The sequence below is a fragment of the Rhinoraja longicauda genome, chromosome 9 (genome assembly GCF_053455715.1).
Source record: "Rhinoraja longicauda isolate Sanriku21f chromosome 9, sRhiLon1.1, whole genome shotgun sequence".
NCBI lineage: Eukaryota > Metazoa > Chordata > Chondrichthyes > Rajiformes > Arhynchobatidae > Rhinoraja > Rhinoraja longicauda.
In genome coordinates, this window is record NC_135961.1 from 56,112,344 (window position 1) to 56,328,561 (window position 216,218).

Consider the following 216,218-nt stretch of genomic DNA (forward strand, 5'->3'; position numbering starts at 1 on the left):
CATTTTCTCAATGTTGGGGGAGTCCAGAACCAGGGGCCACAGTTTAAGAATAAGGGGTAGGCCATTTAGAACGGAGATGAGGAAAAACTTTTTCAGTCAGAGAATTGTAAATATGTGGAATTCACTGCCTCAGAAGGCAGTGGAGGCCAATTCTCTGAATGCATTCAAGAGAGAGCTAGATAGAGCTCTTTAGGATAACGGAGTCAGGGGGTATGGGGAGAAGGCAGGAACGGGGTACTGATTGAGAATGATCAGCCATGATCACATTGAATGGCGGTGCTGGCTCGAAGGGCCGAATGGCCTACTCCTGCACCTATTGTCTATCGTCCATTGTCTATTGTGTCAGTGCTAAACAATAAAGCTTAATGCAGAGACTCAAGTGCTTACTTCAGGTTGAAATGCTTACGGGAAGTATTCCAGCATTGGAGGTGCCATCTGTTTACCTGAGGCAGGCACTCTGTGTTAACAGATGGGAAGAAAAGCCCTTAATGCTCTTTCAAAGCGCAATGTTGTGGTCAATATTTATCCCGCCCCCAAGAAACAGGCGGCCGAGCCTTGCTTAACGGGCCCCAACTGCGCAGGCGCGGATGCGGCGGCCATCTTACATAAGTACCAGATCAACGGAGCCCCAACTACGCACGCGCGGTTTTTAAACTTTAAAATGTGAATAACTTTCAAAATATAACACTGATTTCAATGAAACTTCTTACATTAGGACCATGGGATGACGCTGAGTAAGGTGGGCCTAAAATTGCCGCGCTATCGTGTACCGTTTTAGCTGTAGTTCAGGAACAAGCGAACAAACAAGAGTTTTAGTATATAGATTTTCGATATAAACCAGCATTTGCAGTTCCTTCCTACACATGCAACCATACTCCTACCTCAGCAACAGAACTCTGTGGACCACCTCTTGCGCGACTGTGGACTTGTTTTCTGTTTGTGTATCATTACATTAATGTCTATATTTTGCATATTTTACTTTTCGCTATATCTATATTTTTGTGTGTTGCCGCAGTTTGTGTGCCTGTGATGCCACTACAAACAAGTTTTACGTTCCACCTGTACCACACCATACCTGTGCACCTGACACTAAACACGACCTGACTTGGTTTGGTTGACTTAATCAAATAAAACATTTCTAACAAGGCACAAGGATCTGCAGATACTGCAAACTGGAAAAACAGAGGGGGAGCTGCTGAAGGAACTCAACGCATCAAGCAGCACCTGTGGAAGAAAAGGCACAGCTGAAGTGTGAGCAGAGATTGGGTCATATTGAGCTGCGATTACTCAGGTTTATTGGAATGAAAGAGGTTTTCTCTGAAACATGTAAAATTCTGACTGGGTTAGACAGATGAAGGCTGGGAGAGTGTCTACCCTTCCTAGAGATCGATAAAAGGGGTGGGCGTGTCTGACCATTTTAGTTTTAACACAGGACTGAGATGAGAAATCTTTTCATGAAATGGGTTGGAATTATTTCCAGGCAGTTGAATATATTCAAGCACAAGTTAGCCAGATTTCGCAATGGAAAAGCCTTGGTGAGGGAAGGGGAGAGGACATGACCATGGTATTGGGAGCATGAATGTATTGAATGGTGGAGTAGTTTTGAAGGACCAAATGCCTTTTTTTCTGTGCTTAAAATAAAACATTAGTATGCTAAATATATCTTACAATGGTCGGGAAGACTTAAAGGTCATCAAAATAGATAATGACTTTTCATTCCGGATTTAATTATTAATTGAATTTAAATCTTCCTGTTACCACGATTTGCCCCTGGCTGAGTAGTTGTGGATTACTCCTCTAATGATTTAATCATTATGGTAAAGTATTTAATTATTTTATGGTCGGGATCTTCTCAGGTTGTGAAAGGCTCTGTAGAGATGCAGCAGAAAAAGCATTGTTTAAACAAAATACAAATTTGGTTTATATGATTGCACCAAAGTTGGAAAATGTATAGTTAAATTCATTAAAAAGTCATTAGTCATTAAGCAAGGTGGCTGGGACAATTTACTGAGGATACATGATGCATATACGTAAGAATTATAGGGCAGTAAAATTTATAAGGTTTTATTTTAGCATGCCAGTAGTATGGTGAATCACTGTGAAGAATGCAGAAAGGGTTCACCATCGCTAAAGGGATACCTCACACACAAATACTCTGGGATGCAGGACCATTTAAATGTATTGCCTGCGCTTAGAAAGAGAACAGAGTGGCGGAAACATGGAATTGCAGATGCTGCTTTACAACCAAAGACACAAAGTGCTGAAATAACAGAGTGTCAGGCAGTGTCTCTGGAGAACATGGACAGGCAACGTTTTGGGTCTGGACTCTTCTTCAGCAATGATGTTTGTTTAGAAGCTGAGGTGGAGACTGATTTGGAAGTATTAGGTTGAGGGTGAGTTTGAGAACCATGTCTACAATGGTGCTGACGGAACCCTCTTCAACCAAAGCCTTTGGATAACTGCAGATCCTGGTTTTGTAAACCAAAGCTTTTATTGACAGTCATGTCAATAGACAATAGACAATAGACAATAGACAATAGGTGCAGGAGTAGGCCATTCAGCCCTTCGAGCCAGCACCGCCATTCAATGCGATCATGGCTGATCACTCTCAATCAGTACCCCGTTCCTGCCTTCTCCCCATACCCCCTCACTCCGCTATCCTTAAGAGCTCTATCCAGCTCTCTCTTGAAAGCATCCAACGAACTGGCCTCCACTGCCTTCTGAGGCAGAGAATTCCACACCTTCACCACTCTCTGACTGAAAAAGTTCTTCCTCATCTCCGTTCTAAATGGCCTACCCCTTATTCTTAAACTGTGGCCCCTTGTTCTGGACTCCCCCAACATTGGGAACATGTTTCCTGCCTCTAATGTGTCCAATCCCCTAATTATCTTATATGTTTCAATAAGATCCCCCCTCATCCTTCTAAATTCCAGTGTATACAAGCCAACCAATAGGTCAGATGTGATGCATATCTGGGCTCAGACCAGTCACCAGTTCACCCAATAACGCCAGAGCATAGATAAAGCAAGTGCAGACGCTAGTTTACAAACAAAAACCGCAAAGTGCTGAAATAAATTGAAGGTCTGAAAGATACCATGCAACATCTCCCCATCGGTGCACCTGAAATGCAAGGACTATAAGATAATTTTACACTTCAGTTTCAATCTGCAGGCTAACTTGACAGTGGAATTCTACCTTGGGATGGAAAGGTCACTATAGACACCGCCCTCTTAAATAGATAATATCAGAACATATTATAGAAACATAGAAAATAGGTGCAGGAGGAGGCCATTCGGCCCTTCGAGCCAGCACCGCCATTTATTGTGATCATGGCTGATCGTCCCCAATCAATAACCCGTGCCTGCCTTCTCCCCATATCCCTTGATTCCACTAGCCCCTAGAGCTCTACCTAACTCTCTTAAATCCATCCTGTGGCAGAGAATTCCACAAATTCACAACTCTCTGGGTGAAAACGTTTTTTTCTCACCTCAGTTTTAAATGGCCTCCCCTTTATTCTAAGACTGTGGCCCCTGGTTTTGGACTCGCCCAACACTGGGAACATTTTTCCTGCATCTAGCTGGTCCAGTCCTTTTATACTTTTATATGTTTCTAACATATAAACATATATTATATAAAATATAAAATTAAATAGATTATATCAGAACATATATAAAATATAAAAATATAAAATTAAGTAGATTATATCTTTGACTGGATTGCACGCAACAAAGCTTTTCACTGTACTTGGGTACACGTGCCAATATTAAACTAAACTAATATCAGAGCATATCATATGAAATATAAAATTAAATAGATTATATCTTTGATTGGATTGCATGCAACAAAAAGCTTTTCACTACCTTGGTGCAAGTGACATGTTCCAAATACACAGGACAAGATGTTAGAAATCCAAAGTGCCAAATGTCAATTTGCTCCCGGTGGTGATGGGAGGCTTAACCTATGCACTCGACCTATGCTCCTCCGATGTTGAGAAAGGCTAGGCAGACACGTCATTGGGGTTATCAAGTGGGCACCTACTTTCATCGACGTTTCGCTGATTGGACCCACGACGTCTCCAGTAGGCTCAGCAGTGCATTCTGGCGTCCCAGAACCACCCCCCTCTGCATCTGCCTAGCCGGCTTATTTGGGAGACCAGATGGGGTCTTTCCTCTTCAGCCAGAGCCACTGGCTACTCCGCTCTGCCACCCGTGATGTTTCCTTGATAGCCTGGCGTGGGGCTTGTCCGCTGACAATATTAAACTAAACCGATATCAGAGCATATAATATGAAATATAAAAAATTGTTAAAACATAGCAGCTACTTTTCTTCAGTCACTGAGGACAGTTGGCATTGGTATCGGTATCGGCTGAAGACTGTCCCAGCGGGAGGAGGTTGGACTGGATGGTCGGCCTGAGCAATGTCCCTTTAACAGAAGACAGACACAAAATGCTGGATAAACAGCGGGTCAGGCAGCATTTCAGTCGAAAAGGAATAGGTGACCTTTCGGGTCATGACCCTTCTGTCAGAGTCAGGGGAGAAGGAAACAGAGAAATTAATAGGTACAAAGAACATAAGAATGAAAGGTATGAAAAGGACAAATTAAAGCCAGCAACAATGATCGTTGGGTGGCACAGTGGCACAGCGGTAAAGTTGCTGCCTTGCAGCGCCAGAGAAGCAGGTTCGATCCTGACTGCAGGTGCTGTGACCTGCGTTGGTTTTCTCCGGGGGCTCCGGTTTCCTCCCACACTCCAAAGATATACAGGTTTGTAGGCTAATTGGCTCTGGTAAAATTGTAAATTGTCCCTAGTGTGTGCAGGATAGTGTTAGTGTGCGGGGACCCGGTGGGTTGAAGTGCCTGTTTCCACGCTGTATCTCTTAACTAAAATAAACGAACCTATTCAAGGAATCGTGGTGCCCACAATGGTCCATTGTTGGCTGTGGAAGTGATAATGAATGGCTGAGGAAATTCAGAGTGTCTCTGAAGATCCTTCATTCCTTCTACTCTGGGGCTGTAGAGAGCATCCTGTCCGGCAACATTACAGTCTGGTTTGGGAACAGCTCTGCCCAGGACAGGATGGCCCTGCAGAGAGTAGTGCATTCGGCAGAACGCACCATGGGAACTACACTCGTCCCCCTGCAGGACCTATACATCAGGAGGTGCAGATCCAGAGCAAGCAAGATCATGAGGGACCCCTGCCACCCCAGTAACGGACTGTTCCAGATGCTACGATCATGCAAACGCCTCCGCTGTCAGGCTGTGAAAACGGAGAGGATGAGACGGAGTTTCTTCCCACAGGCCATCAGGACTGTCAACTTTTATAACTCCAGAGACTACATTTTTGTCTACACTATAGTAACTTATATAGTGCTGTAACTGTAATTCTTTTTTGTGCACAATCCGCAGGCATTGCCACTTTCATTTCACTGCACATCGTGTATGTGTATGTGACAAATAAACTTGACTTGACTATACAAACAGTGAAACCAGTGAAACATCTGTGAAGACACTCTGCCTGATCTGTTGAGTTACTCCAGCTTTTTGTGTCTATCTTCGTTTTAAACCAGCATCTGCAGTTCCTTCCCAGACAGTGGAACTAGATGGATGATTAGGGTGGGGGAGGAACGGAGAGAGAGGGTGATACAAGGGTTACTTGAAGTTAGATCGGGTGGCCAAAAAGGCTTATGGCACATTGGCTTTCATCAGTCAGAGCATTGAGTATAGACGTTGGGAGGTCATGTCGGAGTTGTATAAGATGTTGGTGAGGCCCCATTTAGAGTATTGTATTCAGATTTGGGCGCCATGTTATTGGAAAGATATTGTCAAGCTGGAAAGGGTGCAGAGAAGATTTATAAGGATGTTGCCAGAACTCGAGGCCCTGAGCTATGGGGTTAGGTTGTGCATGTTAGGACTCTATTCCTTGGAGCGCAGGAGGATGTGGGGTAATCTTATAGAGGTGTATAAAATCATGAGAGGAATAGATTGGGTTGACGCACAGAACCACTTGCCCAGAGTAGGGGAATCAAGAACCAAAGGACATAGGTTTGTGAGGGAGGGAAATATTTAATAAGAATTTGAGGGGTAACTTTTGCATGCAAAGGGTGGTAGGTGCATGGAACAAGCTGCCAGAGGAGGTAGTTGAGGTACCTGCAGGTACTATTGCAACGTTTAAGAAACATTTCGACGGGTACATGGATAAGACAGGTTACGGGCGATATGGGTCATATAGTGCAGTGGGACCAGTGTAGATGGGATATGTTTAGGAGGGAACTTCAGATGCTGGTTTAAACAGTAGACACAAAACGATGATGAGACCTGAAACGTCACCTATTCCTTTTCTCCAGAGATGCTGCCAGTCCCGCTGAGTTACTCCATCATCGTTGCTCTATTGCTGGACTGTGGGCGACCTTTCATTTCAATAGACAATAGGTGCAGGAGGAGGCCATTCGGCCCTTCGAGCCAGCACCGCCATTCAATGTGATCATTGGCTGACAAATAAACTTGATCTTGTGACAAATAAACTTGACTTGACTTGATTTTGTGTCTGTCTTCGGGTTTAAGCCAGCATCTGCAGTTCCTTCCTGCACATGCTGAGTGAGTCACAACAGCATGTGTCAGAGGGGAACTGCAGAGGCTGGTTTAAAGTTAAGATAGACACAAGATGCTGGAGTAACTCAGCTGGTCACACATTTTGTTGTCTGTCTTAGATGGGACATGTTGACCGGTGTGGGCACCTATTCATACAGAGTAAGTGTGTGAACAGTGAGTGAGTGGCAGAGGGAGGACGCTGCTGTGGAGGGTTGTGTCTTTGAGAGGGTGGAGTTAAAGGCTGGACCCGGGGCTGGGGATCCGCCACGCTTTCTGTTTCACCATGTGGACGCTGCTGGCGAGGAGCCGCTGCCCGCTGCCGCCCGGGATCAGGGGCTACACTCAGCGCCTGCCGGCCCTCGGCACCCAGGGTGGAGCAGCAGAGCTGCGGGCAGCCGCCCGACAACTCCCGGGCACCGACGCGATGGGGAGCATCAGGTAACCGGGGAGCCGAGCCCGAGAGACTCAGTCAACCCGGGGAGGGGGTGGGAACCTCAGGGGGAACCATGCTGCTGGAGGAGAGAGATAGAGAGAGACACATACATACACACACACACACACACACACACACACACACACACACACACACATACACATACACACACACATACACACACACACACACACACACACACACACACACACACACACACACACACATATACACACACACACACATACACACACACATACACATATACACACACATACACACAGACACATACACACACACATACACACAGACACATACACACACGCACACATACACACACACATATACATACACACACACTCATACACACACATACACAGATACACACATATACACGCACACACATACACACACTCATACACATACATACACACCAACACACATACACACACACACATAAACACCAACACACACACACACACACACACATGCATACACACACATACACATATACACACAGACACACACACATACAAACACACACATACACACACACGCACACATACACACATACACACACACATATACATACATACACACACATACACACATACACACACTTGCATTTCTACAGCATCCATCTTGTCCGATTGAGAACTCGCCAAGGCGTTTGACAGCCAGTTTTACCATTCCATATGTTGGTGTGAAACTGTGGGACAGCAGATTTGGGCACAGCAAGCGCCTGGATAGGGTGGATGTGGAGAGAATGTTTGCACGAGTGGGAGAGTCCAGGACTAGAGATGACAGCCTCAAAATAAATAGGAAGTACCTTTAGAATGGAGATGAGAATTTTTTTTTTTTAGTCAGAGGGTGGTGAATCTGTGGAATTCATTGCCACAGATGGCTGTGGAGGCCAAGTCGGTGGAGATGGAGATTGACAGATTCTTAATTAGTACCTGGTGTCAGGCGATATGGGGAGAAGGCAGGAGAATGGGGTTGAGAGGAAAGATAGGTCAGCCATGATTTCAATGGCGGACTAGACTTGATGGGCCGAATGGCCTAATTCTGACCCTGGAACTTGTGAAGTGCTGCAGGGATGTTACAATGACCAAGTAATGATGTTCAGTGATGTTGGCTCAGAATAAATCTGGTCCTGGACCCTGTGGACATTGAAGAGACCAGAACTTGCATCCGGCTGGGACTAGAGATATCCATTGTATTAGGGTGAGAGTTAAAGGGTTATGGTTTAAATTATTTATTCACGTGTGCAGAGATACAGTGAAATGTTTGTTCTGAAGGTAACCCTGTCAAATCATCCTTTATATGCATACAATAGTGTACAGTGTGTACAATATATCCTCCTCTGGGTTTGGGGGGGGGGGGGGGGGGGGGGGGTAGGGGGCAAGAGTGCATTGTGTGGAAGAGGGATGGAAAGATACACAGGAGACCAGGGCTTGGTTCAATCTGGAACCAGAATCAATCTGCTGGAAAATATTAGTGGGTCAGGCAGCCTCCGTGAAGGCGAAGGAGTGTTTGGGAGCATGTGCCAAGACTGAGAATATATATTGAAAGATACAGCTTGGAAACAGGCCCTTTGGCCCATCAACTTCATGTTGACCATTGATCATCTGTTCAATGTTATCCCACTTTCGCATTCACCCCCTATACGCAAGGGGCAATTTACAGCAGCCAGTTGACCTACAAACTTGCTTGTTTCGGTGATGTGGAAAGAAACCCACGCTGTCACAGGGAGAACGTGTAAACTCCACGCAGGTAGCACTCAAAGTTAGAATTGAATCTGAGTCTCTGGCGCTGTGAGATAGCAGCTCCACCAACTGCTGCCCCTGCAGAGGGTGGAAGGGGTGGTGTGAAGAGGTGAGAGGAGAGGGTGAGTGATGGGTGGGACCAGGTGAGGTGGGAATGATAGGGAGTTGGAGCCAGGAGGTGTCGGTGGGGGATGGTGGAGACAGAGGCTGGAAGGTGAAATGTAGAACTGGGAAAGGGCAGGCTGATGGGCACGTGGAAAGGCAGGTGAGTGAGGTTAATTAATCCAGGTTAAGGGAAGAGAGGAGAAATGCAAAAGGTGGACTAAGGGAGAGGGACACTGGGTAAACAGGTCAAGGTGGGAAAAGGAACACACGGGGAGAGAAACAGGCCCTTCGGCCCACTAAGTCTGTGCCTGCCAATGGTCACCTGTACACTAGGCCTATCCTAGTGACAATTTACAGAAGGGATAATTTACAGAAGCCAATTAACCTACGAACCTGCACGTCTTTGAAATATGGGAGGAAGCTGGAGCACCTGGAGGAAACCCACGCTGTCACAGGAAGAACATACAAACACTGTACGGACAGCATCTGTAGTCAGAATCAAACCTAAGTCTCTGGCCCTGTAGGGCAGCAACTTTACTCCTGTGCCACTGTGCTGCCCCTTTCAGAGGGTTATCTGAAATTGGATAGTGCAGTTTTCTTACAGTTTGCTAACAGGCAACCTAAGCGAATATGATGATTTATTCCCCTTCTACTCTTGTTTTTGGCCTCGCGGGAGTGGAGAAGGCTGACGATGGAGAGGTCTGTGTGGGAATGGGGAGGGCCATTGCAACGGCATACAACTGACCATTAAATTGGCCATTCTGAACAGAGTGCAGGTGCTCCTCAAAATGGTCGCCTGGTGTCATCAATGTCCACCATCCCTTCCTTATCTGGTTCCACGTCACCTTCAGGACTCTCTCCCAGCCTCCTCCCATCCTCCGTCTGGGCCCATCTGCCTAATTGTTTTTATCCTTGTCTAGCTCCATCTATTGCCCATCAGCCTCTCTCTAAACCTCACCCACATCTGCCCATCATCATCCCTACCTCACCTGGATCCACCACCTACCAACCCCTGCCTCGTCCCTCCCTCTCACCTCTTTACACTGTCCATCTTCCCTCTGCACTCTCGGACCCGACCCGGAACGTCCACCAACCCTTTGCCTCCACAGACGCTGCCTGACCTACTGTGTTCCTCCAGCGGTTTCTTGATTAAAAGGATAATACAGAGAGGATTGGCAACAGGATGGAAGGGGGGGGGGTGGGGGGGGGGGGGGGGAGAGGGTTGGTGAGGATGAGTTGCCTGGGGGAAGGGGGAGGTGGACTGGAGGCATCATCGGGGGTGGAGTTGACTGGGTGGGATCTGGCAGGTGTCATGGGGGTAGATTCCTTCACAGGTGAGATAGGGGAGGAGCCCTCAGTGATGGGGTGGGTGTGGAGTTGACTCTAGGGATTCTACCGTACAATGTGCCTGCAAGTTGTGTTCTAAAACTGAGTGAAGGGAGCCCATTGTTTACTTCCCATCATTTTTGCCCTTGTGATGTGGAAATGCTTCCTTGAAGCTCTGCATATCTTGTTGTTAGGTTATGGTTACTGGTTTGGTGAGGTGATGGAGGGGCAACTGTTATTGTTTGTGGGTAGACCTTGTGCTTACGTGGTAGATGGAGCGCCAGTTTATTTGGTTGTCTTGTTCCAGTTGGTGGTGAATTTCTGGAGCGCTGTTGGACATTAATTCCATCGCAAGCAGACTCCCTCTCTGCATCTCTCTCTTGCCTTACGAATTGTGGAAAGCCTTCATGCATTTGGCAGCAAAGTCATTCCCCACAAGATGCTGAAGCTCTGACCTGCCCTTGTAATTATGGTGCCAGTGGCTGATCTAGTTAACATTCCTGGTTGTTGGTATGGTCTGGGCAATGGTAACACCAGAGATGGTCAAGGATAGACATGCTGGTGGCATAAATGTGGGTGGCATAAACGTGGGTCATGGTGACGAATGGTCTGGCATTTGGTGTATCCAAACATGGACCACTTTGTTTTATGGAGCAGAGAATGAAATTGAATGTTGGATCAATATTCCCCACTTCTGACCCATGCTAGAAAGGCCATCAACCACTGGAGTGCCCCCCCCCCCCCCCCTTTGGCTTTATCAAGTACCAGGGGTCCTTGATGCCAAACACGGTCAAATGCTGCCTTGATGTCGAGAGCAATCACTACCAGCTCATCCCTATGGTACATTATTGAACCTAAGCTGCGGTGACTGGAGATGACTGGTCTTGCTGAGACCCAGACTGAGTTGGTGAGCAGTTTATTTGAAAATGCCACTTGATAGCGCTACCTACTTGACACCTTTACTCATTTTGATTGATTCATTGGAATTAATTAGTTTTGCTTGTTATGATCAGGACGTACCATGGGCATTTTCCACGTTATTGGGTGGATACCAATGTGGAGCAGTCTTGCTACAAGCCCTACTAGTAGTGGAGTGCTGATGATCAGGGCTACAGCTAGGATGTTGCTTTTACCCACATCCTTGTATCCAATACTCTTGGCAATAGACAATAGACAATAGACAATAGGTGCAGGAGTAGGCCATTCAGCCCTTCGAGCCAGCACCGCCATTCAATGCGATCATGGCTGATCACTATCAATCAGTACCCCGTTCCTGCCTTCTCCCCATACCCCCTCACTCCGCTATCCTTAAGAGCTCTATCCAGCTCTCTCTTGAAAGCATCCAACGAACTGGCCTCCACTGCCTTCTGAGGCAGAGAATTCCACACCTTCACCACCCTCTGACTGAAAAAGTTCTTCCTCATCTCCGTTCTAAATGGCCTACCCCTTATTCTCAAACTGTGGCCCCTTGTTCTGGACTCCCCCAAGGCAGCATAGAAACATAGAAACATAGAAAATAGGTGCAGGAGTAGGCCATTCGGCCCTTCGAGCCTGCACCACCATTCAATATGATCATGGCTGATCATCCAACTCAGTATCCCGTACCTGCCTTCTCTCCATACCCCCTGATCCCTTTAGCCACAAGGGCCACATCTAACTCCCTCTTAAATATAGCCAATGAACTGGCCTCAACTACCTTCTGTGGCAGAGAATTCCACAGATTCACCACTCTCTGTGTGAAAGAAAACTTTCTCATCTCGGTCCTAAAAGACTTCCCCCTTATCCTTAAACTGTGACCCCTTGTTCTGGACTTCCCCAACATCGGGAACAATCTTCCTGCATCTAGCCTGTCCAGCCCCTTAAGAATTTTGTACGTTTCTATAAGATCCCCCCTCAATCTTCTAAATTCCAGCGAGTACAAGCCGAGTCTATCCAGTCTTTCTTCATATGAAAGTCCTGCCATCCCAGGACGGGATTGAGGATGGCCGATAAATTGCCGATAAATTGCCCCTGGGGTTGAAAGGTTAATGCTGGCCCTAGGATGGAAGAAGATAAAGGAATCGATTGATAAGTTGGGGATGGGGGTTGGAAGAGCGAGGATGGTTTAAAAGGGTGTTGTGTTATGGTGGAGAAGAGAATGCTGGCCATCAGGAAATGGGTTGGAAAGGGGGAGACGGTGCATAAGGCCCTAACTTGGGGGCAGAGCGTGAAATTTATTGTCCCATTGGTCACCGGATGAAGCAGTCCTTGGCAATCTGGTTCTACATGGGCCAGATGCAGGAATGCAAGATGAGGTCTCGACTCCTAACCAGTGGCCGCTGTGTGGGAACGAAGGGCCGAATGGCCTACTCCTGCACCTATGGTCTATTGGAAGGCCAGGCAGCGGTGGTGGAGGGATGTGTCATTGGTGTCTGTTGTTCCTGTCTGAGGAATTCAATTGGTTCGATAACATAAGACAGAGCCACCCATTTGGAACCTGGAGTTACGAAGTTGATTTACTGGTGTCTGGCAGTTTTCCAAGTTTCCCCAGAGGCAGTAATTGCTTAATGAGCTTGCTTCCTTTCACACAGAAGCATTTATTTCATGAGCAATAAACGCCGGCAGCATTTGCACTTGCTCTGTTCATGACATCCGTGCGATCGCGTAATTCGGAAGAGTAATGTAGGAAACGTGACAGGCACTGCGCGTGCCACAGTCGACACGTGATGGTGGCCAGTGAATGCTTCAGAAGGTGGTTGCTGGATAATTCACAGCCAGGAAAACTCTCTTCAAAATGCCACGCTGTTTCGTGCATTCACTCGAGGAAGCATGAGGATGTCCAAACTGTTCAATGTTTTGCCGGAGAGATGAGACCTCCCAGGTCGTGCGATGCATCAGTCTGCTCAAGCCTTACTGAATGTTGTTTAGTTTAGAGATACGGCGCGGAAACAGGCCATTCGGCCCAACAAGTCTGCGCCGACCATCGATCCCCGCACACTTACAATATCCTGTACACGAGGGACAATTTACAATTATACCAAGCCAATTAGCCTTCAAACCTGCACGTCTTTGGAATATGGGAGGAAACTGGAGAATCTGGGAGAAAAACATGCGGTCACGGGGAGAACTTACAAACTCCGTACAGACAGCGCCCATAGATTTTTAGGTGTTAACGGACTTGTGGAATACAAGGTTTAAACTGGTGTTGAGGATTGGGGGGGGGGGGGGGGAGGCAGGGGGGGTTCAGTCATGAACTTATCAAATGGTGCAGCAGAAAAAAAGGAGCTGAATGGCCTCACATTTCTTGCATTATGTTTTCCTTTTGTTCTTCTATTTCTTTGAAATGCGCTGCCACAAGAGTGTTTGGTGTTATCTGATTCTTTAACCACGAACGACAAGACTGAACATACCCTTGGCCACTATTCAATAGTTTGCATTAATGTTGAGACAGAGTTCCCTGGATGAGACTTCAACCTGCTGTCTTCTGACTCTGCGAGGATGGCCATTTTGCACACCCACAGGTTGTGAAGCCCTCAGCATCAAGCCGAGAAGACAAACAAACCATCCGGTGATTCAGCAATGAATCCTGCCAAATACCGGCCTTAACACTAGGGTTTGCTCCAAACATGCTGACTGCTGCTGAGGTTGGCTAAATTAAAGCCATAGATTACTCTGTATTGTTCTTGGTGCTTCATTGCAGGAAGATAATCGAACACAGAAGTGTTTGAAAATTGGCCAGAATTTCTTTTATACCCAAATGAAAGCAGGAACGGGGTACTGATTTTGGATGATCAGTCATGATCACATTGAATGGCAGTGCTGGCTCGAAGGGCCAAATGGCCTACTGCTGCACCTATTGTCTATGTTTCTATGATTGGAGTTTAAAGATTTTTTTTCCACTGGAACGTGGACGATTTTAGGTGTGTTGTTGGCAATTATGGTGAACATTTGAGAGAAATTTGATTAAAAAAGAACATCAGGAACAGTATCTGCTAAATAACTAAATGGGCAGAGGAACAAGATGGTGCAATGATGTCGGGCACACATTGGAACATTTGCATGAAGCTTATATTTGGTTGTCACTGAGCTTGGTTCTCTCCTGAGAGAGATTTGGCTTTCAAAATAGTGTTAACTCTTCGATGAGCCACACGGCATAGAAACAGGCCTAACCATCAAGCTCCCATTTTATTCTCCCCTGGATTCCCCTCAGATTCTCCCATTCGCAATACTAGAATGCAGCTTACAGTAGCCGATTGAATAACTACGCTGCTCGCCTTTAGAATGTGGGAGGAAACCAAAGTGCCCAGAGGAAACCCTACAAACTCCACTCCCCACAGAGGTCATAGGTCGTAGGAATAAGAGTAGAATTAGGCCATTCAGCCCATTACGTCTTTTCCACCATTCAGTCATGGCTGATCTATCCCTCCCCCTCCTAATCCCATTCTCCTACCTTCTTCCCATAACCTCGGACACCTGTACTAATCAAGAATCTATCTATCTCTGCCGTAAAAATATCCAAAAAATATTGGCCTCCACAGCAAGCCTCCTGTCGCAAAGAATTCCACAGATTCACCACCCTCTGACTAAAGAAATTTCTCCTTATCTCCTTCCTAAAAGAACGTCCTTTAATTCTGAGGCTATGACCTCCAGTCCTAGACTCTCCCACTGGTGGAAACAACCTCTCCACATCCGCACTCCTCAATGTGGGTGATTATTGCTCTGAATGTTTTTGGTTCATGGTGATGAATGGTCTTGATATGACCTGGGGCCTTGTGGGTGTCCAACCAAATGCAACACACTGGAACAATAAGCTTCCCCCTCTACCTTGTGTCTTTAAAGCAAGCTTTCGCACAAATGTTGCTGCCGGTAGCTTTCAAAGACATTGCTAGACCCATTTACCAAACATCAAAGAGAATTTTGTTTTTCCCCGTTTATGGAGTTGCTTTAGCACAGTGATGGTGTGGGCTTGAGGTTGTGCCACTTCATGCCAATAAGAAACCTGTAATTTATCCCTCTGCGGCAAAGATGATTGAAGGGGAGTTCTTGCTCACAGAGAGAACAAGGAACAGTATAGCAGGGCAACAGGCCCTTTGGCCCACTACATTCCTGCTGAACTTGTGTTGTTAGTTTGGTCTCAAACTGTAGTCACGTGGTTCATCAGTCTGAAGAAGGGTCTCGACCCGAAACGTCACCCATTCCTTCTCTCCCGAGATGCTGCCTGGCCCACTGAGTTACTCCAGCATTTTGTGTCTACCTTCGATTTAAACCAGCATCTGCAGTTTTTTTTTCCTAGTACATAGTTATGGTGGAGTTTAGTTTAGAGACGTAGCGTGGAAACAGGCCCACTGAGTCCGTGCCGACCGGCGATCTCATACGCTAGCACTGCCCTGCACACTGGTTTTACCAAGCCAATTAACCTACAAACCTGTATGTCTTTGGAGTGTGGGTGGAAACCGGAGCACCCGGAAAAAAAGCCACGCAGGTCACGGGGAGAACGTACAAACACCGTACAGACAACACCCGTAGTCAGGATCAAACACGGGTCCCTGGTGCTGTAAGGCAGCAACTTCACCACTGTGCCACCCCAAAGTTGGTACATAGGCAATTAATTGGATTGAAAGTGAGAGGGATTGCAATAAAAGGCATATTCAGCACATCATTCCCATATTTCTATGGCGAGATTACAAATATTGTTGAAATTAACTGATTGTTATTTTTTATTTTGTCCCTTACTCTAGGCGAATAATTCTGAAGTGTAAAGCAGAGTTGGTTGCTTTGAAGAAATGTGAACCTGGTTTTCACCCAAGTCTGGCCATTGTACAGGTGGGTTTTAAGTTGCATGAAAGCAGGCGTGACAAAAAAAAAGGAGAGAGCCGATTCAACTCTGTGTCAGGCAGCATCTGTGGAGGGAAATAGTCGATGTTTGAGGCTCGAGATCCTTCATCTGGACTGAAAGAGTAGAGGGGAAGTAGGCAGTATAAAGAGGTGGGGGAGGGATGGGGCAAGAACATGCAAGTGATGGGTAGAATCGGGCGTGGAGGGATTGATTTGCAAGAAACAGTCAGGTGGCTGAGGGAAGTGGGGGGGGGGGGGGGGGGGGGGGGGGGGGGGGAAGGGGGAGGGGGAGATAGCTTCAGAGACCGAGAGGTGAGAAGTGGAGAACACAAGGCTGCAGATTCTGGAATCCGATAGGAAAGGAAGGTGAAGAGTGGACCTGAATGAGGGTTGGTGGCAGAGGGGAAGAGTAGAGGAAGGGACTTTTAATAATGGCGTTAAAAATGGCAGCGCCTGCATGTGTAATATATGCAAAAAGAATTTCACTGAGCAGTTGGATATGTGTCAAATAAAGCACCATTGAAGCAGGCAGAATATGAGGTGCTGGTCCTTTAGTTTGCCTGTGGTCTCACCCTGAAACGGATGAGACAGAACAGATGAGGCAGTGCGGGAATGGGGCATTAAAATGGCTGGCAGTTAGCGTCAGCTGACAGAGTGCTGGTGCCCAGCAAACAGTCGCCTGGTCTGCCATTGTCATCGAGTCATAGAGTGATACAGTGTGGAAACAGGCCATTCGGCCCGACTTTTGCCCACAATGGCCAACATGTCCCAGCTACACTAGTCCAGCCTGCCTGCGTTTGGTCCATATCCCTCCAAACTCGTCCTATCCATGTAATTGTCTAACTGTTTCTTAAAAATTGGGATAGTCCCAGCCTCAACTACCTCCTCTGGCACCTTGTTCCAAACACCCACCACCCTTTGTGTGAAAGGGCCTCGCTGATGTAGAGGAGACCACATCAAGCGCACTGAATACGATAAACAAAGGTCTGCCTTTAGATTCCAACAACTGCTCTCTCTTGTGTCAATACAGAATACAGAATACAGAGCTTTATTTGTCATTCGGTACCAAGGTACCGAACGAAATTACATAGCAGTCACACAAAAAAAAAGAACACAAGACACATGACCCCAACACAAATGTCCATCACAGTGACTCCAAACACCCCTTCACTGTGATGGAGGCAACAAAACTTCCACTCTCTTCCCCACGCCCACGGACAGACAGTTCGTCCCCGACCGACCCGCACAGTCCCCGCAAGGGGATGGGACTCCCCGCGGCCAAGCCGCACCGGGCGCTGAAACGTCCCGTGGCCGAGCTGGGCGATTGAAGGCCCCGCGGCCGAGCCGCACCGGGTGCTGAAACGTCCCGTGGCCGAGCCGGGCGATGGAAGGCCCCGCGGCCGTACCGTGCGCTGCTAAGTCCCGTGGCCGAGCCGCGCCGGGCGATGTTAGGTTCCTGTGGCCGAGCCGCGTCGGGCGATGTTAGGTCCCGCGGCCGAGCCGCACCAGCGATGTAAAGTCCCGCGGCCGAGCCGCGCCAGGCGATGGAAGGCCCCGCGGCCGAGCCGCACCGGGCACTGTTAAGTCCAGCGGCCGAGCCGCACCGGGCGATGGAAGGCCCCGCGGGCGATGGAAGGCCCCGCGGGCGATGGAAGGCCCCACGGGCGATGGAAGGCCCCGCGGGCTTGTTGGATTGTTACAAGAAGCAACTGCTTCATTTTTCCAGATTTTCTTTTCAATTACTATTTAAATTTTCAATAGACAATAGACTTTAGACAATAGGAGTAGGCCATTTGGCCCTTCGAGCCAGCACCACCATTCAATGTGATCATGGCTGATCATTCTCAATCAGTACCCCGTTCCTGCCTTCTCCCCATACCCCCTGACTCTGCTATCCTTAAGAGCTCTATCTAGCTCTCCAAGTGAGATTACTAGTTATTATTAAATAACCACAAAATAACTACTAGTTAGACAGGTACATGGATAGGACAGGTTTGGAGAGATATGGACCAAATGCTGGTAGGTGGGACTAGTGTAGGTGGGACATGTTGGCCGGTATGGGCAAGTTGGGCCGAAGGGCCTGTTTCCACGATCCATGACCCTATGACACTGCACTAGTATACTTTAATATCTTGATGGAAACCTGGTGGCAAATGGCGACTACTTAAGTCTCCCTGGGATTGAATTCAAAAGCCTGCATAGAAAGAGGCCATCTTATCGAGTTTATTCCTAAAGAACAATAGGGCTATAGCCTACAGTAAAGTTCTTAAGACGTTTGATTGGTCATAAGGTCACATGGATAGGAGTAGAATTCAGCCATTTGGCCCATTAAGTCTACTCCACCATTCAATCATGGCTGATCTATCTCTCCCTCCTAACCCCATTCTCCTGCCTTCTCCCCATAACCTCTGACACTTGTACTAATCAAGAATCTATCTATCTCTGCCTTGATTGATTGATTGATTGATTGATACTTTATTATCACATGTACTTGGTACATAGAAATTCTTTGTTCTGCATATTGCAAGCAAAGACTATAGGCCGCAGACCAAGTTACGAACGTATTCAATGTTCTCGACAGCCCCCCCCCCCATGACAGGTCCCTCTTTGTTCTCAACCCGCGGCCCGTCGTCCATACCGCACCAGCTACACGTCAGGAACCTGCTGCACTCCTGATAAACCTGAAAACATTAGTCACTTCTTTTAATTGTGTACCGTTTCGCAAAATGACTCGAGGCAATTTATAGTGTCAAATCAAACATAAATTGGCACTGAACCAGTTGTCAGTGGGAGTGACAAAATGCTCGAGGTGTTGTGTGCCTTTTGAGTGAAAAGTCATTAGGTAATTCCAGACTTGGAGCCTTTGGAGTTGAAGGCATTAGTTGTTGATGGTGTGATTACATTTAAGGCACAGCAAGGGATCAGAGTTGAATGGATCTTGGGGTCCCCGAGGTTGTAGGTCTGGAATAGTCGACGGATCGCTTGGTCGGATAGGTATGTTGGTGCCACATGATAGCGGGGGGATCGGCAAAACTGAAATCCAGGGGGAGAATGGACAATGGCAGAATGGGTGCAGAATTGGATTGAGATGCAAGAGATGATATTGGTGAATGGCACTGAAGCAGCCGATTTATGAAATGACTGTGGGTACACTGTGCAGGTAGGAATCTAGTGGGGAAATGGCACTTGGGGTGGACACTGGTAAAATGAGTGAAGACGCTGCATTTCAATAGGTGGTGAAAATGCAAGTGAAATTAAGGGCAGGAAAGAGCAGGTGTTGGGAGGACTAAGGTGGGGAGGGGGGTAATGTAATTTAAAAGATTTAAAAGAAACATTTATCTTGTACTCTTTTATGAATGTTCATTCCCTCTGAAGCCCGATGAGTAGTTGTGCAGTATAGTTGGTCTATCCTAGTGACCAGGCAGTCAAATGGGCATGTTCCCACCAACAGCAGTGTAAACCCATGTCTGTCAGTTGCCTGAGTGGTAACAACCCTACTAGTAAAAATCTAATTACGATTCTCCAAATCTGATTGAACTTCTTCCCATTGCTCCACTGTCTCGAACTGTAATCTTCAAGTAAAATTATTTCTGCTTTGCCATGCATGTTCTCTGAAAGCTGATTCATAATGTAAGAATGTGTAGGAAGGAATTCCAGATGCTGGTTTACACCGAAGATAGACACAAAATGCTGGTGTAACTCGGCGGGACAGGCAGCATCTCTGGAGAGAAGGAATGGGTGACGTTTCGGGTCGAGGCCCTTCTTCAGATTCTTTGGGTCGAGACCCGCCTTCAGTCTGAATAAGGTTCTCGATCTGAATATTCACCCATTCTTTCTCTCCAGAGATGCTGCCTGTCCCGCCCGCTGTGTTACTCCAACATTTTCTGTGTATCATAATGTAAGAACATTGTACTGGAGCCCCCATTGTTTCCCAATTGCTTAAAGGGTGTTTGTTATTTCCCTTTTAGGCTGGAGACGGTGACATGACAGAGGTGAAGAAGATGGCTGAAGAGGTGAGTTATCTTGCATTGGTAATGATGGATGAATCTTGAGCGTAACTCAGCTGGTCAGGCAGCATCTCTGGAGAAATGGATAGGTGATGTTTCGGGTTGGGACCTTTCTGCAGACCTTCAGAATAAAATTACAACTTTATTTTTGTTTGTGGAAAATGAATAAAGTTGTGCTGAAAATCTGAAACTGGGTAGGTGAAGTGTCTCATTTGTTACCTTGGCCGTCAGGAGTAGTCCACCTGTTTCTTGAGTGAGCTTTCATTAACCTTCATCTTCGACTGAAATTGCAAATATCTTTGTCGTACGTACTTAGCATTCTCTAGTTTGTCAAGAAATCATTCCTGGGGCCGATGTTGTCAGTCTCTGCCTTCTATATTTTGTGGGTTGAAACTCCTGAAGTTGAAGCTTTAGAGTGGTTCTGTGTTATTCCAGGATAAAGTCCCTTAGGCAGCGCATTGGTGCTGCCGCTAAAGCTGCTGTCTTCCAGCTCCAGGGACCTGGCTTCATAAAGTCATAACTCATGGGAGCAAAATTAGGCCATTCAGCCCATCGAGTCCGCTCCGCCATTCGTTCGTGGCTCGTGTGTCTTTCCCTCTGAATCCCATTGTCCAGCCTTTTCCCCATTACCCTTGACACCCTTGCTAATCAACCCTGACCTCGGCTGTCCATGTCGACTTTGAACTTTATCCCTGTGATCACGTGGATTTCCTCATGGTGCCCCTGTTTCCACCTACATTCCAAAGAGGGTAAGGTTGTTGGTTACAAGTCAAATATTTAGTTGACTGGTATAATCTAGGGTGGGGGTTACGGAGCAGATGGGAGTGATGGTTTTGGTGTTGAGAGGAGCCTGGTGATTACACTTGGCGGGTGCTGAAACACTTTGATTGTGTAGGTTAACCCTTCCATGGGTTGAAACTGTGGGGCATTGTCCACTTGCCGCTATTGACCCACGCTGCTGGTGAGGTGTCCTGTGTGAGGCTGCAATCTTCCTGCTCTTCCACACAGTGCAGCTATTGTACTGGAGTACTTGCCTCCAAGCTCTTGTGGAATAATTTGATTGAATTTAATCATAGAGTCAAACAGCACGGAAACAGGCCCTACGGCACAATTTACCCACACCGGCCAACATGTCCCATCTATACTCGTCCCACCTGCCTGTGCTTGGCCCATATCTCTCTAAACTTGTCCTATCCATGTATCTGTTTAAATGTTTACGAAATTAAAGTTGGCTAATTTTAAATTTGTATTTATTCTGAAGTCTTGCCTAAGATCCTAGAAACTGCAGGGACTTACAAGTCCAGATTGTCTCTTGCGAAGCAGGGACAACCAAACCACTGAACTGAGTGGGGGAAAGCTGGTACTGATGCCAAGAAAGGTGGTGTTGATGGCACAGTGAATTGGCAGGAAATAGGTGGGGAAGATGAATGGTTACAATGCTGAAATGAGGTGAGGTCATGGAACGATTTACTAATTTGAACTGGTGAGGTATAAAATGGAGTCACAAGGAACAGCAGACCCTGGTTTACTAATAAAAAAAACAATGCTGGCGTACCCTGTTTTGGGCGGCGGTTTGGACTTGGGTAGGCAACATTGTCTACCCATGTCCTCCAGAGATACTGCCTGACCCGCTGAGTTATTCCAGCACTTTGTGTTTTCTTTGACTTGTGAGCTGCGGTGTGTTTAAAAGAGGTTTAATGCTTCTTAAGGAGTTTCATTGTGCTCATTCCAAGTGCTGTGCTTGATAAGTTCAATATGTACACCCTTCTTGTGGGTAGACCTTCTAAGGTGCCACAGGAGGGAGGCAAATGTTGATACCAAGTTAGAATGTATTGGAGGAAATTACATTTTCTCATCAAAGCAGTTTTTTAGGAAAGAGAGGCAGAGGATTTGGGAGGGAATTCCAGAGTTGTGAACCTTTGCGATAGCAGACATGACTACCAACAACGAAATGGAAACTAAGATGTTTAGTTTAGTTTGGAGATACAACGTGGACACAGGTCCTGTGGCCCACCGAGTCCACGCCGACCATTGATCACACGCACACTAGTTCCATGTTATCCCACTTTTGCATCCAACACACTAGGAGCAATTTACAGAGCCCAATCAGGCTACAAAACCTGCACATCTTTGGGATATGGGAGGAAACCAGAGCACCCGGAAAAAACCCACACGGTGACAGGAAGATAGTAGAAACTCCACACAGACCGCACCCGTTGTGAGGCAGCAACTCTACCGCTGTGCGAATGTCCCCTACACGATCTGTAGTGCTAGGCATTTGCACGATGAACTTCCCAATCAGCTCTTCAGCCCCATTGCATTATGGGCCACAACAAGAGGCTGGAATCTTGAGCAGGTCCGGCAGCATCTGTGGAGGAAGTGAGGGAGGATGTTTTGGGTCAGGACCCTTCTTCAGACTAATACTCCTACAAACCCGAAATTTCGTCTGACCATTCCCTCCACCTGACCCACTGAGTTCCGCCAGCACTCTGTTTTGCTCAAGAGAAAATCCAGACCAGGATTTTCCCTGGGATGGAGGGACTGTCATATGAGGAAAGATTGGAAAGACTGGGCGTGTATTCACTGGAGCTTATAAGGATGAGAGGGGATCTTATAGAGACGTATAAAATTATAAAAAGGACTAGACAAGCTAGATGCAGGAAAAATGTTCCCAATGTTGGGGGAGTCCAGAACCAGGGGACACAGTCTAAGAATAAAGGGGAGGCCATTTAAAACTGAGGTGAGAAGAAACTTTTTCACCCACAGAGTTGTGAATTTGTGGGATTCTCTGCCACAGAAGGCAGTGAAGGCCAATTCACTGGATGAATTTAAAAGAGAGTTAGATAGAGCTCTAGGGGCTAGTGGAATCAAGGGATATGGGGAGAAGGCAGGCACAGGTTACTAATTGTAGATGATCAGCCATGATCACAATGAATGGCGGTGCTGGCTCAAAGGGCCAAATGGCCTCCTCCTGCACCTATTTTCTATGTTTCTATGTTCTTTCACCAGCCACTAGATGGCATGAGCTGCCCTGAAGTTACAGTGAGTTAGATGCTTTGGAAACTAGTGGAAGGATAGAAACATCTCTTTTTTTCTGGGGAAGACTAATGGGGTATGAAGGAAGTAAAAGCAGGTATGTTGAGCTGAAACAAAATTCAGATGGTTTTGAAGATGCAGACATATTCAAATCATAACAGGCATGGTGATGCTGATGAGAAATGGCAGTGAGTCAGCATCAGAGTGGGTGTGGAGAAACACATGGACTGAGGCAGATTAGACAAAAAGAAGTAACCACAAAGAATTGGGATTGACTGGAAGAAACGCAGGAAGAGGCTGCAGAAAGTTAAACACCTTATGATGTTCTGAGACCTAGAAGACCCTGATACGAATGTTTTTCCTCTGACTAGTGATACTGGACCAGACGTTGTTGATATGAGTCTTTATTCATCAGAAGAAGGGCGTCGACCCGAAACGTCACCCATTCCTTCTCTCCCGAGATGCTGCCTGACCTGCTGAGTTACTCCAGCATTTTGTGAATAAGAAGAAAGTTGACATTCTCTTGGTGATCTTTACAGTAGAATCTCCCAACTCAAAACTACATCAAGATAATATATATTTTTAAATATAAAGACAATAAATGACCAACCACTGTTTTAATGGCTATAATTATCTGGTTAGTTTTGACACTTTGGATGTTGATGGATAATGTTGCAGGATTATGGGAGGTACACTGTAACTGCCAAGATAGCTCTAAATGCTCAAACACGTTTGCTGGGTCAAGGTAATTCATGTGGATGGACTAAATCCTTCTGTGACTAAATGGACAGAGAACTCAGATTCCTGAAATATGCCTGTTTTGTTACAAGGGATGGCTCCCTGGATACACAAACAGCAGATATTAAGTGACAGGATACACTGTGTTTGAGTGACAGGGACAAAGCTTTATCGATGAGGCAACACATGAGGCGGCCACAATGCCTTCACTGATCTCATCCTGATGGTTTCAATGAAGGCCAATTAACATGAACATTCTGAAGCAGTCCTCAATGGAACAGTGTCAGTGTGTACCAATAATTGGTTTTGATAGCCCTAAAGTATCCTTGCAAGCTAAATTGTGAACTGTTTGGCTTACCATTTTGAAGACTGGTTTGTGTTTTAATAATTATCTCCTGTCCATCTGTATTTGTATAACTCCCGAATATTCTCCAACAGTGAGCCTTGAGGGGTGGTGGGAGGGTGGGGAAATTAGCTGTTGAGCCAGATGCCAAACCAGAAGGATTTCTGAATGGTTGGATGGTAGATTGTCCCAAGTTTTTCCTGTGTATTCACTCCTGGGCTGGATTCAATCTTAGAACAATGGGATAATTGGAGATATGGGGTACACGTGAGAAACTGGCCGTCGCACACATGATCAGCCACTGTTTGATTCGACTTTGAAACAGACTTGTGGGGCTATGTTTACTCCTTGCATTTCCAATATGCTACGGGTAGATTCACTGGAATGATACTGGGCTGAAGTTAAATGATGAGGTCAAGTCTTATAAACTTCATTTTAGAAGGGTCCTGACCCAAAATATCACCCATCCATGTTCTCCGGATATGCTCTCTGACTCACTGAGTTAGTCCAGCACTTTTTGTCTTTTTTCGTAAACAAGCCTCTGCAGTTCCTTGACCTTTTAAACTCGTTTTAGTTCCTTGACTTGAGGAGATTACGAGATAGTCTAATCAAGATCCTTAAATTAATTTCTCTTGTATCAAACTTAATTTTCTGGAGGGCAAATGAGAAAGGAAGAAGGCGTTCTCGATGAGGGACTTAATGCATATTCCTGGAGATAACAAGTAATTAAATGGTAACGAGCATCTTAGGAGGAAAAAAAACAATGTTGACCCCAAGAAGTCATTGCGACTTTTGGCACAGATTGATTTCCGATGAGTGGATGAATCTGGGCTTATTGAGTCGAATACTAATGGACCAAAGATGCAAATTAACAATGACTGGATCGAAGAGATTGATGGACTTCTACAACTCTGGTCATATGCTTTACTGATAGAAAAGTGAGGTTAGAGCAAGCACTTGATATAAAGACTATGCTGGAAGTACGAAGCAGTCACGTGGCTTTGAGAACTGCGATCCGTCCCTTCATTGAAAATGGAAAATGCTTGGAGATTAAATTTTTCAAGATGCCTTGTGAGAAGAACAAGAGGAGGTCTTGTGGATGGAAGATTGCAGAGATCGGATGATTAAAAATGGAAGCATTAACTTTATTCCACTTGCCATGGTTGTTGGCTAACCACATTGAACATCCCTATTTTAGTTTTGGATTTCCTGCAGCTTTGTAAGCAAGATAAACACAAAAGCTGAAGTAACCCAGCGGTTCAGGCAGCATCTCTGAGAAAAGGAGAAGGTGGTGTTTCCTAATAATACATTCTTGTGCTGGTTGAATGTTGTATATTGGCCTAGACCTTACAAAGAACTCTGCTGCCCTTTAAAAGATCATCATGGGGGTCTTCTATATCCACAATGGTTGTACTTAATATCTCTTCAGAAAGACATGTCTGATAGTCCAGTAGTCCGTGTGGTGGGAATGTGGACAGTTTCTGTTTGAATAGGGCTTCTACCCATGACCTTTTAATTTGTAGACCAGAGTGCCATCACTGAGCAATAGCTCCAGATTAAGTAGATCACTTTGTAATTATCCAATGGACATCATTTTTCAGTAGATCACTTCATAATTTGTATTTATAATCCATAATTTATATAGCATAATTTGTATTGGGGGGCAAAAAAAACCAATTATTTTAAACAGGACTACACTGGTTCCAATCATATAATTAGTAAATTGTCAATCTGATCATTGGTTTAATCTCCAAATATTTTTTCTTCTTTCATAGGTCGGGTTGCATGTTGTTCAGGTCCATTTGCCGGAAGAAAGGGCTGCAAAGGAGGTAAGTGTTTTTTGGCCTGTGCTTTATATACTTTGTCAAACCAAGCTTGAATTTATTAGTGTGCAGCTGACCAAATGTAAGAGCCGTTCAAGGTTGTGTCGGGATGTAGCAGAACCATTCACCTGGAAATAAATGGTAAATTTTGATTTTCTCTCTCTCCCTTTCCCTCTCTCCTCCTCTCCCTCTCTCTCTCTCTCTCTCTCCCCCCTCTCTCTCTCTCTCTCTCTCTCCTCTCTCTCTCTCTCTCTCCTCTCTCTCTCTCTCTCTCTCTCTCTCTCTCTCTCCTCTCTCTCTCTCTCTCTCTCTCTCTCTCTCTCTCTCTCTCCTCTCTCTCTTCTCTCTCTCTCTCTCTCTCTCTCTCTCTCTCTCTCTCTCTCTCTCTCTCTCTCTCTCTCTCTCTCTCCCTCTCTCTCTCTCTCCCTCTCTCCCTCTCTCCCTCTCTCCCTCTCTCCCCTCTCCCCCTCCCCCTCCTCTCCCTCTCTCCCTCTCTCCCCCTCCCTCCCCCTACTTCTGTACCTCTTGGCTGAGGGGAGAAGAGGGAGTGACCAGAATGAGACTCGTCCTTGATTATGCTGGTGCCAGAGGCCAATTAACCTACAAACCCGCATGTCTTTGGGAACGGGAATGAAACCGGAGTACTTGTGGGAGACTCACGTGGTTACAGGGAGAACGTGCAAACTCCACAGACAGTTCCTGAGGTCAGGATCAAACCTGGGACTCTGGCACTGTGAGACAGTGGGTCTACTGGCTGTGCCACCACATCTTCTGCACCCTCCCAGTCGTATGTCATCTGATATGCTCCTGAGAGTCACCTGGAAGATAGACACAAAATACTGGAGTAACTCAGCGGGACAGGCAGCATCTCTGGAGAGAAGGAATGGGTGACATTTCGGGTCGAGACCCTTTATCAGTCACCCCCGGGGTGTGCTTTACTCCACTCATGTCATAGTATATAAACAAATTGTTAGAATGATGGGGACTTTTTTCTCCTTGCTTTTCAGATTGTAAACGAGATTATGAAGTTAAACGAAGATCCAAAAATTCATGGCTTGGTTCTTCCCCTCAGCCTTGTGAGCGATGAGGCCGTGAATGCGATGAATCCTGAAAAGGACGTGGAATGGGTAAAGTATTCATTCATCCCAGTCGCCACGTCCCCTCCCTGTGTCCTGATGGGAGTATTCCCTCCTGGGAGAAACCTGCTCGGGAGCAAGGAGTGATGAGGAGCACCACCGGGCAGTACGGATTGGCAGCCGTGGGTGAATGTTAACTTAGGTCATTGAGTCGGACTGTGTGACCTCCTGTTGTGAGGCAAGGACATGTGCTCTGGGCATTTGCTGAACTGTCGATATCTCAGTGGGAGATAACACCGAGGTAATGGTGGTGGGAGGTCGGGGGAGGTATTGGAGTAGATGTTAGAGATTAAGTGTTGCAGGGCAGAGGCGGTGAGTTTATGGCTGGAGGGGTCAGAACCGGAACTACCAGAGCTTTTGGAGACTGGTGAGGATGGAAGACAAGTGCAGGAGATTTAGATTTAGAGGTACCGCGTGGAAACAGGCCCTTCAGCCCAGCCGGGTCCGTGCCGACCAGCGATTATCCTGTACACTAGCACTCTCCGACACACCAGGGGCAACTTACAATTTTACTGAAGCTAATTTAACCTACAAACCTGTAAATCTTTAGAGTGGGAGGAAACCGGAGCGCCTGGAGAAAACCCATGTGGGTCACGGGGAGGACGTATCAACTCTGTAGTCGGGATCGAACCTGAGTCTCGGGTGGTGTAAGGCAGCAACGCTACTGCTGCCCCACTGTGCCGCCCAAAATCCTCAGTATATATTAGGGTACATGCTGGAGATTTTGAAGTGATGCAGGGGCTAAGGCAGTGAGTACGAGGGTGAAGGGGTCTGAGATGGAGGCATCAGATCTTTTGGAGGCCGCTGAATGTGAGTGCTGTGGGAGATGATGACTTGTAAGCTTCTCTTGTAATGGGCTGCAATCTGACACAATACCACAAAGGCTTTGCCACTTTTGTAAGGACTAACAGGACATGAGCATTGCTGGCACGATGGACACCAGTACGGTGAAGTGGTCTATCCATGCTTATACTTATTTTAGTTTATTGTCACGTGTACCGAGGCACAGTGAAAAGCTTTTGTTGCCTGCTGACCAGCCAGCGGAAAGACAATACATGATTACAATCATGCTATTCACAGATGTACAGATGCATGATTAAGGGAATAATGTTCAGTGCAAGATATTAAGGTCCAATCAAAGACAGTCTGAGGGTCTCCAATGAGGTAGACAACGAAAGCTTTTCACGCTACCTCGGTATACTTGACAATAAACTAAACTAGTGGCTCAGGACTGGTCTCTTATTTGTTTTTAGGATGGGTCAGTTACCTGATAACGGCTGGGAAGAAACTGGTTAGAGATTTCTTGTAGTGCGTCATGGCTGGGTGCATGATATAGTTGTTGTGATGGTGCTCTGAGAAGTCATTGTTAAACTGCTGTATTGGGTGTGATCATGAGGGATGCCTCGCCTTCTATTGTTTTGAGGTTCATTTGGTGGAGGTGCAAATGGAGAGCTTTTCACCCACTTACTGTTTGGCCTGAGTGTGGAGTGGAAGGACTTGGGCATCAGGAGGTGAACATCTCACCATAAAACCCAGCCTCCAGCAACCATGGTATTTCTTCAGCTCATGCAGTTGAATTTCTAGGCATTGTCCTCGGGATGTTGACATTGGGTAATGTTGATGCTATTTAACGTGACATGAAGCTGGTTCATCTCCCTCTTGTCAGCTGCTGCTGTAAACTTCAAGTTCCGGTTTATTTATTTTTTAATGTATTTATGTTTTGTTTCCCCCTCTTTTTCCTTGCCCACCCCAAACAAGGATCACAGATGTTAATTTGGGCCGATTGGTCCGTGGGAATTTGAGTGAGTGCTTCATCCCGCCATCTGCAAGTGCGGTGATGGAACTGCTGGGCCAAGCAGGTGAGTCCTGGGATATTCCCACCGATTAACGGCCGCCACCCACCCACAGGCTGACCAAACACTAGTGTGTAATCATTGCAAGAAATTGTTTTGGATAGTATCCTGTTTAAAAATGATTGTTGAACAGCGAGACGCCTCCACTGGGGAAACTGTTGTGAAGCCTCTTTGAAAATTCGTACCTCAGTTGAATGAATGAATGAATGATGAATGAATGAATGAATGAATGAATGAATGAATGAATGAATGAATGAAGGGCGGCACGGTAGCGCAGCGGTAGAGTTGCTGCTTTACAGCGAATGCAGCGCCGGAGACTCAGGTTCGATCCTGACTACGGGTGCTGCATTGTAAGGAGTTTGTATGTTCTCCCCGTGACCTGCGTGGGTTTTCTCCGAGATCTTCGGTTTCCTCCCACACTCCAAAGACGTACAGGTATGTAGGTTAATTGGCTGGGTAAATGTAAAAATTGTCCCTAGTGGGTGTAGGATAGTGTTAATGTACGGGGATCGCTGGGCGGCACGGACTTGGTGGGCCGAAAAGGCCTGTTTCCGGCTGTATATATATGATATGATATGATATGATATGAATGAATGAATGAATAGTTTATTGTTACAGTGACAAGTCTCAGTGACTTGCATACCCAAGGTGTACGAATAGTCGCCACATACGTCGCTGACAAAGTTACAAAGTAAACACAGTATCCGCGCCAGCTTCCCCTTTGGCCTCCAGCGATCCTACTAATTCTATCCAAGGTGTTTATTCACAAAATGCTGGAGTAACTCAGCAGGTCAGGCAGCATCTCAGGAGAGAAGGAATGGGTGACGTTTCGGGTCGAGACCCTTCTTCAGTCTGAAACGTCACCCATTCCTTCTCTCCTGAGATGCTGCCTGACCTGCTGAGTTACTCCAGCATTTTGTGAATAAACACCTTCGATTTGTACCAGCATCTGCAGTTATTTTCTTACACTACTAATTCTATCCAGTCATTTGTGGCCATTGAAATAGCAGTACAGTTTGTACAAACCCTCCTTCCCAACTATTTCCTTTAATCTTAAACACAGCATGGAGGAACACAGCGGGTCAGGTCAGGCAGCATCTCGGGAGGGAGAGGAGAGACGATGTTTCGGGTTGAGGCCCTTCTTTAGGTTGAACAATGGACCCTTTAACTTCAGGTTTAACTTTACTTTGGTGATAAAGCACAGAGACCGGCCCTTTGTCCCACAGTGTCCGCGCCGAACAGCGATCACCCCGTTCACTAGCGCGATCCTACACACTAGGGACAATTTACAACTTCACCGAAGCCAATTAACCTGCAAACCTGTGGTTCTTTGGAGTGTGGGAGGAAACTAGAACACCTGAGAACGTACAAACTCCGTACCTGTAGTCAGGATTGAACCCTGATCTCTGCCGCCGTGAGGCAGCAACTCTACCACTGTGCCGTCCCGATCCAAAATGTCACCTGCCTGACCCGCTGGGTGACCCCAGCACTTTGTATTTTGCTCAAGATTCCAGCATCTGTAGTGTCTTGAGTCTTTCTTTATTCGTGGCAGCCTTCAAATTTTCTTCTTGAATTGTACAACAAATTGCATTCATTTCACATCTTTAACAAAGTAAAATGTCCCAAGGGGCTTCACAGCGTTATCCGATTTAATATTTAATGCTGAGTGAATTGAGGGGAGGTGGGGTAGGCATTCAAAGCGGTCGTCATAACGAACATCTAGAAGGAGCAAAGAATTGGATGATGGTGGAATTTCATAGTTTAAGAGCCTAGGCAGCTGAAACCACAGCTGTTGTGATAACAATCTTGGCTGCTGGAGGCCAGAGTTGGGGGGCACAGCTCTGAGGGTAGTTGCAGATTGCTGTTGAAACTGCTTCCACTAATTCTTTCTGCCTAAAAATTCTTCTGGTCTCTTTGTGTCTTCCGTCAGTTATCTCAAATCTACATCCTCCATTTCCTAATCCTCATGCCAGTCATAATTTGTTTTTTCCCCAAATACATTGGAAAACCTTCATGGTTGTGAAGTCCCTTATTAGCTTTTCTCTAAAGATTTAAGGAAAACAATCTCGACTTCATTGTGCAGCTAAAATACCTTGCCCCTGGTAACTTTCCTCTGCTTGCGTTCTGAGGTCTTTTCATACTTCCTAAGTTGTAAGAGATGTAATGTTGAGGCTCTATAAGGTCAGGCCGCATTTGGAGTATTGTGAGCAATTTTGGGCACCTTATCTGAGGAAGGAAGTGCTGGCTCTGGAGAGGGTCCAGACGTTTACAAGAATTATCCCAGGATTGAGTGGGTTAACTTATGACCCAGTGCGTTTGATGGCACTGGGCCTGTACTTACTGGAGTTTAGAAGGATGAGGAAGAACCTCATTGAAACTTATCAAATAATGAAAGGCTTGGATAGAGTGGATGTGGAGAGAATGTTTCCAATCATGGGTGAGTCTAGGACTAGAGGTCATAGCCTCTGAATTAAAGGACCTTAATTCAAGGATAAGAAGGAAATGAGGAGGAATTTCTTTAGTCAGAGGGTGGTGAAACTGGAATTCTTTGCCACAGAAGGCTGTGGAGGCCGCCAATGGATATTTTTAAAGCGGAGATAGATTCTTCATTAGTAAGGGTCTCTGGGTTTATGGGGAGAAGGCAGGAGAATGGGGTTAGGAGGGAGCGATAGATCAGCCATGATTGAATGGTGGAGTAGGCTTGATGGGCCGAATGGCCTAATTCTGTACCGATCACATGATCTTATGACATGATCCAGAATTAGGCATAATAAAATAGCTGTGGCTAAAGCAATCTATATACTAAAACTCTTGTTTGTTTGTTTATTCCTGAACTACAGCCAATACTGTACACAATAGCGTGACAATTTTAGGCCCACCTTACTCACTGTCGTCCCTCAGGTGCTAATGGAAGAAGTTTCATTGAAATCGGTGTTATATTTTTAAAGTTATTCACATTTTAAAGTTTCAATCTATCTCCTAGGGAGGGAAGGGGGAGGGAGGGAGGGAGGGGGGTGGAGGAAGGATAAGGGGGGGTTTGAGGGGGATGGAGTTGGGGGGGAGCGGAAGGGGGGGAGGGGTGGATGGAGTGGGGGAGGGGAGGAGGGAGGGAGGAAGGGGGGGAAGGAGGGAGGGGCGGAGGGCAGGGGGGAAGGGGGACAGGGGGAGTGGGGGAGGAGAGGGTGCTGCACCAATGCAGGAGAGGTTTGGGCCCAACCGGTCCACTTGGTCTAGTATCTTTTAAATGGTTGATATGATAATAAGGTCTTTTTAAAGGGTATTTATTTGGAAGGGAAGATGTGTAGGGCTTTGGGGAAGGAACTGGGGAGAGGGACAATTGGATACCATTCTTGGAAGTGATTTTATAGATATAGTGAGTGGAATGGCTTGTGTGATACTAGCAGAGTTGTCATTTGTTTTCCTGTTTTAGGTCAAGTAATGGTCGCCATGGTTTCTCATTCCTCTTCCCATTTTGTATCCATATGTTTTTTTTTGTTATTTTGCTGACTGCGAGATTATCTAACACCCTTTTTTTTTAACCTCCTTTTCATTTCTACCCACAGTCCACTCATCTGCCAATTTAAACCCCTCTTCATCTGTATCCACCTATCACTTGCCAGGCTTTGTCCTGTTCCCTCCTTTTTCCCATCTTTCTGCCCCCTCCTACAATCATTCTGAAGAAGGGTCCCTTTTTGGCAACACACAAAAGTCGCCAGGTTTCCAAGTCGCCATCTTTGTACCCTTCAGGTTTAAAGTTGTTAAAAATGTAGAATCTTATCTTGGCTGCAAAGGCCTTATTTTAGTCTTTGGTCACTTGTTGCATTGTGTTGACATTTATTTTGTGTGAGGTTTGAGAATTCATGAATGAATTTGATGTGCAAACATGTGTTTTATTGGTTTGCTTGATTTACTCAATGTCTTTATTGCACTGGGGACATTGGACATTTGTTGCTCTATATATTTCTTTAATTGGTCTTTTTGTTTATTATCATATTGTTTATTTGTCATATCATATCATATATATACAGCCGGAAACAGGCCTTTTCGGCCCACCAAGTCCGTGCCACCCAGCGATCCCCGCACATTAACACTATCCTACACCCACTAGGGACAATTTTTACATTTACCCAGCCAATTAACCTACATACCTGTACGTCTTCGGAGTGTGGGAGGAAACCGAAGATCTTGTATCTATTGAGTATTATGTGTACATACCTGCTGTGCTGCTGCAAGTAAGAATTTCAGTTCAGTTTTCATTGTTCGGTTTTGGGGCACATGACAATAAAGTACTGTTGACTCTTGACTTGTGTGCTTGCTGTGAATGTGCGTCTACCAATGTCACCGAGTTGATTTTGTCTATATTCCACTCGTCCGCAGATCTGCTCACGCTTGGAAGGAAGGTTTTGATTATCGGGGAAGGTGGATCACGGGAAGCAGCCCTGCAGAAACTGGTGCAGATGGAGGGGATGGTAGCTGTGAGCTGCCTGTGGCAGAACTCCAACATCGTGGAACTGGTAAGAGTCCCAATCCCACTGTGCAGGATATTTGAAAATTGGACTAAATGCACAAATTACAATGAAACAATCTGAGCGTTCTGTACATCGTATCTGTAAACGTAATGTGTTTTTCAGGGAATAGCTCGCAAGTTCAAGGGAGCAGAATTAGACCATTCTGCCCATCAATACTCTGCCATTCAATCATGGCTCATCTATCTTTTCATCTCAAACCCCATTCTCTTGCCTTCTCCCCATAACCCGTGACACCCGTACTAATCAAGAACCTGTCAATCTCCATCTTAAAAATATTCATTGACTTAGCCTCCACAGCCCTCTGTGGCAATGAATTCCACAGATTCACCACCCTCTGACTTAAGAAATTCTTCCTCATTTCCTTTCTATAAGTACGTCCTTTTTATTCTGAGGCTATGGCCTCTGGGCCAAGACTTGGGCGGCACGGTGGCACAGCGGTAGAGTTGCTGCCTTACAGCGAATGCAGCACCGGAGACTCAGGTTCGATCCTGACTATGGGCGCCGTCTGTATGGAGTTTGTACGTTCTCCCAGTGACCTGCGTGGGTTTTCTCCGAGATCTTCGGTTTCCTCCCACACTCCAAAGACGTACAGGTATGTAGGTTAATTGACTGGGTAAATGTAAAATTGTCCCTAGTATGTGTAGGATAGTGTTAATGTGCGGGGATCGCTGGGCGGCGCGGACTCGGTGGGCCGAAGGGCCTGTTTCCGCGCTGTATCTCTAAATCTAAATCTAAAAATCTAAAAAAATCTAAAAACTCCCACTGGTGGAAACATCCTCTCCATATCCACTCTTTTCAGGCTTTTCACTATTCGGTAAGTTTCAATGAGGTCCCCCCCATCATCCTTCTAAACTCCAGTGAGTACAGGCCCAGTGCCATCAAATGCTCATTGTATGTTAATCCACTAATTTCTGGGATAATTCTTGTAAACCTCCTCTGGACCCTCTCCATCAGCTGTACATTCTTCCTCAGATATGGGGCCCAGAACTACTCGCAACACTCCAAATGCGATCTGTCCAGTGCCTAATGAAGATTCAGCATCACATCCCTGTTTTTGTATTCTAGTCGTCTCAAAATATAAGCTACCATTGCATTTGCCTGCTTAACAACCATTTCGAATTATTCTAGCACTCCCAAGTCCCTTTGTACCTCCAAGGAAAACCTTGTTTGTTTGTTAACACCCACAATATGTTTTTCCAAGTTGTGTAAATGACTTGGGTTATGTAGCACCGAAACAGGATGTTTGTACTAACCCATGTTTCCATTGTTCCTGCTTCACTGGAGCCTCCCTGTATCTTTCGCTTGTTCTGTTCCCCTTTTCTGTCTTCCATGCCTCTGGCGTATTGAGATGACTTGCCTCAACCCATCCCTGTGGGAATTCATTCCATCTTTTCACCACTGAGGTACCTTCTGAATTCCCTTTTTGATGTATGGATGGCGTTCTAGTTTTGGTACAAACTGCTCATTGCTTTCACATTTTGAATACCATTGTGTGGTCAGCTGCCTTTTCAAATGGAAGGAAACCCAGCCTCTTCATCTTTCCAAGATGTACATTTCTTTTAAACTTTGCCTCTTTCACCTTGAAGCTATGCCCTCTCTTGTCTTTGACAATCCCACACTATCTATGCCAAAATATTCACGGGAAACTCCACCCATTCCTTCTCTCCAGAGATGCTGCCTGTTCTGTTACTCCAGCATTTTGTGTCTATCTTCGGTGTAAACCGGCATCTGCAGTTCCTTCCTATTCATTTTGCATTCTCTCCATCCTAACGAGGTAGCTAGAAATACACGCAATATTCTCAAAAATGGCCTGAATAAGTCTGGATCACTTTGAACATGATTGCTACTTCACAGCTCTGTCCTGGGTTGAAGTGAACACTATGTGCTTTTCTTTTAATGGCTAATTAACTTGCCCGACTGCTTTTAAACGAGTTGTTTATTTGCACTGACAGAATTGTAACACAGGAGGCCACAGTGTTTTGCCAGCTCCCCATATGACCAAGCTACAGTAAAACTGATCATTCAGTATCTGATTGTCAGAAAATCCCAAGGGTTCAACACTTTGCTCCCCTTGGTTTGTTTTCCATTCTTATTTTTAACTGATTTCGACCCTTCAAATATTTATTGTACTGTGGAATAACACCTTTAAAAAAAAAGTAAACTGGAAGCATTCTCCGATGAATGAAAGGCATTAGTAACCAGTAATCTGAAACCTGTTAGTCCAGCACCATCTACCTCAGTTGCCAGATTTTGGTGTATTTGATCCCATGCTTTGCTCTCCCTATAACCCTATCAATTGCTATTACTTGGGCACTTGCTTGTTGAGATCTCAGTTCATTTAATTTAGGTTAGAGATACAGCACAGAAACAGGCCTTTCGGCTCACCAGGTCCGCGCCGACCAGCAATCCCCGCATATTAACATAATCCTATACACACTAGGGCCAAATTTTACATTTACCAAGCCAATTAACCTACATACCTGTACGCCTTTGGAGTGTGGGAGAAAAAAAACGAAGATCTCGGAGAAAACACACGCAAATGTTTGGTCCATTCCGAAAGCCTCTTCATGTCTTCTAGTTATTGGCTACGGTCTCCATTTGTATTCAATTCCCCTGACAACACATAACACTTTTTTTAGCTTTCCAAATAATCTCTTGTACTTGCACACCATCTTTTTGCAAATTGTGCGTTAGATCACCCAGATCCCTCTGCTTCACAGAGCTGCCAACATTTAAATGATGCTCTCACTTACAGTCAAAATGGACAATCTCATTGTTTGCCATTGCAACATAGGACAGTACAGCACAGGAACAGGCCCTTTTGGCTCATGATGCTGGTGCCAAGCATGTTGCTTACTTAAACAAATCCCGGCACAGCGGTAGAGTTCCTGCCTTACAGTGCTTGCAGCGCCGGGGACCCGGGTTCCATCCCGACTACGGGTGTTGTCTGTACTGAGTTTGTACGTTCGCCACGTGACCGCGTGGGTTTTCTCCGAGATCTTCGGTTTCCTCCCACACTCCAAAGACGTACAGGTGTACAGGTTAGTAGGTTAATTGGCTCGGTTTCAGTGTAAATTGTCCCTAGTGTGTAGGATAGTGTGTGGCCCCTTGTTCTGGACTCCCCAACATTGGGAACATGTTTCTTGCCTCTAACGTGTCCAACCCCATAATAATCTTATATGTTTCGATAAGATCTCCTCTCATCCTTCTAAATTCCAGTGTGTACAAGCCTAGTCGCTCCAGTCTTTCAACATATGATAGTCCCGCCATTCCGGGAATTAACCTAGTAAACCTACGCTGCACGCCCTCATGCGTGCATGGAACATGCCACTGAGGGCTGTGGAGGCCAATTCAGTGGATATTTTTAAGGCAGAGATAGACTAATTATTGATTAGAATGGTGTTGGGTTATGGGGAGAAGGCAGGAAAATGGGATTAGGAGGCAGAGATCAGCCATGGTTGAATGGCGGAGTAGATGCAATAGGCCAAATTGCCTAATTCTCCTCTATATATATATATATATATATAGCTTCTAATACTTTCCCAATTAAAAATAAGGAGCTAATTGTTCTCTAGTTTTCTCCTTTGTCACCTCCCCTTTGTGCACAAGAGGGTTAAATATACAGTTTTCCAATGCCAAGCAACCTTTCAAGAATTCAAGGAACTCTGGAAAGTTAAACAATGAATCGACTAACGTGCTTGTCACTTCTTTCAACGCCCATGAAGTGTTGAATGCAAAATATGAAGTTGTACATTATGTCAGCCTGTGGCTCCAACAGTTTCTTGGTACCACATTTCTGGTGGTGATTTTCCTGCATTCCTGCATAATGTCCAATTGTCAAACGCCCAAAGTAGTAGAAGATTGCTCATATTGCGCTAGACCATGGAAGATTTTTAACACCTGTGTAATTTATCTGCTGTGTCCTCTACCGTGTTATTAATTTCCTCAGATTTTTTAGATTTTTAGATTTAGAGATACAGCGCAGAAACAGGCCCTTCGGCCCACCGGGTCCGCGCCGCCCAGCGATCCCCGCACATTAACACTATCCTACACCCATTAGGGACAATTTTTACATTTGCCCAGCCAATTAACCTACAAACCTGTACGTCTTTGGAGTGTGGGAGGAAACCGAAGATCTCGGAGAAAACACACGCAGGTCACGGGGAGAACGTACAAACGCTGTACAGTACAGCACCTGTAGTCAAATTCATTCTATCAGATCAGTACAATGTTAGCTTTATGAAATATCATTCACTTGCATTTACTTAAATTTACGTGCACTTTTGCTACCTTTAATTTATACTGTTTTCTTTATTAATCTTTTAATTAAATTTGCTTTGCTTGGAAGAAAATGCAGATGGGTTGGTTTGTAAGTTTGCAGTTGACACAAGGATGGAAAGAGGCTGTCAAAGGACACAGCATGATTTAGATCAGTAAGAATCACTGGTGGAGAAATGGCAGATGGAGTTTAGTCTGTGATGTGTTGCACTGTGGGAGGTTGAAAGTATACAGATCCTTAACAGCACTGATGTATGGAAGGAGTTTGGGGTCTAATTCCATTGCTCCCTGAAAGTGACACACAAGTAAATAAAGTGGTGAAGAAGGCATATAGTATGCTTGCCTTCATCGTCAGACCATTGAATACATAAGTCAGGAAGTCGCGTTGCAGCTTTATAAAACTTTGGGGAGGCCACATTTGGAATATCGTGTACAGCTCTGGTTGCCCCATTTCAGGAAGGATGTGGAGGCTTTGGAGAAAATGCAGAAGTAGTTTATCAAGATGCTGCCTGGATTAGAAGGTACTGGCAATCAGGGGAGGTTGGACAAACTTGGCTTGTTTTCTCTGGAGTTTGGGTGGGTGAGGAGAGTCGTATATAAAATGATGAGAGGCTTAGATAGGGTAGACAGTCAGAACCAGGCTGGAAATGTCAAAGATTAGCGGGCATAGCTTCAAGGTGAGGGGCAAAGTTTATAAGGGAGATGTGGTGGGCAAGTTTTTTTTAACGCAGAAGAGTGGTGGGTGATGGAATTCACTGCCAGCGCTGGTGGTGGAAGCAGGTATGATATTAATAATAATAATAATAATAATAATAATAATAATAATATTGTCCAAAGACGTACAATAATAATACATCCAAAGACGTACAGGTATGTAGGTTAATTGGCTGGGTAAATGTAAAAATTGTCCCTAGTGGGTGTAGGATAGTGTTAATGTGCGGGGATCACTGGGCCGCACGGACTTGGTGGGCCGAAAAGGCCTGTTTCCGGCTGTATATATATGATATGATATGATGATGATTGATATTGAGGTTTAAGAGGCTTTTAGATGGGCATGTCGATCGATAAGCCACGAATAGAGGGGCAGGTATCACATGCAGGCAGAGGAGATTTGTTTAATTTGACATCATGTTCTGCACAGTTATTGTGGACTGAAGGACCTGTTCCTGTGCTGTACTGTTCTATGTGTACTCTGTGAGTACACTTGTAGTTAATCCAAGTAGTGCCCCACCTGGTGTTCTGCTTTAGAACGCAACTAGTGAGAAAATCTTCCTGAATACCTATGATGAGCATTTGTCAGCGCTGGGGCCTGTACTCGATGGAGTTTAGAAGAATCAGAATCAGAATTACCTTTATTGTCATCCAAAAAAAACAAGTCTTTTGGGCGAAATTTCATCACCCACAGTCCAACAGTAAGAGCAATAAAATAAGCAATTACACAACCACAAACCAACACAAAACAAAAAAAAAAGAAACATCCATCACAGTGAGTCTCCTCCAGTCACCTCCTCACTGTGATGAAAGGCCAGAATGTCTTTTCTCTTCCCCTGCCGTCTTCTCCCGCGGTCAGGCTGTTGAAGTTGCCAGGCCGATTCGGGGCGGGCAAACACGCTGCCGCTGCTGGAGCTCCCGATGTTGGCCCCCACCCAGGGGACTGCGTGCCTCTAATGAGGGGGGATTTAATTGAAACATTCAGAATAGTGAAAGGTTTAGATAGAGTGGATGTGGAGAGGATGTTTCCACTAGTGGGAGAGTCTAGGACTAGAGGTCATAGCCTCAGAATTAAAGGATGTTCTTTTAGGAAGGAGATGAGGAGAAATGTCTTTAGTCTGAGGGTGGTGAATCTGTGGAATTCTTTCCCACAGAAGGCTGTGGAGGCAGTCAGTGGATAGATAGAGATAGATAGATTCTTGATTAGTACGGGTGTCAGAAGTTATGGGGAGAAGGCAGGAGAATGAGGTTAGGAGGGAGAGAGAGATCAGCCATGTTTGAATGGCAGAGTAAACGATGTGCCAAATGGCCTAATTCTACTCCTATTCCTTATGACCTTATGAATATGCAAACATGTTCCATGATACTCAAATTGTCCAGTCCCTTCACGTAATTTGCTTGTTCTGCTTCCACACCATATTTGAATTTCAAAATGCAACTCTTAGACCTACTGTCTTCTCCTTCAACATGACCTCCAGTGCTATCTGGTAGCTGAGGACAAGAGAGGGATGTGTGTGCTATCAAGGGCTTTAGACAGGAGGAGGATGGTTTTCAGAGCTTGGGGAGCAGACAGCTTGAGGCGTAACATGGGGCATGTGGAGTTAGCATCTTCTCCTGTTGCTGCTCCATGAGTTTCCTCCGAACGCCCGCGTTTGCTCTCGCATCCCAAAGACGTGAGGATTCATCGGTTAGTTAGCCACTGGTGTGGAATCAGGAGCAAGATAATAGGAAGGTGGGGGAGAATGAAATGAGTTGGGATAGGATTAGAGTTTATAGTTGACGTGGGCTGAAGGGTCTGGTTCCCATGGAAATATTTGTCTGACTGCGTAAGTTGAAAGACCACACCTCCAGCGATGTGCCATTACTGGCTCTCTGGGTAATGTGCCCAGAGACCTGAAGAGCTTCCATCAGCCATTCAACCGTGTCATACTGATTTCAAGATCCAAATCATAAGATTATAATTTTGAATTGCTTTATTGTTCTGTGGAATGAAATAAATTGGACGGAAAGAATTACAGTTCACCACATCCCATTGAACCGAAGATTCAGTCTGAAGAAGGGTCTCGACCCGAAACGTCACCCATTCCTTCTCTCCAGAGATGCTGTCTGTCCCGCTGAGTTACTCCAGCATTTTGTGATACCTTCAATTTGTACCAGCATCTGCAGTTATTTTCCTATATAAACCCTATATATTTGCACACAACAGTGACTCTGGTTTCACCTGGGAAGGGGGAAGAAAAAATTGCATAGCTTTTTTGGGGGAAAAAAACACTTCAATCTTTTTGCATTTAAAGTATTTTTCTATTTTGAAAACAGCAGATGGGTCATTCCGGGAGAGCAAAAAACAAATATGAACAGAGTCTCATGGCAATTATAAACAGCAGATTTAGAGTTGGAACAGTACACTTGTAACGCGCTCTGAATCCACAATGGATTGCGGTTTCTGGGTTCTTCTATTGTGCATGAAAATTCAATGACATGTTTTTCTTTTCAACGTCAATCATCTCCAAATGACAAAACCCTCTGCCTCGTTCCTAGCTCTCGTATTCTCCTCTCCCTTTTGATTTTTTTTTTAGATTTAGAGATACAGCGCGGAAACAGGCCCTTCGGCCCACCGAGTCCGCGCCGCCCAGCGATCCCCGTACATTAACACTATCCTACACACACTAGGGACAATTTTTACATTTACCCAGTCAATTAACCTACATACCTGTAAGTCTTTGGAGTGTGGGAGGAAACCGAACATCTCGGAGAAAACCCATGCAGGTCACGGGGAGAACGTACAAACTCCGTACAGACGGCGCCCGTAGTCAGGGTCGAACCTGAGACACTCCGTACAGACAGAGGGGGATCGACCGGGGAACCGTGCATTTGACGTGACTCAACAGGATAGGGCATTGGAGTACAAGATTATCCCCTTCTGGCCATGGATCTAGGTCTGCCGGGTAATGTGGGCCAAAAAGTGCTGGAGTAACTCAGCAGGTCGGGCAGCATCTCTGAAGACCATGGATAGGTGATGTTTTGGGTCGAGGCCCTTCTTCAGACTGACAATTCAGTGATTCAGTTTGTTATTGTCATGTGTACACAGATACAGTGAAAAGCTTTGTTTTGCCTGCTATCCGAACAAATATGATGTAATGTACAGAAATATATTTGGACCCCGCTTGCCGGCCTTCTACCCTCTCAGGACCCCTGCTCCTGTCTCAAACATTCCCACCCTCCTCTTAGATCCACCTTCTTGCCGGGCCCTCTGGACTCCTCCAGGAATGATCCCTTCTTCTGTCTCCAACATTCCCCCTCCTCATGGACCCGCCTTGCTGTCCCACTACCCACTCTGGACCCACTCACTGAGACATGGAAGGCAATGCTCTCTGTAGTAGTACTGGAAGCATTTCACAGGCATGGTCTCTAGGCTTGCCAGTAGTGGAATATACATAACATGGGACAGTACAGCATGGGAACAGGCCCTTCGACCCACAATGTCATGCTAAACACAATGCCAAGATAAACTCATTTCATCTGCCTGCATATCCCCCCATTCTCTGTATACCTTTGTCCCTATCTAAAAGAGACTTGAGTGCCACAGCAGATTGAGATCATTAGAGAGTCCAATATTGTCCAATCCCTGACATGTAGACATACTGGGATGCTTGAAGATGTTGACAATAGATAGTTTCAGCTCTGATTTGTTATTTTTTATTTTTTTTAAATATTTTATTTATCGTTTTTACACATAGGATATCTCATCTGTTTCATAGTATATCTCATCTGTTTGCAAAAATAAAACTTTTCACTTTAATATAAAGCATCTACAGATGCTGATTTATACCAAAGATAGACACAAAATGCTGGACTAACCCAGCGGGTCAGGCAGCTTCTCTGGCGAAAATGGATGGGTGACGTTTTGGGGTGGGGACCCGTCTTCAGACTTTTCACTGTACCTGTGTACACACGACCACAATGCACTGAAATCATTGAATTATCAGTGTCGTTTAACCACATGGAGTGAAGCAGTCCACTCCGTGAGGGCTGGGTATACTTACTTGCTGGTCTTGCCAACAATGATCACATCTCAAGAAAGAATAACAAAAATAAAGAGCTTTGCCTCGGCTGTGAGCACAAAGCAGTTTCCAATATGGAATGTTGTATTGTCAGGTCTTTCATTCTGTCTTTATAATTTATTTTTCTTACTCCTCCGGTCTGTCATTGCTCAAACTTTTTTTTTTGAGTTTGGGAGGGAACGGAACAACACCAACATCTGTTAGTAATTTGCAACATTTACTTCGACTTTCAGCAGAAACGCATCTGGAACAAAAGGATTGATATTTTGATTGTCACGTCTTTGGGTAGAATTTGAGCTCGAAGCTCCTCTGAGCTTATGGTTTCCTAGTTAGCCGAGTGTTTTCTTCAATGTATTCTGAGGTCGTGGGTCCCATTGCTAAGCAGGGGAAGACATCTGCATGGGCTTCCTCCATCCACAATTCAAAGCTCGTTACACAAGGGACCCGCAGTCAAGTATAATGACTCACACTGGCCAAACTGGCCAGCAAGGAGGAACTAAGTGATCAGTTGTGGAGAAAGGTACTGCAGATGCTGGTTATATACCCAAGATAGACACAAAGTGCTAGAGTAACTCAGCAGGTCAGGCAGCATCTCTGGAGAAAAATGATGGGTGACAATAGACAATAGACAATAGGTGCAGGAGTAGGCCATTCGGCCCTTCGAGCCAGCACCACCATTTAATGCGATCTTGGCTGATCATTCTCAATCAGTACCCCGTTCCTGCCTTCTCCCCATACCCCCTGACTTCGCTGACTCGCTAAGTTGCTCCAGTACTTTGATCAGTTGTGCTGATATTGGTATTGGTTTATTGACACGTGTACTGAGATGCGGTGAAAAACTTTATGTCGAATGTTATCCGGGCAAATCATGCTGCATATGGATGCAGTCATACCATACATGATATAAGCATTCCTTTGGGAAGGATGTGCCCAGAACGGAAATTCCTGGGTGAATATTTGGTTACAGCTGCAGGACCATTATCATCCCTCCATTCGAAAATACAAACAGGGCAGTGAGGCCTGGCTGTAGTCCCCAGTTCAATGCTTTGTTACTCCTGATCGAACCAACATATGTTATCTCCAGTCATTCACCGTATTCTATTTCGATTTGATTTTGGATGCTCTGTTTCGGTATCTGTGATGCACAATTCTATTTCATGGGGTGGTGCCATGTTAAATCATTGCTCCATTGGCAACTTGCTCCTGTGACCTTGTAACATGGTACTAATAATCTAAGTGAAATGGCTCTGTATGTCCAAGTCCATGTCTGTTTTATTGCTAAGGATAAACTATCAATAAATTTGTTGAAATGCAGTCCACAGGTAGCCATTTGATGAAACGAACCTATCCCAGCCCATAACTCTTCCGATGTTGATTAAGCTACCTTTAAGACTATTGGGGGGTTTTTCCCCCAAATTATTCTGATTCCCACAAGTGATTTAAGGTGCTTTTTCTTCGTCCTTGTTTGTTCAGGTGAATCAGACTGATGTGGCCGTGGTGACCAGTCCCCCTCCTGAAGGCTGTAGAGATGACTGGCTGAGAGCTGACTCAACCATAATCGCCTACGACCTGCCAGGTAAAAGAGTGGTTTGGAACGCCTGAGTAATCAGCTCTTTAAGATGCTGTTGACGAGAAGTGGTTCTGTAAAGAAACGAACGTGCACTATAACAGCAGGGAATAAGCTGTTCTTGTATCTGGTTGCATGTGGTTTCAAGCTTTAGTATCTTGTGCCAGACTGGATAGAAAGCAGTGAAATTGAACAAGGTGCGAGTGATCTTTGGTTACGGTAGCTGTTTTCCCAAAGATGGCGTGGATGGAGGGGAGATGAGTGTGTGTGTGATGGATACCACAATACCATGTCCTACACCAGAGGTTGAGTGGATGTGATCGGGGTGTGTTCACAATTCTGCAATTTCTTGAATGTCTTGAGCAGAGCAGTTGCCATATCAATTTAAATTGGTAACTATCTCCCAAAGGGGATCGATTCCTGGAAATATTGCAAAATACAAGCTCTGTGTTTGGTAGAGTAGTAATTCTATAATGATATGGTACATTGGGAGAGGTGCAAATATTTTGCAATGTGGAGATGTTTCACCAAACTATAATTAGCCAAGTTATTGTGCGGTTGTGTTGCAACAGAGAAGGAAGAGCAAATATTCATAAAAATAACAAAGTCGTAGTGACTCCTGCCAGTTAGTTCCCTCACAGCCCGCAATGTTCACCATCACTGTCTTCACTCTTGCTGCACTCCTGCTCATGCAACCCAGCAGTGATGGGATGCAGGAGCAACTAGGAGCACTGTAATCCCCAGTAGATCCCGGCTGTTGCATTACTTATCAAATCATCCAACGTCAGACAATACAATACAATATATCTTGATTGTCATTGTACAGGGGTACAACGAGATTGGGAATGCGTCTCCCATACGATGCAATAAATCAATTAGCTAATCAGTATTAATTTAAACAACCCAATGAAACAAATTAGAACAGTTTTAAAACAGAATAAAGTGCAAGTAGATCTGTGCCGGTGAGGACCATCCTTGTTCTGTCGGGGGGGAGGGAGAGCACGAGCAGAACTATGGGACACAGAAGGGAGCAGGCGAGGGATCCATCAATGACAGCAGGGGGGGGGGGGGGGGGGGGGAGAACCACGATTACTAAAGATCGAGGACATCTCGGATGTCAGGGCGTGCAGCGTAGGTTTACTAGGTTAATTCCCGGAATGGCGGGACTGTCGTAAGTTGAAAGACTGGAGCGACTAGGCTTGTATACACTGGAATTTACAAGGATGAGAGGGAATCTTATTGAAACATATAAGATTATTAAGGGTTTGGACACGTTAGAGGCAGGAAACATGTTCCCAATGTTGGGGGAGTCCAGAACCAGGGGCCACAGTTTAAGAATAAGGAAAGATGTTGACAAAATGGAGAGGGTACAGAGGAGATTTACTAGAATGTTGCCTGGGTTTCAGCACTTAAGCTACAGAGAGAGGTTGAACAGGTTGGGTCTTTATTCTTTGGAGCGTAGAAGGTTGAGGGGGGACTTGACAGAGGTTTTTAAAATTTTGAGAGGGACAGACAGAGTTGACGTGGGTAGGCTTTTCACTTTGAGAGTGGGGAAGATTCCAACAAGGGGACATAGCTTCAGAATTGAGGGACAAAAGTTTAGGGGTAACATGAGGGGTAACTTCTTTACTCAGAGGGTGGTGGCTGTATGGAATGGGCTTCCGGTGGAAGTGGTGGAGGCTGGCTCGATTTTATTATTTAAGAGTAAATTGGATAGGTATATGGATAGGAGGGGATTAGAGGGTTATGGTCTGAGTGCAGGTAGATGAGACTAGGTCAGGGAGAGTGGTCGGCGTGGACTGGAAGGGCCAAACGGGCCTGTTTCCGTGCTGTAGTTGTTATATGGTTATATGGTTAATAAGGGGTAGGCCATTTAGAACAGAGATGAGGAAAAACTTTTTCAGTCAGAGAGTTGTAAATCTGTGGAATTCTCTGCCTCAGAAGGCAGTGGAGGCCAATTCTTTGGATGCTTTCAAGAGAGAGCTAGATAGAGCCCTTAAGGATAGCGGAGTCAGGGGGTATGGGGAGAAGGCAGGAACGGGGTACTGATTGAGAATGATCAGCCATGATCACATTGAATGGCGGTGCTGGCTCGAAGGGCCGAATGACCTACTCCTGCACTTATTATCTATTGTCTGGGAATGTTGCCCATGTTCAAGTATTTGAGAACATCCTTGAATCTTTACTTCCTATCAAAATGATAATGTCTTCCCATGACAGAACTCTGTGTAATGTTTAGTTTAGAGATACAGGAGTGGAAACAAGCCCTTTGGTGCACTAACCAGCGGCCCCTGGACACGAGCACCATCCTACAATGTTTTCACCAAAGCCAAATTAACCATGTACGTCTTTGGAGTGTGGGAGGAAACCCAAGCAACCGAGGAAAACTCACGCAGTCATGGGGAGAAGGTACAAACTCCATACAGACAGCACCTGTAGTCAGGATCGAACCCGGGTCTCTGGCACTGTAAAGCCAGCAACTCTACCCTCCACCACAGTGCCGCTCCTGTGTTGAAAGTTTCTAATCAGACATGCCCGCGATACAGAGTTGATTCCCATGCACAGGCTGGGTAATTAGAGTCTCTGCTCTCTGGGAGTTGTTCTCATAGTAGACACTGGCATTGATTTAAAACGCAAAGTGCTGGAGTAACTCAGCGACGTTTCAGTTTTGGACCCGTTCAGCTTTAGAGATGCAGCTTGAAAACGGGCTCTTCAGCATAATTGAGTCCACGCTGACCTTCAATCTCCCCTTCACACTAGTTCTATGTCATCCTACTTATTCATCTACTCCCTGCACAGTGGGGGCAATTTACAGGGGCCAATTAACCTACAAACCCACACGTCTTTGGGTCTTGGGAGGGACCCAGAAGAAACCCACGCGGTCACAAGGATATCGTACAAACTCCACACAGACAGCAGCCGAAGTCGGGATCGAACCCGGGTCTCTCGAGCTGTGAGGCAGCAGCTCTACCAGCTGCGCTTCTCCGTCGCCCTCCTTCAGAATGAAAATCCTTGAGTCGAACGATGGGCAACAACCCAAAATGCCGCTTATCCATGACTTACACAGGCATCTGACAGGCTGGGTTTCTCCAGCACTTTGTGATTTATTCAGGATATCGGCATCTGCAGTTCTTAGTTTTATCCTGACATTGATTTGTTTTTTTCTGCCAGTGAATCTGGAGCACATTTGCAGAGAATGCACTGGTGCTATCCTGCACCACTGTGCCTGAGTTTAGTATCAGACGTGCCAGTGTGTTTAGAGGTGCCTACTGTTGGAAGTTTGTGTCTCAGAAATGGATAAGCGGACAGGGCTCAATGCTGCCTGGTGGATGATCAACGTCGTGCTAGATCTTGATCTTGAAACAAACCTTTGCTTTGTTGGCCAGAGCCTATGTTGGTGTACTGAAGATGGTGGCTCATTTCATCATGGTCTGCCTTTGTTGGGTCTCGACCCGAAACGTCACCCATTCCTTCTCTCCTGAGATGCTGCCTGACCTGCTGAGTTACTCCAGCATTTTGTGAATAAATACCTTCGATTTGTACCAGCATCTGCAGTTATTTTCTTACACTATGTGAAGCAGTCCGTGTTTTACAAAGTCTTGGGCGCCATTTTTTTCAGAGAGTGCTGTTGTGTAGCTTGGACAAGTTGGTAAAGGACCTTTCAGTTTTGCAAATGTTAAGTGTAAGGCCTGTCCTCATCAACGAGTCGACAATAACTTGGAGCTTAGTTTTCCTGCGTGTCATCTGCATCGTGAAGCTGCCGTGATCTCGTTTTTGGAGGGCGAGAAAATGCAAGTGGACTTTCACATTTGATCCTCACCAATGATTATCCTTCAGTCGGTATTACTAAAAGGAATATTCTGGTGATTGTTTTCTCTGCACAGTTTGTGTGCAAATATCCTGTCTGCTTGCGGTATTGTCAGTGACTGAACCCTGGAATGTTTATTAAAAAAAAGCAAGTGTTGAATGTATTGGGATTGGGATAGACACAAAAAGTGGGAGTAACTCAGCGGGACAGGCGGCATTTCTGGAGAGAAGGAATGGATGACGTTTCCTTCTTCAGACTGAGTCAGGGGAGAGGGAAATGAGAGATATGGAAGGGTAAAGTGTGGAAACGAGAGATCAAATAGGACGAAGTTCAAAGAAAATGTAGAATAGATGATTGTTAGCTGGAGGAAGATGACAATTGTGCTAGTGAAAGGCTTTGTGCAAATGCAAATTATTATCTATGGTTCTTTAGAGACACAACGTGGAAACAGGCCCTTTGGCCCACCAAATCCACGCCGCCCATTGATCACCCATATACTAGTTCTGTTATCCAACTTTCGTTATGTTATATTTGTGTGTTATCTTACACACTAGTGGCAATTTACAGAACCCAAGTAACGTACAAACCTGTACATCTTTGGGATTTTGGCGGAAGCTGGGGCACCCGGAGAAAACGCACGTGGTCACAAGGAGAACGTGGAAACTCCGCATAGACAGGATCGAAACTGGGTCTCTGGCGCTGTGAGGCAGCAGCTCTACCGCTGTGCCACTGTGCTGCCCTCGGTGAAGTTCTGCCTGTACCCCAAACACTCTGCAAACTGGGCCCAAGACTGTTCAGGTGTCTTTGATATTTAAAGAAACTTGAAATCAATAGATCTGAATGTTTTGCTGCCTCGTTCGTTTTGTGTTAGTGATTTTTAGTGTGTAGCGTCAGAGCCACAGTCCTGCTGGCTTAACGTTCGAAAGTCAGATTTGATTAATTTCACTTCGTTCAGTTGAGGTCTTTCAGGAAGCTTCTTTTGATATTCTAAGTGTATCTGGCAGAACTGTTCTGTGTTTCGTTCCTGCTACAGCCTTTAGCTCGAGGTCTGGCTGCCAAGATTTCCAGCACAAAGATCTTGGACCATCGCACGATGAAATTGGACTCCTGACAGTGGCTCTGCGGATCAAGGTAGGGAAAAGTTTCCTTTCCCATCCCCCGAGGGAGGGAGCCTCTTTGCTGAATTCTATTTTATTATTCCACAAGCAGGAGACGTGAGCTTGCAGGTCATTCTCCATAAATGTGAGGCGTGTGCTTGCTGAATCTCTGATCAAGTGCGTGTAGGAAAGAACTGCAGATGCTGGTTTGTACCGAAGGTAGACACAAAGTGCTGGAGTAAATCAGTCTGAAGAATGGTCCGGACCCTGAAAGGTCACCCATCCTTTTTTCTCCAGAGATGCTGCCTGACCTGCTGAGCTACTTCAGTTCGTGTCTACCTTCTATTATAAAGTATCCTTAAAAGGAAAGCATGAAGTGGAATTAGCCTGGCTTACTTTGTTACTTTGTCTGAAGAAGGGTCTTGACCCGAAACGTCACCCACTCCTTCTCTCCTGAGATGCTGCCTGACCTGCTGAGTTACACCAGCATTTTGTGAATAAATACCTTCGATTTGTACCAGCATCTGCAGTTATTTTCTTATATTATATATTGTTACCACCTTTAGTCACAAAATATTGTGATTCTGGACAAAAGATTCTAATGGAGGATCAGTAACAAAACCTGTCAACCATTAACTTTGCTATCTGCCTGAGAGCCAGTTTGGCTGTAGACTAAAACAGAAAGGCACAAATTGCAGGAGTAATTCAGCTGGTCAGACAGCATCTCTGGAGGACATAGATAGGTGATGTTTTGGGTTGAAACCCTTCTTCAATTAATTATGGTGGTGGTGTCCCCTAGGAGGCGGGTGGGGGAGGGGGAGGGGTGGGGGGGGGGGGGGGTGGGGGTGGCAGAGAAACTAGAAGAAAGGAGAAGCAGGACAAAGGGAGAAAGCCAGGATGAGCAGGGTTTCTGATGGGCAGATGGTTGGACAAACGCCAGGGATTCAAATAAGGAGTGAGGCGGAAGGATTGAAGAGTTGCTAATCGTGTAGCGAGAGGAAGGAATGAAAAGGGAAGGACAAAATAATTGAGAGTCCAAGTGGGTCACGGGGAAGAGAGGGGGAGATAAAGAAGAGGTGGGAGGGGGTGGGGGGGAAGAATTCGATGTTCGTTTTGTTGGGTTGTAAGCTATCCAAACGGAATATGTGCTGTTTCTCCAGTTTCCCCACCTGGGCTCGGTCTTTTTTTTTAGATTTAGAGATACAGCCCACCGAGTCCGCGCCGCCCAGCGATCTCTGCACATTAACACTACCCTACACACACTAGGGACAATTTAAAAAAAAACATTTACCCAGTCAATTAACCGACATACCTGTACGTCTTTGGAGTGTGGGAGGAAACCGAAGATCTCGGATAAAACCCACGCAGGTCATGGGGAGAACGTACGAACTCCGTACAGACGGCGCCCACAGTCAGGATCGCACCTGAGTCTCCGACGCTGCATTCGCTGTAAGGCAGCAACTCTACCGCTGCGCCACTGTGCCGTCTGAAGAGGATCCCGACCCAAAACGCCACCTATCCATGTTCTCTAGGGATGCTGCCTGACCTGCTGAGTTACTCCAGTGCTTTGTGTCTTTCTTTTCAGTGGCATTACTGTTGGTTACTGCCAGTTGTCACCAGCCATTAGTCGGTTTCTGCATACATTTGGGTGCGTTCCTGGGCACTTTCCTTGGTTCCGTTCCAAAGGCCTCTGGCCTGGAGGAGGATACTCTACATGAAAGTCCATCCATCATCCCTGCACTCAATGACCTGTTACTAGACCCTGAATGAAAGGCATTTGAAAATTTGAAAATTGTCATCATTTTCAAACACAGCTCCACATACCCTCTGGGCCTAAAGCTCTCCCAGGTTCTGTGCTCACAAACATCTCCATTCACGCATCCCAAATTTCCAAAGTAACGCTGCCCCAGTCTGCTAATGCATCCAATTCACTCCCAATGCTTCTTTTTGACTCTTGCTACTTACCTCCGAAAGATCCTTTTCAAAATTGCTTTATTGTGCATGCGTTTTAAACTCCTACGCTATTAGCTCAGTTAAATCTTAATGCAGCATCCGAAGGCACCCCAAATATGTTTGGGTTTATATGAACATAGTCTATTGTTATAGGTTGTCCGAGGTGCATGCCATTTCAAGAAGACACTTAACCTTTTCATAAGTGTAAACTAATAGGTCTTTGGAAACCACAACTATTCCGTGACCTTTCTGCCCTGGGCCTCCCCCACTGTGAGGCCACACGCAAATTGGAGGAACAGCACCTCGTATTTTGCCTGGGCAGCTTCCAACCCAGCAGTATGTGTTGTTTTCTTTAATTTCAAGTAACCCCTGCATTTCATCTCTCTCTGCTCCTCCCCCACCCTCGCCATCTTGCCATTTCCACTGTTCGCATCCATATATCTCTTCTTTATCACCTGTTCCACAGTCAACAATGGACCGTTGTGGATCCCACCTTTCCTTGGTCATAGGTGTCACCTCGGCTTTGTTCTGTACCTTTTCATACCTCTAATTTACCTCTCCCCCTCCCCCCCGACACTCAGTCTGAAGAAGGATTTTGACACGAAAAACGTCACCTATTCCTTTTCTCCAGTGATATTGCCTGACCCGCATGAGTTATTCCAGCGCTTTAGACAATAGACAATAGACAATAGGTGCACGAGTAGGTCATTCGGCCCTTCAAGCCAGCACTGCCATTCAATGTGATCATGGCTGATCATCCACAATTAGTACCCCGTTCCTGCCCTCTCCCCATACCCCCTGACTCTGCTATCCTTAAGAGCTCTATCTAGCTCTCTCTTGAATGCATTCAGAGAATTGGCCTCCACTGCCTTCTGAGGCAGAGAATGCCACAAATTTACAACTCACTGATTGAAAAAGTTTTTCCTCATCTCCGTTCTGAAGGGCCTACCCCTTATTCTTAAACTGTGGCCCCTGGTTCTGGACTCCCTCAACATTGGGAACATGTTTCCTGCCTCTAGCGTGTCCAATCCCTAAATAATCTTATATGTTTCAATAAGATCCCCTCTCATCCTTCTAGATTCCAGTGTAAGCAATTCAGTGTGTCTAGCTTCGGTGTAAACTAGCATCTGCAGTTCCTTCCTACACATACGTATTAGCTGAATTGTCAGGCTCTTGCTGGGTGTATAATCTGTGAACATAATTTCCTTTTCTTGATGTGTTTTTCCTTCAGAACACAGTGGAAAGCAGCGCCCGGTGGTTGAAACAGCAACAGCCCAAGAGATGGAATCTTCAACTCCTCAGGTTGCACCCCATCTCACCTGTCCCCAGGTAAACGTATCAAAACCTAGCTTTCCTTGAGTGTGGTGGTTTGCTCTAATGGGATTTTCATACTTCATGCCCCAGTACAATTAAACTGCTATAATCAGCGAACTGATCATTTGGGAATCCCAATGGTTCTATCCCTCGTTCACCAGGTGACTGGTACCATCTTCTTCGTCAATTGCTGGTGCCCTGGTTCCCAAGCTCCAATGCAGCTTACAGGGTTCACTGGAAGATTATTATGGTTTTTTTGGGGGGGGGATAATTGAGTTACAAGGTTGTTGGAGTATTAATAAAACAAAGTTCAATGGTATGGAAAATCTGCTCGTCCAGTACCATCAAATTCCCCCGCTTGCTTCTGTTTTAGGATTTTGGGATACAGTGCAGAAACAGGCCTTTCGGCCTACCGAGTCCGCGCCGACCAGCGATCCCTACATACTTGAACTATCCTGTGCACACTAGGGACAATTTACAATTATACCCAGCCAATTAACCTACAAACCTGTTCCTTTGGAGTGTGGAAGGAAACCGGAAATCCCGGAGAAAAGCCACGCAGGTCGTGGAGAGAACGTACAAACTCCATACAGACAGCACCCATAGTTAGATCGAACCCGGGTCTCTGGCGCTGTAAGGCAGCGACTGTACCGCTACGCCACCGTGCCACCTTGCTGGGGCTAACAGTTTTGCTGTGGGTGACACTGAGTTTGGAAGACCTTGTTTCTAGGGGCGCACGTGTGGCACAAATTGGAACCCGTTTACTGATCGGAATCCCGTGTTCAAATGTTTTCAGTGACATTGAGATCTCCAGAGCACAGACTCCAAAACCGATCAGCCTCCTCGCCAAAGAAATTGGGCTACATCCAACTGAAATAGAAGCCTACGGAAGGAACAAAGCAAAAGTAAAACTATCTCTCTTGGACAGATTGAAGAACCAAGAAGAAGGAAAATATGTACTGGTTGCTGGGTAGGAACTTTTTATTTGCTTTTTTTGTTTGATTAATTTCTTTAAAATATTTATTTCCTGGCACTCTTGTCTGAGTATTCTACTGCCATTATTTAAGCTGTTGCTTTTTGGAAAGAGTTGTCGCTGTAACCATGCGAGAGACACTCTGAAAAGGCTTACACTGAGAACATATCCAATTACAAACGGGTCCAAATCTACAGAATCAAAGTTTGAAGCCCAGAAGGTAGCGATTTTGTCCATAGAGTCCATAGCGACTCTATGTAACTCTTTGTAACTAGAGATGGTAAATATGATCACTGGCATCCGATTAAGAATTAAGGATAAACTTCTGTTAACAGAATACTGGTGAATAGCACAGAGGGAAGCAAAATATCTGTATAAAGAGTCTGATAGTGTTGATAGTGTTCAATGATGTGAAAACAGAAAAAGATATGTGTGGATGATGATTGTAGGTGAAGTCCCTTTGGGCTGAACAGCCTGTTTCTCTATTGTGAATTTTATATAAATTTGGTAAATCTCTTTGGCAGGATTCTGTACGGGACGAATGAATGCTGGAGTCACAGCTTTATATTTTACAATTTATTGAAATGATTTGGATGAGCTATGCCCAAGATTTGCTGATGAAACGGCTCAGTAGAAAGTTGTGAAGAGGGTGTATAAAGGATAGGTTAAGTGAGTGGGCAAAGATCTGATGAGTGGAGCGAAACAAGGAAAGGTGGAATTGTCCATTTAAAGGGGGAGGGAAGGAAATGGAAAAGCTAAATGGAGACACTGGAGGTGCAGGGAGATCTGGGTAGGTAAGGCAATTAATGTTCATCATTGGAGAAATTGAACTGATTAGAGAGATTGTCCCCCAGTAATATAGGGCATTGGCACGACTATATACAAGTTGGTAGGCTACGTGACCACTGTGATAGCCCTGGCCTGTGTCGGATCGGAGGGCTAGCGGATGTGGGGAGAATACTATTGGATTGAGGTGAATTAGTGTTGGTTGGTTGGCACAGACCGAGTGAACCAAAGAGCCCATTTCTGTGCCGTATGATTGTAAACCAAGGCGCCATTTGCCCAGGCTACAGCTGCTCGTAACCCTACAGTGAATAGCAGGAGTTTTCCCAGTGTCCATTACAGTGTTTACCCCGACTCCGTGGGACAAGTTTACAGCGGTCAGTTAACCTACAAATCGACATATCTTTGGGATCTGGGAAAGAATCGCAGCATCTGGATCGTAGGGAGAACATGCAAACTTCACACAGACAGCATCAGAGGTCAGGATTGAACCCAGGTCATGGGAACAGGGTGATTTCAGAGACTTTAGATGCTGGAATCGAGAGCAAGCAAAAAAAAATTGAGTAATTGGAGGAACTTGCTGGTCAGGCAGTATCTGTGGAGGGAAATGGAGAGTCAACGTTTTAGGTCGAGACCCTTCATGTAAGCTAGATGAAGGGTCTCGACCAAAAAGGTCAACGTCAATGGATGTTGCCAGATCATGGGATCTCCTGAGGCAACAGTTCTAATACTATGACGTGAAAGATGCATATCTATCGCCGGAGAGATGACTATGTGGTGTTCCTTTAGTTTATCACCAAAATATTAATCTAGAATTTTATGCTCAAATTAATTGGAGTAATGATTTTGTCTATGAAAGCACTCTTGCTCTTTGGTCGGCAATTATTTTCATTGGGCGATTTGTGTGCTTGAGTTTATGGGAATAGACTTTGTTCAAATTGAACAATTGCACCACTACTAATTTCTCGGCTTCATTTTTCTCCAGAATTACACCGACTCCTCTGGGAGAAGGAAAGAGTACAGTGACTATTGGATTGGTTCAAGCACTGGGTGCTCATCTCAACGTTAATGCATTTGCTTGCTTGAGGCAGCCGTCACAGGGGCCAACATTTGGTGTTAAAGGTAATCAACTTACGGCAACTGCATGCTAAACAGTTAAGCAATTTTTATTCCTTGGACAAATAGCGAAATTGTCAAGATTGTTTGATTGTCGTACGCAGCTGGACTGGAACAATGAAATTCTTACTTGCTGCAAATGGGCGCAGCGGTATTGCTGCTGCCTTACAGCGCCAGGGACCCGGGTTCGATCCAGACTACTGCTGCTGTCTGTATGGAGTTTGTACGTTCTCCCCATGGCCACGTGGGTTTTCCCCTGGTGCTCCGGTTTCCTCCCACACTCCAAAGATGTACAGGTTTTGGCTTTGGTAAAAATTATCCCTAGTGTGTAGGATAGTATTAAAGTGGGAAGCACGCTGGTCGGCGTGGACTCAGTGGGCTGAAGGGCATGTTTGCGTGCTGTATCTAAAATTAAACTGAACTAAATGCAACAACACAACAAATAAATAACCAGTTAAATTATCAATTATTCTAGCTAAATCAAACTATGGAGTGCAGACCAAAACACAAGGATCATATCTGGATAACAGTGTGCAGTTGAAATGCCACCTTAATAGTACCAGAGAAAACTTGTATCAGGAGGATCTGATTGTAGTACTGATTGTTCCCAAAAATAAAACAAAATAAATAACAAAGTCAACCATATGTTAATTCAAATAGGGTCCTGTAAGCATGTCCATTACATAAGTTACAATGCAAAAGAAGAACGTCACGATCTTTCTCACTCACCGAAGCATAAAGCAATAAAACCTACAAAATCATTGTAGTTTTGTACAAATTTATCATAAATACACCTAATTAACAGTTTTGAAAGCAGTATTTTCTCACCTCAAAGAAGCAAAACTGGAAAATACGGATGAAACGCAGGTCTGTGTACACACAGCAGCTCAGCCAGCGAGAATGTTTAGCTCTTGCGACCTATGACCTGGGCATGCACAGTCGAGATACCAAACTCGCTTATTAACAAGTGAGTTGGACTTTTATGAGTTATGACAACTTTGCAATTGCTTTTACTAGTAGCATACTTATGATTACCAATACATTAAATAAAATGAAGTTTTCTGAATCATTAAATCTTGGGTTCAGTAATGGATATATTACAATGTAAATAGTGAGCAGAGTGAAGTCTATATTGCAGTTCAATGTAACCAGTGATTGTTTCTGGGCAGGTGGAGCTGCAGGAGGTGGATACTCTCAGGTCATCCCCATGGAGGAGGTGAGAAGTCTGATGCTTAACCATTTTGATTTATTCACAAAATGCTGGAGTAACTCAGCAGGTCAGGCAGCATCTCGGGAGAGAAGGAATGGGTGACATTTCGGGTCGAGACCCTTCTTCAGACTGATGTCAGGGGGGTGGGACAAAGGAAGGATATAGGTGGAGACAGGAAGATAGAGGGAGATCTGGGAAGGAGGAGGGGAAGAGTGGGACAGAGGAACTATCTAAAGTTGGAGAAGTCGATGTTCATACCACTGGGCTGCAAACTGCCCAGGCGAAATATGAGGTGCTGTTCCTCCAATTACCGGTGGGCCTCACTATGGCACTGGAGGAGGCCCATGACAGAAAGGTCAGACTGGGAATGGGAGGGGGAGTTGAAGTGCTCGGCCACCGGGAGATCAGTTTGGTTAATGCGGACCAAGCGTAGGTGTTCAGCGAAGCGATCGCCGAGCCTGCACTTGGTTTCGCCAATGTAAATAAGTTGACATCTAGAGCAGCGGATGCAATAGATGAGGTTGGAGGAGGTGAGAGCTTAACCATTTTGAGTGCCTTACTGCATTCTTAAATTGCAAGAAACTTGAACATTGATGGATTTGCTTTTAATTGGATAGAACTCACATGAAAAGAAGTGAATGGTTTGACACAATGCACCGCTGTTTCTGCTCAACAAAGCTTCCTCCCACCATCTCTATGACAGGCATATCCTTCCATCCCTTCTCCATTGTGTCCTTCCTCTCCTTTTGAATGAATGGGTGGTGCAGCGGTAGAGTTGCTGCCCTACAACGCCAGAGACCCGGGTTTGATCCCAACTATGGGTGCTGTCTGTAGGGAGTTTATATGTTCTCTCCGTGACAGCGTGAGTTTTCCCCAGGAGCCCCGGCTTCCTCCCGCACTCCAAAGACGTACACGTTTGTTGTTTAATAGGCTTCGGTAAATATTTTACATAGTCTCTAGTGTGTAGGATAGGGCTAGGATACGGTGGTCAGTGGGCCAAAGGGCCTGTTACCAATCTGTATCCCTAAACTATATTAAACGAAAAAAATTAGCCCCATGTGCTTCAGAAGCTCCAAGAGTTAGCACATTCCACATCATTCCCCACTTTCAGCAGGGCGGAGTTGGGAGAGAAAAGGTTTGCCATGGGTTCTTTAATACAGCGTGTTTTTGCTGTTGATGGAATTCTGTTATCTAGGAGCTAAGTGCAGAGCCAAAACTGAATCAGCAAACTGTCAAAGGAAAGTTAGTTTATTGCACCAGTAATAGTACATTTGGGCTTATGCATCGTGCTTTAAGTATGTATTGATCAATTGTTTCTGTTTTACATTGTAGTTCAACCTTCACTTAACTGGGGACATTCATGCCATTACAGCAGCCAATAACTTGTTGGCTGCAGCTATTGATGCTAGGATGCTACATGAAGCTACTCAATCAGACCAGGTGAGCTGTCTACTGTCTACTCACAGGCTGGTGTTTCTTCTGGAAGCATAACAGTTTTTCTTTTTCATTGCATCTTTTTTCTCATTCCCTCTTTTTCTTTCAGATATCATTTATTTAGAAACTTAGCAGTAAATACCGTACAATCTGGTGTCATCCTTCACAAGGCATTCTATTTGCTTATTATTTCCACGTTGTATCAGCAAAACACTGAGTTTTTCTTTACGTATTCCATGAACGAAACACTAACTTTTTTAAGGCTTTTTAAACACTAATTCCAAACCCACTGATAGTGAAAGGGCTTTAAACTGTGCTTTTCTCGATACTTTGTGGTGACTGTGCCAACCAAGTGTGTCAGTAGCTCATAGTCCTGGACTATATATAGTCTATATATATATGTGTGTGTGTGTATGTATGTGTATGTGTGTATGTATGTATATGTGTGTATATGTATATGTGTGTATATGTATATATATGTGTGTGCGTGTGTATATATGCATGTGTATATATGTTTATATATACACATATATGTATATATATATATATATATGTGTGTGTTGTGATGTCTTGAGAGGTCGGGAGCTTTTCTCTTGAAGGTTGGGAGGTGTGGGTGCCGGAAATGAAGACAGAAAAGTTCTTGTTTTCAAACTTAAATTCCATATATTTAGTCTTTTCCAAAAACAGGTAAACTTAATTGTTTGCAGACAGGTACACAAAACCAAAACAGGTGGTTAAATCAAAACTGTAGCTTGCTGCCTTCTTACAAAATATAACTCAAACACCCTCTCCCCCCCCCCTCCCCCCCCCCCTCCCCTCCCCCCCCCCTCCCCCCCCCTCTCCTCCCCCTCTCCTCCCCCTCTCCTCCCCCTCTCCTCCCCCCCTCTCCTCCTCCCCCCCTCTCCTCCCCCCCTCCTCTCCTCCCCCCCTCTCCTCCCCCCCCTCCCCCCCCTCCCCCCCTCCCCCTCTCCCGTCGTTGTCTCTCTCTTTAAATATACTACTTCCCTTCCCTTTTAGCTCCCTCACTGAGGCAATCAGCTCATCTGGTTCAGCTGGGCAGCAATCAGTGACAGCAGCAATCAGCAGCAATCAGTGTCAGCAGCAATCAGTGTCAGCAGGGCAGGCAGCCCTGCTGACTATGGGTTCTGTAGTCTTTTGCTGGCAGCCATGATGGTTTGTAGTCCTTGTTGCATCCACCGGGAGGAAATGTATCTCCCCTCTATGACTCTACCTCTCATGATATCACAGTGTGTGTATATTTGATATATATATATATGCATGTGTGTGTGTATTTGTGAACATGTGTATATGTACACACACTAACTTTTTTTTCTCTCGTTTATTACATTGTTTACAGTGTACTGCGTTTACATATTCTGTTGTGCTGCTGCAAGTAAGAATTTCATTGTTCTATCTGGGACAAAAGACAATAAAACACTCTTATCTCTATCTCCCTTGGACATTGGGATCTGTCCGTGCGACATTCAGTGGATGGTTTGCATTGGAAGATTTGCAAGTTGTTCTTAAGTTATTCTCCTTAAGGAGCAGTTGACATTTATCCAGGTGTGCCCATTCCCTCCCCCGCCCCGGAAACATTAAACAAGACCACCACATCTCCTTCCAGACCTTCCGGGCAAATGCACGTTCCGTAAGGAGATGGATAGTGGTCGCACCTGCAACTTAGTCACCTCAAGGGCAGAGTGCTGCAGTGTGGAAACTCTGGCTGTGCATGAAAGATCTGCCGGCGAGAGTGCTCCTGTTACCAGCCGAGCAAGGTCTTAATGTTTGTTGCAGACACGGTCTGCTTGGCAACCCAGCAGGAACTACAAAACCCTCCCTATCTCCCTTCACCCCCCAAAAACGCTTGACTCGCACCCATTTCTCCCCTCCCTCTCCACTTCTACCTGCATTCTTTCCTCTAGCTTCACACAGGCCATCAGGACTGTCAACTTTGATAACCCCAGAGACTAAATTTTTGTCGACACTTTTTGTGCTATGTTTAGTAACTTATTAACTTTATTTATATGCTGTAACTGTAATTCTTTTTGTGCACAACCCGCAGGCATTGCCACTTTCATTTCACTGCACATCGAGTATGTGTATGTGACAAATAAATTTGACTTGACTTGACTTGACAATTCACAACGCTTCTATGTTTTTGTCTCACTCCTGTCTTTTTATCTCTGACCTTTGTCCACCATCTAGCTATCAAACCTCCCTCTCCCCTCACCTATCTGAACCGATTACCTGCCTTGCTTTGAGTTTTGTTTGTAAACCAGCATCTGCAGTTCCTTGTATCTAACAGGAACCACCATCTCCACTGCCCGACTAATTCCTTCACTGTGTGCCACACCTCACAACCAGGTTCTCTCCTGCAGTAGAAAAGGAAGTATACACCCACAATCTCAGATTCTTTGTACCTTGGCCATATGATCCACCCAGTTAGTGATGCAAGTCCCAGACCCTCTGAATTAAAGTCCCAGCATCTTCAAGTAATTGGACCTGATGGTGAAGTAGACACAAGATCGGTGTTCAAACTGCCACAATATTGGCCTTTTACTGGAATTTCTCCCTGGTAACTTGCTCCTTGTTTGAGCCAGGGCATTGTATGGGTTAACAAGGCGAGCAGTCTCTAGGATCTGTGGGCGGCATGGGGCGGAGTAGTGGTAGAGTTGCTGCCTTATAGCGCCAGAGACCCGGGTTCGATCCTCACTACAGGTGCTGTCTGTGTGGAGTTTATACTTTCAATAGTCAATAGTCATTTATTTGTCACATACACATAAATATGTAGTGAAATGAAAGATTACCCGCAGTTCAACAGAACCAGCGTGGGTATTCTCATGCTTCCTCCCACACTCCAAAGACAGACAGGTCTGTAGGTTAATTGGCTTCAGTAAAGTTGTAAATTGTCCCTAGTGCATGTGGGATAGTGTTAGTGTGCAGGGCTCACTGGTCGGCGCAAACACAGTGGGCCGAAGGGCCTGTTTCCGTGCTGTATCTCTAAACGAAACTAAAGATTGGGTAGAGTCCCAGGCTGACAAGATTAGTGCAGTACCACAGAAACATTGTACCACAGAGGGTGTTTTCTCTTCGACGTAGACCTTAAATTGAGACATTTCAATCCTGTTGGATAAATACTGTAAGGGGTTTCTGCGCCGAGCTTTCGCCCGACCTAAGGTCCCCGTGCCTTGCTCTGATCCCTTGACCAGGCCGCGCACACTGGTTCCCCCTGAGTGGTTCGACCCACTCACCCCTTACGGTTCTAGACACTGGACTTAGATGCAGGAGCGTTGATAGTGCAGAAAAATTCAACCAGACCAGATTTGAAGACCAGGGTTTAAATGGAAAAGGCTTTTATTTAGCGCTTGGGACTATTGTCCATGAATACTTATACAGTTCTATAAGACATGTCTATAAAACACATACCGAATCACATGAATACTTAGAACTATGAATCATAAAACACACACAGTTCTACAAGACATATACACGACTGTAAGATGGGGAACGTACGACACATCGCAAAATTGACCAACACATATTTCATTACACACCCAACGTTTATTCAAACCACCCTCCCCTCTACACTAAACTATGTCCAGGATATGCAAGATCGGGGTGCATGCTCACCATGGGGCTATTACTGGGGTTACTGGCTGTTCGTTTTGCAGTATTTCTCCTCGAGTTGCGTGCCTGTTCCTCTCTCTTGCATCCGTTCTTCTTGCCTGTCTTTTCTTCCTCCTGCATTCGTTTGACTTCCTTCTTGCGTCCGTTTCTTGCAACCAGGTTTTCTCTCCGTTTTGAACCCAAAAGTCGTGGCCAGTTATACTATTCTGACCCGTCCTATCTCCCGCCAGATCTTGGAATCTCTTTGTTCAAAAAGATATGTATGAGTTCTTTCTCTGATCTGCGCTTATGTCCGGGGATACCGGGGATGGCCAGGTAGTTTTCTATGGGCTATTGTGCCCCCTTAACGAGATGAACTGTTTAGGTCGGCTTGGGGCATTGTGAGTATGCTGATGTCAGCGCCCCAGTGTCTGGACTTCGACCTGGTTTCGCAGGTTTCTGCATGGCCAATACCCATCCATTGTTCTGGCCGTGGCTTTGCAGAAACCTAGAGACTGGGTTGTAAGGTTTTTACTTTTTGTGGCTGGTCACGAGGTCCTGCGGCCATTTTAGGACCCACAGATTGTGACATCCCTTGGTAAACTGACTGCAGCCTTTCTCCGCTATCAGCCCCAGTCTCCCGTTTAAAATGTCCAAACTGCAGCTCTTTGGTTTTGGTGTTGCTTTCCGAATGAGGGAAAACTTCTCAAATCTTACAATACTAACATCACGTTTATTATTGAACTAATATTTGGAGGTGTCTCTTATTAATTTGAATCCCAGAGTGGTACTTAGAGAATTTAAATTCAAGTAATCTAATAAATCTGCAATTTAAAAAGAAAACTTGATGATGATAAAGAAACTACCTGGTGATTGCACAGTTTTTTAAATTCCATCTAGTTCTCTACTGACTTCGTTGGGGAGGGAGAAGGTTGGATGCCTCTCCTGGTCTGGCCAATACATCACTCCAATGGAGACCACTCTTAACTTTAAATGGTTGAGTGAGCCACATAATTCTGAGAGGCAATTTTGAGGGGCAATCGATATTGTCCTTGCCAGCTGTGCCCACCCACTATGAATAACTAATACCACATGATAGTACCTGAGATGATGCAAAGAAAACATGAGTAGATATTTAGCACATTTATCCCTCAAACTGTGTGACAAAAACAGATGCTGTGATTGCTTCCTTTGCAAATGAGCGGCCCCTGTGCCTACAAGAAAGCAAGAACCACATTTCAGAGACGCTTCACTGGCTGTATAACCCTCTTAGCTCACTGAGGTCATGTAGGGCTTGATATTTTTCAATATAATGGTAATTATATTGTACTAATTGATTTTATTTCGTGACATTTAAAAATTGGCAGTGCAGGCCCAAGTGATATGGGTCGCAACATGGGGGGTGCTTCCCTTCCTTCAGAGATGTATGTGGATTTGTTTTGATGTTGTTATGGTTCACCTTTCTAGGCACTCTATAATCGCTTGGTGCCTAATGTGAATGGAGCGCGACACTTCTCTGCCATCCAGCTTGCACGACTAGCAGTGAGTAAAACGTGTTCAATAGTATTCCTTTCCTGTGTTTAATCCCAACGGGCGGCACGGTAGCGCAGCGGTAGAGTTGCTGCTTTATAGCGAATGCAGCGCCGGAGACTCAGGTTCGATCCTGACTACGGGTGCTGTACTGTAAGGAGTTTGTACGTTCTCCCCGTGACCTGCGGGGGTTTTCTCTGAGATCTTCGGTTTCCTCCCACACTCCAAAGGCGTACAGGTTTGTAGGTTAATTGACTGGGTAAATGTACAAATTGTCCCTAGTGTGTGTAGGATAGTGTTAATAGTGTTAGTGTGCGGGGATCGCTGGGCGGCGCGGACTTGGTGGGCTGAAAAGGCCTGTTTCCGCGCTGTATATATGAAATTAAAGTGTCTCTGTCTCGTTCTTTGATCTTTGATCGGACTTTGCTGGGCTTTATTTAACACAAAACGTTATTCTCTTATCATGTATCTCTACACCGTGAATGGCTCAGGTGTAATCATGTATTGTCTTTCTGCTGACTGGTGCACGTGACAATCAACGATTCTGAACTGAACTCCCCGTCTCCCCCTCTCCCGATTGAAAGCGTCCACCAGTCAGTGAGTTTTTCTTTTAGAGATACAGCGCGGAAACAGGCCTTTCGGCCCACTGGGTCCACGCCGCCCAGCGATCCCCGCACATTAACACTATCCTACACCCACTAGGGACAATTCTTTTACATTTGCCCAGCCAAATAACCTACATAACCTGTACGTCTTTGGAGCGTGGGAGGAAACCGAAGATCTCGGAGAAAACCCACGCAGGTCACGGGGAGAACGTACAAACTCCGTACAGACGGCGCCCATAGTCAGGATGGAACCCGAGTCTCTGGCGCTGCATTCGCTGTAAGGCAGCAACTCTACCGCTGCGCCACCGTGCCGCCCTTATTACTGGTGACATGCATTCAAAATGTGAAGAGTACATCTGCCATTCATTCTACTGGTGGCTTTGAACAATTTATGGTTTACCAGGAATCCATTTGGCTGGGGGGGGGGGGGGGGGGGGGATATCCTTCTATCTGGCAATGTAGGAAGCTTTTCCAATGAGACAGTTGTCAGATAATTTGCCACTAAGCTTGCCCAAACTATTTAAAGCATTGGAACCTCATGGGTTGGCATCGTACCATGATGATGGGGGTTTTATAATAGTTCTGTCAAAGCAAACCACAGTGACGTCATGGCCAAGAATGCACCCTAACGCCTCTACGTCATCAGACTAAGGAAATTCAGCATGCATCAGGATGCATTACAACTTGGTTTGGCAACTGCTCTGCCCAAGACCGCAAGAAATTGCAGAGAGGTGTGAATGCAGACCAGACCAGACAATCGCACGAACCAGCCTCCCCTGTTTTCACTGTATCTCTGCACACATTAGAAATAATAAACCAATACCAAAAGTCAACCGACTTCTTGTGGGAAATTGTAGCAGGATGTCCTTTGATTTATTTACTGTGGATTATGATGAGTGTTTATGGCCTCCAATAGCTGTAAACCAAGAGCCATCTGTTCCTACTAAGTTCCCTTTGGCAGTGCTAACTCGTGAACAAAGATGTTGCCTGCCTTTCATTGGCTCATCTACTTTGAACTTCACAGCTTTTTAGAAGTTGTTCTTTTTATCTTTGAATCCAAGACCAGAGGCAAAAATCATAATTTTGGGAAGTTACTGGTGTGAAAGAGAGGGAGGCTCAAACTAAGTTTATATGTGTTATCTAGTGCAGCGAGCCTTGGTGTGAGTAATGGGTGATCAGGATGAAAGACACAATAGACAATAGGTGCAGGTGTAGGCCATTCGGCCCTTCGAGCCAGCACTGCCATTCAATGTGATCATGGCTGATCATCCACAATCAGTACCCCGTTCCTGCCCACTCCCCATACCCCCTAACTCCGTTATCATTAAGAGCTCTATCTAACTCTCTCTTGAAAGCATCCAGAGAATTGGCTTCCACTGCCTTCTGAGGCAGAGAATTCCACAGATTTACAACTCTCTGAGTGAAAACGTTTTTCCTCATCTCCGTTCTAAATGGCCTACCCCTTATTCTTAAACTGTGGCCCCTGGTTCTCGACTCCCCCAACATTGCGAACATGTTTCCTGCCTCTAGTGTGTCCAATCCCTTAATAATCTTATATGTTTCAATAGGATCCCCTCTCATCCTTCTAAATTCCAGTGCATACAAGCCCAGTCGCTCCAGTCTTTCAACATAAGACAGTCCCGCCATTCCGGGAATTAACCTAGCGAACCTACGCTGCACTCCCTCAATAGCAAGAATGTGTGAATCCCAAAATATTTTTTTTAAATTAGCATTTTCTGATTCTTCTTTGTTGTTAATTTTTTGTTAATTGCCAATCCCCTGCACTCAACCTATTACAACTTTGTGTGGGTATTTTTTCGACACAGAGGCTGGGGATCAAGGCGAAGGAGCCCCGCGCACTGACACCAGCAGAGATGGCCAGGTTCGTCCGCTTGGATATTGATCCATCAACAATTACCTGGCAACGAGGTGTGTGGTGGTCTTAAACTAAAAAAACGGCAGAAATCTTAGCATTGACATCTGATTTAAGTGTAAAGAGTTTAATTTATTGTCACGTGCATTGAGGTACAGTAAAAAGTTTTTTAAAAGGAGTCGTTTGACCAAAGTCTATGTGAGCGCTTGACACCTGTGACTCCCCACTCTTGTGCAAATATAACATGATGTCCGAAAGCACGATGTGGCCACTGAATTACTTTTATGTGTGTAATTACCTCAAGTAGGGTACAGACCAGCCAATTTGCGAAAAGTAGGTAGATACGCGGGGAGCAGCAGATGCCGGAATCTGGAACAAAACGCAAAGTGCTGGAGTACCTTGGCGGGTCAGGCAGCATCTGTGGAAGGAATGGACATGCGATGTTTTGAGTCAGGACCCTTGTTGGTGATCAAGAAATGAATGAATAAGTAATGTTCCAGTGCTGGAGGCACGAGACGGGTCAGGCAGCATCGATGGAGGGATCCATGATCTCGTCAGTCCATTTTTCTAGTGATGCTGCCGTGTTCGGCAGAATTCCTCCAGCACTTTGATTCGTGTTACAAACACGAGTGCTGGAAATACTTAGCAGGTCAGGCAGCACCTGTGGAAAGAGGAATGGTTAACGTTTCAGGTTCATTAGAACTGAGGGAAGGAGAAAGCAAGTTCCGCTTGGCGGCAGAGAAGGAGGGAAGGCCTGTGGATGGAACAAAGGGAATGCACTGTAGAAGGTTGTTTATTCTAGCATTTAAATGGACAGCCCAGCTCTTTTGGCTGTGTCACGTGGGGCTAATGTGGTGAAGTGTGGGTGATGTATACTCATGTTTAGCAGGCCAGAATATACAAATGGAAGGAGAAAAGAAAGAGGGGAATGGCAAGCAAAGTGACCAGTCTTGATTAAGCAAAAAAGAAAGAAACAAGTTATCGGAAGTTGCATCAAAATAATTCAACATTGAGTCCTGCAGGTTGGAATATTTCCAGTCAAATTAAAGTGTTTTTCTTGAGTTTGCGTTGGGCTGTGTTGTGACAGTGGAGGAGGCTCAGCGGTGAATTAAAATGTCTGGCGACAGGAAACTGGGTGTGACTAACAGATTGAGGGCAGTCGCTTCACCAAGCAAACTGATCCACTGCAGTGCAGATACGTGAGCAAGCTGGAACAATCTGCACAGGAGGGCAGATTGGGTTGGTGCAGTGCTCATTGCAGTGACTCCTTTACAAAGCAAATAAAAGGTTCGGGACGGGCAAAGATCCGGCAAATGACTGGTTTCTCACCAGCATTTGTGAAAATTGTGAAGGGTTGAGGTATAAGACCCCAGTTCACCATCTCACTGGCAGCGAGGGAAAGAGCTGCAGATGCTGGTTTAAATTAAAGGTAGACACAAAATGCTGGAGTAACTCAACGGACAGGCAGCACATCTGGAGAGAAGGAAGGGGTGCCGTTTCGGGTCGAGACCCTTCTTCAGACAGTGAGCGTGGTTTGAGTCTAAAACATACCACATTGGTTAAAGAGAAAACATTACAGAGCAATATTTGACACAGTTGGTGTGGAATTCTATTTCTGTCTACGTCCTGTCTATATATAAATTAAAATTATGTTTATTTTCATTTTATTTTTCAGTGGTCGATACAAATGATCGTTTCTTACGTAAAATAACGATTGGGCAATCTGATACAGAGAAAGGATTTATTAGAGAGGTATGGACAATTTGAAATCACAACAAGGTGGACAACGGTGATGAATGTCGCTTCTGTGCATGATGGTATTGTCAGCAGGATCCGCGCTTATTTCTTGGCCCAATATATCCTTGAAGGTGGTAATGAGCCACCTCCTTATGTGAGTCTGAGCCATAGATCTGTCAGCCCAGAAAACTGTTCCTTTGCCAACAATGTCGGTGCCAACTCTGTAGGAACTGCAGCGATGCTGTTTGGGAGGGAGCTCCAGTGTGATTGGAAGGAGGGATTGAATAGTCTGGGTTTATTCTCAGTCCTGGTGACCATTAAGGACTGACCTTTGGACACACAGTGCTGGAGTAACTCAGCAGGTCAGGCAGCATTTCTAAGGAAAACATGGATCGGTGCCATTTCGGGCCGAGACCCTCTTCAGATCGACGGTAAGATGGAGGGGAGAGCTGGAATAGTGGAGAGATATGACAACACAGGAGATAGGTTAACACAGGCAATAGAGGATTTAGATTATCAGATGGTTGGAACAAAGAACAGAGGTTAGAGGTTACCAAAAATTGGCGAAATCCAATGTTCATACCATTTGGTTGTAAACTACCCAAGCGGAATATAAAGTGCTGTTCCTCCAGTTTACGTTTGGCCTCACTCTGGCAATGGTTGAGGGCCAGGACAGAGAGGTCAATATGGGAATGGGGAGGGGAGTTAAAATGGTTAGCAGTCAGGAGTCCCTGTCGGCCTTGGAGTTCAAGTGTTCAGCGAAATGGTTGCCTTGCTTATTCTTTATCTCGCTGATTTACAGGAGGCCACATCGGGAACACCAGATGCAGTAGGTGAGGTTAGAGGAGGTGCACATGTTCCTCTGTCTCACCTGGAGGGACTGGTGGGATCCTTAGAGGGAAGTGAGGGAAGAGGTATCGGGGCGGGTGTTACATCTACTGCAGTTGCAGGGGATAGTACCGGGGGATGCAGTGGTATGGGTGGGAAGGGACGAGTGAACCAAGGAGTTGCAGAGGGAGCAGTTTCTGCGGAAAGTGGAAAGGGGTGGAGATGGGAAAATGGGACTAGTGGTGGGATCACGATGGAGCTAGCTGAAATGTCAGAGGATGATATGTTGGATGCGGAGGATGGTGGGTGAAAGGTGAGGACCAAGGGAACTCTATCCTTGTTCCGCCTGTGGGAAGGGGAGGGCGAACAGAACGACAGGGCACAGGGGAGATGTGGGTGAGGGATCCATCTATGACTGCAGTGGGGAAACCACGTTTACTAAAGAAAGAGGACATCTTGGATGTCCTAGGATGGACTGACTGTTAGGTCAGTGGTAAACCTGGAAGGAGGTGGTGCTTCTATGTACCTGCGGGCCTTGCCCAGAATGGAAGAAATCGCAGGTATGAATGGTGTTGTCTGAGTTGCTCAGGTGAGTTAACTGCAATGGTAGGACATGGAAAATCTATGAAAGAAAACCACGTGGCCTATGTCCGTGCCAGTAAAAAATGGCTTTATGGCCAATTTCTAAGTTTTTTTTCCATAACCCTTCAAATGCATGTCCAAGCATTTTTAAGATATGATGAGTATTTTTGCCTGAATTACCTTTTGCAGGCTGTGAGTTTAAAAACTCTCTGATGAAAATACATTTTCCTTAACTTGCCTCATTCTTCTAACAATTGCTTTAGGATCCATTTCCACTCGTTCTTGACCCTGCAACTGCGTAACCCCTCGTGTCATGCATCCCAATTAAATCTCCCCTCAGCAGCCTCTATGGTATGTTAGCATTCATAGCGAGGGGATTTGAGTATAGGAGCAGGGAGGTTCTGCTGCAGTTGTACAGGGCATTGGTGAGACCACACCTGGAGTATTGCGTACAGTTTTGGTCTCCTAATCTGAGGAAAGACATTCTTGCCATAGAGGGAGTACAGAGAGGGTTCACCAGATTGATTCCTGGGATGGCAGGACTTTCATATGAAGAAAGACTGGATAGACTCGGCTTGTACTCGCTGGAATTTAGAAGATTGAGGGGGAATCTTATAGAAACTTACAACATTCTTAAGGGGTTGGACAGGCTAGATGCAGGAAGATTGTTCCCGATGTTGGGGAAGTCCAGAACAAGGGGTCACAGTTTAAGGATAAGGGGGAAGTCTTTTAGGACCGAGATGAGAACGTTTTTTTTCATACAGAGAGTGGTAATTCTGTGGAATTCTCTGCCACAGAAGGTAGTTGAGGCCAGTTCATTGGCTATATTTAAGAGGGAGTTAGATGTGGCCCTTGTGGCTAAAGGGATCAGGGGGTATGGAGAGAAGGCAGGTACGGGATACTGAGTTGGATGATCAGCCATGATCATATTGAATGGCGGTGCAGGCTCGAAGGGCCGAATGGCCTACTCCTGCACCTATTTTCTATGTTTCTATGTTTCTATCCCAAAGAAAACAACCTCAGCTCATCCAGAAAACTAGAAAAGCCCAGAGTTCGTGTTCTGAATGAAATAGCTAATATTCTAGCATGTATGAAGGAAAACAAATCGATGTAGGTACGTCTGTTCAGTTGCCTATTTTAGGAGGTTTCAGTCTGGAACTTTACCACGAATCCATTGATGGGAATTCCCCATCTTTCCTCTGACTGTGACACCAATTCCTTTCTGCAAATGTCTGGGAGCTTGGGAGCTTTGCTATATACAGACACCGCACCAAGTCCATAGCTCACTGAAAGTGGTGACAGGTGGATAGGGCAGTGAAAAAGGTATTTGGTATGCTTGCCTTCATAGGCTGAGGTATTGAGTCTAAGAGTTGGGACATCAGGTTGCAACTGTACCAAACATTAGTATGCACCTGAAGTATTGTGTACAATTCTGTTCACGACACCACGGGAAGGATATAGAAAGATGTAGCAAGATGTAGGACTAGAGAGTGTGTTGAATTGATTCACCAGGATGTTGTGTGGAATTGGAGGCTTGTAGTAAGGGGAGATTGGATATGCTGGATTTATTCTCAGCGCGACATACGAGCTTGATATGGGACCTTATAGAAAGTTATAAATTAGTTTAGTTTATTGTCACGTGTACCGAGCGAGGTACAGGGAAAAGCTGTTGTTGCGTGCAAACCAGTCAGCGGAAAGACAAAACATGATTACAATTGAGCCATTTACAATGCATAGATACATGATAAAGGAATAAAGTTTAGTGCAAGGTGAAGCCAGCAAAGTCCGATCAAGGATAGTCCGAGGGTCACCATTGATTTGAGAGGAGTTTAAGAAGATCGTGGTTTAAGTAAGAGATGTTGCTGTCGGAACAGAGATTTAAGAGTTCGGAGCGGTTGTAATATTGTGATTGTAGATCTGTTTCTGTGACTAGCACGCAAATGTCGCCTGGGTTGGACGCCATCTTGGAAGCAGGATTCCCCCCATCTAGGAAATAGATAGTCAGAGTCTTTTTCCCAGTCTTGAGAAAGGTTTTCGATGACAGAGTAGAATTTTAATGATCTGAGGAGTTTTTCACACAGATGTCGGTGAATATGTGGAATGAGCTGTCAGAAAGGTGGTGGTGGTGGAGGCAGGTACAATTACAGCCTTTGAGTGGCATTTGGACAGGTACTTGGGTAGGAAAGGCATAGAGGAATATGGCGCTAATCCAGGCAGATAGGACTGGCATGGATGGGCATCACAATCAAAACGGACAAGGTGGGCTGAATAGGGCCCATTTCTTTGTGTCCTCTCGTTCTGAAACGTTACCACATATTTCCCCAGCTGTTCTTGCAGGAAGCCATTTTCTGAGTAATAGTGCTTGGATATTTGAAACCTGGGATTGTGCTGCCTGCTCCGTGAATACACTTGTCCGTAGTCCATGGGGAGGTTTTGGCAGATGGTGTTTTGTTCACAACCTGTGGCTGGGTGCCTGGTTTATCACTGCCTACCACCCACCATGCCTGCAGCCAGGGCTGAACTCATTGTAATTGTAAGATGTACACCACTGGAGTTTCTGTGAGAGAGGGTGCAGGGCGCAGGGCGACTCATTCGTTGAAAGACAATAGACAATAGACGCAGGAGGAGGCCATTCGGCCCTTCGAGCCAGCACCACCATTCAATGTGATCATGGCTGATCATTCTCAATCAGTACCCCGTTCCTGCCTTCTCCCCATACCCCCTGACTCCGCTACCCTTAAGAGCTCTATCTAGCTCTCTCTTGAATACATTCAGAGAAATGGCCTCCACTGCCTTCTGAGGCAGAGAATTCCACAGATTTACAACTCTCTGACTGAAAAGGTTTTTCCTCATCTCCGTTCTAACTATAATAAAGGACTACCTCATGCACACGAAAGAAAATTGGCAGCCGTTGTAGAATAAAATGCTTGTGATTATTGTCCCCCAAGTGGCTCCTAGTTGAATTTTATCGTGAAGATCAGTGGGCATCCAAAGGAGTGAAGGGAGGGAGTCATGTGTAGGGCTATGGGAAGCAAGGAGGTAGGAATGTCTAACTTCCTAAAACCTGCACAGGCAAAATGGCCGTGCGCATTGTGTGATGGAAGAGAACTTTAAAGGGATGCTTTAATGGAAACTCTAATGGTTGCTTAAAGGAGTTGACAGGAAGATTGGGGAGAAAAAAGATCTCTTCTGGACAGAGAATAGACAACTAGGGGCTGCAACCGTAAACAAATCCTCGTCCGTTTTTAGATGCAACTAGACCAAGTGGAACCGTTGGGCCCAAACCTCTCTTGCATTGGTGCATCACCCTCTCCTCCCCCCGCTCCCCACCCCCCCCCCTCCCCCCTCTCCCCCTCCCTCCTTCCCTCCCCCTCCGAGAGTTTTAGTATATAGATGTTGGGATGGGGAATGAAAATTTTGACACGTTCGCACCACAAAAAGCTCCCACAGGTCAACCTGAAAAGTTCAAAACTGAGATGAGTGGAGTTTTCTGAGATATGTCAGGATGCGGGATCTTGGAGGTGGATGAAACTTAAACCAAGGCTCAGCCACGATCCACCTGTATGCTAGAGTGAACTTGAACAGCCTTTTCTGGTTTAGTTTAGTTTAGTTTAGCGATACAGCGCAGGAACAGGTCCTCCGATCCACCGAGTCCACGCTAACCAGCGATACCCCCACACACTGGGGATAATTTACAATTTCACCGATGCTAATTAACCTGCAAACCTTTGGTACGTCTTTGGAATGTGGGATGTAACCGGAGCACCCGGAGAAAACCCACGCGGTCACAGGGAGAACGTACAAACTCCGTACAGACAGCATCCGTAGTCAGGATCGAACCCGGGGACCTCTAGGGGCTGCTCCTCTACCCCTGTGCCACCTTGCTGTCCTTTTGCCTGCTGAGCAATTTTGGCTCCTCCCCCCCCCCCCCCCCCCCCAACCTTTGTCTGTATTTGTGTGACTCATCACGACAGGTGTCCGTTCTTCTGCTTCTGAACTTGTCTCTTAGACAAAATTCTCTGTGACTGTTTCACTCTGGTGCACAATTTGTCGTCATCTGCACAGTTGATTTTTGCATGCATCTCCCTCCAATGCCATTGTTTAATTGAAGGTTATCACTCAGTGTCATGTACTCCTTTCCCCAGGATGTAGAGTGGTTCCTTTTAGCTGCTGCTTTGTGCACTTTGCTCTGCGTGAATCCCCAGCCTGTTGCCCATCGACCCCCCCCCCCCCCACGGTGCAATTGTCCTTTCTCACAGCTGAGCCGCACGTCACTCTTCACGTCTTTGTCAGTCTTGGGAAAGACCACCATCCCCCATCCACCGGGCTGAAACTGGTCGATGTAGACATGAGAATTGCTTCGTACGGTGGAAGCGGATGCAAACGTAGCTTCCAGGAAGGAAATGCAATAAAGGCAGAGAAGCCGAGCACTTTGAGGAAAGAGCAAGGCTGCTGGGCTCTGGGCCAAGTAGATACTTCCTGTGTTTTGCAATTCGGTGATGGTGGTTTAGAATGTGGAGGGAGTTGACAGGAATGGGGTCTTTCATTTACTATAAACTGAACGAGACCTGCCTGAGTAGAGCTGATTTATTTTATGTTTAAGACAGCAGTGCACTTCCTTCTGAGTGGTCCTTCAGCCCTATCACCATTGTCTTGGAAGTGTGAGAACCACTTGGTTTGTAGCTTTTTTCCCCTTGCTATGTATTTGGCCAGGCATGAGTTGTGTTTACTGCTTATCAATAATTATAAATGTCAGCCCAATAATGTGGAACAAGGTGCTTCCCTGACAGTGTTTTATACAACCATAGGAAAAGCTGTGATTTTTGTTTGTGTTTTATCAGAATAGAACCTATCATGAGAGGAATAGCTCGGGTAGATGCACAGAGTCTCTTGTCCAGAGTAGGTGAATCGAGGACTAGAGGGCATAGGTTTAAGGTGAAGGGGAAAAGATTTAATAGGGATCTGAGGGGTAACTGAGAGAGAACATGGGCCAAGCATCTACTGCCTGTAGGAATGCTTAAACAACCAAAATTTAGTTGAAAGAGTACATCCTAAAATGCTGTCTCTGCGGAGTTTGTACGTTCTACCTGTGACCGTGTGGGTTTTCTTCGGGTGCTCCAGTTTCCTCCCACACTCCAAAAACATGCAGGTTTGTAGGTTATTTGGCATCTGAAAATGATCCCCAGTACGTAGATTAGAAGTAGCTTAGGGTGTGATTGATGGTCGGCACAGACTCGGTGGGCCGAAGGGCCTGTTTCTATGCTGTATCCCTAAAGTCTAAAGTCTTCTGCTGTTCCACCACCTTGAGGGAACAAGACATGATTATAGAGTGAAGTGTGTACAGAGGCAGATTCTAGTAAAGGAATTAATAACAGGGAAAAGTATAAGAAAATTCCCAAATGTGGGACATCCATGGAAATAGAATGATATTGCCCTGCCTTGTATTTGCTACTGCTGCCTGCTCACCTCTCTGCTCCTTTTGATGTTCACGACTTCACCTGTGTCCATTGTGAGAGTTGTTACTGTGTATTAAACGCAATCTGATGCTCAAGTAATTTCAACTAATGGTATTCAGCTAGAATGACAAAGAAAAACAGACTACAAGGCAAATCAGGCCTTTGTAAGACAACCCATTAATGTTGGTCGGACTTAACCAACATTAGTTAATGTCATCCAAAGAGGTCTGAAGAAGTCTCCCGTTCCAAAACGTCACCAATCCACGTTCTCCAGGGATGCTGCCTGATCCACTGAGATACTCCAGTGTTTTGTGTCTTTCCGTGGGAAAACAACATCTGCAGTTCCTTGTTTATACTTTAATTCCAGCATTGGTCAACCAACCTAACTGGAACACAAAGGCCAGGTGGCTGTCTTTCCCCGACATGAGAAAAGTGGGCATAGACAGCTTCTTAGCAAAAAGGGGAACGTGACTCCTTAAAGCATGGATCTCTTCATATCCGCTGTGGTCTCAAGTTGTCCGTTTGTGTTTTACCCCTCAAGACCCAGTTCGATATTGCTGTTGCCAGTGAGATCATGGCGATCCTCGCCCTCACGGACAGTCTGGCCGACATGAAGGACCGACTTGGAAAGATAGTGGTGGCCAATGACCGCAAAGGGCAACCAGTTACAGCTGAAGATCTGGTAGGTGCCAAATTATGTTCCCGCTGACGTGGAAAATCGAAACCTTTAAAGTCATGTTGATGATGGCCAGTAACATAGAAACATAGGAGGAGGAGGCCATTCGGACCTTCGAGCCAGCACCGCCATTCATTGTGATCATGGCTGATCATCCACAATCAGTAACCTGTGCCCAACTTCTCCCCATATCCCCTGATTCCACTAGTCCCCAGAGCTCTATCTAACTCTCTCTTAAATTCTTCCAATGACTTGGCCTCCACTGCCCTCTGTGGCAGAGAATTCCACAAATTCACAACTCTCTGGGTGAAACAGTTCCTTCTCACCTCAGTTTTAAATGGCCTCCCCTTTATTCTAAGACTGTGGCCCCTGGTTCTGGACTCCCCCAACATTGGGAACATTTTTCCTGCATCTAGCTTGTCCAGTCCTTTTATAATTTTATATGTCTTGAAAAGATCCCCTCTTAACCTTCTAAACTCCAGTGAATACAAGCCTAGTCTTTTCAATCTTTCCTCATACGCCAGTCCCGCCATCCCAGGGATCAATCTCGTGAACCTACGCTGCACTGCCTCAATTACAAGGATGTCCTTCCTCAAATTATTAGACCAAAACTGTACACAATACTCCAGATGTGGTTTTATAGAACTGCAGAAGAACCTCTTTACTCCTGTACTGAAATCCTCTCGTTATGAAGGCTTTACCAAGTATTTACCAAGAGTACAAAATTAAGCTAATCGCTTTCAGAAAATTTAGTTTAGTTTAGAGATACAGCGTGGAAACAGGCCCTTCGGCCCACTGAGTCCGTGCTGACCAGCGATCCCCGCACCTTAACACTGTCCCACACACACCAGGGATTAACATTGAGCCCTGCTCAAGGTAAATGGGATGTTTTCAAAATGCTTTTTGCGGGTGGGGAGGAGGAGTGAGGCAAAGAGTCTACAAAATAGTGTTTTATAATTGGACTTGTTTCTTTCTCTGTTCCTGTGCAGTAAAGGGAGGCCAAGGTTTCTCCTTTTTTAAATAGTAACCAACAGGAGTGCAGATTTAATTTAACTGTTCAGAACTGTCAGTAAATTTAAATTAATTAAAATTAAACTTTTTTTTTGGCACGTGTTGGTAAATGTCGCCGTAACTGCGTGTTTGTTTTACACAGTGCGAAGAGGCACTGCGGCGCAGGTGGTAGAGACCCGGGTTCGATCCTGACCTCCGCCACTGTTCGCGTGGAGTTTGCACGTTCTCCCTGTGACAACGTGGGCTTCCTCCGGGTGCTCCAGTTTCCTCCCACATCCCAAAGACACACGGGTTTGAGGGTTAATTAGCCTCTGTAAAATTATCCCCCAGTGTGTCAGGAGTGGATGGGTAAGTGGGATAACACAGAGCTGGTGCGAACGGGTGATCGATGGCCGATGTGGACCCGCTGGTTCCACAGGACCTGTTTCCATGTTGCATCTCTAAACTACACTAAACTCAACCCCTTCTTCTCAACCACCAAGTCAAGTCAAGTTTATATGTCACATACACATCCAAGATGTGCAGTGAAATGAAAGGTCACCCACAGTCCAGCAATAAGAGCAATAAAAATAAACAATTTCACACACAATCACAACCAACACAAAAACAACAAAAAAAGAAACATCCATCACAGTGAGTCTCCTCCAGTCACCTCCTCACTGTGATGGAAGGCCAGAATGTCTTTGCTCTCCCCCTGCCGACTTCTCCCGCGGTCAGGCTGTTGAACTTGCCATGTTTTTCCGTCAGAGGGTGGTGAATCTGTGGAATTCATTGCTACAGACGGCTGTGGAGGCCGTCAATGGATATTTTTAAGGTGAAGATTGACAGAGTCTCGATTAGTAAGGGTGTCAGGGGTTATAGGGCAAAGGCAGGAGAATGGGGTTAGCAGGGAGAGATAGATCAGCCATGATTGAATAGTGGAGTAGACTTGATGGGCCGAATGGCCTAATTCTGCTCCTAGAACTTATGAACTTCAGCTGTCTCTAAAGTTTGATGCCTTGCTCTTGGGCAAGTTTTCTTGATTTATCCACATCTCTTTGCAGCTTCCTTTCTCTAAATAGGTCCCGTGAATCACTAATATGCCATGATTGCATTCTAGGTCTTGCATCAAAGCAAGCTGTTGATGTTTTCTGATGTGTGTAAACAACTCTGCCTTCTTATCGAATGCAACCCAACATCCTGCTCACTCAAGACTAATGCTTCACCTGTGTTTACCACCACTGTCCCCTCTCAATTCACTCCTTTGGCCACCTGGCAACATGCATAGAACTGGCTTCAACATGTGAAACTCTAACTGACTGTTTGTGACATCTTGAACTGAATGAGAATCCAATCAAATGGTGGTGCAGCAATAGACAATAGACAATAGGTGCAGGAGTAGGCCATTCAGCCCTTCGAGCCAGCACCGCCATTCAATGCGATCATGGCTGATCACTCTCAATCAGTACCCCGTTCCTGCCTTCTCCTCATACCCCCTCACTCCGCTATCCTTAAGAGCTCTATCCAGCTCTCTCTTGAAAGCATCCAACGAACTGGCCTCCACTGCCTTCTGAGGCAGAGAATTCCACACCTTCACCACTCTCTGACTGAAAAGGTTCTTCCTCATCTCCGTTCTAAATGGCCTACCCCTTATTCTTAAACTGTGGCCCCTTGTTCTGGACTCCCCCAACATTGGGAACATGTATCCTGCCTCTAATGTGTCCAATCCCCTAATTATCTTATATGTTTCAATAAGATCCCCCCTCATCCTTCTAAATTCCAGTGTATACAAGCCCAATCGCTCCAGCCTTTCAACATATGACAGTCCCGCCATTCCGGGAATTAACCTAGTGAACCTACGCTGCACGCCCTCCATAGCAAGAATATCCTTCCTCAAATTTGGAGACCAAAACTGCACACAGTACTCCAGGTGCGGTCTCACCAGGGCCCGGTACAACTGTAGAAGGACCTCTTTGCTCCTATACTCAACTCCTCTTGTTACGAAGGCCAACATTCCATTGGCTTTCTTCACTGCCTGCTGTACCTGCATGCTTCCTTTCATTGACTGATGCACTAGGACACCCAGATCTCGTTGAACTCCCCCTCCTCCTAACTTGACACCATTCAGATAATAATCTGCCTTTCTATTCTTACTTCCAAAGTGAATAACCTCACACTTATCTACATTAAGCTGCATCTGCCATGTATCCGCCCACTCACACAACCTGTCCAAGTCACCCTGCAGCCTTATTGCATCTTCCTCACAATTCACACTGCCCCCCAGCTTAGTATCATCTGCAAATTTGCTAATGGTACTTTTAATCCCTTCGTCTAAGTCATTAATGTATATCGTAAATAGCTGGGGTCCCAGCACCGAACCTTGCGGTACCCCACTGGTCACTGCCTGCCATTCCGAAAGGGACCCATTTATCCCCACTCTTTGCTTTCTGGCTGTCAACCAATTTTCTATCCATGTCAGTACCCTACCCCCAATACCATGTGCCCTAATTTTGCCCACTAATCTCCTATGTGGGACCTTGTCGAAGGCTTTCTGAAAGTCGAGGTACACCACATCCACTGACTCTCCCCTGTCAATTTTCCTAGTTACATCCTCAAAAAATCCCAGTAGATTTGTCAAGCATGATTTCCCCTTCGTAAATCCATGCTGACTCGGAATGATCCTGTTACTGCTATCCAAATGCTCAGCAATTTCGTCTTTTATAATTGACTCCAGCATCTTCCCCACCACTGATGTCAGACTAACTGGTCTATAATTACCCGTTTTCTCTCTCCCTCCTTTCTTAAAAAGTGGGATAACATTTGCTATCCTCCAATCCACAGGAACTGATCCTGAATCTATAGAACATTGAAAAATGATCTCCAATGCTTCCACTATTTCTAGAGCCACCTCCTTAAGTACCCTGGGATGCAGACCATCAGGCCCTGGGGATTTATCAGCCTTCAGTCCCATCAGTCTACCCAAAACCATTTCCTGCCTAATGTGGATTTCCTTCAGTTCCTCCATCACCCTAGGTTCTCCGGCCCCTAGAACATTTGGGAGATTGTGTGGGCAGTGAGAGTAAATTCTTCGGTTAAATAGGATTGAAATGCTGCATATTCCATGCCTTTAAAAGGAAGCAGGAAGAGTTCCAGTTTAATGTTTACCCCCATTTAATCAAGCATGCAATTATGCAGCTAATTCAGGTCTTGCCACTGTTTAGACAATAGACAATAGACAAATGTTTTAGTTAAATGTTTTCTATTAAAACAAGGACTTGTTATTGGGTCGGAAATTCCAGTCATGCGACTGCTTCACGGTTATCTAATTTACTCGGCTATTTAAAGGCAAAGACCGACTCTTCTGAGTTGCCCCATAGTATGCAAGCAAACTTGAATTTACTGACAATAGTAATGATAAATGAGCAATTTTGAGTTGAGCGCCTTTGTGTCAAACGTCTGAACTCCAGTTAACGCTGGCTACTTAAGCAATCTATGTATTCGTGGTGTGGATCATGACCTTTCTGCTGGAACAGCAGAGCAGTGATAACACATTCAGAATCTGAGTTCCCAGTCTGACCACACTGATGCAGAGAAAGGCTTGCTCTTCGGTGCAGGAAGGAGTTGCAGATGCTGCTTTACACCAAAGATAGGCACAAAATGCTGGCCCAGACACCCATACTAATCAAGAATCTGTCAACCTTCGCTTTAATATCAATTGACAGTCTCCACAGCAGTATCTGGCAAAAAAAAACGGGCAAGTCCTGCTATCTGAAGCTGTTAAATTCCGTGTTAAGGGATGAAGAAAGCTTTGTTGGAAGAGGGGATGCCGTTTGCTGAATTTACACTAGGCTGCACTGGAACAGTGCTAATTGGCAGTCTGAAGAAGGGTCCCGACCCGAAACTTCACCCATCCTTTTTCTCCAGAGATGCTGCCTGACCCACTCAGTTACTCCAGCACTCTGTGTCCTCCTTTGGTATAAGCCAGCGTCTGCAGTTCTTTGCTTCAAGATTCCTTGTTCACTCTGATAAGTTTGACAATCGAATTGTTCGGTTGGACAATGCATTTCTTCTTGAGAATTACATGGCTTTCAATACAGCTTCATTTTTAGAATAACTTTCTAAGGTTGTTGTTCACGACTCTAAAATCTTGTTCCCGATTCACGCAGGGAGTTAGTGGTGCATTGGCCGTGCTGATGAAAGATGCGATCAAGCCAACATTGATGCAAACACTAGAGGTAAGCACATAAAGATACTGAAATGTCGTTGCAACAGAACTATAATCCTGAATTAGTTAAAGAAAAGAAGGTAGCATTGATCCCCAGTAGTTAAAAAGTAGTGAATTGACTACTTTTAATTGTAAAGTGGGAATTGTGGCAACCGAGATTGCAGATGCCGGAATATTGAACCAAAAACAAACTTGGTGGGTCAGGTAGGAGGAGAATGGACAGACAACGTTTTGGGTCAAGGTCATTCTTCAGACTAGGGGGAGAAGGGGTAGAAATGGGGGAGGGAGTAGGGTTGGTGGGTTTAGCTTAGTTCAGTTTTAGCTTAGAGATACAGTGCAGAAACAGGCCCTTTGGCCCACCGAGTCCTTGCCGCCCAGCGATCTCTGTACACCAGCATTATCCTACACACTAGGGACAATTTACAATTTTTACAGAAGCCAAGCTAACCTACAAACCTGTACGGCTTTGAAGTGTGGGAGGAGACCCGGGGGAAACCCACGTGGGCGTACAAACTCCGTACAGACAGTACCATTGGTCAGGATCGAACCGGGGTCTTTGGCCCTGTAAGGCAGCAACTCTACCGCTACGCCCAGTCTCGTCCAGCGTTCATTTACCTGATAGAAGAATTCAATGTTTGTACCATTGGGGTTTAAACTATCCATGCGGGACACGAGGTCCCATTTACACAATTTGCATTTTGGCCTCATTCTGACAATGGAGTAGGCCAAGGACAGACAAGGCAATATGATGGAAGGGGGATTAAAACGGATTGCAAATGAGAGCTCCAAATGATCCTGGAAGACAGAGCACAAGTATTCAATGAAGTGGTCACCTTGAATACGCTTGATCTCAGCACTCAGTTTGCAGACAGTGAGAATCAATGTGAAATTGATGATCTTTGTCTGATCGTGCTGAACTGTGGGCCTGTTGCCCGGAATATCTGTCACTCCGAGTTCTCTGCCTTCGAGACCGGCAATATGTTCCTGGACTGTGGACGGCAAACATGCTGAGGCCCCACTCGTTCTGAGAACCTTTGGCAGAAGACAACGGTGAGGTGCCGCCAAACGTGATTCCACCAAGTTACTTTAAATTCTCAAATTCAGTCATTGACTTCATCTATTGAAGTGGAGGTAATGTCATAAAAAATTGAACTGAAATTAATTGAAAGAAAGCACTAAGAAATTTAAAAGGGATGATTGGGTGGTGGAGAAAAAATCTCTTTTAAATAGTGTAGGAAGGAACTGCAGATGCTGGTTTACACTGAAGATAGACACAAAAAAAACGGAGTAACTCAGCGGGTCAGGAAACATCTCAGGAGAAAAGGAATAGGTGATGTTTCGGGTCGAGATCTTTCTTCAGACTTCTTTAGTTCCACTGGAACTTTTATGCTGCCCTAAGAGGCTTGCGTTTTTTTAAACATTTTGAGAGGGCAATAGACAATAGGTGCAGGAGTAGGCCATTCGGCCCTTCGAGCCAGCACCGCTATTCAATGTGATCATGGCTGATCATCCACAATCAGTACCCCGTTCCTGCCCTCTCCCCATACCCCCTGACTCCGCTATCATTAAGGCCATCTTCTGACTGTGTGGCTGGCACCCCATCAGTACCGCACTAAGGATCCGTTTGGATATCAGGATCAAATCTCGAGCGTTGGGCTTAAACCATGATGTACTGACTCCAAGGAAAGAATACCTTCCACCGAGCGTGCTAACTCGAAACATGGTACGAGGTGCAGAAGGGATTCTAGATCATGACTGAGCTCTACCTCAGCACCATCTGCTTCAAATTTATTACCCAAGGAGACATACTGGTTCTGAGGTGGGGTCAAGCAAAAGTCTATTAAATTTCTAAATATTTATCAACTGGATTTCAGTTAATATTGCATCTGTCTCCGGAACATGATATCTTTCTTTGTGTTTGCATCTTCCTGTTATTTGCTTTTTGTGCTTTGGGGCCGAATAGCTGTGCCTGAGAACTTTCCGTTGTGGCACTTTCTCTTCAACACCTTCCAGCTCCACTCCCGTGTGAGTGACAGGGCGGTTTGTGTTTTCACAGGTGGAGCTAGAGGGGCCCGTGAGGGACAGAGAAAAACATGGCAAGTTGCGGGCAGGTTTTAAAGTCAAGGTCGCTGTGTTGTTGTGCGTTTCGAAAGTAAAATTGAAGGAAAATTTTAAAAGAGAAGTTCAGTGCTGAAGGAGAAAAAAAAAACCTGATGTATTTATCAAATGGAATGGGACACTTGGAGCATTAGACAGCTTCTAAAGTCACTCTCTGCTCTTAGATACTAACCCAAAAATTAATACTCAGAGGGTTTGGAGGACTGGGTGGAACAGACTTAGAGGGAATTGTAGGATGTGGAGGATTTCTATGCAAGTATGCATTGGAGCATGAAATGTGATGGGGGTTTGTCATGGTTTAGTTGTCAATGCTGCTAAACCTGTTCCGTTCACAAGAGACTGAATTTAGGGAGTTCACACTAGGTTTCCTGCCTGAAGAAGCATCCTGATCCAAAAGGTCACCTATCCATGTTCTCAAATGATGCTGCCTGACCCGGCTGAGTTACTCGAGCACTGTGTGTTTCGTTTATATTAAGTTAGAGGTTACAGTGAGGAAACAGGCCCTTCGACCCACTGAGAACATGCCGACCGGCGAAGAGCTAGATAGAGCTCTTAAGGATAGCGGAGTCAGGGGGTATGGGGAGAAGGCAGGAACGGGGTACTGATTGAGAATGATCAGCCATGATCACATTGAATGGCGGTGCTAGCTCGAAGGGCTGAATGGCCTCCTCCTGCACCTATTGTACAAATTTGTACACATTTTCTGCCGTCTCCTTTATATTTTACCTTGTAAAAGTAACCGTACAGCAGTTTTGAACAGTGATTGTTGGTGTACATGCTGTGAGATTGTTGCAAGTGTGAGTGCGTTTGGTTTCTGCTGTGAATTGTTGATCTGTTTTGCTGATCTGGATTTGAGGGGGGTGGAGTTGTGGGGAAGTGAATTTAGTTTACAGATACAGCGCGGAAACAGGCCCTTCGGCCCACCGAGTCCTCACTGACCAGCGATCCCCGCACATTGACACTGTCCCACACACACTGGGAACAATTTACACATTTATACCTGTACGTCTTTAGAGAGCGGGAGGAAACAGAAGATCTCGGAGAAAACCCACGCGGTCAAGGGGAGAACGTGCAAACTCCGTACAGACGGCACCCGTAGTCGGGATCGAACCCGGGTCTCCGGCGCGGCAAGCGGTGTAAGGCAGCAACTCTACCGCTGGCCCCACCTGTGTCGTGAATGTTTGGAATTGATTTCCCTGATGTTGTTGACAATCCTGCGTGTCATCTAAGAGCCTTTGTGTTTCTCTCCTACCACCCAGGGAACCCCTGTGTTCGTGCACGCGGGACCTTTCGCAAACATTGCGCACGGCAATTCTTCGGTTTTGGCTGACAAGTTGGCGCTGAAGTTGGTTGGCAACGAGGGGTTTGTGGGTGAGTAAGCTGTTTTGTCCGATGAAGCGATGTGGTCCAAGGAACATTTGAACCACATCTGAAGCAGTTTACCCCCAGTGGAGCAGGGAGGTGAGCGATCGCTGATTCTGGACCGGAGATGGATTGGAAGTGTCAATGTTACTCTTCATGGCTCAGTTCCCATCGCCATTCCTCAAACAAAGCCCTTAGTGATGGCGGACAATAGACAATAGGTGCAGGAGTAGGCCATTCGGCCCTTCGAGCCAGCACCACCATTCAATGCGATCATGGCTGATCATTCTCAATCAGTACCCCGTTCCTGCCTTCGCCCCATACCCCCTGACTCCGCTATCCTTAAGAGCTCTATCCAGCTCTCTCTTGAATGCATTCAGAGAATTGGCCTCCACTGCCTTCTGAGGCAGAGAATTCCACAGATTCACAACTCTCTGACTGAAAAAGTTTTTCCTCATCTCAGTTATAATGGCTTACCCCTTATTCTTAAACTGTGGCCCCTTGTTCTGGACTCCCCCAACATTGGGAACATGTTTCCTGCCTCTAACGTGTCCAACCCCTTAATAATCTTATACGTTTCGATAAGATTCCTCTCATCCTTCTAAATTCCAGTTTATACAAGCCTAGTCGCTCCAGTACTAAGCCTAGGCGGAGTATTGAGTATAGAAGTTGGGAGGTCATGTTGCAGTTACGCAAGACGTTTGTGAGGCCACATTTTGAGTATTGTGTTCCGTTTTGGGCATCGTGTTGTAGGAATTATGTTGTCAAGCTGGAAAGGGCGCCGAGAAGATGTATAAGGATATATTGCCAGGACTCGAATGCCTGAGCTATAGAGAGAGGTTGAGCAGGCTAGGACTCTATTCCTTGGAACGCAGGAGGATGAAGGATGATCTTTTTTTTTTAGATTTTAGAGATACAGCGCAGAAACAGGCCCTTCGGCCCACCGGGTCCGCGCCGCCCAGGGATCCCCGCACATTAACACTATCCTACACCCACTAGGGACAATTTTTACATTTGCCCAGCCAATTAACCTACAAACCTGTACGTCTTTGGAGTGTGGGAGGAAACAGAAGATCTCGGAGAAAACCCACACAGGTCACGGGGAGAATGTACAGACAGCACCCATAGTCAGGAACGAACCTGAGTCTCCGGCGCTGCATTCGCTGTAAGGCAGCAACTCTACCGCTGTGCCACCGTGCCGCCCCTAGAGGTGTACAAAATCGTGAGAGGAATAGATTGGGTAAACGTACAGAGTCTGTCGCCCAGAGTAGAGGAAGCAAGAACTAGAGGACATAGGTTTAAGGTGAGCGGGGAAATTTTAATAGGAACCTGTGGGATAACTTTTTTTACACAGATTGGTGGGTGTTTGGAGCGAGCTGCCGGAGGACGTAGTTGAGGCAGGTACAATTGCAATGTTTAAGAAACATTTAGACGGGTATATGGATAGGACCGGTTTAGAGGGATATGAGCCAAAAGCAGGCAGGTGGGACCAGTGTGGATGGGACATGTTGGTTGGTGTGTTCAGCCTTTGGGCCTGTTTCCATGCTGTATGACTCAAGGATGGAACAGTTTCCACATGCCTGGCTGAATGGAGGTCCAACGCTGGCATCATTTGGAGTAATCTGCTCCTCCGCTGGCGGAGGGCTGCACTGAATGCCATCGACAAGATGCAGTGGAGACAATAGACAATAGACAATAGGTGCAGGAGTAGGCCATTCAGCCCTTCGAGCCAGCACCGCCATTCAATGCGATCATGGCTGATCACTCTCAATCAGTACCCCGTTCCTGCCTTCTCCCCATACCCCCTCACTCCGCTATCCTTAAGAGCTCTATCCAGCTCTCTCTTGAAAGCATCCAACGAACTGGCCTCCACTGCCTTCTGAGGCAGAGAATTCCACACCTTCACCACTCTCTGACTGAAAAAGTTCTTCCTCATCTCCGTTCTAAATGGCCTACCCCTTATTCTTAAACTGTGGCCCCTTGTTCTGGATTCCCCCAACAGTTTCCTGCCTCTAATGTGTCCAATCCCCTAATTATCTTATATGTTTCAATAAGATCCCCCCTCATCCTTCTAAATTCCAGTGTATACAAGCCTAATTGCTCCAGCCTTTCAACATACGACAGTCCCGCCATTCCGGGAATCAACCTAGTGAACCTACGCTGCACGCCCTCAATAGCAAGAGGGCGTGCCTTTGGGCTCCAGAGACCCGACCTCCGGTGCTATCTGTGTGGATTTGGCACATTCTCCCTTTGGTCGCTTGGGTTTCCCCACAGGTGCTCAGGTTTCCACCCATATCCTGCAGGTTGGTAGGTTAATTAGCAACTTTAAATTGTGTTGGGAAATGTCAGGATGTGGGGAGAATAACGTATAACAGTATTATTGTAAATGGGTGCTTGAGGGTTGATACAGGTGCAGTGGACTAGAAGGGCCTGTTTCTGTGCTGTACGACTCTTTGAGGATGCACTCCCCCATCTTACCACAGTAATAGACAATAGACAATAGGTGCAGGAGTAGGCCATTCGGCCCTTCGAGCCACCACCACCATTCAATGTGATTATGGCTGATCATTCTCAATCAGTACCCCGTTCCTGCTTTCTCCCCATACCCCCTGACTCCGCTATCCTTAAGAGCTCTATCTAGCTCTCTCTTGAATGCATTCAGAGAACTGGCCTCCATTGCCTTCTGAGGCAGAGAATTCCACAGATTTACAACTCTCTGACTGAAAAAGTTTTTCCTCATCTCCGTTCTAAATGGCCTACCCCTTATTCTTAAACTGTGGCCCCTGGTTCTTGACTCCCCCAACATTGGGAACATGTTTCCTGCCTCTAAAGTATCCAACCCCTTAATAATCTTATATGTTTCAATAAGATCCCCTCTCATCCTTCTAAATCCCAGTGTATACAAGCCTAGTCGCTCCAGTCTTTCAACATATGACAGTCCCGCCATTCTGGGAATTAACCTAGTAAACTTACACTGCACGCCCTCAATAGCAAGAATATCCTTCCTCAAATTTGGAGACCAAAACTGCACACAGTACTCTAGGTGCGGTCTCACTAGGGCCCTGTACAACTGCAGAAGGATTTCTTTGCTCCTATACAACTGCAGAAGAACCTCTTTGCTCCTATTTTCTACTGCAGTGGTAAATAAGATGACTTTCATTGCTCTGCATCAGTAAAGGTAGTGAGTATATAAATTGAGATATTATGTTATAGTTGTACAAGATGTTGGTGAGGCTGCATTTAGCGTATTGTGTTCAGTTTTGGTCACCTTCCTATAGGAAAGATGTTGTCCAGATTGGAAAGACTAGGCTTGTATTCACTGGAGTTTAGAAGGATGAGAGGGAATCTTATAGAGACGTATAAAATTATAAAAGGACTAGACAAGCTAGATGCAGGAAAAATGTTCCCAATGTTGGGCGAATCCAGAACCAGGGGACACAGTCTAAGAATAAAGGGGAGGCCATTTAAAATTGAGGTGAGAAGAAACGTTTTCACCCAGAGAGTTGTGAATTTGTGGAATTCTCTGCCACAGAAGGCAGTGAAGGCCAATTCACTGGATGAATTTAAAAGAGAGTTAGATAGAGCTCTAGGGGCTAGTGGGATCAAGGGATATGGGGAGAAGGCAGGCACAGGTTACTGATTGTAGATGATCAGCCAAGATCACAATGAATGGCGGTGCTGGCTCGAAGGGCCAAATGGCCTCCTCCTGCACCTATTTTCTATGTTTCTATGTAAATAGAGTTTTTCTTCTAAACTCCAGCGAGGCCCAGTGTCGACAAACGCTCATCTTAGGTTGAAGGTAGACACAAAATGTTGGAGTAACTCAGCGGGACAGGCAGCATCTCTGGAGTGAAGGAATGGGTGAACGTTTCGGGTCGAGACCCATTCCTCCTCTCCAGGGATGCTGCCTGTCCCGCTGAGTTACTCCAGCATTTTGTGTCTATCTTCGATTTAAACCAGCATCTGCAGTTCCTTCCTACACATAAAGGGAGTTCTGAGTCCTTTGACAACATTCGGGAATGTTGCGTGTCAGGGAGGAAATGTTGTCAGCGTGCAGATGTTTTCAAGGGAAGCTCGACGCATGTCTTCCGTTTCCCCCCAGTCAACACATGACTTCATAAAATAAAATAACCATTTCCTCTTCGAGTAGGTGCTGCTTTTTCACAAGTTTACACGTTATAGGAGTAGAATTAGGCCATTCGCCCCGTCGTGTCCACTCCGCCATTCAATCATAGCCGATCTCTGCCTCCTAATCCCATTTTCCTGCCTTTGCCCCATAACCCTAGACACCCGTTCTAATCAAGAATTTGTCTGTTTCTGAGTCCATGCTCTGTGCCCACTGACTGAGTGAGTGAATGGGTGTGCCAGTGTTTGCCAGGCGCATAAGGTCCAGCTCGTGTTGATTTACTGTAACACAGACATTGGAGCAGGTGAGCAATCTTTGCAGGAATTAGTAGCAAGGCAGTTTTTGAATCTAGTCAAATAGCCCAGGCTTGGGAGGTCTTGTTTAGTTTCATTTAGAGATACAACGCGGAAACAGGCCCACCGAGTCCGCACCGACCAGCGATCCCCATACGCCAACACTATACTACACACTAGGACAATTTACAAACAATAGAAGGATGAGGGGGGATCTTATTGAAACATATGATAATTAGGGGATTGGACACATTAGAGGCAGGAAACATGTTCCCAATGTTGGGGGAGTCCAGAACAAGGGGCCACAGTTTAAGAATAAGGGGTAGGCCATTTAGAACGGAGATGAGGAAGAGCTTTTTCAGTCAGAGAGTGGTGAAGGTGTGGAATTCTCTGCCTCAGAAGGCAGTGGAGGCCAGTTCGTTGGATGCTTTCAAGAGAGAGCTGGAAAGAGCTCTTAAGGATAGCGGAGTAAGGGGGTATGGGGAGAAGGCAGGAACGGGGTACTGATTGAGAGTGATCAGCCATGATCGCATTGAATGGCGGTGCTGGCTCGAAGGGCTGAATGGCCTACTCCTGCACCTATTGTCTATTGTCTATTGTCTATTGTCTACGTCTTTGGAATGTGGGTGGAAACCGGAGCTCCTGGAGAAAACCCACGAGAATGTACAAACTCCTTACAGACAGCACCCGTAGTCAGGATTGAACCCGGGTCTCTGGAGCTGTAAGGCAGCAACTCTATCGCTGTGCCACCGTGTCTCTAATTGTCATAGTGCAGGAGGACATTTGTGTCATTGAGTGAACCATGTGGATCATTCCAACAGGTTCTTGGCAAACTCACTCAATCAGTCCCATTCCTTGTACCCTCCTTGTAACCTTGCAAGTAATCCTTTCTTGGGGTCTTATTCAGGACCCTTTCAATGGCGTTGATTTAGTTTCCAGCATCCTTTCAGGCAGGGAAACTCCACGCGCTAAGTATAGATTGTAATAATGTTCTTCCACCTCATCCCACTTGCATCTTTTGCCCAAACCTTTACACCCGTGTTCCCTGGTCCTGATCCCATCAGCTAATGAGAACAGCATTCAACGTTTCCCTGTGTAAGCAAGTTGCAATCCACCATTGAGTTGCAATGTCATATGTTATGGAAATAGGCCCTCTGGCTTAGGATGCACAAGCTGACATTGTACTTGTTCCATTTTCCTTCGTTTGGTGCCTGACGTTCTGTGCCTTGGAATTATTCATAGAACCATCACAGGTACAATCGCAACGTGAAAGAAACATTTAGACAGTTACATGGACAGGACAGGTTTAGAAGGATATGGGCAAAATGCAGGCAGGTTGGACTAGTGTAGCTGGGACATGTTGGCTGACGTGAGCAAGTTGGGCTGAACGGCTTGTGTCCATGCCTTAGGAGTCTATGACTCTATAACGGAGAACAGTACAGCACAGCAGCACAAGAATGGGCCCTTCGACCAGCAATGTTTGTGCCGACAATGGACACAAAATGCTAGGGTGACTCAGCGGGTCCGGCAGCATCTCTGGAGAAAAACACCTGTTCCTTTTCTCCTGATATGTTGCCTGACCCGCTGAGTTACTCCAGCATTTTGTGCCTATCTTCGGTGTAAACCAGCATCTGCAGTTCCTTCCTACACATGTTTGTGCCAAGCATGGTACCAAGTTAAACGAACCTTATCTGCCGATATATGATCCATATTTCTCTATTCCCTTCACTTCCATGCACCTATCTAAAAGTCTCCTAAATTCTACAATTTTATCTGCCTCTACCAACACCCCAGGCAATGCGTTCCACCTCACTACTCTTTATTTCTGTGTCCTGCTGTCCTCGCCCTTGATCCTGTATGCTCCCATCAATCGTCTTTGCGACAGGGAAAACTATCCCAACTATTGCATCTGAAATCCCTTATCTAAGGAATCATTACGTTTGTTTTGCATTGTTGAAGCACTGTGTCCAATTCTGACCAGGCGCATCAGCTGTGGGTTTTAATGTCAACTTCCCTGCGAATTGTACCCAGAAATAAAGTAACATAGCATTGCACAAGAACAGTTGGGTAGCACCGTGGCGCAGCGGTAGAATTGCTGCCACACAGCGCCAGAGACCTGAGCTCAATCCTGACTACAGGTGCTTGTTTGTACGTGCTCTCCGTGGCCTTTGTGGGTTTTACCCCGGATCTCCGGTTTTCTCACCCATTCCAAAGACGTACAGGTTTGTAGGTTAATTGGCTTGGTAACCCTAGTTTGTGTGTGGGACGGTGTTAATGTGCGGGGATTGCTGGTCGGCACGGACTCAGTGGGCCGAAGGCCCTGTTTCCGCGCTGTATCTCTAAAACAAACTATACAGGCAAGAGAGGTGACAGGGAATAAATTGGAAAGAGTGTGTATGTGAGTACCCTAAACTACAGTGCTTAAAGTTGGTGAGTGTTCTTATAGACAGTTGCAATAACATGCAAGGTCGCTCTCTCAAAAAGGAAAAGCAGGAATAATGTAAATAATATAATTTGTTCTCTCTCGTTATTTGGGGTTAAGGGCTCTGCTCCATCTTCTTTTGCGCACGCTTGCTTTGTTTCAGTCGAGTTGCTTGTTTACCCACTTCCTCTGGAATCGCGCGGGCTGGTTTTCTCTCAGCGTTCCACACGTTTAAGATCATTCACTCAAGCTATGTCCTGCCACGTTTCTCCAGAATTCTTTTCCATCTATTTCCTCGATCTTTTTTTTTAAGAAAGAAAGTAAATAATCCTTTGAAATGTGCTCTCGTTCGCACTTGACACATGCACAGTGGCTGGGTATGTTTAACTCCAACGCATCCTGTTATTGAAACTGTGTCATTAGACATTTCTCACTTTTTATAAACCTGCCAATTCTGAGCGCGCTGCTCATTGTAAAGAATATATCTAAAAGAAAAAATGTATGTACTTTTTGGTCATGAAATGAACACATCACACCGCTCTGTCACCACATTCAGTTGAGTGGTTCCTGTTAATTACAATCGTGGACAATGATCAATTTGCCATTGATTTAACGTTACAAAGAATCTAATGGATGCTTCCGCAGAATATATTCATCTAAGTAACTTATGTCCAGTTTGCTGGCTTTTCTCATGATTGAAAGTTGTTGCCTCATTTCAACAGAAGGGGAAGAGAGACCGTGAGGAGTGAAACCGCACCTGAAGTACCGTGTGCAGTTTTGGTCTCCAAATATGAGGAAGGATATTCTTGCTATTGAGGGTTTGCAGTGTAGGTTTACTAGGTTAATTCCCGGAATGGCGGGACTGTCGTATGTTGAAAGACTGGAGCGACTAGGTTTGTATACACTGGAATTTAGAAGGATGAGAGGGTATCTTATTGAAACATATAAGATTATTAAGGGATTGGACACGTTCAAGGCTGGAAACATGTTCCCAATGTTGGGGGAGTCCAGAACCAGGGGCCACAGTTTAAGAATAAGGGGTAGGCCATTTAGAACGGAGATGAGGAAAAACCTTTTCAGTCAGAGTTGTAAATCTGTGGAATTCTCTGCCTCAGAAGGCAGTGGAGGCCAATTCTCTGGATGCTTTCAAGTGAGAGCTAGATAGAGCTCTTAAGGATAGCGGAGTCAGGGGGTATGGGGAGAAGGCAGGAACGGGGTACTGATTGAGAATGATCAGCCATGATCACATTGAATGGTGGTGCTGGCTCGAAGGGCCGAAAGGCCTACTCCTGCACCTATTGTCTATTGTCTATTGTTTTCTACATCTTGTGAAGCATGACCTCGATGTCAGCATGGGCTTGTTGGGCCAAATGGACAGTTTGTTCGTCCTTCCAGGCAACATCCTGGTGAGCCTCCCTCTGCACCCTCTCTGAAGCCCTCACACGCCTCTTGAAATGTGGTGGCCAGAACCGCGTACAGTACATCAAATGTGGCCTAACCAGAGTTTTGTACAGCTGCAGCATGACGTCTCAAATTTCATACTCAATGCCCCATCCGATGAAGGCAAACATGCCACAAGCATGCAGCCTTTGCCAATCTATCCACTTGTGTTGCCACTTTCAAACAGCTATGGACTTAGACAATAGACAATAGGTGCAGGAGTAGGCCATTCGGCCCTTCGAGCCAGCACCACCATTCAATGTGATCATGGCTGATCATTCTCAATCAGTACCCCGTTCCTGCCTTCTCCCCATACCCCCTGTCTCCGCTATCCTTAAGAGCTCTATCCAGCTCTCTCTTGAATGCATTCAGAGAACTGGCCTCCACTGCCTTCTGAGGCAGAGAATTCCACAGATTTACAACTCTCTGACTGAAAATGTTTTTCCTCATCTCCGTTCTAAACAGCCTACCCCTTATTCTTAAACCGTGGCCCCTGGTTCTGGACTCCCCCAACATTGGGAACATGTTTCCTGCCTCTAACGTGTCCAACCCCTTAATAATCTTATATGTTTCGATAAGATCCCTTCTCGTCCTTCTAAATTCCAGTGTATACAAGCCTAGCCGCTCCAGTCTTTCAACATGTGACAGTCCCGCCATTCCGGGAATTAACCTAGTGAACCTACGCTGAACGCCCTCAATAGCAAGAATATCCTTCCTCAAATTTGGAGACCAAAACTGCACACAGTACTCCACCCCAACTTGCACCCCAAGTTACCACTGTACACCAGTGCACCTTAGGACCCTGCCATTTACTGTCTAAATTCCTTCCACAGCTAGAACATACAACAGTACAGTGAACAGGCCCTTCACCCCACAATCTCTGTGTGGAACATGATGCCAAGATCAACTCTTATCTTCCTGCACATAATCAATATCCTTCTGTTCCCAGCATATCCATGTGCCTATCCAAAAATTGTGTTAAATACCATTATCATCTCTACCTTTACCACCACCACATCCGGTAACATATTCTCGGCACTCACCACACTGAGGTTTTTTTTTAATTGCCCTGCGCATCTCCTCTGAACTTGGCCACTCTCGCCTTAAAGCTAAGATGTCTACCACATTATTCATAAATCTATCTACTTCTCTCAAGTCTCCCCTCAATTTCTGGAGCTCTAGAGAAAATAATCCAAGCCTATCCACCCTCCAGTGAGGGGGGGGCGGGGCTCATTGAAACATACAGAATAGTGAAAGGCTTGGATAGAGTGGATGTGCAGAGGATGTTTCCACGGTGGGAGAGACTAGGACTGGAGGTCATAGCCTCAGAATTAAAGGATGTTATTTTAGGAAGGAGATGAGAAGAAATTTATTTAGTCAGAGGGTGTTGAATCTGTGGAATTCTTTGCCACTGAGGGCTGTGGAGGCCAAGTCAGTGGATATGTGTACGGCAGATAGATTTTTGATTATAGACAATAGACAATAGGTGCAGGAGGAGGCCATTCGGCCCTTCGAGCCAGCACCGCCATTCAATGTGATCATGGCTGATCATTCTTAATCAGTACCCCGTTCCTGCCTTCTCCCCATACCCCCTGACTCCGGGTTAGTACAGATGTCAGAAGTAATGGGGAGAAGGCAGAGGGATTAGAGGGGATAGATAGATCAGCCATGATTGAATGTTGGAGTAGACTTGATGGGCCGATTGGCCTAATTCTACTTATCATTATGACCTTATGACCTCTCCCTGTAGCTAATACCCCTTCATTTCAGGCATCCTTGTTAAACCACCTCTGCACTCTTTATTCCTTCCTGTAATGGGGCGACCAGAACTGTGCATAATACTTCAAATGTGGCCTAACCAAAGTCCTATGATGCCGCATCATGACGGCCTGATTCAATATGACAAATGAAGGCAAGCATACTGTACATCTCTGTGGGGCGGACAGTGGCCCAGCGGTAGAGTTGCTGCCTTACAGCACCAGAGACCTGAGTTTGATCCCGACTACGGGTGGTCTCTGCACGGAGTTTGTACGTTCTCCCTGCGACGGCGTCGGGTTTCTCCAGGTGCTTCGGTTTCCTCCCACACTCCAAAAACATACAGGTTTGTAGGGTAATTGGCTTTGGAAAAATTGTAAATTTTCCCTAGTGTGTTGGGTACAACTAGTGTACAGGGTGATCGCTGGTCGGTGCGGACTCAGTGGGCTGTATCTCTAAAGTAAAGTAAACTAAATCAATGTCGACCTTCCAAAATACAGCACCAGGAATGGTTAGTATAAAGGACTTGGTAAGAGTTGGGATACTGACAGCAGAAAGGACAGTGATAGAATTGAATATGTTGAATATAACCACAAGATACAAGACTCGTCTTGGTCAGCTGACAACTTCCTTATTAGCTCTGCTCTGCAAATGGCACCCGGCATGTGGAGATTTAATGGCTGTGTTCTTCCACTCGTCTGTAATCGGCTCACTTTCCAAGAAAGGACCTGGTTTTATGATAGAAGAGCCTGCAGCAAAGCAGGAAATATAATCCTCTTAAATCTGCACAAATTGAACAGTAATTCCTTCCAGTGTCATGACCAGATCTGCATTTCATTTTGGATTAAATCCAATTTATTTTTCCTCCGCTAAGTCTGTTCGGCATCCTTTCCTCTTTAAGGAGATGGTGGTATTAGATTGAAGGCCAGTTCAAAGGGAGAATGACCTCCTCAGAGACCAAGGTGCCTTTCAACCAAGGTGCCTTTATGATTTTTCCAATGCTGCCATACTGTGAATAATCCTCATTTTTATTGTTTCCTGCACTGAGTTTGTGGATCTTGTGTGTAATATTGCAGTTCTGTAACAAACAAAAAGATTCTTTCTTTTTCAAAAGAACAAGGTTAGAACTTGATTAAATATTGAATTGCCTAAAAGTGGCAGCTTTTAGCTGTATATGCTAACGTCCACCAAAGATAGAAACAAAATGCTGGAGTAACTCAGCGGGATAGGTAGCATCTCTGGAGAGAAGGAATGGGTGAAGTTTTGGGTCGAGACCCTTCTTCAGACTGAGTCACGCATTCCTTCTCTCCAGAGATGCTGCCTGTCCTGCTGAGTTACTCCAGCATTTTATTTCTATATAAACCAGCATCTGCAGTTCCTTCCGACACTATATCCCACCACATGTGTGGGAAGGAACTGCCGATGCTGGTTCATATTGCAGATAGACACAAGATCAGGGTGGCACAGTGGCGCAGTTGTAGAGTTTACAGCGCCAGAGACCCGGGTTTGCTCCTGACTACAGATGCTGTCTGTACGGAGCTTATACGTTCTCCCTGTGACCTGCTTGGGTTTTCCCCGGGTGCTCCGGTTTCCTCCCACACTCCAAAGATGTGCAGGTTTGTAGGATAATTGGCTTTGTTAAAGATTGTAAATTGTCCCTAGTTTGTCGGATAGCGCTAGTGTACAGGGACCGCTGGTTGTTGGCACGGACTCGGTGGGCTGAAGAGAATTGTTTCTGCGCTGTATCTCTAAACTAAACTCAACCAAAAATGCTGGAGTAATTCAGCGGGTCAGGCAGCATCTCTGGGGAAAAGGAATAGGTGACGTTTCAGACCGGAAACGTACGGATACCATGTCTTGTGTTGTCGGGATCAGTCACCCTTAGACCTCCCATTGAAAGTTGAGGACTCATCCCTCCCTGGGAAATCTTTTGCAAACTGCAGTTTATGCAAACAGTTGTTAAATTTAAACTTGAAATGGATGGATTTCTATTGTTGACCAAAGGTACAGAAGGCAGTGGATATTTTTACGGCAGGGATTAGTATGGGTATTCGGGGTTATGGGGAGAAGGAAGGAGAATTGGGGTTGAGAGGGAAAGATAGATCAGCCATGGTTGAGTGGTGGAGTAGACTTGATGGGCTGAATGGCCTAATTCTTCTCCTATCACTTGTGAACCTATATGGGTAGAAAGTGGGTGTAATGAGTTAAATCAAAGACCACCCGCAGTCTCATTAGTAGAAGAAGTGGCTTGGCGGAGAGGTCAAATGTCCCGTTACTGGAGCTGTGTTCTGGTGAACAGTGCAGGAAAGGAAATGCTATTCCCAGCCATCAAGGAAATTACTCAGCCATTGATTTATCTGAAAGTGAAACGTTGATCATTCCTCGCATTCAAATGAATCATCCTCAGCTCCTTGAGGAATAGGATCTATTTCCTGTGCTCCAAACGTGTTAAGAGGTGACCTTCTATGGGCCTTATGACTTCATTCCCACGAACAGTTCCTCCGTGTCTTATCTTTGTATATTTGACTGGAGGTCTGTGTATTTTGTTTTAAAGTACTTGAATAAATGCTGTGCAGATGTGTGCGATAACGTTGCTTTGAACATCCAAAATTAAGTATTTTTTTTAAAAGGAGAGATTTGTTATATTGAACAAACCTGATTTAATTATTTGAGGAAAGGAAGGTCGAGGGGGGTGCTTCTGGATATGATTCAGACTACTACTGGCAGGTTACAAAAAAGAAAAGAGGCCTGACTAAAATTAATGCTCATGCTTCTGTAGGCAAGTAAGTTGGCCAATTCACGATTTGATTGTGCTAAAGCCAAGCAACGATGATGACGATATGGTCTTGCACTGGAAGTCTATAATTCTTGGTGCCTCATAAGGATCCATGTTGGGACCTTCACTGTTCATCATTGAATAATGAATAGACTAACACTAGGCTGCCATATATCCTTGCTTGCTGGCTTGTATACGCTGGAATTTAGAAGGATGAGAGGAGATCTTATCGAAACGTATAAGATTATTAAGGGGTTGGACACGTTAGAGGCAGGAAACATGTTCCCAATGTTGGGGGAGTCCAGAACAAGGGGCCACGGTTTAAGAATAAGGGGTAGGCCATTTAGAACTGAGATGAGGAAAACCTTTTTCAGTCAGAGAGTTGTGAATCTGTGGAAGTCTCTGCCTCAGAAGGCAGTGAAGGCCAATTCTCTGAATGCATTCAAGAGAGAGCTGGATAGAGCTCTTAAGGATAGCGGAGTCAGGGGGTATAGAAGATAGTAATCTAGTAATCTAGTATAAAGGAAATAATGTTAGGAGAGGAAGTCTTGCAGCAAAGCCACAATTAGACCACAATATGCATCGATTTCTGGAACACAATATAGAGTTCTAAGCACTGAAGTTTAGAAGGAGGGTGTTAACCTTGGAGGGAGTGCATGAAGGTTTTTTTTATCATGTTGTCAAGGTTGGGCTATTTAGAATCATAGAGTAAAACAGTGTGGCATCAACTTGTCCACACCGGCCAACATGTCCCAGCTACACTAGTCCCACCTGCCCGCGTTTGGCCCATATCCATTCAAACTTGTCCCATCCATGTACCTGTCTAATTGTTTCTTAAATGTTGGGATAGTCCCAGCCTCAACCAGCTCATTTGGCAGCTTGTTCCATACACCCACCACCCTTTGTGTGAAAAAGTTACCCCTCAGATTCCTTTTAAATCTTTTCCCCTTCACCTTCAACCTATGTCTTCTGGCCCTCAATTCACCTACTTTGGGCAAGAGATTCTGTGCATCTACCCGATCTGTTCCTCTCATGATTTTATACACCTCAATAAGATCACGCCTCATCCTCCTGCACTCTAAGGAATAGTGTCCTAGCCTACTCAACCTCTCTCTCAAGCTCACACCCTCTAGTCCTGGCACCATCCTTGTAAATCTTCTCTCTACCCTTTCCAGCTTGACAACATCTTTCCTCTAACATGGTGCCCAGGACTGAACACAATACTCTACATGCAGTCTCACCAACATCTTATACAACTACAGCATGACCTCCCAACTTCTATACTCAATACTCTGCCTTTTTGACCACCCTATCTACCTGCGGCTGCACCTTCAAGGAACCATGCACCTGCACTCCTAGATCCCTCTGCTCTACAACACTCCCCAGAGCCCTACCATTCACTGTGTAGGTCCTGCCCACGTTAGACTTCCCAAAATGCAACACCTCACATTTGAAGAGGTTATCCAAACTAGATGTACACCTAAATTGTCTGTGGTTAATTTTTCTTTGGGAATTTAGAAGGAAACAGTGGGCTGGCTGGATACCTGTCTCACTGGTGAAGGAGACTAGGGTGAGGGGGACTAATTCCAAATCAATACTAGGGTGGACAGGAGACAAGTGTAAAAACTCTTGTTACTTTCAGATATGTTGAACGTGCCCAGAAAAATAGCAGTAAATGCTGTTCGATTAACTTTTGAGTCTGGGATTGATGGAAACCTTTTGAAGTACAAATATTCAGACAAGACAAATGGATGAGGTGGAGACTGATCATGATCTCATTAGATGATGAAACAGGCACAGCTGCATTAGCTTCTCTGTCTGAAGTATGTCTTGTCTGGTTTTACAGACCTTCACAAAATCATTTATAATTAAACACAAGGTGCTGAGTGGCTCAAGTTTGAGGCCAGTGAATGTTCAAGAAGTCAAGTCAGATTGGGAATGAAGTTCAGAGGATTAAAGAGAGGGATACACAGGGGATGAGGAGTATTTGATGAAAAGGGTGATGATTTTAAAATCCAGGCTTTGCTTGATCTTTGCTTTCTGGACGGTCTAATCAGTGTGGTGTTGCCTTCCAGTGACTGAGGCTGGCTTTGGTGCAGACATTGGGATGGAGAAGTTCTTCAACATCAAGTGCCGGGCCTCGGGACTCCAGCCTGACGTGGTGGTGCTTGTGGCAACAATCCGAGCCCTGAAGATGCACGGCGGTGGTCCCAGTGTGAGTAAACGTGGGAAAGGCAGTCAGCCACCCAGCATCTGCAGTTTCTTCCTACACAGTCACCCAGTGTTGTTATGCCGTTCAGTAAATTGTCCAGTGTACTGGGTCTGGACGCAGTAGGAATCAGGCAAGACGCCAGGTAGATATTAACAGTAATTTAATGCAGCAACAGAACATCCACACTCTCTTCAGTCTCAAGCACGAGTTATCTCTCTAGCCCCTTCAGGCAAACCCTGTAGCACTAGTCCCTTCCCCAGCCCTGTCCAACCCGTGCCGAGGAGGATGATCCAGGGAGTGGCCTAATCCCCGGATACTGCTACAGGACCCCCCCCTGCTGCTGGCGAGCTGACCACTCCTTGGTGAACGCAAAGGTGAGGGGCTTGTGGTCAGTGTACGCGGTGAAGGATCGCCCCTCGAGGAAGTGGCGGACTGCAAGGTAAAGGGCGAGGAGCTCGTGGTCAAAGGCACTGTAGTTCCGCTGTGCGCCGCTGAGGTGCCTGCTGAAGAAAGCGAGAGGCTTCCAACACCCATCAATCCTAGCACCGCCCCAACCGCCAAATCCGAAGCATCGACCGTCAGGCTGGTTGGTGCATCCGCCCGTGGGTGCACGAGCATCGTGGCCGTAGCCAGGGCTTCCTTGGCGTGTTGGAACGCCGCCACCGCAACGTCAGTCCATTCGACCTCCTTGCGCTTGCCCGCCATGAGGTGGAACAGCGGGCGCATGATCCGGGCTGCAGATGGCACAAATCGGTGATAAAAGGCCACCATCCCAACGAACTCCTGGAGGCCCCTCACGGTAGTCCACCTTGTCCGGGAGCGGCAGCGCCCCGTGCGAGGGTCACGTGGTGGCCCAGGAAATTGATGGACGACACCACGAAACGGCATTTGGCAATGTTGATGGCCAGCCCATGATTGCTGGCATAGCTGGCGGAGATTGGCAGCATGCTCCTGTCTCGAGCAGCTTGCCACCAAAATGTCATCGAGGTACACAAACACAAAGTCCAGCCCACGGCACACACAGTCCATAAGCCGCTGAAAGGCTTGCGCCGCGTTCTTAAGTCCGAACGGCATACGGAGGAATTCGAACAGGCCAAGTGGCGTCACGATGGTCGTCTTGGGGACGTCATCTGGGTGGACGGGAATTTAATTGTAGCCGCGCACCAGATCGACCTTGGAAAACACCATGGCCCCAGCCAGGTGCGCTTTAAAGTCCTGAATGTGGGAGACCGGGTACCGGTCAGCGATGGTAGCATCGTTAAGCCGACGGTAGTCTCCGCAAGGGCGCCAGCCACCGTCTGCCTTGGGGACCATATGGAGCGGGGACGCCCACGGGCTATCTGAGCGGCGCACAATACCCAGGGACTCCATAAGGCGGAACTCCTCCCGAGCGAGACGGTGCTTGTCCGGTGGAAGACGCCGCGCCCGGGCGTGCAGGGGCGGGCCAGTGGTGGGAATGTGATGCTCCACCCCATGCTTCGGGGCGGAGGAGTGGAACTGGGGGTCGAGGATTTCGGGGAACTCGGCCAGAATGCGCGAGAACGTAGCGTCCACGGACGACAGGGGCCCATCAGGCAGCACGACCGGATCGCCCACGTGGAGGGAAACAGTCTGCAAGGTGACGGAGTGCACCAAACGCTGCAGCTTGACGTCCACGAGCAGGGAATGTGCCCGTAGAAAGTCCGCGCCCAGCAACGGCTGGGACACATCCGCAATGACGAATGGCCAGGAGAACCGGCCCTCTCCGAAGTTGAGGGAGAGCGTGCGCACCCCTTACGAGCGGATTGGTGTCCCGTTTTCCGCGGCGAGGAGGGGGCTACGTTTACCACAGCAGAGGTCATCATTCGAAGGGGGAAGAACGCACACCTCAGACCCTGTGTCCACAAGGAAACGAGCCCTGGTGCGGCGACCCCACGCAAAAACGCGATGAATCTGGCCGGTCGCCGAAGCAATCACTGACGGCCGGCCCCTGCGTTTCCCGGGAACGAGCAGGGCTGCCGGCATTGACGGGCTGAAGGTCCCCAGCGGCGGTGAAAGTAGCACCAGTCCCCTCTGATGGCGTCTGTGGAAACTGGCGGCTGTGCAGGCTGATCCGACCACCAGTGACCTCTGGTGGCGTGCAGAGGAACTGACGGCAGGCTGCGCGGGAAAGACGCGCTGCCGGCCGGGTGGCAGCCGGGTCCCGTCGCGAAGGACGTCGAGGAGCGGTGGAGACGCGGTCGATCGAGGCACCGACCTGCAGATCGTCATCAGACATTGGACATCGGAGGAACGTCCAGCACGTCGAGGGCCAGCTGACGGGCCATCCAGAGTTCATCGGCGCGCTCGCCCACCGCCTGCATGTCGGTGAACGGGTCGTTGGTGAGCTGCTGGCGGAGATCGGACGGCAGCTGCCGCAGGTGGGCATGTTTAAATAAAAAGCTGGGCTCGTGGACGCCCATCAGGGCCAGCATATCGCCCAGCAGTACCGACCCAACAGCCCAGCGGGTCCACTTGGCCTAGTCTATACTTAAAGGTGAGAAGAGAGAAAAAATATGTTTGAGATGCTGTCGTTGAATGAACAGAGTATTGAACAGATTTGTCAATGATTGTAGTGCACTGAGGGCTGGAAGCTGGCCTGAGAGTCTGTCAGATCAGGGCATGTCATGCCTCTACAGATCAGGATTTGCTCAGTATCACCGTCTGTTATTTGATCAACGGTGATGTACAAGGAGCCGAGCAAATCGGTCCATTTTTCTGCAAAAGCTTCCAAACCTGGTGTGGGAAATGTTTCTATGTTTTGGGGGAAGGGGAGGGGGGGGGGGAATGTTGGGCTTGGTCTTTTTAGGTCTCGGGTGAACGGTGTGGTTTTATAGTTGAGATGTTAAGCTGAGAACTCTTTAGCTGGCCACCCAGAGTGAATATATAGTCAATCCAGGACACTATTAGATAAAAACAGAGGCATTATCTACCCTGGCCAAATAGATTGTCTCTGAGTCATTGTGAGATGTCCTCAAATGGGGGCATTATGTAAAACCAGTTCTGTTGAATTGTCTCCACTGATGTTGTTTATGTAGCTCAATTGCATTACAAGCAAAAATAGCTTTTACAATGTACTATAATGTAATATCTTACCTTTCTGCTTGGACAAGTATTTAAACTTATGACTGTATCATTATTTTGTTCTCTTTCAGGTTTCTGCAGGCAAGCCCCTAGCTAAAGAGTACACAGAGGAGGTGGGTACACTTCTGAGGTGAACAAGAGATGCTTCACTTTTTCTTAGGAAAATAACTGCAGATGCTGGTGCAAATTAATTTCCGGAATGGCGGGACTGTCATATGTTGAAAGACTGGAGCGACTAGGCTTGTATACACTGGAATTTAGAAGGATGAGAGGGGATCTTATCGAAACGTATAAGATTATTAAGGGGTTGGACACATTAGACGCAGGAAACATGTTCCCAATGTTGGGGGAGTCCAGAACCAGAGGCCACAGTTTAAGAATAAGGGGTAGGCCATTTAGAACGGAGATGAGGAAAAACTTTTTCAGTCAGAGAGTTGTGAATCTGTGGAATTCCCTGTCTCCGAAGGCAGTGGAGGCCAATTCTCTGAATGCGTTCAAGAGAGAGCAAGATAGAGCTCTTAAGGATAGCGGAGTCAGGGGGTATGGGGAGAAGGCAGGAACGGGGTATTGATTGAGAATGATCAGCCATGTTCACATTGAATGGCGGTGCTGGCTCGAAGGGCCGAATGGCCTACTCCTGCACCTATTGTCTATTGTCTATTAAATCGAAGGTATCACAAAATGCTGGAGTAACTCAACGGGCAGGCAGCATCTCTGGAGAGAAGGAATGGTTCTCAGGACCAGAACCCTGTCAGAATCCGGGGGAGACCATTATGGCATGGGCAAGGCACAGAATCCAAGATTAATTAAATCACCAAGAAAAAGTGAACGTATCGCAAAATGCTGGAGTAACTCAACGGGCAGGCAGCATCTCTGGAGAGAAGGAATTCCTTCTCTCCAGAGATGTTGCCTGCCCGTTGAGTTACTCCAGCATTTTGCGATACGTTCACTTTTTCTTGGTGATTTAATTAATCTTGGATTCTGTGCCTTGCCCATGCCATAATGGTCTCCCCCGGATTCTGACAGGGTTCTGGTCCTGAGAACCATTTGTGGCCTGAACAGTTTGCAAGTCGGAAACGTGGCCGCACAGCAACATACTTAAATACAAAAGCCAACCAAGGGCAACGTGTAGTTAGATAGGGTGTTTACTTTAACATCAAAGGGTGGCACAGCTGGCAGAGCCGCTGCCACAAAGCGCCAGAGACCCTGGTTCGATTCTGACCTCTGGCGGTGTCCGTGTGGAGTTTGCACGATCTCCCTGTGACCGCCTGGGTTTCCTCCGGGTGCTCCGGTTTCCTCCCACATCACAAAGACGTGCAGGTTTGTAGTCTACTTGGCCTCTGTAAATTGCCCTTAGTGTGAAGGGAGTGAATGCGAAAGTGGGATAACATAGAACTAGTGTGAATGGATGATCGATGGTCGGCATGGCCTTGGTGAGACCGCACCTGGAGTATTGTGTACAGTTTTGGTCTCCTAATCTGAGGAAAGACATTCTAGCCTTAGAGGGAGTACAGAGAAGGTTCACCAGATTGATCCCTGGGATGGCAGGACTTTCATATGAAGAAAGACTGGATAGACTGGGCTTATACTCACTGGAATTTAGAAGACTGAGGGGGGATCTTATTGAAACATATAAAATTCTTAAGGGGTTGGAGAGGCTAGATGCAGGAAGATTGTTCCCGATGTTGGGGAAGTCCAGAACTAGGGGTCACAGCTTAAGAATAAGGGGGAAGTCTTTTAGGACCGAGATGAGAAAACATTTCTTCACACAGAGAGTGGTGAGTCTGTGGAATTCTCTGCCACAGAAGGTAGTCGAGGCCAGTTCATTGGCTATATTTAAGAGGGAGTTAGATGTGGCCCTTGTGGCTAAAGGGATCAGGGGGTATGGAGAGAAGGCAGGTACAGGTTACTGAGCTGGATGATCAGCCATGATCATATTGAATGGCCTACTCCTGCACCTATTTTCTATGTTTCTATGGAGTCGGTGGGCCAAAGGGCCTGTTTCCATGCTGTACCAATCTTTCTGAAGATGCCTGCAGCCCCACAGCAGGCAGTAAAACCATCCCGCCGGTCTCGCAAACACTTGTTTGTGTGTGCAGACCGGAGAGCAGGCGTTTGTCAGCCAGGGAGATCTGCATGTTGCTACCTTTACCACTGGAGTCTAAATATGAACAACCCTCCCACATAAACAGATAAAATCCACCAAAATAGTATTTTAAAGTTGTCAGTAGATATTGAGAATTCATAAAAAACTGAGAGCTGCTTGCTTTGAAAGTCAGATTCAGATTGAGGTACACCAGGCTGCAGTGAGATTATTTATTCACAAGAAGCTCACGGATAAACAGTATAATAATAATAATAATAATAATGCATTTTATTTATATAGCGCTTTTCATATACTCAAAGACGCTTTACAGAGATTTAGAGAACATAGGGAAATGAATAAATAGATAAATAAGTAAATAAGTAAACGAACAGAGAAAGGAGACAGAAGGTGAGGTGACCTTCAGTGGTTGAAGGCAGTACTGAACAGGTGAGACTTCAGCGATGTTTTGAATGTGGTGAGTGTGGAGGAGTCTCTAACGGTTTGGGGTAGTGAGTTCCATAGGGTGGGAGCAGCGATACATACAGTAATGAGAAATATAACAATTAATATAGCGACAAATGGGCAAACTAGCAGAATGGTGCATGATTGCAGTCTCATCTATATACTAAAACTCTCGTTTGTTTGTTTGTTTGTTCCTGAACTACAGCCAAAACAGTAAACGATAGCACGACAATTGTAGGCCCACCTTACTCACCGTCGTCCTTTGGTGCTAATGGAAGAAGTTTCATTGAAATCGGTGTTATATATTTTAAGTTATTCGCATTTTAAAGTTGAAATTATCTCCTAGGGAGGGAGGGGGAGGGAGGGAGGGAGGGGGAGGAGAGGGGGATGGAGTGGGGGGAGGGGAGGGAGGGGGGAGGGGGAGGAGAGGGTGCTGCACCAATGCAGGAGAGGTTTAGGCCCAACGGGTACACTTGGTCTAGTAAATGACTAAAATCCTGAATGTGGTCACGGACGAAAGACTGGCGATATATTTCCAGGTCAGAGTGCTGTGTGATATCGGGGGGAGCCTGCAGGTTCTTTAAATTATAACTTAATGGTAGTCTTTCCATGCACTTGTTGCCCTTGTTCTCGGCTAGGCAGGAGCTAAAGGAGTAGCCTTGGCGGGTAATTGCAGTGCATTTTGCAGATGGTACGTGGTGAATTGGCGGCAGGGGTGGTAAACATGCAGTGTAGTGTGTTCAATTCTCTGGTGTTGAACCTGCACTCGATCAGGCAAGTGCAAAGTAATTCCACCACACTCCTGACATGTTCCTTGCCGATGACTGAAAGGCTTTGTGGTACCAAGAGGTTTACGTTTATTGCTGTCACGCTTACTGAGATACAGCAAAAGGCTTTTGTTGAGATACTTGCCCCAGGATATCCAGTCTCTGAGCTCACTTGAAGGTTCAGTACCTGTGATCAATTGGTCGGTCGTGATATCAGAATATTTGTGATGGGGCTTATAAAGTTGACGCCATTGATTGTCAAAGATAGGTGGTTAAAGGTAGGTGGTTAAACTCTCTCTTTTGTCGATGCCCATTGCCTGGCACTGGTGTGGTGCCAGTTTTGATCTGATTCCTTGTTTGTGGGATCATTTATCTGCTTTTGCCGTGCGGCTAATTTACTGGTGTACCTCTATCAAGAATGTTCCACTGTTGATATTGTGGGGTTAGAGGTTCTGGCCCTACTGTGTAGTATTTCCAGAATGTTCATCTTGATTGCGGATGTAAATTAGAAACCATCGTAGCCCAACGCTCACTCGTGAGGCCCACTGTACCTCACCACCTTATTCCATCGAAACTGAAACATTTTTTTTTTTTCTCTTTCTAATTTTTTTTCTTAAAATTAGAACTTGACACTACTTGATAGCTACAGGAGAAACATTTCCTTTAAACCTGTATATTAGGCAACTTCACAAATGCCAAGTATCAATCCGTGAAAATAATGTTGGCACTGTTGCACAGCTGGTAGATCTGTTGCCTCACTGCCCCAGAGACCTGGGTTCGATCCTGACCTCGGGTGCTGTCTGTTTGGAGTTTGCATGTTCTACCTGTGACGGTGTGGGTTTCCTCCAGGTGCTTTGGTTTCCTTCCACTTCCCAAAAATGTGCGGGTTTGTAGGTTGATACACATGCTGAACACATGCTGAACACATGTTAATGGTGCCACTGGCAATCTCATACTAACCCTATACCTGCCCTTATTTGGATCAATCTGTTCATGGAGTCCAACAAATATCGGCTTGTACTCGCTGGAATTTAGAAGATTGAGGGGGGATCTTATAGAAACTTACAAAATTCTTAAGGGGTTGGACAGGCTAGATGCAGGAAGATTGTTCCCGATGTTGGGGAAGTCCAGAACAAGGGGTCACAGTTTAAGGATAAGGGGGAAGTCTTTTAGGACCGAGATGAGAAAGTTTTTTTTCACACAGAGAGTGGTGAGTCTGTGGAATTCTCTGCCACAGAAGGTAGTTGAGGCCAGTTCATTGGCTATATTTAAGAGGGAGTTAGATGTGGCCCTTGTGGCTAAAGGGATCAGGGGGTATGGAGAGAAGGCAGGTACAGGATACTGAGTTGGATGATCAGCCATGATCATATTGAATGGCGGTGCAGGCTCGAAGGGCTGAATGGCCTACTCCTGCACCTATTTTCTATGTTTCTATGTTAACAGACAAGTGGAATGTTTTCAGAATGAGGTCAATAGTGCTGATCTTCCACAGGCCAGATATAATTAAACCAACTGTAGATTTAGACTCGAGAGATACAGTGCAGAAACAGGCCCTTCGGCCCGCCGAGTTCGCGCCGACCAGCAATCACCCCGTACACTAGCACTATCCTACATACTAGGGACAATTTACAATTTTACAGAAGCCAATTCATTTACAAGCCTGTACGTCTTTGGAGTGTGGGAGGAAACCAAAGGTCGCGGAGAAAACCCACGCAGGTCACAGGGAGAACGTACAAACTCCGTACAGACGGCCCCATGGATTGAACCCGGGTCTCTGGCGCTGTAGGGCAGCAACTTTACCACTGCACCGCTGTGCAGCCCAAACCACTTGCCATATATCTCTCTCACATTTATACCTCCTTTGCACTTTTGTTCACTTTCTAACCTCCCTGCACTGAGGGGCGATCGTTGACCTAAAACATTAACTACGTTTCCCTCTCTCGGCAGGGTCTGTTTGACCTGTGTGTTTGGAGCAGCTGCTGTATTTAACGCATCTGCCTGTGTGATTGTTGTTGCAGAACCTGACGCTGGTGGCTGACGGGTGCTGTAACCTACAGAAACAGATCCAAATCGCTCAGCTCTTCGGCATTCCGGTCGTGGTCGCTGTGAACGTTTTCAAGTAGGTGCTGTGTGCGGAGACTTGCTGCATCTAGCTCGGGGTTCATCCCACCAGGAGAATTTCTAGTAGCATTGGGGTCGGTTCTGCCCTTTGTACTCCCCTCTGATCACAGTCCAAGGGTCCACTGGAGCTGGTGTCAAGAATGTTTTATTGTCATATGTCCCAGACAGTACAATGAAATTCTTACTTACAACATGCTTTCCTTCATAGGTAGACACAAAATGCTGGAGTAACGCAGCGGGTCAGGCAGCATCTCAGGGGAGAAGGAATGGGTGACGTTTCTGGGCCAGACCCTTTGTCCCGGAACTTTGTCCCGTCCCCTCCCCTGACATCAGTCTGAAGAAGGGTCTCGACCCAAAACGTCACCCATTCCTTCTCTCCTGAGATGCTGCCTGACCCGCTGAGTTACTCCAGCATTTTGTGTCTACCTTCGATTTAAACCAGCATCTGCAGTTATTTTCCTACACTACTCACCTTCATACATACACGTAAAAGCAACAAACAAATGATAGCATTGCAAAATGACAAAACCACTACCTCCAAGTCTATGTAGTTCAGAGCTTATTTGGAGGTTGTAGGGATGACTTCAGGGAAGATGCTGTTCGTGAACCTGGATGTCACAGTTTTCAGGCTCCTCTATCTTCTTCCCAATGACAGGAGTGAAATGACGGTGTGGTCATGGTGGGTGTGGTTCTCCGATGATGCTGGCTGCCCTTTTGAGGCAGCGATTCCTCTAAATCCCTTTGTGCCCAAGTAAAGTGACATCACCAAGATTTGGGCGGCACGGTGGCGCAGTGGTAGAGTTGCTGCCTTACAGCGAATGCAGCGCCGGAGACTCAGGTTCGATCCTGACTACGGGCACCGTCTGTACGGAGTTTGTACGTTCTCCCCGTGACCTGCGTGGGTTTTCTCCAAGATCTTCGGTTTCCTCCCACACTCCAAAGACATACAGGTATGTAGGTTAATTGGCTGGGCAAATGTTAAAAAATAAATAAAAATTGTCCCTAGTGGGTGTAGGATAGTGTTAATGTGCGGGGATCGCTAGGCGGCACGGACCCGGTGGGCCGAAAGGCCTGTTTCTGCGCTGTATCTCTAAAAAAAAATGTTTTAAAATATATAATCCCCAATGATTGTAGATGCTGCGTAACCAGAAGCGATCAACTAACGTCAGTGATTATTCACAAAATGCTGGAGTAACTCAGCAGGTCAGGCAGCATCTCGGGAGAGAAGGAATGGGCGACGTTTCGGGTCGAGACCCTTCTTCAGACTGATATCAGGGGGGCGGGACAAAGGAAGGATATAGGTGGAGACAGGAAGATAGAGGGAGATCTGGGAAGGGGGAGGGGAAGAGAGGGACAGAGGAACTATCTAAAGTTGGAGAGGTCGATGTTCATACCACTGGGCTGCAAGCTGAATAAATACCTTCGATTTGTACCAGCATCTGCAGTTATTTTCTTAAACTAACGTCAGTGATGTTATTTGTAAACCTTTCAGGTCACTGCTGTGCTTGCTGCCTTCTCTTTGCATTAGTGCCTTGGATTTAAAATCCTCTTCCCTTGTGCTCAACTTCACCCATTGTCTCATCCCTCCCTGTGTGTGAAATGTTAAACCACAGAGGGCTACTTGGATGCTGTTGGTCCTACTTCCCACATCCCTGTTCCTTTGCCAAATGTTTCCCCAACTCCCCTTTGAAGGCTGCAATTGAATCTGCACGCGTGATCCGATGAGACGCCGTGGTCAAAATCCTGTTTACTCATGCAAAAATATGGTTTTCTTTTTTCTTCGTACATGCAAGTGCTTTGGCACATTTTGAGATTGTGAAAGGCGCTCCATAAATGGTGGTTTATTATTGTTATTTCCCTCCCCTATTTTTAATTCCTTTCCATTCCCCACCCCAAGCTAATGCCTGGAAACATTCTCGTAAATATCTTCTGCTGACTCGTGAAAGCCCTTGCCTCTTTATCCTTATTTGATGCCTGGAACTGGGCACAATCATTCACAGTTGATTAAAGGCGGATAATGTTGGAAACACTCGGCTTGTCAGGCGGCATCTCTGGAGGGGAAATGGGCAGTGTTTTGCGTCATTGCTTTTTTATCAGACCTCGGCAGCTTTGGGAAGTGCGTGCGTTTCAAATTGCGGAGAAAGTTGAGGGAACAAAGGGAATGTCTGTAATATGGTGGAACCTCGACTCCAATGCTAAATTGGTGCGTTATGTGGAATTAACAAAACCTTACTCTGGATTCTGCCTGTGTTCCAATGCCCAGAGGCATGTGTGTTTTAATAACCTTATTAATCATGTAGACTTCAAAGATTTGCCTTGGGACACTTCAAAACTCTTGCATTTCACTGCATTAAAAAATATACCATTTAGCCCACATCTTTCCCTGTTCCTCTCCAAGAATTTCTTGCAATCTTCTGCAAACTCTTGTTCTTGTATCAACAATGTATCTCCTTCACTCTGCCATTGTGTGCTGTGTCTTAAACCATCTGATTCCTAACCTTACAAAAAATCCCTCCCTAAACCTGCACTTCAGTTGCTCTTGAAGTCCACCTCTTTGAATAAGGGTTTAGTCGGCTGTCCCAGAATGTGTTTGTAGTTTGATGTCTTTGCGTTAGAGATACAGCGTTAGAGAAACAGGTCATTCGGCCCACACCGACCCCCCCGTACACTCGCAATATCCTGCGCTAGGGACAATTTACGATTTTACTCAAAAGCCAATTAACCTACAAACCTGCGCATCTTTAGTGTGTGGGAGGAAACGAGCGCACCCAGAGAACGCCTATGCAGTCACAGGGAGAACGTACAAACTCCGTACAGACAGCACCCGTAGTCAGGATCGAACCCGGGTCTCTGACGCTATAAGGCAGCAACTCTACCGCTGTGCCACTGTACCAGTATGTTCTATGAAAGACACCATGTTGTTGCTCGTTCTAAGTCAACGTGCCAAAATACAACAATTCAGTTTAATAAGATTATTTCATATTTGCACTGGAGCCGCAGTGAATTAAAAATTCAGCCTTTGTCCAAGCGTCTGCTCCCCAATGATTCCAAGTTATTTTTGGTTTCAGTGTCAAAACTAATTTGGATTACCCATTAATTTGAATTAAACCATATAACTTTCCATTTCTTAAAGCCCAATTGTTCGATAATAAGCAAGAAGTGGCTTTGAATTTTGGAGAAATTGCCTGTAATACGTTTTTTATTCAAAGATGGATACGAGGGGGCTGATAGAATGTACGCATCAGCCAGCTTATTAGGCAAATTAAGAGGACTCTTCGATTATGACTGAAGCTCTTTCAAACCATATCACACTTGAGTTAACAATTTCTGAAGGACATTCGAGGGCATTGTCAATTGATCAAGATCTTGTTCAAGTATTTCATCATGAGGACTTAGTTCTCGATGCAAGTTGCTTTCAGTTGCAAAGTCTGCACTGAATATACCACTGGAGCATGGTTCCTGGTGTACACTCTGCAGCAAAGTTTAACGTCTGTGTAAAGCAGCTGAAATGTTTATTTCAGCAGTTGATTTGTCCGAGTAACCTGGAAATCCAGGCCTTGAAGGGCCTTTCAAGTATGCAATAGCAACGTGTCTAGTAGATGGTCAAAATCTTTCCCAGGGTGCAAATATTAAAAGGACTCGAGTATGAGGGGTCATGGGGAGAAGGCAGGAGAATTGGGGTGAGGAGGGAGAGATAGATCAGCCATGATTGAATGGCGGAGCAGACTTGATGGGCCAAATGTTCCAATTTTGCTCCTATCACTTATCACCTTCGAGGGCATGGCTTAACGATTGGAGGGGGATTGGAGGGTGGGGGTGGCAGCAATCACCGAAGCGCAGAGTTAAGTAAGGTAACGACCGCAGGAAAGAAGCTGTTCCTGAACCTGTAGGTCCGGGAACGGAGAGACCTGTAGCGCCTCCCAGATGGGAGGAGGGTAAACAATCTGTGGTTGGCGTGAGAGCTGTCCTTGACGATGCAGCGCGCCCTTCGCAGACATCGCCTACTCTGGATAGACTCAATGGAGGGGAGTGAGGAACCGGTGATGCGTTGGGCAGTTTTCACCACCCTCTGCAGTGCTTTCCGGTCGGAGACAGAGCAGTTGCCATACCATACTGTGATACAGTTAGTAAGGATGCTAACTGTTAGTAAGGATGCGACTATCGAGGATATGTGAGGAACAGAGGGATCCGAAACACATGCAGGTAGAGGAGATTAGTTTTAATGTGGCATGGTGCTTGGCACAGACGTTGTGGGTCAAACGGCCTGTTCTTGTGCTGTAGAGTGATGGAGAGAAGATGCAGAGTGTTCAACATATCCTAACAAAGTAGGATGAAGCTGCCGACTGATCGTGGATGAGGTCTCTGAACCTTGATTCCTGTCTCTGCTCTTTGCCACAAACCAAGATGCCAAAGCTTGTTATGTTTGCAAACATCAAAGTAGAGAGGATTAGGGAATTTGATCATAGCCCTGGAGGATTTTTATCAGGGATTTAATCGAGTTAAGAAAACCAGCATGTAGATGGCAATTAAAATTTAAAGTGTTATTCGCGATAAAAAAATTGTGGAACATAATAGAATGCGTATCCTGTTCAACGAAGAAAGATGCTTGGAATGTTGGAAAATATAACTAGGACATGAGGCAAAAAAAATGGCGATGTTGTTTCACTCTCATTTGGAGAATAGTGTTTGGTTCCAGTCATTATTTCACAAATGAGTTTGTGCCTCGGTTTGGGTTTAGGTTTATTACTGTCACCTCTACCGAAAAGCTTTGTTTTGCATGCTATTCAATCAAATCAGATCATAAGGTCATATGTGAACGAAGGAGAATTAGGACATTCGGCCCTCTCAATTATCTTAAACCAAGTAAATACTCCACTGCTACCTGCAATTTTACAGTACTCAAGAGAATACATGGAAAGTCCTTGTAACTTATCCCCATTGAATGTATCGCTAAATCCATCCTGTTGTGTCCACCACTCGATGAAAGGCAAGGAAGTAATTTGAAATTTGAGGAAAGGTTGTATGTAAATTCATTACTTATTCCACCTGTTTTCATATTTTCATATTTATTTTCATATTTCAGATACAGCGCGGAAACAGGCCTTTTCGGCCCACCAAGTCCGCGCCGCCCAGCGATCCCCGCACACTAACACTATCCTACACACACTAGGGACAATTTTTTACATTTACCCAGTCAATTAACCTACATACCTGTACGTCTTTGGTAAAGCCTTAAATAGCTGCATAAGAATTTTGTGTTGGCTGAAATTGATGCGTAGATATGACTTTAGGTGCTTTTAGTGATACAGGTCCACCACTGATTTTTCCGGCACCAGAGCCATGCCGGATTATCTGTTTGCCGGATCAACAGAGGTGACGTAATAATAATCCGACAATACACCTCTGACCCACTAATTATCCCCCTCCGATGTCTCTAAAGCACCATGGACTGCTAGAAACTTAAATAAAACTAATATTAAATGCGAATGAAATGATTGATGAAGTGCATTAGTACAGGTATTAATGACACATGCTTATTGGTTTAGTATAACTTTTGTCCGCATTAAAGGACGTGCCGGACCATCAGTTTCTTTGAAAATCTTTGGTGGACCTGTACTGAAAGTGGGTCGTTTGCGAGGGGGGGGGGGGGGATTTTTGTGCGGAGAGTAATGAGGAGGGGAGCAAAGACCCATCTTATCTTTTTCTCGTGAGGAAGTTTAGTTGTGGGCCATCTTTCGTTAAGAGCATGTATTGATTACTCACAAAATGCTGGAGTAACTCAGCAGGTCAGGCAGCATCTCAGGAGAGAAGGAATGGGTGACGTTTCGGGTCGAGACCCTTCTTCAGACTGAAGAAATACCTGTGAATAAATACCTTCGATTTGTACCAGCATCTGCAGTTATTTTCTTATACTACTATGTATTGATTACTAGTCATTATCCTTGGCTCAGTTGATAGCACTTTTGCCTCTTCTTGCCAAGGTTGTAGATTGGCGCTCCAGTCATAATCTAAATCTGCCTTCAGCAGAAGTACACGGATACTGTGATGAATGTGGATGCTTATAATCTGTAAAAGCTCAGGATCTTGCAACGCCATGATGTTGAAAGAGCACCTTGTATATCGCTTACAACCCAAAGTATGAACACTGAAGATAGACACAAAAAGCTGGAGTAACTCAATGGGTCAGACAGCAGTCTGGAGAAAAGGAATACATTGAATTCTCCAATTTTCGGTAACCTCTGGCAACCATCCTTCCCCCCCCCCCCCCCCCCTCCCACCCTACCTCCCCCCCCCCCCCTCCCTTTCTCCCCTGTGCCCCACCTGAACTCACACCTATTTCTCCCCATCCCCTCTACCCACATTCCATCCTCTGGCTTCACAGTTCTCAATTCTTCAATCCTTTTGTCTCACACCTTCTGTTTTAATCTCTGCCCTTTGTCCCAGCCATCTGCCTATCACCCCCCCCCCCCCCCCCCCTCCTGTTCACCTATTACCTGGCACACTTCGTCCTGACCATCCTTCCCTCCCAGCTTTCTTTCCCCGCCCCCTCCCCCTTCTACAATCAGTCTGAACAAGGCTCCCGAAACGAAAAACAATGCCCATCCATGTTCTCCAGAGATTCTGCCTGACCCACTGAGTTACTCCATCACATTGTCTTTTTTTTTTGTTGCAAACCAACATCTGCAGTTCCTTGTTTCTACAACAGTATGATGTGATTAACTATGATTTGGAGTTGCAGGTGACAGGGGTGTGGCTTTCTCCCTGGTGTTCTGGCCAATATTTATCCCTCAACCAGCATCACCAAAAACATGCTCTGCACACAATTGCCGTGGTGTTTCGGAGCTTGCGACTTGCATGCAAGCTGCTGGTATTTCTTTGAGTTGACCAGCGACGATGCTCCAAGAATATCTTGGCTACGCAAGGCCTTTGGGGCATCCTGACATCATAAATGAGACCACATAACATGGAGATAGGCACAAAAAGCTGGAGTAACTCAGCGGGTCAGACAGCATCTCTGGAGAAAAGAAATGGGGAACGTTTCGGGTCGAGACCCTTCTTCAGACAAGGGTCTCTTCCCAAAACGTCACTTGTTCCTTTTCTCCAGAGGTGCTGCCTGACCCGCTGAGTTACTCCAGCTTTTTGTGTCTATCTTCGGTTCAAACCGGCATCTGCACCACATAACATGGGTTCTCCTTTCCCTTAGGACTGACAGCAAAGCGGAGATTGAGCTTGTCTGCGACATTGCAAAGGGTTCCGGTGCATATGATGCAGTCCCGTGCGACCACTGGGCAGCCGGGGGCAGCGGTGCCGTGCGGCTGGCTCAGGCTGTCAGCAAGGCTGCCGACCAGAAGAGCAGCTTCCGCTACCTCTACGACCTACAGGTGAGGCTTGCTCCCACTACTTCTTCAGCTCTGTCTCAATCATCCAGTATAAGTAACAATTCTAAAAGCCTTGATGATCGATTGACAAGTGCATCACAGTGGCACAGCTGGTAGAGCCGCTGCCTCAGGTTCGATTCTGACCCGGGTTCGATTCTGACCTTGGGTGCTGTCTGTTGAGTTTGCACGTTCTCCCTGTGACGTTTACATCGCAAAGACGTGCAGGTTTGTGGGTTAATTGGCCCTATGGAAATTGCCCTCCAGTGTGTCGGATATGAATGCCAAGATGGGCTAACATAGAATGAGTGTGAAGGGGTGATTTGTGATCAGCATGGACTCAATGGGCTGAAGGGTCTATTTCTATGCTGTATCTATAAACTAAACTAAATTGGTGGGATAAATCGACAAGAAAACACTTGCAATTGCTGCATATTAACAAAGAGGATATCATGCAGGCTGTACCAGGCTTTTGACTTGGGTGTACGGAATTTGTACGTTCTCCCTGTGATCTGCGTGGGTTTTCTCTGAGATCTTTGGTTTCCTCCCACACTCCAGAGACGTACAGGCTTGTAGGTTAATTTGCTTGGTGTAAATGTTAAATTGTCCCCAGTGTGTGTAGGGTGGTGTTAATGTGCGGGGATCGCTGGTCAGTGCGGAAGGTGGGCCAAAGGGCATGTTTCCGCGCTGTATATCTAAACTAAACTAAACTGAGCACATGATCTCCCTCAGTAATGCATTAAAACCTCCCAGTGTAGCAGTCGCAGAGCAATATTCTGGTAGTGCCGTACCGTTTGTGCTGCTGCCTTCAAGGTGAAACTGATGCCTTGAATGCTGTATGAAGACTTGCCATTTGAAGAAGGGCAATAATACTTCTCTGTGTTCAGGCCAATGCTTATTGTTGAGTCAGCTTCACAAAAGAAGCAGCACGGTGGCGCAGCGGTAGAGTTGTTACCGAATGCAGCGCCGGAGACTCAGGTTCGATCCTGACTACGGGCGCCGTCTGTACGGAGTTTGTACGTTCTCCCCGTGACATGCGTGGGTTTTCTCTGAGATCTTCGGTTTCCTCCCAACTCCAAAGACGTACAGGTTTGTAGGTTAATTGGCTGGGCAAATGTAAAAATTGTCCCTAGTGGGTGTAGGATAGTGTTAATGTGCGGGGATCGCTGGGCGGTGCGGACCCGGTGGGCCGAAGGGCCTGTTTCTGCGCTGTATCTCTAAAAATAAAATACATTTAAAAATACATTTATCTCTTTGCTGTTTAGGAGGGCAATATAGAAACTGTCACCATGGCTGCATTTCAACACTCTTTCATTGGCCATAAAATGCTTTGGATTGTAATCAAGTCGGCAAAGACAATACAGAAATGCATGTTGCCTCTTTAAATGGCGTGAAACAGCGTAGTTGAGTCAGATTTGTTTTGGTTGCGTCAGTTCCTCGGTCATGGATTTTGTGCATGAGACTGACTTGGGTTCTGCACATTGGGGCCATGACTTTTCCTTGGAACGCAGGAGGGTGAGGGGGTGATCATATAGAGGTGTAGAAAATTGTTAGAGGAATAGATCGGGTAAACGCACAGAATCTTTTGCCCAGAGTAGGGGAATAGAGAACCAGAGAAAGTACGTTTAAGGTGAGGCGGTGAAAAATTTAATAGGAACCTGAGGGGTAACTTTTTTACACAGAGAGCAGTGGGTATTTGGAACAAGTTGCTGGAGGAAGTAGTTGAGGCAGGGAGTATCACAACATCTAAGAAACATTTAGACAGGTACATGGATAGGACAAGTTTAGGGGGATATGGGCCAAACGGAGTCTGAGCCACATTAGGAGTATTGTGTAAAGTTCTGGTTGCTCAGCTATAGGAAGGATGCCATTAAGCTGGAAACATTTTGGTTAGTATGGGCACGTTAGGCCGATGGGCCTATTTCCACGCTGTATGACTCTGACTCTATGACTAGAATTCAACAGTGTACTTACTATATATCTAAGGCTTTTCAGCAACCTATTGGGCCTCATATTCTTCCTCCTTGCTCTTCTGATTTGCTGTGCAAATTTACCACTTTCATCCATCTTGACTCCCAATATGTCTGTCAAGTTAGGAAACCAAAATTCCCTCCCAAGAAAATGTAGGCAAGGATGATGAGGCAAATCGTCATGTTCAAAATGTTTTTCTTTGTCCTTGCATGTCCACTTTGGTCAACGTGGGTTGTTTTTAAATGTGCTATACAAATTAAATTGACTTGACTTGACTTGACTTGACATGGTTGAAATAATTCCACAGATTATTTGCTGCACAAAAAAATCTTTTTTGTACGTGATCCCAAACATTTCTAATTTATTATCTTTAATGAGCAATCAGAAGTACCCTCGATTCAATCTTGACATTTGAGCACTTCAAAGTGAAGATTTACTTCTTGTTAAATCTTTTGGAAGACACTGTGAATTTTTGTTAATCTATTTGAAAGGATTTGAATTTAACTGCAAGACTAGATTTTCTACTAAAATCACAAAGATTTTGCATTCTGTAAGTCATATAACTTTGAGAAGATAAACTGACCATTGACAATGAACAGAGGGCAAACCTAAAGCAAAGGTACATCGAACCTAGCATAAGAACAGACCCTTCTGCCTCTTCTGCCATGTTTGCGCCGAACATAATGCCAAGTTAAATTGATCTCATCTGCCAGTACATGATCCATATCCCTTTTTTCCTTGCTTCCATGTGCCTTTCCAATAGCATCTTATCTGCCTCCACCAACTTCCCTGGCAGTGTGTTTCAGACCCCCACCACTCACTGTGTAAAAAAAAGCTTTTCCCGCATATCTCCATTAAACTTTCCCCTCTCACCTTATAGCTATGCACTCTAGTGGTGGACATTTCTACACTGGGGGGAAATAGGTTCTGACTGTCTACCTTATCTACGCCTCTCATAATTCTATATACTTCTATCAAGTCTCCTCTGAACCTTCAAAGTTCCAGAGAAAACAGTCCAAGTCTGTATGACCTCTCCCTGTAGCTGAAACCCTGGAATCCAGGCAGCATTCTGCTAAATGTCCTCTGCACCTTCTCCAAAACCTCCACATCTTTCCTAAAATGGGGCAACCAGAACTGCACACAATACTCCACATGCGGCCTAGCCAAAGTCCTACAGAGCTGCATCATGACTTCCTGACTCTTGTACTCAATGCCCCTGGCAATGAAGGCAAGCATACCATATGCCTTCTTAACCATCGTATCTACTTGTGCTGCCACCTTCAGTGAGCTATGACTTTGGACTCCAAGATCTCTTTGTACATTAATGCCATTAAGGGTCTTGCCATTAACTGTATATGTTGAAAGACTGGAGCGACTAGGTTTGTATACACTGGAATTTAGAAGGATGAGAGGGGATCTTATCAAAACGTATAAGATTATTAAGGGGTTGGACACATTAGATGCAGGAAACATGTTCCCAATGTTGGGGGAGTCCAGAACCAGAGGCCACAGTTTAAGAATAAGGGGTAGGCCATTTAGAACGGAGATGAGGAAAAAAGTTTTCAGTCAGAGAGTTGTGAATCTGTGGAATTCCCTGCCTCCGAAGGCAGTGGAGGCCAATTCTCTGAATGCGTTCAAAAGAGAGCTAGATAGAGCTCTTAAGGATAGCGGAGTCAGGGGGTATGGGGAGAAGGCAGGAACGGGGTACTGATTGAGAATGATCAGCCATGATCACATTGAATGGCGGTGCTGGCTCGAAGGGCCAAATGGCCTACCCCTGCACCTATTGTCTATTGTATATTCTCGTCTTGCATTCAACCTCCCAAAGTGCATCACTTCACACTTGCTCGGGTTGAACTCTGCCATTTCCCTGCCCATTTCTGCAGCTGGTCCACATCCCACTGCATCTTCCGACAGCATTCCTCACTGTCACCAACTCCTCCAAAGTTGGGTATTGTCAACAAACTTAGGGGAGCTCTGAACATTTTACTTTTGTTTTGTTTCGAGATACAGTGCGGAAACAGGCCCTTCAGCCCACCGAGTCCGCACCGACCAGCGATCCCCGCACATTAACACCATCCTGCAAACACCAGGGACAATTTACACATACACCAAGCCAATTATCCTACATACCTGTACGTCTTTGGAATGTGGGAGGAAACCGAAGATCTCAGAGAAAACTCACGGGGAGAACGTACAAACTCTGTACAGACAGCACCCGTAGTTCGGGTTTTAACCCGGGTCTCCGGTGCTGCAAGCGCTGAAAGGCAGCAACTCTACCGCTGCGCCATTGAGTGAGGTTTGAATGGAATGGACAGGGAGAAACTATTTCCACTGACAAAGGGCCGGATGCTGGAGAATTAGAATTAAAATATTTGACAGAGGACTCAACAATTGCTTGGGGGTGCAAGCGAAAGTTTGACAGAGGCACAGTTCTCCGTAATGCTCACAGGGAATAGAGTCTCTACTTAAATGGAAAATGTGAACGGCTTTTGGAAAAGAGCACACGAATGCGACGCAGTGGCGCAGTTGGTAGACCTGCTGCCTCTCATTACCAGAGGCCCAGGTTCAATCCCCACCGCGGATTCTCTCTGTGTGGAGTTTCCCCACGACCACGAGGGATTCTAAGTTAATTAGCCTCTGTAAATTGCCGCTCGTGTGTAGGGACTGGATGGGAAAGTGGAATAACGTAGAGCTAATGTGAGTGGGAGATCAATGGCCGACATGGATTCGGTCGGCCGAAGGGCCTGTTATTTCATTCAATAAAAGAGTGGGGATGAAGAACAAGAGACTGCCGATGGCAGAATCTAGAGCAAAAATGAGTGGGGCTAATTGGCTCTGAGGACTGATTTGGTTTAGTTTTAGTTTAGACACACAGCACGGAAACAAGCCCTTCTGCCCACCGAGTCCGCACCGACCAGCAATCCCCGCCCATTAACACTACCGTACAAACACTAGGAACGATTTATATTTATACCAAGCCAATTAACCTACAAACCTGTACATCTTTGGACTGATGTGGGATGGAATGTAGGACACCAGCTTGATTGACTTGTGATTTTTTTTTAAATGTGCTTTGGCCAAAGTTTAATTAAAATATATGATACTAAATGGTATGAGAAGTGAGCAGGACTATGGTTAGAATGTTTTGCTGGTGGAATAAGAATGTTGGTGTCTGGTCTTCTTGTTTATACTGAAAATGTACCTGATGGACAGTGGCAATTTAAACGAGGACAACTGTGTATGAACTGTCTACATCTTGCTTTGCCTTTCTTTTAAGCGGCAATGTTGTGGATGCTATCTTTGCTTTAGATTCATTCACCTGCAGTCCACAGTCATACTTAAATTATTTATTGCCCCAGAAATTAGATTATTCAAATATTCCAATCAACCAAACTAATTAAAGTGCCCTTAATTTGTAGAAATACTAAGGGAATAAACTGGAAGCAGTTAATGAAAGATAAATGACCCACTAATTCAAATTTGATCAAATGATTTAGTTCTGCCCCTTTTCCCTTCATGTTATATTTTTAGTTTAGAGATACACCAAATGTTTAGAGCGTGGAAACTGGCCCTTCGGCCCACCGGGTCCGCGCCGACCAGCGATCCCCGCACATTAACGCTATCCTACACCCACTAGGGACAATTTTTACATTTACCAAGCCAATTAGCCTACAAACCTGCACATCTTTGGAGTGTGGGAGGAAGCCGAAGATCCCGGGGGAAACCCATGCAGGTCACGGGGAGAACGTACAAACTCCGTACAGACAGCACCCGTAGTCGGGATCGAACCCGGCCGGGTCTCCGGTGTTACATTCGCTGTAAGGCAGCAACTCTACTGCTGGTGTTTTAATTTAATGAGAAGTGACAAATGTGGCATTTAATTAACCAAAAGAATATCTAATGCAGCGTTTATCATGAAAAATATAAACTAAATCGACAAGAGGTTGAAATATTTATTGTTTGTTCTATTTTGCTAAGTAGTTACTATTCATGTTGTCTTAAGTTTTAACTTGAAAGTTCCCAAAAGTATTACTGTACATCCCTTGAGGATTAAATCATGCTGTCACTGTTAATACATTCAGTGACCAGTGATGGCAGTACTGTTGTTTGCCTTTTGATGTGGGAATTACAAATACAATTCCTTGCTCCTGGTATACCTGCCTAGAATCCTGTGACCAAGACGATGGTTGTTAATCGACATCCTACTCAGTCTATGTATTTCTCAAGTCAGTGAATCTCGGCAGTTCATTCTGCTTTAGTTTATAAACTCGTACACACTTGCGATAGACACAAAAAGCTGGATTAACTCAGCGGGACAGGCAGCATCTCTGGAGAGAAGGAATGGGTGAGGTTTTGAGTCGAGACCCTTCTTCAGACTAGTCAGGGGAAAGGGGAAAGAGAGATATAGATGACGATGTAGAGAGATGAAGAACAATGAATGAAAGATATGCAAAAACGTAGCGATGATAACGATGATTGTTAGCTGTATGTTGGGTGAAAACGAGAAGCTGGTGCGACTTGGGTTGGGGGGGGTGGGCGGATGGAGAGAGGGGGAATGGCAGGGTTACTTGAAGTTAGAGAAATCAATATTCACACCACTGGGCTGTCAGTTGCCCAAGCGAAATATGAGATGCTGTTCCTCCAATTTGCGTTTAGCCTCGCTCTGACCTAGGACAGAATGGTCAGTGTGGGAATGGGAAGGAGAATTAAAGTTGTTTATCAACCAGGAAATCGGGTATGTCCAGGCGGACTGAGCGAAGGTGTTCCGCGAAACGATTGCCCAGTCTACGTTTGGTCTCGCCGATGTACAAGAGTCCACATCTTGAACAACGGATACAGTGGATGAGGCTATCCTTGAGCACCAGCTCTCGGGCACCTCCTCCTACCTATCCTTGGACCATGAACCCACGGACGAGTTCCTCTCTCGTACACACGTATGACCCATTGTACATAGGTTTATAAGTTTTAGGAGCATTATTAGACCATTCGGCCCATCTAGTCAACTCTGTCATTCAATCATGGCTGATCTATCTTTCCCTCTCAACCCTATTCTCCTGCCTTTTCCCCGTAACCCTTGGCACCCTAATTAATCAAGAACCTGCCAGTCTCCACCTAAAAATATCTATTGATTTGGCCTCCACAGCCTCTGTGGCAAAGAATTCTACTGGTTAACCACCCATTGCCTAAATAAATTCCTCCTTGTCTCCTTTCTAAAGGTACATTCTCCCTCACTCTCCCAATAGTCTCTGTTGGAGAGATGTCATTTATCCCCTGTGAGAGAAGAGATCTAATCTAAGCCCTTGCCACTGAAACCCACTATCTTTGTGCTGCAGAGGTCCTTTGACAGAGTTTTGCAACAAAAAAAGTTTCATGGAGTCACAAGAAACTGCAGGTGCTAAGATTTTGTGGAGATCACAAAGTGCACTCAGCGGGTCAAGCAGCATGACTGGAGAACAGGGATTGGAGAGAATTTGGGTCAGAACCCTTCTTTCAGAGTCTGCAGCGGATTCGGGGCCAGAGGGTTGTTTCTGTGCCATATCTCACTTAATCTTCCTGCACCATTTTAAAATGGTGTTGTCCGTATTGTCTAATGTTCCCAATTCTGTTTTTTTTCCAATTGCTTTGATGAGGCATTTTGGGCAGTGAGGACTGCATAACTCCATGACTCTGATGGCACTAGTTTGTCTGATTGCACAATTTTGTCTTTTCACAGATGCCCATTGTGGAAAAGATACGCACAATAGCCCAGGAGGTGTATGGGGCTGAGGATATAGAGCTATCTCCTCGAGCTCAATCCAAGGTGGATCTCTACACCAGTCAAGTGAGTAGAGTTAGACAATAGACCCTTCCAGCCAACACCGCCATTCAATGCGATCATGGCTGATCACTCTCAATCAGTACCCCGTTCCTGCATTCTCCCCATACCCCCTCACTCCGCTATCCTTAAGAGCTCTATCCAGCTCTCTCTTGAAAGCATCCAACGAACTGGCCTCCACTGCCTTCTGAGGCAGAGAATTCCACACCTTCACCACTCTCTGACTGAAAAAGTTCTTCCTCATCTCCGTTCTAAATGGCCTACCCCTTATTCTTAAACTGTGGCCCCTTGTTCTGGACTCCCCCAACATTGGGAACATGTATCCTGCCTCTAATGTGTCCAATCCCCTAATTATCTTATATGTTTCAATAAGATCCCCCCTCATCCTTCTAAATTCCAGTGTATACAAGCCTAATTGCTCCAGCCTTTCAACATACGATAGTCCCGCCATTCCGGGAATTAACCTAGTGAACCTACGCTGCACGCCCTCAATAGCAAGAATATCCTTCCTCAAATTTGGAGACCAAAACTGCACACAGTACTCCAGGTGCGGTCTCACCAGGGCCCGGTACAACTGTAGAAGGACCTCTTTGCTCCTATACTCAACTCCAGTCACCTCCTCACTGTGATGGAAGGCCAGAATGTCTTTTCTCTTCCCCTGCCGTCTTCTCCCGCGGTCAGGCTGTTGAAGTTGCCACGTTCCAGTCCACGCCGGATGGTGAAAGGTCCACAGCGGGCCGACCCAAGCCCCGCGATCCGGGGCGGGCGAAGACGCCGCCGCTGCACGTCGGGGCGGTCATGGCTCCCGACATTGAAGCCCCCGCCGGGCAGAGAAAAATCCCGCGGCGAGCCGACCCAAGCCCCGCGATCCGGGGCGGGCAAAGACGCTGCCGCTGCCGGAGCTCCCGATGTCGGCCCCCACCCAGACGGCTGCGAGCTTCCGATATCCACGAGGCAGGATGATGGGGTTGAGAGGGAAAGATAGATCAGCCATGATTGAATGGCGGAGTAGACATGATGGGCCGAATGGCCTAATTCTGCTCCTAGAACTTATGAACTCAAACGCGGTGTAATTAGGAATTTTAAAAAGTACTAGGTTGACCAGGTACGCATTTGTTGGCTGGCATTTTTTACTCGAGTCTTATTACTTTGCCTTGTGTGGAGACTATCTCTATGGCTTTGCCAGTGTGTGGTACATTCTGTGCAGTTTATGTCCATGCCTGTTGTCAATCACTCAATGACCAACGCTTCTCCTTCTAACGCAGGGCTTCGGAGAACTGCCAATCTGCATGGCAAAGACCCATCTGTCTCTGTCGCACCAGCCTGAGCGAAAGGGAGTTCCCAGTGGCTTTATTCTGCCGATCCAGGATGTACGTGCCAGTATCGGGGCTGGCTTTATCTACCCACTGGTTGGCACGGTAGGTGAATCACCAAGTGCAGCATTTACCACAAACAAAAAGAGGAATGTCCGAATCCATCATTCATTATCATCAGCGGGACACGTTTTATTTTGAGACAGCACCCATAAGAACCAGAGGAGAGATGATAGAAAATGTGTTCCATTCGGGACGTCCTGAGATGGACAATGGTGTAAAATTAAAGCGCATCGTTACTTTATTTTCTACACCCAGCTAATTTCTTATGCTTACCGATTGTAAAATTAGTCCACATTTTGGGAGAGCAACTGAATCCTGTACATTTTTTAGATTTTTGGAGTAACTGGAAAAACAAAATGGGATTATTTTCCTCCTGCTTCATTCAGTAGATGAGCCATAGAAAATTGCTGGAATTTGTTGAGTCAATAACTGGGCACTTGAAATAGAATACTACGATTGGGCAGGGTTAACGTGGATTTATGAAGGGGAAATCGTAAGTTTGAGGTAGTAACAAGCAGAATTGATACCGGCGATATCAATTTGCAGCCCGGTGGTATGAACGTCGACTTCTCCAACTTCAGATAGCTCCTCTGTCCCTCCCTTCCCCTCCTCCTTCCCAGATCTCCCTCTATCTTCCTGTCTCCACCTATATCCTTCCTTTGTCCCACCCCCGACATCAGTCTGAAGAAGGGTCTCGACCCGAAACGTCACCCATTCCTTCTCTCCCAAGATGCTGCCTGACCTGCTGAGTTACTCCAGCATTTTGTGAATATATCGATTTGTAACCAGCATCTGCAGTTATTTTCTTGATACCGGCGAACCAAAGTGATATGATGTACTTGGACCTTTACGAGGGACTTCGATAAGATGACACAGACATGAGGTTATTAAGCAAAGTATGAACACGTGGAATGGTTCTAGATATAACAGGGTGTAGTATTTGGAGTATTGTGAGCAGTTTTGGGGCCCCATTTCTGAGGAAGGATACGCTGGCATTGGAGGGTTATGAAAATGATCCCAGGAATGATTGGGTTAACCTTTGATGGCCGTTTGATGGCACTGAACCTTGACTCACTGGAGTTTAGAAGTACGAGGGGGGACCTCATTGAAACTTACTGAATGGTGGAAGGCCTGGATAGAGTGGCCACGAGTGGGAGAGTCTAGGACCACAGCCCATAGCCTCAGAATAAAAGGACGAGCCTTTAGAAAGGAGATGAGGAATTTCTTTAGCCAGAGGGTGGTGCATCTGTGGAATTCTTTGCCACAGACAGCTGTGGAGGCCAAGTCAATTAATATCTTTAAGGTGGAGATTGACAGATTCTTGATTAGTACTGGTGTCAGGGGCTATGGGGAAAAGGCAGGAGAATGGGGTTAAGAGGGAAAGGTAGATCAGCCATGATTGAATGGCAGAGTGGACTTGATGGACCGAATGGCCTAATTCTGCTCCTACAATTTATGAACCAGGCATGAATAGGTCATTTGAGTTAGAAGACTAACCAGTAGAATGTCAGAATCAATTCAGGGAGCCAATATAGACAATAGACAATAGGTGCAGGAGTAGGCCATTCGGCCCTTCGAGCCAGCACCACCATTCAATGTGATCATGGCTGATCATTCTCAATCAGTACCCCGTTCCTGCCTTCTCCCCATACCCCCTGACTCCGCTATCCTTAAGAGTTCTATCTAGTTCTCTCTTGAATGCATTCAGAGACTTGGCCTCCACTGCCTTCTGAGGCAGTGAATTCCACAGATTTACAACTCTCTGACTGAAAAAGTTTTTCCTCATCTCCATTCTAAATGGCCTACCCCTTATTCTTAAACTGTGGCCCCTGGTTCTGGACTCCCCCAACATTGGGAACAATGTTTCCTGCCTCTAACGTGTCCAACCCCTTAATAATCTTATATGTTTCGATAAGATCCCCTCTCATCCTTCTAAAAATATATATGGTAATGGCAGAGATTGGTAGATTCTTCAATCTTAAGGGAATCGTGCGAGCCTGGATTAGTACATAAAAGTGATGATGCTAATTTGGCCAATGGTTTACTGAATGATAGAGCCTGTGTTCAGGGCCAACGAGCCTCGTGCTCTTGCATCTGGAAGGAACATTTAATGGCTCAAATTTATGGCAAATTTAATTTACAGCAGACGAAGCTAGGACAACCAAAGGCACAGAATTCTCGTAAGTGGCAGAGAACAAGAGACGAGGAAATTTTTGTTTTTGTGCCACGATTTGAAATACGCTGCCTTCGAGTGAGGTGGCAGTGGAGTCAATTATTACATTCAAAGAGGAACTGATATCTGCTAGGTCGGGTGAAAAAGTGTTTGTCTGTAGGGAAAGGATTGGGGAAGTGGGCCTAATCCGAATTTATTTAATTGAACCATTCACATGAGCAATGGACTGAAAGGCTTCCTCTGGTGTACAATTCCATGAATGGGAAGCTTTTATCCTTTTGAACCAATGACATTAAGCAGAATGTAAACAAGGGTTTATTCATCCGTAAAGGGAAAGCTTGCTTCTTATGATCTCCAATCATCCTGAACTGCTTTCAGAAAATAAAGCATCATCACAGTTGTAATAGGGGAGACGAGGCTGCTAATCATTGCTCTGCAAGATCGATCACAGTGTGATACAGTGTGGAAACAGGCCCTATGGCCCAACTTGCCCACACCGGCCAACATGTCCCAGCTACACTAGTCCCACCTGCCTGCGCTTGGTCCATATCCCCCCAAACCTGTCCCATCCATGTATTTGGATATCCTATGCATAATATCCGCATATTTGGTATTGATTGAGCAGTAAATGTTGGGCAGGACTTGAAACAGAAATAGTTTGAGTTGGTAGTACGGTTCCTTTATATCAGAATCAGAATTACCTTTATTGTCATCCAAAAAAAAACTAGTCTTCTGGATGAGATTTCGTCACCCACAGTCCAACAATAAGAGCAATAAAATAAGCAATTACACACACAACCACAAACCAACACAAAACAAAAAAAGAAACATCCATCACAGTGAGTCTCCTCCAGTCCCCTCCTCACTGTGATGGAAGGCCAGAATGTCTTTTCTCTTCCCCTGCCGTCTTCTCCCGCGGTCAGGCTGTTGTAGTTGCCACGTTCCAGGCCGCGCCGGACGGTGAAAGGTCCGCAGCGGGCCTCAGTGTTGTTTTGGCATGTCGGCATGGACTGTGTGCTTGGATATCCTCAGTGTTGTTTTGGCATGTCGGCCTGGACCGTGTGCTTGGATATCTTCAGAGTTGTTTTGGCATGTCGGTCTGGATCGTGTGCTTGGATCTCCGCAGTAGGATTTGAACATGGAACCTTTCTGACAGGGGGCATGAGAGTTACCAACCAAAGCTTTGGCTACTTATTTGCAGTAAAGTTCATTGGAAAGAGTTAAACATTGATTTATTGCACATAATTGAGTCTCGCTCTTTAAGCTTTGAAAGGGGTGGAGGGGGGAGGAAGCCGATGGGAAGGAGGGGAGAAAAGGTGATAGTAAAATGAGTGGAGGAATGTAATTGTTCCAATGAGGAATGAGACTCAGTGGATCAAAATGGCCGCTTATATCATTGGGACATGTCGAACTATTACCTCTACAATGTGCCTTCAGTGCCTCCAGGTGAGACCGCACCTGGAGTACTGTGTGCAGTTTTGGTCTCCAAATTTGAGGAAGGATATTCTTGCTATTGAGGGCGTGCAGTGTAGGTTCACTAGGTTAATTCCCGGAATGGCGGGACTGTCGTATGTTGAAAGGCTGGAGCAATTAGGCTTGTATACACTGGAATTTAGAAGGATGAGGGGGGATCTTATTGAAACATATAAGATAATTAGGGGATTGGACACATTAGAGGCAGGAAACATGTTCCCAATGTTGGGGGAGTCCAGAACAAAGGGCCACAGTTTAAGAATAAGGGGCAGGCCATTTGGAACGGAGATGAGGAAGAACTTTTTTAGTCAGAGAGTGGTGAAGGTGTGGAATTCTCTGCCTCAGAAGGCAGTGGAGGCCAGTTCGTTGGATGCTTTCAAGAGAGAGCTGGATAGAGCTCTTAAGGATAGCGGAGTGAGGGGGTATGGGGAGAAGGCAGGAACGGGGTACTGATTGAGAGTGATCAGCCATGATCGCATTGAATGGCGGTGCTGGCTCGAAGGGCTGAATGGCCTACTCCTGCACCTATTGTCTATTGACTCATTTGTTGTTTCGGTGTCTCAAATTAATCTCATTTATTTTCCGATGATTTAAAACTGTATGTTTTACTCCTCCCAGAAGCAGTTCTTTTATGAGGCATGATGAAGAAAGGGCTGTGTCACCAAGGTGTCACTCTTTCTTAAAATACAGAGTACTAACTGCAGGGGACACAAAGTGCTGGAGTCACTAAGCAGGTCAGGCAGCATTTCTGGAGAACGTGCATCGGTGAGGTTTGGGGTCAAGGCCCTTCTCCATTCTAAAGAAGGGTCAAGACCAGAAACGTCACCTATCATGTTCTCCAGAGATGCTGCCTGACCCGCTGAGTTACTCCAGCACTTTGTGTCCTTTTTTGTAAACTAGCATCTGCAGTTTCTTGTTTTTGCTCACTGCAGGGAGTTTGGGTTCCTAGAAAACGGCCCCGATTGTGTGCAAAGCCTAGTCATCTGCTTGGGTATCAAGAAATGCGTTGAAAAAAAGATTTGTGTTTTTTTGTTTCAGAGCAATTTTTTTCGTTTCTTGTCCTAGATATTTTGAAAATGATTTGTGAATTGCACAAGAGTGCATTTCCATTACCCGAACTGTCATAATGCAGGGGCGTCCTTTATACTAAGCACAATAGCAGAGTGTGGTCGGCACAGTGGTGCAGTGGTAGAGTTGCTGCCTTGCAGCGCCAGAATCCCGGGTTCCATCCAGACTACAGGCGCTGTCTGTATGGAGTTTGTATGTTCTTTCTGCGACCACGTGGGTTTTCTCCGGGTGCTCCGGTTTCCTCCCACATTCCAAAGACGTACAGGTTTGTAGGTTAATTTGGCTTTGGCTTCAGTAAAATTTGTAAATTGTCCCTAGTATGTAAAGTAGTGCCAGTGTACTGGGATCGCTGGTCGGCGGGGACTCGGTGGGCTGAAGGGCCTGTTTCCACGCTGTATCTCTAAACTAAACAGAAATATGCTAGTTTTCCATTTGAGCCTGCTCCATCATTCAACAGGATCACAGTTGATTCAGTCTTAGCTTTAACACTTTCAATAGTTATTAGGTGCAGGAGGAGGCCGTTCGGCCCTTCGAGCCAGCACCGCCATTTAATGTGATCATGGCTGATCATTCTCAATCTACCCCGTTCCTGCCTTCTCCCCATACCCCCTGACTCCGCTATCCTTAAGAGCTCTATCTAGCTCTCTCTTGAATGCATTCAGAGAATTGGCCTCCACTGCCTTCTGAGGCAGAGAATTCCACAGATTTACAACTCTCTGACTGAAAAAGTTTTTCCTCATCTCAGTTCTAAATGGCCTACCCCTTATTCTTAAACTGTGGCCCCTTGTTCTGGACTCCCCCAACATTGGGAACATGTTTCCTGCCTCTAACGTGTCCAACCCCTTAATAATCTTATACGTTTCGATAAGATCTCCTCTCATCCTTCTAAATTCCAGTGTATACAAGCCTAGTCGATCCAGTCTTTCCTGCTCTCTTCCCCATACCCTTCAACTCTCTTGTAGTCAAAATGTCAGTCTTCTCCCTGAACACGCTCAATGATTCCAGCTCTTCATGGTAGAGAATTCCAAAGTTTCATGGCCCTCTAAGAAATTGCACCTCTGTCTGAAATGGAAGGGTCCTTTCATTGAAATTATCCTTACTTTACTTTAGACTTTAGAGATACAGCGTGGAATCAGGCCATTCGGCCTACCGAGCGTGCCAACCAGCAATCACCCCATTCACTAGCATTATCATACACACTAGGGACAATTTTACCAAAGCCAATTAACCTACAAACCTGTACGTCTTTGGAAGGTGGCAGGAAACTGGAGCAGCCAGAGAAAACCCACACTGTCACAGGGAGAACGTACAAACTCTGTACAGACAACACCCGTAGTCAGGATCGAACCCGGGTCCCTGGCGCTGTAAGGCAGCAACTCTACCGCTGCGCCATTGGGCTGCCCCTAATTACTTGTTTGGGGCATTCCCATGAAGTGAAAAAACATTCTGTCAGTACCCCGCTTTTTGATTTCCCCCCGCTCAGGATAACATGTTTCAATAAGATAACTTTGCTTTAGTCTCCACTTAAATGAGGACAGGTCTAACATTCCCACCCTCTCTTCACACATCAGCCACTTCTTTCATTGCAGGAATGAAAATCTCTGCACTGCCTCCAAAGCAGGCATATCCTTCCCTAAGTATCAGGAGCAAAACCAAATGCAGTACAGTCTCACCAGCACCCTAAAACGTTGCATCAAACCTTCCCGGCTTTTACACTTGGTTGGTGCAGAAGTGTGTTAAGTAAAAAGGTAACTTCTTTTGAAAGCCTTTGCTGAATTCATAAGTGTTACTCGAGTCTTGTCGCTCTGTGCTTAATGGATTGGAGTGCAGTACAATGTGAAGGTTCATTTAATTCATCAGCGCCCACCACCGTCCCCATCACATGACTATTTTCCACTTCCTAGCTGATCTGCTGCAGGAGCTCGTATCCATGCCTTCATTTTTCTTCACGACTTGACTGTGCAAATACTTAATCTCACACCTTCCAAACACCTGCCCGTAGCCAAACTCACCAGCTCTCATTCACCAGCTGTACCCAGTAGCCACTGACTGACGTTAAACTTCTGACAACATCGCTCTTTCAAAATTTTCATCCTTGTTTTCAAATCCCTGCTTGTTAGTTAGTTTAGTTTATTATCACGTGTACCAAGGTGCAGTGAAAAGCTTTCTTGTTGTAGCTTTCCGTAACCAGCGGAAAGACTATACATGATTACATTCGAGTGTCCACAGGATAAAGGGATTGGACTAACCAGCGTGCTAACCTGTCAGCGGAATGACTACACATAATTACAATCGAGCTATCCACAGTGTACAGATACATGATAAAAGGAATTACGTTTAAGTGCAAGATAAAGTTTAGTAAACTCCGATTAAAGATAGTCTGAGGGTCTTCAATGAGGTAGATAGTAGCTCAGGACTGCTCTGTAGTTGTTGGTAGGATGGTTTAGTTGCCTGCTAACAGCTTGGAAGAAACTGTTCTTCCTTCCCACAGCTTTGCGATCTCCAATTCCTACACATCTCCAAGCTCTTAGAAGCTCCAGTTCTGTTTACTGAAATACTTGCAATTTGAAGTGCTGCTCCTTCAGCTGTCTGGACTGCACCTGGAAATCCTGCTTTAAACTGCGACTACCTTTTAAATCGCTTTAAAACTAATTATTTGTCCAGTTGTGGAGTATCTTTCCAAATATCCCGTGCAATAAATTAAATTCAACTCAACAGCAGTTTGCTGTCAGGTTTTGACTGCTCACCTGAAGGCACATTGCAGGAGATTGTTTACTACATAGATACGAGCTGTTTTGTGGCATTGGTATCAACCGTTATTTCAATTCGTTTGGAAATGGGGGTTTTTTGGAATGGTGAATACATTTTGGGGGGGGCACAGTGGCGCAGCGGTAGAGTTGCTGCCTCACAGCACCAGATTCGATCCCGACCACGAGTGCTGTCTGTTCAGAGTTTGTACGTTCTCCCCGTGACCTGCGTGGGTTTTCCCCGGGCGCTCCAGTTTCCCCCCACACTCCAAAGACGTACAGGCTTGTAGGCTAATTGGCTTTGGTAACATTGAAAATTGCCGCGTGTTAGTGTGTGGGGTGATTGCTGGTCGGCACTGACCTGGTGAGCCGAAGAGCCTCTTTCCCGCGCTGTATCCCTAAAGTGTAAAGAATGCCCTTATCTAAAAAAGCTATCTGCCTAGACTAGTTAAATTAGGAATACGATTGCGTGGTTGCACTTGTAACATTTTGTTTGTTTTTTTAAGTAAAAGTGCCTTGCATTTTAGAAACATAGAAACATAGAAAATAGGTGCAGGAGTAGGCCATTCGGCCCTTCGAGCCTGCACCGCCATTCAATATGATCATGGCTGATCATCCAGCTCAGTAACCTGTACCTGCCTTCTCTCCATACCCCCTGATCCCTTTAGCCACAAGGGCCACATCTAACTCCCTCTTAAATATAGCCAATGAACTGGCCTCAACTACCTTCTGTGGCAGAGAATTCCACAGACTCACCACTCTGTGTGAAGAAATGTTTTCTCATCTCGGTCCTAAAAGACTTCCCCCTTATCCTTAAGCTGTGACCCCTGGTTCTGGACTTCCCCAACATCGGGAACAATCTTCCCGCATCTAGCCTCTCCAACCCCTTAAGAATTTTATATGTTTCAATAAGATCCCCCCTCAGTCTTCTAAATTCCAGCAACATGCTGCAAATGTGGGGTGCAACGGGGAATCGGTGTTTAAGCCGGTAGTTTAAGTGAGCTTGTTAGTGCTGCCAAAGTGTTGCAGGGAATCAGTTTGATGCGGAATACTTGGAGAAGTTCCAGCATGACCGGGTCACAATAAAACCTGGCACTTTCCCACTATAAATGGTGAAAGCTTTTACAGAATTAATGCCTCTTCGGATACCGAAGACTGCGATTTGCGATCAAAATCAAATAGGTTTTCCAGATAGCTGTGGCGCAGAATTCCGGGTTAGTGCTCATAAAACTTGACTGAGTGTTTGACGTCAGCATGTTTGCAGCTGGCAGCGACAGAAGTATCTGAATTATTCATTGCCCTTTGCAAGAGCAGCCAACTTGCTTTCTGCGATGAAGAGAGCCGTAAGTTAAGCACTCGGCTTTCTGCGTGCACGGAGAGTGTCTGCTCACCTGCGTCTCTACAGCGACAGCTCACGCCGCAGATCTCTGAGAAAATCATGAAAAGAACGTGGTGGTGTTGTCGAAGGTGCTAGAGTCAATCTGTAAATGTGTCTCTGGAAATGAGGTTCAGTCGCGTTAATTGTCATCTGCACAAGTACTAAGAAAGCCTTGCATTGCAGCAACAACATGGGCACTTAGACTCGCCACACACATAAACATGAATTATACATAAATTACTCATAAATACTGCACCACAGTGAAATGGGGGGGGAAAAAAGATCGTATTAGTGCAAAGCCCTGTCGGGAAATGTTGGACAGCCGGGCCATTTTTGCAGCATTCCTTCTTTTTTCTTTAGAGAATTCGACATGTGGGAATGCCAGCATATATTAGGGGCAGAATGAGGCCATTTTTAGGAGTGACAGGCACAGCTCCAGCATGTCCTGCTGCACTCATCGAACCATTCCTTGGCTTGGCAATGATGATAGTGGTGAGATACTCCAGATTTTTTTTGTGTCAATCTACTATTTAAACCAGCATCTGCAGTTCCTTCCTACACAGGATGGTGGTGAGATGGGTGTATTGGACCATGAGGCTCATAACTCATAGGAGCAGAATTAGGCCATTCGGCCCATCAAGTCTACTTCGCCATCCAACCATGGCTGATCTATCTATCTATCTCCCTCCTATATCTATATCCACTCCCCTGACATCAGTCTGAAGAAGGGTCTCGACCCGAAACATCACCCATGCCTTCTCTCCAGAGATGCTGTCTGTCCCGCTGAGTTACTCCATCATTTTGTGTCTACCATGGCTGAACTATCTTTCCCTCTCAACCCCATTCTGAGATGACTATCTAAAGGACGTTGTCAGAATTAATGTTGAGAATGATGGATCGATTTTCAAGGAAACCAAAATTGGGATCAGTACAGCAATGGGATTTCTTTTCTTTCCTCGTGCAAATCGAGGAGCAACTTAAGGGCGTAACAAGAATTGTTGAGGCTAAGAGCTTGGCTGCATTTAAGAAAGAATGTGAGGCAAATGCATGAAGGAGAGGGAATAGAATGGGTGGAGTAGTCAATATTGTATGCAGAGAAACTACGTGCACTGTTTCCATAACTGCTAGTCCAGCGGGACGTAGCAGCCCCTTCCATTGCCAAATGAATGCTTTTGTTTTCCAAAGCTGACCTCCATCCCATTTCTAGCGGTCACAGAAGGGAATCTCGTAGGAAAAGTGAAGTGCATTTTTACATAACGAATGTATCAGTTGGGATCTGCCTTCGCCATCTAATTAATACACTGCTTTAATTTTGGGCAAGCAACTATCCATCTGAAGGAGAGCAAACATGTTTGCATCTGTTGTGTACCAGAACTACTGGGTGGGTCTCCGTGTTCCATTATCAGTGGATTCCCCCAGAGATTGCCTCTACGGGGATAATTTCCAGTGTCTGTATAGAGCTCTAGAGTTTTATTCACAAAATGCTGGAGTAACTCAGCAGGTCAGGCAGCATCTCGGGAGAGAAGGAATGGGTGACGTTTCGGGTCGAGACCCTTCTTCAGACTTTTAGACCCTTCATTCAGAGTTTTAATGCTCTAGTAGGTGGCACTGTAATCTGTCTACATTCCTTGTGTTTAATTCAACTTGACACAACAGAAAAGTCTGTTTCCATATTGCGTTTGTCCTTTAAAGCTAAAACTTACTAATGTGTCTCTGTCCCGACCTGCACCGCTATTTAACTACCTTGCCCCTTGCCTGCCAGCTGAGAGAATTTGATTGTCTAAAGCCAGGAGAACCCCTCTGGCCCTCTTTCCTATCTGCTTCTCCCTCTCCCTCCTTCCCTCCCCACCCACCCCTCACCTCCCCAACCAAGCTCTGCCACACACATGCCCAGTGATAGTGGGCTGGGACAGAGTTTTTTTTGGGGGGGGGGGGGTTTAAGTCTGGGTATTGTCTCAAATGCCCCAAAACCTACATTATATAGATCATACATTACCCATTGCTCTTCCTTTACTACAACATTCAGAGGCAGTTTAGTTTAGAGATACAGACCCTTCAGTCCACCTGGTCCACGCCGACCATCGATTACCCATTCACACTAGCTCTATGTTATCCCGCTTTCTCATGCACTCTCTAAACACCGGGGGCAATTTAACAGAGTCCCATTAAAGTACAAACTTGCACGTCTTTGGGATGTGGGAGGGAGCCCATGCGGTCACTGGGAAAACGTGCAAATTCCACACAGGCAGTACCTCATGTGAGGATTGAGCCTGGGTCTTGGGCGCTGTGAGGCAGTAGTTCTACCAGCTGTGCCAATGTGCCGCCCCGTGCCGCAATGTTATTAAGGAGGAGCAGCGTTAAGGGTACATATGGCCAGCCGGCAGAGCTAGTGCCAGCTGTATAAATGAGGCTGCTTTGATAATGGGCACCACCATGCACAAGAACAGACCTCCTGTGGTTATCGACTGTGATGACCAATTTGATTGCAATAACATGGGCAACGGAGCTCTTTCAACCAGTCTTGCTGTCATGTTTAATTTAACAAATTGATGCTGATGTATTCCCCCATGATTAGTGGATGGAACTCTGACCTCATTGAGATTCTTAACATCTCAATGCTTAAAAGGATTCAATAGGCAGAAACTATTTCCTCTGAGTGAATCAAAGTTCGACCAGCCCCGACTCGGGAGTCTGATCGCCCGGCGCGGGGGAGCTGAGATCGCCCCCCGACGTGGGAGCTTGATCTCCCCGATGCGGAGGGCTCGACCACCGGTTGCGGGAGCCAAGATCGTCCCGACAACGGAAGGTTCGAGTGCCCCGACCGCGGGAGAACAAAGAAGGGAAGAGGATTGAACTTTTTTTACCTTCCATCACAGTGAGGAATGCGTGGCATCCGCTGTGGGGGATGTTCATGTTAAAACATTATTTGGGTGTCTTGCTCTTTATTGATATGACTGTTAGGCAATCTGAATTACACTGTACATGTGACAATAAACAAACCTTGAACCTTGAAGCTTGAAACCTTAAAATTAGGATAGGCGCAAAATGCTGGAGTAACTCAGTGGGACAGGCAGCATCTCTGGAGAGAAGGAATGGGTGATTGGGACTTGCAAACGTGGAATTCGATGCTTGTCCCTTTGAGCAAGAATGTTGGCAGGAATCTGTAGCATTCTCTTCCTTCATATCGGGCGATAACGTTGGCGTGGCAGTAGAGTTGCTGTCTTGCAGAGCCAGAGACCCGGGTTCGATCCTGACTACAGGTGCTTATCTGTGGGGAATTTGTACGTTCTCCCCATGACCTGCGTGGGTTTACTCTGAGATCTTCGGTTTCCTCCAATCCTCCATAGATGTACAGGTTTGTAGGTTAATTGGCTTGGTACAAATGTAAAATTGTCGCTAATGTGTGTTGGGTAGTATTAATGTTCAGGGACTGCTGGTCAGTGCGAACTCGGTGGTCCAAAAGGCCTGTTTCCGCGCTGTACCTCTAAACTAAACTAAAGTGAGCCTGAAGTTTCTAACACTAAGATCAGTAGGTTTTCTCAGGCAAGGGCTATGGAGTGAGAGCAAGTAAATGAGCTTGAAGTTTGGAATGGGCTCAAGCAAGCGTGAAGGGTTGAATGGCCAGCTAGTTTTATTGAATATAGACACAAAAAGCTGGAGTAACTCAGCAGGTCAGGTAGCATGTTTTGTAGGCTAGTAAATAAATAGAAACAAAGTACTAAAGCAACTCAGCGGATCAGACAGCATCTCTGGAGAAAAGGAACAGGTGTCGTTTCAGGTCGAAACCTTTCTTCGGAAAGGTTCCGACCTGAAAGGTAACCTGTTCCTCTTCTTCGGAGATGCTGCCTGACCCGCTGCATTGCTTCAGCACTTTGTGTCTATCTTCAGTACGAACCAGCATCTGCAGTTCCTACGCTTGAACCAGTAAATAGCTATTCTCACGCTAAGTGTAGCTCTGATTATTAAACCAGAGTTAAATGTCACACAACCACCAAAACAGGCATCTCAGTCCATTGAGTCTACACTGATGATCAAGCACCTGCTTACAGCAATCCCACTTTATTCTCCCCACTGCCTCAGCAACCCCTAGATTCTACCATTCGCTTACACACCAGGGACATTTTACAATGGCGAATTAACCTGCCAACACACACATGTTTGGGATGTAGGAGGAGTTTGGAGCACCTGGGGGAAATCCTGGAGAATGTCACACGGAGAACGCGCTAAAACCTGGAAGAACAACACACAGAGTAAGTGTAAAGTCCACACACAGAACCAGAGGTCAGGTTTGAACCCAGGCTGCCGGAGCTGTGAAACATAGAAACATAGAAACATAGAAAATAGGTGCAGGAGTAGGCCATTCGGCCCTTCGAGCCTGCACCGCCATTCAATATGATCATGGCTGATCATCCAGCTCAGTAACCCGTACCTGCCTTCTCTCCATACCCCCTGATCCCTTTAGCAAAAAGGGCCCCATCTAACTCCCTCTTAAATATAGCCAATGAATTGGCCTCAACTACCTTCTGTGGCAGAGAATTCCACAGTCTCACCACTCTCTGTGTGAAGAAATGTTTTCTCATCTCGGTCCTAAAAGACTTCCCCCTTATCCTTAAGCTGTGACCCCTTGTTCTGGACTCCCCCAACATCGGGAACAATCTTCCCGCATCTAGCCTCTCCAACCCCTTAAGAATTTGATATGTTTCTATAAGATCACCCCTCAGTCTTCTAAATTCCAGCGAGTACAAGCCTAGTCTATCCAGTCTTTCTTCATATGAAAGTCCCGCCATCCCAGGGATCAATCTGGTGAACCTTCTCTGTACTCCCTCTAAGGCAAGAACGTCTTTCCTCAGTGAAGCAGTAGCTCTACTAGCTGCACCAATGTGGTGGCTCCAACGTCACTGTGTTAAATGCTTTTTAACAAAAATAAGCAAGTTCTAAGAGCTCCAACCAATTGGATTCACCACAAAGACCTCCAGCCCTAATAATCCATGAGAAAAGATAGCTGATTTTCTTGTCATTTCGGGTTTTGGCTTGATCACTTGGTTGCAAGGCTTGTGTAGTTTAGTTTAAATTTAAAGATACAGCATGGAAACAGGCCATTCGACCCACCAAGTCCACGCTGACCATCAATTTTGCCATCTACCACAGGGAAACTTAAATCCATATTCTTCTGCCTCTCATGAGTGGATACCACAGCCATCAAAATATCTCATTAATATTGAACATAGAAATAAGATATTTATTTATTTATTTATATTTTTTTAGATTTAGAGATACAGCGCAGAAACAGGCCCTTCGGCCCACCGGGTCCGCGCCGCCCAGCGATCCCCGCACATTAACACTATCCTACACCCACTAGGGACAATTTTTACATTTGCCCAGCCTATTAACCTACAAACCTGTACGTTTTTGGAGTGTGGGAGGAAACCGAAGATCTCAGAGAAAACCCACGCAGGTCATGGGGAGAACGTACAAACTCCGTACAGTACAGCACCCGTAGTCAGGATCGAACCTGAGTCTCCGGCGCTGCATTCGCTGTAAGGCAGCAACTCTACCGCTGCGCCACCATGCTGCCCCGCCTTTCATATATAGAAAGTAAGTGCAGGAGTAGGCCATTCGGCCCTTCGAGCCAGCGCCGCCATTCAATATAATCATGGCTGATCTTCCAGAATCACTACCCTGTTCCTGCTTTACCCCCATATCCCTTGATTCCGTTAGCCCCAAGAGTTAAATCTAACTCTCTCTTGAATACATCCAGTGAATCGGCCTCTGCCTTCTGTGACAGAGAATTCCACAGATTCACAACTCTCTGGCTGAAAAAAGTTTTTCCTCATCTCAGTCCTAAATGGCCTACCCCTTATTCATAAATTGTGACCCCTAGTTCTGGACTATCCCAACAAGGGGAACATTTTTCCTGCATCTAGCCTGTCCAATCCCTTAAGAATTTTATATGTTTCTATAAGATCCCCTCTCATCCCTGCTAATTGTTCGCTTAATCTTCTTTACCTCAGAACAGTTCTGACATTGCATCCTCCGCCATGCGACTGAAAATGTTTGTCACATTGAACAGATTGGCAGTGACCTTGTAGTTGGGTTCTGCATCTTTTAAAGCAAGGGTATTCTCAATCTGGGCTTGGACAGAACTTTCAGGTTGAAGGAAGTTGTTTTAGGGAGGTTATTGTTGCTTATCACTTGGCACTCAGATCTCTGTGTGGTTTGACCTTGGTCACCAAGATGATCAATAACGATCAACTTCAACCAATTATTCATTTTCTCCATTTGATTAAAGCTGGATTCCTGTTATAGCAAATCTATCTGAACCAAAACATCGAAAACGACCTTGATTTGTCCCATCAGGATATAGATTAATATCTGAGTAAACAAATATATAATGACATTGATTTTGTCTCGTTTTGATTATGTACGTATCATTGTGGATATTGGTCAGTAAAGCTAGAGTGGTCCTTGACAATAAAACATTAATATTTTAATTAAATTAATTAAAATCAACTTAATTACAGTAGAGTCTGTTAAGTTTGTATTGTGGTTATGCTAGTCCATTGAATTAACGTCCAGTCACATCCTGAACTCATTAACTTTTAGATTTCTTCCTCATTTATATTTATTCCAAATAATTGTCAGTCATTGAGTAAAGATTTTTTTCCTTCCTTTATCTTTTACTAACTGAGACAAATGACACATTTTGATATGATGCATAGACCCCTTAGCTCTGCTATTTGATATTTCTGGAGCTAAATGAAAGTGTCCCTTTCTTATGACTCCCCCAAGCAGCCACTCTTGGTCCACGTCAGCCCCTTTGCCTACAGCCAGCTCACGAAACACGCAGTGCTGAGAGATCAAATCTTGGAAGATAGACACAAAAAGCGGGAGTAACTCAGCAGGTCAGGCTGCATCTCTGGAGAAAAGGAAAAGGTGACGTTTCGGGTCGAGACCCTTCTTCAGACTGAAACTGCATTCCCAAACCTCTCTGCTTCCCCCACCTACCCTAACACTTATGAGGCTTTCCTAAAAAACATCTTTGACAACCTTTTGTCATCACATTTGTGCCTCATTGTCAAATTCGCCTTAGGGCAGTTTTGTGCAATTAATGTGCGATTGAAAAGATTACAATGTTGGATTTTGACATGCAGCAGTTGGTAGTTTTGCCAGTAAAACCAATGTTTTTCTTTTACATCGGGCAGGTATAAGCTCTGGATTTGTGCTGTGATGCCTCTGTATACCCCTGTGCTGATGCCTCTGTTTCTCCATGTTATCTTAACCCTGAAATCCTGTTGTTATTCCAGCCTCTCTATACACTTCATCCTATTCAATGGAGTTTGCTCCGCCATTCATGACAAGGGGCCACTCCTGTGTGTGATTGTTAGTTTGTTTTCCATTCTCCCCCTCAATTTCAGAGTTGAATCCCATCCCAAAACACAGATTACAGTCTCCAAGCTTCACTTGGTCATGGTGTCAAATGTACATTTAGAAAGCTTGGAGGTTCCCAGTTGCTCCTCGAAATAAGGTGCTTAAATAAGGAAAACAACCTCACGTATACTGAGGTGATAATTAACCTGGCATTTCTACTAGTCCAGTCTGCAGTGGAACCCGTAAATCCATTCTTTGAACAAAGTAGAGGCTTCTTGCAGGTATCCTTGCAATATGTATACTTTAATGTTTTTTAAATGCACCTGATTATTACCCCACAGCTTCACATGCCATCTTGTGTGCCAATTAATTGATGCATTTGCTGCACTGTAAAGGTAAATGTGTTTGAAGCATTTAACGGACAGAAGTGCTTCAGAGAGTCCTTAAACAATAGACAATAGACAATAGGTGCAGGAGGAGGCCATTCGGCCCTTCGAGCCAACACCACCATTCAATGTGATCATGGCTGATCATTCTCAATCAGTACCCCGTTCCTGCCTTCTCCCCATACCCCCTGACTCCGCTATCCTTAAGAGCTCTATCTAGCTCTCTCTTGAATGCATTCAGAGAATTGGCCTCCACTGCCTTCTGAGGCAGAGAATTCCATAGATTCACAACTCTCTGACTGAAAACGTTTTTCCTCATCTCAGTTCTAAATGGTCTACCCCTTATTCTTAAACTGTGTCCCCTTGTTCTGGACTCCCCCAACATTGGGAACATGTTTCCTGCCTCTAACGTGTCCAACCCCTTAATAATCTTATACATTTCGATAAGATCTCATCTCATCCTTCTAAATTCCAGTATATCCAAGCCTAGTCGCTCCAGTCTTTCAACATATGACAGTCCCGCCATTCCGGGAATTAACCTAGTAAACCTACGCTGCACGCTATTATGATATTGGAGCAGAATAGGCCATTCGGCCCCATTCTATCATTTTTTTTCCCCTCTCAACCCCATTCTCCTCCATTCTCCCTGTAACCTTTGGCACTCTTACGAATCAAGAGCCGATCAATGCCCAATGACTTGGCCTCCACAGCCGTCTTTGGCAATGAATTCCATATTCACTTTGGAGATACCCGTTTGTTTTTAATCGTAGAGAGCCAGGATGTAATGGCAAGAAGGTGATTGCTGCAAGTTTCCTCGTTTTCATCTGCCTACTGCCCAATCCACATGTCTCCATGGCCCTGCATTTGCATTCAGTTATGAATTGTGCAACTGAACCACTTTGCTACATTCCCAGATAACAACATCGCTAGTTATACAATCATTGCTGCCATCGTCATCTCAAATTTAATTGACCAACTTTTCCGTTATGCGCTGGTGACCCAGTTCCCAGAATTGTCTTTGGTTTAGCACTGCCATTCTTGACGTGACCGTGAAATTTTGGAAGCAAGCAGACATGCATGGATTGATCAAGTTACATGCAAGTCAAGTCAAATTTATTTGTCACATACACAAACACGATGTGCAGTGAAATGAAAGTGGCAATGCCTGCGGGTTGTGCACAAAAAGAATTACAGTTACAGCATATAAATAAAGTTAATAAGTTACTATTAGTGTCGGCAAAAATTTAGTCTCTGGGGTTATAAAAGTTGACAGTCCTGATGGCCTGTGGGAAGAAGCTCCGTCTCATCCTCTCCTTTTTCGCAGCGTGACAGCGGAGGCGTTTGCCTGTTCGTAGCATCTGGAACAGTCCGTTACTGGGGTGGCAGGGGTCCCTCATGATCTTGCTTGCTCTGGATCTGCACCTCCTGATGTATAGGTCCTGCAGGGGGATGAGTGTAGTTCCCATGGTGCGTTCTGCCGAACGCACTACTCTCTGCAGGGCCATCCTGTCCTGGGCAGAGCTGTTCCCAAACCAGACTGTAATGTTGCCGGACAGGATGCTCTCTACAGCCCCAGAGTAGAAGCAATGAAGGATCCTCAGAGACACTCTGAATTTCCTCAATTGTCTAAGGTGGTAAAGGCACTGCCTAGCCTTACCCACCAGTGCGGCAATGTGCGTTGCCCACGTCAGATCCTCTGTGATGCGGACTCCCAAGTATTTAAAACTGCTCACCCTATCCACAGTAGACCCATCTATCTCCAGTGGTGGAGTTTGGGGTAAAGTACTAAATGTCCATTGAGACTCTGGAACCACACTTGTTAATGATACAGCTGTTTGCCATTACACTTGATTGAAAGCCGCTGTGACTCCTTACAGCCCTGCGAAACAGTGGGAGCAGTTGGCGTAGCAGTGGATGATTGCAAATGGATGCTGTTCTTTACCGTCACTCGTCAACTGTTGAATTGCTTTTTGGTAAAACAGCCATCACTGACGAGCAACTATTTCGTTTAGTTTAGAGATACAGCGCGGAAACGGGCCCTTTGGCTGACCAGCGATCCCCGCACGCTAACACTATCCTGTACACACGAGGCATGATTTACAATTTTAGCAAGCCTCTGCGTCTTTGGAGTGTGGAAGGAAACCAGAGCTCCCGGAGAAAACCCACACAGGTCACGGGGTGAACGTGCAAACTCCATGCAAATAGCACCCATAGTCGGGATTGAATAATCGGTCTCTGGTGCTGTAAGGCAGCAACTCTACCGCCGGCGCCACTGTGCCGCCACCAAATGGTAACAATGGTTATTGCCACTGGGTTCTGTGGTGGAATTTGAACATTATTTAGCCTGAACTATGTTGTAAACCAAAGTCGTCAAGACTATACAAGTTCACTTATGTAACACTGTTTACTCTTGCAAACAAATCTAACTGCGGGTGTCTGTACGGAGTTTGTACGTTCTCCCCGTGACCTGCGTGGGTTTTCTCCAAGATCTTCGGTTTCCTCCCACACTCCAATGACGTAGAGGTTTGTAGGTTAATTGGCTTGGTGTAAATGTAAAAATTGCCCCTAGTGTGTGTAGGATAGTGTTAACGTGCGGGGATTGCTGGTCGGTGCGGACTCGGTGGGCCAAAGGGCCTGTTTCCACGATGTATCTCTAAAACTAAAAAAAACTAAAACCAAAGTCAAACTCGGGGGGGTTTCCAGTTAAGATATTGTGCTTTAAGAAAATAACTGCATATGCTGGTACAAATCGAAGGTATTTATTCACAAAATGCTGGAGTAACTCAGCAGGTCAGGCAGCATCTCGGGAGAGAAGGAATGGGTGACGTTTCGGGTCGAGACCCTTCTTCCTTTGTCAAAGGCTTCCTTTGTCCCGCCCCCCTGACATCAGTCTGAAGAAGGGTCTCGACCCAAAACGTCACCCATTCCTTCTCTCCCGAGATTTTTTTTTTATCAAAAAATACTTTATTCAAGTTATAAATATCATTTACAAAACATCATTTTTAAAACAAACCCATCCGACATTCCCGGAGGTTACATATTCAATACAGGCATTTACTTAGACCTTTACATACATTTACATACATATCCCTTATTTGGAGGGGCGTCTCTCTCCACCACACCCTGCCCCCCATGTCCAGCAGCGGAAGGACCCTAGACTGTGGTCCTCCCCCACAGGGCCTTGGCGTTGGCTGCACCGAGCTTCAGAGCGTCCCTCAGCACGTACTCCTGCAGTCTGCAGTGGGCCAGTCGGCAACATTCCTTGACGGACAGCTCGCTCCGCTGGGAGGTCAACAAGGATCGGGCAGACCAAAGGGCGTCTTTCACCGAGTTGATGACCTTCCAGCCGCACTCGATGTCAGTCTCGGAATGCGTCCCTGGGAACAGTCCGTAGAGCACAGAGTCCTCTGTGACGGAGCTGCTCGGAATGAATCGTGACAGGGACCCCTGCAGACCTCTCCAGACTCTCCTGGCAAATCCACACTCTTTGAAGAGGTGGGCCACCGTTTCCTCTCCGTAGCAGCCGTCCCGAGGGCAGCGTGCGCTGGTAGTGAGGTTCCGGCGGTGCAGGAAGGATCTGACTGGGAGGGCTCCCCTCACCGCCAGCCAAGCCAGGTCTTGGTGCTTGTTGGTGAGTTCTGACGATGAGGCATTTTGCCAGACAAGCTGGGCTGTCTGTTCTGGGAACCACGCCACAGGATCCATGGAGTCATTCCCCTGCAGTGCCTGCAGGACGTTCCGTGCTGACCACTGCCCGATGGACTTGTGGTCAAAGGTGTTGGTCCGGAAGAACCTGTCCACAAACGACAGATGGTTCGGCAATGTCCAGCTGACTGGCACATTGCGTGGCATCTGCGCCAGGCCCATCCTTCGCAACACCGGGGACAGGTAGAACCTCAGCAGGTAGTGGCATTTGGTGCCCACGTGCCTTGGCTCTATGCTCCGCCTGATACAGCCACACACGAAGGTGGCCATCAGAATGAGGGCGACGTTGGGCACGTCTTCACCCCCGTTGTCTGCCGACTTGTGCATTGTGGCTCGTCGCACCCGGTCCATCGCCGACCCCCAGATGAAGCGGAAGACGGCCCGGGTGATCCCCGTGGCGTAGGAGGGAGGGACGGGCCACACTTGCGCCAAGTACAGCAGCCCCGAGAGCACCTCACACCTGATGACCAGGTTTTTCCCCGTGATGGAGAGGGAGCGCTGCTTCCACAGCTCCAGCTTCTTCCCCACCTTGGCTATCCGCTCCAGCCAATTTTTGTCACATGCCTCAGCCTTCCCGAACCAGATCCCCAGCACCTTCAGGAAGTCAGGCTTGATGGTGAAGGGGATGGAAGATCGGTCGGGCCAGTTGCCAAAGAGCATGGCCTCGCTCTTCCTGCGGTTTACCCTGGCCCCCGTGGCCAACTCAAACTGGTCGCAGACGCTGATCAGTCTGCGGACCGACCCTGGATCCGAGCAGAAGACGGCGACATCGTCCATATACAGGGAGGCCTTGACCTGAGTGCCCCCACTGCCTGGCAGTGTCACTCCTCTTATGCTCGCATCCTTCCTGATGGATTCGGCAAAGGGTTCAATGCAACAGACAAACAAGACAGGGGAAAGAGGGCAACCCTGCCTGACTCCAGACCTGACGGGGAAGCTGTCTGATTCCCACCCATTAATTTGGACTGCACTACAGATATCAGAGTAGAGCAGTTGTATCCACTTCCTGATTCCCTCCCCAAAGCCCATTTTGGAGAGCACGTCCCTCATGTACGTGTGCGATATCCTGTCGAAGGCCTTCTCCTGGTCCAAGCTGACCAGGCAGGCATCCACCCGTCTGTCCTGCACGTAGGCAATGGTATCTCTCAGCAGCACCAGGCTGTCTGAGATTTTCCTGCCAGGTACAGCACAGGTTTGGTCTGGGTGGATCACCTGTCCCAGAGCAGACTTGACCCGGTTGGCGATGGCCTTAGACAGGATCTTGTAGTCTACATTCAACAATGTGATGGGTCTCCAATTCCTTAAGTCATTCATCTCCCCCTTCTGCTTGTAGATCAGGGTGATGTTGCCCTTCCTCATAGAGTCTGATATGCTGCCTGCTAGGAGTATATCGTTGTACACTTCCAGCAGGTCCGGGCCCACCCAGTCCCACAGAGCCGAGTACAACTCTGCCGGTAAGCCATCGCCTCCGGGAGTCTTACTCGAGTCAAAGGAACGGATGGAGCCAGTCAGCTCCTCCAGGGTCAGTGGTTGGTCCAGACTCTCCCGCTTGCTGTCGTCCAAGACTTCCGTGATGGAGGACAGGAAGTTCTGGGAGGCGGTGCTGTCTGTGGTCTTTACATCGTACAGATCCTTATAAAAGGATCTGCAGATCTTGAGCATGTCTGTCTGCGAGGATGTTACCGAGCCGTCCTCCTCCCTAAGGCTTTTGATCACAGAGCTCCCCCTGTGAACCTTATGGAAGAAGTAACGTGAGCACGTCTCATCCTGCTCAACATGGCGGACCCTGGACCGGAAGATGATCTTGGAGGATTCAGAGGTAAAGAGCCGAGCTTGCCGGCCCTTCAACTCTCTCAGTTCCTCCCTCACATCCACCCCTCTCCTCTGCAGAAGGAGTAGCTGCTGCAAATCTGTCTGGAGTTGACACAGTTCCCTCTTACCCTGTCTTGCTCTCTGAACACCTTTGGAGACGAAGAACTTCTTGATGTTCTCCTTTGTTGCCTCCCACCAGAGTGTCTGGGAGTCAAAGAGGGGCCTCACAGTTCTCCAACATGCGTAGTCCCTCTTTAGCTCCTTAACGTTCTCCGGGGTCAACAGCTCCACGTTTAGCTTCCACGTCCCTCTGCCCGCCTTCCGGTCCTCCTGTAGGTGACAGGTGGCCTGAAGGAGGCAGTGGTCAGAGAAGAAACACCGGGGCGAGGTCGGTGTGTCTGACCATGACGGCCCTCGATGTGAAGAGGAAGTCTATCCGGGACTGGGCTGAACCGTTTGGTCCTGACCAGGTGAACCGTGGCTGGACTCCGCCTGCAGGGTCACTGAAGGCGTCGCGCAGCTTTGCATCTTTGACCGTTTCCACCAGGAGTTTGGAGGTGCCGTCCAGTCTGTGGTTGGCACTGCCGGATCGTCCAGCCGCATCGATGATGCAGTTGAAGTCACCGGCCAGAACGAGCGGTCTAGACGTGGCCAGCAGCGGTGGGAGCTGCTGGAGGACGGCCACCCGCTCGCTCCACCTGGGTGAGGCATACACATTTATCAGCCGGAGCGGAGAACCACGGTACATTACATCCACCACCAAGAGACGACCCCCCACCACCTCCCTTACCTCAGTGATGGTGAAGCCCCCTCCCCGCAGCAAGATCCCCAGACCGGACGCACGACAATCATTTCCCCCCGACCATACCGACAGTCCGTGGGGCCACCATCGCGACCACCTCCGATAGCAGCGAAGGTGTGGCAGCCCGCACTCCTGTAAAAAAGTCACATCCGCCTTTACCTTGGCCAGGTACTGCAAGGCGGATACACATCGCACAGTGCTCTTCACACTGCGCACGTTTAAGGATGCCAGTTTCAGCTCCATTGTCCTTTATTGTCCCAGGCGATCCTCCCGCATGCCAATCATCTGGCTCAGTTCCTGCACATTTTTGTCGCACAGGTAGTGGTACAGGTTGGTGGCTTCCTCAGCACAGGGTGTATTTTCTGGCGAAGCCACTGCGCTGCTCCCAGTGTCCTGGAGCTGGGGCCCATTGGCCACTGCACTGCTCCCGGTCTCCCGGAGCTGGGGCCCATTGGCCACTGCACTGCTCCCGGTCTCCCGGAGCTGGGGCCCATTGGCCATTGTGCCGCTCCCGGTCTCCCGGAGCAGGGGCCCATTGGCCGTTGTGCCGCTCACGGTCTCCCGGAGCAGGGGCCCATTGGCCGTTGTGCCGCTCACGGTCTCCTGGGGCTGGGGCCCATTGGCACTGCTCCCAGTCTCCTGAGGCTGGGGGGCAACAGACACGTTCTTTCTCTTACCTTCCTCCTCCCCCGTTTCCTTCCTCTGCCTCTGCCTCCGTTGTCGGCTCCTCCCGGTCGTCTCATCCTCCGATGCGGAGAGGCTGCTGGCCTCGTCCTGGGAGAGGACTCTTTTTTGGGACTTGCTTGCCCCCTCCGCCTTTTTTTCCGTGCGCACAGCCTTCAATGTTTTCCTCGACTGTACCAGCTTCCATCCCTCCTCTTCCTGTTCCCCCTCTTCCATCGACTCACCCTCGTGGGGAGGGGCCTGGGGGGCTCCGTCCTGCGGTTGGGGGCTCCTGGTGGTCGCGTTGTCCTCGCCCCTGCTCTCCTTTCCTTTTTGGGCTTTTTCCGTGGTAGGAGGCGTCTCGTCCACCCTGGGGGTGCTGGCAGCGGCCCCTCTTATCGCCTGTGCATAAGTGCTAGCTCTTTTAGGGCAGGCCCTGTAAAGGTGGCCTGCCTCCCCACACAGGTTGCAGCTCTTACTCTCTTTACAATCCCTTGTCTCGTGGCCTTCTAACTTGCAGTTTCTGCAGACGATTGTCCTGCATTCTGCCGCCACGTGCCCAGGTTTGTTGCATTTCCTGCACACCCTGGGCTGCCCCACGTACGTCATGTAGCCCCGGTTCCCTCCGATAGCGAACACCGAGGGAGGGTGGACAATGAATCCCTTCCCGTCCACCCTCAGCTTCACCTTTACCTGCCTCTTGCTCGTCCAGATCCCGAACAAGTCCTTGATGTCCACGCAGTTCCCGGCCCCTTCGACGTAGCGCGCAAGGAAGGTGAGGACATCCACGACGGGCACATGTGGGTTAAACATGTGCACCGTGATCATCCGTTCCCTCTGGGTGGGGAGGGTGAAGAGCGGCTGCACCTTCAGGAGCGACAGCGGGGCTTCATCCCCCTTCTCCCGGAAGTCCTGCAGCAACTTCTGCCATCCCGCCGGGTTCTGGAAGGTAACGTCGAAGTATCCGTTACCTGGGAAGTCCTGGAGGCAGAAGATGTCCCCGGCCTTGAATCCACAGGCCTCCAGCAGCACCTTCTTGATGAAGAGATCCCTTGAGAAAGGGTTCCCCTCCTTGAGGTCCTTCACCGATACACGCAGGGTATTCCGGATACCCTGCCCTCCAGCTCCACTTGCTACTGCCATCCCACCTGGATAAGGGTGTTAGGTTGGTTACCCAACCAGCATGGATCCACCCCTAAACCAGACACGTGCTCCTGACCTCCGCTCCTCGTCGATGATCTAATGCAAATACTGCTCTTATACTTACCCTGTTCTTATAAGAACATTAGATTGTGCCAGAACAGATACTACACTTGATCTTAGCCAAAAGGCCCTAATGCACTGACTCTGTGGACCGAATGGCCTGTTTCCGTGCTGCCTGACCTGCTGAGTTACTCCAGCATTTTGTGAATAAGATATTGTGTTTCCAGCTATTTAAGGGTCTGGTACTCCTTTTCTAGTCTGCCCGCGGTATTTCATCAGAGACATCACTCTAAAGCTGGAGAGTTGGAAGCCTCTTCAGACAAAAGAGCCTTGAGCTGAATGTTGATTAGCTGGTTCCTTCCCACAGTTCAAGCATCTAAGAATCCAGCCAAGCAGCACTTAAAGGGGGAAAAAGAACAGTTGTGTAATCGGTCTAATGTTTATCTGTTTAGCTGGTAGCATTTGGGCGTGTGCCAATTTAATGAGGTTATTTAGCAAAGTTAGAGAGAAAGGAGGGCCTGGATTGTTGGCTCAGGTTCTGTCCTTTTGCTCTGTGCTGAATAGTTCACACTCCAAGTCAACATTAGGATGCTGGCAGCTTGGCTTGTTTTGCTTTAATGGATATTGGGACTTTATAAAATTCCTAAATGTACTCATTTAAAAATGATGGTCTAATGGACCAAAGTACAGAATCAAACTCTCATTGGGCCATAGATCGGTGGTGGGGGCTTATTTTGCTGTAAAGCGTGCATTAAGAATATGTAACTCCAGACGATGCTTATTTGGAAGGTAGAAGGCCTTGAGCAACGTGGATTGGAGAGGGCAGGGGGGGAGGTGTTAAGAAGTGGTGCAAATATAGTCATTGGTTTGGCCAAACGTTTTTTTCACTACACATTTAATGGTGAGCACCTGTTCACTTTGCATGTAGATGTCCCACGTTGCTCAATGCAAAACAGCCATCAACTAGCATCCCTAGAGACAAAAAAAAATCAATGCAAGCAAGCATCCATAGAAAATAAACAGCGTCCATTTGAGGATGTTGGGCGGGGCGGGGTGTACTATTCACTCAATGGCAGCTTGGTTCCAAGATGGGGTTATTCCCTCTGAGCCAGAAGGATGTGGGTTGAGCTCATAATCCACGCCAACTCTTCCAGCATCATACCCAGGGAGTACTATATTCTGTTACATTGTTAGTTGGGTGGATATAATCGTTACAAGCAAAGCATGGGGAAGTGCCAACTAGTTAATGCACAGCAAGGTCCCACAGGCAGAAGTACAGATAATGAAGAAAGGTCTTTTGCTTCCTTCACCACATTGATGGGCCTTTTTACATCTACCCGAGAGGCCAAATGGAACATTGATTGCTTTTTAGTTTAGTTTAGAGCCACAGCACGGAAACAGGCCCTTCGGCCAACCATGTCCACAATGACCAGCCATTCCCCGTACACTAGCACTATCCTACACACTAGACAATGGACAATAGGTGCAGGAGTAGGCCATTCGGCCCTTCGCGCCAGCACCGCCATTCACTGTGATCATGGCTGATCATCCACAATCAATACCCCGTTCCTGCCTTCTCCCCATATCCCTTGACTCTGCTATCTTTAAGAGCTCTATCTAACTCTCTCTTGAAAGCATCCAGAGAATTGGCCTCCACTGCCTTCTGAGGCAGAGAATTCCACAGATTCACAACTCTCTGGGTGAAAAAGTTTCTCCTCATCCCTGTTCTAAATGGCCTACCCCTTATTATTAAACTGTGGCCCTTGGTTCTGGACTCCCCCAACATTGGGAACCCGTTTCCTGCCTCCAGTGTGCCCAATCCTTGAATAATCTTGTTTCAATAAGATCCCCTCTCATCCTTCTAAATTCCAGTGTATACAAGCTCAGTCACTCCATTTTTTCAACATATGACAGTCCCGCGATCCCGGAAATTAACCTCGTGAACCTATGCTGCACTCCCTCAATAGCAAGAATGTCCTTCCTCAAATTTGGAGACCAAAACTGCACACAATACTCCAGGTATGGTCTCACTAGGACCCTGTACAACTGCAGAAGGACCTCTTTGCTCTTATACTCAACTCCTCTTGTTTTGAAGGCCAACATGTCATTACCATTCTTCACTGCCTGCTGTACCTGCATGCTTACATTCAGTGACTGATGAACAAGGACACCCAGATCTTGTTAAACTTCCCCTTTTCCTAACGACACCATTCATATAATAATCTGCCTTCCTGTTCTTGCCACCAAAGTGGATAACCTCACATTTATCCACATTAAACTGCATCTGCCCACTCACCCAACCTGTCCAAGTCATCCTGCATCCTCATAGCATCCTCCTCACAGTTCACACTGCCACCCAGCTTTGTGTCATCCGCAAATTTGCTAGTTACTTTTACTCCCTTCATCATTGTAAATAGATGTGGTCCCAGCCACGAGCCTTGCGGTACCCCACTTGTCACTGCCTGCCATTCTGAAAGGGACCCGTTAATCCCTACGCTTTGTTTCTGTCTGCCAACCAATTTTCTATCCCTGTCAGTACCCTACCCCCAATACCACATGCTCTAATTCTGCCCACTAATCTCCTATGTGGGACCTTGTCAAAGGCTTTCTGAAAGTCCAGGTACATTACATCCAGTGGCTCTCCCTTGTCCATTTTCCCAGTTACATCCTCAAAAAATTCCAGAAGATTAGTGAAGCATGATTTCCCCTTCGTAAATCCTGTTACTGCTATCCAAAGGGACAATTTACAATTTTTACCGAAGCCAAATCAACTTACGTCCTTGGAGTGTAGAAGGAAACCGGAGCACCCAAAGAAGACCCACATGGTCACGGGGAGAACGTACAAACTCCGTACAGACAGCACCCATAGTCAGGATTGAACCTGGGTCTCTGGCGCTGAAAGGCAGAAACTCTACCGCTGCCACCGTGCCATCAAATAATTTAAAAATGGTATCAAAGTATGACATCCGCAAGTCTGATCAGTAAGATCCTATCTGGAAGGAGATGTGATCGAGAGATCTAGGTTTATTTTCTGGAAGGAAGGTAAAGCATTACTTGCAGGGTTGGAGATTAATTTAGTTGAACTCCGAGATGTTTTGTGACCCCCGAGGGTTTGTTATTGTCAAAGACTATAATTTTCTGGCCACAGGTCCTTTTTTTTAACAAAACCAAAAAACCTTCCCCTTCGGCCAAACAACACATTGGCAGAACAAAACACTGACCCAGGACTCGAGTGTGCCAAGGGGCAGTGGGAAGCAGGTGTGAGTGAGTGGGTCACATTATTTATTCACTGGAAAGTTTACAAGATTAGCACAGCGTTTGCAGGTTCCAGCTGTATGGAAGCCATTTGGTAATGGAAACAAGACTTGATTTCATGTTTGCATGATCATTTCAACAAAGTCACACCAACACTATACGAATGTTCTTGCGTGGAATCTAGATAAAGCTGGAAGGTGTCTTGGAACAGATCATTTTAGGGCGTACCCAGAACATAATCCTGTGAGCGAGGAGACATCTATCAAAGATATTTACAGGGGGCTAAAAAAAAGCGCTGGAGGAACAGTGTGGGCGGCACGGTGATGCAGCTGCTGCCTTTCAGCGCCAGAGACCCGGGTTGGATCCTGAATGTGTGTACTGTCTGCACATAGTTTGTACGTTCTCCCTGTGACCTGCGTGGGTTTTTTCCGGGTGTTCCAGTTTCCTCCCACACTCCGAAGACGTGCAGTTTGGAGGTTATTTGTCTTCAGTAAAATTGTAAATTGTCCCTAGTGTGTGTAGGATGGTGTTAATGTGCAGGGATCACTGGTCAGCGAGGACTTGGTGGGCTGAAGAGCTTGCTTCCACACTGTTTCTCTAAACTAAACTAAACTCAGCAGGTCAAGCAGCATTTGTGGAGGTGAAAGGGTGGTCGACATTTCGATTCAAGACCCGAGCTGCACAAAGCATTGTCTTATCCCTTTACCTTCACAGATACTGCAGATGTGACCAGCTGAGTTCCTCCAGCTGTTTGTCTTTTGATCCACATTGCAACATCTACCGTGTCTTGTCTCCATTTTACATGGGACCAAGTCAGGCCATGTAGCGTGTTGGGCCATTTAAAAATAAACCATCCTTTAGGCATGTGTCCAGGACAATGTGGGGATCCCACATAACTCGTGGACACAGACCATCGCAACACAAAGGTTGCACACACGATCTTTTGGTTTGCTTAAAAGAAGCTAATTTTATTAAAGGGAAATCTCCTCTCCTCCCCCACCCCAATCTATTCAATCCAAGTATTGAAATGAATAAAATAATTTCTCATTCCATGCACTGAACTAGTGAACACTTGAGATAGCTGCAAGTTTATTTGCAAGATGGGTCCAATCTTTGGTTGCTTTCCTGTTGAAGAACAATTGCGACATTTAAAAGACATTTAGTCAAGTATATGAATAGGAAAGTTTTAGATGAATATGGACCAAACCTTTGCAAATGGAATCAGGGTAGATAGGCATTTTAGCCGGCAGGGGCGAGTTGGGCAAAAGGGGCCGGTTTCTGTGCTGTACAATTCTGTTAATTTCTATATGAAATTAGAAGCGAGGAAACTCCACAACTGAGATTGTAGATCTGGGTACTAAGGTTAGTGTTGTCTTCTGAGCAATTGTTATGTCCTTTATCATGCATCTGCACACTGTGGATCGTTTGATTGTAATCATGTATTGTCTTCCCGCTGACGCAACAAAAAGCTTTTCACGTGATAATAAACTAATCTAAAACTTTGACTCCATATATATTGAACTTAATATTAATGGGTGTGATAATGGGGAGAATATCCGAGCTACGAACATAGGAAACAGACCAATTAACGTTTGCAACGAAAGAAGCAGCCTTTTCATCTTTAACATTCAGAATGAAGACTGACGGGAGATTTTTTTTAAAAAATGGTTATTAAATTAAGATTGGGGATGATTAAAATGCCACTTTGGATAGCAGGGTCAAGGAAAGGCTTGCTTCAAAATTGCATTGATTTTTAATCGAGTAAGTGGGAGTGGGAGGTGGAAGGATTACTAGAGGTAGGGATTTAACATGATTGGGGTGGGAAAGGCCAGAAAGGAGAAGAGGAAAATCATCGTAACTCATCGTTATGAATGGGAGATAGACACAAAAGCTGGAGTAATGGGTGGCGTTTCGGGTCGGGAGGAGCAGGTTTTGGCATTTGAAGTGTTAACTTGAATGTGAATCATCTAAACAACTCCCGAGCAGTCTTGGTATTTTAAAAAAAACCAACATGTGCCACTTTTGGAGTCTGCAGTACTGACAGTGAGTAATGTTTTCTCTGCAGTATGAGAAAAGCTTGCATGGTGAGGTATTGTACTCTGCTTTCAGTGTCTGCATCGAGTGGCTTGTGTGCGTGCCCAATAGTATGTATGTAATGTATTTCACAAGGACAGAAGCAATTAGATTTACAATTTAAGTGGTGAGCAACAAAAAAACTCGCTGTGTAGACAGTAAAACAATCTGTCAGATGTCCTAATTGTTTTTTTTATGATTGTTATCCTGGATTCCCCATTAAATAAGAACATAATGACCTGCAGATGGTATTGTTTAGGCCTGAATCACCAGCAGTCATAAAGGCAGCTGCATTGGTCAGGTGAATGTGAAATGAAACAATTCAATTTGGGGAAGATAAAGTTTAATATTAGTGTCAGTTTTATGGCATGGACCTTTCCCCTTTAAAATGCTGTTTTTCTTGGCATTCACTGATCTGACAATGACCTGCTTTTCATTAGTTTGCAGCTCCTCAGGTTCATGGTCTCGGCCAGTTCCCAGTTCACGGAACAGATATGTAATGCTGAGGCTCTATCAGGCGTTGGTCAGGCCGTTTCTTAGAAAAAAACCATTTGGACAGATATATGGATAGGAAAGATTTAGAGGCCTGTGAGTCAAATGCAGACACATAGTATGTGCAGAGTCATATGTAACCCAGTGTGTCAACTTGGTCGGCATTGACCAGGTGGGCCGAAAGGCCTCTTTTCGTGCTGGACAGCTGTATGACACTGTAACTATGGCTCTATGACTCCATGACTAACAGGATCACATCACGTTTTGTGGGACTTGCTCGGTTAACGTGGCTGGCCAGCTTCCTGATTTAAAACAGCAAATGCTCTTGAGAGAGTACTTAATTAGCTGTGAAGTGCATTGGGACATCTGCAGTTGTGGATGTGTGTTTATTAGTGTAAGCTCCTTCTTTCACCTTTGAATCTCTTTCAGAGCTCCAGGGTATTCGGGGGGCCATCTTATGGATACATGTCAAGACGTCTGGTCTTCTGAATGGGCTTTTTTTAACATTTGGATATCAGACTGGGGATTTGGTGGGCTCTTGTGTCAATGCTGCAACTAAAGGTTCACCAGTATTTTCCCAATTGGTCAGGTTTATTATTTAAGGAGAAACAGGTGTTGAGTAGTTGAGTGTTTGATGGTTTGTATTTGTATGTCGAACACCACACGGAGATGCCAAATCAGATGGCTGTCATTATTTGAATAGCTCGTGTGAGTTGGAGTTAACGGTATCTTGAAACCCAAGTATTTGTTATCGGTGTAGTGTTGTCGGTCGGTCGCAAAGCAACTCCATTTCAAAAGATAGACACAGAATGCTGGAGTAACTCTGCGAGTCAGGCAGTATCTCTGGAGAAAAGGAACAGGTGACATTTCGGGTCGAGACCCTTCTTCAGACTGAAAGACTACAGGTGCTGTTTGTACGGAGTTTGCACGTTCTCCCTGTTCAGACTTCAGACTCGACCTGAAAGGCAGCAACTCTACTGCTGCGCCACTGTGCCACCCCCAAGTTAGTTTTAAGTTGCAGAGAATGGGGGGGGGGGGGAGGCGGGGTTGTAATGATGAATTGGACCCGGCAGCGGCAGCGTGTTCGCCCGCCCCGGATCGCGGGGCTTGGGTCGCGGACATTTCACCGTCCGGCGCGGCCTAAGATATGCCGCGGGATATTTCTCTGCTGGGCGGGGGCTTCAATGTCGGGAGCCACGACCGCCCCGACGTGCAGCAACAGCGGCAGCAGCAGCGTGTTCGCCCGCCCCGGATCGGACTTATCATCGGCGGAGCCGGCCGTCTTCGGAGGCTGCGGGAGCGGCTGGGACTCGCTGCGGACCGTCCGGCGCGGCCTGCAACCACAACAACCTGACCGCGGGAGAAGACGGCAGGAGAAGGGAAAGACATTGTGGCCTTCCATCACAGTGAGGAGAGGACTGGAGGAGACTCACTGTGATGGATGTTTCTTTGATGGATGTTTCTTTTTTTGTGTGTTTTTGGGGTTGTGTAATTTTAATGCCTATTTAATGCTTTTATTGTTGGACTGTGGGTGACTGAATTTCGTCCAATATTGGATGACAAATAAAGCTATCTTGAATCTTGAATCTTGACAGAGGGAATACTTATGGTCAGGTAAGGCCATTGCTGCAGTGGGGATAAGGAATGGTCAATGGCTTCATGGATGTTAGAAAATGATAAAGCAAAGGAGTGTAAATGCAGGGTTGTGAGGTTCGTCCAGCCAGTCAGAATGTGCTGATGGAAAGAGAAAACCCAGGCCAGTATCACAAATGGATATCCCATAGCAGAAACGGCCATTCTGATCAATGATACAGAGAAATTTACCAGAAATGTTACCAGAAATTGTAGCATTCAACATGGAAGACGTTGCAACGTACCAGACTAAAACAGAAACAAGGACTCTGCCGAAGGACTTGGACAGGTTAGGAAGTGGGCAGAGAAGTGGCAGATGAAATTCAGTATAGCAAAGTGCGGAGTCATGCATTTTGGTACTAAGAATAACGGCTTCGATTATTTTCTAAATAGAGAGAGAATCCAGAAATCGGAGGTGCAAAGGGACTTGGGAGTGCTGGTGCAGGATTCCCAAAAAGTTAATTTGCAAGTCGAATCGGTAATCAGGAAGGCAAATATTCAATGCTAGCATTTATATCAAGAGGACTGGAATACAAAAACAGAGACGTAATGCTGTGGTTCTGTAAGGCGCTGGGCAGGCCGCATTTGGAGCCTGTGAGCAAATTTGGGCCCAATATCTGAGGAAGGATGTGCTGGCCCAGAAGAGGTTTACAAGAATGATTCCAGGAATAAGTGGATTAACATATGATATGCGTTTGACAGCACTGGGCCTCTACTCACTGAAGTTTAGAAGGTTGAAGGGGGAACTCATTGAAACTCACAGAATAGTGAAAGGCATAGATGGAGTGGATGTAGAAAGGATGTTTCCACTGGTGGGAGAGTAGGACCAGAGGTCATAGCCTCAGGATTAAAGGGCGCTCCTTTTAGAAAGGAGATGGGGAGTAACTTCTTTAGTCAGAGGGTAGTTAATCGGTGGGCTGTGAAGGCCAGGTCAGTGGATATTTTCAAGGCAGAGAGAGACAAATCTTCAGACCTTTGCGACCCTTCTTCAGACTGAGAGTCAAGGGGAAAAGAAACAAGAATTATAGATGGTGATATAGAACAAATGAAAGAAAGATAATATTCACCCGAAAATTAACTGTTTCTCTTTCCGCAGTTGCTGCCTGACCTGCTGAGTGTTTTGTTTGATTTCACATTTTCAGCAGCTGCTTTTTAAACAAAAACTTTCCAAATACTCCTGGCTGTCAGCTTGCAGGCAGGAAGAAAGATACTTGCATTGGAGGGTGTTGAGGGAAGGGAATAATTGCCGGGATAAAGGGATCATTGTATGAGGAAAGGCTGGTCCTGTCATTGAGAGTTTAAGAGAATGAGAGGTGACCTTACTGAAAGATTCAAGATTCAGATCTGGCTTGGCTGGGTACATGCTGAGCAGATGTTTCACTTCATGAGGGAAATCTACATCTAGGAAGCCACAATTTTCGGAGCATTTAAAGTGAGGCCGAGGAGAATTTATCTCACTGAATGTTGTGAATCCTTGGAATTCTCTCCCTATCAGTAAAAGCCACAGGATTGAATCTATTTACAGCTGGGACAGATCTTTTGACAGTCAGAGAAGCAAAGATAATGAAGAATGGCAGGCAAGTGTACGGGCCAAGGACAGACCAGCCATTATCTTATTGAATGACAGAGTAGGCTCGAGGGGCCAAATGGACTCCAGTTTATGAGCATCTTTGAAACTAATCTGCTGCTGGACTTGGGCCAAAGGTTTGGAAAGCACAGGATGGCATTTTTATATATAGATGCAAGATCAATCAGCCTTTCTGCAAACAATTTTCTCCTCCCAGGCCATTTTCTAGATACCATGGATATTACATTTGTGTTTAAGGGAGATGCCATAAGAGGCACGATATCCTTCCCTGAGCACCAGCTGGTTTTGTGAACAAAGTTGGGTAAAATTAAGACGTATTGATTAGGTAAATAGGGAAAAAAAATACTTTCATTGACAAGCGATTGATAATCAGAGAACATCCCTTTAAGATCATCGGCAAAAGAACCAGATAAAGGAACTGAAGCACTTTAACATAAAAGTCTGATTTTGAATGACCTGCCTGAAAGCAAGGTGGAGATTGACTTCCGGAAAGGAACTGGACATTGTGGCCTTCCATCACAGTGAGGAGAGGATTGGAGGAGACTCACTGTGATGGATGTTTCTTTGATGGATGTTTCTTTTTTTTGTGTGTTTTTGGGGTTGTGTAATTTGCCTATTTTAATGCTTTATTGTGTAACCTGCCTATTTTAATGCTTTTATTGTTGGACTGTGGGTGACTGAATTTCGTCCAATTTGGATGACAAATAAAGCTATCTTGAATCAAGATCTTGAATCTTGAATATATAATTTGAGCAAAGAAGCTGCTTAGCTGTGCAAACGATAAAATGCCAGAGGACCTCGCTGGGTCCCTTGAAGACAGAAGCAGGCAAATTTATTATGGGAACAAAGAAATGGCAGACGAGTTAAACCGTTACTTTGGATCTGTCTTCACTGAGGAAGATACACACAATCTCCCAAATGTTCTAGGGGCCGGAGAACCTAGGGTGATGGAGGAACTGAAGGAAATCCACATTAGGCAAGAAATGGTTTTGGGTAGACTGATGGGACTGAAGGCTGATAAATCCCCAGGGCCTGATGGTCTGCATCCCAGGGTACTTAAGGAGGTGGCTCTAGAAATAGTGGAAGCATTGGAGATCATTTTTCAATGTTCTATAGATTCAGGATCAGTTCCTGTGGATTGGAGGATAGCAAATGTTATCCCACTTTTTAAGAAAGGAGGGAGAGAGAAAACGGGTAATTATAGACCAGTTAGTCTGACATCAGTGGTGGGGAAGATGCTGGAGTCAATTATAAAAGACGAAATTGCTGAGCATTTGGATAGCAGTAACAGGATCATTCCGAGTCAGCATGGATTTATGAAGGGGAAATCATGCTTGACAAATCTACTGGAATTCTTTGAGGATGTAACTAGGAAAATTGACAAGGGAGAGTCAGTGGATGTGGTGTACCTCGACTATCAGAAAGCCTTCGACAAGGTCCCACATAGGAGATTAGTGGGCAAAATTAGGGCACATGGTATTGGGGATAGGGTACTGACATGGATAGAAAATTGGTTGACAGACAGAAAGCAAAGAGTGGGGATAAATGGGTCCCTTTCGGAATGGCAGGCAGTGACCAGTGGGGTACCGCAAGGTTCGGTGCTGGGACCCCAGCTATTTACGATATACATTAATGACTTAGACGAAGGGATTAAAAGTACCATTAGCAAATTTGCAGATGATACTAAGCTGGGGGGTAGTGTGAATTGTGAGGAAGATGCAATAAGGCTGCAGGGTGACTTGGACAGGTTGTGTGAGTGGGCGGATACATGGCAGATGCAGCTTAATGTAGATAAGTGTGAGGTTATTCACTTTGGAAGTAAGAATAGAAAGGCAGATTATTATCTGAATGGTGTCAAGTTAGGAGGAGGGGGAGTTCAACGAGATCTGGGTGTCCTAGTGCATCAGTCAATGAAAGGAAGCATGCAAGTACAGCAGGCAGTGAAGAAAGCCAATGGAATGTTGGCCTTCATAACAAGAGGAGTTGAGTATAGGAGCAAAGAGGTCCTTCTACAGTTGTACCGGGCCCTGGTGAGACCGCACCTGGAGTACTGTGTGCAGTTTTGGTCTCCAAATTTGAGGAAGGATATTCTTGCTATGGAGGGCGTGCAGCGTAGGTTCAATAGGTTAATTCCCGGAATGGCGGGACTGTCGTATGGTGAAAGGCTGGAGCGATTGGGCTTGTATACACTGGAATTTAGAAGGATGAGGGGGGATCTTATTGAAACATATAAGATAATTAGGGGATTGGACACATTAGAGGCAGGAAACATGTTCCCAATGTTGGTGGAGTCCAGAACAAGGGGCCACAGTTTAAGAATAAGGGGTAGGCCATTTAGAACGGAGATGAGGAAGAACTTTTTCAGTCAGAGAGTGGTGAAGGTGTGGAATTCTCTGCCTCAGAAGGCAGTGGAGGCCAGTTCGTTGGATGCTTTCAAGAGAGAGCTGGATAGAGCTCTTAAGGATAGCGGAGTGAGGGGGTATGGGGAGAAGGCAGGAACGGGGTACTGATTGAGAGTGATCAGCCATGATCGCATTGAATGGCGGTGCTGGCTCGAAGGGCTGAATGGCCTCCTCCTGCACCTATTGTCTATTGTCTATTGTCAGGCAGCATCTCCGGAAGGAATGGACAGATGGTATTTCGGGTCAAGACCCTTCTTCGGTCTCTGCACTGTGCAGTCGTGGACTGAGCGAAGGGGTATGATTAACTTTCTAGATCGACACAAAATGCTGGAGCAACTCAGCGGGTCAGGCAGCATCTCTGGAGTAAAGGAATAGGTGACGTTTCGGATCGAGACCCTTCATCAGACCTTTCTAGATGTTTGCACAAGCCTGATAGATTAAACGCCTCCCTTTTTAAAAAAAACTGTTTGCCTCGATCTAGCTGATGACGCTGCACTGATGTTTGTTGAGAATGTGAACATCCCATGTCCTCCTCTCAGGTCGCAAGCATTTTGGAGGGAGGGTTCTTGTGGAACCTTTGGGAACTCACAAGATTTATCCTGTGAGCTTTGGAAAGTAATTATACCCACAAAAGAAGCCTGCAGCTGCTGTGGAGAGAATAGCTTGTGTAGATTTCTGTGCGATCAGCTGGTTTTTACTGGGCTGGAACGCCTTGCTGAATGCACGCACAGCAATCTTCAGTCTCGTTAGTGATGAGCATGCAAGCTGATCAAATGACCCCAAAATGTTGGTTCAGTAGGCAAATGGGACAAAAGCAATATCCGTAGAATGATGAATTGTAAAATAACGTTGAATGTAATATCAAATGGCACCATTACCAGCACACGTGATGGGAACGACTCCCTGTATGCCTGGGTTTGTGTTACATATTCCATTATGTTCCCACTCGGTTTCCTACAACGCTCACACTTGAGACATCTAAACTGAGCTGAAAGGCTTGGTGGTCTTCTCTGTTGCGCCTTAAGTGCATCCTAAGTCACTGAAGACTGATTCCCTTCTTCCACCTCTCAAAAAGAATAACATAGATAGGCATTGAATTTTATTTGAGTTTTGCTGTTACTCACTAAAGGAGGTGTGCCATGACTTGTTGTGAAGTCAACCATCGAGTAATGATGTCTGATTTAGTCCAGAGATACAGCGTGGAAACAGGCCCACCGAGTCCACGCCTACCATCGACATCTGCACACTAACACGATCCTACACACAAGAGGGACAATTTACAATTATACCGAGCCAATTAACCTGCAAACCTGTACGTCTTTGGAGTGTCACACAAGGGCGGTAGAGTTGCTGCCTTACAGCGCCAGAGACCCGGGTTCGATCCTGACTATGGGTGCTGTCGGTACATTCAACCCGTGACCTGCGTGGGTTTTCTCTGGGTGCTCCGGTTTCCTCCCACACTCCAAAGATGTACAGGTTTGTAGGTTTGTAACATAAAGGAAATCTATGTCTGCACAGGTGAGCACGTGTATTGGTGCAGGTCTTGGTGCAAAATTGCGGCATCAGGCAAGAGGTACAGAAATGTGAAAATGCACACATCCAGATTCAGGGACAGTTTCAGGTAACTGAACTGTCCTCTCCCCAGCTAGAGAGCAGTCCTGAGCTGCTATCTACCTCATGAAACCCTTGGATTATCTTTGATCAGACTTTACTGGACATTATCTTGCACTATACATTATTCATGTTAATTCCTTTAGCATGTATTTGTACACTGTGGACGGCTTGATTGTAATCATGTTTTGTCTTTCCGCCGAATGGTTAGCACGCAACAAGAGCTTTTCACTGTATCTCTAAACATTGTCGAACTGATTTTTGAGGCCCTGAGATTATTGGAAATACACCTGGCCAAAGAGGCAAGTTGAAAGAAGCATCTTGGGTTGTGGGGAGCTGATGGTGTGAGTGCCAACAGTAAAGTTTCGGAAATCGAGATGCATTAGAGGCTAAGAGTTGAAGGTACAGGATTCCAGAGAGCTTTGGGGATGGAGGAGGCAACGAACGTGGACAGGGAAGGTGGCAGGGATTTGAAAGTAAAGATGAGGGTTTTAAGATCAAGATTGCTGCACTGAGAGCTGGTGTTGGTTGCTGACAATGAGGGTATTTGGTCCACAGGAGAGTTGGAATTAGCATTTGAACCATCTCCAGTTTAAAGAAGGTTCAAGGTGAGCAGAGCATTGGAATTGATAATGTTTAATATTAATAATTGATAGTGATAATGATGAGATGAGGCAGACGAGAAACTGTGGGACTGTCTATGATAGGAGTGTTGTGGTATTAGGAGAAAGTCTTGGGTTTGACCACAAAGCCCAAGTTGTGAGCATGTTGACGAAGAACCAGTTTGATGAAGGATACCGACCCGAAACATCACCCATCCATGTTCTCCAGAGTAGCTGCCTGACCCACCGAGTTACTCCAGCACTTCGTGTCCTTTTGTTGTTGTGGCTGTTCGTGTGCAGAGAGGAGTTGTGTCCAGGGCTCGTTGCGATCAGGAGTGAAGACATTGACTTTGTTCTGCCTAAAATAGATGGACGTAATTGAATGCAGTAAAAAGCCATGCTCGTTATCTGTACGATCTTGTTTGCATGCTCAGTTGGAGAGCCTTGCATCTCTCTCACACACACACCACTTGTTTTGTCACATGTTTACAAAACTGATCTGGAGAGGAATTTCAGTAAAGTAAATTTGCTCACAATTGCAGTCACATGCAGGGCAGGACATTTGATAACCTGCTTCCTCCTCCAACCCGGGGGCATGACCTCGATGCTTTGCTGAAGCTATCTGTTGTCACACGCAAGGCAACGGAACAGAACTCATCAGGAAGAGTGGTGTGACTGAAAAGCCTTTTTTTTGTTTACAACTTATGCTTTGACGCTTAGACTGTGTGAGAGCCAACCCATCTGCATCCAGTTGTGAAATTGAATCCAGTCCGTATGACAATTTAGGGCAGGGATTACCTCATTCAGTCCCTCGGCCATTGAACAAGCTGATGTAGGAACTGTGGCCCAATTCTTGGTGCCTGTATCCTTACTTTGTGCCTGGCAGCAAGAAAAAGAACTGTAAAACTTTGAATTGTAGAGACAACCTGATACCTTTTTGGGAGACATGTCAGAAGGAACTGCAGCTTACACCGAAGGCAGACACAAAATGCTGGAGAAACTCAGTGGGTCAGGCAGCATCTCTGGAGAAACGGAATAGGTGACGTTTTGGGTCGAGACCCTTCAACAGACTTCTCTTTGGCCCAACTCATCCACGCTGACCAGGATGCCCCATCTATGCTAGTCCCATTTGGTTATGTGTGGCACATATCCTTCTAAACCCTTCCTGTCCATGTGCCTGTCCAAGTGTCTTTTAAGTACCAGTCCTTGTGTTAATGTTGTATCTGCCTCAACTCCCTCCTCTGGCAGCTCATTCTCTCTGTGTTTGGGAAAAATGCTCCTTCGGTACCCATTAAATCTTCCTCCTCTCACCATAAACCTGTGCCCTCCTTCCAATTCTCCCACCAGCCTCTCTTCTCGTGGGAGGGTGGGGGGGCACCGGAGAACCTTCTGGAAACTTGTGTAGTCAAGGGAGGAACTTGCAAACTCTTCACAGACAGCATCAGAATACAGAATGGAGCTTGAGTCGGTGGGACTGTGAATCAGCAGTGCTGCCTGCAGTCTCCCTGTGTGCCCAGTAGGCCTCAACTGATAGTCGGGGTGGGACTAATGGGAAGCCAGGCCTCTGGTGAGAGTGGGACTACTCATTTTACCAACTGCCTAGCAGAGTTCCAGCCCAAAGCCATGCTTGCTGTGTGTAAAAGAAAGTGGCCTCATGAAAGATTCGTTAATGTTTCCATCTTATCCCCATGGAGAAACTTAGCTTATTCAAAATTAATGCAGGATACAACAGTTCACAGTAGGATAGCACCATCTTTTAGTTTAGTTTAAAGGTATAGCATGGAAAACAGGCCCTTCAACCAACCAAGCCCCACTCTCCATCGATCACCTCTATCCCTTGTGAGAAATTTTGGGCACCATATCTGAGGAGAAGGATGTGCTGGCTCTGGAGAGGGTCCAGACGTTTACAAGAATGATCTCAGGCATGAATGAGTGGATTAACATCTGATGACCACTTGACAGCACTGGGCCTGTACTCGCTGGTTGAATTGGCAAAATCACCAACAATATTCATAGTAGTTTCCAGAAAATGCAGACTTTGAGATGGTTTGCTTTTTGAAAGTATGTGGTTTTTCAAGACCAGGTTGATTCAGAAATAGAAATTTCATGCCGGTCAATCACGTGTCATTCTTTTTGACTACATTGTAATCAATAAGTTTGCCGATATTTGTTTGATAAACTGAAGGTCTTAAAATGTTAAGCCACTTTTAAACATTATATGGGGTGGCACAGTGGCGCAGTGGTAGAGTCGCGGCCTTACAGCGCCAGAGACCCGGGTTCAATCCCGACTACAGGTTTTCTCTGTACGGAGTTTGCATGTTCTCTCAGGGACCGCATGGGTTTTCTCCGAGTGCTCCGGTTTCCTCCCACATTCCAAAGACATTCTGGTTTGTAGTTGATTGATTTCTGTAAAATTGTAAATTGTCCTTGGTGTGTAGGATAGTGTATCGGGTGATCGCTGGTCGGTGCAGACTCGGTGGGCCGAAGGGCCTCTTTCCACGCCGTATCTCTAAACGAAACTAAGCACAATGGCATCCAACAGGAGTCAAGCAGGTTAGATCAGTCATAGTCATAGTTATACAGCGCAGAAACAGGCCCTTTGGCCCAACTCATCCATGCCAACCAAGTTAACTTCCTGAGCTGGTCACATATGTACAGGAGAGGGACATCGGTTTGGAGGTCAACCCGTGTGTCCAAGGAAAGGCGATGGCAGGGGGACCCGCAGTAGCCTGGGGCTCGCCTATAACGGGCACCACTCATAATACCTAGAGCGCGGACTGGACTCTGATAATGACGCCAAAACAGGCACCCGGGATCAGTGGACTATTTCTGTACTATTTACTAATTGGGGACGTGCTTAGGTATGACAATACTCTACTGGACTGTAAGAAAATACTGTAAGTTTGCACGCGCACACACGACAATAAATGCACCATTGAACCAAATATTGGTTCAATTTATTTTATTTTGTTGTAAAAATTCTTTAGACTTCATGGTCCTTGTACCTTTACCCCTCATGGGCTCGTAACTGTCTGAGCTTTATTAGATTCTGTGAGTCATTGCTCAGTTGGGTGCCATCAGTTTTACTGGAAGTCTGATTTATGCTGAAGTTTTTTTATGCATCTGACTACTTGGCATGCAGGCAGAGTAGTAGTGGTGCAGCAAGCCTGTCTGAGTTTTAGTTTTTAGTTGTAAAGATACAGCACGGAAACTGGCCCTTCGGCCCACCGAGTTCACGCCGACCAGCGATCCCGGCACAGTAACACCATCCTACGCACTCTAGGCACAATTTACGATCTTACCGTCGCCAATAAACACAAAACCTGTACGAGTGTGGGAGGAAACCGGAGCTCCCGGAGAAGCTCCCGAGCTTGTGCGGCACGGTGGCGCGGCGGTAGAGTTGCTGCCTTACAGCGAATGCAGCGCCGGAGACTCAGGTTCGATCCTGACTATGGGCGCCGTCTGTATGGAGTTTGTACGTTCTCCCTGTGACCTGCGTGGGTTTTCTCCGAGATCTTCGGTTTCCTCCCACACTCCAAAGACGTGCAGGTTTGTAGGTTAATTGACTGGGTAAATGTAAAAATTGTCCCTGGTGTGTGTAGGATAGTGTTAATGTGCGGGGATCACTGGGCGGCACGGACTTGGTGGGCCGAAAGGGCCTGTTTCCGCGCTGTAGAATCTACATCTAAATCTAAAATCTAAATCTAAAACTCACGCAGGACATGGAGAAAACGTACAAATTCCGTACAGACAGCGCCCGTATTCAGGATCGAACCCAGGTCTCTGGCGGTGTAGGGCCGCAACTCTACCCCTGCGCCACCGTGCCGCCCGCTGACCTCTGTGTGCAGTGTGGTCAAAACTGCACAAGACTGTCCTCTGCCCAGCAACCCCCTCACCACAGAGTGGGATCACTTCAATTTATAGCAGTCTCTCTCACTCCTGAAAACAAAATCTAAACTTGGTTCTTGAAAACCCAATCACAGTTGTGTTGCTGTAAGAAAGGACCTGAGGATCTGAAGTGAATGAAATTTGCAGGTCAAACATTGGTGGCTCATTTGATTCTGACGATTGTTGTCTAGGTTCTCCCACTCCATTATCCCGATGCTATTTGCCTCAGGATAGTAACCATGAGCTGAATGAAGAGATTTCTACCTCAGTACTGGTTAAGTGATTACCTGTACGGTTCCTAGAGTGAAAAAAAAACAAATGCTGGAAGAACTCAACAGATCAGGCAGCATCTGTGGAGGAAATGGACAAACGATGTTTGGCGTTGCGACCCTTCAGACTGAAGAACCATTACGAGCCAAAGCATTGCCTGTCCGTTCCCAGATGCTGCCTGACCTGCAGCACTTTGATTTTTGCTCAAGATTCCAGCATCTGCAGTTTCTTGTGCCCAGTCCTGGTCCAACAGTTGTGGCCATACAAGGAACTATGTATGCTGGAATCTAGAGTAAAACACAAAGTTCTAGAGTAGCTCCGCTCAGTGTACAGGTCCTCCCTGGATTACAAACACCCAACGTTTATACACTTCGTACACACGAGCAAGCGTTTGGGAGATCGGAGGATTGAGTACACTGGCTATTGTGGGGCTGGGTGGGATGGGGCATTTCCACAGGGCCTCTCACCCCCAGCTCAACGATCGAGGGGGAGCACCGAGCAGGCTCACTCCCTGACTCAGTGTGGCCACTCTTCCCGCGCCTGCTTACTATCCCATCACCGGCCTTTCTGTGATCCTCCGCCACACACTTCTTCAATTCTGACTGATGAAATATTCACGTTGCAAACAGTTCATGGGAGCAGACCCTGTCACAACCTGTATGTAGTCAGTGTAAATGGGGTGGAGGGAAAATCTGTCTTATAACATATAACATATAACAACTACAGCATGGAAACAGGCCTGTCCGGCCCTACCAGTCCACGCCGACCATTCTCCCTGACCTAGTCTCATCTACCTGCACTCAGACCATAACCCTCCAATCCCCTCCTATCCATATACCTATCCAATTTACTCTTAAATAATAAAATCGAGCCAGCCTCCACCATTTCCACCGGAAGCCCATTCCATACAGCCACAACCCTCTGAGTAAAGAAGTTCCCCCTCATGTTACCCCTAAACCTTTGTCCCTCAATTCTGAAGCTATGTCCCCTTGTTGGAATCTTCCCCACTCTCAAAGGGAAAAGCCTACCCACGTCAACTCTGTCCGTCCCTCTCAAAATTTTAAAAACCTCTATCAAGTCCCCCCTCAACCTTCTACGCTCCAAAGAATAAAGACCCAACCTGTTCAACCTCTCTCTGTAGCCTAAGTGCTGAAACCCAGGCAACATTCTAGTAAATCTCCTCTGTACCCTCTCCATTTTGTCGACATCCTTCCTATAATTTGGCGACCAGAACTGCACACCATACTCCAGATTTGGCCTCACCAATGCCCTGTACAATTTCAACATTACATCCCAACTTCTATACTCGATGCTCTGATTTATAAAGGCAAGCATACCAAACGCCTTCTTCACCACCCTATCCACATGAGATTCCACCTTCAGGGAACAATGCACAGTTATTCCCAGATCCCTCTGTTCCACTGCATTCCTCAATTCCCTACCATTTACCCTGTACGTCCTATTTTGATTTGTCCTACCAAAATGCAGCACCTCACACTTATCAGCATTAAACTCCATCTGCCATCTTTCAGCCCACCCTTCCAAAAGGCCCAAGTCTCTCTGTAGACTTTGAAAATCTACCTCACTATCACTATCAACTGCTGTCGCAGTGTTGGAGTAGCCTTTCCCAGACACTTTTGAAACTGAATGTTCCTTTGGGCATGGGAATGAAAGGCCAGCCAAGGTTGTTTGTAAAATTGCCAGACTTTTGGCCGGCCATCAAAATAAGAGGCCTGCGATCTGGGAGATGCGTCTAACATCAGGCTTTTCCCATTGCTACTCGGTGTAATTTTATGCTTTCTGATTTTATAATGAAGATGGGATGGAAAGTACACTTCCCTTTATAAGCTTCAGAATATTGGCATGTTTTAGTGCGGTGTTATCTAATATTACGCAGAAGAACTGAAACAAACAACTTTCAACAGTTGCGATTCTCTGAATAGTCTCAAAGCGTGTTTCAGTACATTGGTAGATGCCTCAGTGCTGTAAATGTGTGGTCAAAATGCATGAGTACTTGATGGCTGCCTTTTATGAATGTAAAAATGTGATCGATTTACTGGACCTTGGAGATGTCTTTTAACTTCCGCATTCTGACGTATTGTGGTGGCAACCTAGGCACTGTCTGTGCGGAGTTTGCATGCTCGTCCTGTGATGGTGTCATCCACTACAACTGAGTGCTTCGGTTTCCTACTTCTTCCCAACGATGTGTGAACTGGTGGGTTAATTGGCCACTATCAATTTCTCCTGATGAGTGGGTGACTGGTAGAATCTGGCAGGTGGCGTATTATTGCCATGAATGTTGGGAGATGAGAATAGGATTGGTCTGGCACTGGCGTAAAGTGGGTGCTTGAGTGTGGGCCGAAAGACCTGTTAAGGTGCTGTGTGACTCCAACTGTTCAGAAATGCAAGTATAGAAATCGAAGTTGCCAGCAAACGTGTGTTATATGTAGAAACAAATAACCACGGATGCCGGTTAATACGCAAAAGGGCACAAAGTTGTGGAGTAACTCAGCAGGTCAGACAGCATCTCTGGAGAACATGGATAGGTGACGTTTCGTATCGGGACCCTTTCTTCAGACTGATTGTAGGGAGGGAGAAGAAAGCTGGAAAAGGTGAGAGGCTGTGCAAAGTGTAGCAGGTCATAGGCCGACATAGGCGAGGGGGGGGGGGTTGATAGGCAGATGATTGGAAAAAAGGCCAGCAATAAGAACAGAGGGTATGAGACGGGTTTGAAGAGTTGTGAAGCCCCCCCGCTCCTGCTTCTTTCCACTCTCTGGCCTATGTTCCAACTATCTGCCTATCCATGTTCTCCAGAGTTGCTGCCTGACCTGCTGAGTTACTCCACACTTTGTGTCCTTTTGATGGAATGTGGCCCTCTTTTGCTCCTGTGTCTTCGGATGGGTCCCGAACCAAAACATCACCTGTTCATTCTGTCCACTGATGCTGCCTCTCAGAGGTTGTGTTCCTCCAGCACTTTGTGTTTTGCTCGAGATTCCTGCATCTGCAGTTTCCTGTCTCCTGGATGCCTCCTCCTTGGTCGTGTATTAATATGCTGAAAAGCAGAGGACCCAGTCCCTTTTGGATGGGAGGCAGACGATGCACACTGCGGCAGGCCTTTTCACCAGCCGCGAGATAGTTTTGCTTCCAATTAACAACCCGACCTCCCGCAATATTCCCTGCGGGCAGTTGAGGAAATCCTTGAGGATTCTCTGTGGTGAAACCAGTGGGTCTGTGTATAAAAGTGCCATTAGATGTGTCCAAGACTTTACAAAATGACGAGAAAGAAGTCTGATCGTTGACTAAAAGATATCCTGGCTGGGGTAGACCTCTCAAAGGCTTAAATCTTTCTAAAGCTGCTGCATTCTCCATTTTAAGAGCTGCTGCCTCACAACACCAGAGACCCAGAGTCGATCCCAACCTCAAATGCTGTCTGTGTGAAGTTTGCACGTTCTCCCTGTGACCGTGTGGGTTTCCTTCGGGTGCTCCGGTTTCCTCCCACATCCCAAAGATGTGCAGGTTTGTAAGTTGATTGGCCTCTGTAAATTGCCCCTCGTGTGCAGGGAGTGTGGAGCATGAATGTGTGAATGGGTGGTTGATGAGCTGTGTGGACTTTACACTGTGGACACTGTGGATTGTTATCATATCATGTATAGTCTTTCCGCTGGCTGGATAGCATGCCACTAAAGCTTTTCGCTGCACCTCGGTACAAGTGACAATAAACAAAACTATCTCAACATAAACAAAGACTTTTCTCCATCTTAAAACCTAAAAAGATTTAAATATAATTTTTATGTCTCTTTAAATTGAAACAGGTTGTGAATGCAAGGCTTCTCCACCTGCCAGCAGATTGGAACTCCTGATGTGCCGCTGAATATAACGCTTCAAAGTCTGATTATTCTCCAGGTGCTGCACCCTCTCCAGGCTCAGCACTTCCTTCCTGGGGTGTCCTAGCAGCAGCTTAACACTGCTCTCCATCTGGGTCTGACCAGCCTCCATAAAACCAAAGCATCACTACCTCCCCTTTGTGTTTGACCTTTTCCGTCATCGACTGATGTTCTGTTAGCCTGCTGTAGTTCTGCTCAGCTACATCTTTTGTCTCATGATAAGGATGATAAAAGGGGGTTTAGTTTAGTTTAGAGATACAGTGCGGAAGTAGGCCCTTCAGTCCACCGAGTTCGCGCCGACCAGCGATGACCCCGTAGACTAACAGTATCCTACACACTGGGGACAATTTACAATTTTCACCGAAGCTAATTAAGCTACAAGCCTGTACGTCTTTGGAGTGCAGGAGGAAACCGGGGCACCCGGAGAAAACGCACGCAGCCACGGGGAGCACGTACAGACAGCACCCGTAGTCAGGATCTCTGGCGCTGTAAGGCAGTAACGCTACCGCTACGCCACTGTGCCACCCCCTAATCACGAAGCTAATATTCCTGCAAATTAGCTGATGAGTTCTCTCTCCTGTTATTTTGAGGTAATGAACAAAAAGCCTTGAAAGTTACACTAAGGAAGCAGTTTAATGGTTGAACTATTATGGAGTTGCTTTCAGAGAATTTCGGGTAGAATAACAAATTGCAGCCCGTTTCCATGCACAGAATATCATCGAGCAGGTCTTCGCTCCAGGGTTAAACACAGATGCATTTTGAACACTGACTGGTGCAAGCCGTAGGCAGCACCACAAGTCTCTGTAGTGAATGTTATGTCTCTTGACGTATTCTCTTTGGTCCTTGCAGATGAGCACCATGCCAGGACTACCCACTCGGCCTTGCTTCTATGACATCGACCTCGACTCGGACACGGAGCAGGTGCGGGGATTGTTCTGAAGGCAACTCTCAGACTGCAGGTACTAACAATATGACAACTGAGATTTTCCTTTGTATGAAGAATACGGGCGATACAGTGACGCAGCGGTAGAGTTGCTGCCTTTCAGCGCCCGAGACCCAGGTTCGATTCTGACTACGGGTGCTGTCTGTACGAAGTTTGTACGTTCTCCACGTGACCTGCGTGGGCTTTCTCCGGGAGCTCAGGTTTCCTCCCACACTCGAAAGACGTACAGTTTTGTAGGTTAATTGGCTATGATAAAACTGTAAATTGTCCCTAGTGTGTAGGATGGTGTTAGTGTGCAGGGATCACGGGTCGGCATGGACCCGGTGGGCTGAAGGGCCTGTTTCCACACCGTACCTCTAAACTAAACTAAACTAAATACTCTTAGTACCTTTAGCAAATACAATACAATACAATACAATATATCTTTATTGTCATTGTACAGGGGTACAACGAGATTGGGAATGCGTCTCCCTTACGATGCAATAATTTAATTAGCTAGTCAGTATTAATTTAAACAACAACAACCCAGCGAAACAAATTGTAACAGTTTTAAGACAGAATAAAGTGCAAGTAGATCTGTGCCGGATCACTGTGCGATGTGACCATCCGGCTCAGCAGGACCGGTTCATAGCAGCTATGGCCCTGGGGATGAAGCTGTTCCTGAGTCTGGAGGTGCGGGCATAGAAGGCCGTGTATCGTCTGCCCGATGGAAGGAGTTCGAACAGACTGTTGCAGGGGTGTGAAGAGTCTTTGTGGATGCTGGTGGTTTTTCTGAGGCATCGTGTGTTGTAGATGCCCTCCAAGGCTGGTAGCTGTGTTCCGATGGTCCTCTGAGCTCTATGAACTACCCGCTGAAGAGCTTTCCTTTCTGCCTCGGTGCAGCTGAGGTACCACACAGGGATGCCATGTGTTAGGATGCTCTCTATGGTGCAGCGGTAGAAGGTCGTCAGCAGCTGTTGGGGTAGACCAGACTGTTATGCCTTCCCTTGAAAATCAAACTGCAGATGCTGGAAATCTGAAGTAAAAATGAACATTGCTGGTCTTATCGGAGATTTAGTATTGAATTCAACAATTTCACATAGCTAGCCTTTCCTGATTGAGATTGAGGTGCATTTATTGTCACATGCGACAAGTTACAGTGAGATGCTTTGTTTTGCATACCTAGGCATACAAAGAATCGCCACGTGGGGGGCGCCAAAAAGTACTCTTTGTTTGCCAATGGTTACCCCCACCACCCCCTCCCCTCCCCACCACCCCCCTTAGTTCTCGACGGATGCATTTGATACAAAGCAAACTTGGATCTTTATGGCTTTGCATGTATGCAACCCGATTCCTGCCCGTACAAAGAGACACATGCACAAGCCATTGTGGTTTGAGTTTGGGAAAATGTTAACGTGATTTCCAAAGCACTTGCCTCTCGAGTTATTGCTCATTCCGGCTCAGCTGTGGTGATAAAAAAATATGGCACATCGCCAAGATCTCGATATGGAAAGCAAGGATTCAATATGGCATCTTCTCAGGCTGTCCCTCGGGGTCAAGGACGGGTTAACTCCACCGCAGTTCCCTCAGTCCAGAGGCCACTAACGAGTCCTATCTTCAACCTCTACTGGAGACTGGAGTTAATAGACAATAGACAATAGGTGTAGGAGGAGGCCATTCGGCCCTTCGAGCCATTCAATGTGATCATGGCTGATTATTCTCAATCCGTACCCCGTTCCTGCCTTCTCCTCATACCCCCTGACTCCGCTATCCTTAAGAGCTCTATCCAGCTCTCTCTTGAATGCACTCAGAGAATTGGCCTCCACTGCCTTCTGAGGCTGAGAATTCCACAGATTCACAACTCTCTGACTGAAAACATTTTTCCTCATCTCCGTCCTAAATGGCCTACCCCTTATTCTTAAACTGTGGCCCCTTGTTCTGGACTCCCCCAACATTGGGAACTGTTTGACTGGATGGGGGTTGGTTTAATTATTGTGCACCCCTTTTTTTGGCATTTGCCTTCAAAATTCTCCCGTCCTTTTGGACGCCTTCCTAGTTGCTTCTCCGTGAGTCTGAGTAGTCTTGGTCCAGTGGGGATGTTATATTCTCAATGGTTGTTTTGAGAACATCTTAGAAGCATTTCTTTCCCCAGGGAACCTACTGGCTGTGATTGAGCTTTGGGGAGGGGAGGCCCCGTTGTGGGAATCTGTGCAAACAGTGTGACCTCCTTGTCAGACTTGTACCACCGTGAGCAGAGTCATCACACGGTGCTGTTTATCAAGGAGAAGACACGACAAATCATCCGCTCTCCTGCCGATAGACCTGGAGCACTTTGGGGAGACAACGTTTGTGGTTCTTCGAAGCTTTTGAAGCTCCTGCTATCAGTTGTCCTTGTCTCCAATAGTTCAGGAGGGTGAAGATGACTGCCAGCATCTCGAGTAATGTGCCTCCTGCCGGGTTTCCAGGTCTTTGTCTTCAAACGCTCTCTTTCACAGTTGGTTAAAATCCCGTGGCACTGGATTTCAATCTCAGTGATGTTACCAAGGGAGGGGAAGTGATCAGCATTGAATGGGGATCTGACTTTGGAGGGGCACAGAGGAGGGAAGTGCCTTGTGACTTGGAAGTTGGTCACTCACTATACTTTGTCTTCAGGATATTTGTGATATAGTTGGATATTGACCTGCCCTTGTGGAAACCTTCTTGTCGGATTTTTTAATGTCCACCAATGAATACACATGGCGCCTTGGATTAGCTGAGCACCTCCGGCCGGCAGTGCCGTCCTCCTCCACTGCGGCAGAGGAATAAGCACATATGTCGTAGGAGCAGAATTGGGCCATTCGACCGACCCATCGAGTCTACTCTGCCATTCAATCACGGCTGATCTATCTTTCCCTCTCAACCCCACTCTCCTGCCTTCTCCCTGTAACCTTTGACACCCTTACTAATCAAGCATCTCCGCTTTAAAAAGACTTGGCCTCCACTGCCGTCCGTGGCAATGAATCCCACAGATTCGTCACCCTCTGACGAAAGAAATGCCTCCTCATCTCCTTTCTTAAAGGTACTTCCTTTTATTCTGAGGCTGTGTCCTCTGGTCCTAGACACTTCCATCAGTGAAAACATCCTCTCCACATCCACTCTATCCAGGCCTTTTGCTATTTGGTAAGTTTCAATGAAGGAAGCATCCTCTCCACATCTTTCTGTACTCCAACGAGTTCAGACCCAGAGCTGCCAACTGCTCCTCATATGTTGAGCGTTAGTATTGTGTTAGCCTTGGTTCCTCATCTTTCTTACTCTGGGGTGAGCTTGCTTGTTGCTAAATCAAAAAAGTCTGTCCAGAACTGATTTAGACAATATAATTCTATCCTGTTCCTCCTGTTTGTTTTAGGACATAAAGTGCATTCAGAGCTTAATAAATGTTATCAGGTTATTATAGCTGGAGAAAATGTAATTACATGCTTTCATGAGTGCTTCAATGTTGCTTGTAAGGGCAGTCAAAGTGGGCCATGTTTACTTCTATTTATAGTTCTGGTGGAACTTGTTATAGAGAAAATGTTAATTTGAAAGCCCATCTTTGACCCTGTGTAGTCAGATACATGGTGAGGATCAATTCTTAACAGTGGTTTTAAGATAGTGCAAGGGCTTTGTCTCGGTAGTCACATCCAAGAATCTAAGCTGATGATGCCAGTTCAAGCCTTGCTCCAGAGTTTTTGCCATATCTATCAAAGCCACCAGTTAAATATAGCCCCCAGTCAATGACAAAGTTCGATGTCGTGTCGGTAAGACAGGAGAAGGGCTGGAAGCGATTCTGAAATGGAAGGAAGCGAAATGAGACCATGGCATGTAACAAGGAAAGAGTGCAACGGTTCTCATTGTTACACTTGCAGTGTCATCGTCCAGATTGCGCTTTGCTTTACTTTACTTTAGAGATGCAGCGTGGAAACAGACCTTTCGGCCCACCGGGTCTGTGCCAACCAGTGATCAACCTGTACACTAGCACTATCCCACACACTAGGACCAATTTACAATTTTACCAAAGCCAATTAACCTACAAACCTGTATGCCTTTGGAGTTTAGGAGGAAACCGGAGCACCCGGAGAACACCCACACGGTCACGGGGAGTATGTGCAAACTCCGTACAGGCAGCACCCGTAGTCAGGATCAATCTAGGTCTCTGATACTGGAAGGCAGCAACTCCACCCCTGCGCCACTGAAGGCAGGACTTCTCTTTGGTAGTTTGAGCAATATTTATCCCTTAATCCCTCAAGACCTAATGGACTGTGATGCATAAACCCCTGGGTGCTGCAGTTACTGCTTCAGCACAGTGGAAGCTACTTCTGTGCTTTGGGACTTCAACTTTATTGCAGAGGCCATTTCTCCAGCTATATTAATGCTGAACATTTAATAACCCCTGATTGCACTTTCTATCCTAAAATGAAAGCAAGGAGCAGAGTCGGATTAATTATATTGTCAACATCAGATCCTGCCTGTCATCTTTTTGTTCTAGCCAGAGCTTGGTGAAGTGAGGAAGATGTGCAATGGAGCCCTAGTCAAGGACTGAGATGCTGGTTTGTAATCCTAGTGCTGTAGTGAAGGTGTATAACTCTGCAGACGCTGCCTTAACCCAATCCAAGGCACTGTGTGAGGTGACGGAAGCAAATGGTACACATGTTGCCATACACAGAACTTAGACACAAAATGCTGGAGTAGCTCAGCGGGTCAGCCAGCAACTCTGGAGAGAAGGAATAGGTAATGTTTCGGGTCGAGACCCTTCTTCAGACTGAGAGTCTTTTTTAAAGATGGAGCCAGGAAAATGGAAGTCATTAAACAGACGAAGGGCGTATGAAGTGTCTTGGACACTGGTTGGGAGGGAATTGTCCAGAGACTAAATTTTGTCTACACTATAGTAACTTTATTAACTTTATTTATATGCTGTAACTGTAATTCTTTTTTGTGCACAATCCGCAGGCATTGCCACTTTCATTTCACTGCACATTGTGTATGTGTATGTGACAAATAAACTTGACTTGACTTGACGACCGGCGTTAGGACCAATTTGGACTCTCACTCTGAAGAAGGGTCTCGACCTGAAACCGCTGAGTTACTCCAGCATTTTGTGTCCATCTTCGGTGTAAACCAGCATTTGCAGTTCCTTCCTACACATACTACACATACACAGAACTTACTGGGAGCTGCCAGCGAGGAGGAATAGTCAGCATGCACATCCTGGGGCAGGGGCGTGCTACACTCCACAAATGAACCCTGCCCAGTGAGTGTCTCGCAGCAAGTGTCTCCCAGAGAGCAGCTGCACAATTGCAGTGTAGGGAATATCAACAATGTCACTATGACTTACTTCGTCGACCGCTGCAAATTCATATTTACACAGCCAAAGTGGGGCAGAGCAATCTACCCATGCAACAAGTGGCGCACAAAACAGCACCTTCCACCATGGTCTGTGCATCACAGGAGACATTCCCATCAGAAGTGTTTTCCTTTTCACTACCGCAATGTGGACAGCACCAGCATGGGTGACATTGCCCGGGTAGGGTTAGAGCTTGTTCTGCTGTGTATTTGATACATCGGAAGAGATTGGACCACTTTGTGGGGTGTGGTGTAGCTCATGTGGGATACACTTTTGGACCACTTTTTCCATTCTTTCTTCTTATGGTCCAACCTTTGGTGATCTTCTCTTAGTGGCTCATTCATCAACCTTGTCTTACAACTCAGAAAACAACAGTATGTGTATGTCGCTGTCAAAGTCAGATCACGTTTCGAAACACAAAGTGCTGGTGTAATTCCGCGGGTCCGCCAGCTTGTGTGGGGGGGGTGAGTATGTGATCTTTCAGGCCAGGACCCTTCTTCAGTCCGTAACATCCCCCATCCATTCACTCCACAGCAAAGATAATAGAGCAGAGCAAGATAGACCACTCGACGCTAAAAAACGCAGTATGTCATGGCGCCATTTTAGTAGGCAGAAACTTGCAGACACATTTAAAAAGAAAAATAACAGAAATCTATGAATTGATAGATGCGATATATTCTGCGTTTTTATGGTATCATCACACATGCTGTTCCCCCAAATCTCTGATTACACTGCGAGAGGCAGAGCGAACGGTGGGTTTTGCTTACTAAAATGGCGGACGTTACGCTCCTTTGCGTACTACACTTCAGTATATGCGATTTTGACGGAGTGGTTCATCTTGCTCCTCTAGTATCTTTGCTCCACAGGCACTGATTGACCAGCTGAGTTACTCCAGCGCTTTGTGTTTTGCTCAGGATTTTTCACATCTGCAGTTCCTTGTTTCTTCACCTTGCCTGCTCTTAGGGCTAATGGAATCAAGGGATATGGGGGGAAACCAGGAACTGGACACTGATTCTGGATGATCAGCCATGATCATATTTAATGGCGGTGCTGGCTCAAAGGGCCAAATGGCCCTTTCTATGTTCAATGTCTATGTTTCTATACAGCACAGAAACAGGCCTTTTGGCCCGCTGAGACCGCACCAACCAGCAATTCCCGCCAACTAACACTATCCTACACACACTAGGGACAATTTACAATTTTACCAAGCCAAATAACCTACAAACCTGCACGTCTTTGGAATGTGGAAGGAAACCAGAGCTTCTGGAGAAAACCTACACAGGTCACAGGGAGAACATACTAACTCCGTACAGACAGCATCTGCAGCCAGGATCGAACCCGGGTCTCTAAGGCAGCAACTCTACCGCTGCACCACCATGCCACCCTCAACCAAATTCCACACGGGTGTTCAATGTCTGACTGAAGTAGGCGGAGCCTGCATGGAGGTCTGGTGTATCAATCGCGTGGGGGGGAAGGATGGTAAAAGTAGTGCATGAAATTGCATCTAATAATTTGATTTTCTGTGTGCATTCCAGATTACTCAGAAATATCCTGTCTTGTTTCCTGATGAATAAATACCAGCTCCATCTGCCTTTTAATGAAGTTGTGGGAAGATTACCAACGCCTTGATCAAGTTTTGTGTTTTGTAATAAGTTAAGCCCTAGCTTCCTGAAGCAAGCATTCTGCACTGTTGAAACTTATCCAGTCTCTATCTACAGCAATGATTTAAATATTTAATAAGTTTTAATATTTGTGGTTGGATATGACGATGCTGAATAACTAATTTAAAATGTGTTATAGGTTTGGCACTTTGGTGTCATTTTATATTTCAGTATTCTGTGAAGGTGACATGGATGCCGTGCCCAATGCCACACACACTCACACCCTCACACACACACTTTGAAGCATACAAGGAAACATTACATAGCTGTTCATGGCATTACATGGTTGATCAGAGGCAAAGGATCGTTGCATCTAAATTTGACAATGTCTCTTTCGTTCATCTTTAGGAATACTTTATCAGAAACAAACAGACAAATGGCTTGCACATTCCAGACCTAGATGGGGCTGAAAACAAGTACCTTAAAGTATTTTGTAATTAATTCTGAGCATTTTGTGGATTTTTGAAACCACCAATTTATTCCTTGACATCACTTAAAGTGCCAAATGGCAATGCATCCATGTTTCCTTTCCATGCACAATACCACACCCACCTGGACTCTTGTTAGGAGCCTAAAATTGATCTTGAGGACGTTTTTGTTTTATTTTATCGCCCATTAGGCTTAAAACTACTGATAATCATCCCTCGGGTCCATTTTTAAAAAGATTATATCGAGCTCCATTATTTATTGCAGGTTGTTGTCAGCAAATACTTGAACAGTTAACAACACAAAGTGCTGGAGTAACTTAGCAGGTCACGCAGCTCCCTGGAGAACATGGATAGGTGACGTTTCGGGTCAGGGCCCTTCTCCGTACAAGAAGGAAGAAGGGTCCTGACCCGAAACATCGGGACTCTGTGTTCTCCCGGGATGCTGCCTGACCAACCGAGTCACTTCAGCACTTTGTTGGGGGTTTTTTGTAAATCAGTATTTGCAGTTCCTTGTTTCTACATCTTGAACAGTTAACTGTTGGTTTTCCACACCCTGAGCAGAACATGCAAGGGTCAAGTGTACTTGTTATTAATCTTTCCATGACTGCTTTCTCAAGTGTTCAGCTGCCCTCTTGCTAATAAACGTCTGTGACTAAGGTCACAGATCACCATGGTCACAAGGTGACCAAGATTCTACCTTCACTAGACCTCCGACACCTGAAATAGTGGGAAGTATTGGCCGTGAAGTGAACAGTCTCAGCACCCAACCTTCCCCTGTCACATCCCGCATGCAGAGGCATCTGCCGCTGTGGTCATTGGAAGCGAGACGGGGCTAGGTGCAAGCCTGCGGAGGGTGTTCACGCATTCACCGGTAAATAAGGTGCCTCTTTTAGCTTGAGATAGCAACAAATTTGGAAGATATTCTTGCAAATGTTTACACTTTTTGTTCTGCAGTCACTTTCACATACGCGCATTTGTATTTTGACTAACTTAGAATTTCTTTTCACTGTGTGTGACATAACATTAAAAAAACTATGAAACTTGTTTGGACTTGACTAGAGATTGTGCGTACGTTCTTGTGTGAGAGAGAATCTGACTAACAGTAGGTTTATAAGTTTTGAGATAAATACAAAATACTAGAAACACTCAGCAGGTCGGGGAGCCTCAATGGAAATGGAAACCGAGTTCCCGTTCCAGACTGCAGATCTTTCGTTGCCTTCTTTCCACCTCATTTTATTTTTTTACGCATTTCAAATTTCTTGACGACTGCTGTTTAATTTTAACCGCATTTTAAGTTGGGACATAATTGGAAATGCAGGAAACCTCTAATAATTTGCTGTCTGAACTTACGGAAATCCCATTTGTTTGACGTTTGGCTTGTTGCCCGCTCGCCACGGTTGCCGTGGTCCCCGCTCGGTTGCCGGGGCACCGGTTGCCGTGGTCCCGATCGATCGCTAAGGCCCCAGTTGCTGCACTCCTCACCCAGTTACCGGTTCCCCTGGTTCATGTATTCCCTTTAAATTTAACTGTGAACTCAAAAGTGTTGGGTTAGGAATAGGAGTAACATCCAGCATTCCGGAAAATCCATTATTCTCGCACCGCCAACATTCTGAGCTCTGAATTTTACTGTAAAGTGCTCAGTAGTTCCTTTATTGATTTTATATCATATTTTTCCCTATAAGTGACCTTAGTCTATTTGCAACATGCAATCTGCACCGTACTCCCACATGGACTAAACAGTCTGAGGAAGAGTCTCGACGTGAAACGTCATCCGTTCCTTCTCTCCTGAGATGCTGCCTGACCTGCTGAGTTACTCCAGCATTTTGTGAAATAAAACCCTTCGATTTGTACCAGCATCTGCAGTTATTTTCTTACAAGACTTTACACAAACTCAACACCAGTTATTTATTGCTCCAGAAGTGAATCCCGATGTCTTTCTGCCTTTTAAAGTTCCCATTAACTGATGGTACTGCTTTAATGATTTGTGCATGTGCAGTCTTATCCACCTGATACTTAATTCTACTATTCCTTCTGCCATATTGCTGCCAATACTCCTTCTACGAAATACACCACCTTATTTTCTATATTATTGGTATTCATTTTCCATTGAACCTGCTTTGTACAGGCATTTCGAGTGTGATTATAATTCACTCAAGGGCTGTGGGTTCCGATGGCTAGTCCAGCATTTAATTGCCCTTGGGAAGGTGGTTGTTTGTTAGCTGCCATCTTGAGGAGAGAGCACACCCACAACAGTGAATGGACAGCCATATATTTCCCAAGTCAGGATGGTGGCTTACAGGGTAACTCCCATTGAACAGTACAGCATAGGAACAGGCCCCTCGGCCCACAGTGTCCCTGCCGAACATGAATGCATGGTTCACCTCTTATCTGCACACGATCCAGTTCTCTCCATTCCCTGCATATCCACGTGCCTATCTAAAAGCCTCCTGATTGCCACTGTTCGTATCTGCTCCCGCCACCACCCCTGGCAGCGTGTTACCTGCACCCACCACCCCTCGGTAAAACAAAAAAACTTCCCTTCGGAAACAGGCCCTTCGGCCCATCAAGTCCCTTGCCGACCAGCGATTACCCTGTACACTGGCACTATCCTACACGCGAAAGACAATTTGCAATTCTACCAAAGCCAATTAACCTACAAACCTGTACGTCTTTGGAGGGAGGAAGCCCACGCGGTCACAGGGAGAACAGACAAACTCTGTACAGAGAGTGCCTGTGGTCTGGATCGAACACGGGCCTCTGGCACTGTAAGGCAACAACTATACTGCAGAGCCCTTTAATCTCCATTAAACTTTCCCCTTCTGACGTTAAAGCCGTACCCTAAAGTCTTTGACATTTCCCCCCTTGGGAAAAGGTCCTGGCTATCTACCTTAAGTGGTGTGGTTCCTGTGATTTTGCTGCCCTGGTCCTTTTAGCTAATAGAGACCCTGGGTTTGGAATGTGCTGTCCGAGGAATCCCGGTGAGTTGCTGGAGTGCATCCTGTGGATGGGATGGTCAGGGCTGATGGTGGCGGGAGTGAATGGTTATGGGATGCCTATCAAACGACCTGGTGTCCTGTATGGTGTTGTGGAAGCTGCTCTCTTCCAGACAAATGAAGTTGTTTGTAGACACAAGGAACTGCAGATGTTGGTGTACAAAAAAAAAGACGCAAAGTGCTGGAGTAACTCAGCGGGTCAGGCTGCATCTGGATAGGTGACATTTCGGGTCAGGATTCTTCTTCTGACTGATTGCAGAAGGAAGGGAAGTGGAGAAAGCTGGGTGGGGGCGAGACAAAGTCTGGCAAATGATAGATGGATGTGGGGGGGGGATGTGATTGTCAGATGGTTGGACAAATGGATGCCAGGGATGAAACAACAATAAGCAGGAGATAAGGGTAGAAGAGGCACAAAATGTGAAGCCTGTGGAAAGGATATAGGTGGAAAGGAGCAGGAGAGGTAGGGACTGTGAGAAATGGTTGAACATCAGACAAGAGCCCACCGGGTCCGCGCCGACCAGTGATCCCCGCACATTAACATTATCCTACACCCACTAGGGACAATTTTTACATTTACCAAGCCAATTAACCTACATACCTGAACGTCTTTGGAGTGTGGGAGGAAACTGAAGATCTTGGAGAAAACCCACGCAGGTCACGGGGAGAACGTACAAACTCTGTACAGACAGCACCCGTAGTCAGGATCGAACCCGGGTCTCCGGCGCTGCATTCGCTGCAAGGCAGCAACTCTACCGCTGCGCCACCGTGCCGCCCTGATACCGTGAAAAGCTTTAAAAGATGTGGGTGAAATGCAGGCAAATAGGACAAACTCAGATGGGCAACTTGATCAGCATGGACAAATGGGGTTGAAGGGTTTGTTCCCAAGCTGTATAGCTCCAGGACTCGACCAAGCAATCCTTTGTTCCCACCATCATTGGTTTGGATTACAGTGAAACTCTGATAATCTAGCCCCCTGAGGACTTCGGTGAAAGGGCCCGCTGAATTTTCCAGACTAACAGATGTCACTCCTATTAATATCCTAACACTACTATTTCACTTTTTTAATGTTGCATTGTAATATAAATATTCCCGTGAGTCTAAAGGGGGGGGTGGAAATATACTAGCAGATCGGACCCAATCCCACCCGTGTCCGTGACCCCTGGTATTCCAGACCTCAAACCAGGCTCGCTGCCAGCGACCTGGCCCTGACCACAATAGATGAAGGCTCGCAGCTCACGTTCCCAACTAACGACTGAGCCAGATGCCGAGTGTCAGGATTTCCAAAGCCTCTGAGATGCCAGATGGGCAGAGTTTTACTGCACCTAAAGAGGCTGGGAATCTGGTCAGGAGGACATTAACTGGGGCGGATAGCTGAAGCGAAGCGGAATTATCACTAACCCTGACTGCCCCTGGTCTTTTCCCACCTCCAGCTCTTCACCTCTCCCATCCTCGACTTTCAGTCCGAAGAAGGGCCCCGACCCGAAATGTCACCCATCCTTTCTCCAGAGATGCTACCCGAGCCACTAATGTAGCTCCATCACTTTGTGTCTATCTTTGAGGTGAAACAGAAATCGAGAGGTGTGGCGTCGACTCTCGACGTTAGGACGTCGGGTGAAAGGTGATCTTGGTGTTGCTGCCGGTAGCACACCTGAGCCGTTCCCTGCTCCTGCACTGCAGTACCCACCTCGACCATCTTCCCTTCTATCTGAAAGTCCAACATCGATCACCTCGGTGGTGAGTTGGTGCCCAAGTCTCCAGACAAAGGGGAGGACAGTCCACTTGGTCTGATGACCACCTTGTTTGCAGAGTCAGGGAATGTAAAGCAGGTGCTGAGGCTGGTCCCTGTACCCTGTGTTGCAAAGGATGGGCCTGCCCTTGTTCCATTGAATTAGCACTGTATTGCCCCACCTGCCCCATTGTGTGGACGTTCCTGTGGGAAAACGTCGTTGACCACAACACATAAAGTGCTGGAGGAACTCGACAGGTCAGGCAACATCTGTGGGTGGAATGGACAGACATTTTGATTCAGCCTGAAGATGAGTCCAGATCCAAAACATTGTCTCTCCATTTCCTCCGCAGATGCTGCCTGACCCGCTGAGTTCGTTCAGTACGTGCTTTGCTCAAGATTCCAGTATCTGCAGCTCCCGAATGAATGAATGATACTTTATTGTCACAGTGACATTCTTTGTTTTTCATACACAAGTATTCAAAGAGTCACCACAAATAGGGCACCGACAAAGTTACAAAGTATTCTATTTAGACCCTAATGATTTCCCCCTCCCCCCCCCCACCATGCTGGATCCCCCTTTGTTCTCTCGGCGACCCCCCCACACTGGGTCCCCCTTTGTTCTCTCAGTGGTCCCCCTCACACTGGGTCCCCCTTTGTTCTCTCGTCGATCCCCCTCACACTGGGTCCCCCTTTGTTCTCTTGGCGGCCCCCCCACACTGGGTCCCCCTTTGTTCTCTCGGCGTTCCCCCCCACACTGGGTCCCCCATTGTTTTCTCTGGACGGTCCCCCCCACACTGGGTCCCCCTTTGTTCTCTCGGCGTTCTCCCCCACACTGGGTCCCCCTTTGTTATCTTGGTGGTCCCCCCCACACTGGGTCCCCCTTTGCTCTCTCGGCGGTCCCCCTCACACTCGGTCCCCCTTTGTTCTCTCGCCGTTCCTCCCCACACTGGGTCCCCCTTTGTTATCTCGGCGGTCCCCCCACACTGGGTCATCCTTTGTTCTCTCGGCGATCCCCCCACACTGGGTCCCCCTTTGTTCTCTTGGTGGTCCCCCCAAACTGGGTCCCCCGTTGTTCTCTCGGCGATCCCCCCCAAACTGGGTCCCCCATTGTTGTCTCAGTGGTCCCCCCACACTGGGTCCTCCCGTTGTTCTCTTGGCGGTCCCCCCACACTGGGTGCCCCTTTGTTCTCTTGGTGGTCCCCCATTGTTCTCAGCGGTGTCTCCATCTTCGCCCACAAGTCCTTCAGGCAATGGTCGGCACAGACAGCCTACGGGATGGTTCCAAGAAGGGGTGGAAAGGATGCCGTGGTCTTTGTCAAGATTTGTCCTGCGTGTCTGTGTAAGACGTGACTCTCAACTCCAGGGGCTGCTTCCAGGAGCACAGAACACGAGGAACGCATCAACTGCTGATGGAAGATCACTGATCGAGTGAAAGACCTACTTTGTCTGTCCAAAGCATGTTGGCCTTCCAGCGCGGGGAGATAACCGGGAGCGAACGCTGATGGCTGGTGCATTCCTGGGTGCAGGAGTACGTGCTGAGGAACACACTGAGTCAATGCAGACAACGCAAACACTCAATGGGGGAAACAGCCAAAGTCGAGGGTCAGGCAGCCACTGGCCATTGAGTGGCTGGGCCCTGTGTAATCAGCCTCTCAAACCCATCACTGATGGAGCACTTAGGAATGAAAAACAAATGTCACGTGGACATAATGTAAGTATGACAAGCTAATGTAATGACACGCTAGGCACAGTGAATTAAGACAGCACATTGTCGTGTATTATATAACTATATTTTATGCATTAAATATTCATAGAAAAATATGAGGCCCATCTATGTACTAACACTTTAACTCCCTATTCGATCGGTACTTTGGAAAGCTGCATCCTAGGCTATGCATCGTGTCCTCAAAGTTTGGCCATTTTAATCCAGTTATTTCTACAAGCTGCTGCCCAGTTTAACAGGGTCAAATCATGAGATCTCCTCTCCCCTCCATCTCCCCCAGCCCCAGCCTCCACAACTTAGAAACATAGAAAGTAGGTGCAGGAGTAGGCCATTCGGCCTTTCGAGCCAGCACTGCCGTTCAATATGATCATGGCTGATCATCCAAAATCAGTAACCCGTTCCTGCTTTCTCCCCGTATCCCTTGATTCCGTTAGCTCTAAGACTTCCCTGAGATGTAATGCCTGGGTCTCAACTCAATACGGTACACCAGACATGGTCAAACTCAAAGGTCAAGAGTGCTTTATTGTCATATGTCCCAAAAACGGAACAATGAAATTCTTACTTGCAACAGCACAATAGCTTGGTATACACAGTACTCAATCAATAATATAATAAACAAACAAAAAGTAAGTCCCATTAAATAAAAAGCCCAATGTAGTGCAAAAACAAAACAAAAAATTATCTGAATGGTGTCAAGTTAGGAAAAGGGGACGTACAACGAGATCTGGGTGTCCTAGTGCATCAGTCACTGAAAGTTAGCATGCAGGTACAGTAGGCAGTGAAGAAAGCCAATGGAATGTTGACCTTCATAACAAGAGGAGCTGAGTATAGGAGCAAAGAGGTCCTTCTGCAGTTGTACAGGGCCCTAGTGAGACCGCATCTGGAGTACTGTGTGTTACAATTTTGGTCTCAAAATTTGAGGAAGGATATTCTTGCTATTGAGGGCGTGCAGCGTAGGTTCATTAGGTTAATTCCCGGAATAGCGGGACTGTCGTATGTTGAAAGACTGGAGCGACTAGGCTTGTATACACTGGTATTTAGAAGGATGAGAGGGGATCTTATTGAAACATATAAGATTATTAAGGGATTGGACACATTAGAGGCAGGAAACATGTTCCCAATGTTGGGGGAGTCCAGAAACAGGGGCCACAGTTTAAGAATAAGGGGTAGGCCATTTAGAACGGAGATGAAGAAAAACTTTTTCAGTCAGAGAGTTGTAAATCTGTGGAATGCTCTGCCTCAGAAGGCAGTGGAGGTCAATTCTCTGGATGCTTTCAAGAGAGAGCTAGATAGAGCTCTTAAAGATAGCGGAGTCAGGGGGTATGGGGAGATGGCAGGAACGGGGTACTGATTGAGAATGATCAGCCATAATCACAGTGAATGGCGGTGCTGGCTCGAAGGGCCGAATGGCCTACTCCTGCACCTATTGTCTATTGTCTATTAAGCCCAAAGTCCTGAGTGCAGCCAAGGCAGTCCGTAGTCCAGAGTTTAGTTGGAGTTTGTAGTGTTCAATAGCTTGATGGTTATTGGGATGAAGCTGTTCCTGAACCCTGGATCTTACAGTTTTCAGACTCCTATAAATTCTTCCCGATGGCAGGAGTGAAAATGAGAGTGTGGCCAGGTTAGTGAGGGACCTTGATGACACTTTTGTGAAGCAGCACCTCCTGTAGATCCCTTGGATGGTGGGGAGGTCAGTACCCGTGATGGACCAGCCAGTGTTCATGTTGACCATATTTCGTATTTGACTTGCTGAACCGTTCAATGTGTTCTCTCCCGTACAGTCGAAGTTGAAGAGAGTATTCTCTGACATACCAAATCTCCTCAATCTTCCAAGTAGAAGTGTTGATGGGCTTTCTGTCTGATTGCATCAATGTGCTGGGTCACCCTGCAACGTTTCAACCCTGAGTCACGGCGTCAGTCACGTCCAGACTGGTAATTACATATCGGAACATCCTGTCCTTGCAGTGCTGTCTGACAGCTTTGCAGACCTTAGTCTCCGAAGAGTTCTGAATCTGAATCCTGCAAAACATTTTTCTTCAGAGACCTCCTACCCACCCACCTTCAAACCCCCAAGAAAATATACTCTAAGTGAGATTAGGGTGATCCCTTGTGCAACCCCGCCAGAGATTGCTACTCCTAACTTCCCATTAAACAGCCAATTTATTATCCAGTTTACAACTTCCTCCTCAATCCAAAGGGATTTGTTTTGTTGCTTTTGCCACAGATGTTTTGCCTGAATTCCTCCTACCATTACTCCCCTAAGCACAGTTGCAAGCTGAAGTGATTTCATCGATGTATTGGGCATGACCTGCCTCTCAAAGACCCTTGCTGGCCTAAAACCACTTTCCTTTGCTCTCAGGGAATGCCCTTGAATTCTTTTCCCGCAGGGAAAATAGCTGGGTGTTTGGGTGTGGACGTGCTGTGTTATTCCTGGGAATCTTCCGGGGGGTTTGTTTTGCGAACGAGAGGAAAAGCCACGTTTTTCCCGGGCTTATCTGGCAGTGGCTAATGCCGGGAAATGTTCCATTCCCAACTCCTCTCCCACATTCCACAAAGTGCTTCCGGATGGTGCTCTATCCGGGGCTGTTCCAGAATGAACAATTAAATGGCCGATTCTCCAAACAAACAAATGCAAAACAATGTGAATGGTTTAAATCTAACGTGAAGTGCTCACCAGCGCAGGCAACATGGGGGGGGGGTGGGGGGGAAGAGAAAGAGATTCTGCGTCACAGCTCTCCATATTCCCATCAACACTCCCGCCCTGCCTCGGCTGCCCACCCTCTCACTGGCCCTCAAGTCCTGGCAGCGGCCTCATAAATATTCTCAGCACTCTTTTCGGCTTAATGGCATCCTCCCATAGCAGGGTGACCTCACAAACATAGCAACATGGAAAATAGGTGCAGGAGTAGGCCATTCGGCCCTTCAAGCCAGCACCGCCATTCAATGTGATCATCCAAAATCTGTACCCCGTTCCTGCTTTCCCCCCATATCCCTTGATTCCGTTAGCCCTAAGAGCTCTAACTAACTCTCTCTTGAACACACGTCTTGTACAACTGTCACACAATATTGACACAAGGAACTGCGGATGCTGGAATTTGGCGATGAACACAAAGTGCTGAAGTTGCTCGAAGATAGACACAAAAAGCTGAAATAACTCAGCGGGACAGGCAGCATCTCTGGAGAGAAGGAATGGGTGACATTTCGGGTCGAGACCCTTCCTCAGACTGGTTAGGGATAAGGGAAACGAGAGATATAGATGAGAGGATGATCCAGATCTCTCGTCAGAGAGAGGAGGAGAACTTCTTCAAAGTAGAATCTACCGTTCCTTTCTATACATTTCGTCAGCTCCACTGCGAAATTTCCTCAAGGTATATCTACTTTGACGAAGTTCTGCTCTTTCCAACAAGAGTTCTGCAACATGGAAAGAGCTCGAGGGGCAAAGTGGAATTAAGGGATATGGGGAGAAGTTGGGCACAGGTTACTGATTGTAGATGATCAGCCATGATTACAATGGATGGCGGTGCTGGCTCGAAAGGCCAAATGGCCTACTCCTGCACCTATTGTCTATGTTTCTATCTCTCGTTTCCCTTATCCCTAACCAGTCTGAAGAAGGGTCTGGACCCAAAACATCACCCATTCCTTCTCTCCAGACATGCTGCCTGTCCCGCTGAGTTATTCCAGCTTTATGTGTCTATCTTCGGTTTAAACCAACATCTGCAGTTCCTTCCTACGCATTTTGTGTGCTGAAGTAACTCAGCAGGACGGGCAGCTTCACTGGAGGACGTGGACAGGAGACATTTCGGGTCGGTCTGAAGAAGGGTCACAACCCAAATCATCGCCTTTCCATGCCCTTCCAAGATGCTGCCAGACCCGCTGAGTTATTCCTGCACTTTGTGTCCCATACAATACAATGTCCCAACTTCTTCTCCTGAATTCCCTAACTAATGAAGGCCAGCATGGCAAAAGCCTTCTTCATTAACCTTAGCTATCTACATGCCACTTTCAGGGAATTATGTACTAGTATTCCTGGATTCTTCTGCTCTGCAACACTTGCTAAAATAAGTGATATCGTAGCCAGTGATGATGATCTGGAATTACAGCGGGATCTCGATCAGCTGGACAAGTGATCCTTTCCATGTCCAACTCACGTATCATACTCCCACTAAGCTTTGTGTCATCCACAAACCTACAGATAATATGTATAATTTGAGAAAGTATGCTGGTAATGGCAAGACCCTTAACAGCATTGATGTGCAGAGGGATCTTGGAGTACAAGTTCATAGTTCACTAAAAGTGACAGCAAAAATTGATGGGGTCGTAAAGAAGGCATATGGTATGCTTGCCCACACCTCAGATTGCTTTAATATCACAACCATCAAAGTCAGTGACCGACTTTTCACCACCACCATCGTCTTGGGTAGAGAAATATCTATCTCAGCTTTATCCGACCCTAAGGACCCTTTGGGACTAGCCGCCCTAGTTCTAGACAGTTTTACCCCATACCTGGTACTAAAACTGAATGCAAACATAGAGCAAACTTTAGGCACACACATCAGGCTTCTCTCAGTTGGGAAGAGGGTGAGAGTGGGTGCCGGCAGAAGTGGCATAAAATGTTTGTCCTGCTGTGGAGATACTTCACTGAGTGCTCCTGTTGTGCACGGTGAGGAGAGATGTTTCCTCGTGGCCTAACACTAAGTTATAAACACTGTGGCAGACGGATCTTTGGGCTTGTGTCATGTTCCCTGGAAGAAGGGTCTCGATCTGAAGTGTCACCCATTCCTTCCCTCCAGAGATGCTGCCTGTCCCGCTGAGTTACCCCAGCAGTTTGTGTCGACCTTCCAGGGACGAGGCAGATTAGACCCTGTCCCCGAGAGACAGCCAGGGTGAGCACAGGGTTTCTCAGCCTCTGTTATTTCCCCTTCCTCCCTCCGAAATAAACACAGTTCAAGAGCTCTGAGCACATACCAGGTCTCTCACAATCGATCGTAAACAGAGCTAAGATTCAAGTCCCTAATTGGGTCTACAGTGCGCTTCACGTGAAATGTCCTGTTGACCACAGCTTCTAATGAAATAATGACATTTTCAAGTCATATTAGTTGTTCCTTGTCACAAGTTGCTCTCCATGTGACTGCTGCTTCTTGGGAACATTTGGGGCAGCCTTAGTGAAGCTTCATATTCCTTCTTGCGCTTAATTCCACCACCCTGCATGACGAGGAGTTGTCAGATTCCTAGCTTTACCCATTCCCATCCTAGATTCACATTTGCCATGTTCTCTACAGTTTTTATGTGCTAGGAATTTGAAGGGCCACCTTTTAAACATCAACTTCCCCATTCTGAGTATGTGCCCCCCCCTTCACCCCCCCCCCACCCCCCTCATCCACCCCCCTCCCCCCCCTCACCCCTCCCCCCCCCTCACCCACCCCCATCCAAGCTCATCACTGCTGTGGATCAGCTTTCAAAGTGTAGTCACTGTAATAACATGGCGAGACGTCTTCTTCGTCAGCTGTCCCTCGAGGGTGACTGTACCCACTTAAGTTCTGTGGATCTTCGGGTGGCCCCTGAGGCCAATGTGGGACCTGATGTTAAATGAATGTTTCTTGTCTGAATTTACTGTGGAAAAAAAAAGCATGGATGCTCGGCAACTCGGGGAAGATTGATGAGGGCGGTGTGGCGACAGACATTGTCTACATGGACTTCATCAAGGCTTTTGACAAGATACTGCACGTCAGCCTGGTCTGGAGAGTTCAATCACATGGGATCCAGGGTGAGCTAGCCAACTGGATTAAAATCGGTTCAATTCTCTGGCCAGTTCTCTGAATGCATTCAAGAGAGGGCTAGATAGAGCTCTTAAGGATAGCGGAGTCAGGGGGTATGGGGAGAAGGCAGGAACGGGGTACTGATTGAGAATGATCAGCCATGATCACATTGAATGGTGGTGCTGGCTCGAAGGGCCGAATGGCCTACTCCTGCACCTATTGTCTATTGTCTATTGGTTTGATTGTAGGAAACAGAGGGTGTAGAAGATTATCTTTCATGCTGGAGGCCTGTACCTCAGGGCTCGGAGCTGGGTCCACAGTTGTTCGTTATTTATGTGAACAACTTGGATGTGGAAATAGGTGGCATCTCTAGTAAGTTTGTGGATGATACTAGTATACTGGGCGGTGACAAAGGTCATCTACTGATTGCAATGGGATCTTGATTGACTGGGCCAAGGGGCCAAGAAATGGCAAATAGAGTTTAATTCAGAAATATGCGAGCTGTTGCATTATGGTGGGGCAAACCAGGGCAAGACTTACACAGTAAATGGTGGAGGCCTGAGAGTGTTGGAGGACAGAGAGAACGAGGGGGGCAGGTACATAGTGGACAAGGCGTTGAAGAAGGCATTTGACATACTTGCCTTCATTGGCCAGGGTATTGAATACAGGAACAAGGAGCTGCAGATGCTGTTTTACAAGTAAAGACACAAAATGCTGGAGTAACTCCGCGGGTCAGGCAGCATCTCTGAACAACATGGAAAGGTGATCCTTCTTCAGACATTGTTGGGGGGTTGGGAAGAAAGTTGGGAGAAAGGAGGGGCAGGACAAAGCCTCGCAAATAATAAGTGATACAGGTGAGGAGGGTTTCTTGATTGGGCAGATGGTTGGACAAAGGCCAGAGATGAAATGACTGAAGATGGGAGACAAAAGGATTGACGAGTTGTGAATTGTGAAGCTATTGAACTGTTTCACACAGATGAAACAGGCATGAAACAGGCGGCCAGAGAAAGTGTGAGAGATAGGTACAACCGCGTTTAAAAGACATGGTACATGGATAGGAAAGGGACATGGGCCAAACACGAGCAAGTGGGGCTAGATTCTTGAACGAGTTGAGTCAAAGGGCCTGTTTCTGTGCTATATTGCTCTATAACTCCATGGCTCCATGAACATAGACATAGACATAGAAAATAGGTGCAGGAGTAGGCTATTCGGCCCTTCGAGCCAGCACCGCCATTCAATATGATCATGGCTGATCATCCAAAATCAGTACCCCGTTCCAGCTTTTTCCCCGTATCCCTTGATTCCTTTAGCCTGAGGAGCTAAATCTAACTCTCTCTTGAAACCATCCAGTGAATTGGCCTCCACTGCCTTCTGTGGTGGAGAATTCCACAGATTTCACAATTCTCTGGGTGAAAAAGTTTTTCCTTATCATAGTCCTAAATGGCCTGCCCCTTATTCTTAAAATGTGACCCCCTGATTCTGGACTCCCTCAACGTGGGGAACATATTTCCTGCATCTAGCCTGTCCGATCCCTTAAGAATTTTATATGTAAGAGCTTTGAGCGTGACCTTGAATCTTTTGCTCTGTCCGCCTGGTAATCTTTCCAATGACAGAACTTGGAATAGAATGTTTCAGGAGCCTGTAGTGGGGGGGTTGGGAACAACGACACTGCTCAACATTGCTAAGTGAGAATTACTGGGAGCTCAGTGCTGGGGATGTTGTACTGGGTGAGGACTCTGGTACCTTGTTCCCTGGTACCTGGTTCCCTGGTTCCTTCCAGGGAATTTGGAGTATTTTGTGGAGAAAGTGTTAGTAATATTTTTCCAGTGCCTTGCGGTGCCTGCTGTGGGTGGTGCCGGGCTCAGAGTTGTGGAGGACTGCAGGATTATCCTCCACAGTGCTCTGTGCTCCCATGAGCTTTGTGCCCAGTCTGAGATCTTGGTCTATAACTGAGTCAGCCTAAAGGCTTGCCGGTGAAGTTGCCATCGTTGAGCCTCTGCTGAGAGGTAGTTCTTTGTGAAGTGAGAAGCGGTTGGAATGGAATGGAATACTTTCTTGTACACATGCGGACTTGGCACGGTGAAATTCTTTGCTTGCGTACCCAATATATACAAATGGCAGCCACCTACGGCGCTGACAAAGGGCCCAGGACCTTAGCCTTGGAGATGCTAAGAGTATGTCCCATCCACTTGTAGGCTTATGAGTAAATGAGTCGACAATGGCCCTCAGAGTTCACACATTCATGAGCACCTTCTGTGTGTTGCAGCTCAGCTACGGAGGTTCAAGTGTCCCAGAGTGCAGACAGCATGGGTTGAACAGTTTCTTATTTATCGCATGGACTAGCTCCACTCCAAACAGGGACCCGGTGGAGATGGGCACAACATTTCGGCGAGTCGGATTGAAAGTGCGGGTTCCAATGTTGCAGCATTGTTTGTCATCAGTCTTCACTGAGATTGGTTGTCCTGTGGCTCCTCGGTTGAAGGGGATCGCTGCTTGCACGCCATCGTGAAGCAAGTGTTAGTCAGAGATACAGTTCTGTGGGCAGTCAGATTAGAGGAGAGCGCTCCACAGACTCTCCGGACTGAGGAAGCCCAAGGCTGTGGTGAGGATGAAGACGGCCACGTACGGCGCTGGTGCTCCCTGCACTCCTCTCTGGACCGTCACACAGTGGGAGCAGCTGCTTGAGGAGGACTGTGGATGGCAGCAGCGAGAACCGTCCATGGTCCATTCTGTCTCCGTTCTTCAAGATGCTCACAATTGCTGCATCACCAAAGTCATCTGGTTGGCAACTCAGTCCCTTGTGCCTGCTATACCATTCAAAAAAAGATTAAGGCACCACCAGGTTCAGGAACAGCTTCTTCTGTCTGAAGAAAGGTCTCGACCCGAAACGTCACCCATTCCTTCTCTCCAGAAACGCTGCCTGTCCCACTGAGTTACCCCATCTCTTTGTATCTAGCTTTTTTCCTACATTAGGTCCTTGAACTGATCTGCCTGATCCTAGTCCATCCTCAGTCCTGGAACACTATGGACCACGTCTTGCCTGGTCATGAATTTCTTGTTTTCCTAATTTCGTTTTGCACTAAAGTCTTCTTTTTGTCACATTTTTCTTTTTATGGGTCTTGCATATTTTGAGCATAATGAATGTTCTCATGTGTTGTCTGAATCTGTGTGTCTGTGATACAGCTGCGAGCGAGATTTGTTGTACACATTTGTTGACGGGTGCCTGGAACACGTTGCCAGGAGCTGTGGTGGAAGCAGCTAAGACAGTGGTATTTGGACCAACTCATGAATATTGCAGAAAATGGAGAATTTGCATCACATGCATCATCATCATCATCATATATATACAGCCGGAAACAGGCCTTTTCGGCCCTCCAAGTCCGTGCCGCCCAGCGATCCCCGCACATTAACACTATCCTACACCCACTAGGGACAATTTTTACATTTTACCCAGCCAATTAACCTACATACCTGTACGTCTTTGGAGTGTGGGAGGAAACCGAAGATCTCGGAGAAAACCCACGCAGGTCACGGGGAGAACGTACAAACTCCTTACAGTGCAGCACCCGTAGTCAGGATCGAACCTGAGTCTCCGGCGCTGCATTCGCTGTAAAGCAGCAACTCTACCGCTGCGCTACCGTGCATGCAGGCAGAAGAGATTAATTTAGTTTAGTTTAATTTAGAGAAACAGGCCCTTCGACCCACCGATTCTGCATCAACCAGCGATCCCCATACGTCAACACAATCCTACACACACTTGGGACAATTTTACATTTATACCCAGTCAATTAACCTACAAACCTGTACATCTTTGGAGTGTGGGAGGAAATCGAAGATCTAAGGAAAAACCCACCGGTCACAGGGAGAACCGAAAACTTACATATTACGTACCAACGGCACCCGTAGTCAGGATCGAACCCGAGTCTCTGGTGCTGGAAGCACTGTAAGGCAGCAACTCCACCACTGCGCCACCATGCCGATTTAGTTTAGCTTGGCATCATGTTCAGCATGTAATCTGAGGAAAGACATTCTAGCCTTAGAGGGAGTACAGAGAAGGTTCACCAGATTGATCCCTGGGATGGCAGGACTTTCATATGAAGAAAGACTGGATAGACTAGGCTTATACTCGCTGGAATTTAGAAGACTGAGGGGGGATCTTATAGAAACATATAAAATTCTTATGGGGTTGGAGAGGCTAGATGCGGGAAGATTGTTCCCGATGTTGGGGAAGTCCAGAACCAGGGGTCACAGCTTAAGGATAAGGGGGAAGTCTTTTAGGACCGAGATGAGAAAACATTTCTTCACACAGAGAGTGGTGAGTCTGTGGAATTCTCTGCCACAGATGGTAGTTGAGGCCAGTTCATTGGCTATATTTAAGAGGGAGTTAGATGTGGCCCTTGTGGCAAAAGGGATCAGGGGGTATGGAGAATACCCAAAATGGCGGCGCTGCCATAGCAGCTGCTGCTTACCTGCGGTCCATTTGTCTTTGTGTTTTTGTTGTTTTTTTGTCTTAATTGTAGTTGTGATGTCGTGTTTTTGTGTTTGTGTACTATGTGTGTATGTGGGGGGGAGGGGGGTAACTGTAAAATTGTAAATAGGTATCCCTTCCGAACGGAGACCCGACCTTTGTGTTCTGGGTGTTGTCTCCGTTCCTGCTGCGGCCTACCATCGGCCCAACTCCTGGAGCTGTCGGCCTCCAGGGCTCCGGTTCGCAGAGCCCGCGGATCGGACTTACCATCAGCGGAGCCGGCCGTCTTCGGAGGCTGCGAGAGCAGCTGCGACTCGCCTTAGGCTCGGGCCGCGTGGATGCCGACATCGGGAGCTCGTTCAGCGGCAGCGTGTTCGCCCGCCCCGGATCGCGGGGCTTGGGTCACGGACATTTCACCGTCCGGCGCGGCATAAAATAGGCCGCGGGATATTTCTCTGCTGGGCGGGGGCTTCAATGTCGGGAGCCACGACCGCCCCGACGTGCAGCAACAGCGGCAGCAGCAGCCTGTTCGCCCGCCCCGGATCGGACTTATCATCGGCGGAGCCGGCCGTCTTCGGAGGCTGCAGGAGCGGCTGCGACTCGCCTTAGGCTCGGCCCGCTGCGGACCGTCCAACGCGGCCTGCAACCACAACAACCTGACCGCGGGAGAGGACAGCAGGAGAAGGGAAAAGACATTGTGGCCTTCCATCACAGTGAGGAGAGGACTGGAGGAGACTGTGATGGATGTTTTCTTGATGGATGTTTCTTTTGTGTGTTTTGGGGTTGTGTAATTTTAATGCCTATTTTGATGCTTTTGTTGTTGGACTGTGGGTGACTGAATTTCGTCCAATTTGGATGACAATAAAGCTATCTTGAATCTTGAATCTTGAAGGCAGGTACAGTGGGTGGTTTTGCAGATAGTGAAGATGGTTGTGAAAAATTGCAGCAGGATCTTGATTGATTGGCCAGGTGGTCTGAGGAATAGTTGATGGAATTTAAGACAGAGAACTGTGAGCTGGATGATCACCCATGATCATATTGAATGGCGGTGCAGGCTCGAAGGGCCGAATGGCCTACTCCTGCACCTATTTTCTATGTTTCTATGTTTCTATGTAGCACAGACATTGGGGACCTGTGCTGTATTGTTTCATGTTCTATGTTCATTGGACCTGCATCTCCCTGGATGTGCATATGACAATAAACTTGACTTGATTTGACCCAGTGCCGTGGTGCTGCATTATTGGAATTATTAATCTGGGGAATTCTGATGCAAAAGAAATCAACCAGGAACAGAATAGCAGCTGCAAATTGTCAGCGGTTGCCTTAATTCAATGAACATAACAACTTGCATGTCCTCAGTGGACAGCATGCCGAGACACCCAGCCTGGTGCGGCCACCCAAGCAGAGACGAGTCAGGAAAGAGAGGAAGTCAGACCTCTACACTGTCAGACCAAGGCAGAGAAAAAAAGAAAAGTGCAGGATATTTCTCACAACAACACTCAATTGCTCTATGGATGAACCCATTATCTAATGAGGAATGGTTGTGCCGGCCAGACTTGTAACCGTTGGCATTTAGAAGGAGCTTGATTGAAGGGGTGGCACTGTGGCGCAGCGGTAGAGTTGCTGCCTTATAGCGCAAGAGACCCGGGTTCCATCCTGACTACGGGTACAGTCTGTACAGAGTTTTCGCATTCTCCCTGTGATCGTATGGGCTTTCTCTGGATTTTTTTACTAGGATCGTGTTAGTGTATGTGGTGATCGCCGGTCAGCGTGGACTAGGTGGGCTGAAGAGCCTTTTTCGACACGGCATCTCTAAAGTCTAAAGTCAATTTGTATATATCATCCAGAACACATTGGGCGAGAAGAGGTGGAGACAAAATACACAGTAACTTAATAAGTCAGAACAAGAACACGCACACGCACACGCACACCACACGCACACGCGCACACACACACACACACACACACACACACACACACACACACACACACACACACACGAGGCCGTGCAGCGTAGGTTCTCTGGGTTAATTTCCGGAATGGCGGGACTGTCGTATGTTGAAAGACTGGAGCGACAAGGCTTGTATACACTGGAATTTAGAAGGATGAGAGGGGATCTTATTGAAACATAAATGATTATTAAGGGATTGGACACGTTAGAGGCAGGAAACATGCTCCCAATGTTGGGGGAGTCCAGAACCAGGGGCCACAGTTTAAGAAAAAGGAGTAGGCCATTTAGAACGGAGATGAGGAAAAACCTTTTCAGTCAGAGAGTTGTAAATCTGCAACTTGTAAATTTGCCCGCAACAAACAACTTTTCACTGTACCTCAGTACACGTTCATAAGTGATAGGTGCAGAATTAAGCCATTCAGCCCATCAAGTTTACTCCGCCATTCAATCATAGCTGATCTATGTCTCTAAGTCTCCCTCCAAACCCCATTCTCCTACCTTCTCCCCACCTGTACTAATCAAGAATCTATCTATATCTACCTTGAAAAAGTATCCACTGACTTGGCCTCCACAGCTTTCTGTGGCAAAGAATTCCACAGATTCACCACCCTCTGACTAAATAAATTTCTCCTTGTCTCTTTCCCAAAAGAACGTCCTTTAATTCTGAGGCTATGACCTCCTGTCCTAGACTCTCCCACTAGTGGAAATATCCTCTCCGCATCCACTCTATCCAAGCCTTTCACTACTCTGTATGTTTCAATGAGGCCCCCCTCATTCTTCTAAACTCCAGCGAGTACAGGCCCATTGCTGTCAAATGCTCATCATTGGTTCGGTGCGGGGCCTGTTACTGTTTGTCATCTACATCAATGATTTGGATGAGAACACACATGGTAAGATTAGCAGGTTTGCTGATGATACAAAAGTGGGTGGTTTTGCAGATAGTGAAGATGGTTGTAGAAAATTGCAGCAGGATCTTGATTGATTGGCCAGGTGGTTTGAGGAATAGTTGATGGAATTTAAGACAGAGAACTGTGAGGTGTTGCATTTTTGGAAGTCTAACATGGGCAGGACTTACACAGTGAAATGTATGGCTTTGGGGAGTGTTGTAGAGCAGAGGGATCTAGGAATGCATGTGCTTGGTTCCTTGAAGGTCGAGTCACAGGTAGATAAGGTGGTCAAAAAGGCTTTTGGCACCCTGGCCTTTATCAGTTCGAGTATTGAAGATCACATGAAGCAGGGGGAACTCGTGAACCAGTGGGCATCTCAAGAACCATGTAAACTCATAAGCCAGGGTAACTCATTAGTAGAGCCAGGATTTTGCCATAATTGCCATGTGCCTTTTTATGCCTTTTTTGACGATTTCAGCAAGATAATGCCCTTTTCACGATCGAGTGCCTAAATTAGCCTTTTTTTGCCATGTTAACGTAACTTACAAGAGAATTTCCACCACCGGGGTGAAACAGGGGACGCCACCATCGGTCATTCATTCGTGGGTAGTGGACGAGGCCCCAGTCTTTTGCAGTCAGGCTGTAAGTGGGTGTTAAGTGCTGATTGGAGAGGGGTGGGTGGGGAAGAGTCCAGTCTTTTCAGGCTGGAGTCAGGCTGTGAGTAGGTGTGAAGTGTTGGTAGGGGAGGAGGGGAGGGGGGACCAGGTTTAAGTTTCTGTTTATCGAACCTGCAGTAGAACTCGTTCAGGTCGTAGGTTGCCCATTTAATGTAGTATACCTTTATATTATCATTTTTAACCACATTTTGGTGGTGGAAATACATGCCTTTTATGCTTTTTTTTGTCAATAAATGCCTTTTTTGTAATTTTATTATGCCTATTTGCCTGCCTATTTCAGAGATTTTTAGTGCCTAAACCTCCTGACTCTACTCATTAGCCAACAGGCAACAGATCAATCAGGAGAACTCATGAACCAGTCGACAAGTCATGAACCAATGGGCAACATGGACAATTGGGACGCATGAAAAGCGGGCAACTCATGAACCAGGGGATCTCATGAACCTTGCATCTCTGGGTTTCCTCTGCATGCTCCATTTTCCTCCCAACTCCCCATGTGATTAATTGGCCACTGTAAATTACCCCACATTACAGCTTAACGGCAAAAATATAGTTCCAGGAGTTGTCAGGTGTTTAAGTGAGAATATGTTGTAGGAGCAGAGGGAAATTAGGAGGGAGGCAATGGGTCTAATTAAAATGAATGAGAAAATCAGCTGCCCTTGGTCAGCAGAGCTTTCTGTTTGATTTAAGTGAGTAATCTTATAATCATTTTCAAGAATGTGTTCGTTTTCTTGCTCTTTAAACTTTGGGAAAGAATGGGGCAAATGTGATCTTCCGAAGGTGCTGAGTAATTTTCATCGGACATGTTCGCAAACATTCAGTTCTGTGGGATCTTTGATGGTCATTGAGCTGGAGCTGGGTGTCTGGGTGAGTCGGGGGAGTGGTGAAGGGTTGGGGCAGGAGCACAGTAGTGCACCACACCCTCGTGCCCACGCCCGCATCCAGGGACAATGCGACAGACCCTGGACCTCAGTGCGTCACATTGGGCCGTGCCAGTGCAGGGAAAATGTGTAGGAAAGAACAGGATATGCTGGTTTGAATCGAAGATGGACACATAGACAATAGACAATAGACAATAGGTGCAGGAGTAGGCCATTCAGCCCTTCGAGCTAGCACCCCCATTCAATGCGATCATGGCTGATCACTCTCAATCAGTACCCCGTTCCTGCCTTCTCCCCATACCCCCTCACTCCGCTATCCTTAAGAGCTCTATCCAGCTCTCTCTTGAAAGCATCCAACGAACTGGCCTCCACTGCCTTCTGAGGCAGAGAATTCCACACCTTCACCACTCTCTGACTGAAAAAGTTCTTCCTCATCTCCGTTCTAAATGGCCTACCCCTTATTCTTAAACTGTGGCCCCTGGTTCTGGACTCCCCCAACATTGGGAACATGTTTCCTGCCTCTAACGTGTCCAATCCCCTAATTATCTTATATGTTTCAATAAGATCCCCCCTCATCCTTCTAAATTCCAGTGTATACAACAAGCCTAATTGCTCCAGCCTTTCAACATACGACAGTCCCGCCATTTTCTAGAAACATAGAAAATAGGTGCAGCAGGAGGCCATTCGGCCCTTCGAGCCAGCACCGCCATTCATTGTGATCATGGCTGATCGTCCACAATCAATAACCCGTGCCTGCCTTCTCCCCATATCCCTTGATGTTTTAGGTCGAGGTCTGAAGAAGGGTCTCGACCCAAAACGTCACCCATTCCTTCTCTCCAGAGATGCTGCCTGACCTGCTGAGTTACTCCAGCATTTTGCGTCTATCCAGTGTGCAGGGAGCCAGGCTCTCTGGTTGATTACTGTGCAAGCACCTCATAAGTGGTTATCTCGCGCAGGTCGGAGTGAGTAGAGTAGTGATTACATTTTGAAGTGGGCCTTTTTGACCGAGTTGAGGAGTTCTGGTTGCTCAATCCCCTTTTTAAATGACTGAACGTCGTGAGCGGCACCTCTCACTGCGAGGTGGGAGCCAGGACCACGCTCCAACCCCAGGACCAAATATCAGCTCAATCCAGTGCACAGGTGACCAGTCATTTAGAACGGAGATGAGGAAGAACTTTTTCAGTCAGAGAGTGGTGAAGGTGTGGAATTCTCAGCCTCAGAAGGCAGTGGAGGCCAGTTCGTTGGATGCTTTCAAGAGAGAGCTGGATAGAGCTCTTAAGGATAGCGGAGTCAGGGGGTATGGGGAGAAGGCAGGAACGGGGTACTGATTGAGAGTGATCAGCCATGATCGCATTGAATGGCGGTGCTGGCTCGAAGGGCTGAATGGCCTACTCCTGCACCTATTGTCTATTGTCTATTGTCACGACTGGGGCGAATGCAAGGCTGACCCATCCTGTTCACAAGCCCTAGTAACCTGACCAGGCTTGGTTGCAGATGCACGGTGGCAGCACGGTGGCGTAGTGGTAGAGCTACTACCTTACAGCACCAGAGACCCGGGTTCAATCCTGACTATAGATGCTTGTAAGGACGGAGTTTGTACGTTCTCCCCGTGACCTGCGTGGGTTTTCTCCGAGATCTTCAGTTTTCTCCCACACACCAAACATGTTCAAGTTTGTATGTTAATTGGCTTGGTATAAATGTAAAAAATAGTCCCTAGTGTGTGTGGGGTAGCGTTAATGTGCGAGGATCACTGGTCATTCAGTGGGCCGAAGGACCTGTTTCCACGCTGTATCCCTCAAACAAGAGATGAATAGCCACCAAACTGCAGCCTCATCTACTCTATCCGTTGTTCTCGGTGTGGACTCCTATATATCGGCGAGACCAAGTGCAGACTGGACGATCGTTTCACTAAACACGTACGCTCAGACCGCCTTGGCCTACGTGATTTCACGGTTGCCAAACATTTTAACACCCCTTCCTATTCCCACGTTGACCTTTATGTCTTGGCCCTCCTCCATTGTCAGAGTGAAACCAAACGCAAATTGGAGGTACAGCACCTCATATAACCATATAACAATTACAGCACGGAAACAGGCCCGTTCGGCCCTATCAGTCCACGCCGACCACTTTCTCTGACCTAGTCTCATCTACCTGCTCTCAGACCATAACCCTCCAATCCCCTCCCATCCATATACCTATCCAATTTACTCTTAAATAATAAAATCGAGCCTGCCTCCACCACTTCCACCGGAAGCTCATTCCACACAGCCACCACCCTCTGAGTAAAGAAGTTACCCCTCATGTTACCCCTAAACTTTTGTCCCTTAATTCTGAAGTTATGTCCCCTTGTTGGAATCTTCCCCACTCTCAAAGGGAAAAGCCTACCCACTTCAACTCTGTCCGTCCCTCTTAAAATTTTAAAAACCTCTATCAACCTTCTACGCTCCAAAGAATAAAGACCCAACCTGTTCAACCTCTCTCTGTAGCTTAAGTGCTGAAACCCAGGCAACATTCTAGTAAATCTCCTCTGTACCCTCTCCATTTTGTCGACATCCTTCCTATAATTTGGCGACCAGAACTGCACACCATACTCCAGATTCGGCCTCACCAATGCCCTGTACAATTTCAACATTACATCCCAACTTCTATATTCGATGCTCTGATTTATAAAGGCAAGCATACCAAACGCCTTCTTCACCACCCTATCCACATGAGATTCCACCTTCAGGGAACAATGCACAGTTATTCCCAGATCCCTCTGTTCCACTGCATTCCTCAATTCCCTACCATTTACCCTGTACGTCCTATTTTGATTTCTCCTACCAAAATGCAGCACCTCACACTTATCAGCATTAAACTCCATCTGCCATCTTTCAGCCCACCCTTCCAAAAGGCCCAAGTCTCTCTGTAGATTTTGAAAATCTACTTCATTATTAACTACACCACCTATCTTAGTATCATCTGCATACTTACTAATCCAATTATACTAATCTCATATTTCGCCTGGGCAGTTTACAGTCCAACGGCAAGAGTGTTGATTTCTCTAATTTCATGGAACGCCTGCATTCCCTCTCCCTCCGCCCTCTCCCCCTCCCCCACCCTAGTTGCCCTGCCAGTTCCACGGTTCACAAGCATCTATTCCTTCGTTATCACCTCTTCCACAGCCAACAATGAACCATTGTGGGTTCCACCTTTCCTTGGTCAACCGTGCTGGCTCTGATTTGTTCTTAACCTTTTCATACCTCTAGTTTCCCATCCCCCTGACTCTCAGTTTGAAGAAGGGTTTCGACCCGAAACGTCACCTATTCCTTTTCTCCAGAGGTGCTGCCTGACCCGCAGAGTTACTCCAGCATTTTGTGTCCATCTTTGGTGTAAATCAGCATCTGCAGTTCCATATTGCACCTCATATTTCGGGTGGGCAGCTTACAACCCAGAGGTATGATTTTTGATTTCTCCAACTTCAAGTAACCCTTGCATTCTCTCTCTCTCCGTCCTCCCCCCCCCCCCCCCCCCCCCCCCCACCATAGTCATCCATCTAGTTTCACCGCCTAGTTTCACTCGTTAGTTTCACATGTTATGACCTTCTCCACTGCCAACAATAGACCATAGTGGGCTCTACCTTTCCTTGATTTTTGTTGCTGGCTTTGGTTTGCCCTTGTGCATACCTTTCATTCATTTGTTCTTTGTACCTCTTCATATCTTTTAGCACCCTTCCCCCCCTGACTCTCAGTCTGAAGAAGAGTTTCGACCCGAAATATCACCTTTTCCTTTTCTCCAGAGATGCTGCCTGATTCGCTGAGTTACATCAGCATTTTGTGTCTATTTTCGGTGTAAACATAGAAACATAGAAAATAGGTGCAGGAGTAGGCCATTCAGCCCTTCGAGACAGCGCAGCCATTCAATATGATCATGGCTGATCATCCAAAATCAGTACCCTGTTCCTGCTTTTTTCCCATATCCCTTGATTCCGTTATGCTCAGAGCTAAATTTAACTCTCTCTTGAAAACATCAGTGAATTGGCCTCCACTGCTTTCTGTGGCAGAGAATTCCACGGATTCACAACTCTCTGGGTGAAATCTCTGTCTTAAATGGCCTTACCCCTTATTCTTAAACTGTGACTCCTGGTTCTGGACCCCCCCCCCCCCCAACATCGTGAACCAGCATCTGCAGTTCCTTCCTGTACAAAACTGTTGCGTCTGCTGCTAATAAGTGTCTCCGGGCTATTGGACTCCGAGCTCGTTTATTTGACATTAGGCTGCTATGTTCCTCAGGAACTTGAACATACTATTCCTGATAATCCCAGGCAAACAGCAGGAACCCACTGGCACAGAGTCTCTCCCTGAGCTGCTACATCCCCTTATTGCTTTGTGTCAAAAGCCAGCCAAGTGTTTACAAACTCGCCGGTAATTAAAGGCAGTTGAATAACTAATTTTCAGAGCAGTCCTTCCAACCACATGCTGCCCTCTCAGTTGATCAAACAATGGTGTTTTCTTTTGCTGGTCAGGCACAATAAACCCCCAGTCAGTTTCAATGGACTTCTCTCGGTAACATGCCAAGGAAGACAGAGCCCAGTGTGTTCAGATCAGCTGCTCAATATTTGCCTTGTTGTCCGACCACGAAGTATGTTTAATTAGAATTCTGGCTTAATTGGAAGGCAGGATTATTTTTGGAAGAGGACAGAATGCCTTATGGAGTCATAAAGAGTCAGATATTCATCGGGTTATACGCCACAGAAACAGGCTCTTTAATCACATTTTTCTGCATTTGGCCCATATCCCGCCATTCCTTTCCTATCCAACTATCTGTCCAAATGCTTTTTAAATGTTGTCCTTGTAACTTCTGCTAACACCTATGCTAGACGCAGAGTGTCTCTTGCCCAGATTAGGGGAATTGAGAACCTGAGAACATAGGTTCAAGGTGAGGAGGGAAAGATTTAATAGGGACCTGCGGGGCATCATGGAACGAGCTGCTGCAGGAGGCAGTTCAGCCAGGTATTATCACAATGTTTAAGAAACATTTGGACCGGTACATGGATAGGACAGGTTTGGATATGGGCCAAACGCAAGCAGGCGGGACTAGTGCAGATGGGACATGTTGGTCGGGGTGGACAAGTTGGGCCGAAGGGCCTGTTTCCACGCTGTATCACTCTATAAATCTATGACCTCATCTGGCAGCTCATTCCATAATCCCACTGCCCTCTCTCTGGAAATCTTGCCCCTCGCATCTCCTTTAAATATTTCTCCTTGCAACTTAAACTTATGTCATTTAGCTTTATAGACTCACCGTATCTATGAAAAAGACTGTGATTTTCTACCCTATTCATGCCGCTCACAATTTGTGAGCCTCCACCATGCTACCCCCTCAGCCTCCTGCACTTCAGTGAGAATGATCCCAGCAACTCCAACACTCCAACTCCAACACTCAGAAAAAGGCAAGAGAGATTCAGTCCTGCACTCATTCTAGCATAGAAACATAGAAACATAGAAAATAGGTGCAGGAGTAGGCCATTCGGCCCTTTGAGCCTGCACCGCCATTCAATATGATCATGGCTGATCATCCAACTCAGTATCCCGTACCTGCCTTCTCTCCATACCCTCTGATCCCTTTAGCCACAAGGGCCACATCTAACTCCCTCTTAAATATAGCCAATGAACTGGCCTCAACTACCTTCTGTGGCAGAGAATTCCACAGCTTCACCACTCTCTGTGTGAAAAAAAACGTTCTCATCTCGGTCCTAAAAGACTTTCCCCTTATCCTTAAACTGTGACCCCTTGTTCTGGACTTCCCCAACATCGGGAACAATCTTCCTGCATCTAGCCTGTCCAACCCCTTAAGAATTTTGTAAGTTTCTATAAGATTCCCTGCCCCAACCTTTCTATAGTATGGTGTCCAGAACTGCACATGATATGTGTAGGGAGGAACTGCAGATGCTGGTTTAAACCGAAGATCGGCACAAAGAGCTGGAGTAACGCAGCGGGTCAGGCAGCATCTCTGGAGGAAAGGAATAGGTAATGTTTTGGGTCAAGACCCCTTTTCAGACCAGAATGCTGACCCTTCCACACCACACAATATTCCAAGTGTGGCCGAAGCAACATCTCGTACAGCTGCAACATGATGCTCTTGTTGGAGTGGATTCATTTTTTTTGGTCTCAGTTGGTTATTTGAACCCTGGTGCTACATTCACTGACTGACCTCTCGTCTGCCTTTGATTTGTTTCTAAGCACAGATTAGATTTCCAGGCTTTGCTGCATGTTTGGGAACTGTCACCCCTGAAAGTTTTTAAGTTAATTAGAACCAGAGATGATGACTACCCTCATCTTCTAAACTGTGTAACTGTGACTCAAAATCTAATTGCTGGTTCTGCTCATTGTACCAGAAGGTCTTGACCCAAGGCCCATTCCAGAGACTTGAGCTGATCATTCAGTCCAACAGTACATGAGGGCATAGACAGGGTAGATAGTAGCCTTTGCCTGCACCAGAAGTATCTAATACTTGAGGGCAAAGGTTCAGAGCAAAGGGCAAGAGGTTCAGAGGGGATCTAAAGCAGAGTTTTTGTTTCACCTCAAGGCTGGTTGGAATTTGGAACATTATGGAACTTCCCGAGTAAATGGCGTGAGTATCAAAATAGGACACAAAGTGCTGGTGTAACTCAGCAGGTCAGGCAGCATCTGTGGAGAACATGGATAGGTGACGCTTTGGAAGAAGGGGCTTGTCCCGAAACGTTGCCTATACATGTTCTCCAGAAGTGCCGCCTATCGTCCTCACTTACTCCAGCACCTTGTGTCCTTTTCTGTATTAATCAGCACCCGCAGTTCCTTACTTTGGCATGAGCATCGATGCGTGTTCGATAATCAGCATGGACACGTTGGGCTGAAGGGCCTGCTTCTCTGACGTATGATTCTAGGAGTACCTCACATAAATACTGGAAATACTCGGCTGGTCAGGAAGCATCCGTGGAAGGTGAAACTGAGTTAACTTTTCAGGTCGAAGAATTTCTGATCACATCTAGGATGGAGAGATTGAAAAAAAGAACGTTTCAGGTTGCAGAGTTGGGTCAAATGGATAGGGCAGAGGGTCTATCTGTGACAGGGTCAGTGAGTCAACTGGATTAATAGGGCTGGGATTCTATTAGGACACCCTGACCCACTGGGACCATGCCATTAGGACACCCTGACCCACTGGGACCATGCCATTAGGACACCCTGACCCACTGGGACCATGCCATTAGGACACCTAGACCCACTGGGACCATGCCATTAGGACACCTAGACCCACTGGGACCATGTCATTAGGACACCCTGACCCACTGGGACCATGCCATTAGGACACCTAGACCCACTGGGACCATGCCATTAGGACACCTAGACCCACTGGGACCATGCCATTAGGACACCTAGACCCACTGGGACCATGCCATTAGGACACCTGACCCACTGGGACCATGCCATTAGGACACCTAGACCCACTGGGACCATGCCATTAGGACACCCTGACCCACTGGGACCATGCCATTAGGACACCTAGACCCACTGGGACCATGCCATTAGGACTCATCCAGACCCAGTAGGTTCATGTCTTTAGCAATTACCAGACCAGACCACTGCTAGTTTCTCAGATAGGTTGTCCTTGCCCAGGGGGTTGCCACTGCTGTTAGTGGTAAGCCCATGGACTGCAGGGCTGGAACCAAGGTTGGTGAAGCTCTCGTGGACGGACACTCCATCTTTGGCTCGTTGGGCTATGTCTTCTCATCAGCGCCGAACTCCTGCTGGAACAGCTGCTGTCAGTCCACATGCTCCATGTATGGGTGAGTAACAGATAAGTTTAAAGCTCCCTTGCACTGAGGGGTGGAGAGCCAGAGTTGCTGCACTCTGACTTGCCCAGGTAACTCTGTTCACAGCCAGCAGAGGCTATGGACATGACGACATCTGTTTTCTCACTGAGTTGTTGCGTGGTCCATGATCATCTGAAAGAAGAATGACGAAGCACCATGTTGCTCATACTTCTCACAAAAGGTGGGTTTGGATTTGCATCACAATGGTGGCAGGTGGGTTTAGTCAGACATTCACACTGGCAATAAATTGTAGAGAATTGTGGGCACTGCTCAGGCCATCATGCAAACCAACCTTCTGAACAAGGGTCTCGACCCAAAACATCACACATTCCTTCTCTTCAGAGATGCTGCCTGACCCGCTGAGTTACTACAGCATTCTGTGTCTGTCTTCCCTTCCATTTACTCCACTTATACCTCACGCTAGGCCAGCAGCATAATCGAGGACGAGTCGCACCCTGGCCACTCCCTCTTCTCCCCTCTCCCATCGGGCAAAAGGTATAGAAATGTGAAAACACACACCTTCAAATTCAGGGACAGTTTCTCCTCAGCTGTTATCGGGCAACTGAACCATCCCACCACAACTGGAGAGCAGTGCTGAACTACTATCTAATGCATTGGTGACCCTTGGACTATCTTTGATCGGACTTCACTGCCTTTACCTTGTACTATATGTTATCAGGCAACTGAACCATCCTACCACAACTTGAGAGCGGTCCTGAGCTGCTCTCTCCCTCATTGGAGACCCTCGGACTATCTTTGATTGGACTTTACTGGCTTTATATTGCTCAAAACGTTATTCTTGTTATTCTCTGCATCATGTATCTGTACACTGTTGATGGTTCGATTGTAGTCATATATTGTCATTCCGATGACTGGTTAGCACGCAGCAAAAGCTCTTCACCTTCCTAGGTACACGTGACGATAAACTAAACTCAAGGTAGGCAGACCAGTACTTGGAGGAGAAGCAGAGGCAATGGTGGAAATCCTACCAATAACCTGACCTCAGGCCTCCAGCGAACAGCATGTACGACAAAATGTTACATAGAGGACTTATTTTATCTTGGTGAGACTGGATTCGATATTAAATGAACTTCTCTCAGGAGTATCTACTGGGACCATCTGACACTGGAATTGCAAAAGATACATTTTCAGCAAAACCACTGCTTCAGACGTTACATGAAAGATACCGTCAAAGGTCACAGGCAGGCACGTACAGTCTGAAAGGATTCCAAAGTTGCTCTTTCAGGATGGGAGGCACAGAGCTGCAGGGAATAGTTTAATTTAGTTTAGTTTTCGTTTAGTTCATTATTCACGTGTACTGAGGTGCAGTGAAAAAGCTTTTGTTGCGTGCTAGCCAGTCAGAGAAAGGATTGTAAACAGGATGACACTCGAGCCGTCCAGAGTGTACAGATAAGAGGATAAAGGGTACAAAGTTATGTGCAAGAAAAAGGTCAATTGAAGATAGTTCAAGGGTCTCCAATGAGGTAGATGGGTGGTCAGGACAACACTCTAGCTGGTGTGCAGACTGTTCCGTTGACTGATATCAGCTGGGAAGAAACTGTCCCAGAATCTGGAGGTATGCATTTTCAAACTTCTTTACCTCTTGCCTGACGGGAGAGGGGAGGAGGGGGGGGGGGGGGGGGGGGGGTGGTTGCTTTCCTCAAGGGTGGTTGTTATTAGGAACAAACACACTGTCAGAGGAGGTGCTGGAATCAGATACAATCACTACATTTAAGAGGCAATTAGCTGAGCACTTACATAGGCAAGGCATTGGAAGGAGTGCGTGGAAAAGAACTGCAGATGCTGGTTTAAACTGTAAATTCTTCAGGAGGAGGGTCTCGACCCGAAACTTCACCTATTCCTTTTCTCCAGAGATGCTGTCTGACCCGCTGAGTTCCTCCAGCTTTTTCAGTCTATCCAAGGTATGGAAGGATATAATTAGAACCCTCACTATCTTTTTTATCTATCCCCCTCATAAATTTATATGCCTCCATCAGGTCACTTCAGCCTCCTCTGACCCAGAGAAAACAAACCCAGCCTGCTCTGTCTATCCTTAAAATTGAAATGCTCCAATCCAGGCAGCATGCTGGTGAATCTTCCTCTCCAGTGAAGAATTGCATATTTACTTCTAACAATTAAAGAGACTGGGTGAAACTGGAAAGTGGGATGCCCAGGAAACATTCTCACCAGCAATTGTGCATCACTGCGACAAAGAGTTGCGTGCAAAACCTACACTGACAGTCCAGTCCAGAGGAAATACTGGACTGGTGGTGCTGTCTTCCAAATAAGACCTTGCTCATCCAGTCTTCAGACTTTAGAGATACAATGCAATAAAAGGCCCTTCGGCCCACCGTGTCTGTGCCAACCAGCGATCACCCCGTACACTAGCACTATCCTACACTCAAGAGACAATTTACAATTTCACCGAAGTCAATTAACCTGCAGACCTGCACGTCTTTGGAGTGTGGGAGGAAAGTGGAGCACCCGGAGACAACCCACGCGGTCACAGGGAGAACGTACAAACTCCATTCAGATAACATCCATTGTGTAAGGCAGCAACTCTACTGCTGTGCACTGTGTCACCCCTTCTAACAATTAGAGACTGTGTGAAACTGGAAAGTGGGTACTCAGGAAACAATCTCACCAGCAAATATGAATCACTGCTTCAAAGACTTCAGGTCATAAGGAATAGCAATAGGATTAGGTCATTCGGCCCATCAAGTCAATCATGGCAGGTCTATCTCTCCCTCCTAATCCCATTCTCCTGCCTTCTCCCCATAACCTCTGACACCCGTACTAATCAAGAATCTATCTATCTCTGCCTTGAAAATATCCATTGACTTGGCCTCCACAGCCTTCTGTGGCAAAGAATTCCACAGATTCCCCACCCTCTGACTAAATAAATTTCTTCTCATCTCCTTCCTAAAAGAACGTCCTTGGGTGAAAAGTCTACACTGACAGTAAAGTCCATAGGAAATGCTGGACTGCTGGTGCTGTCTTCCATGATATCACACAGTTTATACTTTGAAGATTGGCACAGACTATTTAACCTTCAACTAACATCACCAGGCATTGGGTAAATTACTGAGAATGTGTCTCCTTGTGATTCTGAACCATTTTGCCTCTGGAAGTGTAGGGGTGGGCAAAAACATGGAGGGGTATAGAATCCGGTGCATGTTCAAAAGTACGGCTACCGCTAGTCCTTTCATTTCTGGTGTACCAGATTAAGACCAGTGGAGTATTTGAGATCCCAATGTAATTTTAGTCGCTTATTATGTCATGTTTACCAATAAGTAAATACCTCAAGATGATAAAAAAAAAATCTTTATTTATTTTTTGTATTTGTTAACATAGTTTGAGGAGCCATCGCCACATGCAGTTGGGACATGTTTTGACTTTCGCTATGAAGACTGAGTATCGCCGCCTATGTTTCCTGATTCCCTGCTAATTTAGGAAACTGAAGCATATCCGGTCACCCTTCATAATGCTCTATTGCTTTCTACATCGTGTCATTCTTCATTTCCTTTTCTTCCTGCCATTTTCCTTTGTTTCTGTTTTCGTCATTTCTGCATTTTATCAAATTATGGGTAAAGAAAGTGACCGGGGTTCAGATGAGTACTGTGAAATTTTGCTTGTCATGAAGTCTGGTTCTGTGCATCAGAACATGTATCAGCTCCACTTCAGGGGCTACAAGATTAATTACAGTCATAATCGTCTAGCGTGGAAAAAGGCTATTCCTATTCCTATGCCCCTCACCTATTCCTTTTCTCCACAGATGCTGCCTGACCTGCTGAGTTACTCCAGCATTTCGTATCTATCTATAGAAAAAGGCTCTTTGGTCCCCTGTGTCCATGCTACCCATTAAGTAGGTATCAATGTTAATCTCATTGTCCAGCTTTCAATTCATAGCCTAATTGTATCTGGAGGATTAGACGATTACTGTATTCAGAGAATTTATTCAACAGGTATTCAGAAGATTAACAACAGTGGTATTCAGGGTAACAGTCACATTCAGAGGATAGGTTTTTAGGTTCTGTAATAGTCAGAAAATGTACTTTATTGTTATTTACTTACTGCCTCACAGTAGTATTTAGATAATTTTCTGTAGTAATATTCTGACTCTAAAGTAATACAGATTATTGCTATATTAAGACTATTGACTCCCCAATTTTCTGGGGAATAAGGAAAAATTATCACTGCTCTAATATTCATAGTGTATTCATTGCGGATTTTACAGATATCTCTAAATAATTATTTAGAGGATTACCTATTGTCAAACACACTTGCAAGATTGACTACAGGAATATTCAGGTGGTTAACTATGGCCACATTTAGGAAATTGGTTATTGTATTAATTAATGGCGTATCAACTATTATCTTCTGATAAGTGTGTAATGTAAATTTCAAAGAACTGACTATTGTAGTATTCAGAGAATTAACTATGGTATATTTTGCACTATTACCAGAAACAATATTCTGATCATTTGCTAAAGTAATATTGACTGTAGCTGCAAAAGAAAATTTAATATTGCAGTATCAGATTAATTAACGATTTTACTGGTCGAGTTATTGCCCAGTGATATTTTGCGTCAAGATTTTGTACAGACTTTAGTGGAAAATCGCTGAGTAGTATTCCGAAGCTGCGTATAAGAGGTTTTAGAATATTATCTGCAGTGGTGTTCAGATAATTAATCATTGTAATGTTGAGAGGATTAAAACTTATGATGTTTTGAGACTGATTATTGAAGAGAGCTAACTGTGATAGGATTAATAATACTATGGTGGTATTAATAGAATTATTATCGTAACTCATTGGATTGTCTACCATGATAGTTCAGAGACGGCCAACAATTGTACAATCCAAAATATTTACCATAATAGTAATATGCCCGTCATCTTCAAAGGATTTACCATTCATATTAAGCAGGTGACTTCAAATAAAATGAATAAATTACGTTATTTAGCACTGGCTATAAAATTTGGAGGATTAACTATGGAATTTGGAAATCATGAATAAAGTTAGGGCAAAGTTTCTTCCAGGCAACATTCATACTGTACGTTCCTGCCTGAAGAAGGGTTTCAACCTGAAAGGTCAGCTATCTGACTGGCTAAGTTACTCCAGCATTTTGTGTCTTTTTTTGTATAAACCCGCATCTGCAGTTCCTTGCACCTCTTAACATTCATTATTGTTGGCTTTACCTCAGCCCGTGCATCTCCAATAGTCTTCACGACATCGTGGATGTTGTCTGACTTCCAAATTTCCTTCTTGCTTTCTGCTACATTGGTTACTTTAATGGCTTGTGGAGGTCATATGCTTTAAAACTTGATCCATGGGCTGGAGGACAGCTTTAGTGTTCAGTGGACATGCTTGGATGAAAATCATTGCAAAAGCAGATTGCTCAGGGCATTATCGAGAACAAATAACATTTTGAATGGGATATTCTTGGAAGCACACTATATCTTTCCACCTCTGGACAAAACAGTGTCTTAAACAGTCTTATGCTTTAAAAGGGCAATGTCTCCCAAGCCATTCTATTGGTCTTCCGGGTGACGGGAAGGGATGCCTTTCAAATTCCTTTAAGATTCCAAGGTTCCTGAACGGATAATCAATCTCCCACAGCATATCCACCAAGTTGTGCATCTCCTATTAGAGAGGTATTAGGATTTTCATCTCTCACGGCTCCCCCTCTGCGATTCCTGCTGCTATCCTACTACTCTACCATCATCTGACTCCAGACTTGAAGAAAGGTCCTGACCTGAGACATCGCCTATCCATTTCCTTCACAGATGCTGCCTGACTCGCTGAGTCACTCCAGCACTTTCAAGATTCCAGTAACTGGGGAGAAGGCAGGAGAATGGGGCAGAGAGGGAAAGATGGATCAGCCATGATTCCATGGCGGAGTAGACTTGATGAAATGGCCTAATTCTGCTCCTACTATTTATGAACTTATGAAGTTGTACTCTTCCTCTTGCTGCATTATGTCCTGCAGCAGTCTTTGCTTTCTCTTGAATAATCATCAGCCTAATGGGTGTCGGCGATGATTTTGATCTTCAAGCCAAATCACTGACAATTTTTCATCTTAATTATCAAACCACTTTGTTGCTTTGTAATGAAAGAAGCTTGCATCTGGCCCGATCCTTTAACATGCTCAAGAATGCTTGCTTTGTTCATTATGGTGGACCCTACCAATGCTTTGCCAATTTTTAATTATGCTTCTTCCTTCTCATATGCTTAATTGTATCCATGTTAACTTCCATTGAGATGGTTTTCCTTTTCTTAGATGCACTACCATCATGAGTACCTTTTTTTGCTTTTGGGAGGTGTGGTAATGGCAAACTACTGTGAGAATTATACAGCACAGTACCTGCACAGTGTTTACAAAGAGTCACAATCTTATTCTCAATGTGCACTTTCAAGATAACCAGCATTGCATGGGAGGTTTGAGTTGTATTCCCGTCAAGTGATCTAATTTGCCCCGTGTAAGAAACTGCCGCTCGTAGGAATGAATGGGTGTACATAAATTGGGCTTTTGAATTCATGGGAGCTTGTTCGTATGTATGGAATTTAGACCCTAGACTTTAGATTTTAGAGGTACAGCGCGGAAACTGGTCCTTAGGCCCACCAGGTCCGCCCCAACCATTGGTCACCCCCATACACTAACACTATCCTACACACGAGGGACAATTTACAATTATGTTAGCAAAACCAATTAACCTACAAACCTGTACGTATTTGGAGTGTGGGTAGAAACCAGTGCACCTGGAGGAAACCCACGTTGTCACAGGGAAACTTTATTCAGATAGCACCAGTAGTCTGGACCCGGGTCTCTGGCACTACAGCAACTCTACACTGCGCCACTGTGTCGCCCAAGGGATGTCCATACGTCAGGTGTTTGTAACCTGGGGACAACATAGTCACAAAGATTTAAATCATAGCATTCAGATTAACTTTAGTAACGTTTAGATGATTAACAAAGTTAGATTTCAAAGGGTTATCAACTGCAGTTTTCAGAAGACTGACAAAATAGCATCGATCGTTAATTGTAGTAGAATTCAGATAGTGTATAGTAATAAGGTTACAGAGTCATAGAGCACTGAAACAGGCCCTTCAGCCCAACCCGTCCATACAGACCAAGATTACCCTTCTAAGTTGGTCCTATTTGCATGCATTTGGCCCATATCCCTCCAAACCTTTCTTATTTGCATACCAGTCCAAGGTGTCTTTTAAATGCTGTTGTAGTATCTGCCTCAGCTACCTCCTCTGGCATCCCTTCCTACCCAAACCCCATCCCCGGGCACTTTCCCCTGCAACCACAGGAGATGCAACACCTGTCCCTTTACCTCCCTCCCTCAACTCCATCCAAGGACCCAAACAGTCTTTCCAGGTGAGACAGAGGTTCACCTGCACCTCCTCCAACCTCATGTATTGCATCCGCTGCTCGAGATGTCAACTTCTTTACATCGGCGAAACCAAACGCAGGCTTGGCGATCGTTTCGCTCAACACCTTTGCTCAGTCCGCCTTAACCAACCTGTACTCCCGGTGGCTGAACACTTCAACTCCCCCTCCAACTCCCAGTCTGACCTTTCTGTCATGGGCCTCCTCCAGTGCCATAGCGAGGCCCACCGGAAATTGGAGGAACAGCACCTCATATTTCGCTTGGGCAGCTTGCTGCCCAGCGGTATGAACATTGACTTCTCCAAATTTAGATAGTTCCTCTGTCCCTCTCTTCCCCTCCCCCTTCCCAGTTCTTCCTCTATCTTCCTGTCTCCACCTAGATCCTTCCTTTGTCCCGCCCCCCTGACATCAGTCTGAAGAAGGGTCTCGACCCGAAACGTCACCCATTCCTTCTCTCCTGAGATGCTGCCTGACCTGCTGAATTACTCCAGCATTTTGTGAATAAATACCTACCTCCTCTGGCAGCTCATTCCATAAACCCAGCATGTTTAGAGGTTGACTGTGGCAGTTATTTACCAAAGCTTTGACCATTTAACATTCAATAGATTGAGCACAATAGTATGCAGAAGACTGACGACACCTGCATGCAGTGATTCTCACTTCGTCCATATGCAAATAAATGAATTTACTGGATTAATTACTGTGGAAGCTCCGGGATAGTGTCTTTCAACAAATAGGAAAATACTACATAATTTCTCCTGGCAAGGGAGTATGGCATCTAGATGTGTGAGAAAGGTCACGGATCCTGCATTAGGTTTTCTGCTTTCTGTCCAGCAACACAATTGAAAGATAAGATGTCACAGAGTCATAGAGTGACACAGTGTGAAAACAGGCCATGCGGCCCAACTTGGTCCCACCGGCCAACATGTCCCAGCCACACTAGTCCCACCTGTCTGCGTTTGGTTCCTATCCCTCCAAACTAGTCCCATCCATGTGCCCGTCTGACTGTTTCTTGAACGTTGGGATAGTCCCTGTCTCAACTACCTCCTTTGGCAGCTTGTTCCATACACCCACCACCCTTTGTGTGAAAAGGTTACCCCTCAGATTCCTATTAAATCTTTTCCCCTTCATTTAAACCTATGTCCTCTGGTCTTTGATTCACCTACTCTGGGCAAGAGACTCTGTGCATCTACCTGATCTATTCCTGTCATGATTTTATACACCTCAATAAGATCACCCCTCAAAGAAACATAGAAAAATAGGTGCAGGACTAGGTTGTTCGACCCTTCGAGACAGCACCACCATTCAATATGATCATGGCTGATCATCTAAAAGTTCCTGCTTTTTCCACATATCCCTTGATTCCTTTAGCCTTGAGAGCTAAATCTAAAACATCCAGTGAATTGGCCTCCACTGCCTTCTGTGGCAGAGAATTCCACAGATTCACAACTCTCTGGGTGAATCCTCCAGTGCTCCAAGGAATAAAATCCCAGCCTATTGAAGTCTTGGAATAATTCCCAAATATGGGTCTGAATTTAATTTACAGGCAATGTTATGAGTTCTTGCTACTTGAGTTAAAGCTCTTAAGG

The 216,218-nt window shown here is 46.2% G+C and overlaps 1 protein-coding gene across 2 annotated transcripts; it reads left to right on the top strand.

The window, feature by feature from the left end:
- The first annotated feature begins 6,825 nt into the window (after positions 1-6,825).
- mthfd1l (methylenetetrahydrofolate dehydrogenase (NADP+ dependent) 1 like) lies at positions 6,826-179,374 on the top strand. Of its 2 annotated transcripts, XM_078405549.1 has the most exons (28): positions 6,826-7,024; positions 15,934-16,018; positions 19,999-20,043; positions 25,930-25,983; positions 26,985-27,100; positions 28,869-28,972; positions 33,344-33,480; positions 44,019-44,121; positions 48,954-49,051; positions 52,202-52,299; positions 53,081-53,254; positions 55,026-55,162; positions 56,326-56,372; positions 57,699-57,806; positions 62,874-62,948; positions 65,368-65,470; positions 67,090-67,166; positions 74,559-74,699; positions 79,850-79,918; positions 83,286-83,397; positions 98,276-98,415; positions 101,586-101,627; positions 106,848-106,948; positions 114,155-114,332; positions 122,014-122,121; positions 123,381-123,533; positions 170,816-170,925; positions 177,783-179,374. In XM_078405549.1, exons 1-27 carry the CDS (start codon positions 6,870-6,872, stop codon positions 170,903-170,905), a joined length of 2,850 nt encoding a protein of 949 aa, XP_078261675.1. In that variant the 5' UTR covers positions 6,826-6,869; the 3' UTR covers positions 170,906-170,925; positions 177,783-179,374. The 2 variants fall into 2 exon arrangements, with proteins under 2 accessions (XP_078261675.1, XP_078261674.1); XM_078405548.1 differs by lacking the exons at positions 6,826-7,024; positions 15,934-16,018; positions 19,999-20,043; ... (12 more) ...; positions 65,368-65,470; positions 67,090-67,166 and adding an exon at positions 66,666-66,773.
- The last annotated feature ends 36,844 nt before the right edge of the window (positions 179,375-216,218 follow it).

Coding starts and splice junctions, on each gene's coding strand:
- mthfd1l (XM_078405549.1), top strand. CDS start 6,870: ATGTGGACGCTGCTGGCGAGGAGCCGCTGCCCGCTGCCGCCCGGGATC. Junction 28,973..33,343: donor GGAACTGCTGGGCCAAGCAG/GTGAGTCCTGGG, acceptor ACTCGTCCGCAG/ATCTGCTCACGCTTGGAAGG. Junction 33,481..44,018: donor ACTCCAACATCGTGGAACTG/GTAAGAGTCCCA, acceptor TTGTTTGTTCAG/GTGAATCAGACTGATGTGGC.